At 40.2% G+C, this 216,243-nt stretch overlaps 5 protein-coding genes across 16 annotated transcripts; 1 reads left to right on the top strand and 4 right to left on the bottom strand.

The window, feature by feature from the left end:
* Positions 1–40,707: 40,707 nt before the first annotated feature.
* LOC113949439 (cytochrome P450 26A1) lies at positions 40,708–45,106 on the bottom strand. 3 transcript variants are annotated; one of them, XM_027648029.1, is made up of 7 exons: positions 44,962–45,106; positions 43,138–43,362; positions 42,759–43,046; positions 42,489–42,638; positions 42,046–42,180; positions 41,681–41,833; positions 40,708–41,507 (listed from the first exon to the last, which is right to left on the bottom strand). In XM_027648029.1, the coding sequence occupies exons 2-7, from the start codon at positions 43,342–43,344 to the stop codon at positions 41,166–41,168; spliced, it is 1,275 nt and encodes a 424-aa protein (XP_027503830.1). In that variant the 5' UTR covers positions 43,345–43,362; positions 44,962–45,106; the 3' UTR covers positions 40,708–41,165. The 3 variants fall into 3 exon arrangements, with proteins under 3 accessions (XP_027503830.1, XP_027503829.1, XP_027503828.1); XM_027648028.1 differs by lacking the exon at positions 44,962–45,106 and adding an exon at positions 43,551–43,975 and having other exon boundaries at positions 42,046–42,177; XM_027648027.1 differs by lacking the exon at positions 44,962–45,106 and adding an exon at positions 43,551–43,973.
* LOC113949569 (translation initiation factor IF-2-like) lies at positions 43,738–44,802 on the top strand. Its single transcript, XM_027648340.1, has 2 exons — positions 43,738–43,827; positions 43,942–44,802. The coding sequence occupies exons 1-2, from the start codon at positions 43,738–43,740 to the stop codon at positions 44,800–44,802; spliced, it is 951 nt and encodes a 316-aa protein (XP_027504141.1).
* Positions 45,107–45,836: 730 nt separating the features above from the next.
* Positions 45,837–54,299, bottom strand: LOC113949344 (cytochrome P450 26C1). The gene is made up of 6 exons (XM_027647766.1): positions 54,108–54,299; positions 53,807–54,031; positions 53,403–53,678; positions 51,616–51,771; positions 48,186–48,692; positions 45,837–47,930 (listed from the first exon to the last, which is right to left on the bottom strand). The coding sequence occupies exons 1-6, from the start codon at positions 54,297–54,299 to the stop codon at positions 47,592–47,594; spliced, it is 1,695 nt and encodes a 564-aa protein (XP_027503567.1). The 3' UTR covers positions 45,837–47,591.
* A 682-nt stretch (positions 54,300–54,981) lies between these two features.
* Positions 54,982–143,597, bottom strand: EXOC6 (exocyst complex component 6). 10 transcript variants are annotated; one of them, XM_027647755.1, is made up of 25 exons: positions 143,355–143,593; positions 122,964–123,135; positions 121,643–121,690; positions 121,440–121,530; positions 120,503–120,548; positions 113,696–113,900; positions 112,479–112,634; positions 111,742–111,810; positions 108,365–108,448; positions 108,224–108,270; positions 107,716–107,836; positions 106,913–106,984; positions 106,224–106,321; positions 105,014–105,119; positions 103,047–103,076; positions 101,487–101,596; positions 100,379–100,490; positions 100,151–100,285; positions 96,216–96,395; positions 93,086–93,115; positions 87,299–87,440; positions 79,474–79,547; positions 56,997–57,109; positions 56,569–56,580; positions 54,982–56,100 (listed from the first exon to the last, which is right to left on the bottom strand). In XM_027647755.1, the coding sequence occupies exons 1-25, from the start codon at positions 143,474–143,476 to the stop codon at positions 55,968–55,970; spliced, it is 2,508 nt and encodes an 835-aa protein (XP_027503556.1). In that variant the 5' UTR covers positions 143,477–143,593; the 3' UTR covers positions 54,982–55,967. The 10 variants fall into 10 exon arrangements, with proteins under 10 accessions (XP_027503556.1, XP_027503561.1, XP_027503560.1 ...); XM_027647760.1 differs by lacking the exon at positions 143,355–143,593 and adding an exon at positions 141,118–141,248; XM_027647759.1 differs by lacking the exon at positions 103,047–103,076 and having other exon boundaries at positions 101,487–101,593; positions 143,355–143,592.
* A 47,232-nt stretch (positions 143,598–190,829) lies between these two features.
* Positions 190,830–196,144, bottom strand: HHEX (hematopoietically expressed homeobox). Its single transcript, XM_027647767.1, has 4 exons — positions 195,766–196,144; positions 193,974–194,152; positions 193,669–193,719; positions 190,830–192,059 (listed from the first exon to the last, which is right to left on the bottom strand). The coding sequence occupies exons 1-4, from the start codon at positions 196,142–196,144 to the stop codon at positions 191,826–191,828; spliced, it is 843 nt and encodes a 280-aa protein (XP_027503568.1). The 3' UTR covers positions 190,830–191,825.
* Positions 196,145–216,243: the final 20,099 nt, after the last annotated feature.

A 216,243-nucleotide genomic window follows, 5' to 3' on the forward strand; every position in this document is an offset into this window, starting at 1 on the left:
ATATCCTTCTTTTGACCTCAAACCTTGAAAAAATAGCACAGACTGCTAAAATACTTACAGTAAAAGCATCCATCTAATCTTTCTACTCGAGCAAAACAGTATGCTCTATCAGGAATGAAAAACTGGTTTCACTGAGGCTCACTTGACATAGGAATGAACCCACTGAGTATGTAAGGTAAAGACAAAGGGTGTTAAAATAGGAGTGAAATGTTGCAAGGAGCGTTTCCCCTTAATGAATTACTGGGAGATTTGTAGCAGGCCAGCCAGGGTAAGTCTTTCAGCATGTGTATCCAGAAGTGTCATGGACTTGCTGCACTATATCGTTGCTGCCCTTTCCATGAACTGGGCAGTTTCCTTTCACCAGTTTATTTTCACTTCTATTCTGGCAGCTGTCTACAGCAGTAGGCATTTATCTTAAATAATTTGCTACTTGTTGAAGAATTCATGGAGGGTGGGGGGAGTGCGAAATAGCCATTCTTGTTGCACCATGTCATAACTGATTAAAAAAACCCCAAAACAACAAAGATAAAACAGAATTCCCACAGATTCTCCCCCTCACTTCAGAGGAAATCTTATACATACAGGTACCTTCCCCCCCAAAAAACATTACTAGAACTTGCTGAATTTAATTTTCCAATTATTCAAAGTAGCAAAATTTATGGAAGCTGTGTGCTTTCACTTAAATCATCCAAAGGATTTTCCTTAAAAAAAAAAAACCAAAACCAAAAGCTCAGTGATGACTACACCAAAATTAAACTTAGTAATAAAAAAGTAAGATTAGGAATTTTCCTTTCTTTTCCACACTACTAACCTTTTTCAATAACAAGGCAGAGCCTGTGATGCAAACTACCTGTTCCTATGGTTAGCAACTATCCTCAAGAGCAGAGTTTCTGGAACAAAAAGATAGAGTGGAAATTCAAAAGGTAAGAGCAGCATTTAATGGGGATTTTTGCTCAAATGTACTTCACATTACCTCAATTTCTGTGTCATGAGTAAAATTATTATTTGTCTAGTTAGTAGAGTACTGTGGAAGAAAGAAGAAATGTCATTGTTAAGTGCTGTTGGTTATATAAAGAGCTGTTCTGAGCAGGAAAAAAATATGATGATAAAGAGAAAAATAAACATTTCTGTTCTCCTTACTGGATACAATTATGGGAGTCTGGCAAAGGACATTGCCAAGGACACCTCTCAAAGGATTTGGTAATTTTGTTTTAAATGAGTTTAAAAAGTTATGTGTGCACATGATTCTGTGAAGTCTGTTAGAGAGGAGTTATAATCAGAACCTCAACAGTAATGCCCTGCTTCATCTTAACATTTCAGAAAAAAACTAGTTTCAGCTATGCAAGTCAATCTCTTTGAAGCTGTCCAATACTGAACCAACAGCTTTGACTCCAGTCAAATTATATTCTTGTCTTGCATATATGAAACCCAAGGGAGCAACTGGTATTCCAAGCGCTGGTTGCTACCAATGATTTGATGAAAGACTGGTAGCTGTAAAACTTTAATGCTTTTCTAAGCTTTATACAAATCCTGTGAAGTCAGAAGTTCACTGCAACAGGTGAAAAACCAGGCAAGCCTTCCTAGTCCTCATTTTCTCTCATTTGAATGCAACAGTTTACACTGCAAGTTTGCATACTGTAGCCCCACAATAAAGTAAGCAGAACTGTAATTTACTGTTTAGAGTAACTCATCTTTTCAGACTGACCTAGCACTATAACTATTTTGCAGTTGCAGAGACAAAAAAAGAAATTAATTTGCATAACACATTCATTATATTTATATTTCCATTTTACTATCCCAGAAAAGTTTCAAAAGCAGGAAAAAAAGCAGACAATACTGAAAAACAAAATATTTTCTTTTCACAATAAAGTCTGAGTAATAACTAATTGACATTCTTCAAATGGAGATTAACAGTGTTGAACCAGATGTTCTCCATTTCACAAGTGTCTGTGCCTCAAAAGTACCCAAGACAGATATCCTTTGGAAAATCCTACATCCAGAGCTCAAATTCAAGCTTAAACAAAACAAAATGAAGTGGAACCAACACCCTTTTCCCCTCCCCTCAACCTCCACAGCATGTGACACTTCCTCACTCTGCATATATCAGTAGAAACTGATAAAATGACTTTAAAAAGTTATGTGTGCACATGAATCTATGAAGTCTATCAAAGAGGAGTTATAATCAGAACCTCAACATTAATGCCCTGCTTCATCTTAACATTTAAAAAAAAATTAGCGTCAGCTGTGCGAGTCAGTCTCCTTGAAGTTGTCCAATACTGAACCAACAGTTCAAATCAAAACCAGACAGATTTTCTTCATTCTAGTCTGTTAGGAGTTGGTTGAAATTTTCAGGCAAATATGAATTTCCATAAGGATTGAATTTCAAAGCACAGACATCTTATAAGAATTGCTAACCTTGAAATATTTCCCTTGCAATCTTATGGCATGTGGATGCCCTTTCATCTGCGCCCATTTTTATAAAGTAACCTTGAATTACACTAGACGTAGACCTCTTTACTCAGTATTTTTAGGGAAGCATCAATGAGAGTGCCATTTGCATTTCCCTGTCTAGAGGCTTACAAAACTATTCAAATTTTTAATTCAAATTTAAATTAAAACCTAGCAATTTGGTTAATTTACATGTGTGGAGGAAGGATCTCAGACCTGCTAGAGTGAAGTTTACCTAGGAGAGATAATCTAAAGGCAAAAGAATATCAGTACTGTGTTATAAATTCTGAAGACCATCAAAAACATTCAACATAGGAACAAGTCATCTCCAGAATCAGCTTAGTTGACCAAAGACATAGAATCATTTTGCAATATAAAAGTCTTCTTTCAACTGCCTATAATTTTGCGACTCTCCAGCTCATCAATCTGAACATTCACATTCCTCTTACCTGTGGTGGAACAGTCTCCTGGAGAACTGCAGTGCAACTGTACCACTGTTCCTAAAACGAGAATAGCCTTGCCCTGTCAATACATTCAGATGATAATGCCTGGCACTATAATGCTTAAGAACAAGGGCTTAAGACTTGGCTAGGGAGACCTTTATTTCACACTTGTATTAAATCAGCTTGGAGTCTAGGATGAAGAGCAGTGGACCGGGAAAGAAAAAGAAAAAAAAGGTTTTATCAGACCTCAGCAAAAGATTTCATGTCTGCAAACTAATTTCTTGTTCACTGAGTTAGATAACAAGCTGTAGGTACTTGTCAGTCCAAAACCTGTGGGATCGACTCTATGAAACAGCATCTTGTGGAAAAACGTTGATGTTGTTCCCAAGCAAGTGATTTTTTGTATTCAGTTTTCTGAATAGCCTTGAAATCATAAGGAACATAATTTCCCTGATAAATAAGGCCTAAACACCTCAGACTGAAGTCACAAACATAGCAGAAACTCTTGCACCAACTTCCCTGTACTTTTGTCACACTTTGTATCATGGTGGAGTACCCCCTTCATCCTGTGGAGCTGCTCTGAAAATAAAGTGTCTTAACTAAGATCTCTGAAGCCTAACCATTCCAGAAGGTACCCTTGAGAAAACCCAGTATGTATCACAAATAAAGAGGAGAGTTTGAACCTCACATTATGAACAGCATATGCTCAAATTAAATGGAAGAGGCTACAAAAAGAATCAGTCTGTCCAGAATATCTGTCAAATCATGGCCATAGTTTGGCCAAACATTTCTAGATTTCTTCTACTTCATGTTTTGCTTCCTGTGTTAGTTGCTGATAAAAAACATTTTGCCACTACTTAGAGGGGCAGAGAAAGAGACAAAGCCAAAACCCAAAAGTTGTTACATGGTTTATTTACTTAAAAAAACATGTTTTCATTGTAATCTGAACAAGGCTCAATAACTACATTCTGGGAATTAAAGATTCAAACTCAGTGTTCTTAATTTGTATTTTTCCATAGAGCCAAGCCTTTCAGAGAGGCTGCATGGTCTGGTGATGGTCAGAGGAGAAGACTGGGAGCCTTTAGGATACTAGATCCTAATCCAAATTCACAGTACTGACTCACAGTCGCTTGACCTTCTATGCCTTAAACAGTCCAGCTGGAAAATACAGAAAGAAAAGCAGCAACTCTGAATGAGAAACAGTTCTTGTGACTAAGATCAGCTTCTGGATAAATCCAACATCAAATAAAATGTGTTTTCCATATGGAAGCTGCTTTCCTAAAGTGGAATAAAATGTAAATGCCTGTCAATTATAATGATCTGAGAGGCAAGAGGTGAGAAAAGCAGCTATGTGACAGACCAACAGGAAAGACTCAGCTAGGAATGAAGGACACTTTTTGAGGTGCAGAGACATGGAAGGCAGTCAGGCATCTGGCAGCAACAAAGGTGAAACCATGGTTTAGGAGGTCAGAGACAACAATGTGTCTGAGTCAGAAAAGGTCACTTATTCAATATTCCAGCTGTAAGATGAAAGCATGCAAGTGGAGATTTTTCAGAGCAGAGATCACAGATGCAAGAACATCTAAAAGATGCACTGTTTGAAAGTACCACTAGCAGATACAATGAATCCATCTTCTTAGGCCAAACAATTTCTCAGCTCTGGATTTTACCTCTTCCTTCTCTTCTCTTGTACTTCTGTAGCAGTCATCCCTGTTTCCCTGAGCTTCCACTCCGCCCAGGAATCCAGACTTCTCACTAAATTTCAAAAAGCCAATCTTAACTTTATAATACTGCACTGCTCTAAATATTGGACCTTCTGATCTATGATTCTGCTGAAACACTCGCATTACAGAAATACCAGTACAAGGAGACGAGATATTCCCTAGAAACAGTGCAGACAGGTCTTAGATTTCAATGTTTTCCAGCAGATCCAAATCCTGTCCATCCAAAAAAGATTATGGATCTCTTTCTGCTACTCTTGCCATAAAAACATTGTTATGGAAGCCTAAGGTAGAAAACTCTATGAATTCTTTCCATGTGGAACATCAGTCTCTAAGCTCAGGTACTTCGCCTATCCTGGACCACACATTAGCCCACCAGCGTTCAAGCAAGACTGCTCCAAGCGTGTCTGTGTGAGAAGCTAACCAGCTCCCAAACTAAAGGTAAAAAAAAAAAAAGACATTACTTCTGGTCTTCTTCTCCTGATCTGTGCTTTCTGTGCATTTTTGTGGCAGCCATTCCATTAAATTACCGTGTTTTTGAAAAAGCATATTTTCTACACTAACAGAACAGCTGAGGTAGCAGTGTCATTCCTTATTGGTATTTACCTGAGGCTCATGTGAAGATGAATGGAACAGACTGCTAGTAAAACGGATGAGTTTTAAGGAATGAATACCTTCTAGAAGCACACAGAATCCAAACTGCAAAAGAAGCAAGTACAGCATTGTTTGACCTTGGAATAAATACTGATCTCCAACATGTCCACAAACCTTCAGATTCACCAGCTGAGACCTCATGATCTGAGAGAAAATAAAAACTGTGAAAAGGTCAGATGTCCTTGAAGTAAAACGTACGCTTAACAATCAGTCAATGACGGTGGGGAATTGTGAACTGTGTGAAAGAGATAGTGTGAGAGGCAGTCACCTACAGATTGCACTTAAAGAAAGAAATTTATTTCTTTGGACTGACTTTACAAAGCCAAAACAAATTATGGAAGTGTTATATGAACAGGACTGCCTAGTTCAAGTAGGAAGCATGCCATCAGGAAGTCCACTACTTCCACAGCTCCTGTTGAAATTCATAAAACTTGTTCCAAGCATTACAAAGCAAACAAATGAAGAACTTGAGTTTAAAGAACTAGCCATATCAGAAACCTGCAGCAGTGAAAGCCCTGGCAATGCACCAGAATTGTCATTACAATGAATTAGTTAATCCTCTGGAGTTTTTACTGAAGTGGGATAACCTCCTTAGGCACAGGACAAGCCAGGAGCAGTTCTGGCATACCAAGGTGGAGACATACAAACCAGCAAGGAGTGCCACTGTACAGTGTGGCCTTGGGCAGGTCCACAGGGTACAAAAATCCACCCTGGAAGCTTTCTACAGTAGTACAACTTCCAAAATATTGTGGTGAAAACTACCAATAGCACAGTCTTTTATGGGCTGTGAAGCCGGTACTGACAGTTTCTCACTTTCATCTAGCCAGGAGAAAATTGAGGTTAAAAAAAGTGCTTTTAGCAGTTATAGTAAAAGCAATTTAGCAGTTATAGTAAAAGCAATTTGAAGAAGAATAAAGAAAGGGGAACAGCTAAGGGTAAGGAAACGATAGCAGCTGAGCAACTGTCCGAAGTCTAAAGGAGGCAGTCCTGAAGGCTTAGGCAACCTATAGTCTGTCAGTCAGCAAACAACACAAAGAATTAGACTTGCTAACCACAACTTGACCAGGTACCTGATTTGATGAGGACAAAGATATGAAACATGGAATGATGTTAATTTATGGCTAGCCTGCTGTCAGTGACTCTTCTGTGAGAGGAAAATGGGAAGTAAGTTCGAAGTAAAGCTCTCTCTTGACAGTATCCTTAGCAGGATATCAAAGAAAACACTTGAGAATCCCAATGCAGACAAAAACCAAGACAAAATTGTTTTTGGAATTCTTACAACTAACATTCTCATTTATTCTCCTTCTGTTGTTTTCATAATCTATTTCTTTGCCATTCAGAAGTATTTTATTTATCATTATTTATTTAAACTCTCCTGTTACGGTAGTTAAAGACACAAACACTTAGACAAGTCATAGAAGTAATATCTCGCTGCTCCTGTGGACCAATGACAAAACTGACACTATTGCAGCTACTGTTTCTTTGTTCAAACTAGCGCAACACTCAACCACACTGACTTAAGAATTGGCACTGCAGTTACCGTTTTCCTGTTCCCTTCTGGGAAGACGCTTTACTACTAAATTATTTTCAGACCTCTGAGCAGTCGCAGCATCGGGTTCTTGCACCTTTGATGTGATTTCTGTTAACACAGTAAACACACTACTGCAAAAGCTCTGTCTCTGTGCTCTCAGTGCCAGTCTCAGCTTTTTTGTTGTTTAAGTGACTTCACTTTCAACTCCATGTCAGTCCCCAGAAGACCAGTGAATCTAGCAATTAACCAAAGTAATGACACATTTATGAAGTAAAAATGTAACACCAATACTTACTCTTAAAGGATACTATTTGAAAAAGAAATTCAAAGACCCTATTGCACTGTATGGATAAGATCAGGAACCACTGAATTAGTAATGGTTCAACCACTTTGGGAAAAAATGTACAAATTTTCCACCGTGTTCATCCAAAAATATTTTAAATATTTTTATGTCAAGTCTAAACAGAATGTTTCTGAAATCACCCTAATGATTTTTCAATATTACTTAACTTGCAAGCAGAGCCAAAAGGCTAAAATACCACTGAAAATTCTCTTCCCCAAATACATGCAAAAGAACCAGTAAGCGGTTAGTATCAGAAATCAACCTTTTTTTTTCAGGTTTTCAAGTCAACATTTGAAGTCTTGAGTAGCTTGAGAAAAACTGTCACTCTTTCAAGTGCTTAAATGAACAAAACCCAGAATTTCAGCATTCTCGAAACAGGCAAAGTGCTTTCTTTCTGTCCTGACATATATACATCAACATAAGCAACCTAAATAAAGTTATTGATACAATTATAGTAAATAACAAATGCAGTAAATTTTTCATATCTGTTAAGATAGACAACAAATTATAACAAATTATTAGAAAAGCCTAGTAATTCAAGCTTTCACAAGGAATACAATACTTGTGCCCATCTTTTTCCCTTTTCTCCCATCCTAGAGTTACTTCCGTTCACTAAATAATCTGATCACTGCAATTAAGAGCAGTCTGAATGGGAAAACAGATTGCATTTATCAGCACTATTATTGTACTTCAGTCAAAACAATATGAGATGAATACAGTCTAATTTATGAATTACCACTGGATAAGTTTGACCTTTCCACATAACTTTAGTAATTAATCTCAGTGACTATTATTTTTTTGCTATTTGTACCTCCACAGAACTGAGATGATCTATAGGAAGAAACATTTAACAGAAGAGTGAGTTGCACTTTTCTTTCTTTATTAACATATTTATTTTCTCAGTGTAACTAAAATACATTAAATGCAATGTATAGCAATTACTATACAATTAGGAGAACTGATGATAAAAACAGAAGACCTAGTCAGTTTTCAGCTGTTAGAACCTGCCACAATGAATTAAATCCTAAACATCTATTTGTGCAAGAAGTATCAACAAGTAGGTAAATATTGCTCTCCTATTGTCTCACAAACATTGAATAAGAGAGACAATACAATGAAAAGTACAGTATTGCATTAACGTTATTAGTGTTGCAGCCTGGTTTCAGTAGAATGTTTTTCAGTAATACTCATGTTCCCAAATAGAAGATGAAAATTATGTTCTAAATCACTGGCCATGTTCAGAATAGGAGAAAAACCACTGTTACACCAACCAGAAGCAATGAAGGGCCACCTCATCATTAGTTACCTCTATCTTTAGTTAGAAGCTTACACAGGACTCTGCTCTAAACTGTACCTTGAAAAAACGAACCAACCAAATAACAACCACTGCCCCCCCTGAAATTCTCTTCAGCTCACAGGTTATACAGCACTTTTGGAAGGTTGTCCATATGTTGTACCTGTACACAGAGCTCTCAGAGAAGTGACAGAACGCTCATTTATTTTAAAGCCATCTCCGTGCCTTCTCTGAAGACACAATGTATCCCAGTGTCTAAGGTCACTTGCTGACAACTTTATGGAAGGCTGCCCAGATGCGATGAAGCCTCCAGAAACGCTGGAAAAGCTGGGAGGAGAGGTCTCAGAAGACAGCCTTCCTCACCTAGACCTAGAATTCTGAAAGCTTGTTGTACTGCTCCGTGATTTTTACCCAGCATAAATGGACTAAGGAAATACTTACATGCACATCTGTAGGTTAGGTCATAATCAAACCTTCAGAGTAGGTCAATAACTCGTGCTGCAAATCACTAATGCATTACACAAAACTTCCTGCCAGCACTAGTAGGAAGCTATTGCCACTGAAGTGCATGGCTTGTATACTGAAAATTCTACTTTTGCTTCTCTGGCTTTTTCCCACCACAGGCTGAAAGTAGGAAGAAAGCTAGTGCTTGCTTCAGCAGAGCTAGCCCATGGGTTAAGTACCAAGGAGCCCCAGAACAGGTGCACTTGGTTAAGATGCTGCAGCAGAACCACCCAAGACAATCAACATTTGCAACTGTCAGACACAACATGCAATGCACTCTTTCTTACAACCTGTATTTTTTCCATTTAGCAGATACAAGGCTACAGAAAGAGGAAGGAGATAGGATAGTGATCCTAGTAACAGTCACAACTTGCATCACAAGATCAGTCACAATCTCAACTACAAATATGAGCTTGGCAGCATAGGTTTTGAACTATTGCAGATGTCCACCAAATGTGACATTTCCTCATTCTCCTCTCTTTGCTCTTCACAAAGAACATTATTGCTAATTTCTTCTCTATGTTTATATCTGTTCTTTGCTGAGTAATGCAAGAATACCAATGAATTATTTCCAACAATAATTTACTCCTTCTGCCAAGAGCATATGCCTCATACAGAGACCAAATAAAGCAATTTTAACAAAAATCTGTAATTATTTCAAGTTTTCCTTAAATGAGAAGTTCATAGAGTGATAAGCCCCCAAAACAAGACCTGAGCTCTTACACAGCATCAAGAAAAGAGCAAAAATTCAAACTTTTTGTAATGTAAAAATCAGAAAATATATGTAGTATTAAAAAATATATTTTAGATAATTATGTTGGGTTTGGGGGGTTCTTTTGTGTATTTTAACAGATGTAGCAATTCTGGAGAACCTTGAACAGTCAGGGACAACAGCCTTAAATTAATTGTTCCTTCTGATTCCAAATGTAAGTCTGAAAAAGAATTGTTGCTTCTTCCTGGTAGATTGAGTCTCCAGAATTACTATAAGAAAAGGAGAGTGTGCTTAAGGAATTCCTTTTCATGGAAAAGAAGCTGAATTTATTACAGGCTCTTCAGTTTCTGGTAAGTTTCCATATTTAAAAAATGTTTTTGTACAAACTGGTTTTGCCCACATATTTTTATTTTCTAATAAGCAGATAAAAATTGCATTAACTGATTTTTCATTTCTATCAGCCTTATACTTCACATACGCTTGTAAAATCCGCTCAACTCAAGACTATATCATGAGATGACATAGATTAAAACTTTAAACAAATACATAAAGCCATGACCCATTTGTTTTGATATTCTGCAATGTTCCAGACGGGGAGAAAAGCCATCACTGAAACCATGAGACATACAAGACTTCACAATTTATTAAGAAGATTAGCTGGGTTTAGTTTGTGCAGTAATGATTAGTCACTGAATATGTGTTGGTTTGAAAGACTAAAAGGTCAGGGATCAAGGAATTATTTGGCTTAATTGTGTTTAGGGGTTTTTTGTCTTTTAAATAGTTAAAAGGTTTTTTTAAGTCAAGCAGAACTTTGCAAATGCAGAACCCCAAGTATATTCCACACAGAAAAACAAACACACCTTAAATATAGCATGTTTTTTCACTTTCGGGTTATATTTGTAGAACTGCCTGCTGTGAAATGACAAAGTTCATGGTTCATCTGAACTTTTGAACTCAAGTGAGTATTTGACACAGCAAAACAATCTAAATGAACCTAACACAAAGTTTTCATAGTTTAAACCTAGCTTTCAGGCCTTTGTCTGGGGCAATTGGGTAGGAAAGTTCTTTATTGATGTTGTAAAAACTACCAGTTTAATAACAGGCAGAGAGAGTGGAGCGATCAGTGGAAAGAGCACCTTAGCATTTCTGAAATAGTGCTGGTTTGGTAGTTCATTGAACTCTACCTGACCCCATTACGAAGGCTTCCCCAGGACAAGTTGTAGCTGCATTTGTGACAAGACTGAAGCTTCCTATCTTGTTTCAAATAGGCTCCAGGGCTGGGAGTTCACAGATAAAGTTAGTTTAAAAAAAAAAAAAATATTCTGCACACATGAATTCACTTGTCTCCCTGCACTGTTCTTTCATTTTAATGTTCCGGCTGGATTCTCTTTATTATGGAGAACTAGAAATTATTTTTTCCAAAAGGAAAAAGTTTGTCACCTGCATTCCTGATTTATACCAGAAAAAGTCCTTGAAAAAATGGGAAAACATAGAGATTCCTATGCTGATGCTCCTCACAGAGCCTAAATCTTGGCCTGCCTGCATGCAACTACTATGATCCCTTCTTAATGTTACTAAAAATTCTACAGCAGTCTCAATTCATGCTTTATCAATTACAGACCAACTTATCAATCAAACAACAAAACCTGAAAAATATTATGAGGCTTTTAAAGTTACTTTTAAGGCCATACAATATTTCCTGTACTTCAAGTTCACAAGCAGTTTCATAACTCACTAGCATATATGAACGAGGAAGATTTTCGCATTAGAAATGCTGACTCCATACTACAGTAGCAATCACTAACAATATTACACTCAAGGTCTCCTCTCTGATGCAGCTCACTAACAAAGTTGTATGTTTTTATTCAGCTGAACTATGACAGGAAGGCAGATTCGAGAATTAAAAAATTTCTAAAGCAACTTGATGACAGTCGTTATTATGAACGTTCTTTTCTAAGTCTTCCAACTCTACCATTTAACTCCAAAGCCTACTAATACAGCTCTATTTCTAACCCTTTCACTTCATTTGCTGTCAAGTTTTATGTCCGAGGTATCTGCTCTTTTTTTTCCCCTATTCACCAAAGAGGTGAGCTTTCTGTAGGAATGAGAAAAGAAAATACCTATCTCGCTGCCGGAAAAAAAAAAAAAAAAAAAAAAAGGAAAAAAAGAAAGAAAAAAAAAAAAAAAAAGAAAAAGGGTTGTGGGGTCTGGGCAGGCTCTCCCGGAGCGGGCAGGCGCGGTAGGTCCCGCCGGGATGGCAGGGAAGGCGCAGCCCCAGCCGGTCCCGGCTCCGGCGTGTACCACCCTCCGGGGGCTTCGCTCTCCAACCCTCCAGGTTACACAGATGCACATGACCGTAAGGAAGCGCTTTAGCTCCCACCCAAAGCCGACTGCGGACCCGCTGCGTTCCAAACAGCCAAACGAGGGGATGCCCTGCACCTGCAAGTCACAGTCCCGGTATCTTCTCAAGGCACTTGTAAAAGGCACTAAACACGCGTGGCTTCGTCAAGGGACGGCAACAGCCCCAGGCCCGCCAGGCACCAGCTGAGCAGCAGTGGGGGGAAGGCAGGGCGGAAACAAGCCCATCGGCGGGGACGGGATGAGACGGGATGAGACGGGACGAGACGGCCGCGGTGCCAAGCGGGGCCGCGACCCCGGGACCTGCTCCAGCCCCCCCTCAGCCCGAGACAGGGAGGGCTCAGCAACGTCGGCCGGAAAGGATTGTCCCACCTGCACCTTGTAACCAGGGTGATGGCTGAGGGTTTTGAGTTTTCTTTTGTTTTTTTCTTCCTTTTTTTTTTTAATGTACTTATTTTTTTTCCCAGGACCCACCTGTGCTCTACAGTGTCGTAAAATATGTGAAGTAGCTGGCAGTGACTCACTAGCTCACCATCTGAAGGGCAACACCGAGGTGAAATTCCATACAGTGACATGATCCAAAACAATAACATTTTGTACACTCCAATAATTGTATTGTTACCAGAAATCTGAAGAATAAATGCCTGAATCATTGCTTGATTAATTCTATGTATTCTTCATGAAGTATCTAAATTCACACTCCTGATGCTCTATGAATTAACCTTCTGAACACTTCAAGGGATAAAGTTTAGTTTCTCCATTGTCCTTCCTGTTGTTGAAGACCCCAAATACTCCCTGTCAAGAATCACAAACCCTATCAAACCTGGACCCAAGGTTCAGTACACACTCTGCAACTGTGCCACCACAAATTTACCCCACAGTTTCTGACCTGCTGCTAGTGGCTCTTCTAAGTGAGCCTTGCTGGGCATGGCTTTCCAGTCAGGTCTTTTGCCTCACAGCAAGGAGAATTTCTTTTCACCTCAAATATATAGGAGTGATTTTGCTGCTTCCTGCCGCTCTCTGCAAAGACCAGGCTGGGATTTGTCTGAACTTGAGGAGTGGCTGTTGGCATCCATTTTGTGATCCAGGGAGAAAGTTACTTCTGGCATCTGGAATGATAACAACTAGGAAAGATTTTGTTACCAGCCCTCCTGAGGCTGCAGTTACCTTCACAATGACAGGTGTGGATGACCAATATGTCTTTAATACTGCAGATCCCCACGTCTTTCTTCTGGGAAGTTCTGAACAGTATATCAAACCCATTCCCCAACCGAAACACCAAATCCTCTGGGAGACGTAGGAAGTTGACCCTTGCTCTGCAGACCCTGTGTGTGCCCCTGCTCTCCCATTTCTTTCTAATTTGTTGTAGGACTTGTACCGGCAACCTATTACAGAAGCATCAATCAAATCAGCTCCTAAAATGGTTTGTCAGACTGCTGTGTACATTTATGCATTTTTAAGAGAGTTGGAGGGAGAAAGTTAGAAACAACTAAAATTGTGCTGTTAAAATTGGCTGGGCCAGTTTTATTAATTCTGGCGTAAGCAGAAGCAAAGTAGCAAACGTGCAGAGTGTGGTGTTTGGAATTATGCAAAAAAATGCCACAAGCTTTTTAAAAGTCTGTGTTTAGATATGACATCTTTAATCGAACAATCAGTCTGCTTGATGCTGAAGAAAGGTTGGGTCTACAAGGCAATTCAAGGTAGCCAGTGGATCATGTAAAAATTAAATCTTCTATTTATGGGCTGTTGTATGTAGCTATTTCATAAGCTACAGGGTAGCATCAAGTAACTCTGGCCTCTGGAAACATAATTTTGTACAAGTGTTATTAGTTATTCTTCTCTTGGCATCTCCGCAGGTCCTAGCAATGCTACATAAATGCAGAGCAGAAAAAGTCCCTAAGTCCATGCCCCAAAGAGCTCTACTGTTAAACAAAAGAGGACAAATTACAACAGAGCTTTACAACAGAACACCAGAACAACGCTCATCAGCTTGAGGAACAGGCATTTCAGGAACCCAGCAGTCTGTTGGCAATTTTTTGTAGGCATTGTATCTAAGGGCAGTGAAGATAAATAGGTTGCATTTCTTTGTGAGTTCTGAATGGAGTTTCTGCCAAATATATGGATGAAAGCACTCTGGTGCTCTTTTGAAAATGTAACAAGTGGAAAATAGACACTGGCATCATTAACAGGTTAAAAATAGTAGTCAACCTTTAGATGCTGAATGAGATGATCACAAAGCTATGAAAATCTTTAAAAGACAGATCACCTACTGATTTAGACTGTGGAGAGAATGATTGTGAGACAGAGGTGAGTGAAATAACAGCCTAGGAAAATTAATTTTTAGCCATTTTTCTGAGCAGGAATTCAAGGGGAAGAACTGAATTTGCGAAAAGCAGACAAAAAGATGTGTTAGAAACTGAGATATGAGTGGGTGAGAGTTTCATAAAAAGGTTTTAGCTGTGTAGGCATCTGGAGGTCACAGATCAGGAAAAATGTGTAAGATAAATATAGCACCATGGTCAACACTGGTACCAACTCAAGCATGTGGTGTTGTGCAGACAAATGGGTGAGGGTTTATTACATGGGACTCAGCTGGTGCACATGGTCTGTAGACCAGTTCTTTGGACCAGACTCCAGCTGTGATCATCCTCCCTTTGGCAGCTAATTGCAATGATTTGTTCTTTTTGCATGTTGCCCTGGGAATTTGTTTTTTTCTCTACCAGTTTTGAACCGTTTCAGACAGCAGTAGAAGTTAAAATTATACAGACTTGACACTCAAATAATTCAAGACTATAAACTCCAGGGCAAAGACTATTATGTTTTATAACCATAATGATGTTTTTTTATGGCTAGGATTTGAAAGAATGTGTGTTAGGTCTGTACTCAGATTTGTATGAAAAATAAAACTCTGAAAAACATTGTATGGAAGCCAATTATTTGGTTCCTCCCATTGATCTCATTGCACTCCTCTAATCACCAATTATATCTTTTATTCAGTTAGTTTGATGTAACTGAATCAAGTTTAAGTCAATTATTCTAAAGCATGGGAGCCGTACATTAAGAGAAATGTAAAGAAATGCACTAAAGCCATCCACAGTTATCACTGTAACTACAAAGATGTATTTTTCATACATTTAAACCAAAGGACATTTTTATCTACTCTTTCTGGTATTTCCTGTGCTGCTTTTATGTAATCAGTACCAGCTGTATTGTTAATACAACTCACAGCAATGTAGATTTCCAGCTCAAATAATTGACAGCTTTCTCCACTGACCTCATCCTCTATTGAGGCATCATCTTTAAAACACTTTCCACAGACATACTCTTACTGTTTGCCTACTCTTAACTCCTTTGGTTACTGTACTGTCAGGTTACATTTGGATCTCTGTCCATCCGCTCTTCTGTTCTGAAGTTTCTGAAAATAAACTCATGGTCATGTTACTAAAGTATTATGAAATGTTTTCTTGGTCATTCTAATGTCTGTTGTAAGACTGTGATTTTTGCAGAGCATCCTTTTTATTTTGTTCATGCTTTTTTTGTCACTAACTGTCCTTCCTGTCAGTACTTAATACTGTTCCTTCATTACAACCTTAACAAAAACTAGGGATCCTTACAGGTCACTAGGTTTCTGGTGAGATGCCCATTGACTTTAGCCAATTTGTGGTCTCCTCTAATGATTTTGTTCTGTTTTCCACTCTCTTAATTCTCTCAGGACTGTGGTTTCTCACTTAAGGATATACTCTGCTGACTAAGGCCTGCTCTCCAAATGAGATTTCAATGGAAAAGGTACCACTGCAGTCCCTTCAAACCCTCTAGTTGTTGGTGGTGTCGGCATTGCCCTTGCTGTGACCATACTGCCCTGACATGCTCTCAGATAAAACTGTTCAGAATAGATAAGGTAGCACAAATAGTCCTTCTGCCTGATCATTCAGCAAAGATTTCCCACAAGATGATCTTGCATCTTTTATCTGTACTGGTGCAACTGCCTCCCCTAACTTATTTGCAGCAATAGCTTTTCCTTTAAGGCCTTTGGCTTATACATTTTATCTATTTCACATTTCTCCATCTGATCATGTTTGTTTTCAAATCTGTGTGCAGTCTTTAGAGGTTGTGTGTCATTAAAACCAGCTAGTACCAAACACTGTTAACTGCTGCCTCCTTTTGCAATGAGGCATGCTGTGCTGCCTCTGGATCTATTGCCCCAATAAACATCACATCTGTGACCTCAGCTCATTCTCTTCTATGGACCTCTATGTTTCTTTCTTGGGAAACACATTTTTTGCAGGGGGCTTTTCTTTTCCCTTTGAACACAGTTTATCATAGTCTACCACGTGCTGGCAGTTTTGCTTTTAAGTGGATGATTGGTGCTCCATTGCTTGCACCCCTTCCCATTTCTCTTCCCTCGAGTCAATGTGCAGTTTGTAGTCAACCAAACCTCGTGCTTCCTTCTCTAGCAAGATCTCCTCTGATCAAATTAATTTAGGGGCTGCTGTTTAGTGTAAGGATCCACCTGGTCTTTCTATCAGGTATCATTCAAACCCCACTTCAATTGATGAAAACACCATATCTGACCTAGGTGAACTCTAGATTGGTCCTCTTAGTATTTAGCATTTAACCCGATCAAGTTAGATAGTCCCTCGCAGAGTAGTTGATGACATAGAGTTTTCAATGTTTTTTTTTCTATTTAGTGGGAAAAAAAAGTTTCAAGAGGTCTATTTCATAACACAGTCACAAAATCAAACTTTATCCTACATCTCTCAAAAAGAAAAAAAAAAGAAAAAGAAAAAGAACAAAAAAAACCCCAAACAAACAAAAAACCAACCAAACAACCAAACCCCCCAAAAAACCAAAACCACAAACAAACACAAACAAACAAAAACAACGACAAAACAAAAAACCAAAACAAACAAAACAAAACAAAACAAAAAAACCAGAAAAACCTCCAAATCCTTCTGAACTGACCCGTGAAAATTATACCATGCATAGGTATCATTGCTTTTCATGTAACAGAATGGCACTTTGGCACTTTGATCCATGGGCTCTAAGCTGTCTTGGCACAACTGAAGCAGGACTTCGTTGTGAAATTTGTGCCTGCAATACAGATTATGCACTACAGTGAACATCTTGCCTTACAACCTATGCAGTGTTGCTTCAAGATAGCAGGACTGCATTATGGCATTAGCTAGGGACTACTACTTTCACTTTTACAAACTTCCACTGAAGTAAGTGGGTTTACTCACTCGAGTAACATAGGCAGAATTCATTACCAAATAAATATTTTCAGCAGATCTGTATGTAGACTTCACAAAAGACTGACTATCATAGCATTTTTACAATAAACATCCATCAAAAACTTTACATATTTTGCTGCTGGATTTTCTGCTTAACTCTTAAAATTTTCTGTTTAGTATTTTAACATTTTTAAACTAAAGTAAACAAAGGGAGAGGTGAAGGTGTTTCACAGACACAATCGCTTCAGGCAACTGTCAGATGTAAAACTCAGTGGAAAGCTTCAGCATGTCTCTAGTTTAACTCAGTTGAGGAATGCTGCAAAAACAGGTGTTGTCTGACACAAGCAATAATTATCTTTCACCTTGATGGATGTTAGTTTAATCTGTTTTTTACATGGTAGCTAGGTCTCAGCTGGGTTAATGCCAGAAAGCAGATGAGATGTTTTGCGTACTTTGTGTATGTCGATACCCCAGACAATTTTTACTCCCCTTTTTTATTTATTATATAGAACAGTTTTAATAGTCTCAGTGGTTTATCCATGAAATTTTAACTCTAGATTCATTTTATTTTACATTATAAATGTGTTTTAAATTACTTTACTATTAAACAGTTGGCTATTGAGTACTTTACTGGAAGAAAAGAGATTAATGAACAGAATATGCTTCTAAAATATGTATAGTTACCTATGTAATATTCACAAAGCAAAATGGCTTAAAGTACAAGATTAGAGGAACAAACTTCAGAAAAACTAAAAAACAAATCCAACTTATTGTCATTCCTTTGCATATATTTAAACTAGAAAATAAACCCCTGAAAGTTCTATCTTTAATCTAAAATGCTCTGTTACTTTCTAGTATCTGGAGGTTGCATTACATCCTTCATCATATTAAGCCATTCCAAACTAGATTACACCCTTCCTATGCCCTTGGGTATGGGAATAGTCTACAAACGATGTAACATTGAACTTGGCATAATGTCAGGGATTCTTTTTGTATAAAACAGTTTCTTCAAGGTGCTGGACAATACATACAGCATGTTAAACAAAAGGCATGCAGAGCCTCATGGTTTAGCAAAGTTTTCTACAAAGCTTAAATTTATAGATACGTGGTACACCACCTCTGATGTCAGATTCTTGCTGCTGTTTCTTGCTTGTGCACACACACGATGTTTTATGTTGGAATGATTTCAAACTAGCACTCATACTAGTCACAGTTGGCTGGTGACTTCTACCAAAATGTATACAAGTACATTTCCACCAGATTATGTTGTCCAATCAAGTGTCTTCTGTTTCTAAGGAGCTCCTGATACATAAAATTTCTGAACACCTTTGTGAATTACCTACCTCCAGGAACAAGAAGAGGTCAATATTCAGTGGCTGCACTGCTTCTCTGATTTACAGTCCACCTCTTAATAGCTCTTGTATGACACAAAATTTCAGCATGACAGTATTTTTATGCACTGAAAATGGTAGGTTAATATTAACAGCAGTGGTGGCCTCTGAACATAGACCCTACTTCTCCCACTGTACAGAACAGCCAATGGTTTAAGTGCACTCTTCAGTATACATATGCTTCTCTCCATACTCTCCATGCCCTAAGATTCTCATTTATTTCATCTTAAGACAACTACCATTACTCTTAAGTTATGATATTAGGCTTAAACAATAGGAAAAAAAGTTCCAAATGACAGCACATAGCAGGATTAGAAGACATGACTACCTGAAAATCTGTGTTGAAAGCAGACTGTGGTCTGCAGAGCTTACAGAGACACAGGGGAAAATTGTCTCAAAGTCATATATTTGAAAGAGTCTACCAAAAAGGATTTCTTACCCCCCATGAAAGCAAAGCACTGAAGGAACAGGGAAAACTCTCTATAAAGAGTTATCAGTAAATTCAAATGCTCTAGGGTAATGGTAAATTTTGTAATTGTACAGTTTGCCTCAGGGAAAACATAAGTCAGGTAATACAAATTAAAAGATGACAAAATGTAAAGAACATTACAAGAAAGACCTATGTAATAAGGCAGAAGTCTATCCATTCTTCACAGAACAGGAAATCAGAAAAATAACAAAACAACCTTCAAAGTTGAGGAATTTGATTTCATTTAAGTACTTTTATGCATAAAATGTGGAAGTATCATTGAGTTATTTAAAAATCCTATCCCATGTATGTTTTCATTCTTCACTATTAAAATGTGTGTAATACTTATTCTCTGAAATACTCATGCTTCTCCAGCAGGAAATTATTCTATTGCAATGTTTTCATTTCCAGAGAGCAGCATAAAACAAAATAAATGAGAATTGCCTGCATTTTATATATTGGATATACAAACATAGTTTCACAGTTATACATCCATTTTTTTCATCTTTCTGGTTACCCATTTCAGTATGACCCTCAAACCACAAACTTTGCACAGAGTGCAATGCTTGGCAGATGATTTTACACCTTATGGAAAAGAAACAAAAGATAAAAAGAGATGACCATGTGTGCTTAGGTATTTAATAAAAATACTTATGGATATCTTTTAATTAAAAGTGAAAAGTAAGTCTTATAACAGGTGCCCAGGAATTTCTGTGAAAGACATTCATGTGAAAGATTGGCCAGCTTTCAATATGGAATCTGGTTCTATTTTGTCAATGTTTTTAAGATGGCATTATGATTTATTTAGCAGCAGCTGGAGATATCATTACTAACATGTGTGCCCCTCCCAGGGTAAGTGTCGGAAATGCTCAGCAGGCACCTCAGACACAATATTAATGTTTTTGAATGTTGCTACAATAGACAGAGAAAGTCCATACATGTAAAGGAAGAGAAGAAAAAATCCTGTGCCTGTGTAGACAGAAAATATGACAAAGCAGAACTCAAGCTTGTAAACAAATTTGTGCAACAGTCTATAAACATTTTTCATCCAAAACCCCATGAATTTCAGACTATGTAGAACCCTATTTTGCTAAGGGGTTTTCCTTTAAAAGGTTGAGTTAGAAACCACATATAAAGCACAGTAACCATACTAAAATTCCAGTAGTTAGGACACAAAGAGTTGAAAATCTGTGTTGAAGTATGTAGACAATCATAAACTGAACCATTCTGAGCCATGTGTGAATCAGGGGTAACAACACTTTCCTCATTAAGAAAAATGTACAGAAAATGCTTTGGATCTGCAGTACTCAGGTATTACATTCTTAGTGGCTCTATGCAGGACAGATCAACCTCAATATACATCTCAGATGGTGCTGTTCAGGAAGCTTCTTAGTTTGAGAGCAAAAGTTGCAAAAGAATGGTTGAGTTCTGTATAGTCATGGCCCAGAAGCAGAGCCATGCCCACTGAATCAATACATCTCCAGGGAGAGATGGCAAAAGTGAAGGAGCTGCAAACCTCTCAAGAGCCTATAAAATATTTAGCTTTAAACAGTTATCAAAAAGTTATCCAAACACTGAATGAAAGAGTGAGCACAGTCAGTGAACTTTGGGTAAAATCTTTTAAAAATAAGAAATAATTCAAGGGGACAAATACAAGGAAATGCAGCACCATTTCTTAAATGTTTTTAAATAAAAGTTAAAGATCCAAGGAAGAAAGAAACCCAAATACTGCTCAGAGATTGGCACCACTCAGGGAGCTCACAGAATCTATGGCAGAAATACACAATAATTAAAATTAATGAGAGCAATAAAAAAAGACCAACATGAGACAGATAATCTTTTATATATATATATATATATATATATATAAAACCAAAAGAACTAGAGCATATCGTCAAGCTGATCCTTCTTTCACGTTGTTTAAAGGAATACACAATAAATCCTTTATTCAAAATCAGTAAAATTAAAATGGGGGAAAAAAGGGCAGAGTAAACATTATTTCTAACATTATTGTAAATAACAGGAGAACTGTAAACAATAAACAATAACTCATATTTGTGAAAAGAAGCCAAAAAGTGAATTGAAAAACGAAATTCTCTCTTTCCCTCCTCCTCAATAAGACCAAAAGAAATTAGAGACAAGGAGATTGTCAGGAAATAAGGATGAGATGCACCTTCCCAGTGCAGGAGTAGTAGAAGCAACGTAACCAATCCTGATTGCTACTGCACATGTCTTGGGAAAAGTTGACTACTATTCCTGATTATATCTTAACACAACTTGACTGTGGAATAGCAGCTGCTGAGTGAGTAGGCTCAAAACTTTGGAGGCATCTACTGCTAAATTTTGAGAAATTCCAGATGAGGAGTAGGCTTCCTCCAGGCACACCTAGACTGGCATGAATGCAATGCTTAAGAGTACTTCAGGTTTATATGGGATAATGAGGCTCTAAAGAAATTTTATGAGACTGATCAACTCAAACTTTTTGGGGGCAGAAGAAAATGATCATGAGATGTTTTATTCACTTTCTCTTGGACTTACTGATAAGCAGCAATCTTTCCCCTTTTCACCTGTGAATGAACTGTTTGTTGTCAGAAATGGACAAGAAGCAGACTTTGCTGTGCTGCTGAGATCGCATTCGACACAACACTGCCTTCTTGTAGTCTTTGATAAGCACCATGTCACTAACATGGCTAAAATGAAGAGAGAATAGAACAGTTAAAGCCAAACTGTAATCTACTTATATTTGACAAGCTTCAAAGTATATGGAATACTTTTTTTTTTCCTTATTTTCCCCTCCCAAAGCCATGTACTGAAATACATAAACAATTAATTGGGAGAAATTTCGACAGCGGGCAGATGTTATCTTCAGTTTTGTGAAGCAATTGGATCTACGAGCTTGGAATAATATCTGGTTTAGGAAGACAGTCTCTCCCTTCCTATGTAGTCAGTCTACAGTTCGCATTTGAGTTAGATTTTTGATGTGATATAGCTGATGAGGGCTGACACTTTCTTTTGTTTCTCGCAATTTAAAGAGATATTATTTTTTAATTTCTGATTTTGACTACAAAATATCAACACACAATTAATGTGATATACTATTTTACTAGAAATGCTACCAAAAAAAGCATACTTGTTTTTTCTCATGTTTTGCCCGTAACCTCGCTGTTGCTGGCAGCTCCACTAATTTTGAATCCCCTCTATTGAGCTCACCCCATTATGGAACAAGTTTATATAGGTTCACTTATTGTGTGATTGCCGAACATGGTATGCACATATAAGAGTTTAAATTATTTTAAGTTTATACCTGTGATTTAATTTCATATATCTATCACAGATCCAGTTGCTTTACATTTTTGAATGACTTACAGGAAAAAATAGCTTGTAAGATTTGAAGTTATAAGAGGACAGTAGCTGAGACTGAACTTCTAGAAATCATTGTAAAACTGTTTCCCTAACAAATTTTGATATTAAATGCTTGCATTCCAAAACAGGGTAATGACTGGTTTTGGATTATGATTTATGAATCACATTCAGCTACGTAAAACAGAAAAAGATCCATTTTCCTTTATCAAATGCCAAAGGAGAAAGCTGAGGTTTTGGTCACTCTGGAAATTGATTATGTAGTTAATCCATTGAAGAATTATGGAAAAAGAGAATTATTCCTGCACCACATTCAGGTATTAAAGGTTAGTAGTAAACAAGATGCTGTTATACAAATATTTATTTTCTTGAGTAAGTCAGGTGTTTAACAGTGCTATTACAGCACTGGCATATTATATGATTTCTTCTCCCTTCTCTTTATAGAAAACATCCAGATTAAACAAAACATCCCCAAAAGCCCTCAGCTGCATTTTTTAATTATTTGCATTCAGATTGATTATACTATTAAATGTACTGCCTTCTGGAGCAAGTGAAGCTGGGTAAGGCAGGCATAAAACCTAGTGATTGCTGTTTCATACGCTTGGTTTCAAATGTCTCTGAGGTTTAGGAGTAGGACATTTTAAAGAGAAACACTCATTCAACTCCATACTGAAGGCGTAAGACTAATATTTTGAAAACCTCTAATTCAAAGACCTGTTATCTTTGCTTGACCTTATTTCCTGTCATTGGCAAGAAGTGAGTTGCTTCTATTCACTCTAATAGCCATATAGTATAACCCTTGCTGTGAACAACTGCTATTTATGCATCCCTTTGTAGAGTGCTCCAGTCTTGGGAAGTCATACCCTGCCTCAGAAGGGTCATTTACAAACAGCCTCTTGTTTGACCTAAGGGATACATCACATTGCCTTGCCCTGTACTTTTTACCTTGTGTACTGTACTTCCTTCCTCTCATGTTTAACACTGCACAGGTGGTTCTGTGGTTCAAAACCAGGTGTCTGAGTCTAAAGTCATCTGCCGAAATGTTTACCTTCTTATCATTTTTAGCTGGATTTCAGAAGTTATAAATATGCAGTTATTTTTCTTTGAGGAGGAAAAACCAATTTATCATGGCTTCTTTCCATTTTGTAAAGAAGAGATTTGAGATATTTTTGTCATCTGACCAAATGTGAGTCCAAACCACCTATTTATTCCCTTTTCCAAAAAATTATTAGTGATAAGATATTACCTAAAAGTATATAGGAACAAACAAGAAATAGGAGGTTGTATCTGAAGAATTATAAACCTTTTCCACTATTAAAAGAATGGCTAATATAGAAATTACAGAATCTATTTTACAACAGAGTCCAAGCATGAAAACTTTTTGAAGCCTCTCTGCTTTCCATTTCTATTTTTTTCAATAGTATACAGACAGCTTTGTATAGGTAACTGTATCTGAGGTTGTCCATACCAGGAAAAGAGAAAACTCCTCTTTTTCCTTCTCAAATCCATTGTGCTTCACAAAGACCAAGATCTCAAAAAAATGTAAAGTCATAAAATGGTACAGAATCAAAGGCATTAGTGTAAACATGAAGGCATTAGTATATACATCATCTCCATGTAATTAGGAGAATATTAATATCTCTTGAAGTATGTTTTTTATTAGGACAGATCAACTACGCCAGGTCCCTATTACAAAGATGTAATCATTAGATAAATAAAGATGATATTTTGCAGAACTATAGTCACAAAATTTCTTTCATCAGCTCTGAAAGAATTTCATCATTTTGATTCTGAGTAAAGAAACCAACAGACAAAAAAAGCAAGCCAGACAAGCATTTAAAAAGCATTTTCCTGCTTCTGCATTCTATCCCCTCTGTTATGGGAAGAACTATTGCACTGATGTACCACAAAGTTGCATCTGTTAACAACACCATTATCCATATTTGAAATGCATACATTTTGCATTTTTCCTGACAAGTTAAGGATTGTTTCATAAAAAACTGTACAGAACTAACATATGAAACTCAGCTCTACCAGTCAGAATTCATAGTAAATATATCAGACTGAATGAGACAATTCATGATGGTTTGTTTTGAAAAAATAAAGAGAATTTCTTGCCACAGAAAAAGCCTGCAGTGAGCACTCAATGCTATGCTGCTTAAGTGGTTTAAGTTAAGGTAGAGGAGCTAGGAATTTGTGAGGTGTCTGATAATTTTGCTAGGGGTAGGTGCTGAAAGGAGTAATATGTGATCAGAGGTGGTTAGATGGGAAATTACTACTGTAATTTCTCAGTGATCAGTTTTTTGACCATCTCATTTCATAAGACAGCAAAGAGTCATGGGGTTGTAGTGTCCGAAAGAGAATGGCACTCAAGAGTGGGCCAGTAGCAAAAGTGGGATGAAAAGTATTATATTAAGTACATGTTTAACAACTAATAGCAAGAGTTTAAAATGGACTAAGATGAGACTAATAATTCTCCTCAGCTGGAAACAACTGAAGGAAAAGAAAAGATCAGGAGGTATTACCTGATCATGGAACGACTGAGTCGCCAACGTGATATGGCTGTGAAAAGCCAAAAGTGATCCTGGAATATATGAGGCAAGGCATTTCCAGTGGAAATAGGCAAATATTCGTAACACTGGAGAAGGTGTTGGTCCAGCCTCATCTGGAATACTGTTCACATTAGCCCATATTTTAAATTCATCTTTGTTCAAAATTGAATGACTGAAGAGAAACTTGCTGCACTGACAGGACCCTGGAGAAGAGAATGAAAAGGCTCATGTGGTGCAATAGAATGAAGTCTGCTAGAACAGTTCTCTATACTCAAATTGGGAAAAATCTTATTTAATTTTAAAATCAAATTAGTGCAAGAATAAATAGACATAACCTAGCTATAAGCAATTTTTTTCTGGATTTTGAAGAAGGTTTTAACTATTAGAAAAGGGACACTAAAGAAGAGTTTTCCGATAAGAATAGTGGAAGCAAGTAACATACCTGTTTTTAAGACCAAATTTGGTACAGTTTGAGAATGGGTTTTGTGACTAGATACTAATTACCTGCAACAGCAGTGTCAAAGGTGATCTTTTCTAGTCCAGTGCCATGATAACACATATTGCATATGATAAAAATTACCAACTCTGATATAAAATTTACCACATTGTTGCCAAAATAAAGTTATCTGTAAAATAACACCTGCAAGGTATTGACATATTAATATAGTTTCTCTCAAAATTTAAACTTAGAAACAAACTCTTTCTCCCACCTCTTCCTCCCACCACTTAACATCAGCAGATACTAAAGTTTGCAAGAACCACTTCACCAAGCAGTAGTAATGGTAGGAATATATTATACATTACTTCCAAAAGAAAACATGCCTTAGGATGTGGTTAAGTGTAGAAAGATCTTTTTACTGTCAGTGTGAATATTTTATTTTCTAGTTTTTGTGGCACATAATGATATTATGCTAAGAAGTTATTATTCTGTAGTGTATGACTTACTGCCCCATCCTGCTGTTTTAATTCAGATCTATCACGACTCCTTTTCAGACAAGGTGATTCTTTTACTTTAATTGTGCATTTGAGTAAGGAACGCAAAACTGAATCTCCATTTACTACATTGAAATAACGTGAACAAACCGAATAGGGTATGAGAACAAGGAATTTGTATTTTACATTTATTCCATCCATATGACAGATGTTTTCCAGATTTAACCCTCATTTTCAGAATTCTCCTACTACTTGATAAATCACTCAGAAAGGTTCAGGTCTATGACTATCTTTTATTCAATTCCTCTTTCCAGACAGATAATAAAGTGGACAATATTCACATTCAGGCACAGAAAAGGTGATAGCCCACTAGGAAATCGGAGTATTTCTGCAGTAGGTCAATGCTGGGGTTTCTTGCCTCAGTCTTGTCAGTTTTAACTACTGTTGCCAGGACCACAATGGGCAGATACATTCCCCAGTGCACTGGTCTCTACTGTCCTCATAGGAAATAATTGAACTAAATCACGGAGGTAAAAACTCAAGCCTTTGGAACTAGGGTCCCTGGGAGCTTAACTTTCATCCTTTGCAGTATTCTTCTCTCAAAAATCAAGTACACTTATCACTAGAGAGCTTGGATTGCAGTACTGAGATTGCAGGTTGCAATCTCAAAAGCAGTTAGAGTTGCCATCTCACCACCAGGGTAGCCAAATTGACATCAAATTCATCCTCAGCCTAATCAAGCTGTCTTCGAAAGATGTACAACTTTGTAAAAGGTATAGCAAAGCCCCTCACTTTCAGACAAGCACTCCAACTCCTGTGATAGCATCCTGCTTCCTGGCCAGACTAGTGAATACTTATAAGCTTAGTCTGGCACAATTCCAGGTAGAGCTGAGCACTCTGCCATGCTGCTGGAGGCTCTGTGGTTGGGAATGCTTCCCCAGCAAGGGGGAGAAGCATGTCACTCAGCCAGGGTATGACTTAAGTTTTCTAGGTTTTGGATGCCAACCTCCATTAGCAGGCAATTAGATGAAAGGAAGACATCATTGCTATTTTCTCTCTTTCAGGTGACACCCTAAGCATATCTACTAAAAAATTCATGCATCTAGGACTCTTGAGACTCATAGATTATTGAGTACAAAGACGTGGTAGAAAACGCTCTTTTAGACTCATAGTCTGTGCTTCAGATTCACAGATGCTATGAAAAAATTTTAAATAGTAACAAGATAAATAAGGATAGTCTCTTTATAGGGTTGCTAGGGAAGTCCTGCAAGACATTTGGGCAAGATACAGCCTGGCTTTTCAAATTCAAGGGGAGTTTTGCTATCAACTCAAATGAGGTTGTCTTTCAAATTATGCCTTGCTTTTGTAACATTGCATGGTCCCTGTGTTAGACAATGCCATCTTGACATCATATCATTATCAATGAACTTGATTTGAGTATTCTAGCAATTTCTTAAGATATCATCAATTTAGAATAAAATATGTAACAAAGGTAGTTTTGTTTTGTTGCTTTGAAAGAGTTAAGTAGCATTCAGCAAGGTAGGTAAAAATAACACAGCAGCCTACAAATACTGACAAGAGCCCAGTTAGGATTCACTTCTGAATGTCCACCAAAAATTGCAGCCTCTCAGAAATCAACATTTTCTTCTATAGTCTTCTATTTTCTCACGTATATCTTTTAGGTAATTCAGCCAGTACCTGAATATATCAAAGTCTACAGTTCTTAACATTTCTGTTTTCCCAACTTTTTCATATAGACAGTTGGGTCAGGTCCCATGACTTTCAGTTGTAGCACCATAGATACTGTGAACACAGTAGTTGTTACTGCCTTCACCTGAATGTTACCTATTCCTGAAGGATTCAGAAATGAAAAAACTGGTTTCTTGGCAGAACTAGGCAAGCTTTTGATCTCATTATTATCTTCAGATGCTGCTCTTGAGAGCCCTCTAGAAATTAATTTGTTTGCTTTTGAAGGGACATAGTTACCTCTTTAGCTTCAATTTGGTCTGCAAAGGCCTTCTGCATGATGTAGACACTGGGCAAGGACAGGCTAACACGAAGAAGTTGGTCAGGAGAAGGATGCAATACCATCTGTGTTCCTCAGCCTACAATGTGTTTAGATGAATGACCTTGGCTTCTTGTAGAAAATGTCAGCCCAGGGGATAGAAGATACACGCTTTGCAGTACTGGAAAATAACCACCCTCTCTGTGATCAAAAATGTTCCTAAGAGTTTAACATTGTTAAGTTATCAGGATGCTGAGTGGATACCACAGTCATACAGAACACACCTAATATACCTAAAGTGTTCTAAATTAACCAACCTTTCACATACCTGCAGGTGCAGGTAGAACACACCATTTGTGTAATAACAACATGAAATTCTTCTATGGGGTGCTCGGTCACCCATAATTCTGAACATATCAGTCTGCATCACAGTTGGTGTACACAACACAGAATTTCCATCTCGAAAAAATATATGCCACAAATTGCCCATAACATGCTGACTCTTTTCCTTACTGTGCACTTTGAATTGAAAGCAATTATTAATTATTAATAATCTTGCCCAAATACTGTGTATACCACTGGTTGCACAGAAGCTAAGAAACCATTCAGCCTTTTGTCTAGAAAATCTGAACTGCTGATCACTTACTGCTACCATAACACGCTTCTGATCTGGAACTGCCAGCCAAAGTCAGACCCTGTGCCTCCACAGTCAGCAGGCGGAGCAAAACCTCCCACGACAGGGAGTAAAGAAGGGATATATGTGATATATAATACCTTTTACACAGCTCCACTTACAACAGGCTTATAGTTTGTGTAAGCCTAGGTACGTTCCCTTCAATGAATCCCATATATTACTCTTCTCACAATTTAATCGACAGCTGATACTGCTACCATAATTCTATATTCAAAAGGATATTATGTGTAAACACTTTTTTTGTGCGTGTGTGAAGATGTACATAAAAGATGAACAGAAAGAAATGTTTCGTCATCCCCAAAACAATTCAATTACTCCATTTCTTTGCCTAGTGAGATGAAAAATTCCATGAATCCAAGATGGGTGCTAATGTCATTGCTCAATTCATTTTTGGAAGGTTCTCATAGTGATGAGCACAGCAAGGGAACCCTACCTAGAACAAAACATGGTAATGTAGCACAGAAAATAAACAGAGCTCTGGACTCAAGCAGGTAACGTTTACAGAGTTGTCTGGTGCAGGTTTGCCAACAACAGTATTTTGGACACTGGCTTGGTCTGTATACACCAGCACAATAGGCAATCTCTTCTTCCTAGTGCCAGGACATTCTGATTACAGCATTGAAAAGAGAAGGGTTAATGGTCAGGGACATTTGAACAATGTTTAAGACATGTTTTAGTCATATTACTGCAATTTACACCAGTGATAGTAATGCCCACCATCCTGTTACCTATCTTCATAGCTCTTAAGCTTTCAAAGGAGAAAAAATCTTTTGGCGAGGGCAGAGAGAGGTGAAGAGCCATGCTGAAGGTGACAAATAAGGAATCGGCAATCTCGGGAGGGGAACTCAAGCCCCAGCTGAGCAGTCTGGGACTTACTTAGAATATGTGGAAACCTCTTTTTTCTGCGGTAAAGAATGGTGAAAAGGGTGCACACATTTGTCAATAGATAGTGCTGCACTCCTGTCAAAGTGGTGCTATAATTGGCATCCAGCAGCCTCCGCAGAAGGCCACATGGTTAGAAGAAATTGCTAAATTATTTGACTTGTAAACTGGGTTTGAAATGCTAACTGCAGAGTATTTGTCTGAGTGATAAACTCTTTAAGGAGAAACCTTTGATCTCCAGTCAAGTAAAGACCTTTAAAAGTCCTGAAGTCTGGAGTAGTCAGCCCTAAAGACCTTTGTTTGCAGCCATCACTGGAAGAGGGGGAGGGGAAAAGCATTTTGCACAGTGATTGCCCAGAAGTTTGGCTTTGCTTGTAAAGCTGGAAGGTGAAAGGCCGTGCAACTCCCTTCCCTTCCCCCCAGAAAAAAAAAAAAAAAAGGTTGTCCAGCTTTATGGTATAAGGTAGTCCTTAACTTTAAACCAATGAATTTGGCTTAATGAAGAAAGTTGTATTAATCTGAAAAAAAGGTTATACACAGTGAATTTTCTTGTTCATGAAAATACTCTTTCAAGATCAAATTTGAAATGGTCTGTGGTACCCCTTAAATACAGCATGTTGCAAGACAGCACTGAAATGGGAAAGAGTTCAGCCTGAATGCAAGTTCTGGTAGAGACACTTACTCTGTTTATCGCCCAGTTCAGCTCAACAGGGCCAAAGCCTGCACGTGTTCTGCCCGCCATTCTTCAGCATCACTCAGACTAAAAGCAGCAGGGTGTTGGACTGCCACTGCAGTTCCAGGACAGTTGAACCAGATGTGAACTCTCTCCTGCCACTGCACAGGCAACCTCTAGGGGAGGCAGGCAGTGTTACTAACCTTTCCTTCCTCACGAGTTATTCATGGATAATATACTTAATTGCCATCACTCCTTCTGATGGAAGCAAGTAGAGTTAAAAGAAGTCTGGTAAGAAATTGGTAAGGCCCGAGTGTCACTCCTCCTACTTCCTCCTGTGTCCTTTCACCACCACCACCCCCTGGACAAAAGTTCACAACTCACTAGCAGTGTCTGTAAATGGGCAGATCTTTTACTGCTGGCTTTAGCTGCTGCTGAGCTCCCAAATGGGATGGTGTTGCTTGATGGAGTCATCTGTTTACTTAAAACAGGACTGGGATCAAAAGTTCATTTTCATAGACCATTAAAGGACAATGATATGTTAACCACATCAGCCACTGCTGAGTTGGGCTGGATGTGACTGGTAGGTGAATGACACCATATGCCAGCCACCCTGTTTCTTACAAGATTTATTCCAAATGCCTTCCCTACACCAATCAGGGAGTATGGAAACAGCCATCTGCCAGACCAGTCTAGAAGGTGTATCTGTAGGCAATCTCTGACACATTATCTTCCCCTTAGAGGTCACTAGTGATTCATTACAGCATATTTACAGACATACCACCAACCACTTGGATTTGTTTCAATGAATCAGTAACACTCAATTTCTGACCAGAAAAATCTTACTCATCTTCCACTTTTTTCGGTCACAAGGAAAACTCTGAGAGACTTACTGGTTGTGGAGCATTAAATATGAAGGTCAGCACTTGTGATCCAGAGAGATGGTGAGGGAGAAAGAGAAAAAAATAATGAGAAAGGGTGAAAATTTTGAGTAATTTCCAAGTCTTTAGACAGCAGAATTGAAAAAGTGAGCAACAATTCATGCTGCCTCCAACAGGTAGCCCCCTGAAAAGCGGAAAAAATATGGCAGTGAATGATTTTTGGTATAAAAACCTGAGTTATTTAGGCTCTCCAAAGCCCTCTCCATACACAAAGCTTCGGGTCTTTAATGACACCCATCATGAGGCCTTTTCTCAGCTCGAGGGTGTTTCTCCCTCTGTAGTACGGTGTTTCGACTACCTCATCAAATCCACTAGAAAACACCAAGGAATGGTGTAGACCGGTGCCAGACCCTTCTTCAACTGGAGGAAAATCTGAAAACTGAGAACGGAGAAGTGGAAAACCCTTGTGCTCTGGGCAGCACCAGGGACTTCTGCTACAGTGTTTAGAACACACAAGTGTCTGGTGGCACCCATTAACTGCTTTCAGCATAACAATGGCTCTTTCTCATGTCTGCCCATCCTCCCTGTCCCAGTTAAATGAGCTATTTCCCAGACAAATAAAGACTGGAAAGACTGCTTCACTAGGGGTAGGAGACTGGGAAAGGGAATTCAAATGGGAATGATGGAAGCCTCTGGCAGAGGTGGGGAGACAGGGTCATCTTGAGCACTGCTAAGGGATATGAGGAGAAAGGTAGGAAAGCCTGGTACAGGGGAGAGAGGTGCAGGGAGCATGAGGAGACATGAACCACATATACACTCTGTAAGAGGGATCTGCAGGAGAGAAGGGAAGCCACAGTGCAGCAGCAGGTATTAGGGATCAGAGACATGCAGGAGGTCAAAGGAGGATGGGAAATGAGGAAGCTGACAGGGAGATGGCCCTGGTGCAGGCACCAGCTCAGCCTACAGGAGCTGCAAAGTACACAAGTGTTCAGTAAAACCAGCAGCAAAGGGCTAGGCTTCTGCTCTCACCACTTAGTTTTCTTAGCATACCTCTGAAGAAGTTGAGCAGGCGGGAGTACAACTACACTGACCTTGTCTCAAACTGGTGGCCTGATATACTCCTGCCCCTTTTCAGCTGGGGCTGCAAGGACAGAGTGTCTGATCAAGAAGCTGCTTCTGAAATTCTTCTTCCTCCAGCCTTCAAGAAAAGCAAGCAAACAAGGAGCAGTAGCCAGGTGGGACACACATTGTGCTTTAAAGGTGATGAAAGGTCAAGGTTCAAATCCACAGATGCAGCTGTGTTTCTTTACCTAATGTCGGTAATGTGAAGATAAAAAACATTTTTCATATTTCCACCTGACTTTATATAGCTAGATGTATAACTATATACATTTGCCTGCATATAGCATGAGCAAATATTTCTATGTGTAACCCAACTACTTCATGTTGCCAGATAAAACAGTCAGTTTTAAGGAATTCAAGAATACAAGATTGGTTTATAACATCTCAATTGTAATTTTGCTGCTTCTGTTGAAAACAACTGTTCCAAAACCCCAGCCAGCCACAGTGATACAGCAGAGCCCAGAAGAAGGGGTTTGAGAGCATGAAGTTCAGTATATAAAGAAAAAAACAGCAAGATACAGACTTAATTTTTTAAAAGACATTGGGCCAAATCTTCCTCTACAGCAATGTTAATTATAAGAAGCAATTATCAAAATAATTCAAAGAAAACCACTTTGAGTCTGCAGCACTGTCCCAATTCAGAGAGAGCAGAGAGCCTTGTGCAAGGCTGTGAAAGCACATTTGGGAACATTTTATTGTAGACCTCCTCAAACATAATTCTCTGCTGAAAGGATGAAGCCAATCAGCCCTGAAATCAGAACGTTACTGACAAGCGCTGACTCAGCCTTGCCCAGATATCTCCTTCCCAATGTAGCCACTCCTTAACTCCCTATTACACACGTTCTGATGCCTCTGTATACAGGACAAGCTTGCTGGTACATGCAGCCCTTCTCACCCTTTCCACAGGCTGAAGAAGCAAGGAAGTCAGCTGAGGGCATACTCCGAGGAGGAATGCTCACAGGAGCTCTTGCAGCACAGTCTCCCCCTCTTCCAAGTGTACTTTCTTCAATATACCCCTTGTTAATGTTGCTGTGACTTTTTCCCCCCTCATGTAGTAATAGTGGTGCTGAATTTTGATGAGACAAAACCACATGTAGCCCATGGCATGTATTTATTTATTTAGAAGCAAATGCAATATTTTGGTAAATATTTTGGAGTTACAAAGAGGAATGCTAGGTCAGCTGCTTCTCTCAATCCATAGTGAGTTCTTATATTTTTACGTGGTCAATTAAAGGAAATACCTGCCTTGAATCCACAACTGTATTTTTCCTTTTAGATATTCCAGACACTTTTGATCTTACATTAAAGTTAGTGTTAGCTCTTTATATAATTCATACAGTAGCCAAAGGCACCAAAAAAAAGTTAATTTCTTAACTGTAGCTTTCCTCTTTTTATGTTTGCAATTTCAATTAACTGTTTTAAATAACTGACAACATGGAATATAAAACATTCCTGCAACAATGTAGGTCTAACAGCAATTACGTTGATTTACTCTGGACCATGTTAAGTTCAGGGAGTAGGATAAAGAGACAAGAGTTTAAAACTTCTTTCACACTGATGTAATAAATTCAGTACATTGCTTTAAAGTTAGGGCAAAATAGCTGGTAACTGAAAGTCAAAAAAACCCCTTGTTTTGTTTTCCACTGTGATAGAAAACAATAGATTATGGGAAAGTTCTTCAGAAGGTGATCAGAGGAAAAGTTCACCAGCATCTATCATGGACTGTGTCTCTGTGGCCTGCTGGGATAGGAGGGAGGGACATAAAGGTGTCAGCAGTTGAACTGATACGGTAAATCACAGTAGGGCTAGTAAAGCGCAATGGCAGCCTAGTGTAAATGCCTTCAGACTTCTATTTCTTCTCTGAGGTTGTACTCGGGACACGTCCCCTCTTTGTGACCTTATCTCTGGGGCAGTGGGTTGTTCACTGGTCTCCTCTCTTTAGTTTACGAGGACTAATCCATTTGCAGGTTAATGAAAGGTGAAAAGGACAATCACCAAGAAGCCACCAAAATAAACAAGTAGTACCATTGACTGCTTAAGGATTCTTGGTTTTCCGCAGTAGCATGCTCCTCTCTTCTCCTTTCTCTCCTCCCAAATACTTTGATAATAAGTAAATCTGCAAACTGTTGATTAAAAAAAAGTACTGACTATGCAAAAGATGAGAACAATAAGACAATTCCATAAAAAGTGAATGATTCCACTTTGCAGGCATGTAACTCATCTCTGGAAAATGTACTTTTTTGTGCACATCCCTGTGGTTGAAATTTTCAACTTTTTTCTAGAAATGCTGGCTGACAATTAGTGCATTTCAGTGACCAACATGCTCTTAGTCCCAGTTAGAGGAAAGGTCCCCTCAGAAATGTCACAAATCTGAGATATTTCATTTATTTCATATAATGAGCAAAAAGGTCACGACATGCCATTACTTCAAGCAAGATTAATGAACTTTTCTCTTTAACGACTAGATTTATAATGCACCTACTATCTTGCTGCAGTGCTGTAGGCAGCATCATTAACATCAATAATATATATGTAATATAATGATACCAAGAGCTAGAGAGCGTGGGACAAGAAGGATGACACCAGGGTGAAAATCACCTGTGTGTTAGGCAGCCAGGGCTGTAGTGTGGTGCTGGAGCGGTGGGGGTGTTTGTCCCTCTGCTGGTTCCCCTTTGTTCCCACCCTATCTCCTTCCATTCTTGTCAAAGTTAAGGACAATCCACAAAAGAGGAGGCTATTGCCAGGTCAGGGAGCAGTTTCCGATTACTTCGTGGTCCTGAGGCTTCCAAGGGAAGCTTTGAAGAGAAGCAGGGTGTTTGATGAGTAGGTGTATGACGAAGACTTTGAAGTAAGAGGGAAAAAACCCCACTGTATTCATGCAGGCTGGCACTACTATAGCTAGCAGGGTAATATCCAGTCCCTTCCTTGCTTTCCCATAGGATACAACTAGGCAGTTAATTCAAAAGGGCTCAGATATAAAATAAAGGCTGTTAGGTAAAGCACACCACAGGCCCTTGCTTCTTTTAGTCAATTAAGGCAGCAAGTCAAGAAAACCAAGACCTACCATCATTCCACTGAAAATTCAGATTCAATCCTGAAAAAATGTTTGTTCTGCTGACATTTCACACAGAAAAGCAGTGTATTTCTGACATACAGATACATTAAATTAATGCTGATCCAATACATCCACAGCAGAAAAATATCCCCAAACTAAGTTGTTGCTCTTCCCTCAAAACAGCGATTCCTTGAGGAACCTTGTTCATTTAAAGCAGCATTAACAAAGATTACTTAACACAGGTAGGTGTGTGCCTATGTGCAACTCCTCCTTAAACTATCTGAGCTGTACCTAGACCACTGCTCAGGACCCACATCTCCATATTGACACCGATCTTATCAGCTTCCAACCACCTCAGAAAGTTACTGACCTGCCTCCTACTCTGAAAGAGTGCTAATGGGACTGACTGCATTTTGGTTACTTTTATCTCTAGAGAGATCCTGTAAGGGGCCCTCATCTCTGGAATTTATTTCCCCCTTTGCTTGAAAACAGCCTTCAACAATCTTTGACCTTCTGTGTAAGCTTTGAGGCCCAAATCCAAGGATTTGCTGTGGGAGAGGCATGAGAAAGGTTGGCATTTGTTGGTGTGGTAGGAAAGCATGTTTTCTATAGCTGATTTAGTCCTGGGTTTATAATTTTCTCATGTTGTGGCATTTCTTTTGTAGAGTAGTGTAAACTTAACCTATGGAGTCTTAGGCTTTCCTAAATGTTCATAAATTGGGGAAAAGAAATGTATTGAAATCTACCAGCACATGAATGATTGTGTATTTGTGAACAAAATGACCTGGCAAACAAGTACATCATAAGTCACATTTACTAAAATGATCCTTCCAGCCTTGCAAATCACTCAAGTTCTGCGTGTGTCTCTGGGGCACTAACAGCATGCACAAGTGAAACTGCACTGTTGGAACCGCTGATAAAGAGACAAATATCACTTCAGTTGACTGAGAATACTTAATATGTTGCCCTGCCTGTATTGCAACTGAGAGGCAAGCAACACTATTATGTCCTACTGTCAAAGTTCTCCTGTCTGTTACCTTTTAAATATTTAAATCTCAGATTCTTTAAAAGCTGTTTCCGCTGCTTTTACTCTTTGGATGTAAACAGATTTGTTAAATATTTTATTTTTAACCCACCCATGAAGATACATTAATTTACATAACTTAATGAAGGCTGCATTATTCATTGAACTTCTCATATAACATTTTTCGTAAGACATTATTAAACAAGTGAAGCAAGCCAGTCTAGTAATGAGTCTTCTCTAAACTTGCTGCCAGTTACATTTCCTTTCTCCTAATCTATCACTCTAATGGTTACGACTAATAAACTTTTTGAATTTTTGCTGTTAATCTGTATATGTTTTGCATTGCATGCTGGATGTATAAGTTGACAGAGAATTTACAATACAAACCACCTGGCAAACAAAACTATCTGGATTAACAAATGCTGTTCAAACCCACCCCACTCTTTTTTGTTATAATAGAGAGGACAGCTACATGTAACATAATACCTTTAAGCCATAAATAAATTCACTAATTTGGGGCTGAAAATTATGAGCAGTATGTCCCAAACACAAGATTTGTATCTGCCTTCTACAGTTTCTAAAACTTTGCCAGAAGTCAATAGAATGAAGTTTGGTTCATGCAGATGTTCAGCATGGCCCTGTAAAAGATCCTATAGTCTTGCATAGGATCCTGTTAGACTGTTCTAGGAAGGACAGTATGTAATAATTTCAAGGTAAAGAAATTCAGCAATGGGTTGCTTACATTTGGGCTACTTAATCTTTGTTTGGGACTATGACAAAAGTAGTTGGATTTTCAGGGAGCCTAAGCAGTGCAGCTCCCTTTGAGACAGCAAATTTTCAGAATTTATACCTCATAAAAATCAATTCCAATACTTAAAAAACAGAGACATAGATCCAGGGTTCTAATTTTATGCATATTGGTTTTTAAAAGACTGGGGCATACTCTTTAATCAGCACCCACCCTGAAAACCTCTGTAGATGTGTAGAGTTAACAAAACACAGAAGTGTTCTGTTCTCAAAGATGACTAGATGCAGATTTATAAAAAATTTTTAAAAACTTCCTATAGGACTTAGGAAATACCACTTGAAAGTCAAGGATGAAGTATTTTACATATTATTAAGTGTTTTTCTTGGTACCTCTCCAAAGGTTATTCTAAATCACTGAACAGAATAAAATGAGAGAACATATGATAGATTGAAACGGGGTAGAAAAAAGGAAAACTTACCTCTCAGCCTCTCATCTTGCAAGGTCCAGGAAAAAACTCCTGTAATAAAGGCTAAAAAATAAAATAAAGTGTAAGAAAAATAAGTTTTAAAAACCCTAGGCATATAAGGTTTTAAATTATATTTTCCCTTGAATAAGTTCTTCTATGAACCAAAAATTAAAAAAAAAAATCTTTCCCAACTCAACTACTGAAAGCAGCACACAAGTAACATGTCCTCGTTTTATGTGGACAAAATAAATAAATATGACCAAATTATTTTTAATCATTTCCAATGAATCTTCAGCTTTTTTTTCCCTTACTCATATAACTCTTACCAAAATTCACAGTTATCTATTCGGATATTATCTGGAAATACTGTTGTCTCTTTCAATAAGGTATTGATTTATCAAGTAACATTCCTCAATGTCAACTTACACCCATGTCATTCTTTAATGTCCTTTTTGTTCAAAAATATATATAACTGTTTGTTGTTAAGAACCACACATTTAGCATAGAGTAGATATCAGAAACTCTAAGAGCTAGAGATGCTGCTGGCTGGCAGCAGCTGTTATTCAGGTGGGTTTAGAAGTGTGGATTCTAGTAATTCACCTTACCCTAGGGAAGAAGCAGCATGCTACATAGAAATGATGACCTTTTACTCCAAGACCAAAGCACAGTACTTTCTAAACTGTGTGTGATTTTTCAAAGAGACCTGGTCAAATACTTTTCTTTTAAAAGGCAGGTTAACCAAGAGAAGGAATATGATACAGTCCAAAAAGGCTAGGCTACAAGTGCTCCTCACCAAATCTGTCCCTTTTCTTTGTATCACCTTGTGAGCCCTGGAGCATCAGTCACTAACAGTAACACCTCGTAACACCTGTGAAACCAAAGCGAGAGCGTGGCTGTAGGAGTTACCTGTCAGCAGCAGGGCAGGCTGAAGTGGCTGCTTCTTCTTCCTGCCTCCTCTGTATTGGTGCGGCAGCCCAGCACAAACAATGCCCATGCGGGGAGCTGGAATGAGGAGTTGGTCTGCCTGAAAAACAGTTAGGTTTTTTGGTAGATAATTTTTCAACAAGATCACTTCCTGGACCCAGCATAACAAGAGGGGTAGGGGCTGGGAGTGCAGCAGCCCCTGAGCAGTAGCCACGGTCTCGGCATGTGCCCACCGCAGCCTCTGCTGAGCAGGCAAAGCTACGCTGTCATACCACAGCTCACCTGAAACTGGTCTGCAGCCAGCATCTAAGCTGTCAAAATACAGCTGCAAGAGGAGATTAGCAGGGATTGTAAAACCTGCTCAAGAAGTTGGGCAAACATTTTAGCAATTAACCCACACAGAGCTCCGTTTTACTGTAACTACACTGCTCCCATTTCTTGAGATAGCTGTTTAAAACTAGCTCCAGGATGCCTAAATTGCACAGCAGTGACAGACCGCTTAACTACAGAAATAAATTATTACAGGGGCAGTACCTAACATAGGCTATGTTGTCATGATTTACAACAGCTTAGGATGTGCTCCCAGATGTCCAGACAAAATCAAATGAAGTATATGATTTTTTTCTTCTTTGAACACAAAAGCCACACAAACTTGACTCAAAACCAAAAATGAAATTTGCACATATGACCTTGGACTTACACTGTGAAAGTGTTTGTATTCTCCAGACAGCACTTAGATTCCTATTCATTATAAAAATAAAATATAAACTAAAATAGTAGGAAGCCATGTAAAAAGTTCCTACTTATAAAAGACTTCCATTAAAACCAAACATAACATTTAAAGAATATCAGCATCTATCTGGATTTGCAGAACGTTGTAATGTTATGGAAGAAAATGTTAGGAAAGGATACCAAGACAAGAGTCTTGCTGTTCTCCAGACTTCAGATCACCTCTGAATCAGGACCAAGGTTTGTAATTTTCTGCTACTATATATGTTATAAAAGGGTCTTAAACTGAGGTCATTCATCAAGTCCCTGAGAACATAATGGTACAAGAGGTTTGCATGGGAAAAAAATATTTAAGATTTTAAACATTGCCAAGAAGACAAAGGTACAATCTAAATAGAATATATCTTGTATTTTAAAATTACAAAAAAGTGAATATGAAAATTTCTTGATAGTTAAACTCATATGTAGCTTGTATCTAAGGCCATAAGTTAGAAGCTTATGTATTTAAAATGGTAGCTGGAAACACATCAAATGTGTAATAGAAACACTCCTTAAAAAGAAATCCCAAATCTCATAGATGCTATTAAGCACCTGCAGCTATTTTGAGCAACTTAACTAAATACTTAATTTTGATCTTGGGAGAACGTAATGAAAAAGTGACTGTTTTCCAGAAGCAAACAGAAAATTAAATTAGTCTATGTGGTGCTATAAGTGTTCATGACACTGAATTACATTGGTTTACTTTGTAGATGTTTATAAAGCCAGCCTATGTTGTTTGACTTTTGAAGGAAGACTAATAGGTGTAGTAAGCGGGGGTGGGCACAAACCCCCTTATGGTTAAGCCAAAATAGGGGTCATGCCTAGGGCATTTTATCTGCCCTGCTTACACACCCCTGGGGAATTGCATCTCAACAGTCGATTCTCTGTTAATCAATTCACATTAGTGCCTGCCTTTTAGTTTTCACTTTGCTGAATTCCAGGAAAGAAGTTCTTAAATCAAATGCATGCTCTCTCTCTGACCTAGCCAGAGCTGTTGCATTTCAAGAAGAAATCAGCAGATTTTGTTTGCTCTACCAGCTGATAAGAGACACCTTCGTAAGTAAAGATTCATAGCCAGCAGACTCAACACAGAACAAGATCCAGTGGTCTGTTTGCACAGGTCAGCAATAATATGGGAAGAGAGGACATTTATGGAATTTTTTTTCCTCAACCTATTTTCTCTAGTTACAAAGACTCATGTAACACATTATTCTTCTGCTTTCCTTTACTCTCTTATTTACTGTGACTCAAAATGACGTGCTTGATAAGGAGACCTGTAGCACTTGTCATCACTTCTTTTCAATAAGCATGTGTTTTTGCATTGCTCTTGCACTTACAGGCTAAAACTTAGAATAATTCACAAGCAAGAACCACAGGTGAAGAGGGGAGGCAGGGAAGAGTTATGAGCACAGAAATAGCAAGTACGTCATTCACAAAAGCAGATCTGACTTTACATCCAAACTCTTGAGCCCCATTCATTAAGCTACTCTCTAGCAGACACACAGATCTTCATACAGAGGATCATCAAAAATAAACTTTATTATCAAACTTAAAATTCACACATTAAACATAAGATCTAGACACAAATAATACTGAAAACATTCTCAAACAATAATCATTTCAGGTAACTTGCATGAGTAGTTAGTTACCATTTTTTGAATGCTTTTAGAATATTTCTTATTACATATGCCATCCTGAAATGTCTTCAAATGCTTAGCTGGCCAGCTTTCAATGAGATTTTTAAATAGGGGAAAACTTATTTCTATAGAAATAACATTGTCTAATTATGAATCAGAGACCCATAATTGTAGTGCTTGGGGAAAAAAAAAATATCATAGCGTTTCAAAATATTTAGAAGACATAAATAACTATTGTACATTTACAAGTTTAAATATTTAAAGGTCTTTGTTACTATAAAAAGTTACTATGTACATATTAGATGCTATATAGAAATCCAGTCAGAGGCAAGTGTTGAGCTCTCAGATTTGGCCACTGAAACCTATGAATTTGGTAGGCAGATTGTCCACAGGGTACACTATGGGGCCCGTTTTCATTGTAGGAGGTCCATTCAGCAGCTGCCAGTCACAGCTCCGAGCCAACTCCACTGTAAATATTTTTAGAAGGACTTTTGCAAACTCTTTGCCCACGCAGCTCCTCAAGCCCCCACCAAAAGGAATGAAACTGAACCTAGAGGAATCCTCTGGAGATGGAGACATGAAGCGATCCGGGTTAAATTCTTCCTTGTTGGTAAAGAGATCTGCCACATCGTGGGTATCACAGATACTGTAAATAACATTCCAACCTTTAGGGATCTGGTAACCCTACGAAAAGAAGAGAAAGAAGTCGTGAAGCACCTTGTTGTGTTAGTAGGACACATAGGTTCGCCCCACCTCCCCCTCCTGGCTTCCTGCAGGCCACTCTAAGGCAGACAGGCTATGCGAAAGCACTAGTACTTTGCAGCTGCTCTGAGGAGTTGTACCCAAGCCTTGCTTACATTTAGCTCAAGGGTCTTGAGTGCAATTCGAAATCCTCCAGGAACAGGCGGGCTCAGCCTGAGGGTCTCTTTGATGACACAGCCCGTGTACTTCAGCTGCTCCAAGACCTCCATGTCCAGCTGCTTCTCTTGGTTGGAACAGCACAGTAACCCCTAGAAAGGAAGATGCTGCCATGACATTTCACGGAGCGGGCAGCCAGCACTCCTGGACTGCAAAGGAGCTGCCCCCCTCAGTGAGTTGTATTATCCTGCCACCCCTAAAAGTAGGGTACCACCTGGGTTAAAGGGAGCCCTGTCTGGGACACCTGTCCCGGAGGTACTTCCCACTGCCCCCTCCTTGAAATGGTTCTGGGGAAGATACACACCTTCACCTGCAGTTCTTTCCTCACTTTCTGCAGGACTTCGTGGTGGAGCCCTAGGAAGGCAATCAGTGATGTGGCAGCACTAGCAGTGGTTTCATGTCCCCCAAACAGCAGCTCTGTGGCAGACTCCTTCAGCTCCTTACACAAAGGAAAGAAGAGGGTTAAACCAGACACTAAACCAGTATCTCCACCAAGACCATTCTTCCACTGCAATGCTGTGCATTGCTGCCAGAACAGAGCAGACACCCAGGGGCCAGGATGGAGGTGCTTATGCTCCCCATCCAACAGCCTGGTTGCAACCTCTGTGCCCCAGTGCTCAACACAAGCTGGTTTATTTCATGGGGAAAGGGAATACCTCCTGCTCCTTCCTTTTTATCCAAAAGATAAGTGTGATGCTGACAAGGGGGCTGGAGGAAGGGGATGGATCTGGCCCTGGGGAACCTTACCTGCATGTTTAGCTGCTCCCCATTGCCCTGCGTGTATTCCATCAGCAGCTGCAGCGCATCCTTATAGCCGCCCTCGGGCTCCTTACGGGCCATCTTGGCACGGATGTTCTCCTCGATCTTGGCGTGGATGATGTTGCGTGCCCGCAAGCCCTGACCAAGCAGCAGGGAGAGCAGTGTGGAACTTGGGCTGTACTGCCATCCCTCCCACCCGTTCCCCGCTGCCCCGGCTGCAGAGGTACCTCTCTCCTCCTAGCCCACCGTGAGCCTTACCCGGTAGAGCCCACTGAACGGCACGTCGATGGGGAGGGAGAATAGATTGCGGATCATCTCCTCGAAGGCCTCCACAAGCTGCTGCTCGCCGTCGGGGCTGGCCTGGCGGGGCTGGAAGCCCAGCAGGATCCTCATGGCAATACGAAACATGAGGCGCTTCACCTCGGGGTACACCAGCAGGCAGGGCCCGGCGGCGCCCAGCCACCGCGCCAGGCAGGCGCTCACCTCCTCCTGGATGACGGGCACGTAGTGCTGCAGGGCGTCCCGGGAGAAGGCTCGCATGATCACCTGCCCGAGGGGACGAGGAGGAACGGGACAGAGGCTCAGCCGCCGCGTCCGGGGCGACCGCGCCCGCTCCCCGCCCGCTGTCGGGCCGTACCTTTTTGCGGTGCTTGTGCTGCCCGTTGTGGAGGTTGGAGAGGCAGCCCGAGCCCAGGATGGTGCGCACCGAGGCGGGCCACTGCACAGAGACGAGCCGGTGCTCGCCCAGCAGGATGTGCCGCACGTTCTCGGCGCCCATCACCCGCACCGTGGGCCGCCCGAAGAGGTGAGTCTTGTAGATGAACCCGTATTTCCTGCGCTTCATCTGTAGGAATTTCCGCCTCTGGACAGGGGAGGAGAGGGGAGAATGATAAAATAAATTTTAAAAGGGAGGAGAGGAAGAGACAGGGAGAGCAGCTCTTTCCCACCTGGGCGCGGGAGCCTGGCAAAGTTGTTGCTCATCTCCCTCCCCTGCAGCCAGAGCAGCAGCCGGGGAGCCCCTCCGCTCCCCGCGACATCGCCTCGCCTTACCTGCAGCACCAGCTGCAGCGTCTCCCCGAAGAAGGGGAGCCCCATGGTGCCCGGGGGCAGTGGGAGCGGGCAGCTGGGGTCGCGGCTGCTCACGCAGTACAAGTCCCAGAGCTTGACGGCGGCTAGAAACAGTAGCAGGGGCAGCAGGAAGGTGCACAGGGCGCTGGCGACCAGGACAGAGAAGCCCATGACTGGGGAGCGAGTCCCGCCTGGTCCCCTGGGAGCTCCGAGTGCGCGGGCCGGGCTCGCCGCGGGCCGCCTTTTATACCCTTCCCAGGTTGCTGCCCACCCTACCTTGGTCCGATAAATTAGTTCACCCAAAGTTCATCTTTAATTGCGGATTGCGGCCTGGCTCCTCCCCCCGAAATCTTTAACTATTTGCTTTGCGTAGTGCATCCTGCCCGCCGCAGATCGCTGCCAGGGAAGGAAAGGTGCCGCCGGGAGCGACGGCAGAGCCTTTGGGCTCGCTGCCCCTGCACCGCGCTCGGCGAGTAGGCTGCGGGACGCTGCTGACAACTGGTGGCGGCCACCTCCTCCTCCTGCTCCTCGGATTTATCGCCGATGCTCGTCACAGACCAGCAGCTGCGCCGAGAAATGTCCCGCGCCAGCACCCGGAGGCTCGGCTGCCCGCAGACACCTACCCCCGGCGCGCTGCCCGGCCGGTGCCGATGCGCTCTGCGAGCTGCGGAGCTCCTTCGCTCGCTCGCCGCTGTCGCCGGCCCGGAACGGCGAGGTAGCGGCCGGAGCCGGGAGGAGCCGGACCGAGGGGTCCCCGGTGCTGGGGCAGCCGGGCGGCACCCCGGGCAGAGCCGCAGCAGTGCCGCCGCATCGGCGGAGGAGCCTCCGCTGTCCCCTGGTTCACCTCGAAAGGCCCGGCTTGTATTTCTGCCGGCCGCGGAGGAAGGAGCCGCCGGCTACAGTCCGTCTCAGCCTCTCGATGCAGGTTCAAGCGCGGGTCACCGAGGGAAAGGGAGGTGAGGGCGGAAAGGAAACACCAAACCCGCCGTGCCCAGCTCCTCTCCCCGGGATCCACTGCTCACCCTCGCCTGAGGCTGCCTGGCATCCCGTCGGGGCTGCCGCGGTCGGAAAGAGGCGCTCAGCACCGGCGGGCCCTCCGCCTGCAGGCGCGCCGCAGAGGGGCTCGCTCCCGGTGCCCGCGGGCAGGCACCGGGAGCTGCGGCCCCGAGCGGGAGGAGCGCGGCGGTACCGGGGCGCCCGGCGGGGCTGGGCGGGCTGTGCCGGCTGGGGCTGAGGTGGCCGCCGTGTCCCGGCGCAGAAGCCGCTGGGGAAGGGGTGCTAGTCACGGAGCGCGGCTGCGGGGCCGCGGAGCTCTCCGCCGGGCACGGCTGCTGCCAATAAACTACCGCGCTCGCTTTTTTCTTTTTCTTTTTTTTTTTTTTACAGTTTTTACCTCTTCCCTCTCTGATACTTTTGCTTTATTGCTCCCAGACAAGCCCAATAAACGCTGGAAGTTTTGTGTGTGTGCCTGTGTATGGGAGAGGGAGATGTCACTTTTAATTATTATTTTTCTAGCAATGAACGCATCACACGGGACCCTCCCTCCTCTTACGATGCCTTGCGGGAGCGGGGCTGCCCGCCTCCGTACCCTGTTACCCAAGAGGGACACCCCCGGAGGATAGTTTCCCCGGCCCCGGGGGCAGCAGCCCCTCGGGGTACGCCGCGGTCCCGGGCGGCTCCGTGGAGCCCGTCCGAGAGCGGCGGCCGCGCCCTGACCCGGCGCTCTCTCCTTGCCGGGCGCTGACCTGCTTGTGACCTACAACACGGACCGTGACATCTGCGTGAACCCGGCCGGCAACCGCGCCAAGTTCACTGTCTATCAAAATAACGAGATACGGTGGCCTGAGCACCGATAATTGCCACAGGAAGGCTTTATTATCTCCCCAGCTGTGTATTCCCCAGCCACCGGCTTGAAAAGAATCAAATGGTAAAGAGTGAAAGGGATAATTAAAAACATCTTGGAAGGGGGTCAAGAAATTAACAGCCTAATATGAACAAACTTTGATTACAAGTAACAATTATTACACTTCATTTGTAAATGCTCGTGTTTATCTGCAAACAAAATCAGTTTCAAGTCTTTTTTTTTTTTAACTAGATTCATGTTACATTTTTCAGCGGGTGGCTACAGGGCTCGTTAGCGCTCGGGGTAATTTTTAAGTGCGCTGCTGGAGAAGCCCCGACCCTTCTGCACCGGGCTCAGCCCTGCCCGCAGCCCTGCCCGCAGCCCTGCCCGCAGCCCTGCCCGCAGCCCTGCCCGCAGCCCTGCCTGCGGTGAGACCCCGAATCGCCTGCGGTCTCAGTCGGCCAGCAGCTCCTGCTAATTAAAGTTAGTCATTGCCACTTGCACCCACCATCTACTAATTTCACCTCTGATAAGTAAAAGATTCACCTTTCAGGACAAGGTCACGAGGGGCACAGGCTCTGGTTTGCTACAGGGCCGGCCTGCCAACAGCACTTAATTCAGCCCTGCAGCTCAACCTCCAGATTTGACCTGTTACATTTGGGAGCTACATTTCTGCCCCAGGAGTGGTCACTGCACAGCCCTCAGACAGCCAACAGCGGCACACACCCTGCTGCAGTGCCCCAGCACAGTCAAGGGGGATTGGCCAGGGTGAGGTCATTTGTAGCCTGGCACCGAAGCAGGATGATGACAGAGTTTCAGTAGACTGAAAAGCTCTCAGGGCCTTTTCCAAAGGGACACTGTGCCACATTTTGGCCCTCACAGGTCAAGCTGGTGCTTCACACAGAGCACACCACACCACCAGACACAGGATGCTCTGGAGGAACAAGGCAGATTATTTTCCCCACTGCATCCACACAGGATGCATGACAGTGGGGAGCAAAGAGGAAGCTGAAAGAAGCTTATAAACGTATTGTTGTGGATCAAGGACCTGGCTCTAGTTCTGTTATCAGTACACAAGCAACAGGACTCACTTCATTTTACATAGGAGAGAAACACCCTGTGGAGGTACTCAAAAACCATCTAGAAAGGTGCTCTCAGAACCCAAGCTTAGCCCCAGCTTCCACCCTGTGGATGGACCCATGGAGCTGCTGTCCTGGCACTTTCACTGGCAGAGCTAGGCTGACAGAGCTGGCAAGGTCAGTCTGGCCAGCCAGCCACCACAGAGCCTGTGTCACCTTGCAAATGTCCCCTCTGCAATGTGAAGAGCATCACCAGGAACAAGGGACTTTCTACCACAAATCAGACATATTCAGAAATGTCCATTTTCTAAATGTTTGCTCCCCAAAGCCCCCTCCCATGCTTCAGTTTGATCCTGTGGTTAGGATTGGACTTGTAGCTGGGGAGCACATCCTGTGGGGACAGCAGAATGGGGCTTCATGGCAGACTCCAAGCAGCAGCACAGTGCTCAACACAACATACACAGCTACTACTACTGGGTGACTGAGAGATATCCTCTTTGTGCCAGCTCTAATGGGAAGTGCAGGAATGAGATTAAATATTTACAATAAAAACCACTTTACACCCTATTATTCTAGCTAGAGCTGATGCCATGAATTGAGCAGCTCTGGCTTGTATTTTCCTGCAGAGCCCCCCATCTTTCTTCTTTTTACATCTAAAAAGCTACAGTGTTCAGGATGTTCATCCTGCCCTCTCCTATAACACACCCGCAGGAGACAACCCAGGGATAGAAATGCTCTGGGAGCCTTAGCTGTAGGCCTGAGTTTTGCTCCACATCTCTGATAGCTGGAGACCTTTATGGAGTGGGGGCTGGCTGAGGCCCCATGGCATATGCTCCCCGCCAGCAACTTCGGTGGGTTTTGCCCCCAGGCTGGGGCTGAGGTTCACCCTAGCGCTCAGGAGTGTGACTCTGCAGGACTCTCCCTACCAGCCTGTACACTAGGAGGGGAAAAACAGACCTTTAGGTTTTGCTCTGCAGTGACCCAGTGCCATACCCAGCCTGAGGCAGTGGAGACCTGCCCCCAGTAGCTGTGGAGGGCCATCAACTCCAGGGCTGAGGGGAGCAGTGTACCCCTAGCTCAGGCCCCACAGCCACAGCCAGGCTACAGGGGGTGGAAGTAGAGCTGCAGCCCATCATCAACGGGGTGCACGATGGGCACGGTCTGCATGGCGGGGTAGCCAGGGGTGGCCAGCTCCCAGCGGGCTGTGCTGACCAGCTCAATGGCCAGCAGCTTGAGGATGGCCTGTGCCAGCTCCTTCCCGATGCAGCTCCGTGCCCCACCACCAAAGGGGATGTAGTGGAACCGGCCTGCAGCCTCCATCCGGGTGGCACCAAAGCGGTCTGGGTCGAAGCTGCTGGGGGGGCTCTGGTAGACAGCAGCTGTCTCATGTGTATCACGGATGCTGTACATGACACTCCAGCCTTTGGGGATCTGGTAGCCCTGGGAGGGGAGAGAAAAGGGGAGGAGAGGAGTGTTACGTACCCGTGCTAGTAGAGGGTGAGCAGAGGGTGCCTGAGGACAGCCCCAACATACTGCCCACCTGCTCTGTAGCTCTTTTTCTCCCCAGCCGAGCTGGGACCCACAGAGGTTGCTGGGTGCCACCTCCCCCTGAGCTACACTGCCAAGCACCACCACTGTGCTGTGCCTGCACACAGTGACAGGCAGCAGTTCCCTAACAGCCTGCAAGGCACTTACGTCGAGCTCAAAAGTCTGCAGTGCCGTTCTGTAGCCTCCGGAGACTGGGGGCAGCACCCGCAGCACCTCCTTAATCACACAGTCCAGGTAGCGCAGGCGGCTCAGCTTCTCCAGGCTGATGTCCGAGGAGCAGTGACAGCTCTGCCCTGATGGTGCCTGGAGCTGGGAGCCAGTGCAGAGGTCGCTCTGGGGGACGGTGGGCTCCAGCAGGGCACCGGACTGGAGGGAACCTTCCTCCACTGAGGCCGGGAGCTGGCTCTGATCCTTCTGAACATCTTTGGCCGTGGAGTGGAAACGTGGTTTCTCTCTGTCCCTGCTCTGCATGGTCAGGGTGTCCGGGCAGGGTCCTGCAGGGTGGCACTCACACTGCTGATACAGTTCATGGGACATCAGCTCCTGCCTTATTTTTTCAATCACTGAGGGGTGCTTCAGTAGCAGGAGGATCAGAGAAGTGCTGGCACTAGCCGTGGTGAAAAAAGCGGCAAATATGAGCTCAATTGCTGACTCCTGGGAGAGGAATGAAGGTGACAAGTTTGAATGCCATTTTAAACTGATTGTGATTTAGACTGTTCTTACATTTTTCAGATTTTGTCCCTGTGCAGAGGGCCCTGGTCCCCACTCTGTTTTCCACAAACCTGCACCCATCCTGGGTTGGCAGGAAGCAAACCATTTATGAACTGGACATCCACTTGCCCAGCGAGTGGTGCAGAAACACAGCTGAGTACACATTACCACCAGTACAGCTCTTCTGAGCTTCCCTGCTAAGATTTACCAATTTTAAAGCAGCATTTTAACATGCATTATAGCACACTGAGTGAAGTCCATTTCAAGCATTATGCCTTTTCTCTTCATCTGCCAATTCCCCTTTGCACCCACCTTTTACTCTTCTGCCCAGGCAGTGGATATGAGCGTGTTTATGCACAAATCCTAGATGTGCTGGCAGCTAAAATGGGTTGCATTTGATTCATCTCCGGTTATAATTGACCATTTGCTTATCTGGGAGGGGACTGAAGCCAAGAGTTGAGAGCAGAAAGACCTCTTTGCTACAGCAGGTCAGCCTGGGAAGTACTATAGCTTGCAGGGAGCACAACAGGCAAAGGACTTGCTCACCTTTCAAGCTTTACAGCCTGAAGCACAGCAGTGTTTCTGATAGCTCCACAGCAGATGTATCCATTACAAGTCAGGAAGTTAACCACCTCAGATAGATGGACCACAGAACAGTCAAATCTGTAATAGGTGCCTTGTCCCAGTTCACGGATCCCCACGCAGCCTCCCAGTCTTTGCGGGACTGTCTGCAGGGTCTATATTGGCACAGTACATACCAGGCTGGTGTGGGCTGTTTGCAGCACCCTCTGATGAACTTTTGCAAATGGTTTTCCAAAAGCTAAGCTGCCCAGAGCTGGGTCATGGCATATCATGTCTCTGACAGCAAATGTAATGCTCAAACCTACAACACCATCTGAAGGTGCCAGTGGGAGCACAGGACTGGGAGCACCAAGGCCAGAGGCCAGAGACAAAAGCAAAGGGAGGAATACCAGGAGCTACCACCCTGGGAAGACTGAGACTTGGCTGGCACTACAGAGCACTAATTGCTCCAGTCCAGGGGCAAAGCAGAGCAAAATCCTCCAAGGACACAGAGCAGTTTCCTTTCACATGACTGTATGTCTGGACTTTAAATTGTTCAGACACAACAATTGTTCTGGAGAGGTGAAGCCACAAACACAGAGAAGGACACCTGAAGCCTGAACGTACTTGGACCCAAGTCTGATAAGGTCAAGGATCATGTCACAAGGATGACTCTTTGCTACCATCCCCAGTGCCGTATATTGGCTGGACTAGATGCTTTTGTCAAAGTGCAGCTCTCAAGGGCATCTTTCAGCTGAAATAAAACCTCTGGAATAACAGATCCCTGTCGACCCCTATCACACCTCCTGCAGGCATGAGCAGGGATTTTTACATTCACAAGGTAGCAGATCCAGATGAAAAGAAATCTCTCAGTTCTGCCACTTGCAATTAAACCCCAAGACATTTCAATAGCATGCAAGGAATTTAGGGCAAGCTCTGCAATTTGAAATAACAGCCCTTATGACTCTCTGCATCAACCTCTGACAGTGCTGCTGCAGAAGCTGTGACACTGAGCCGCTGACTTTCCCTTCCTGCTTCTACAAGGCCAACATAACCAGTGCCTGGAAGGCAGCACCTTCCCAAGTTTCACCAATATTGTCCCTGTGCTACAGCCCAACTCCCTGTCCTGGAGGGCAGGATAGCCAGCATTACAGTTCCACCCATCCAGCCAGTGACAGCACTATTATGTAGGATGGGGTCTTTTTAATCTTTCCAGGGTTTTAAGTATTTCAAAACAGAATTTTGGCAAAGCAATATCTTTTTAATGACCCTTACATTTCAAGGGTCCTGGTGAATTCATGCCAGCAGCGTATTTAGGAAAACTTCTGGAAAGACTGTCCTTCCAAATAATTTGAACACAAAGCAAATTAGTAACTAGTGTGTGCCAGTGTTTGGAGGCTCTCTCAAAGACAGACAAATCCACGTTTCTGAGACAGCTTTGGACTTTTATCCAATTACACCATTTAATGGAATGAAAGCTCTACTACTGTTATATTAGAGTGAATATTGACATAATCGCAAGCATAGGCAGTTTGGTTTGCAAGTAATTTTGTTAAATACAGACAAGACAGAAATCTTCTAACCATAATGCTACAGGACAGTGTATCCTATAGTGTATATATATATATACACTTTTAATATAATATATACTATAGTATATATTATATACTACGATTTCAACCAGCTGGCCCCAGATCACCGCCATGTAACTCCATGTTACATTTAATATCCCCTTATTGCATTTGTGGTCAGAGCCAGGGACGTGATGAGAGATCGTGAAATTATTCTTGTGTAATATTCATGTGAAAACTAACAGAGAGTAATTAATCTTAATCAATCACATTTTGAATGTTTCAATTATTTTAAAAATTACATTATAATAAAAAGATCTATTAGAATAAATAATATAATAAATAATTATAATAAAATTAGTTTATGAACATATTCTGATTCTAGTTGCTCAAAGTTTTTCAAATATTTTAGATTTAGAGATTACCTTTTTACAAAATATTTATAAAATATTAATCTTTAGATAGTTTTCCTTAAATACTTAAGTAAGCAGTGAAACTACCTTTAAACTGTATTCAAATACTTTTGAACTGTATTCAGCTGCTGTACCCATGCAAAACTGCTTCAAAACTTGTTATATAAATGTAGTGTCATCTGTCATTCACTGATACCAAGTGACCTGGAACTATGAATGATGCAATACTAATGACAACTTTTTCCCGAGATCTTTGGGAAAATACTCTTCACATTCAGTTAGTGGTTTAGGCTCAGTAAGGACTACTGGGTTCATCCTTACCTTTAGCTCCTGCATGGTGAATTCCTTGCCGTGCTCCTTGGCACTGTTCATTATGAAATCCAGAGCATCACTGTGATCTTCTGGGTTGTTTCTCTGCAGTTTTTCCTGTATAGCCTTCTCCATAAACCCGTGTAGCATGTCCCGTGCTTTTATTCCCTGTGAGAGGCAGACACAGTTCAGGAGAACCTTAGGAATTGAACCCCTCTCCTGAGAGACTGAGGGATCCCATCGTAGCAATCCTTAAAACCAGGATCTATAACAGCAAGAACAGTTTAATCTGTTGCCCAGCCCCAGAGCCTTGCAAGAGGCAGCAGTCTGGGGGGAACTGCTGCATATTCTGTTGCTTTGCTGTTGTGAATCAAATACAGTAAGTCACAAGAAATTCTCTGAGAGGAAAAGACAGCAGTAAACACGTGGTACCAAGTTCAGAGGCATCTGCGCTGAGCAAACCCACAGTTGTGTCAGGTCCAAAAGAAGCTTGTCCAAAGGGACAAGAAGAGGTAACTTAATAAAACTGAGTCCAGACAGCAAGGCACATCTGAGACAGGATTAAATGAGTGGCTTAACCAGGGTATAGTGGAAAAAGACACATTAATTACAGCCAGCTCATCTTCAGTTGTGTAACATTCATGTAAGATCTCAACAAGTCAAGTGATCAGCAATCTCTTTGCAAAGTGGGATGGAGTCACAGAGTGTGGCTCTCTATCAAGATGCTTCCTGCAAAAGCAAGAAGGATGAGATCTGGAATGAAAAATGGCCACGACCAGATGTTGGGAAAAGCATACAAAGGCTTAGATTTGAGGTGGGAAAGACTGGACAAAGTAAACAGGGCAGGGAGCAAGGGGAAAGACAAGGGGACCTAAATGCAAGTGGAACATATTGGTCTGGGGCCAGATAGCCTGTGGCTGACCTGAGAGAGGGCAGAGAGGGGTAGGATGTGAGGGATGAAAGCCCACACTGTGCCAACCTGCAAGGGGAAACTGGACAGGGAAAAACAGAGCTTTGAACCGGTGAAGAGTAGCAGGGAGGCTGGGGGTGAACTGGGACTGGCTGGGTAAGAGGATCCAATGGGGCAGAGCTCACAGTGGAAATAAGAGATGAGGGAAGACCTGGCTGAAGTGGGCAGGAGACTTCAGCTGTGGTAAGTATGAAGAACCTAAAGTCAGAGGAGGGAGTAATGTGAGAGGAGGGGTGGTACACAGGACCAATACCTAGAACAGGAGTGTAGGGAGGCAGGCAAAGAGGAGCAGAGCAGCAGGGAGGAAACTGCAAGTTGAAAGAGGCAGAGGAGGCTGTCTGCCACGTTCCTCTCCCTGGGCTGTCTCTGTGCTGCTGGGCTACAAGGGGCCAAGGATCATAAGAGGTCCCAAGTCCTTGGCCTGCCTAAGTTGCACAGGGGGTGCTAAACTGAGCTGTGTGCTCATGTCCACAGACCCCTCTGCCGTGGGCTGACAGGAGTCCAGGTAGGATGAGATGGGACAGGCCCAGACATGATGAACTAACCGGAGGCAACATATGGGATGAGGAAGAAGAGAAGCCCTGCATGGTACAGTGAACTGGAGCCAGGACCCAAAGGTGCTGGAAGTCAACCAGGAGCAGGTGGGAAGTGCAGAGAAAGGGAAATGTCTGAATTAGGTAAGACACCAAGCCCTCAGACCTGGAATAGGTTGCTGCAGATGTCCTGGCCCATTGGAAGTGCCCCTGGGCAGGCCTGGGGACAGGAGGTCTCTGCTGCCAGGGCCCAGGCCCTTGCCCCCAGGCAGAGGGAACGGGACATGCGGCAGTACCTTGCGCAACCCACTGAAGGGTATGTTGAGGGGCAGGGAGAAGAGGTTCTCCACCAGCTGTTCAAAAGTTTTGGCCAGATCCTTGAACTGCTTTTCCTCCAGGCGGAGCCCCAGCAGAATCCGAGCTGCAATGCGGAAAGTTAAGGTTTTAGCGGAGGAATAAACTGCGATGGAGCCCGGCTCCATGCACCAGCCCCGCAGCTCCCAGCTCACAACCTTCTGGATCCGTGGAAGGTAGCTCTCCAGGGCAGTACGGCTGAAGACTCTGGCCAGGATCTAGGAGGAGAAGGGGGGAACACAAGCAGGTAGTTAAAGCAGGGGGAGCACACATGCCACCGAGGCCCAAGCCTGGGCGGAGGTGCCGCCTGGGCTGTGTGCCCTGTTGGGGTGGCCGAGAGACTCACCTTGCGGCGTTGACGGTGCAGGTCACCAGTGGAGCTGAGCAGGGTGTGGGCGCCCAGGATGATATGAGTGCTCTGGGGCCACTGTGTGCTGACCAGCGTGTGCTCGCCCAGAAGGATCTTGCGGATGTTCTCAGCGCCTGTCACCCGCACCACCGGCCGGCCCAGGAGGTGGGTCTTGAAGACGTTTCCGTATCTCTCCCGCCGTGAGCTATGGAAGCGGGAGCCCTGGGGACGAGCTGCGGGTCAGCCTGTGGCTTCCACCAGTCCCTTCCCACCCCGCCCTCGTCCATCGGCGCCTTACCTGGAGCAGCCAGTGCAGAGTCTCCCCAAAAAACGGCCAGCCCATGGAGCCCTTGGGCAGGGGCAGGGCGCTGGCCCGGTCCCGGCTGAGGCTCCAGCGCAGCGCCCACAGGTGCCGGCACAGGGTGACCAGCAGAGCCAGGGTCAGCAGCGCCAGCGCCGACGCCTCGGGCCAGGAGAGCCCGGCCAGCATCCTCCTCCGGCGGCGGGGACGGGCGGGCGGCTGCGGGGGCTGTCAGACCGGCTACCGGCGGCGGGCGCTGCACGGCGGGCCCTGCCGGCTGCTGCCCGCCCGGCCCCGCTCGCCTCCTGCTGCCGGTTCGCCCCTCGGCCACATTTATATAGATATTGGCCACTTACGCCCGATCCACCTTCGGAGATGACGTATCCGCTGCATATTTAAGCGGCGCGGCCAAGTGCGGTGATTGGCGCGGGAGAGCCGGGCACAGCGGCCGAGGGGCGCGGGGCCGCGGCGGGGCAGCCCCCCCGAGGATGGGGGCCCGGCGGCCCCCCTCCCACCCCTCTCCCAGCCCCTCGTGCCGCCCCAGCCGACGGCGGGACGGCTGCCTCGGGAGCGGGAGCCCCCGGCGCCCCCTCGGGCCAGCCCTCCCCGCCGCCCGGCGAAGGTAGCGAGTCCCGTCCCGGGCTCCCCCGACCGGGGAGCGCCCCAGTCCCGCCTCTCCCGGCTGCCCGGACTGCAGCGGCAGTCGGGGCGATCCTGCAGTGCCCCCGACCCGCACCTCGCCGTCGGGGCCTCCCCGATCCCCGACCGCCTTCCCCGGGGGTAAATCGCCACTGAGTCAGGACCCGTACAGGTCCCGCGAAACCGGCTCTGAGGTGCGTGCTGGTGTGTGAAATTAAACAGGAACACGGGCGAGGTTTATCTTACTGTATTTAGACCGTCAATAACTTAAAAATACAGCAAAAATGTACATTATTTTTACACATTCCATTTGGTTTGTATTTGTTAGACATTCTCTTAGTGTCTAAAACAGCCAGGAGGGGACAGTGCAAAGAGACCGGTGGTGGGACAAAATGCTAATCGCTGGGATGGGGCTGGCGGTAGAAAGCGCATACTGACAAACAGATGCGGCACAAACCAACAGCGGCAAACCTATTCCTTACTGCAACCTGGGAAAAAGAACCCGGGATCTTACAAAATAGAATTAGTAACCCTGAGGAACAAAACCAAAACGAAACAAAATGTCACATTATAAAGAACTCAAATGGTTATTTACATTCACGACCGCAAGATTAAACCCTTTTGGAGAACAAAGCCTATAAGTCCTAACGCTGAATAGGTATCAAGTCTAGTTCTCAGGTAGTTTTCAAAGGTACTAAAAATCAGAAGACTTTTTCATACCTCCAGACTACAAAATCTGATATACAAAATTATGTCCAGTCACTTTAAGGCTAATATACATTTAACGCAGGAAAACAATAGGCAGCATCTGAAACACAAGTATCTCAATGCTTAAAAACATTAAATTAGGATTCAACCAGAAAACAGCAACTAAGGGATCATTTCTCAAATAATTCCTATCCGGAGCAAAATTTTGGACACCATATCTGCAGATATTTAAATAATGTATTTACAGTTCTGCTGTTCCATGTACAATACGATTGCGCTGGTTTTTATTGTACAGACTCATTTTTTACCATTTGTTTACAATATACAAAATAGTATTCGAACCATTAAAAATACGTACAAAGAATTGTTTGTTGAAGACTCCATGTACAATCCATCTACTGCATTTCTCCTTTACTCAAACAAATGTCCTAACTGGTATCACTTTGCTTAGTAGAAATAGTGGCTAAGAAACACCTCTTGGCATGACGAGATATTGTTGATTTAAGAGGCCTATGTGTGCTGGGACATACCATTCACTAAACTCCTAAGTTGCTTTACTACAGTCTCTATTAGCTTCTGCTTGTCACGATCATTCTTTCTGAATTGAGCAAAAATGTTGTTCTTTTTGCTGGAGTCTTTCATTCTAGAGAAATAAAACAGGAAATTACACAAACACATTAGAAACATAATTTCAAAAGGAAAAATCCGACTATTGAAACAGTTTTACTATTGATCCTCTTTTTATCTTTCTGCTATTAATAACTGAAAGATCACAAAACTGTTATCTGTGTGTTCTTAAATTCAACTTCTGGAATCCAAAACTGGTTTTAACAAATATTACTTCACAAATAACACATAAGTATGAAGCAAACACCCATTCGGCAGGACCCTGGCCCTTCCCAATGCCATAAGAAAGAAGTAAACCATAAAACCCGTTAATATAATCTGCCTCCATGGTGAATTTAGATGCAGCGAACGGGCGAATTTTGCTCACCATCAATAACGGGCATCGTTATCGCTGATTTCCCGTAGTAATGGATTTAAAAACGAAATTCGGGAAATTAAATAAGTTAAAGCAACAATATTTTGTAACAATATAGGCGATACGTACCCTCTGTGAACTCTTCAGAAGACATATTCATCACAGGCAGGAGAGGAGAGAAAACACTGTTAGAAAACGTCTTTAAACCGCAGTGTGTTCTGATGCGGCTTTTACCAGCAGGTTGGTACCGGGCTGGCGGCAACGCGCCCTCCTCACCCTGCCCTCCCAGCCCACCCTCCAGGCCGGCCGAAAGGCTCACACCGCTTCACCACGGCAAACCCCACGCATTTACCTTCCCTAGAGCGGCAATTCGAGCAGCCGCGGGCTGAGACCGCGGTACCGGCACCGCCCGCCGCTCCGCGCCGCTCCCGGCACCGGGACACGGCCGTGCTGCCGCCGGGCTTCGGCCGCGCCGCTCCCGGCAGGGCGGGCGGCTCCAGCCCCGGCCCTGGAGCCGCCTCCATTCCCGTGCCGGCAGCTCCGACCCCTGCACTTACTTCTCCAGGAGCGTGAGGGCCGTGCTGGGGTTGACCCGCAGGTACTTGGAGGTGGCCTGCCCGTAGTCAGCCAGGTAGGTGGACCAGTCCCACACCATGAAGAGGTCCAGGAGCTGCGGGGGGAGAGGCGGGTGAGCGAGCGCGGGGCGGCTCTGCGGAGAGGAGGCCGTCCGCAGCCTCTCGCCGAGCCCAGCCGACACCCTCCCTTCACCTGCCCATTTCTTTCTTTTACATCCCTTGCCTCCCTCCCTGCGCAGGGAGGCGGCTGTGCAGGTTCGGCCCTAGGAAGGGATGCTAATGGCTTCACGCTTTGGTGTTTGGGAACTTGCTTTGGTGTTTGGGAGCTTGCTTTACCGTGGGGAGCAAGCTAGGGATGTTTGTGTCTGCTGCTCCTGACAGTACTTAAAAGCAGAGGTTCAGGTAGTCTCAACTAAGTGAATTAAACACCTCCTGCTGCACTCTCCATTGTGACTGATCCCCAAAACTCAGCGCCAAGCCCCGGGCACACTTCTGGCCCAAACAAACCCAGACATTTCAGTGGAGGAACAAAAAGCTTCCAAACGCAGCCCTACGCCTGGCTGCAACTTCAAATCAGGCCTTTGACTCATGATCTCAGAGCTGCTGTTCAGCAAAACAGCCTGCTTTTACAATCAGACACAACGCGGAACCTCCAGCAGCCAGCACCCTCGCAGCCCTCCAAGCCTAATTCCCCCTCTACCATCACGGGGCGCAGGCCAGGCACCGCTGGGCACCCTGCCCAGGCTGCCAGGGGCCAGGACACAGGCAGCCCCGCTCGGGGAAGCCTTTCCCACGGCTACCTGCGGGCCAGCGGGCCCCACTGCCATTGACGTCAATGGCGGGGCGCCCCCAGCTTCCCCCTGCGTCTGGTGCCTGGCCTTGTCCTGCTGCTGAGGGCTAACAAGGGCTTGTTCTCAGGCTGCCCTGTGTTAGCCAAACCTACTGTTAAAATAAGCGTGGGGAACCATTAGCAGCACTTCGCCCCAGCTCGTAGTGCCTGTGGCAGCGTAACCCAGGGCCACTGCTTGCCTGGAGGCCTGCTGAATCCGTAATGCTGGAAAGGTGGTGCCAAACAGGATTTTCTGTAACAAAACTACTTAAAAATATGTAACAGACTACTGCAAGTCACAGAAAGAAAGAACCCTGTTCATTTTAACATGTGCTTCTGCTAAGTCATGCCAGAGCTGTTACAGCTGGGGCACAACAGTAGCAGCTCCTGATCCTCAAGGCAGAGCTGCAACAGGTGCCCACTCCTCTGACTTCTCAGGCTATGCTAAGAGGGGGACTGCACCTCCAAGAACCTTGCCTTACTCAAACTTCTCAGCCTGATGAAGTGCCAGAGGTGTCCATTAATGCTCATCCCCAAAATCATAACACCAATTTCATTATAAAATAAAAGCATACAGTAGCAACATTTCCTGCCTTTATAATGAACCTCTGACACAATTACTGCTGTCATCCCAAAGACCTCCAGGGACCATTACAAACCTCAGCGACATCTAGATTTTACATTTAACTATTGCATACAGATGAAAACTATTTAAGAAGCAAGGAAGCTATTTCATTCTCTGCTGACTTACATACCCATGATAGCTGACAAGATCAAATGCAAATAGTTCTTTCCCACAAAGCCCTTTCTCAGAATGGACACCACCAATTCTCCTACCAAACCGAGAACATCGCTTTAGTCACTGAGCAAACAGACTTGGGAAAGCTTGTTAACTCAGGAATTAGTACAATTTGTGAAACCCACAGCCTCAGTTGCTGCTGCATATTACTCATCACTTCTTATTACCTGTGTTACACATACAGTCAGTAGTGCCCAGTCCTCAAAGGCTGTATGAAATTTAAAAGCACAACCCAAAGAGTAGAAAGGTAGGAAGAGCAGATGCACAACGCAAGCAGGGAGGATAAAGGTGATAACCACAGGAACCCAAACTGTATAATCTGGTGACTTCATGTTCCCTCTCTCTTACAGAGAAGTAAACAGAGAAGCAAACAATGTATTAATAAATTACTGCTAATTACAATGCTACTTGTCATGGGCTTCACATGGGAGACGGTTCTTAAGAAAGGACATGCAGTTCCCGCAGTAGGTGTGTTCAGTAAATCAAAGGTGAAAGATTTAATTTCTTAACCCTATTGTAAGATTGAAATTGAGGATTCTGGGTAAATCCTAAACAACCCTGAAGCTCTGTATCCTGTTAGCAATGTGCAGCCCAAACTCATCAATGACTGACACAATTACAGTACTGACAAGAAGTTCAAAGAAACTTCCCTGACAGTATCAAATGAGTGATTTCCATACTATGCTTTCAGTGCTTGACTCAACTGTCTGATTGTGCCATGGCTCTGGGACATCTCAGTGATAGTGACAGCTGTGCTGGAAGATTACACCTCATTTGTCACCTAGCCTAACACAGGTAGGCAAGTAGGGCTCTAAACAGACCATGGAGTTTTGCTTTTCAAGACATGAGGTAAAAAAATGTCCCAAGAGAACAAGAAGCACATTCTGTGCACTCCAAGATAGTCCTGGCTCTGAAGAGTGAACACCTCGAGAGACACTATCGGTGAGGGGGATGTACCCAAAGCTTGGTCAAAGAGCTGCACGCAACCAGCCTCATGCTAATAAATCTCCTAAGTTCAAGCAGCTGTCATGACGTGGCAGGTAACTCAAAGGACCAGGGACATGCAATCAAATTACACGTGCCACTCAGTCATAGCTCCCTTCCCTCCTTCTGCACAATGTCCAGGGGCTGCAGTGTGACAACCACGCTCTGCCTCTGGAGTAAATGTGGCAGGAGCTGCAGACACTGCTGGAGACTGGACTGCTGCTGCGCACAATTATGCATTGTGCATTTTGTCCCCCTCACAGCTGCAGTTCTGCACTGTGCCATATTGCTGTATGTAACGGGCTTTGACAGCACATACTGTACACTGTGGGTGGGCAAGAGTCTCCTGGTGTGCAGCTCTTTGGATCTGTGTCCCGGCCATTCATATCACCTGCATCTGACCTGGCACTTGGACTCAGCGGATGTACAGTCAATGTAGGTACTTTGTGAGGGGAGCAGGTTGGTGAGCAGCCAACTGCGGGAAGGACAGTCCAGCAGAAATGTCCCAGGACCACCACATGTGTAATGGGAAATAACTTCAATTCACTTATACAAAGCTTCACTTGAGCACAGCCCCAAATTCACCTTCACTCCTGCAGCCATGCTGCAGAGGTGTCAACCCTAAAATCTGCTTCAATTTCTGTTCCTCTGCTCCTTTCTGATTTACACTCTTTTGCTACACAAATGTGTGCCCTCCTCAAATGAAGCACTTTAATTCCTCTTCCTCATATAGAAGAATTGGGACCGTCTTGGCCAGAGGCATATGATGTATATGACCTACAGGAGAATTTACTGGTTCTGTGACAGTATTTTTACTGTGGCAACTAGAATCAACTTATTGAATGTCAAGTTAAAGCAACATTTCCCAACTACTATTCTATCTACTAAAACTGTCACTATTACCAAGACAATATCTGAAAATGAGATGTGTTGTCTAGCAAGGAATGGCATGCACTGTCATAAGATAAATATGGGCAAAGAGCAGGTCCTGGCAATAAATATTTTCCAGCCTCAAAAATCAATCAAAGGCCTCAGAGTGTAGCACATCAACTGGTGCTACTGGATGTGACTTCTTTGAGGTTAGAATACGTATTGCTTGCCTTGAAATTACAATAGGAAAAATGTTTATTTTGCACATGCATCTTTCCAAAGTTAACACATATGGGAAGAACTTCAAATGAGACAGAAAGACAATCTCTCCTACTACTCTGAGAATCTGGAGGCAGTGCAGCCCATTTTAGCTGTTAGTCAGCCATTCAGCCCCACCTAAGGAGCCACCCGAGGGTGCTCAGTCAGAACCAGCTTATCATGCAGCTGACACACTGTGAAGCACTAAATAAACTACACACATGTACTCATACCCAAGAACAATGGTACTGCTGTACTCTCTTTATCCCACAAAACCCATGAAAAATAAGAATACGCTAAGACAGGCAATACTGTACCTGAGTATTTTATAATGAAGCAGAATATGCTTCCCTAGGAGTCACGAGCAATTATTCACTTCTGACTAGGAGTAATTTGCAGAGAAGTGTGTGTGTCTGAGTCATTACAAAACAAAACAAAACAAAAAACCAACTACAACAACAACAAAAAGCTTTAACCTTTCAAGTATACCAGACAGAGCACCCAACAGACTGCTTACTTGCATTTATAAGATAGGGTAGTCACTTCCCCTTATTTAGAGGATTTTGCCTCTTCTAAAGGTGTGATAGAAGGGGAACTTTTAGCCAACATATTGGAACCATCAGGGCTGATGATCATAAAGCAGCATGTTTCTTTTACTGTACATGAAATTGTGTTGCCTTCTCAAACCAGCACATTATTAGTCACATACATACTTTTAACATTATAGGGAACTTACGCCTCTCATTGCTGTTCTGCACTTTTATTTCAAATGATGTCCTACAATGCTTTGGGTTTCTAACCTTTTATTCATGTCTAAGTACTTTCTAAATGCCTTTTATGAGTAATATTAGGTCTCTCTGACAGAAATAAACACCATTTGGGGAAAAAAAGGTGTTTATATGTACTTACATAAAAGTTTATAGTAATTTCTTACATTATACAGATAACACTGCTATTTCTAATTAGAATATTTTTATTTTAAACAGAACAATTTTATTGTAAAAGATACTAAACTATATTCTGGTTAAAAGAGGTCCTACTTAAAGACCTTGCTAGCTAACAGAATCGGTTAACACAAAACATTACAATATTGATGCTACAGGGGAAAATTTCTTAAGATTTTAGGGACAGAATTCTGGTTTCAAATAGGGCACTTGCACCTATTCTTCATAGTTAGTACTCTCGTGTTTTCCCAGTGTCTAGGTGATATGGTCATGTTTGGATAGAAATTACTGTTTCTCATTGCTCCCTAAAGCTTTGTCTTGTATTACCTAAAGTTCAGAGCAGCTCAGCCATAGTCCTGTATTTAGGCCATCTTGTAATTACATGAGAATTCTGTGCACTGGGAACTGCTGGAATCAACCATCCGGCCCTTTCAATGCCGTTTGAGCCTCTTGTCACATCCTCAAATATCATACAGATGCCCTTTCCTTTTTACTTTTGGGCAACTGTCAGGAATAATCTTGGAAGAGAACGCAACTTTGGGAACTAGCTATGAACAGACTCAACACAGCAAGAGACAGGAGGAGACATGAGCTTTGCAGATGGAAATGGGGGCAGTGTCCATTAGACAACAGCAACTGTGTTGGTTATACTACAAAAATCCTAATTGTAAATTATCAAGGTAGCTTAGTACAAGCTGGAATGGTGCCGTTATCTCTTCTGAAGTAGCATGAGTGTTAGCAAATAGCTTTGGTTGTACAACAGACACCAGTGATTCCGGAGCTGGAGATAAAAATGAGGAGTTGTACACTCAATATCCTACTTACCTTTCGGTAAAGTCAAATATTCCATCCAAAGAAAGTAATTTTTTTAACATACCACTGTCAGTTATGTCTTTCTGGCCCACTCTCCTTGCTCACAAGCAGAATATTTCTTATGCTGAAGTTTATTAACCCCTAATCACCCAGTTACTTCTGGACTTGATTGCATGTGTAATTACCTTTTGTCAGGTACAATTTGCCTGATAAACATGTCAGAACACTTGCTGCTTAGTCTGTTGAAACAGATAAATGCTGTCTTTCCACAGCCTTGGGACATAATTAACAGGGAAAAAAAAGGCAGTTATAAAAACACACAGAAGCTGATTCAGTGAGGCAGGAGTTCACAGCGTGCAGCCCGCCAAGGCCCATTGCCTGGCCTGCTACGCTTGCCTGAGCTCTTATTGAGTTCCAGCCTGCTGTGACAGGGCAACGGGGGCAGCCCTCAAAAACTGAGATTTAAAGTAGGTTTCCACGTGAACTTCAAAAAAGAGTGGGATGATGCCTGTTTGAAAAAAAAAAAAACAACCCAACACAGTGAAGCAGCAGATAATGAAATTGTTAGAGTCCCTGTCATCATTATGTGTTATACGCTCAAGGAGACTCTCTGGGATGGGACCAGGAAGAGAAAAACCAAAAGAAGACAGAGAAAAAAAAATCATGAGAATAAGCAAAATGGTCAAGATTAAACAGAAATGCTTTGTGGCATCCTTGGGCTCAGTTCCTTCTGATTTCTGCCCTGTAGTGTTTGCAGGTTATGTACCCGTGCGCTACGGGGAGTGCGAAGAAAGAAATCCTTACCTGACCTCTGGATAACCCAAACAGGAGATTAGCCCATTTCCAAGCAAAGCAGGTTGTCACACTGTTAGGCCAATTGCTTCTATTGACACTTTGCATAAACATCTTACACAGGGTGATCAGAAAGGACTGTTATGCCATTAACGCTCTTTTTATTTTTTTATACCTAAGCCTTACAGAATAAAGGCCCTTCTGAGTAAGGGATAACAAAAGGGTCAAAAGGTCACAAACATTCTTTTAAGTAGGCAAAAATCGGGGAAGTTTAGATTCACTGAAAAGTGCAAATTGGAATTTTTTTTTTTTGCATCTTGGGACATTCCAGCACACTCAGTTTTTTCTAATTTCACTTCTACCAAATTCATTCATCTACTTAATTGTGCATTTTTACTTCTACTTTTAAATAACAAAAATGTTACAGTCTTCATTTTAGAAAATAGCAAGCTGTCCTCCTCAGCTAATCAGTAATCTAAACAGATTTAGACACTACCATTGAGGACCAGTGTGAAAACACATAGAACTTTTTCTTGGAAGTGAGATGACTAAACAGTCTCTCATGTACAGTTTTCATGTATAATTTACACAGCGTGTGGTTTGCACTGTGTACAGCAAAATATTCTATATTTTCTTTTGTTTTGGTTTTGCTTTGATCAGAGATGGAAACAATCTCCCTTTAATAGTATAAAAGCCACCTGCTGGGCATCACAGACTACAGCTAATTGGTAAATTCTTTGAAATTTTGATATAATGGATTTTGACCTCTTTAATTAAAAAAACCCCAAAGCCTAGAATACGGTGAACTCTTCTGGGAAATGAACAGTGCCAAGCATATACAACTGCAAGCTACACCCAACCATTTCTTAGGAAAGAGTACAGAAATAACATTACAGTTTTTTCCTTGAGGATGCATGGCTTTTGACCTAGGAAAAAAACTCTGTGACTGTTGTTAGCTATGTATCATTTAAGTCACTAAAATAAAGAAATAGCAAATACATTATTATTTCAATTATTACAATTTTTATTGGGGTTTGGAGCTAAAAATACCAATCATGAAAGAGACTTTTTCATTTTAAACACCGTAAACTCACAAGAGCCACTCACAAATGTCCCATTCCTCAGTATTTCCTACTCCAAGGAGCTCACACTGTACCAATACACCACACCTTGTATTCAGAAGGACAAATGGGTTTGATGACCGAAGAGGAAGCCTGTCAACCAGAATCATTGTTATTTCATAATTTCTGACATAATGTTAACCTTTCATGGAGCTATAATCTCATCAGTTTGTGAACTCTGAGGCAGCGCTGTCTTTCTTTTGTTAAAACACTTATTTATATTCTGCCCAGCATAATGAGGCTATGGTCCATGACTGGGACGCATAGGCACTGCAGCAACACAGCTACACAACAACAATTCTTTCATCTTTGCTTAGGTTTTGTGCACAAGTACACATGAATATACCTTACACAGGTATACAGCTATTTCCAAGAAATTAACAAAGACTCCTGCACAACCATACAGATAACACCACAATTATTCACCAAATGTTATGTCCCTGTTTATTAAAGCATGCGCATCATGAAAGCACTTACTAAATTGGAACTAGAGCACCAAGGACCAGAATCAGAACTGGACAAAGACAAGTCTTGTTCACTCTAAACATTTCTTGGTTGCAAAGAACAACAGAAGTACTTCAAATACAGATATCTAGGTCCAGCTTGGAGGAAAAAAAAGAATTTGCTAACGGTAGAATAACACCATACCAACCAAACACAATTATCACTTAATCAGCAGGTGTTCGTTACTGCTGACAAATATCTTGTTAGCCTGGTTAGCAAGTCTGCCCGCCACTTGCCAAAATATTTTGTTTTATTTACACCTGGTGACTTTTTTTGTGAATGTGGTGAATTTAAAATCCCCTCTCTAAATCACATAACTGGAATAATGCACACTAGGCTTGTATTTCAAAGTGTAAATTGATCTCTTGATCTGTGAATGTCTCCCTATAGTTTATGCTACCCTTTTTCTGGATTGGTACAACAAATGGATTTTCAAAGTGATGTTATGGGGACTTAGCTATGCAATTCCTATTAGTGTCAATGGGGGTCGCAGGCTAAATTCCTAGACAATGCTTTGAAAACTGAGCCCTGGATTTTCAAAGGAAGGATAGTTTGTGTTAGAAAGGCAGTGTCTTTCAGTTTTTAAGCCACTGCATTAAAAAGTGCCTTTTTTTTTTTCAACCACCATGCATTTAGAAATTGTCTAAATGTAGGACATTGAAATGTTCACAAGAATGAAATGATTTCATATTGAAATGCTACCATCTGTTTCAAATTTATAAGTGAAATCATATCTGTCAGTATTTTGAATGTTGGGATACAATCTTTAACACATTCATAAATGTACAATGTATAAACTCAGAGGTTATGACAGCTGAACCATTGGGAATTGTTGTTATGCTAAGAAAGAAACAGAAGTTATTTGTATTCAAAGGGCAGAATTTTTTCATAAAATCTTGATGTTGTAGTACACTCATAGTTGCCTGGTCTTGTCATATTCATGAACAAGTCCAAATACATTTTTTATTCTTTGGCACTTCAAATGAATTTAGGCTTGCCTACAAAATAAAACACTTGCTGCTGAAGTCGTGTGAACAAGCTTGTTGCTGTTACCATACCCAGAAAAACACTCACAATGTATAATTTTTATAAATCCCATTAAAATTTCAAGCAGCCCAAGACGTAACATCTGAAGACACTGAAAAATAGTTACTGAGACAAATATAAATAGCCAGGTCCTATGAAATACACAATATAGCAACAAGTAATACCTCTTCAAAGAAGATTTGTTTAATTACAGTGAAAATGTTTATTATGAAGTGTGTTGTTCTTCATCATTACAGAATAAGCTGGACTAGTAGCAAAAGAACCGTCTTTTGAGTCTAGAAACAGGGAAGAGTTTGAAAAGCAGGAGCCTGGCAGACAGTCAGGCTCCGGAGGGCATGGGCTCGGGCCAAATTGCTCCTGTCAAGCGTGTTAGTCCGTACACAAAGTCCCTTTAGACAAAGCGTAAAACTATGTCAATGGCAAAATTTGTGTGGATTAAAAATTGTGTATTATGCAATGGTCAGGTCATTCACCATTTCTTTTGGTTTTGAGCTTCCGACACAGAGGTGTACACACTCACAGAGCACGCAGGGGTGACAACTGCAGCCCCCCAAAACAGGCCATCTGCTTCTGACCTGAACAAGACTTTGAAAAGAGAATTTCAGACGTTACAATTGAGGAACATTTAATATAGCACGGTTAAATTTAAGCTGTCATTTTCATTTGGCTGCTGGTGTTTTTTAAACATGTTTGCCAGTAGTACTTAAATATTGACATTTACTAAAACTAACTTTCACAGTTTAGTTTATTTAAATTTTAATATTCTATAATCACTTTTTTTCAGTTGCACAAAACTTACAACAGGTTTGCTTTAAATTATTTGCTCATCTGTGAAATACTGTCATAAATAGCACGTGATGAGGCACAGTATCTTAAAATAAGTTTGTTGGGGATTAAAACTGTATCATTTGTCTTAATCCTTCCTGTAAAAATCCATTTGAGTTGATTCACTGAAAAAATGTATCCAAAATTTTCAAAATCTAAAGTTAAAATTGAATTTTAACCACCTTCTCTGGCTTAGAGAAGGTGTGACTAACTTAAAATAATCAATGTGTTGTAACTAGAATAAAATTTAAACACAAAACACGTTCACTTCAACTTCCATACTGTGTTCTGGAATTGAACGCTCTTGTCCCATCTGTCACATTTAATATTTAGCAGTATCCACATGAGCAACTCTAGATGCCTGCAGTCTTACAAGTATATATACACTATACTACGAAAAATCATTATCTGATAAATGCTGTTTTTAACTAACTAATCCACACTGCCCTTGTATACACGCACATCTAATCTATACAGTCAGGCTGCCCTAGAACTAAACATCCGCAGTGCTCTGTCCAAGTATAATTACAACTCCACGTTTAAATTTCAGTCTGATTACTTCTAGGATTGAAGAAAGGAGTTTTCAATACACAGCCCTGGTGTGCAAATGCAAACTGATGCCTATGGGAAGACAAGTAAGCACGGCACAGCTCCATGGCATCAGCTTCGTGCTTCCAGAGGAGGCAAAGACCTCAGCTCTCAGTGTGAAGTTGCAGCTCAGAACAGATCCAGGGCACTGGGAACTAGTGATTCGGCGAACAGGATGTTTCCCTCTCCTAGCTTTCCAGTTATTTTTTGTCATATTCTGACATGGACAAAAACACCAGAGAAAATTACACCTACGAAATACACTGAAATTACGTTGCTACAGAGATTGATTCAACCTAACATGAGGATATACATCAGTTCTATAACGTTTATGAGCACCTCTTGAATCTGCAGCATTTGGTCTCCACAGAAGTCCATGATCTCTAGTGTACACTATGAAACACATCATCTCCCCTGAGGTGACCTGGGGTTCTACAGCAGGTAAGGGGAAATAGTTTCTTTCAACACAGCAGAGTAATTATTTTTCAGTTTAAAACTTTTTTTGGTCTGGTTTATTTTAAGATCTGTGCATTTCTCAAAAGCTGCACATCTAAAATAAAAAAGTTATAACCGCAGTGCTCCAGATTCTTCTCTTAAGTGGCCATTAAAACACTCAGAATTTTATATAAAAGTGTCTCTCTGAAAAGCCTCTGCAGGAAGCAGATACAAATACAGCAACTGTTCAATAAAGTACCTCTGCTGATCTTGGGTGCTGAATTAGAATATGTGGAAAGCCACCAAAATCCAAGACATAACAGGCCACAAACCAGCATAATTTTGTTTGTGTTCAGAAACAAAAATTCAATGCAATCTGTAAGGCACTGGCACTTACAGATCTGGTCATCATAAGTTTACTGTAAACAGATAGTTATTCCTTCCAAAGTAGAGCACTCAGGGTATGGCTGCATAACCACCCTTCATAGCAGATGAAGTTACATCCCTTAGGGAAAGCTATACTAGACCTGGGAACCACTGGACAAGGAATTCCACAATCAATAGCTTAGGAATGCAAATGAAGACAAGTTAAAAGTAAAGCCAAAATCACTAGAAAAGAAGTTTCTTATTCTTTCCTGGACAACCTTCACTTTCTTCTTCAGCTACAAGAAGACATTTACTTCCACATTTATAACAATCAAATGACTCTAAAAACATTTTAGCAAATACTACAGCCCACAAAACATCCTGGTCTTGTTTTTGTTAACGTGTTGTATAGACAACTTGGTTTAGCAGAGGCTTCTGAGCCCGGCAGGCAGCAGTAACAAGAAACCTGGATTTGCTTTTTTGTTGGCTTTTTGCAGAAGATCTTTCTCCTCCTGCTGCTGTTTGCAAACATATTAGGAAAAACCTTTTCTGCTTAATGGCAATAGTCCAGTACAAGCTCTTTTCTAGGAAACACATATTTAAGAAATTATTCTCGTTAGAAGATGATCTTTTTCCTTTAGATTTTGCCTTTTCCCCTCACTTCTACAGACAATATTTTCTTAAAATGTTTTGTCTGAAAAATTATTTGTAACGATTGTCTGAAAGACAGAGTAATTCCAAACTATGTTACCCGTCATTTGTAATAATTACTCTTCATATTTTAGCTCCAACACATCCCAATATACATGGAACTTTTGCTGGGTAATGATGCCAAAATTCAGCCTCTAATGCCTCCTGCAACTCGAAAAACTCTTCCCTGATTTTACTTCCCACTTTGAAATGTTATCCCTTTCTGATGAGTAATCCTGTGCTAGATTCTTTTGCTTCTTAAACGAACATTATTCTCACCCTTTATTGACTGACCACATCTATTATCACATGTAAGCAGTGTTAATCCTCTAGTAATTAACACCCTTATTAAAGTAATTTTAAAGCAAAGAAGTTCAAATCACATTATTGGTTTTATTTAATTAAGCTATGGGGACTTTTTTACACTGTCATTTGAGGTTTTAGCTTGTGCCTTTTCTACCAGTTATGCAGGTTTCCCCTGCACACATCACACCCCTACACACACACGGACCACCACCACCAACTCACTCGCCACCCAGTTACCTGTGTATTTCTGTCTAGGAGTTATTCAACATCACTCTCTTTCATTGTGAACTTTTTAAACTATTCTGCATGTTAATAGATGCAAGATGTAGACACTACACTGAATATTTTACCATTCCCAAAACTATAATTTGGATGTGGATTTGAATGATAGTATCAAATCCATCCTTGCAGAGGACTCAATATCTTGTTAGTGCCTAAAATGAAAGAGCCATTTTTAATGTCCTTCTCATGTAGCCTAAGCAAGGGCAAAGATCTTTATTTAAATTTCAGACTGGCAAAAAGAAAGAAGAATTTCAATGGACTGAGTTGTACCACTTACAAAGGCCACTTTTTCTTTTACTTCAAAAATTAGTCAGGCTTTAAAGTTGCATTTGTGTGTGTGTGTATCTACTGCATGTTCCTTTCTATGGGAAAATATCTGATGGCCTATGTTCTCTTCTCAGGTAAGCTACTCAACTGACATGTTTGACACAGGGTCAAAAGATGAAAACTGTCTTCTGGTTTAACTGCATCGTGTTACACTGTGCACTTTGGAAGAGCACGGGCTAATTGTGTGTCCTCCTGGAACGAATTCCTGGAGGCACACTACTGAAACCGGGAAAGCTTGCGTTCTCCTGGGAACAAGGCAATCCGATGGTTTCATGGACATTAACTGTGTACTGAAAGTCCTTTCTTTTCTTTGGGTAAAAACATCTCTTCAAATTTTTGTTGTTTAAAAGAGAAATCTTCTTAATGAGTCCAGCATAAATCATGGAAAATGATAAACACAGAAAGAAAAGGATAACAATAAAGTACATGTATAGACACGAATCTACTTTTTCCCTTTTTTCCCCCTTCATCCCATACCTTTACGGTCTTTTCTCCCCATCAGCTACTGCTTTCACCTACCCATATTTTGATTTTTTTCTTTTTTTTTTCATTGCTGTTATCATTCACTCTTTTTTCCCCACCATCACACTTTCTATAATTGCAGGGTCTTCTCAGTTGCACTGTTCCTTTGCTACAAATGCTCTAGGGAAAATCCTTTGGAAGAGTTTTTCTTTAAGTTCTGACACATATTTCACCTATATGTGAATCTTTCTTATAAACTTTATTTGTTATTTCAATATTCTTTAAAATAGCGCAACTTGTAATATAATACAGCTGACACACCCATAAGAGTCATAAATGTTAACATATATGATAAGTTGTGCCTAAAAATATGCTGGTTCGGTCATATTGCTTATATAGTTCACTTCATTCAGAAACCAGTTATTACAAAACAGCATGAAATTTAATGATTTCTTTTGCCAACTATTAATATTCTTGTGCTAACTTCATCTCCTAAATTTCACTGACTGACTGGAGGCAGTCAGCTACACAAAGAAATACTTTTTAATTTGTATTTCTGCAGTTATAAAAAACCCGGCTGAAGACCACTGTCACATTATGGTGCATCCTGTACAAGCACTTTTGAACATATGATCTTTTTTTCTAAGACACTATGATCCAAATGAATAAACATTCATTAACTACATTTCACTAATTCAAGTCATTGCCATGCTATGGCAATGCAGTTCCTTTGTTGTGTTGTTACTGTCCTGAAGCAGAGAACAAGTCTTGTTTTCTTGATGTAAAGGATTCCCTTGATTTTACTGGGCTTTACATTTGCTCTACAGTGACTTCCAAAGATGAGATGGACTAAGTTTTTTTTCACAGAAGAAATTAGCAAAAGGAAAAAAACCCAGGATATTTTGTCCACCACTTATGATTGACAGATAATTTAGAGAAAGAATGGAATGTATGTTGATTGATGCAACTGAAAAAAATACTGAAGGCAAATCTGTAGGGTTAAAGGGTTAGTACCCTTTACATTAGTACCCTGCCCAGTACATACTACATACCAGTGATACTACCAGTTTAGCTAAGGCTGGAGAACGTAAACAATTTTGGGGCAGAAATTACTGAATATGCTAATGCAGCTACCAGTCCCATGGCTCTTTGATGGGAGACTAGGACTTACAGATGTCAAGAGAATATAAAGAACACGTAACTTGAATGAAACCAATAATTTTCTTCTTTTGTTTGTTCAATTAGCAATGTTCATTCATTACTCATAGGAACCACATACCGCTCACAGGATTCAGAGGAACTGCTGTAGAGATGGGGGGCTTCAAAACTGAACTCCATCCACCAGCTCAGGGCTACAGAAGGGCCCAGACACAATGGTACAGATCCTGCAGCAACCAGCTGTCAGCAGCAAGACAACAGCTTGAAATAATGTATTCACAAACTTCAGGGAAGTCGTGCACCTAAGTCTTCCTTCCTTGCATGTACATAATTTCTTACATGACAAAGAAAAAGGCAAGGGTTGGATAGGAGCACAATTGATAGCAGAAGAAAACTAGAGAGAAACTTAATTTTTCTGAATAACTTCCACTGAATGGGGTGTATATCAGTGACTCAAAGGAGCAGTACATAGGAATTTACAAATATAATAGGCACACAGATCAACTTAGACTTGTTAATCAAGAAATTATCTAAAAGGGAAGCTTCTCGAACTTTTCTACCAACAAGTCCTTCTTCAAAAGAATAAAACCTCCTCTAGATAAAGTTTATTTAGTGCCTTCTCTCATAATGTCCTTGGCAATGACTGCTTCATAAAGTGTTCCAGACACATAGCATGCCAGTTATTGAAGAAATTTAGTATCTTGCCCAAGAAAACTGAAGCATTGGGGTGCTGGCATTATGTACAGGTTATACTTGGAATTTCAATTCAACTACCAAGGCGGGATACAATTTACTGCCATTTAGGTCACAGTTTTACAGGAATTTCCTCTGTAACTACAGGATGAGCTTTCTTGAACAGAAAAGCTTTCCAGAGATATGAAGTTTTCATCATAACAACAGCTCTGTAGGTTTTGAGTTAATTGATTAACTATTTCTAAACCGTGTCTTGCGAAAGTACTGATGACCAAGAGGAAGAGCTGAAAGCTGATTAAACGTGACAGTTGGTAGTATTCAGATAGGGACTCAGATATATCCACCTAAATAGTCTTGACAGCAGCTTTTGCCTACTTTCTTTTTCTTTTCTTTTTTTCTTTTTTCTTAATTTCTGCTTTGATCAACCTCTCAATGAAGCTTTTAGTGATTTCTATGATGAAGTATTTAGAAGATGAAACTTCCCTGCACAGCTCTAAGCCAAGTGTTTCACCTGTACATGACAAATGAGATCAACAATTGCCATTTCCTGTCCCAGTTTCAAAAGTTATAAATTCACCTAACAACAACAAAAAATCCCCTCTTGTTCAACTAAGGTTTATGTTCTTATTCAAAGGTTGTTATCTGCAGGTTTCTAAGTCAAGCTGAGCCAGTACTTCACAAGTTCTGTAATTTTCTAAATACACAGTACAGATTTCTTGTGAGCTCATTTAATTCTTGCATGTATATAGTTTGGTAAGTGGAGAACTAAGAGAATTGTATCTCTTAAATGAACTAGTTTAAAAAAACATAAGAAAATTATTTTCTTATCTAATTTCCATAGTTTATGTAACTACAGCATTCTTTACTGCCAATTAAGAGATAACATTCAGTTTAAGCATTATACACCTCATAGCCTTTTATGCACAATCTACTATAGTTTCCTTTGGAGAAACTGGTAAGGCTTTTGCCATAGATGGAAGAGTGAATCTTGTAGCTAAATTGCCATATGTACATCATTTTAGTTAAGTGAGATATTGATAGATCTACTGAAGTAACAGCATTTGTACACTGAGTTTTCCAAACCTGTTTTCAAGGTGTGCCCCTGTCAGTAAGCCAGGATCTAGAGCAAAAAGCTTGTCGATGATCAGCGTGCTATTTGAACTTCTCTGCTGAAAAAGGGGCATTCAGATGAACTGGATACAATCTCTTTTGCATTGAATTTGATGACTGATTTAATGTCCCAAGGAACACACGTACACCTAATATCTGGCATGTGTGCTTTTAGTTTCTGGCAGTAACAGGGTAGGAATACTTACTGCCAGGAAATGACTGGCTTGCCACCCTGCTTTGATTCTGCAAATCCTTATCAAGATAGTGTATCCAAAGCCATGCTTGTTTTCGACCACCCGCTGTTAATTTCTGTGCATTTGTTTCCAAAGCTTCCTAATTCTTACCAGCTGGCAGGTATAAATCCCATCTCAGTAATGAGCTGGTTTGCTTCTGTGTACAGAGCACTGATTGAGATCTTCCTCGCAAGTATCTACACACACAGCTTGTGATCTGATCCTACTGTGATTTAACTACAGGCTTCTGAGAATCTAGCTGAAAAGGAGAAATCAAAAGTAAGAGATTCCATTGGGGAATTTAAGTGCTTACAAACAAGTAGCCACATTTGTGTGAAGAATTCCCATTTACTTGTAAGAATATAGTACTCTGAAAAAACATTGTGTTGCCACTGCAAGCCAGATAACACACATTTTGCTTGCAGTCATACTCAAATAACTGTGTCATTTTGAACACAGGGATCCATATGCATGCTGTCATTGTATGATGCAAATACATGAGATACTGAACCTTGAAGTGTCCCTGTTCTGCTCACAGTGTGCCTCAAGCCCTCCTGCCTTAGTGCCAAGTCAATTTACAGAGAAGGGAAAGGCCAGCAAGAGACTTGCCTTCCTCCCTGGAAAAGTGAGGATCTGTGTTCTGAAATCCAGGGAGATGGAACTCCTGTTTTGTTGCTGTCTGAAATCTGAGCTCCTTTCTTTAGCTAAATAAGCAGCATTGCACTGAAAACTGGAGAAGCATAAATCCCATTACATAGCACCCTGAGGCTGGGCTTCATGTTACAGATGTAACCTGCTCCCCTGCTTGTTCAGAGAACCTGGGGAGTGCATAACGGGGGGAAAGGGATCAGTAAGCATTGTGAAAGAGCCTCTGTGAAGATGAAAGTCTCAGCAACCATTTCCCTCAGGAAGCAAAAGATGAAATGTTCTGTACTACTTGCTAATTAAAAATTCAAACTGTTGCCTTATGAAAGAAAGGCTTACTTTTATCTTCAAACTCTGAAGTTTTTAAGACTTACTCCTAAACATACTGTTGGGAATTTCTTTCTCTTGGAAAATCCTGATGTTTTTTTCAGTTCAAGCCTCCTTTTTGGAATAGAGGCCAGGGGTGGGTGTACCACATTAATTTCAAAGCCTTGGCACTCTGTGGGCTGGCAGCCTGTGAAGGGAGCCATAGCACACCTTTAGAGCCCTCAATCTCCAAGAGTCATGGTGGACAGGTTTGGCAACAGGCTGCAACTTATTCTCTAAGGTCTACTGAAGGGCTCAAGAGCATTCTCCACAGGGAACACAGATGGCAAGAGCCTCGGTAGGCTGCATGCTGGGGGAATCTGAGACAAGCCTGAGCTGAAACACAGTTACTACCACAGGAAATTAATTCAAATTAAACACTGCAAACAAAACAGTAGGGAAGACTGAGCTGTCAGCCGGCCTTTAGCGGCAGAAAATCCTGTGGCTGGGATTAAAGCTCAGTGATCTATTACACAGTTTCTACCTACAACGAGTTACTTCTGAGTTTATCAGAAGGACAATATTATCTCTCAGTAATGAATAAGAAGCAAAGAAGAAAGAGGAGGGCTATATTAAGTAGTAGCAGGAATTTTCCCTTTCAAATAAATTTACATTTGCATTTGTTACACATAACACTAGAGTTCAGAAGGTTGGCAATACTTCTCACCAGAAAACACATTACAAAATAAATGGAGAAGCACCCGAAGAAACTAAACAATGCTTTGGAATGAGAAGAAAATGTATTATACTTTTAAATATCAGGTATCAATTTTCAGGTGGAATACATATTGTGTACTGCTGATAACTTGAGCTCATAGAAGTGCTTATCCACATGCTTAATCAGAAGTCTGACAAAAACGTATCTTCTAATGTTTCCATGGGACATTATTCTGTATATTAATCACATTGATTGCATTATGACTTTGTGTCTATCCCTAACATTGAGAAAATGCAAACAGAAATTGCTGAAAATCACCAAGATTTTCCCCCATGAATATGCAGAACTTATGGACCTTGTCATTCACAGCCCTTGGCCTCCCAGTCTAAGGGACACCACTATCAGTCTGTAAACTCTGTGTTGCCATGTGGAGGGAGATACTGCTACTGTGGTTGCCTAACTCAGGGGTTACTAACAGCATATGATTATTTTCACTTGAAACTGCTGCCCCTGTTGCAGGACCAACACTGACAGCAACTGGAGGCTATTAACATGTACTTCAGTGCCAAAAGAGTACAGACGAGACACAGTTCTCCTCACCCCAGCAAAATAAGGAAATTCTACAATCATCAAGCTAGCATAGTACTTATTTCATATAAACAGTGGAGGAAGAAGTCTGTAAGCAATGCTCATAGGGGAGAGAAACACCAGGAAAAACTTGTGAAGTCAAAGTGAAAAAAAGTGAAGCTACATTTGCAGGTTAGGTTATATCTCTGCAGGAAATTATTTGATTTCAAGAACAGGTATTTGTTACCAGCCAGTTGGTTAAGAATCAGGACATTCAGCTTAGGACAGCAACTGTTGACCTCTTGGCCTACCACAAGGTTATTGTTCTTGTCCACTACACACTACACTGGCTCTTCAAAGAATAATACACAAATTGTAATATTCAGGCCTTTTCCTCACAGTATTTAAGTATACAGGACATCCAAGAAACTACCTCACATTCCAGAACTGTAACCCTAGTCTTTAGGCACTAAAGAACAGATCATAACCAGGAAAAAACAAATTCATGTCAGAGGCTGAGCTTCCTCAGAGACTAATTCAAGCAGAACAAACTAAAACCTGTTTATTTTTGAAGGTTAATTCCAATTAACCTAGGATCTGAATTGGTAGCGAAATCCCCAAAGTTCCTTCCACCTCACTTTGGGACGCTGCACTATTTACCCAGGCTCCCTGTAAAGGCAGTAGCAAGAAACGGTCTTCAGAGAGCAATGCAGGCTGCAGGAGAGCTTGGTCACCTTCACAGCAGCACATCACCCTGTTGAGATGACCTGTGCCTTAGTGGCTTTAAATGGGAGCAAAGTGTGCACATAGGTGTGATCTCAGGTCATACGCTGAGACAAGTGGCATAAGGCATGACACAGTTACTAGCAGCTGTACAGAACCGTGAATCTTTCCCAATTTTCTACCTGCTAAACTAGCTGGAACTGCAGGTTTTTATATGATCATGGCCATGTGATTCAATATGTGTGATTTAGCCAACCACACCAAGTCACCTCTGTAAGATGTTGAGATACTGTCGTTATGGAAATAGCACAGAAATCTTTATTGACTAACTTTTTTTCAGATTATAAAGATCTTTAAGGAGCATATTAAGTATGACAAGAGCATAAATGCAGAATAGAATAAGGAGAAAGAGGTGGCTCATTGTTAAGTGCTTGCCCTTTCTTGATTCCTGGTCTCTTAAGAGCTTCCTGCTACTACCTACTGTTCTCTTCTTAGACACAACTTTCTCAGGCCAGCTGTTTGTGTTTGCTTCTCTGTGTCTGTGGAGGGAAGAAGGAAGCAGGAAAGTGGTCTTGTTGGGGACAACATGCTGTCTATACATTGTCTTCAGGGAAAGACAGAGGATCAGGAACTGTTAGGTTGAAAATACCTACGTCAATTCTTTTCAAAGCTGCCCCTCCCTCTATGGTAATCATCCAAGTGTAGCTCTTCCCTCTGTCTTCCAAGCTGGCTCCTTGTAAGTGACTTCACTTCTTTAGTAAAACATGCTATAATATTCTACTGCCCAATCCTCATTAATCTTACACATTGCACTAGTACAACAGAGAGAGAGTAAGCTGTTGTTGAGATAACTGGCTTCCATTAGCAACCATGTGATTGGCAGGACGATAAAGTCTTTTCCCTTGCAGGTCAGCTGCTCTTTAAGAAGAGGGCAATCCTGCTGATCCATCTTTTAGCTACAGTCTCTCACTGAGTCCCAAATCTCCTGCCTTTTAGCTTTGATACGGTTCAAGCTTTCCCCCTTGTATCAGCCCCTACCTGTCATCAGCTCCTCTGTACCAAACAGCGAATATCAGGAGTTTGACCTCAGGGCACAGTCCGGGTGGGCAGGTAAAACCTGACCACTGGACCTACTTCCTTATCTTTCATATCCTGCAATTCATGAAGAAGTATCAAATTCAAACTAAAAAACAGAAGCATGACCTTTTATAAGAACTTTCTGAAAAAGGCTCTGTTGGCTTTCTAAGTATTCTTGAAAAGAACTGTCATCCACCCTATTAAGATAGAAATAGATCACAAAAAAGGAAAAGAGGAAAAGTATTGAAAATCCTTACTAAATGATAAAAGTTTTTAACGTGTGCCTACAATACCTTTTGGTGATGCACACAGAAATATAGTAAAAAACAAACCAAAACAAATATACTAGAAGTATTCTACATATACGAGCTCCAACTGCAACCCAATAAAGAGACTTTTCCTGTTTAAATGTATCTGAAATCAGACTCATGACATACTCTATAACGTGTTTGAGAGAACTGCAAGTTGCTAACGTAAACTGAGAGTTGTCACAAGCAACATAATACCTATTTATGTGTCACACTCAACAGTTAGTGTTTAAAACATAAAACCCCATTTATTTCCTGTAGCAAGTATGTACACACCCAGCCCTCCTTCACAGCTGGAAATCATGATTTCCCCTGAAACAAATGCAGACTCTGCAAGGATTTATACCACTTAGGTGGATGACAGAAATTGTGCCAAAATCTCTCAGCATTCTTTCCCTTCAACTAAAATGATCTAAGTACAAATTTGAAGATGTTTAATCATTTTTAACATTGACAGTAAAAAGACAATAAAAAAGAATCCAAAAGAGGAAGGTCGCTAGTCAAGGCAAAACTTGTGGTATTTGAAGTCTGGCATAGTGCATCTTTACGTGCTGAATTCTGGAACTCCTAAAGTACAAATATCACATGAACAAATCCCTCCTCATGATCTGTAGTCCACACTTATCCCATTGTAGATACTGTTCATTGACATATTACTGTGAGAATTTAACAGAAACCTCTACCTTTTAACTTTTTCATTAAAGAAGACAGTTTAATGAAGTCCTTTCTAACTATTAGGAGAAACTGGAATATTTTGCCTCAGGAATTTTCCCTTCTGAAATGTCTTTTAATAATCTTGCCGTGAAAAATCTACTAAACTATTAAAAACAAAAATATTCTTACTATATAGATAATTTGGTATGGAATTCTTTCTACTTTCTCTTCTTTTCTGGTGACTTTGACAGGCTCATAATGAAGCTGAAAAATATCACCAACATCCGCAGAAAGCAGTTAATGATTAATTTAATTATTTAGATAACACTTATACTTACAATTTTGTGAAATAATAAATCCTTTGTAAAAGCTAACTTCAAGCATGAAAAGGTTTTGAAAATCAATTGCTATGGGTGGATATAGTGTCCAAATTTACAAATTGGATTTTAGTAGATTTTTGAGTAGATTTCAGTCTGGAAAAACCCTCCTTTTGGCAAGATCTGTGGAAAAGCACTTCCAATATTACGGTATTTAGAATTAAATTTATAGAATAAAGATCAGCCAGCTAGAATAAAGCTGCTTTCGAACAGTTTGAAAGAATTCTGTGTAACAAATTCAGGAAAGGAAATGTTAAATAATATCATGCCTGATTCTGCTATCCAGGCAGTAGTTGTACAGACAGAAGCAAATGCTCAGAATGGAATCAGGCCAGCACACACCAGGATAACATGTACACTCTTGCAAAAAGACATCACGAGATCTTTACAAAATTTTCAGGACCAAAATTCAATCTAATATTCATGTAACAGTACCACCAGTAGCACAGTGCCCCCTAACCACACATTGGAGAAACAGTTTTATGTTAAATTACAGGGAATAGTGCCACTAATAACACTTCAAATAACTGCTTTTCACAACTAATTACATGGGAATGCAAAAACATGAAAGGTTCTTGAATTTAATAACTTCAGCATTGGTCAGAAGGGGAAATTAGTAGGATAAAAAACACCAAACTAGTGTCTTACTTGTCTGAGGTCGATGAAAGCTAACTGCAGGGTGTCTCCCTGGAATCCTGGCACAGGCTCAGAACTAGCAAACACTGGAAAAAAAAGGTTAAAATATTACGGATGTAAATTTATTTTTTTTTAAATGTAACAGAAAATCAAACTCTATTCAATATAAATGATAGCTATCATTAAAATGAAACTACTTTCACTGGATTAGTTTAAACTAATAATTCATAGTGATTAAAACTAAACAAACTAACAAACAACTTTTCCATAATTTTTACAGTAATTCAAAAGAATAATACCTTTAGGAGTATTACTAGAAATTTTACTTAAAATTCTAACCCAGTAGCAATGCTACAACCACAGAAACTAACATATTTTTTGGCCTGAGGTGCACGATTACTGAAGAATTTTGAAATAATACCAATTCCATGGTTGTCAACATATTTTCAAACATCTGCTTTTGTTACAGCATTCATGCTATAAAAACTTCACCTCTAGCCAAACAGCAATAAAGGAAAAACACTAAGGTGGGAGTTAGTTTAATGTGTAGACAACTGGTAGAAAGCTCTACGTGCCACAGTCAGAACAGAGCTGAAATGCCTGTTCACGCCTTTTAGCCCATTTATCAGTAATGAACTTTGCTCATTTTGAACCCAAAAAAAGGCTGTCAAAATCGAAAGGCAAAACTATATTCAAAATACATAAAATGGTAACACAGTAATGAAAGAAAGCTATTGTTTAAATCAGAAAATGATCAATAAATGTCAAACTTAAAAATAAATACAATTTTTGTTGTTATTATCCCAGTCACAAGTTAATAACAAACACCCACTGCCCCACATCACCACTCAGGTAAGATATCTTATTTCAAAAGAACTTAAAAGTATTTTTCTTATGCCCTTCAGTCAGAGTTCTTAACAAAACAAAGTAGGTACTACTGCAAGAGTTTTAGAGAAGTATCATCTGAGGCAGTGAAAGGTAACATTTTTTTCCAACTCTGAGAAACTGGTCATTCAGCAGTAGAGGAAACAGAACATATGCATCCAAAAAATTTTCAGATCCAGAGCTAAGCTCTACTATGCCACACGGACTCCTAGTAACATGTAGTACAATGAAATCCTTAACATATTTTTTTAAATGGCTAGTTAGAAAATTTAGATTAAGTAAAAGTAAAATCCAGAAAAACATTGGTGTCTGAGCTAACACAATGGTAAAATAATGGCCTCGACCATTTACTTCTGACTGTATGGGTTTAACTTAAAGTAGACTAATGAATTCAGACAGACTATTCACAAGTCCAAAAAAAGATTATATGGAATACAATTGTAAATACAGACTCTTACTTAAATGGTACAAGAAATTAATAAGACCATCTCAGGATAATTAAGAATAGCTTAGTAACAGATGAATATAGTATCAGAGTAACAGCTTTACCAGCAGAGGCAGAATTTATTACTTGTATTACAGTAGTGCAAAAATTTTTTAAGAGAGTCACGTAATAGGAGAATGAATTAAACTGTAATACTTCTTCATCAAGTAAAGAAATAAAAAATAGCAATCAAACACCCTAGAGAGATCTCTGTAATGTCTCAGACAAGTACTAATAGCAGTTGTCAAATGCTCACTGATTACTGTATTCAAGTCTGAATTCTAAATTGTCTAGTTTTCCTACTTTATAAGTAACATCAACTTTCTAGGGGAGTTTTCGGGGAATTTTAATCGACCGCAAAGACGCTTTTAAAATAAAAACTAAGAAAAATAAAAAACAGTAGAAAAAGCATATCCTACACTCAGCATTTTATAGATAGAGTTTTCTAATAATAAACTCTTTAAAAGCAGCAAGGAGAAAGCAGCCTGTACAACCACCAAACCAGAGAACAACAAAAGATGTCCATGCCTACGCAAGCACCCTTCTGAACAGCCTTGGCTAAAGGCTTGCAGGTCCACATGGCTGCCTTCTGCAGGTATTTCATGGCCACTGAGACCACCCTTTGTTCAGGGACAGCCAGGCTGGCCTCTGTGGGCAGCCAAACACAGTGTTTGAAATGGGAACACCACATATAGCAGGGAACTCCAAGCAAAGCTCCATAACAAAGAGCTAAAAAGAGATACATGAGTTGTGAGCTATGGCAGCACACTAATAAGGAGGATAAGTCTGATGGTCAGAAGGGGTCTTTTCTAGACCTCTTAAATCAGAAAGGAGAAGCCTTACTACTCTTGAAAGTAAGGTCCATCTGTATCTGACTCTGTATAACTTTCTGTTCACAGACAGTACACTGAGACCGGCTTCCTCCACTACAGTCTGAGCTCCTCCAGCCACTCCACAATGGTAGCACTGGGAAAAGGAAGGTCAATGGCAAAGAAAGGGACACAGATCCGAAAAGTAAACATGACTGAAAAGTGTGACCTACGGAAAATCGTTTCAGTTAGCTATTGGCACTACACAGTTCAGGAGGTACCTTCCTACAGTGGGATACTCTTACATGCCACAGGGTAAATATTTGCATCTTTTCTGCAGTTCATCTGGCTAAGGTAGTTTGGAATTTATCCTAATGCATTAAATAATGCAGAATGATTTAGTTTCTATACATAGCACCTACTATCATCACAGTTATAGAACAACAAGCAAACAATGTACCAAACTTAATTATTGTATAAGTTTTGTTCTCTTTACCTAGAATTTTATATAGTGAATGCATTTACAACATCAGGGACACTCATCATAGTACAAGCATTTATTCTCACATTTGGATCACTTTGACAGGTGACGACAGTAGAATTTGTTTCATTATTACAATTTCATGAGTTCAAAGGGCAAAAAGATAATCTACTTATGGTAACGGTCAGACAGTTTCCCCTCCGCCCTCAGCTCAGGGCTTTTAAGTTTGCTAACAATTTTACAAAGCTAATTAAATATTTTCTACTGCACAGCATTTTAGGAAGATATTATAAGAACAGGATTAACATTCTTAATGTCTTTGTCCTAAGGGTCCTTTTTCAGATAGTAATGAAACATTGTCATATATACATCCTTTAAAATCTTCACCCCCTACAATCATTCTAGGTTTAAAGAGGATTTGGAAGGGTAGGGGGCTGCTTGGTTGTTTGTTTTACTGTGCATAAAAGCGTTCAGGAATTTTATCATAAAGGAGAATGAAATACAAAGATCACCACTGAACGGTTATTTTTAGGGAGAAACAATTGGTTGCTTGGCAGTTTGAATCACAGACTTAAATGTCTGGGAAAGATCAGTTGAAAATACACATTACATCAATCTGGTATTCACAAGATTTTTGTTAATATCTTCTCTCCCTTCACTTTGCTGATACTGTGTAGACCTTTCCTGTATATACAGAACAAGATCTTTGGCACAATATGTGTCCTCAGTATGTAGGATCTCAACATACTTCATATAACAAGCAGTTTAGGAATATAAAGAAGGTAGGATCTAATGAAAAAAATATGTAGTAACACAAAAACAGGCTGTGAGGTAACACATACACTATTAATGTTAAATGTAAATATTGTTAAGATTACTTCAGTCCATTTTCTTTTGAAGATTTTGCTTTGATCTTTTAATTATATTTTGTGTACAGGATATATGTGATTTTTATATATATATGTGTGTGTGTGTGTTAATGGAGATCTTAAGAAAAAGGCTGTGTCTGCTAAATGGAATTTAAGACTTCTTTCCCTGTAAATTGTACTGAATTTCCACAAAAATCTAGATATATTACCAGGTCTCTTCATTTAGTCTCTCAAACCCCCAACTTTTAGACATCATCTGGTTGTGCCCTTCTGCTGGTCTGGGAATTCTGTACCTAATTCCTGACAAACAGCTTTGCCACTCAATGGCAGAAATTAAAAACTAGAGTCCAGACTTCGAATCAAAAGCTAAATTAGGACAGTTTTACTTCAGTCTCATAGCACTGATTCACAGGCAGGACAGTAAAGGTACAAATGTATTTTTAAAGGAAGAGTGGAGAATCAGGTGACAATCTCAGCAGCCACTTTGCAGCCCTGTTGGATGCTCCAGCTGTTCAAACACGCCTGGAGGGGAGCCTTGTTGAGGGAGCTGCCAGCTGGCCAGGCAGCAGCCCCCAGCCCTGGCCCCAGCACCAGCAAGATCGGCTGCTTCCCCTCACTCCGTGCTGCCATATGTGACCGGCAGATGAAGGATGGTCTCAAGTGAGTTAAGTTAACCTGGCTTCCCAGAGGGAAGAGGTGGCAGGTAAAGTGAGGGGCCTCCAGAGGAGAATATAGTGCCTTTTCATGAAAAAACAGGATTTGGGTTCCCCAGCTTCCGGCATGCCCACCTGGAGATTACCTTTGTGTACACTCCACAGAGAGCACTTTGGTCAAGATACCACTTTCTCTTGGAAACCACAGCTCTCCACACATTGGGTGAAAAAGGAGGGACTGTCAGGAAGCCCCTATGTAGGGCTGATTAGGAAGATACACAGCATCCTGCTTTGCACTAATTCTTCACTAACCCATGCTTATTTATAGGCAGGACCCAAACCTTTTCCTCCTTGCACAGAATCATATTTAGGTGAAGACAGACACCCACTCAAACATATTTCATTCTGCCAATTCATCCTGCCTCACAATTCAGCAATGTTAAAATGCATAAATTATAAAAATTACATTTAGCTCTTCCAAAAATTAGAATTTCTGACAAGTTCTAATTCCTTAATAAAAAGCTGATGTAAGGTATGTAGATCTGGATGATGTCTCTGAAAAGCTATTCTTTTATTATACACACCTTTCTTCTTGTAAAGTGAGATACAGCAGCCCACATTTGACTTTCATCTTCAAGAAATAGCAAATAGCCTCCCCTTCCCAACCCATTTTCCTCCTGAAAATGGGGAACTGAAATGTAATGTCCAAGCAAAAGACTATACTTTGGATATTATTCAGTGGAACCTGTATGTTCTGTTTTCTGAACACTGTTCCAAGAATCCTAATCACCCTACTGGAAGATAACCACTGATAAAGAGTGGTGTAAAATATGGAGGTAAAACACCACTCTAGGCTACAAAATATGTAGAGAGAGTGGAGAAATACTTCAATTAGAACAGGACAAACTAAAATCAAACTGAAAGCTTTTGGAATGTTTGCAAGGAAACCAAAAAACTTGTTAGAAGAAGAGCAAGAAGATGATCACATTTTTTTTTAAATGAATCATTAAAGAAGACCAGCTGATGCTACTACTATTGTTAAGTAAAAATACCAGATGCTTCCAGATTTTCTGCTCTGCTTTTTAAAGTTAGGTACTATAGGTACTACACTGCACAGAAATTTAGTGCAGGATAATGAAATCGCAGTTCACCACCAGATCACTTCCTTCCCTTCCACCTTCCTTTCTTGGAAGTCCACATCATTCTACCTATTCACTGTGAAGACTAAGAACTTCAGCACTTACTGACTTTAACAGATTGCTGCTCATTAGCAGATCGCTGGGTTGTTGCTTGGACTGTTGATTGTTTTTTAATGGAAAAGAAAAAAACCTGACAGGTAATCACATTTTCTGCTTTTATTTAGATCTCTCCAGTTCATACAAGAAAGAATAAAATTACAATGTTAAAGATCAGAAAAAATATCTAGAATATTGCCAAGAATTTTTAAAAACGTATCTTCAGATATTCATAACTTTCTACATCTCACCTAACTTCACAGTTCAAAATGCATGAGTATACTCTACTGTGTCTAGAAGTAAAGTGTCAAACCCATGTATACAATACAGTAGAAAACTACCCAACAGTTGTGAATTATATGCACACTCTAAGCACTAATTGAAATGTCACTGTCGTATCCATTAATCCCAAAGCATCAAAGAATAAAGCTGGGGGAGGGTGATGAACAAGAACATAAATCACAGGCATCACAGCGAGGCCGGGAATGTGCTTGTGATGGACCTTATGAATGAAACCACATCAGCAAAGCTGTCTGAGCAAAATCTTGTGTCAATCCTTTATTCCACAGATTGCAAAACATCGTCTGTTGCAACATACTATCCTGACAATAATTATATAATTACATTTAAACTATTCAAAGGGTTTCTGTGCAAAACCAATTTTTTTTTCTAACATGCTTGAAAAGCTTTGCACAAAGGAAGAAGTAAAGCTTATTCTATTTGCTTTTGTACAGCCCATGCTAATAGTTGCACAGTGATGGAAAGAAAGTGTTTCAGTCTTCAGGTTACTAGCTTTCTGAAAATGTCTTATTTTGGCCAAGCTTTGTCATGTCCTGTCCATGCCATATGCTCCCAGAGTGAAATAGTGAAATGGTTAATCTTTACAGAGTACTGAAGCACTGCATTGTTCACAGCTGATTTTTTAAATATTAGAAACTGAATAATTTGGTAATGGGTAAGTTTACTTCACTGTTACACTAGCAGATGACTGTTCAGTGGGTACCCTAATTCAGCTTGTCTAGATGAATTATTATGATGTCAGTATTACGAATACTATGTAATTTCTGTTTTTACAACTGGGATCTTTTTTACATCTAGAAAACTACACAAATGAACAAACACATACCCCTACCCACATACCTGACAAGAAGACTATTAAATTTGTAACATCAAGCATACTAAAAGCGAAAGAAGTCAAACCATGATACGTTTGGCCAACTTGTACAACCACGAGACAAATTTTAATGTCACAATCACAAATACTTTTTCAATCTGACCCAGATAATCCCATCAGTTCATTCCATGCACTGAAAGGCCTTAGGGCTGGATAGTGAAGGACTGTCAGAAAGATGCCTGCTCTACCTGTTACAGAGTTTAGCTGGAATGTAACAAAGGCAGGAGAAGGAAAGACAAGCGTATGGTTAAAATGTCAAAAATGCCCCTTAACTCTGTCCCTGGACTCCCACAAGAATCCTTTGTGATGCTAATCAAATTGCTTGAAATCAAATTTCCAGTCTCCCATAGGTGGCTTCTAATTGAGTAGTCATCAATTTTTTTCACATATCCAAACTAAAAACCTCAGGATACAACTTATAGAACTGCCCCATTATACAGCTGTCACCAAAATCACCGAGGCCCATGCTTCAAATACATAATAGAAAAGATACTTTGGAAAAAAACAGAGCAGAAGAATCTGAAAATATGCATTGAAAAAATCACTAGTCAGTCTTTCCACTGTATCTCAGTCATCAACTATAAAACAATTAAAACTATATTCACAGAATTAACTTCCTTCATACAGATTAAGAGCTCGCCCTCAACTATGAGCTCTATGCAAAACATGAGGTAATTAATCCTGCCTTCAGTGCTGGATTGAACTTGAACCAGTTTATAAAATAACTCTGATGCCATATTTTAAATGGTGAGAATAAAACAACATCTGATGTACACTAAATGAGTACTAGTATTCTGCATGGTGAGTAAGGCAGTAGCAGTTTTAGGAGTAAGGAGACCCTGTGTAACAGCACATTTAAAATTTGTACCATAATAGATGAACTCAAGAACAAAAATTAAAATTTCACAGACATTTGACCTTTTTTTTTCTTAACAATTTGAACATAATATTTATATTGAAGTTTTGGGCAATTTTGTACTAAATTATTGTCTTTACTGGATACAGTGATTATGATCCCATTAGGAATAAAAACAATGTATGTTTCAATCACACACTTGAGTTAAAAAAAACTTTATAAAAAATTCCCAGAAATTTTAACATACTTATAAATATTTTTACAAGAAGATATACTGTCATATTAATCATTTCATAAAAGACAAAGTTTTAGTACATTATGGAAAAAGATCACTTACATTATCTAACTTTTTTCAGTGTTAAGACAGATGTAGGTTGGAATATATACTTACATTCACACTGGATCACATCTAAATTAAACTGCTGAATTGCTCCCATGCTTATTTGTTTTAATTCACTGTCCAGTAGCATCTGCATTAGGGACATTGAAAGATGCTGGCAGGCTGACATGCAAGCTGTCTGGGCCACTTTTCCCTAGTAGAAAAAGCAATACGTTTTAAGATAGAAACAAATGATATGTCACTAAAGAACTACTTGTCTGATTTGATTTCAATATACACTCAAAGTCTTAATGATACAGAATTTAGATTAGGAGAGAGATCACACTTCCTGTTATTTCTCTGACATGTTAGCTTTGTTTCTATTAGATCAAATGGATAACTGGATTAAATATATGTCAAAGCAATTATTGATATTTCTTCCATAAATCCAACAGTTTTCATGAATACAAGGACTTTTCCAAAACATTATAAGTTGCTGAAGTATATGAAGATATGAATAGCTTTGTGGTTTTATTCAAATATTTTAAACCCAAACAGAATGAAAGCAAGAATGTTATGAAAATCAACATGCTGCATATTTTTAACAATAGTAAATAAAAACCTCCCATACTTTATATAAACAAAAACGATTGCTATGAGTTGGGGCATTTCTCATAACAGTTTGTGCTAATTATTGTTACTTTAATTGCTTGAATTCCATCTCAAAGCTTGTAGCTAAATTATTTAAAATATTCATGTTTATCCATCATTTTTTCAGCGCTTAATAAATCAGTGCTGTCAATAATCAACTACTTACAAAATGAAATGTAGCCCTCTGCTGTACAATATAGAAATAATTTCCCAATCACAGTCTCACTAGTAACATTGCTCTTTATCATCTATATGTAATTGAGACAAATTTTCCAACATGAGACCAAAAAACAAAACACAAAGACATTAACTCCATAATCAATTATTAAAAATTTAGTACAGAAAAATTGAAATATAATGAAATTCCACCTTAAAGCTAAGAAAACCACTTAAGACCAGATACTGAACCAGATGGCACCATTCTATTCATAGCACTGCCATCTTTTAAAGCAGAGTGATCTTGGCTTTCAAATGCAACTACATGAATCTCTGTAGTTTAATGTACTTAAACCTCGCTTTTCAATTGACGTCTATGTTACAATGTATATTGAAACAAAGGTAACAACACGCACAAAATAAATCACAATTATGTAATACAGCTACTGGAGCACACACCACTATTTTTTACTTCTATCCATCAGTGAAGTGATGACACCTGTTTCTCTAAACCAATGGTTCCCCAGCTGTTTTCTGCAAAGTCAGGTTAAGCAATTCACTGTTGAATCCCAGAAACACATACAAGCAATGAAAGATTATAATAGACAACAGTTCACTGTCCCAAAAAGTTTGGAAAGTTCTGCTCCAGCTTCTGAAGAGCCAGATCTTATCCTTAATAACTCAACTAGCTCACATAATTGACTTTTCATGTACAGAAAATTTTCATAACAGAAAGCAGATTTGGCCCCAAATATTTTGTACTTTAAAAATCCATTATTTGTTAAAAGGTGATTAACAAATTGTGTAGCGAACACAATGGAAAGCCTTCAACTCTCCTCATGTTCACACTGAAACATTAAATGGCTGTTGCTAATACCTCTTTAGCAGTAGGACACCTTGAACTGTTAGGAGCTTTATATCTAAAATGAGATGTCAGTTTCTTAATTGAAAATCTCAGAAAAGCACATAACATTTTTGAGCAAAACAGATGAACTGACAACAAGGAATGTAAGAAACAATGCAAGAACAGCATGCTTAAAAGTCTCCCAAACCCAACGGTAATTACACCAGGAGACACGTAGCTCTATTCCCCAAGCAGAACAATACCAATATGAATTGGGGAAGAGGGGGGGGGGGGGAGAAGAAAAAAAATAGGGGAAAAAGGAAGGAAAAAAGGAGGTGAGAACGGGAATCGATGGGCCACAGTTCATGTAATTACAGTGTAGTAGATTTGAAATACTTAATGGAAATGTCATTTTGATTTAATGGAACAACTAGTGCATCTCTGTTTAATGTACTGCTCCATCAAATCAGCTCCATGTCCTATTTATGCTGCCACTATAATGTAATAAAAGTTCAACCAGATTAATAGGTTGTCACGAAAAATTTTAACATTCAGTTTATTTCATATGCAAACAATCTGTACTCCTCTGTTATCTTCAATAAAAGACAGATTTTTATATTTCTAACAAGCATGTGTAGTTAATTGTTACAATCTGGCAAATATCAATAGTACTGGAGCACAAGGTAATGGTTACAATACAGAAATGACATGGTTAAAGCCACTTGGACTTTAAATAAGTATTAATACATGTACATTTAATGTTTATTTTAACATTTCATAAAATGGAAACATCCTAACATATAAACTATTTCCAACTATGTAACTTGAACTACAGGCTTATTGTTCAAATGACATATCAAAAAATAATAGAAGTTTACTATACACAGTTAATACTTACTCAATAAAATCACTCAATATTCTCAAATTTAGAGAAAAAATGAAGCTACACATACCTCTCAAAATGCTGAATTTTAACTGAAATAAATGTGAACTATACTGTTATCCTCTTCAAAATTCAGTGCTTCCCAGTTCAAAATACGTTGGATGTATGATACTCAGAAAAGATGAAATTAAAATTTGTGTTTGAAAAATGAGATCTAGTTAAAAATCCGTTTCCCAATTTCCACCATCTACCAATTAATCAATTCCTCGCCATTTTTTCATACAGCATTTTGAAGAGGAAACATAAGGATTCATGAACATAGCAATAACATTTATTTTCCAGAATTAAATCCCAGTTAGTTTTAAAACATTATTGATGTTTTTATTTACCAGTTTGTTGTTTGGGGTTTTTTTAATTACTATTATTAATTTTTAAGGGGGGTGGGGGTGGCCGTGGTTATCTAGCAATTAAATACCTATATTCAAGAGCATGCAGAGATTCAGCAGGCTTCTCACATTCTCCCCAGTTGCCTCCCATTTGGAGACACTACTATTGTCTCTGCTGTGCCTATGCTAATTGCTGCTGTCTACAAAACCTATTCTTCCACTCAACCAATGTAACAAGGACTCTATTCTATAAGCAAAAACACCTGCTAACAGTGTTAAAGGAAACTGTTTTTTTCACCCAGCCTTCACATTTTGCTGAAATACAAGTTTGTAAAAAGAGAAAACCCTTAGACAAACTTCTTATATTTCAAAGGAGCTTGTAAAGAGAATTTGCTGACATACTAAATCCTTTTTTATAGGACCCAAAAGCTTTTCTCCGAAGAACAATTGCAGTAAAGAGACATTTGGCTCCTAGGAATTCCCAAAGGGTCAGCCATATGCATCCTTCCACGGCACCTTCGCGGTGCTGCTTTCTAAAACCCATGCTAGCTGTCTCAAAAGCAGCTTTCATCATTCACTATGGTGTCAGTCAATATGATTTATGGACTGCATTTCAACAAAGTCAAAGCATATAGAATGAGAAATATGACTACAATCTGCTAATTTGTTTTGTATTGAGCCACTTAGGAGTCAAAGACCTGATGTCAGGCTGAGACCAGCAACACAATTAACCAGCCAGTGACAGATTCATCCATCCTCCCTGCCAGGCTGTGCCAATCAAAGACAGCATGAAGCAGCATTTGGAGAAATCAGTAAGAAAACTCATTCTCTAAGTAGCCTGTGAAAGCTGTTGATTGACAGTTTTTGAATATGGTTGCAGAAAACCACCACCCCTCCGCCCCCACTGCAAGCTGTGAAATTAGACTTTTGCTGCCAATCACAGAAACAATAAAATAACACAAACTGCCATCCTCAGCATAAAAAGAAAATAACAAAACTTATCTGTTAGAAATCTAAGATGTTAAGCTGAAGAATTAATTTAATAATATGAAATGAAAATGTCATTCTTTCTGAAAATGCAAAGAAATTAAACGTACAGATTTTATCAGTTGGAGCTAAATCCAATTTTTGAACTATTGATAAAATACAAGTATACTAAAAGCACTAGTGGAATTTTTAAGAATCAATTTTACCTACAGCCTCTGCCCCAAATGCTACTGAAACAATGAAAAATACCTAATTGAAAGTAATTTGTAACTGTTGTTTTTCAAAGGCCACTCTTTTCCAAAGAGTTGTCCAGTACTAACTTTGTATTTGCATTATATTTGTATTGACAAGGCACATACCTAGAATAAAATTTCAGCTAATTCTAAACTTAGATTAAAAGCACTTATATACAGACCCATTATAATTTCAAATTACCTCATCTGAAATTAGAAAGTAACATTTTTCCTTAACAGTTCAAAATTAAACTTAAAAGAAGGCAGGTCCTTAATAAAGATTTGATCATCCAATTTATTTCAGGAGATGAATGGCTGTATAATGAAATTTTAATTTGATTCAGAGCATCTAATGGTACTATAAACTGCAACATGAACTTAAAATAGGATGTAAATATAATCTCAAAAGACTCAATTCTTATGAATTTAGAAAATAGAACCATTAAAAACTGCATAACTCTCAAATTATAACCTTCCAAATTCCACGCAGCTTCTGTGTTCTGCTTTGCTGAAATTTTGCTAGTCCTTAGTCATGGCATAACCAGCAGACTGAGACCTATGCAACATTAACAGGAAGTATTTCTACACAAAATATTCAACATTCACAGTGCTCGTGACACCTATTACCTCGACAGTTCAACATGACGCTGAGTATTCAAATGATAGAAACGTTCATAGGAATGAACCACCACCATCATCTAGTCCAACCTTCTACTTGGAGCAGGACTATTGCCACTCGTTCAGGTCCATTGTCCTTTTTCCTCACTAAGGCTTCAAAATCACCAAGGATGGGAATTCAACAGTGTCTCTCTGTAAACTCCTTCAATACCACACCACTCTCTTCATGCAAACCTTTGCTCTAATATTGAAGCTTCACCTCCTGAGCTTCTATCTGTGACCATAGCCACGTGTGAATTTGTCAGTCCTACCAAGAAGAGTTTGGCTCCATCAGTTTTGTTTTTGTTCTTCAAGAGGTTGTAGGCTGCCACTAGATCTGTCTTCAGTCTTCTATTTAACAGGCTAAATACTTGACCTCCATAACTCCACTTGTAACTCCTGTGCTCTAGGATCCTAACAACTTGGGACCCCACTGCTAGATCCATTCTCCAGATTTTGATAATTTAGTAATATTAACTTCATCACTTTCATTATCATGGCAATGCTTATGCCAAATCAAAATTAACTCCTTATATAAAAAAAAAATGACATGAAAATAATCAGGGGATGGAAGAATTCTTAAATGCAATGCATCATCTTCTTTAAAAAATTTTAAAAAAGCAAATAAAGAACACCAGCACACACATTCCTTTGACCCCAGGCAGAGGTAGCAGAGAAAGGATGGAACTTTTGCTGATTCTTTATTCAGCTCTATCACTCTACCCTTATTCTGTATGCATGTCTCATGGTTGTATTTTGATACCTGACCCCTCTTTCAAAAGGTCTAATAGTCTCCTCTAAATTACCTCATTTGGGATGCAAGACACATCCCATCAACCTTCTGCAAGGTTTTTAGGACTCCTGCTGTCTGTCCCAGTGTATGAAAGCCCAATGTTAGCCATTAACTCGATCCCTGCATGCAACCACACAAGGTACACAGCAAGTCATCAGCAAAACAGAAAGGGTCTTTTTATTAAATGATTAAAAATTGAAGCAATAAGCCTGCAGGCAGTTCATAGTTTTTCTGTTCACATGCTTTTTCTTCATCTTGCATCTACTTACCGACATAGCTGCATGGTCATTGTTGTTATTCTGAGAAGGAAACCAGTAAGGCAATCAAAACAAAAAAATTAAGATGTACTGTCAACTTCAAAAAAAAAAAAAAAAGAATAAAAAATTGGTAGCAATAACAGGTAAGAAAAATCTTACAAAAAGAACAATTATAGCTACAGAATTCCTTAAATTATTTTTTTTAAACCTGTGAATTTACACAGTATTTTGTTGAGGCATAACAAAGAGATTATAATTTAAATACTACTAATCTGGCAATAATACCTTTTTCTGTAATAAGGAACTGTATGCCAAAATATCAAAGTAGCAAACTTCAAATGACAAAGTGTCTGTGGAAATGCCCTTCCAGAAAGTTTTCATTACAAGAAAGAACATATTCCAAAACTCTTACATTAAAAAATATATGCCACGTTTACCACCTTTGTTTACAGAGGTTATCTGTATGCCATTAACATATTTTGTTCAAGCAAGACTTAGAATGGCCGAGGATAGTAAGAATCTAAATGTAACATGACTCATTAAAAAATTTTAACATAAATCTAATGGCAATATAACTCTAGGGTGGAATAAAGCTATTTTCTTTTCCAATATTGCTTCCTAATTACAGTAAACAAACACAGAGGAGAAAACTAACATGAAAAACTTAAGAGAAGGGGGGGGGAAAAGCTTTGGAGACACAAGACATTTCCCATGATTCAACAGAGATGTCAGACTCCAACTAAGTTGTGTCATTTTGTGTGCAGGTTCAGCAGAGTTGAGATCATAGCCTACCTGATTTAAAACTCTAACATTCCAATAAAAATAATACAAATTGCATAAAACAGATACACAACGTAAGATGTATTATTGAAAAGTTGTGCCTACATTGGTACAGAAATACTTTAGTAGAGCCCCACATGGAAGCACAAAAGGAGACGCATCCTGTGCATTTACACAGCTTACACACACAGCTGAAATAAAACGACATTCTACCAACAGGAGCCAAATGAATCACAGCAAAAAAAATTGTTAAAGAACATATTTTAACAGTTCTACAAGAAGAGTAGCATTTGAAACAATACCAAAGAGAAAGACCCTTGAGTGTGACTGCAGAGAACTAGTGTGGCCAACCAGCCACACTGTCCCCAGCCCTGGCACAATGCCCTCTAACACCATCAGGTATGCTAAGGTAGAACAGAAGAGATTCTTCTACTTGTCCCACTCTTTTCCTCACTAGAATTATGGCCAGTGGCTAGGACTTTTGTTCTTCGATTTCTAATTAGATAAAAGTTCTGACAAACTATCTGGAGCAGAGGAATGTTTCTGCCAGCCATATAAAAATTATTATGGAAATGACACAGTGACATTATTGGAATAATCCATTGATGAAAATTAATTCTAAAATTATTCCAAATCTTAATTATGGCATAGGAGAATCTAGCTTAGTTTAGCACTCCAAAGCACTTACTATTTTAATGAGCTATGGAACCTAGTTCTGGGCTAATCTTTGAAAATGGTTTTACTATAAATTTTCTCTTAATGAAAGTAACTTACAAGTCTAACCAGAATTACCATAATGCAACTGTGTACTCATTTTAATATAAACTCCACAGCTCACACACAACATCCATAGGACTGTATGTTTCTACAACTGGCCAAGGTAGGATAGGAAACGAGATGCAAGATAAGTAAAAAATTACAAGAAACCTCTAGCCAGAGCAGATTAGTTGTCCATATAGTTCTACATCCTGCCTGGTACCTGACTGGAGTTTGAAATTAGAGAATAGCCTCTTCACAGGAACTACCTTTCTCCAAAGGCTGACTGGTGCCCCCAGGCACATATTTCTACTCTTTCCACAATCTTTAAGTCCTAATGCCACAGCTGCTTCTTTCCATCCCTCTTAACACATTACTTGTTTTTGTCTGTGGCTCATTTCTGAACAACTTTATGGCAGCGTGCATTCCTGGCAGGTGTCTGTACATCCTGCTCTACAAACTTCACATCCCTTAACTATGATATGCACATAACCACTGAGGAGCAGTGCTTTTCGTTCACACTGCTTTGTATACTAAGTTATTATGAAATTAACTATCTAACAAATTTATTCTGTATCAAAAACCGCTCCACTGATTTGGCACAGAAGCACATGCCTCACACAACACAGTCAATATCACATGATATGTTTTGGGTGGGTTATGTCTTTGAGTCAGTTAAAAGAACAGGAGATTGAAGAATCACAGCCTCTTCAAATATAATCTGGAAGACCAGATAAGCCCACTATGCCAGCAACCTCAAAACCTTGCTGTGCACATAAAGAAATTATTATTCAGACTATTTCCAGTCTGAAGCCTCAAAACATTCTATGCCTCGAGGACTTATTCTTTACAAGCATTGCATGTGGGCAAAGCACTCAGACATCAGTGTGACTGTAGCAACCAAGGACAAGCTGATGAAAAGCAGATGTAGCTTGAATGACTTACTGAAGTCACTCCCAACCTATAAAGCTATAAACTATTACGATGATAAACCAAACTGGAAGTAGTCTTTTTTGTCTTAAAGCAAGGGGAAATCAGACAACAGAATGTAACAATTCATGCATAAGACAAGTTAACAGTACCCTTTTTGTTGGGACAAAATAACACAGGATGTATTTGAATACGAACAAAGATTTATTTCAAGGAAGCTCAGTTCACTAGAATCAAATGACTTCTTATGATCAAAACTATTTAGCTAAAAACCTTGGAGAATACAAGACCTCCATAATCTGATGCACAAATGCAGGATTAGCACCAATTCTGCATTGTTTGAATCAGTGCACGTAAACACAAAACCAAGATGCTTAACTAAAAAGTCCATCTGATGCTCTACAAAACTGCATGAGTTCTCACATTATTCGTAAATTAGTTGTTGGTAACAATATTACTAAAGTATTTGTAAGTATTTTCTTTGTATTCCCATGGGTAACCATCACCAATATACTGAAACACATATGACAATATTCCTGTGCTGAAAAAAAAATTAAAAATACATCTTGCCAGTATATGCACAATTCAAAAACCATATCTATCCTCAAAACCTTCATGTATTAAAATAAAATTATGCTGAAATAGTTTGAAATTAAATTTAATTTTGAACACTTACAGGTAAATGAGTAAAAACTTGAAATGTGCTTCTTAAAAAGTTAATTAGGTCCATTAAGTATCCACTGGCTCTTCCATCTGATTCAGACATTGTCCAGTCATAATCAGCAATCTGAATAAATTCATCTATTTTTTGGTTAAGTTTTGTATATATTTCTCCTTCTGCAGCATGTCTTGCATCCTAAAAAAAAATCATGTGCAACTGTCAGAATTCTAAAATATTATTAAATGCAGATAAAACTATATCCATCAACAAAACTCAAGTCTTGTGTTTTTCTTAGATTAAAAATATTTTATTTAAATCAGCATTTTAACGTTGTCTTACAGTAAGTCTGGGGCTGTGGTTTTTAAAATACTCGCATAATGCATACTGTGAGTGTTTATAAAATAACATGCCTACAGAAGAATCTAAGTTCTCAGACAAATGAAGTTAATCTGAATTTGGAAACAAAGCAAATTCTTTACTCTCTTCACAACAACCACCTTTTATTCAGCCTTACAAACCCTGACACAAAGTTTATTTGTCTTCTTTTATAAAGAAAATAATAAAAGAACCTAGTAATTTTATCTTTTATGGACAGAGGCCCAGCAATCATGATTTTTATGTAATAATGCCTTAAAGCTGCACATCTGAAGAATACTCATAATTTTTTATACTCCTTTAAATATCCTGATCATCATACACCATGATTCAGAACTTCCCCCTACCCCTACTTTTTGTTCTGCCACACAATGGATTCTACTTTTTGGAACAGTGAAGTCCTGCATTTACTGCCAACTGAGTTCACACTGCTAACAATCTGCTTCACTTGTGTAGGGGATACCTTCAGAGATCCAATGGGATCTGTGCGCAGATGCTTGGTACATTTGTGTTGCTGGAAAAGTGTGCTTTTGCCAGTCTGGAGTTTAAAGTTTCTCAATGTCTTTCTAATTTGGGCACAGCATGAAACTTTCTTCACCAATACAGAGCAATAATTCAAGTAAGACATTTGATTTAAAGCAAACAGATCAGTTGCTTGAGATTTTTAGAGAGTTAAAATAGGCTGGATATACCGAAGCAACAAAAAAGCAGATGAAACTCCCATCACTACTTTCTTCTAGGAAAAAGCAGTCCAAAAAACATGGCAATTCAGAAAAGTGTAAATATGAAAGGCAAAAAGAAAAAATAAAAACATTTACATTTATCTGAGCTTACAGGTGCTTTTACATTGAATGTGCCAAATTTAGTCTTAAGTCAGGCCCCAGGCTATGAGGCACTTCAGGAGCAAGCAAGAAAGCGTGTGGCCCTGCCATGAATAAATACAAAAGTATGATTCCCTAAAAATTGCATTTTTACTGTCAAAACAACTTGTAAAAGCCTCCACTGAACGGCTCTCCCAATCCAACATACAAGAATCTGGCAACCTGTTAACATGTCAAAGGAATATGTTGACATCCACAATTTTGTAGATGGTCATGACTAAGAAAGCTTTAACTAATCTATATTTAAAGTTTCTAATTAACAATGAGACCTCAGTTTCAACAATCTGTAATGATGGGGCTTGCAAATACATCTGCTTCAGCTTAGCAAAATTCCTTCAATTTTTTGTTTGTTTGGGTTTGGGTTTTTTTGTTTAAAAACTAAGTCATTCGTGGAGTGATTGTATAACCCTTAACAGTTAAAATGATTTACTGGTGATGGGAAGACTAGTCCTTCTGTTTTTAAAAAAATGCAGTGTAGATGCACTTAAGAGTTCATCTCATGGAATGTAAATGTGATCAATGCCGCTAATAAAAGGAGATTTTTGACCACTCAGAAAGAATGGAGGTGACACAATTTGCCACCAGGATATGAATTTAATAACAGTAGAACATACCAAACTCTCTGAGAGCCCAGGTGAGAAACTGTGAGCAGTTTTTCATTACAATAGAGAGGAAAAAAAAAGGGGGGATTAACAAGAAAAGAATTCTCTACTTTAATTGGAGAACACTGCGCTAACAAGTTTTCCAGCAAAGTAGACAGGAGAGAAACCATATAAAATAAAAAATCTTGGTTGTCAGCATTCATCCCATATTCTTCTGAACTGCATAGATACTAAGCACAGATACAGAATTCAGTTAATCCCTCCAATACATACTGGATTTCTGTGGCCAGGTTTTGGCAGCGGGGGGGCCTACAGAGGTGGCTTCTGTGAGAAGCTGCCAGAAGCTTCCCCCATGTCCAACAGAGCCGATGCCGGTCGGCTCCAGGACGGACCCGCCACTGGCCAAAGCCGAGCCCATCAGGAATGACAGTAACATCTCTGTGACAACATGTTTAAGAAGGAAAAAGAAGTTATTGGGCAGATGAAAACTGCAGCCAGAGAAGAGCAGAGTCAGTGCAGAAGGAGGAGCAGGAGGTGCTCCAGGTGCCAGAGCAAAGGCCCTGCAGCCCGTGGTGCAGATCATGGTGGAGCAGCTGTGCCCCTGCAGCCCAAAGAGGACCGTCAGGGTGCAGAGACCCCCTGCAGCCTGTGGAGAAGACACACTGGAGCAGGTGGATGCACAAAGGAGGCTGTGAGCCCATGGGAGGCCCATGCTGGAGCAGGGTCCTGGCAAGGACCTGCAGCCTGTGGGGAGAGCAGCCCACACTGGAACAGGTGTTCCCTGGTAGGACTTGTGGTCCTGTGGGGGACCCAAGCTGGAGCAGGCTGTGTCTGAAGGACTGCACCCCATGGAAAAATGACCCACATCGCAGCAGTTTGTGAAGAACTGTTGCCTGTGGGATGGACTCATGCTGGAGAAGTTTGTGAAGGACTGTCTCCCATGGGAGGGACCCCACAGGAAACAGGGAAAGGACTCCTCTCCCTGAGCAGAGGTAGAAACAAGAACTGACCATAATCCCCATTCCCCATCTCCCTGTAATGCTGAAGGGGGAGGAGGTAGAACTTGGAAGGAGGGAGGGATGGAGGGAAGTGTTTTTAAGATTTATTTTACTTCTCATTCTCCTGCTCTGATTCTGTTAGTAATAAATGTAATCAATATCCCCACTTGGAGTCTGTGATCCCCACATCACGACAGTGATCAGGAAGTGATCTCTCCTGGTCCTTAACTCATGAAGCTTTTGTTATATATATATATGCAAGAACTACTTCATCTACTAATGAGATGAGGAGCCATATATAGAAAGAAAACTAAATAATTTTTTATTTTAGGATTATTTTGTTCTCAGATTACAAATGTTGACATGCTAAATGATGAAATGGCAATTGTCTATGCTAAATATACATCACTTAAGATTTAATTTTTTGAGATATAAGTTTAAGCACTTCCATCCTTTCTGAAAAGCATCACAGAAAACACAGCTCATGCAGATAAGCAGTTGCCGTATATTAGAAACAGGGAAATTTCCAGTGATTGTTTAACAACTATTATTGTGTCTATACAGGACATGTAAATAAAACATAAATTTTAAAATTATCATAGAATAACTTGTGCTTTGTAGCACATTCTTAATACTTCTTTTATATTAATAATTATATCATTTGAAAATACACCACAAAATATTTTTACTGTAGAATAAAATCAAAGAGATACAAATATTTTAGAGTAAGCTAGCTGTTTGCTTGATTCCATTCAGGAAAAGGGAGATATTACATAAATTGGAGCTTAATCTATTAAAAACTTCTTGTGAAGTTAAGCTTAGATTTTAATTTCATAACTTAATAAAAAATTCATTTGAAAGACAGTATTGAGGCTTCTCACATACTGACATATTCCAGGTCATACCAATAACATAAAAACAGTGTTTATCTGCTCAGTGTTAGAACTGAATGCTTAAGAGTTCAGAATTATTTTAAGACAAAAATGAGAATGCACACTTTGCTCTCACACCCTTTTGTTTTAAAATGCTTCATTTACAGTGATTTTGACATAACTTTTCAGATCCAGTCATGTAATGGATACCATGTACTATACCTTAAATGTAGAAAGTCCATAAAGTCTTGCAGTGTGAACAGTCAGTTGTGAAATATTTGTAATGTTAGATATAAAATCCTCAAGGTATTTACAGGCTTGTTCCAAGTGTGTTGTGTTTATGATGATTTGAACAAGCTACAAGAGACAAAAAATTTTTGTCAAAATCCTTTTTGTATCATTCGATTCTGTAAATGGTAAGAGTCTCAGAATACAGGTTTTAAAACTTACCTCTGTTAAACCTATATGAGGTTTTTTAATTAGATTCTGTAAACAACTACTTAGGGTTCTTGTAAGCAGCAAATTTGTAGATTTTCTGAGCATATCATCTATTTCTGTTGAGCTGAAAAAAAAGGATTATTTTTATAACTATGCTGTGCATGGCAAAATTTTGACAGCAATACTTAATAATTTTAATTTTTTCCCTGTAAAGGGAACTTTTCATGTTAAGAATTCCCTACGTGCATTTAAATTCTGGTTGCTCCAAGTTTTCTGTGATCTAACAGACAGAACACCTCTTTTACTTACCAAAAATCCATTAACTGAATTTCAACACTGAAGCAAAATCTGTTATTTTTAGATTTTGGACATGTTTATTGACACAGCAGTTCGTAAAGAGTAATTTGTGGGTTTTAATGAGTTACTAAGGAGGTCAACATGTGCTCATTAGTACGTGTAAATTATAAACAGTATCAATTAAGAATGTGTGAAAGGGAGCAATTTACATCTTTAACAGTGCAGAAGTGGGTGACGGCCACGAATACCTTCCAGATTTCAGATCTATTAATTCTATTTTATGTAATTAAAACTAAGCTTTTGAAAGCCAGAAGAGGAAAGGAAATGGGTCAGAAAAAGGTGGGATAGAAGAGGGAAAGAGATGCAGACACCACATTTTGTTTCAGGAAAAATCATTGCTAAGGAAACTCAAATCACTGAGAAGGGAAAGACTCGTAAATAATCAGGGACACTAAACAATTGTTTCTGAAATGGTCAGTATCAAAGTATACTTTTCAATCTTTACATGCTATGTTAAATAAATAAATTCCCTAGATTATTCAAACCAGTCAATACTGTTTAAAAAACCCCAGCAGTCCTTTAGACTGTTTACCATACCCAGCTACTTCCACCCATACACAAATTGTAAGGCATATATATACATGAAATATATACTATAACATTGGGAATCATAGAAAAATACAAACAATTATATATGCAAATTATGAAACAAGCACAGGAAGCAAGTACACAAGAACATGTATTTTCATTTTAGTATATATGTTTGGGTCACCTGAAAGTTACAGGTTACCTTACAGTCACATTCCTGATACTCCAAGCTCACCTGCGGTGAAGTGACTCCGAAAACTTAAGGCTTGCATAAATAAATTCCTTGACCTGCATATAAATCTGAGGCACTGACTGAGACATTGGAAGCTTCTTTGGAAAGGACTGCTGTGAAAATAAAAGATCATACTATCTTACACCTAAAACTGATTCCAAGAGAGCTTGGTACTAAACACAACAATAAGAAAGCCACTTAACACTATCAACATTTTAATCTACCTTAACATTTTGTGATTTTCATCAAATACAAACACTGGTATGCATTGAGCTAACTTCTAGATCTGTTTGAATGGCTTACAAGCAAAATAGAACTTTATCACTTCTTTAAATTACAATAAAGTTTGGAGACTATTTAATTTAAGATTCCCCTCTAGAAAGCAATTTACAAAAATACATTAAAAAATAGGTCTTAAACTTTTTAATCTGAATGAACAAGATAGAAGTAAATGGGATAAGAGGTTCATAAATGAAAAGATTCTTCTTCGAAATAAAGCAGTGCAAAAACAAGTTTGAGAAGTTCAATACTTCTGGGATTTTCCAAGTATCTTGGGAATGCTTAAACATTTTTTTTTTTTTTGATGGTTCACAAAACCAAAGCAGTTTGAATTATTTTCAGGAATCTGGATTAACATGCAGGAAATACCATATTCTGTAATAATAAAATTATGCTTCTTACTTCAATTTGAAAGCTGATATTGTATTTGAGAGAAAAAAAATAAACATATTCAATTAAATCTACACATACCAAATAGGTAATTCTGCATTGCATACAGAATTTTTGAAATCTGCAAAAAAAAATTACTTTTCTGTTTACTCTATTTACTCACTCTGACTAGTGCATGAGAAAAATAATCAACTGGTATCATCCCTGAAGAATTCAGTTTCTCTTAAAAAAAAGCATCAATCAACAACAGCTCAACTTCTTTATTAAAAAAACCCCAAGGTAAAACAGATTACCCTGACATTCTCCTAACCATACTCTTATCTAAGATTAGGTGGTGTGACAAATATGTGATGTAAGCCAGGCTTTTGCGCCAACAAATAACAATAGCAAACATTTTTTTAACAATAAAATTTACTCCAAATATGTGTTTATCTGATTTAAGAAATTAATATTTACAAATAAAACAAATGCTACTACATACAACTATTTCAGCTCATCACAATATTCTGTCAGCAGGACTTGAGTTTCGATATTCCTATATTCAAAGATTTGCAGTTCTTTATCCTCTACAGTATCTGGTCAATACAGGAGGACACACCACTTTCTATTTGATCACTAGAGCAGGAAGCAAGGGAAAAAACCCAACAGAGCTACAACCAATTGTTTCACTCCTGAATACAGAACAAGGAATAAAATTAAATTATATAATCAAACCATGATAGTTTGCCATAATCGATCTAAACAGTACAGACAAGACTATTTTGTTCAGTCAGATTGGATTTATGTTAAATAAATGTTAAATATCTATACTACCTATTTATGCTATGTTAAATATCTAATAGATTGTGGTCATAATTCTGCCTAATGTGCTGTAAGCACCTCTTATAAACTTACCTGTAAAATGTGAGGGTGCTTCTTCCTAACCTACAGTCAAAAATGAGACACAAGCTCACATTTGTCTCTTTATAATAAATTGAGAGAAACAGACATTTTCAAAGGTGAAATTTCCCATAATCTGTAAAAGGCATCAGAGATGCATCAAGTGGACAGCCCTCTGGGGTGTCTATTTCTATCAACTACATAGCTCTTTCAGTGACTAGCCTGAACTTATACATCTTTATTTTATTATTTTTAACATCAAAATGTAGATTGAATTAACCCTCACAACAGGATCTCCCAGTGTCTTACAGTCTGAAGTAACAACAGAGAGGTATCAAGTGGATGCAATTATAAACAGTAATCAAGAGAAGTGATGTTGGAGCACTTATAAAGTTTCCCCTCCATGTGGATCCCCTGCTACCTAATCACCCAAGGTAACACTGTAGTCTTTCAACAAGGATACTTAAGGAATCTTTCTCCTCTCTTCTTCTGTCTAGTCAACAAAACTTTTACCAACTCAAATTATCACAGAGACTTCTGCCCCTTCACTACATTTGACTGAAGTAAACTAAATCGATTCAAAAATTGCTAGGACACACAAAAAACCCCACCAGTCTTATTTCTAATTACATACAGGTTTCAAAGCTCTTTTCAGAGATACATTAAAAAAAGTTTTCCCTCCTTTAAAGATGAATTAACAGTGACAGAGAGATGTGAAGTGACTACTAGCACCAGGCAGCTGGTTAATGATAGAGTTGAGAACAGAATCCAACCTGATTCCCAGCTTTACTCTCAAGCTCATCAGCCCAAAAACTAAGAATCAGTGAGATTCTGCCTGTAAAATATCTCCAATGAAATAGAAATCTCTATGAAATAGAAATGACTCTCTGTATCATAAACCAGACTGAAAATTGTTGAGTACAGAGAATACATTTCCTTTTTGGTGGGAAAAAAAAAGACAAAGCTTTGTATTAATCATGTATATATGTAACTAGTAGATAAAATCATTTAGTACAAATTAAAAATGTCCTCAATTATTAGCAAAATATGTTATTCTGTTTATCTTATTTGAGTATTATAATGGATAAGTAAATGAATTTGATGGAGGAAAGCATCCAGGAAGCCCTCTGGAGTCTCATTCAAAAATCAGCATAAAAACCTACTTTAGTTTTTCATCTTTACAGTAACACTGTATTAATGACAGGCAGCTGTTACATTTGCCTGGCAAATCCCTGCTGAACCACAAACTTAGAATAGCTTTTTATTTTAGCAGGTATCTTTAGCAATGGATTGTGTATAAAACAGCTTTCCCCTACAACAGTTACTCCCACCATCAGGTTGTTCTTAGATTTAGTTCTTCTCCACAGACTCCATCATGAGCCTCTTATTTCTTTATTGGTATTACCAAAACCATACTTGAATAGCAAAACATATTAATCACCTTTCTGTGAAAAGAGTTTGTAGTGAAAGAATGGCTGAGGCTACAAAAGGACATTCTACTGGAATGCTACTACAGCAGAATTATTTACAGTCTCTTCACGTTTATTTTGCCCCACACAAAAAATAATTAAACTTAAAAGTGAAATACAGAAGTTGCTGTCTCTGATCCCTGTTCTACATGTATTTTTGCAACACTACAGCACATACTGAGTTACTAAACCCAATGAGTTGCAACAAAATTTAACTAATTAAAGACAAATTGTATTATCATTACATAAAGACTTTATCAATTAAACCGTATTATTAATTTGTTTACAAAACAATGGGTTTCATTATTCACTCAAACATCAGAGTAAATGACTAAAGCTTTCATTTTCATATTTATTTATGACTAGATAATTATGCACAAAGAAGGTGATTTAGCCTCTTAATCTACCTAGCTTTCCCAAGTTTAATTGCTTTTTAATTATAAAAATCATTACTGTCCCAAGTGTCCTTAACTGGATTTCCACAAACTTGAATAACATAAGACTTCTCCTTACCTTATCAAGTTCTGGATCTTGAAAAGGAAATTTGCTTATAACTATTTTGTACTCCTCTTCATTTGCTACAGGAATAGGGCTGTAGTTGTCTGCTTCAAAAATATCCCTGATGAATTAGCAAAGTGAAAAAAAATTTGACATGCAATTTACAGTATTTTCTGATGTTAAAACATGTAAATGAATATAAATTTTACTACCACACTTATGTGTGCATCTTCAAGAAGTTTTAAGAATTTAGCACATCCCAAATATTACTTCGAAAGTACCTTATATATGCTAACTCTTTAATCTGTGTCTAATCACAGATTAAAAAACACCTAGAAGTGTTTTAATATGTGCATAATACATCAGAGGAACCTTAGATCAACTAGTACACTCCAGAGTAAACCATAATATAGTTATTAATTATGGTAACCCACAGCTTCCTACACTAATGCCGATATTCCGAGTGTCTCACTTGGGCACCAGAGCTACATTGAGCCAGTGGAGATGATTCAGAACTTAACCAGGCCTATGGCACAGCACAGTTTGAGTGCCCTCTGGACTTCCCTACTAGTCAAATGACTATATTAGACGAGTGGGGAGCTCAAGAACCTTAAGTGGTCAATTTAATGTTAAGGTTTTCTGTAATACAATGTAACAAACTTTATGGTAAACAATTTATGCACGTTTAGACATCACACCCTATCTACAAATACGCTTTGGAGCACAGTCTCAGACCGATGTATTCCCGGGTTTAAAACTTAATCAAAGAATTCCAAGGAATAGGTGGAAATTAATGTGCATTAAAAAACCATGAAGATATACTGGCAATATCAGTAGTTTGTCAGGGAGATATGCATATCAGCTAACTGTAAACATTAAGACTAGATAAATAAGGAACCTAAAGCCCTATTGTAATAGATTAGAATTATTATGTTCCTAATGAAGAGAAACAGATGCCTCTCTCCTGCATATTTCTCCAGTAATGTCCCTTTGGAGACCTTCCTTCTCTCCATTAACTATAGAAGCAGTATTTGATGTCTCTTTCCCTAAACATTAGTCACATGTGATGAATATCTCCAAACTGAATATATATCCAAACTGAAATTCATACACAACACTTGAATTAATAAATTCTTCCAGAATTATATACTATATCATAAAAACTTGAAGCTAGACAAAAACAATAGATGCAATACAAAAGACACAATTATTTTGATATACTAACCTGAACAATCCAGACCACTTTTTAAGAAGTGTTTCATTGTACTGGTCTCTTATCTCGAATAAAAGATCAAATAGTCGGTTCACAGGAAAACCATAGCCCTAAGGTATAAAAATTAAGGGGGATAGTTCAAGAACTAATACATTCAACTCCCATCATAGCACTTCAGGACTCTGAGATGGGACTTATTACTCAATCTTGTCACTTCTATAAAACAAATTGTAGTACTTTAAGCACACCACTGTAAGTTTATATATCAAATTTTTACCAAATAATTTATCCTATGCATTTGGAAATTTGCCCCACTTCTCTTTGTTAAACATTGCAAGAATACTTGCCAATGATGTTCACCTGGTCTCTCACCTAAAGAGTTAACGATAACTGAAATGCGGTTCTTGTTTAAGATGAGATGTAAAGTATTTGTAAAAGACAAAAATATACATAAATTACAAAACACTAATTTTGCCCAGACATGAATAACTGATGCTAGCTGGATAACCCAGAATGCATACATTCAGTTTATAATACTGAAAAGGAGGAACTAAGGCAAGAAATACATATATTTTTAAACACTACTGTGTAATTTTGGGTTTGATTTGCATATATGATTCATGAAAACACAAACATTGCACTTACATAAAGTTAAAATTTGACTACAGGAATTTCAGTTAAAATAGTAATACAGTATGTACCTGCAAAGTATCAGCAAATACTACAATGAGATTCTTCAATTCCAGAACAAGATCAGGATCAGTGCAATATGACTGAAAGCGAGAAATTCTGTTTTTGTTAAGAGGATTTAAAATATGAGACATATTTTCAAAGAACAGTAGCACAGGTTAAACTCTCCAGCCTTAGTAAAAAAACCAGACTCACTTGTCCTTACTTAGTTCATATGAGTTAACAATAGTATAAAAGTTCAGAAAAAGTAAACTAAAATATGAGATTCGAATGTACTGAAATACCGAGCTAACATAGAATTTTTCTAATACCTTTTCTTCAACATAAACATAACACTACTATAGCATTGAAGAGAGAGCTCCAAGGGGTTTGCTGGTGGAGTTTATTTTGGAAACATTGCATTTGGAATGATAATTAGGAACTATTTCCTGGTGGTGCTTTCAGTGCTGAACTATTCAATCTGATCTAATGAAGAGGTCAGTTGAGACTAATGAGGAAGGATTGCAATAATAACAGCAGATTAACTCTGCATATTCTAAACTGCTGGACTAAGAGAAGGTTTGGAAGACCCAGTGAGTTGTAAATCAGTGGAGGATTATGCAAATAGCCCATGGCTGCGGATCACAGCCTGATACTGTGGGGAAAAACAAAAGCTTGGCAGGCTCCCTCCCAAATCTGAGAAATTTTTAATCACAAGAAAAATAAAACATGAGATAGGTGTAATTTTTCACTTTGTTGCTATCCCAGCTTTAAATACACAGAGCTTTGAAGTAAGAGGATTTAAACTGCAATACTGATAAGACTTCTCACTTACTGAATGTGTTCTAAGAACAGCAACAATCTTGGAAAGGGCCATGTTCCAGAGTTCATCAGTATATGTTCTAGTTACCAATCCTTGGGTTACATGTAAAATGTGGTCTTCTACTACAAAGAAACTAAAAAAAACCAATGCTTATATTATTCAGTTGTTTGCTAATATTAGAGCAAATTCTACTCTTCACACACAAGCACAGTCAAACCCTTCCCCACTGGAGCAGTGACACTTGGGTAGGTTTGGTGTTCAATTTTGCCCAGAATGAAGTCAAAATGTGAAACAGTTTGTTTCATCCCCTCTGGAATCCAGGATTCTGAAGTGTCCTTGTAGGGCACAGGGCTGGTAGGATACGGATGCTCTTCTCTACTCAGATCCAGCAACAATCACCCACACAATTTGTGCAGTAACTGAATCTTGCAGAAGAAAGTCTTCAGACAATGAAAGAACACAGAGTGAATAAAGCATCAACAGATTAAAACTGAAATAAATTTTTATTTATAAAACTTACCCTACAATTTGGCTGAAGTATCTTCTATAGCCTTCTACTGTTTCATGCTTTCAGTGGAAAAGGAAACAAGTTTAGAAACAAAAATACCACTAAGCATTAGCTACAACTTAAGTCAATGCGAAAAAAATAAAAATTGATTACCATGCTTGACTGTGGCTGCAGAACTAATCGTGCTTGTTTCCTTCTTTGCTTTCTGTAGTAATTTTCAAATATTTCTCCATCACCCTAGAAAAAGAGTAAAAAGTAGTTAAAACAAGAACATTGTTTCAGTATGAAAAAGGCACTTTTTAATTTCAGGGTAGAATTCTCTTAAACTCAGCACATATTTTGCATGTATTCCATATATAAACCTCCAGCTGTCAGCAGCAAAGTTTTGCATGAATGAAATACGCAGAAATTACCTTTTCCTATAAAGTAGCCAAAAGCCTGTACTGTAAGTAGAAATTTTGCTCGTGCCTATATTTTGTCAAGCAATATGGATTTTAAACAGTATGTCTGTTTTTCAGCTACAGCTTTCAGAGTATACTAATATTTATAGATAAGGTATATTAGCTATTACCCTATAACTGAAACTCATAGTCTCCTAAAATATTTCTCTAGGTTATTCAAGAAAGTAACTACATTGTTACAAAAATGTTTCTCTGAATATATGACACATCTGAACACTGCCTGCACTAGCTTTACCTAAGAAAAAACAAATATGAGTTTTATTGAATATTTCCTTATTCTCTTTGGATTTATGAGTGTGGACTTGGATTTTTCTCTTATCATGATCCTCAAAAATACAAAACCTTCTGTGCCTAAAGATTATACTGTGAGGAATTCAAGTGACATCCTACTTATCTCATTAAGATGACCACTCAGTAGAAACCATCTGTCCATTTGAAATCAGTGCTACATTGACTCATCATCTACCTACTGAACCCAAAGTAATTTGTCTGCAAGCAGAATAACGCAACTTAGCATTTTTAAGGTTTGTTTTTACTTTATGAGCCTATTATTAGACCAGTGCTATTTAGAATTCCCTTTCTTGGTCTTCCAAAAAATCTCCAAATCAAATTATTAGACATTTTATACTACTAAGCTAACACTACTTACCTAACTCCCTTATAAGATATAACAAAGAAAGTTTACATTGAGATCATAATGAACACTTCATGATATTTAGAAATAATGCTAACCTAAGAAAATCTCAAAGTAACAGAGAGAATTATCTTAAAAACAAAAAAAAAATCCACTTGAAACCAAGATGCAAATGTATTAGAACACTGTTTGTTGCAGCAGAACTTTACACAGTGTGCTCTAATTCATACAAACACGTACTGATCAGACACACTAACCATTCATCTCCAGCCCAAATATTCAATGCAGTTGTCAGATTGTTGACTTCTACTGTCAGTGTCAAATCTCTACCCAGTCCCGACACGAGCTTCTCAAGTGAAAAGGGTAGCTGCTCTTCTCAAATCCACACCACAAGTGGAGATGTAAAATATCTTACCATTATTTACAGACCATGCTATACTATGCAGTCAAGATCAACAATTCAGGGATAACAACTGTCTGAAACAGATGTGCTAAAGCAATCAGCAGAATATAGTAACAACCTTGATGATTCACTCACTGAATAAGCAAAGCCTAGGCAAGATAAAATATGCCAAAGCAAAGCATTTGTTTTGCCCAGTTTCCAAAAATTCATGACTTTATATCAACAGAGACAATAAATCAGTTTATATTTGGTTATAAATTCTAGGAATATTGCTAATATATCAAGTGCTGTTTCACTACATAGATACATTTATTTAACAATGATACTGCGTTTCACTAAAAGGTAACATTACATGCCTAAGGGATAAGGGTATTTTCACCAGAATTTAAATAGACAGCACAGATCTTTATGTATATTGCTCAGAAGTTTCTAGTTTAAAGAAAGGCTACTCATCAATAAATACAGTCTACGTTTGGTATGCATTTATCTTGTCATCACCAGGTTGGAATCCCAAGCTATGTAGTATCCTGAGGTATATAAAAATTGTGCTTTCTTCTTCAATATGAAGAAGCAGAGTAAAAAACTTCGGTCCTCCATAAAAATAGAATATTTTCTACAATTTTGTAGCAGAGACAGGATTCATTAAGACCATAACATTTGCTGCGAGGTAAGTCCTTGTTATAGAAATGTAACGAACAGCCACCTGGTATCAACTCCCCTCCTCTGCTGTCATCATTAAGTTCTCTAAACTCAAAAGGGATGGTTTGAAACACAAGATAAATGAGAACTCCAAGAAGTGGTTAATGCACAACTAATTAGATGATGTTAGCAGGAAATCCAGAAGTCCTGTCCTGAAGACAGTAACAACCCTTTCCAATGTCAGAGAGCACTCCAACTTGTTTTCTGTCTCCCATAAATTTGGAACTTGGTAAAGTTGCTGTGCAAACCCAAAAAGCATATCCTTGGGTCAAAGATCCAACACTGGGATCCTTGTCAAAGTGAAAAACATAATTATATATCACTTTTAAATGCCATCTATCGACTTTATTTTCTGTTCCTTTATTATACTAAAGAAAGGATAAGCAGATGTTGTCACTGGTATGTTTAACTTTACACATTCTTTTTTATATGTTATTTCACACTTTGTTTTCTGTAAGAAGAAATAGTCCACTCTTTCAATAGCTTTGGCAGCCTGTCTTTCTGTCCCTCCCGATCTTTCATTGAGTTGAATAATTACTGACAGTTTTGTTTGGAAATAACATTCTAAACAGTATTTCAATATATAAGCTTTCATGTAACACAGCTGCAAGGATTCCATAGAAAGAAGATAACCCAGCCTGAATGCTTGAAACCAGTCCAGCTGAGATTGTAGGATTAGCAATACTCACAGGTACATCATCTTGACTTAAGTCATTGATACTTATATTCTATGAGAAATCTGACTTCAAAAGTAATTGAGATATAGGAAAGATGAGAAAATAGCAAATAATTTGATAGCATGTTTCCCAAAAAAAGTTTTCATCCTTGTCAGTTTGTGCACTGAATCTCTTTTACAGAAATTAAAATAGGTTATTGTGTCTCTGTCATCGAATCCTATTTAATCTGCCTGAACACACTGTCAGAATCCCCAGATTTTGTTTCCTATTTTTCTCTACTGTTCTGATTTCCACAAGATTAAGAATGAATATTGCTATGTTTTGTAATATTGATCCAAACATTTGGGTAACACGGAACACTTGCAGGAACTGCAGAAGTGCCAATACCAGTATTGAGGTAAATATGCATATTTTACATATATACTTAAAAACACTTAGGTAATTAACATCTTACTGTGTCCTTTATTATGCATATAAAACATGGAGTCATGCCTGTGTATCCCTACTCTACCCATCTCAGCTGGTTCATCCAGAACTACTAATCCTAGAAGCAGTATGCTTGCATGTTTGGGAACTATTAAGAGTGCGAAAAATGTGAAAACGAATATTCAACTACAAATATTTAAATACCCTTTTGAGGTGACTTTAATACATACCAAAACTGAGTAGATGTGCAAACACCTATAGACTGGAGAAAAGTCTACAAGATCTTGGGCAGTCAAAACCTGAAGAAGGAAAGGAAAAAGAGGAGTAATAAAACATAAAAAACATATAATTTGCAAAATGTGATATATTGCCAACAGAACTTGCCTATGTAAGAAGAACTCAAAAATGTATGGTTTCTATCACAAAACAATAAATCAATTGCTTGAATCTCTCTTCCCTTCGTACTACAAGTACTATATTTTATTTATGTCACACCACCAGACTCCTTTCTCTGTTTCAAAGCATCAGATTTAAAGGTCTAAATGCTCACTGTTTCATTCAGTTTAGGAATAGCAAGTATTTGGCAGATGAGAAAGTTCTAACTCAAGCTCACGTCCTCAACACCAAAAGGCTGGCTTTAGCAATAGCAGAATATTCCAGTGGGCCACATACCATTTACAGTGGGCAGGTAATGCATAATATCAATTGCAACTGAATTCCAGAATAATTGCAAGCTCTGTCAATCTGAATGTCCTCAAACATGATGCTAAAGCTAGCATTAATACAAATAATATTTTGGCCCTATTTTTTCACCCTAAAATGCTGCTCTGGACTGGTGTCCCCTGAAGGTGTTCTGCGATTCTTCATAACTAACAACTACAATGTACAGACAGGGTACTGCAAGTTTCGTTAAATAAACCTAAAAAATTCACTTTAAACAAGATGTACTGATTTAGAACAAAGTTACCTCTTCTTCATGTTCATCATCATCTTCAAATGTTCGCTTCAATGTCATTTCATTCTTGGATTCTGAAATTCTGCTTCTACCTAAATGCATATTCCGACCGTAGTTTACATTATTCTGCTTCTGAAGAGTGGTACTAAAGGTCTTCTGTTGCTGTGCCTGTTTTAAGAGTAGAATCAATAAGGAAGGACATAATTCAAATTTCACCACTGATGAGCATACACTAGGACATGAAAAACAGGTGGTGCCATTGAATACACACCAGTATAACTGCAAGATGAGTGCCCTCAGCCTACACCAATGATTTTGCCTTTAATCAATCTGGGATGATAAATGAGTTCAATAGTGAATTCTGCAGTTTTTCCTTAATCTCCAGAATATAATTTTAAAGGCAGAAAAAATAAAATAAGCAATCTGTAATTTTCCTGATCATAAACTGCAAACAGAGAATCAACATTTAAATGAAGTACAGTTATCACAGAGTTTCCAACAATTTGTTTTCTGTCTTCAGTTAAGCCTAAGTGAGCAGTCGGATGCAGAAGACAAAGGCACTTTATTGTCCTCACTATTAAAAGAAATGCAACGAGGTAACACGGCACAATCTTGCAATTAAGTTTCATTTATAATAATCAATGCAGCATTCTACAAGAACCCTAGACGACAAAATGGCAACCCAACCTGAATTCTCTCCAACAAGAAGCGAAATGAAAACTTTATTTGCTCTGAATAATTTTAGAAGTATTAACTGGTTTAAAGCTTGCCCAGTACCAGTGCTTTAAAGAGGCAGATTATTTTGTGATGGAATACACAAGGCCTCCACTTGTCTCAGTCTCCCCCTGGCTTTACTTCAGTCTTCTGTATTAGTAGTATTTTAGAGAGAACTAGGTAGTATCTCAACACTTCTTTTAGTCTAATTCATCCTTGCCATCTGGTTGGTGCAGTAGCTGCCGAGCTACAGACAGTCCAGGAGTTGACTACTCAAAGTATCTCACAATTTTTTGAAACTTGAGATATACAGCATTTCTCCTTCCTTTCCCAGGGAGGAAACTACTTCTTGTCTAGGACACAGATAGAAACTACACAAGATGTTAGCAAGCTCTCCGTCTTTACTTAGAGGTCTATGTGATAACTATAACCCTTGGACAAATCTTTTGGGATAATTCAACACTGAAATTTTCACTAAACAACAGGACTGAAATCATCCTGTTACGTTGGCTTACCTGCTTCATGGCAGTCTCCCCAATTCTGTCAGAATGTTTTCGAATACTTTCTAAGAAATCTTTTAGATCTGACATGGATATTTCTTTTATTTCTTCACGCAGTTTTGGAAGATTTTCTATCATTATCTGGCAAAACCGATATTGGCTAACTCTAGGAAGATATAGATTTTCAAGCTGTTCCATTGTTTTTAAAGCAGAATAGTATCTATAAAGAAATTAAAATAAAATTATGTAGCTTATAAAAACTTCATAAATTAATTTATGAAATAAAGGATATCAATATCACACATGCAATCAATAAGCATCTAACGATATTACTCTGTTATTAGAAAAAGTAAGAATCAAAACACCATCCATATAATGCTTTAGTTTGGAAAAAAACAGTGAACTGCCAGAGTGACTCAGTCAAGTAAAAATTTTAAGTAGGCTCCTATGGTATTAGCTGTTCTGATCAACAGTCTCAACACCACACAGAGCATTCTGCAGAATGGAGACACTAAAGTCTCACCTTTATCTACCCTTCTAGATTGAATTGGTTAGGGTTTTTTATTAATTTGATTTTTTTTCTGAAACACAAATTGCCAATCACCCAACATGTGCACCACACAAGGAGAAAAATCTTGAAAAAGCATGCCTGTATGTATCTGCCATCTTTAGGTATATGTGAACACATACACACCTACACCCACCCTCTTTCCACCATCCTTAGTCAGAAAACACATGTATGAATGAGCAAACAGTTTCAAACTGAAATACAATTCAAGCTGCTGGCTTCCTTCAGTAGACAAGCAATAACAAATTACTAATACTAGAGTCACGACTTCTTGTTCAATTCTGAAATTAACACAATGTTTTGAATTTTCTCAATCAAGCCATTTCTAAGCTAACGACTCAGCATAGCTGGAGGACGGGAAAGATCTTTCTTTTATTCCAGAACAGAACAGCTTTCAGAAGACTGTAAATAAAGAGATTTCAAGTGTAAATTAGGAGCTTTAGTTTATTATATACTTGGTTTATATAAAATATACATAAGGTGACAGGAATGTTGCACATAAGAAAAGGTCTGGGGGGTTTATGTGTGTGGTTTTTGTTTTGTTTTAAATAGCAAATGACCGAGAGTGCCACATGGTGAGACTTCTGGGGAATAAAACCATAATAGCATCAAAATTGTATAAAAGGTTTTTATTTAAATTATACGGATCAGCTTATCAGAACACTGTTAGTTCATCTGGAAGGTTTTTGACTGCTGTCTCTAAGATCAGAATTAACATAATCCATTTTAAATCCATTCTAGAGTCCCTTACTAATTATACATATATGGAGCTCAGGACCTTGCTCTTTTAACATCTGTTCTGATAAAGCACCAAAGTCTTATTAATTTGAAGGTCATCTGCAGGTCAGGTTTTAAATTAAAAAGTTTTGCATATCATTTCATAGAATTATGCATTTGGATATTTTGATTTTAAAACATTCCACAGATTTAATACTGAAGATTTTGCAACAGTATTATTAGTTCCTACCCCATATTATCAATCATATAAGGTGAAGATTGACCATTTGACTACAAATGAGTCAAAGTATCTTCAAAGTTATTTTTTTCATATAAATAGGGTATTCTTCCGTCTATTCTTTTGAGCTAATCTTGTAAGAATATGCTCCCCAATGCAAAATATATAATGTAAGCTTTGAAACTGAAGACACAACTTTGAAACACCAATAGAAGTGATATGATAGGACTGAGCAGAACTTATCCATCTCATCATCAGAACCAGAAAAAATTGTAGGATGGACTTTACTAATAACTCCAAACTATAAAAATGGAGCCTTCTAAAATTAGCAAGAAGGAGATCTGGAAACTCAAACACACAAAAATAAATCAAATACCCACAACAAACAAACACCTTCCCCCAAGGATGAATATTAGTGTTTCACATCATGTTATTCTTTACAAAATGTCCCAGGCACAGAGTAGTCAGGTCTGTATAGAATTTGAAACATCAACACACAAAAAAAGCCAAAATTAAAATAAAATTACCATTACATTAATGTACACAAAGTTTTATGTTTTAAATAACAGAGAGAACTTTTAACATTTTTATCAGCAGAGTGTCTTTGGAGGCAGTTAAGAGAAATAGCATAACTTACTAAAAAAGCCCCATCAAGTTAAACTACAGTGGTCAAGAAGTTACATAGAACAAGAGCAAGATCAATTCAAAGACTGAATTTTACTGAGAATAATTTATTTGTACACAAGTCTATTGAGTAAAGAAAAGTGCAGTTATATCACAAAATTTCCTACTAAAAAAAACAAGAGAGACAAAATTCTCATTTTATTTTAATTAAGGAAACAAACTTAGTTTGAAAAAAAACCAGCAGTTTTCTCCAACTTTTGTGCTTCTCTTAGAGGTAAATACTGCATATTCCTGCTTACTACATTTCCACTGAGTAAATATGAAAAAAATTTCTACAAAACAAATTTGGTAGAAGAAAGTTCCTTGGAATTTTTCAATAATACTACAGAAAAGTCACATTCACAGAGATCCTGAAGATGATATATTGAAATTGCAATTGAAATCTTTTTATCACAGGAACAAGTATTTATTTGTTTGTACATCTAGCTGCCTTAACAACTCTAAACCTCATTTTTAAACTTCCCCAGCATACCAATTTTATCAGTTTCCCCAAAAGGACCATGAACTGAGATCAAGGCACTACTAACTCTGAAACTTCTGTAAAGTGAATCAAAATCTCAATATTTCTGCAAATCAGATATGAGTTGCTGTGTGGAAAAAAAAACCCAAACAAAACAATATCCGTAGAATACCTTTTTTGTCAATAATCATGTGGTAGGAAATTTTTTTAAAAGCAGAAATTATCAAACTAATAAGGGTTGAGACTGGTGACAAAGAAAGCAGCTGACAGTTCAGTAGCAAATATACATTTTGATGAGGTTTTTTGCCAGATCCATGGTACCTCTGGGAAGTATTGATTTGCAGCTGGTAAGAGACAGTGTTTCATTTTGACAGGGTTCCAACACAATGCAGAAAAAACCCAAACAAATTACCATGGTTTTATCTGTTCTGATATCTTTCCATACACACATGGGTAGAACCAAATCATATGAAATATTAACTTCTCATATTTGCATCCTTTATGTCTTAAGGTTTATTTGGACACTTGGAGGGTTTACAGAGAAAGGTTGTATAACTGTCTCAGTGAGATTCAGTAACCTAAATAACTAATCAACTTTGTCTTTCCCACAGTTTGGAAGAAAGCTTACAGTAAGGTCAAAAAAACAAATCCAAGTCTTTCAGGGCAAAGAGCTCATTCAGAAAATTATACTCATTCTTTAGTCCATCTCACAGTAGATTCAAGAAGATTAAGCAACTACCTTAGCAGAATGGCTTATTTAATTATTTTTGTTGTATGATGGGTTTGGGCTTTTTGTAATACTGTGGAAAAAGACTTGCAAAAACACCAGTTCTAACAATTCCCACACTTTGACCACAATCACTTGAAACAACTGGGAACTTTCTCCCAAGATACATACCAAAATCCAAACACTAAGGCCATGGTAACAGAGTTGTATGAAACGTGGGATGATCTTATCTGTGACTTAAAATTAAAGACCAAGGTAGTTCAGTCTCAGTGCATAGCCCCCACTAGGCGGTTTGGAGAGCAGTGAAGAAACCATACCTCTCCTTTGTGTTTCCTCAGTTAAGACTTTAAACCCTCCATGACTCTTTCCAGTCAACTGTGTCTGTTTAGAGCAGATTCTGCAGTTACTTCCTCTCACAACTACAGTTCTTGTCAACTTGTGTTATCCATGGCTCAGGAGACAGATAAATAGGATACAGAGCCTTTCACCTCTAGGTCATCAGTTCAAACGTAACCCATGTTGGTAAGGACCAAAAGTTGCCACCAACAGATGGCTTTTTGGACTCCTCTGTAAACCTCCATTCCTTCTGCACAAACCAGTATGTATTCCAGACCCAAAATCCTACATTGTCTTAAAAGAGGTCTGCCATGGAGAAAAGGAAATGAAATTCTAATCTTTATCCTATAACAACTATCCCCCAAACATATGTGATACTCATACTTTTGCCTTCTCTTACTTTAAACATTAGAATTGTGAGTTTTATTCATGGTGTAAGACTGTAAGAAAATGGAATAATGAAAACATACTCTAAAAGGCTGCAAGCAGAGAAAATCAAGATGTCTTCTTATAAAAAAGACCAACAAAAGCTTTGCTGCATTAACAAACCTCAGTGAAGGTTTATGACAAAAATTGTCTTTCCCTAAAACAAACATTCCTCGTTGCTTTGTTATGACAGGGATTGTGAATGCTCCTCTCTCTGACTCTTCTAGGAAAGCTTCACAGCAAAACTTAGGAAGATCAGTTTTGAAATTCCTTGTATGTTCACACATTGGCTATCAGGTCTTTGCACTGACACTACGGATGTCCTCGCTATTGCTCAGTCTCTTAGTAGTGATAAAGGCCAGGATACACGCACACTTCAGATTTGTTGCCTGCTGAGAAATTACCATTTGAATTACCTGCAAGCTCCATGGGATAGCCACCTGTAGGCTGTATTATAGGGAATTGTAAGTCACAGGCAAAGTAGTAAGTGTAGCACAGCTAATGAAAGAGTTATCTGAGTCGGAGCAGTAGCCTGCAGCAGAGCCTAAGCCTTCTGCACTCCATGTGATTTCAAGGTATGGTACATCAAAGCTATGGAATCTCCCCTCTCCCTTAGATCTTTTTATGGTATGACAATGACATGCCCAAACCCCTCAATTCGAGTCCTTTGACTTTTAAGACTTCCTGTCTGGCGACTCCTTCCACAGGAAAATTATCAGATCTGAGTATTTTAAAAAATAGAAATTTAGTTCTAGACTTAAGGAGTACCGATGGTTTCTCAGGAAGCACATCAACCATCAGTGGACTCTACAAAACCACTAGCAACTATGGAGTCAAAACGCCAAAAAAGCCATCTGCAATTTCATCTCACCTAAGTGACCTTTACATGATGACATCAGGAACTATTACTTCCCTTGGAATTCTAAAACCAGGATGCTGCTTGCCTTGCCTGACAGAGCACAGGAAGGGCAGAATGCAGGCCTTAATCCCAGTGCTTCCTATATTTTCAGCACACTAAATGTAGCATACTCCACAGAAGACCTTGCAAAGGGAAGCAGTGCAATTCAGACACTGTTCAGTCTGTTCTCTGACTGGAGTAGCAAGGGCACTGGACTGTTCATGTCTTTTTGCTGAGCTGCTCCAAGAACACTGCAACAACATGCTGCCAGCTACTCTAAGCAGATGCCAAACCAGTGTCCTATTCAGAGGAAACAGTGTATGGTAGTCAAGCTGATGAGACGTATCACACTGCTTCACATACAACAAGTTTTAATTGTTGTAAGAGACAGTATAGTGCCATAGCTATTAGGTTGTTCTTAAACTTCATATTTCTACAGAAGACCTCCCAGACAACAAACATGCACAGGTATCATGTAGCACATATATCACTGTCAAAGATGCATCAGATTTGCTGCAATGTTGATTGATCTGATGCGTACAGTTGATCTGAAGCATTTAGGACATGTCTGCACACAGGCTTTAGAGCTGATTTGCTCACACACTGGCTGCTGCTGAGCGTTTTCAGATGTCCAGTGGTATAGCAGGAGGTATAGGCTACTCAGAAACAGAAATCCAGACAAACAGTTCAAAAGCAAATCTAGATTACAAAGCAGCCCTGCAGACAACTGACTATGCATAGCTAGTTCCAAGTGGAAACAGACTGGTCCAGACTGACTTGTTAGCAGGAGCTCACTGCAGTGGTGCCAAGGGTACAGAGACACTGACAACAATCCTGAAGGTAGAAAGGGAAGGCACAGAGCAATCACTGTGACTGAGGCGCGACGAAAGGCAGGCAGGGATGGTATAGAATCGGACAACAATGCCAGAGAAATCATGAAGAAGAAAACAGCAGCAGTGGTATTCCTGGGGTGGGTGTGCGAGGTGCAGCAGCCCCAGTGGGATTGGATGACAGCTAAAGCAGGGGGCAGGGGCAGCCAAGCTGCCATGGAGAAAGAACAGGGGATACTGGGGCTACAGCAGCAGTGGGTGGTGAAAAGTGGAGACACAATAGGGAGGAACAGCTGGTCATATACCAGTTACAAACTATTATTCTAGAATTTAATTTTTAATTATGGTTTTAATTTTTTTTAATAATTCATCATGAAGGAAAAAACTCCAAACCAAAAAACTCCAAACCAAAACACACTTCCTTCACTTCATTCTCATTGTCCCCTTTACACAAAAGATGAGCACAGAGATACCAGATAGGTCTAAAGAAAGGTATAGGGAGTGAAATGTCCTTTCTTCTTGGATTATGAGTTTACTTAAATATATCATGATAAATTAATCAGATATTAATGTACTCTGAAAGCTCTTTAGTCCCAAAGGATCTTACTTTTCTTGATTCTTAAACTGCTTTGAGTAATAAAAACCAGTAAACTTTACTTCACATTTTATAATCATAATTTCATTACATGTCATACCTATTTAAGTAAACATTATTTTTCATGGCAATCACTAAGGTCCCAGAAGTTCTTTATATTTAATATAGTATTTGTTCCCTTGCAGTGACATTCTTGAAACACAGACAAGGTATTATGAAAAGAAGACTACACATATCAAGCTACAGGACTTAGAATACTTACTTGTCTACATTAGTGTTTGCTATTCTATCAGCTTACTGACAAATGCTATATTTTCTTTCTCATAGAAATAAGGTCACTCACCTTTTTACATTCATCTGTTCTTTTAATTTGCTGTACATTTCCAGCACTGCATAAAAACAAGTAGATTAACTTATGAATCTTACCATGGCTTTACTTAATAAAAGAGGAAAACGTACATTGTCAAAGGACAAAATTAGAAATAGAAAAGAATATGCTAAATTTAGCTTATTTAATTCCTACTGTAACATAAATGTGATAAAACTAGCAAACAATATGCTAGAATGCATCTAACAAAGAAAAAAACCCTGAACTATTAACAGCTTTCAAAGTAAAAAGAATTAAGATTGAACAAAAGAGTCAACACTATATATATCAAGCATAGTCATTCACTTACTACATACCATAACCTTATCTGCATTACCAGCCCGTGACCTGTCTCCATAAAGAGGCAACAGTACCACCTACTGTACTCATAACACGTCAACATCAAGACTTTACAAAGGAAAACTCTCAAATCTCCTTTACACCAATATCACACCTTTATAGAGCTGTGTGCAATCCCACAATATTACCTTCTGAAACATTTAGAGCCTTTATTTTTATTTAAAAAAACCCTGTAGTGACACAGAACTAAAAGTACAATGTTGAAGGTACACCATTAGTATTTTCCCCAGTATTCAAACAGTAAAAGCCACCCTCTTAAGGAACAAATTCATTGTTCATCATATTAAAAATATTAGTTCATTTAACACTGTATGTGGCTACATTGTTTGCAGTATTTAAATCTGTCTCACTGTCTTCTCACAGCATCATAACTGCTCTATGTCAAATATTGTAAAAGACACAGAACCTAGACACAGACATCTTTTAAGAACCTATTAATTTTTTCATTAAACTGGATGTTACAGGACTAGAACTTAAAAAAATAAAATTCTTTTCCATTTGGCTATGGTGACTTCATTTAATTTGCCATCATATTTAGCTATTGGTCACTCACCTGGAAGACACAACTGTAGTTTTTCCACAACTGTTGTAATATTCCGCTGTTGAACTCTACATCGGATGATTTCCTCTGTTTGGGATATCACCTTAAAGGGATTTTTTTTTAAAATAGAAAGAAAATCACACTTAAACTATGCAAACAAATTTATTTTGCTACAAATATTCATAATGGTCATATAGGAAGCACCATTTTCTCACCTCTTTCCCAGCATCCTGAAGCCTTCGGTTGGTATCAGTAACTTGGACCTTAAAAATAATTTCACCTTTGTTAGACAAATATGCATATATTGCCCTGATGTGACTGCTCACCCTTGTAATCAGATCATGCTTCCTGAGAAACTTAGAACAAAGAAATGCAAATTCAAATTAACTCTACAGCTTGAACTTGAACTTTTGATCGCAAAGGGCTTTTGTTAACTTCAATTACTTATGACAGTTCTTTCTAACAGATTCTGTGGCAAACTTCTCAAATTTACTTGGGATTTTTGAACTTTCCTTGTTTCTGTAGGTCTGTCAAACAATTCAAATCATTGACCCAATTGACCACTGGTCCCTTTTTGATAACCTCAATGAGCTCTATGGGCCATTCATTGTCTGTAAGAAATGGTGATTGCATTTTATGGTAATTAAACATTCATACTTTGCTGAATGCAAACACTGGGTGGTTGATTAACATCAAACGTGGAAATCTCCAAACCACAGCAACATTTTAATGCTGCAGGTGCAGGCAAAGCTCAACCTCAGATTTTCCCACATAGTAAGTGACTCATTAGGTCATCATAATAAGGAAGCACATTCTAGTTTATTAAAAATCTCATTAATTTCTGAACAAAGATGCTCAATGACCTCATTGATGCTGTATTTGGTCTCTTGTTATCTGAATATCCTTTATATAATGCTCTTCTAATCATAACCTCTGATGAACTATGCTCATTCTGTCTGGTGTGCATATTTTGCTCTCAAAAGTGTAAAGAGAGCTAAAAGGGACATAATTCACTATTCTGCATTCTGATCTGGGAGTAAATCTTGGTTCTCATATCTAATGAAAACTACCAACATCACCAACTCTCTTGCTCATTACAAAGTACATTTTTTTAATGCAAAATTGCAGTATTTTTATTTTTCTAATAAAGATTTTAAATTTTTCTGAGGTCAGATACAGAAATGTACGAATAGAAAAAGACCTATTTAAGAAATACTGCAGTTATTGTTTATAATTCTTTACCTTCTGAGAAAGCCTTTAAAGATGGCAAAATAATTTTGGTAGTGTTTTGTGAAAACATACACTAAAAAAATCAGAATTAGATCTAAATAAGTATTCAGTTTTGTAAACGTAAATTACTGTATCAGGCAACACAGCTTGAATCACAAATCCTATTCAATCTGCCTTTAAAAAAATTGCTGCAAACATCAGAGTGTAAGTGATAATCACTAATTTATTCTCCAGTAGAAGAGTCCAGTTCCTTCTTTGAAATTCAAAGACAATTATAAATGAAACTGTGAAAAACTAGTTCCTTACCTTTAATTTTTCTGCATCAGCCCTAACTTTAAGAAGTTCTGTAATAGCATCCACAAAGCCCTGATGGTGAAAATTGCACATCTTTTCTATCTCCCTGTCATGGTTACGTATGCAGGCATCAAGTTTTTCCATAAACTTCTGATGTGCATTTGGTTGGTCATCATATACAGACCTATTAAATACAAATAAGAAAATCAAATTTTACTTTTCCCCCAGTTGAAAACAGTATGGAAGGATCTTTATTGAAATCTCTCTCTCTCAAAAAGAAAATAAAAGCAAGCAAACTTTGATGTTAGAGTGGCATCATTTGGTGGATCCACTCCACGAAAATCAGCATTAAAAGAAAGAGATGGCACAAAACCGAGAACTGAACCCAGCTCTTATGGCATTAATCCAGGTGCTTAACCAGTTACATCATGGTTGACCTGAGCCTCACTGGTCTGTTATTTATGCCCTAATGCTCAAATATGGGTACAAAAGAATCAGTTTCTCCGACCACCTCAAATAGCATGGATCGCTTTTCCATCAAATTCCACTCTTTGCTAAATATAAAGAAGTGCAAACATACAAATTTGCTTTTCTGGTATTCCTAACACCAGAGTTATCCAACTAAATCAGGGTCGGATGCTTCCAGCCGGAATGACCGGAGCACGGTGCAGCAGGAGCTGGACTCCTGGCAGAAGGCAATCCCCAGGGCTCCCTGTCTCTGCCTGCCTACATCCAGCAGCTCCCAGAGCAAATCTGTAACACACACATGCCTAGGGCTGCTGCCTCAATGGGATCTTACAGTCAGAAAGGGCTAGAACCAGGTCTTTTGGCTTATTTTACTAATTGTTTGAATAGTACATTTAAAAACTTCAAGCACAAAACACAACTCCTGGAGAAATTACTGGTGTAGCTCATTGAGCAGCATCAGAAATAGAAATCTGTGTGGAAGAACACTCAAGCATGGGAGTGAGCAAAGGAGGCAGAGGGGACATCAAACCTTTAGACTTCGTACGAGGAAGCAAGAAAAGAGGTATTACATAGAGTTGTGCTGGAATCCAAAGGTATGAGGTCTCCTGACAAATGCACAGCACAGACAGTTCCAAAAATTGATGAATAATTTGATATAGCAATAACAGCAAAGACATATAATTTTTGAAGTAGCTTTTCAGAGAGAATGGGAGCAGCAACACAAGGATGATACAGTCATACATATACAAACATGTTTCTACCTACAAACAAAGACTATTAAAATATAAAGGTGATCAAAAGTCTATAAATTGCTCTTTTTTTCTTCCATATTTTCCTTTTAAAATTTTGAAGTTTTCTCCAGAAATTTATAAGAAGCTTTTTAAAAAAAAAAAAATTAAAAAAATCTTAGGATGGGTTGGAGTTCCAATGGTCTCAGTGTCATCTGTAGAAGTACAGTCTTAAGTTCAAGATCCAGGCAACAATGAATCAAAGCCTCTAAAACTCTTGAGCAGCAAGAAAGTACTTCCCTCCCAGTCTTCTTGGAGAAGTATGATTTCCTGTACTCTTCAAGATCCTCTTTTCTAACCAGACATCTGGGCTCTGCCAAGATATCTGGAGTCATCACCAACAAACACATTCAACAAACCTATAGCTGAGTGTCTGAAAAGAACTTGACCTTTCAATGAAGAAAAGGGTGTAGAAGAGATTGAAAAGACTTGTAACCAGATTCTTGCTACTTTTTGAGTTTCTTCTTACCTTGTACGAAATACTCAAGCTACTGAATTTAGAGACATGAGAAAGGCAATATGCTGTCATACATGTCAAAGGAAGAAAGCTGATTCCTTACAGTCTGCTTGTTATTGCTATTTTCCCTGGGAAAAATCTACGCAATAAAATATTCCTAGAATATTTTATTGCATAGATATGCATAGAATATTTTATTCCTAGAATATTTTATTCCTTTTGCTTATGATAGGAAAATAAGGCTATGGTACTGAAGGCAGGTTCTTTCCTCCAAAGGGCACCAGGAGAAAAATAGGATTGTTGACCCATGAAGTGGTTTACCCCTCACCATTTCCACCACCACAGTTTGAAATGACAGCTGGAAGAGGCAAATGTGTGCCCATCAGTCCCTCCTCCTGAGGTTCCTGTCAGGCTGCCTGAAAGGGACCCCTCTCAAGGCTGCCCAGGATGACTGAGGTTTAAAGGGTGGATGATCACGAGTGAGCCATATCTGCCAGTGGGAAATATCTGCACCCAGAACCTGGTGCTGGCTGGAGGAGAAGCAGCATCCTGGCGTGGGAGGAAAGAAAGGTGCAAGACACAGTCAGTATTGAGTGAGCTCTCATCAAGCAACCCAATGTTCTGCATCTGAAGGCACAGGGGCACTCATGGAGACCATATCACTGTTACCTGTAAAGAAATGGGGAAGGAATGAGAAAAAGGCTCAACGACTGATGTTGTAGTGCTCCAAACTACACAGTACACGCTAGTTACATGACTGCTGCTCTGTCTCCATAAGAAAAGGGTCAGAGATGTTGGAACCTACAGGGTGGACACAGGGGGACACCCACTTGCCTCCAGAGTTCCTGGAGAAGAAAAAAAGATTAGGAGGACCAGATAGTGCCTTCAGAGATATCAGGCATGCATCTCTGAATGGATTGGACTTACCAACTTACTGTACGCTAAAGCAAAGAAAAAAAATTCAATTCATTACTGCTTCCTTTAGCCTTTTTTTTTTTTAAGAGTGGAAAGAGTCTCCAAGTTCAGGTCTCCTTTCAGAGTTCTCAAAGGGAAGTGAGAAAGGAGTATCATTATCACAAAGATAGGAGACTTCCACCTATCACCATGTGCTCAAACTCGGAGTTGTGCAATACACACATAAATGAACAGCAGTAAAACACAGTAAAGCAAATATGCCTGAAACAGAATAAGAAAAAAGATGGTGCACGAGAAACTCCACACTTGATTTGGTATGACTAAACTTTCTTTGGTGGTTGCAGTGTACTGTCTTTTTGGACCTAGTTATTGCTTGATGATTTGGGGGTATCCAGTAGCTGCCTTGTCAACTTTTCAATCCACTTCAGATCTGCCAATACAGTCAGACATGTTGTTGAAATACTGACAGAAGGAAATCATTTGAGATCAGAAGATTTCTCCTAAAGTGTTATCAAACAACTTCAGACAGCATAGCCAGAAATTCTGGAAGCACATAAAACACAGCAGAGGCAATACAGTATTTACTGTTGTAAAAATTAGTGTTTATTATGTTTTCTTCACTATATTAAAGCTACTTATTATTAAGTTTAATTTTCATAAAGTACTTATTTTTAATCTCAGGGGTATTATCACAATATTTAATTCAAAATTATACAGGGAATAACTGTTCAAACTGGGGGGAAAAAAAAACAATACTGAGTACATCCCAACGCCTTAACCACAAGATTACCCTACCTTCTTAAAATAATAGTTACTATTTCATGTTCTACATTGTACTCTTTTCTGCAAAGATACTAATATAATTATGATCTGTGATCTAAACCACTATTTTGACAGAGCTCCCTAAGATGCACTAGTAGTATAACTTCCATATTCATTACATAAGTAGACAGCTCCATCTTGTGGGAACAACAACAAATTAATCCTCTTCAGCATGAGTGAAAAAACTTCTGAGACAAACTGCTCACTTTTACAGAAATAAATCATTAGTGTATTTAAAAGAAATTCACACTTTGTATCACAACTTCCTGTGAAAAAGTGAGAGAAGAGATAGTGAGAAGAAGATGAATCAAACAAGTTTACTAACTTCCTTAAGATGTTGTACTGTTAGGACACTACACACCTGCAATTTAGGGGCTTCAGAACCAAGTCTGGTCTAAAGCACTGGCTTTTTTAGAAATGCAAGTGTACTCTAGAGAGCCATGCCATCTCTAGCCATGGACAGAAACTGGGCTTTTTTCTCAAATCTGCAAACACAACTGAGACTACACACACTTAATTTACCCATTATGGAACATCACATGTTGTACGGTATAGTTTATTTCTCATACTGAAACTTACTTTCCATACATACATTTCAAAAATTACCTACACTTACCTAAACAAAGTAATTTGAATAATTATCTGAAAGTGTATATTTCACCACATAATGGCACTGCAAGCAATCCTGACAGCAATTCTGCACTTTTCAGAGTTAGACTATCACCATATTGCAGTATCTTGCAGAGAGACATGGAATCCTGAAAGTATCCTAGAGATTATTCTTTTAAATTACAAGACAAAATTAACAGAATGTACAACACACACACAGAGAATTCTCTCAGAAAGAGAGTGAGGACGTAGTAACCCTTCCAGCTCCATTTCTTCAGGAGATGACTATAATGCTAATCTGTCTACCCTAAAAATCTCTCACTGTAAATTGCTTCGTATACATCAGTGGGAAATGTCACAAAAAAGAGCAAACGTGCCTAGGATACCAAAAGAATTTTTACATGTGTAATATATAGTTCTTTCAACTTCTGCTTATACACTTCTGAATGAAGAATCCCAAGGATCCTCCCTTCAGCTTTATGGACCCCTGAAGTGGTTGCTAGCGGTCTGAAATACAGCACAAACCTAAACTGTGCCGAACTGAAAGACATGATCAGTTTGTATTACAATTACTTTCAACATCTGATCTACACAGTTCTAGGAACCTATAGACCACTAGTTGTTGATTCATACCATGAAACCCTGACAAGAAGGTTTTTTCTCAGTATGAGTCTTCAAACTGGGGAAAAAAAAGGGGAAAAAAAAAAAAAAAAGAAAAAAAAAAAAGAAAAAAATCACTGATGTCGGAGACAGAAGTTTGTATTTGATTTTGGCACCAAAAAACCCAAAACAACACATCACCTTAATTTTCAATGTGAAATGAGAGAACAGTAACTTGAGTGACTACTTAGACATCAGTACTGCAAATCAGTGACAGGACAGGTACTATTTTCTTTCCTAATCGACTGGGCAAGTAGGGAACTCATGAAGAGCACAAGCAGAGCTGAACAATTTTTCTGGTAACGTGTCGCAGGTCATCTGTCTGTATTTCCCTGAACTCCACATATAAACAGAGGAACTTTTTTCTCCGACTCATCCCAACAACTGGGCAATACAACTCATATTAATGCCAGGCTAGGTAAATAAAATGTGCAGGAAGTACTTGTAAGAGAAAAAAAATTAACTAGGAATAGTCAGAGACTAACCTAAGGAGAAAGATGTCTCAGTCACTGGATCAATTTTATTGCAATAGGGATATTTTTACCTTGATCATTTTTACCAGTAGGCTGAAGGGAGAAAAACAAGCATAAACAGATTTGAATTCAGGTCCCAAAAGAAAAAAAAAAGGAGAATTTTCAGATATGCAACCATTTTCCAACTGAAGAAAATAAGTTTACTTTATACCATAAAAACTTCCCTAAATTTTTACTTTCAAAACTGAAACACATTATGAAAAATATGTATTTAATAGGTCTTATTGACGCCTTCTTGTGTTTACATGCAAAACTGCATTGAGGCACCAGAGGGCACCATTCTATGCATAAAAACACCAGCTGCTAAGAAAGCAAAAAGGCTCATCTCCAGAGAACTAAAATTTAGCCAGGGATTGTAAAATTTAACATGCCAAAAATTCCACCTGATCCTTCAAAAAATAATATTCCTTTTAAAAAATCAATTATCCTGAAATCATCTGATCTATTCCATAATGACAACTCCACACATATGCATTATCACTCTAAGTCACTATCACAGATGTCTTCACAAATGATTACAGTCCCACTTCTAAAGGATATTCTGCTATAACATCATATAAATATTTCTGTGCATGCAATCAGGATATGTGTCCTTAAATGCCTGAGTGCAAATGGGATTGAAAGAGGATGAACATTTCACTAAGGAGAAGGGAAATAAAAAGTTACATGCAAAAAAAAAATCATATAAGCCCAGAAATTTATTTAATATATTGACTATGGACTACTAGAAAGGCATACATACAGACTAACAAGTGTAAAAGGAGAGAAGCCTAAAAATATTTTTTGAAACTTCAGCAAATACCCCAAATTTGCTTTTTTTCCTCTTCATCCCCAATTTGCACATCTTTGTTACCTTCTCACTAGAAAATAACAATAACCATAAACCTAAATACAACTTCTCCCGTAATCTATTTGGTTTAGCATGGAAAAACAGATTACAAGAATAATCAGAATCAGAACTAAGTAATTTTGTTTTGTATCTATGGCAATAGCTGTAACATTTCAATCAGAAGCAGAAAATATTATGAATTCCTGATTGGTGATAAGTAACTCTGTCAATTAAAAATCATTACTAAAACAGTCTGTTAGACAAAGAAAAAATAATATTTAACAAATTCCATTTTGGTTTATTTTTAAATCTATTATTTCTTGAAGGTTTTGGGGTTTGTTTAGTGTGTGTGGTTTGCTGTTTTAAATGAGTAATGGTTCAATTTTTAATTGCAAATCCATATTCAGAAAAAAACAACCCTGAGTTTATGGAGCAGTACTATAAATTTTTGAGTGAATAATTTTCTTTCTAGTAATCATTTATGGTAATAGGTTCAGCAGCAAAGACTTTTAAAACAGAACACCTATTTCAAAAATAGCGAAAAAACCCAGAAAATAGAGGAAAAAATACCAATCTTTTCACAGGATGAAGAAGTTCCTCATTAATGACTTGCCACCTTTCACCACTTTCACACCTCCCTAACCCATCCTGTTCTGTCCCATTTCTAGGATGAATTGCAGGTTCCCCACCCCTGCCCACACTGCCACAAAGTCTTTCATTTCCTGATTACACAAGGCATATGAAGCAATTAAAAACTGTATACACACATTCCTCTCAGGATACTGATAACCACTCAGTAAGTGCCAATCAGTTACAACTCCATGAATGCTGTAACAATGATAGGAATTACACACATCTGTACAACAGTTGTAAAAGTTTGACATGGAATGTAAGTTTGACTGTGCAGCTTTTGACCTGTTACAGATGCAAGACAAAAAGATTCATCTGTAGAGCTTCAGATTAAAAAAATCAACTGACCACTTTGATCAATTAAACAAAGGCACCAAAAAAAAAAGAAACTCAACCATACACTTTTTATTCAGTTTTTCAAAGTAATACTTAAAACACATGCAAATAAATCAACTCTCAAATGAAGAAACTGTGCTTATGGAAAATAATTGTTTTAGAATTCATATTGTGCTACCAATGCCAATTTTGTCCTGATGCTAGAGATGCTCTCAACTAGCTCCCATACACAGATTGCAAGAGGTGGCCCACTAGATGTTTGTCCTCTCTCCCTATTTCTCCCTTCACTAAGAAAAAACCCACGAAAAACAAAACCACCACCAACAGAGATATAATAAATAAAATTATAAAACAAAGTACTGATTATCAGTTCACATTTCACTGCAGAGGATGTTCATTAACAGTCATCAGTATTTGCATTTCCATGATGAGTTCAGTGAGATCAGTGCAAGCACAAAACACTGACAATGCAAATTAAGATTCTGTCCCTTAAACAGACCTGTCACTATGACTATAACCATGGCATCCCTAACCACGATACTGTGTCACACACTCCATTTAAGCTGCAATTTCACAGGAAACACTGCAAAGACTTCCTTTGTCCTACAATATACAAAGATATTTTCTGTTTACACAAACTGCAAACTTTGTAGGGATTTTCCATGGAGTAATTTCATATAGGCTGCTGCATGCACCCTTAAATGCTTTATAAAATAATGACCAGGTGTTTCCTGTAATTCAACTGCACTTATGGTAATAAGCACATTTCTTAAAACCTAAGCAGCCTTTCAATGCCAAGTGCTACCTAGGGTCCAGTTCTGCCATCCTTATTCATAATTACATCTCACCACTCTATTTAGAAGATCCTATTACATGCCAAAACAATGCAGAAGTCAAGCTAAAAGATTTTATTAATCTTAGTTTAGCTGTTATGCTTTGCTTGCCTGGTTTTCCTGGATGTGCAATTTCTGTGAATTGTTCTCACTAATAGTATCCTGTTTCTATGAGCAGGAAAGGGCCGAGTACAGTTTGTTAGTTAACATTACTTCCTATAAGCAGGGTTCTTGTTCTGTAGTAGCAGCACTACAGCAGTCATTGTTCATGCTGGATAAGCAATGGATCACGCTGATGGCTGTTAATGGACATCCTCTGCAGCGAAACATGAACTGATAATCAGTACACCCAGATTTGCAATAGACTTCCTCCTTCCTGTTTTTACACTGCTGACCAAGGAGATGCCTCTTCCTGCTAAGCCTTTGTGCGACTTACTGATGTATGAAGCAAGAAACTGAAAAACAAGTGCTGCACTAACTTTTTTTTCCTCATTTTGTGTTGTAATAGTAGATTAAAAGACAGCAAAGGAAACAGCCCCTTCACTCACTTTGGTACTGGCAATCGCCACATAATGAAATGCCAAGTTTGGCCATCTGTTCCATAGACCTAAATGGACCCAAGTGGATGTAGTTGGAATCTATTTTATTTCATAGAAAATCAAATAAGAAATTGAAGTCCATACAGTAATATTCTTATTTTTCCTTAATATTTCCATAGACTGTTTTGTTACATTTTAGTAGCAATGGATTCATCTGTAAATCAAATAGTGAGCTTCTAAGTTCTTTTTGAAAATTTGATCAGATTTCTATTACACACGTTTCAGAAATAATTAGCCATCTCTTACAACCTCTAGCTAATCTGTCATCTTTATCTAGAGCACTTGAGACATAAATACAAGATAAATACATACCAATTGACAAAATAAATTTCATGTCAACAATTTCATATGCCTCTTCATGAGACATGTGAAATAGAACAGAACACTTAATGTCAGCAATGTTAGTTAGTTATTTCAACAAACTTTGAATACCCACACTACACAGATGTAAATATATTATTTCAGAAATTCAAGAAGTTCCGGATTGAATACAATACACAGTAATTAAAAAGTTTCAAAATCAATTGGATTAAGAATGTATTCTATTTAATACTGATCAAACCAAATAATTCTTTGATAACACATATTCCTCTGCAAACATAACCAAAGCATATATTTTATAATAATTTTATATTATTAATTTTTGTTAACTCTATGAGCTCCCATAGCCTATACATAGAAAATCATCATATATTTTTTACTCATGCAAAACAGCAGCCTGTACAGTATATACTTTGCACATCTACCAGGATCACTGAAGAAAACAAAAATTGACTTCTAAAAAAAGTCTGCTTTCTATTCAAAAGCCGAACTGAAACTAACTCACAGAGTTTCTCTCTGTTAGGAAGCAATTAAGACTGTTGAAGCAACTGACTTAGTCCAGTCCTCTGCCTGCTCAATAAACAGACTAAGAAAACCTGTTCATTTCTTAGGGAAAGATGACACTCGAGCATGCCACAGAAACTCCACATTTCAAGAGGAGGTAGCACACATTGGTTAACTGCTTACAGCTTCCTAAGTTTATGAAACAAAATAGAACAAATATACAGTATAAAACAGTATTTACTATGTTACTTTTATGTTGAAATTAAAACCCAGAAGAAAACATTGCCTCAATGAATAAAAGGGGGTAAAGAGCCTTCAAAGTCACTCTATGCATCAGGTAGTGTGCAAACTGTGAAAATGCCAGTCAGAGCTGCTACCAAAACAAACGTCTAAATGACTGTAATAGAAAGGAGAGCACATTAAAATTGAAGTATGTGATACTTGAAAGTTGAAACATTTCTTTTTGAAGCTGAAATGTCTCAAAAGTATCCCCTAGGTACACATAAAACAGTACATGCATTATTCATTTTGTATTACTCTGATTCACAGGAGGATTGCAAGCTACACTCACTGAAATATTGCAAGCAAATTACTTTCCCTAAGACACAGTGAAAATCCCACCCACTGTATTAGAATCAAACACCTTTCTCATGTTATATCCAAAAAAAAAAAAAAAATCCCCAGCATCTTTTTTAGGTCTTCTCTGTCAAATCCCATGTCTTTCCTTCAAGGCTGATGCACTCTAAAATCTGCTTCCTTCCTTTTTAGTACCTCTGTCAGTGATTAAGTTCCCTACTAGTTTGCTATTACTGGCAAAGGTTGAGGTACTGGAAGGGCTTCAGCCAGGCTCCAGGAGATCATTAACTCCTTCATGCACAGCACACAGTTTGTCAGGTGTACAAATAATTCCATAGTAGACAAGAACCAGATGAGGAAGAGATGCATTGCTGAACATACTTTAAACTGAACATCAATTTGAGAATTCTGTCATGGTTATATCAAGGTCTGTGGTGACAGGGATTAGATGTGGGCATTTCAACCACCACCAGAAAATAGCCAGAATGGCTGGCAACAGTTAGATTTTATAACTAGCCATAGCAAGTCCTTCAGTAAGATAAAAACTCATGTGATTACTTGATGCTGATGCAGAGCTATGTTAACGTTTTTTAACAAGTTATTACTTAATAATTTATTACAACCTATAGAAATAGTTTCCTATTTGCAAATCCATTCTGGGCACTATCCTAGAAGCATTATTTAAGAAATATTAATCCTCACAGATTTGTATTAACTCATTTTAGTAGTATAATACATAAAACACAACATGACAAAACTTGTTTAACTGAGTCACTGTAATTTCAGCCTTGTATGTGCAAACACTCTTAACACTTAGTCAAAATCAGACTCATATTTAATTGAATTATGCTAAGGCTCCCTCAGGCAGCCATCAGTATTGAGGAAATTGCAAAGTCTCGGAGCAATGGTTCGGCAACACACAAAGAAAGCTGGAGTACAGGTTATGCTGCTGGCTTTCCAAAAAAACTCCAAGAAAATAAGTACCCATGTGAATGGCATTTGTGAAGGATGCAAAATTATGCACTTCCAATGCACATGGTAGGTTCAAAATCTGGGTCACCAGACACTAAATAAAATCAGCTTGAGGAAGAAATCAATGAAGAGATGACAGGAATAAGAACTGACTTTCCTGAATTTAACTGATGTAAGAGCTTATGCACAAGCATAAGCTGTTCCTATGATGAGAAGGCTAAATTTAGATGAAACACCTATTAAGTACACTATTCTGGATCTCTCAGCAGATAATACCTCTATTTTAAAAGCTTTAATGTATTTTGAAACTTGTTTCCTAAACACTGGGACAATTTCAACCCTTTAGTAATGCTTGTGAAATTGGAGGGAGCTATTTCTGAACCATTTACACAGGTTACTAGCTAGGTTAAAACTTCACTTGGCAGTTGCCCATTTGGAAATCACTGCAAGAACTGAGTCAGAAGGTGATGTATGAACACTTAAAAGATCAAGATAACTTGATTTGCAGACATATTTCATGATGAACTGAATCAGCACTGAACCTAAAGATTTTTTCACAACAGAAAAATGCAGTGCAGATATGATTACCCACAAACAGTTTCGGGCTTAATAAAAAGTTCATAAGTAATATGTTGAAACTTGTAGCAATGCAAGTGAATCCTCACCTTCTAAAATACTTTTGCTGCCAATGACAAATCCGACTGAAATATCAGGCTAGTCTGTGGAAAAATCAGAGCTGCAGTTCTGCTCTGAATGCCAGATTAATCAGTCTACAGTATACACTCTTCTTATGCCCTTTTGACTCTATATAATAGACTAGTGATAAAAAACAATGCTTCTTCATAGTAATATACATCAAATAGACAATTGATTTATCTGACTGTTGCCTTTGAACCTAAACATTTGGAATACCATCAAATCCTGCACCAAGTAACAAAATCTGCAACTGACACTACAAGCAAGACTGTTTTTTCAGGATACACTATTCACAGCAAGCAGGCCATTCTCCTCACTCCCTAACAACCCAGTTACAAAACAGGAGTTCACTATTACAATAAAGATAAACTGGTATATAAATATATGTGCTGGTTTGGGCTGGGATAAAGTTAATTTTCTTCACAGTAGCTAGTATGGGGTTGTGTTTTGGGTTTGTGCTATATTATCAATATAATAATATCACACAGAGATAATACAGAGATGTTTTTATTGCTGAGCAGGCCTTGCACAGAGTCAAGGTCTTTCTGTGCTGCCACGTTCATGAGGAGGCTGGAGGTGCGTGGGAGGTTGAGAGGAGACATGGCCAAGACAGGTGACCCCAACTGACCAAAGGGATATTCCAGACCATATGAGATCATGCTCAGTACATAAAGTGGGGGGAAGAAAGAGGAAGGGGAGGAGTTTGGAGTGATGGTGTTTGTGTTCCCAAGTCACCACTATGTGTGATGGGGCCGTGCTCTCCTGGAGATGGCTGAACCCCTGCCTGCCCATGGGAAGCCGTGAATCAATTCCACGTTTTGCTTGTGTGTGCAGCCTTTGAGTTCCTTGTCAAACTGTCTTTATCTCAGCCCAGTAGTTTTCCAGCTTTTACCGTTCTGATTCTCTCCCCCATCCTGCAGGTGGGAGAGTCAACAAGCGGCTCTGTGGTGCTTGGCTGCTGGCAGAGGTTAAACCACAACAATATACATAAAAGTACACTCTGTGACCTGATGCAAAAAAGACCACAGCTATCACACAAGGAATTTCCAGCTTTTTGGGCTACTTTGTAACTTCAGTTTGAAAGTGAACTAGGAATGAAGCACATTAACTTGAAAACTGAGCAGAACTCGAAGAGAGATCATTAATAAAGACATAGACTACTCATTTTCAAACCAATAGCTTACAACTCTGTAAGAGACTATTATAATGTTTGAAATTGAAATAGGTGATCAAACCATTTAAATTCTGATTTAAAGCACTGGTTGATGATCTCAGAGTCCTCTTATGATTGCTCTGTATTTAAAACAAAACTAAGGTATAGACAAAAACATGAATTGCTGCCTCATACTCCAAAACCAAAAAAATGAAAACACAGAAAAATGTCTTTAGACAATCCTACCTGACAAGTAAGACCACAGGGCAAAAATGAGGGCAACCACAATTTGTCACTGGATAACCACATCACAAATCCCAACAGCCCACAGGTACTCAGAAAATGTATTTCCCTGTCTGCAACTGTGTTAATGCTGTACTATCTTCCCACATTTTGAGAAGTCATTCATACTGCCTGTGTTACTGCTTACTAACTGCAGTGCTAAGGATTCAGAATCACATAGCTAAAGCATGTCTGCTAGTAACAGTAATGTACACTTTCAGTAAAACAAGTTACACTGAGGTTTCAGAGCATTTAGGTGCTTTGCGCACTTGTCTTTGGACAGGCCCCCTCAACGGATACAAAAATATCTCCAAAATCCAAATTATGGACCCCAGCCTGACAGCAGAGTAAAAGCAGCAGAATTAGACTCTCACTCCACATTTCTACCTCTGAATTTTCTTAGAGACTTTGATTAGGAAAGGACAAAATAATCTTGCTTATTCTTCTAATGATGTCTTACTGAAATGTGCCTTTCACCTTCAGCTTTTCTGCAACACAAGGATAGAAGTTCAGGATGAACAGTTATCAGTTAGTTGTAGCACTTCACCCATACTCATTTACGAGTGTCATAACAAATATATATCCAACATCCAAACTGTTTAACTTAAATGAGAAAAAAGTAGCACCATGCAAAAGCGATCACGCTTTGCAGCCGGGTGGCTCGCTGCTGCTTTTACCAGTGCAATGCAGTCCTAGATCAGTGGAAGGTCACTGCAGCAAACTGCAGCATCAGACAGAAATGCATCAACCAAACAGCTCCTGGGGGTATGATTCCCACAGCCAGAGACAATAAGCCAGTGAGATGTCCAGAGGAGGCCCTCTAGTAACTCTGCAAAGAAGTTTCATGGCCAGCACAACTTAGAGCAACCTACAAGATGCTCTAACATCTACCAGGCAACAGCTTGGTGATGACAGATATCAGGAACAGAGAAGCTGCTCAAAAGCATTTTTATGCTGACTTTTTAGGAGTGCTTTCCGAGCTGCAGTTGTGGGTTAAAGCCACAGAGCACATCCCACTTACAGACACATCAACAGACATAGCACCTCCTTATCTACTTCACCTTAGCTACAAAATTGCCATCATCGAGTCCCACATAATTTTTATATTTAATTTTACTTTTGTATTACTGTTCAGTCATCAGACTGTGGGCAGGGAGGTCGTCCTCTGACAGGAGGACAGAACAGTGCAGACTCAGCGATGCAAAGCTCATGAGATGAAGTGTTCAGAGAAAGTCTCCAATATGCTTACACAACACATTGCCAAGCTAGAGTTTAAGAGTTAATTCATTTATTCTTTAAAAAGGCTTTGAAACACATTACCACAAACTCAAAGAGACTCGTAACTATAGTATATCAGGACACCAGCAGAACAACTTCTTCTACTCTGTTGAGCTACACTTTGACCTATTTCAATCAACTGAAAACTAACCATCATATAAGGTCAATTATTTCTTCTGAAAAGAATCTATCTTTTTAGCTTCCCCAGCATATCCAACTGACTATTCAAGAAGTCCAAAGACAATCTTAAAAATTGACTCTTGAAATTCTATTAGTATATATTTATACGGAGTTCAGCGAGGGCCTGAAACTTTTTTTGTTATTAACTTCTTAATTTATCTTTTTTTGAGAGAGAGAATATAGGAATTGCCTTTCTTTCCTTTTGTCTTTTTCCATTTCCTTTAAAAAGATCAAAAATGTGCTGATAATTCTCCCTGGGTTTGCAAAGCCCGAAAGTATGTGACATGAATTACAAGATATTAACATGTTATATAAAAAGGTGAGAGTGATGAGCCTTTAACAGGTGTTGTCACTAATCTCATTTTGTTAGCCATTAAAGCTAAAAAGATGTTGATAAAAGTTTCACAGTCTGATGAAAAAAAATTAATCCTGGCTTGCTATATGCAGTCTGCCTGTTTAATGAATGGCATGCTATACAGTTGTTTAAGTTTCATTTATAATGATTCAGCATGTGTTACCGAATTTAGAGACGCAAGTAAAATACAAGCAATTTTAAATCAATAATTAATTCAGTCAAAATGTAAAAAGAAAATTAACGTCATTAAATCCAATCTCTTCCATTTCATATTTCTTGAGATGTGGAGCAATATTTAGGAGCTAACTTACTCTCCTAAACAGTAAATAATCCCAATTGTACCAACTGTACCTTGATTCCTCCTATAAAGGACTGCATTTCACATTCTTCTATATGGGTAGATCTCAACACTAGAAAATCACCTGCAAGATCAGTCTGTATGTTATTTCTTACCTGTACATTATACACAAAACCATTATATATCAATAAATGCTGCTATTTTTCATATCATGAGAACAAGTGCTGTCATTTTTGTAGCAGGGTAGGAAACAGCACCCTGGCAGGGGCAGCTATGCCAAACTAGCAAACAGAACCCTGCAGAAAAACAAGAGCAGAAATGTGTTTCCATGGAATCTACATACAGCCCACAAAAAATATTACACTTCTTCTATGAAGCATGGATGCACTAGGAAGACATTAAGATCTTGATATGAACAATTAAGGATAAGTCATACCTTGTATATCCCTACACCTCATGCTACTTATCCAAACCGCTCATCTTGAGCCCCTTCTTTTGTTCTGCTATTTAAGTAGGTATGTTGGTACTTTCTTTCATGTGACAATGCTATAAATATTCTCCCAGCATTACAGATCACAGATTACGAAAACATTCCATTTCACATAATGAAATGAATGTAATTTCAGTCATTACATGAGACAACTGGCTTCAATGGCTTCTCTGACGGGAAATCAATGGATCACTTTATGTTGTAGTCTTACACAACTGAATATAATTACTCAACTCATTTCTTTGATTCATATTGTCTAGCAAGTAAAACCTAGATCTCACACAGAAAATAACGCTCCATTTTATGTTCACGCTTCTGTTCACTGAAATAGATCTTGAAATTAGTTGCGGGATTTTAGACTTCTCAGTTTTGCCCAGCAATTCACAAATTGTAACAGACATAGCTGAGCAAATAGCTACAGTTTTGATTTTAAACACACTGCTATTCTTAAGAAGTAGCAGGATATTACTGTGATGTTGACTGGACTTCTTTCAAAACACTCTGCCAGGTGTAACCATTCTTTAGCCTCATTTTTTTAATCTGAAATTGAACACTAGAGTTTAAATTAGACCAACACGCAATCTTTTCCAGAAAAGACTGGGGTCCCTTAAAGTCAGCAATGCAAAATTCCCCTACTGGAAAGCTAGTGAGATAACAAGATATTCAAGACAGATGAGACACAAATAGAAGAAAGGACAGGAACATGCAAAGAAATTAAGAAATTAAATGTCCATATTTATAAAAACTTTGGCACATTTTAAATGCTTAATATGGATAAGAGATTTATATAGTCCCTTCCCCATCCACACTTGTGGGTCCCAAACATGCCGCCTTCTACTGTGTAGCCTGATTCTCTGTATGTCCTTTACACAACGTACTGTGATTAAGCTCCATCATGGAGATGGTAGCAAAACTGCAATTATATTTAATATTTTGTTGCTAAGTTTTTTGTTTTGGTGTGTTTTTTTCCAGACATCAGCCTCAGCCTGCCTGGGTATGTTAACTGAAACATGGCTAAACTGCCTCCAGGGACAACTCAATCTAGTTTCTCTCAGCCTGAGCTCTCAGAGTCTCACAAGTGAAGCTCCTTGTGATGCTCAGTTTCAGCATCTCCACTCTGTACTCCCAATACTTGCTGTGTTTAAGGAACACGAGGGGAGATTAGAGCGCAGTTTGCTCCAAGCTGACCTCCAAGACCAGACTGACCTGACAAGCAGTCCCTGTGTGATGTCTGGACCACCCTACTAGCTGGGCTCTTGGAGGATTGATTAGCCCCAGCCTCGCACAAATGCCCAGACTGCCACCTTCCACACTGCTCTGGAGGGCCCACTGTAGACACACGCAGCCAACCTCAACATCATTTGCTGTGAAGTGCAAAATGATCCATTTCAAATGCAGCATAAATTTCTCTTCCATCAGTTCTCAGCACAGGGTTCCTCATCTGTGTACCCTGCATTCACCCTCTTCCAGCCCTGTCCACACTCTCCGGCAGGCACCATTCCTGCTCCAGGAAAAGCAAGCAGCATCACGCTCACCACTGTGCAGCATGCTGCCACACAAACTGCCTTTTCCAGTTCTCTGCAAACAGGTACTCTGTATCTTCTCAGAGGGAAGAATTCACAGTTCTCTCTCCCCTGTTTGGTAGCATTCATGCTTTTTCACTTCTTTCTGACATCTCTAATCAGGGAATCATCAACACAGCTCCAGGATGAAGATCCCCTTTCCCAGTGTGTCTCCTCCATTACTCATTTCACTCTCTCCAGGCCCTGCGCTTCTCTCCCTATCTCTCTCTCACATTCCCCTCTTAACAGGAAAGGTTATGCAAAACCTTTTTTTCAACATGCAGGCTATGGTATTTGGCAGTATGTGGAACTGGAGGGAGAAGAAAAAAAACCAAACCACTGAAGCCATGGCACATCAGAAACGCTCTAAACACTGTCACATCTCCAGGAGGAAGCTGACCAGGGCAGGATGTTTCAGATCGCATCATTAAAAGCTGCACAGAGGAGCACTGCAATACCCACCCACGACACGGTTTCGGTCCCGTTCCCAGCACCGAGCCAGGGGTACCGGCACACCCCAGGGAGATGCCTCGTGTCCAAGCGCGGGGCAGGAAAGGCCGGCCCTTGGTTACAGCGGGCGCCCCGAGCCTGGCCGAGCCTGGCCACCGCGTCCCGAGGCCGCGCTCCTCGCCCCGTTGCTTCCCCAACACACAATGCCTGGCAGCGGCCAGCCCAGGGCCGGGGCACGGCCGCCGCATACGCTCGGCTCCCCTCCCCTGTCAGCGCCGCGGCCCGGGGTGACAGCCCCGCTCCCTGCCCGCGCCGCACCGGCCCCGTCCCTCCGCCCCGCCGGGCCCGGGGGCAGCGGTCGAGCTCCCGCGGGGCGGCCCCGGGGGCTGCCCGTCCCCTCCGCGCCCGGAACGGTCGCTCCCGCCGGCGGCGCTGCGGGCGGCCCCGCGCCGTCCCTGGGGAGCAGCTGTCAGAGAGCGCGGCCGGGCCGCGGCTCCCCGGGCCGGCGGGCGGGCAGGGCGGGGGAGCTTCGCCTGGCGGCGGCGGCGCCACGACCCTCGCTCCCCGCACCTCAGGGTGGGTCCCACGCAGGCCGTGTCGGTGCTCTCGATCTCCTGCAGGATCCGATCATGCTCGGGGAGACTCTCCGCCATCTTGGATGGGAGGGACCCGGCGGCCGCGCCGCGGCGGGAGGTGCCGGGGAGGGACCTGGGGAGGGAGGAGCGGCCGCGGAGCCGGGAGTTGGGAGTCGCCGGGGAAGGTTCCCCGGTGCGGAGGGGGCGCGGGCAGCGATGAGGACAGAGGGGAAGGGGCTGGTAAGGACGAGCGGGTCGCACCACGCCCGCGCGATTCGTCCCAGCTCACCGGTGCCCCGGCGCCCCTGTCAGGGGAAGGGCTGCGCCGGGAACATCCCGGGAGCCCGGCAAAGCCCCTCCGTCCCCCGGGCATCTCCAAGCGTTGGTGTCCGGCAGAGACCGCGGGCAGCTGTGTCTGCCCGGCGCCACCCGCTCCGACCCGCTCAGCGCCCTGTGACAGACGGGGAACACCCAAAATCCGGCCCCTGTCCCGGCTGTGCTCCGGACGGGCCGCCCGCCCACCCCGGGGCACCGCGCTGCAGGGACGCCTTGGAGGCTTATAGGGTCAAACCTGGCCCTTTCCTCTGGGATAGTTCTGTTTCGTGTCATGGTATGGTCTTGTTTTATTGTTATTATTATTTGTTTGGTTTGGTTTGATTTAAGCGCTCCTGCGCACGCGGGCCGTGCCCGTGCCTGTCCCTGTCCCTGCAGGAGGCGGCTGCCAGGGCCGGCGGCACTGACCCCTGAGCCAGAGGCTCTGCGGGGGTTTCTGCATTCGGGTTATGTCACGGACTTGATTCCTTCCATTCTTTAGGCGATAGAAATTTGGGGGTCGGGGTAAAAATAGAACAGAACAAAACAACCAAAAAAAAAGTGCACCTTTTGGCGCGTTGGCTTGCTACGTTTCGCTAGAAATTGACATATTGTTTCCTAGTGCTTCATTTTTTGAGGAGGATCAGCCTATCTTCTATTTAAATTATATGCTTTGTGGTCTGTGGCCAAAGATGAACTAGTCCTTGGGTTTTGCGTGCTCAGGAGACAGGATACACCTGCTTTCTGGGCAAAGTTATCTGCACACAAGTGGGAAGCCCATGCAAAAAAATAGGCCAGATGTGTAAAACTTCAGGGTGATGTGTAGCTACTTTTTCCAGTGAGGAACTAACAGCAATTCACAACTGTGAATGCATCAAGGTCTACAATAGCATTTGGCATCCTTCCAGTAACTGTAATAAAACTCATCATCTCTCCTGCCCTGGTGCAACTACACCTGTACACAAGTTAGTAAATGGCACTGAAGACTGCATGTCTTGTCTGTACTTGTGGCTTTATCATATTCACTGTTGATTCAGATGAATTTATTGAATAGTCCCTCAACAGGGACTATTCCAAATGTAGACAAGTGCCTACAAAGCGCATGATGCAAAAAGAAATAAGAAAAATCCTACACGCTACCACCACAGGAGTAATTCCTTCAAGAAATCATTCAAATGCAGTAATAATCATCCCACGTTCCTTTTTTTCCCATCACCAAAGTACTGAATGATAGATTGACACATTTTTTCAGGGTAAATTAAATTTTCTTTTTTTAGCCTGATAGTTACTGCAACCTGATGCCTACGGTGCCAGGCAGGCTATTTTTAAAACTCTTCTACAGATACTGACATTATACTTAGACATATAACATCATAATCTTTTCTGTATTACTCTTTTAGGGACAAATATGCAGAGGAAATTTTTTCAGTTACACTTTTACCATGAAACAGTTTTCATAAGCTGCAAATGAAAAAAAAAGTCTTCAGATATTTAGGAATATCAATGGTAAAACCTTAAGTAGTTGTGTCTTTAGTGATTAAAATAAGTTGCATTTCTTAAAAATGTAAGAATAAGAAGGAATTATTTAAAAATTTAGCTGTTAATGTCAAATTAAAACCACTGCTACACTAGATTTCCCCTTGTTTTTATTTTTAAGAGTAATTTCTTTCTGCACAGCAAATCTGCAACCAGTCATCAGTAACAGATTGCTTTGTCCTGGTGAAAGGAAAGAGCTGAGTAGCTGACCTAGGTTTGTATTTTTTCATTTAGGGCCAATCACATTGAAATTAAACTCAACGGTCCTGTAGGCGTCAGGGTCAGGAAAACCAAGTTTCTAATCTTTTGGACTGACTAAAAGAACAGCTATAGAATGAAACATATCCATCATGAAGAGTATAATATTATCAAAAAGAAGCATACCTTAGTGTGGTTCCAAGAGGCAGCTCAAAGGACTGGATCTCAGCAAGGGCATTTTCATATATCTGATCTTTGTTTTCTTCTAGACACAATTCTGACAGATTTGACTTGCTTTTCCTTGCCATAGATTAGCACAAACTAGTCTAACTTTAGGAGAGGACTTTTATTCTGATTATTATAGTTGACTAAGTGACTCTGTAGTCAGCAAAACCAGCATGAAAAAAGAGATCCTGCACTAACCTCGTGACTCCTGAGGACTTTGTGTCCAAGAATGGTGCACAGCTGCTGTTTTCCTGTCTGCTGCTAACATTTGCCTCATAGGCAGTACCCAGGCCTCACACTATCTTTGTTCTATGTGCATCCAATTTCTTTATCTTAACAGGAAATTTTCTGCCAAAATAATATTTTTACATCTCTGAAATAGCTCATCATTAATAAATAATAACCCTGGAATGTGGTAGTTTTGAAAACACAATTTTAAAGTGGCTTCAGACACTAGGCGTCAGTGCTTAATTTCTCTGTTAGGTTTTATGAGATTAAAAGCAGTTTTTAAAAAAATATTGTGTTTTTCCTTTTGCTTGTGTAAAAACCCTGCTTGCACAAGGAATTAGCTGGATTTATGAAACAAGGTTATGGACCTTGTAAAGCAGATAAGAAAAGCAGAGAAACTTCTATGTTTTCCTATTTTTCCTTTGTAGCATTAGTAAACAATATTTATAATAAAAAAATTGCAAAAAATGCTCCGTGATAACTGTGGTTTTTCCGAGTGTGCAATAAAAAAAGCTGTTACTATTGCCTGCATGGAAAAAAAATGGATAAGCAAATGCTGAGAGCAGTGCTGTCAAGTCGTTGTCATTATGATGATGGTAAAGAAAATACACAACCGCCATGAATTACTTTAAAATTTCAGGCAGTTACTTCAAACAGGAGAGTGAAGTTCTAGATCTTTCGATTTAAGCCTTATTAGAAGGCTTATTTAATACTATTTGGAAAACCAAACTTTATACATTTGGCTATTTTAAATATTTCAAGGGTTTTAATCAAAATTTGTTTCCTATTTCAGTACTCCTCCTGAAAAAAATGACAAGAGTCTTGGTCATGGTGCAGTCAACTATTAAATGCAGGAAAACAGAGATTACTCATTTCTGACCAGGGTGATATATTGTTTATTCACCTCTCTGTGTCCAGTGGGGACACTGGGGAGATGAGTTTACGTCAGTAGCAGCAGGAAAGAACTCTAAGGGCTATAATGAGTTAAGGCTACATGCACATCTCCAATGTGTTCCATTGAACAAGCTGTTTTAACGGCCTGTTTATTTTTAACCAAAAGTAAGCAATTGCTCTGCTAGCATTAATAACCAATATATTTCCTGCTTTCACATTCTAAACAGAGTCGTGAGTCATTTTTACATTTTTCACAAGAAATTGGAGCCTGTGATTGAGCCATCCAGCCACTGGATGTCACACAAATGCAGATGAAAGGATATTGTAACTGCTCATTCTTATCTTAACGGTTACCAGACTTGGTATTAATTTAACAATTATCAGGTGACACTGTGAAAGTAAACTGCAAAAATTATTACAGTAAGCTTAAGCTTGTTCACGTTGTAGAAGACAGTACATCTACTGCCACTGTGGCAGGCAGGCCAGGTAAATCAGAGATGCCTTGGACATCTGCACCCAGCCATCACACACCATGGCTTGCAATAAAAATAGAATGACCATTTGTACAAAGAGCTTTTATGACTTTAAAATAGTTCAATACTTACAGGGGCTTTGGGTACAACTACTTCATTCTTTCCCCAAAATTTAAACAGAAACTTGCTTTAGGAAATCAGCCAACCAAAATAAACAGGACTCTGAATCCCTTGTGCAAGTGTTCTTGTTGGTATTACAGCTGCCAGGAAATAAATATGTTTAGTAAGAAAGCAAAACAATGTAAAAAGAAGCAAACAAATATAAAGGTGAATGACCAAGACACAGGCAGGTGTTATACTCTCTTTGTTTGTGGCAGTGGGTGTTGAAGTACCTTGATTCTCTGCACAGGATTAGACCAAAGAGCACCAGGCCCAGCTGCTTGGCTCTCCAGAGTGGTTTACACCCACACTGAACCTGTCTGAGATCATGACATGTAAAAAAGAATCTACCACATAGTGGTGGATCTATGTCTGACCTCAGATCCCTGGGCAGGAGCACATTAACACCTGCCAAAAGCCCTTTCTGCTGCAGATGACCCTGCTTCCTCCCTGTGCTGTCTGTTCAACCTGTGCTCTCCTTCTCCACTTCTGTCTTCTGCTCTTTCCGTTGTCCAAGGAAATAAAGGTTTTTTGCAAAAGGACAAATTCAATACAGTCACATGACATCAGCTTCTGGCAGAACAGTATCTTTACTTCACAACTAAACATAGAGGCTGCAACTAAATAGATTGTCAGCAAAGACAATGCTAAATTTTTTATTTTTTTTTTTTTAAATTTATGGTACTCCCTATGCAGAAAAGGAGAGTAGTAGTTATAATTTTTGAGGTATCACACTTGTAGGAGTTGAGATTTAATCAGATCAAGAAGCCCGAGAAAGTATTAATATCCTAGGCGTCCCTGGTAGAAAAAGGAAAGGTATTTTCTGTGCTGGTTAAGTTCCCGCTATTTCTGTGAAAGAAATATTTAATTGTCTGGTCAGGCAGAAACTTCAGGCCCTGTAAGCTGTAAAGACAGCTGCTGCCATCTCTCCAACCATCCTGAGATTTCCCTTCAAAAAAATAAGCCAAAGCACCTATTTCTTGCTGAAGGTGTAAAAGTGGTTCACAGCTCTGTATAGAATAAGAGGGGAAATTGAGGCAAATAACAAGATTGTGAAGCAGGAAGCAGAGGCTTATCTAGAGCAAAACCACTTTCACCACGTCCTTTTTCCCTTTCATCCCATAATACTTACTCTTCCCCAACCCTAATGGGATACCAGAGGGCCAAGAACTGCTGGTTTAAATCTTGCCTGCCTGTGCTAATACTTTAAAAACACATTTTACCCACGTGATCATTACATAAAATGTAGCATGTGCTGTAGTATAGAATCCCTACTGGGTATGCAATTCCAGTGTAGATTACTTTTTTTTTTTTAATTGCCAATACAAGATTAGAAGCATCAAGTTTTTTTAATTTTCTTTCCCAGTTGGATTGGAATCCATTTTGAATGATTCATGGAAAAGAGGGAAGGGGGAAAATGTCCACCCTCAAGTGGAATTACTATAGATAATTTTCTCATGCAATGCCATCCATAACAAATTACTTCACTGGCCATTGCTCGGATATCTCCTCTTTACATCCCTCCACAAGGACAATAATGGCATTAGTCATTTCTCTGGCATCTCCTGCTCTCGTACTGCCTCCTTTCCTGGGTTCATCCCCTAACTGGACCCTTGAAAACCAGCTCATTCTCCTTAGAAACTGCACTGGCTGCTCCCATTTCCCTTGTACCTGCTTTTCTGGTGGCCAGACCTATTTCTGCCTGCCTCTCAGATGAAGCATGGTGGCAACAACCCTGTCAAATGGTTCCTGGGGAAAACAGGCAGATAAGGAGAAGATGGAATTACCACTGCCATATCTTTCCTTGGTGCAGATGTGCTTTAAGAAATTTTATTTAATCTGTAACCTGAATAGCTACCTGGGCTTCTTGATGAATACTGCCATTGGAGATTTACCTGGAGGAGGAAGGGAGCTCTAACTTGTTTCTCACTCATTTTTCTACCCACTGTCCCACCCCCTGAAGAACTCTAATCAACAACATGCACTTCCCTGTACCTCAGCATCAACAGTACAGCTGCACCTAGCTCAGCCTGGCCCATTTGATCAGGACAAAATTATTTTTTTTCAAATATACCATTGAAAGTTTACATTGAAAAGCTTAGGCCTATATAGCTCAAGGTTATGCCATCAGGAATTAGGCACCTTTGCCCAAGCAAGTAAAACAAGAGCAGCTACATGGGAACAGATGATTAAGTGCGACCTATGCAGTAATAACCTGTGTACAACATAGGTTGGGATGAATGGAGGACTTAGATAGTATCAGTTTCAGCTGGCAGAAACATATTCAAGACAGAAATCAAATTCTCTGTAAAAAAGAGAATTCCAGAACCTTGCTAGACCTCTTCGTTCATTTTACACAAAAAATTTATTCTCAAAATTTTTCATTTTTTGAGATAAAACCATGAAATTGTGTATGAAATAGGAGTGTAAGAATAATTTTAATAAAAGGTACACTGGTTACCTACCTTCTTGTGCTTTGATCTTTGTAATATACTGCTTTTTCAGAATAAATGCATCATGAACACATTAATAACTTTGATATTAACCTTTAGAAACTGTAATAAAACCCTTATCAGATTAGGTAGAAGGCCCCTGCATATGATTCACAGCCATTTGTTGCAAATTGATACATTTTTTAATTGTCCCAAGTGCACTTCAGTATGGTAAGGGTTTGCAGGAGAAACTGTGCTTTGTTATTGCATATAACATTTTTATTTCTATTTTAAAACATTTATTTTTAGGTATTACATACACACCATAAACCAAGGGAAAGATACTATGAGTTGTTTTAGTGCTCAAAGAACTACCATGACTAAAAATCTGAGTTTCCTTGAACCGAATTGCACCTGTCTCTCTCCAAAAGCTACTATGACATCTCCTTAGCATGCATCTGATAAAATGTATTCTTTTAAGGTTACTGACTTGCCTGGTCACTCCATACTGACAGTGCATTAGATAGCAGCAGTGAAATTACCTTGGTTTTCTTTCAGAGCATTTAAGTGAATTATGCTTCCTGAATTGTAATCAAAATCCATAAATACATTGGTTTTTGTTTTAATTATACTGGATTTAAGAATTGGACAGTGTATATAACAATCTCCACCAAAATATTGAGGAAACAAAGTTCTATTGCACATTTACACCTGGTTTTTTTAATAGTAAATTGCTGAATACAATACGCATCTCTCCCATTAGGAAGGCAGCATATCACTAACTACTTTTGAAATTTCACTGACATCTTACAAGTCTTTAAAAATATCTGAAGAGATTGACAGCTGGTGCTGATGTTATCCATGTATAAGTCAATAAAGGAATCGAGACTGCTGGCTGGACAGCAGCACTTCTCTCTGATAGCAGTGGAAACAAGAGGAGAGTCACTCTCATCATACACGTTTATATAATGCTTGATGCCATTGAGGAACAAGTACCACTGTAACATACAAACCATGAAATAATGCTCAGCCCCATCTCTGAGCACATGCAAAAAGTAATTAATAGATCAGACTAAATAAATACATCTATTTTTTAACACAGCATTCAAATTTCCTATTTGAAGGAGACACTTTAATAACACTGGATAATAGCCTACAAACTAACATCTTTATCATTCTCCAGAACAAAACAGTGATGCATAAAAAAAGTTTTCTCTCTGCTTACTGGTGCTTTTAAGGAACAGGCATCGATTAAAACCTTGAGTTAAGGATGTGCCTTGGGAGCCTGAGAGCTTTGCTTCCTTGTAGGCAGTGAGGAGCTATGTTACAGATGCTGTCCTGAAAGACATTGCCTTTCTGGAACAGGAGGGCTTTTTTTAGTCCCCCTTTAAGAGCACCCAGTCTTAGACAGCCACAGCGTTTAAATTCATTATGTAATCCAGGAGAACTTTCTAGAGAAAAACAGCCCCTATTCTAGTTTGGGGTACGAGCAAGTCAGAGAATAAAATTACTTTTGAGGCTAGGACAAGTGTATGGACCTCTGACTGGTGATGGCCAAGTGATCCCAGCTTGACGAGTTGCTGCAGTGAGTGACATACACTGTGCCCAGTCTGAGTCTGTCGTCATTGCAAACTGAAACCCTTTAATTGAAACCACCACAAACAACCCACTCAGAAGTCTGATCATTTTTGTCATGGCCTATATTCTTTAAAAGCTTTAGGGAAAAAAAAATCCCTTCTCTGAATATAAGCTTGAATCACTTCAGCTAACAATTAATTAAACTAAACATCTCCATAGGCATTTTCAGTCTCTCAGGTTCTTACTTCAGTTTAGTTAGAACTCCACCTACTTGACTTAAGTGAAATAACTCTGCCTTTAAAAAGGAATACTATCAGCTTTTTGCACCAGTTTTGTGCAGGTGAGGCTTATGCTTCTGCTACATTCTCCACTCGTGGTTCAATGAAGTTTGCAAGAGGAGACAGGTAACATTAGCTTACCACTCTGTGATGGCTGGTATTTTAATTGTCCTGCTAGTCAGACCTAGCCAGAGGAAATCTTCAGAATTAATTCTGCTGAAGAGCCCGTGCCTAACTATCTAGACTAACTAGAAAAATAAAAAAATCCCCATCATTGCCAAATAGTACTATACTTCAAAAGAAAATCTCGTTTCCAGTAAATGAAAGCCGGAATTATTATTTACAGGATCACACCACACTAGCTGCTTTTTTGTAATATTTCCTAGCTATATTCAATTAACACTGCACGTTAGACCTTGTAAATCAACACTAATAGCTCTGAAAGGAACTTCTTGTTTTTTGAGAACATTCCAGTCCACAAACACTTTTTCCAGTGAAAACCAAACAATTACAATAAGACTCTGTTTTGGTAAGAAAATAGGAAATGATGCTAAACAAAAGGGAATGTTTATTTAGAAATTCCAAGGCCATTAATTTATATTAAGAAACTGTTTGTGCTCAGAGACTATAATCAAAAGGTGATGTGAAACATTGATCACAAAAGGACTTCATAGATAAGGAGCAAGTGCAGTGCTGGGTGATTGTATTATATATTAACAACTTTCATGAGCAGCTTTTGCTGATTCATTTGGCAGGAAGTGAGCTGCCAAGAGAGATTTCTAGGGGAGGAACAATCAACAATATTTTCATATAAAATAACCTCCAGTCACTGTATTGTTCTCACAACATTTGATAATGAATGTTTTCCTGTTCAAGAAAAAAAAGCATAAATCACAAAAAACAAAGGCAGATCTGGATTAGTGTTACAATTCTAAAAATACACACACAGTCCAGCAAAGTAAGGGAAGGGTCTGATCAATTAAAAAATTCAAAAGCTGGTAAGTACTTCTTATGAAATTGCTGCACAGTTGGGAATTAAAGGTATGGTAAATGCTACTCTTTTTGGAGGAAAAAAGTTGTGCCTTTATCTGCCTTCTTGGTAGGAAGCTCACTGGCTGTGGCAGAGCCGGGATTTCCTCCAGCAAGCAGTACTTGATTTCCATTCAGGAGATCAAGGCCTTCACAGACACCGATACTGAGCCACACTGGGAAGCTGTGACAAGTGACAGGAGAGCTCAATGCTTTAAAAATTGAAACTGAATCACTATAGGCAGGCCCAACACAACAAACCCACACCACAGGACATGGATGTCACCAAGCCAGCCCCAAGCCTGCCAGAACACTCCCAAGGGCTCCTTTACAAGTCAGGTCCAGGAGCAGCACAGCCAGCGGGTCCCTGCTGCTCCACCAGGAGAAGGGGAGTTTGGAGGGGCTGTGTTGTATATATATTGCATCATAATTAGTCCACAGAGGGGGAACATGGTAAGTCTACGAGTCCTGGGCCATCTGGCCTGTGCCAAGGATCCTTTGCCCACAATGCCAGCAGGCATCATTCAGCTTTCTTAAACTCTTTCATGGCAACCACAGTTACAAATAGAGAAAAAAATTACTAATGTCTATAACTAATCCCAGTTGTAGTTTGGTCTGTGATGGGACTGCCCAAACACAATGCGTTTGGGAGCACGTGGTGCAGGACAGAGGATGGGAGAGAAAACATGTACCACGGAGCCTGTGAGAGTAAAAGATGCTGCAATTATTTTAGAGACACTTGTTGTAGGTTCTGCTCTAACGGGATACTGGTTAGATGTTATTCATGACCAGTTGTGTAGTTCTTCAACACGGACTTTCCTATTACAAAGTTTTCTACAGTACTTGTCCACAGTAAAGAGGCAGATTTAGGAAGCAACCTATTAGAATGACTAGCAAAGGCTTTAAAGAAATTAAGAAGGAAAAAACCAGAAGCCAAATAAGTCAGCAGTTGTGGATTTTCATTCATCATAGACCTGGCAGGCTATGGTTCTTCGTATTCTCTGATTCAGGAAATAGTAATTAGGCAACTATGGAAAGGAAAGGCAACTACTGCAAAGGAAAAGTGCTGTGTATATCAACTGTCATGAAAATCCTGTTAGTCAAACATATAGAAAATATTCTAAATTAAGCATTTTGAGGTTTTTTTAATTATAATACCTTGAAATGTTGGGATCAGTCAGCAAAATCAATTCGCATAACTGGAGCCTGAAATCAGGATAGAATTTATATACAGTTAATGTAAATTCAGACTTCAGAAAATGTTTTAAAATATCAGACACTGATGCCAAATAGATACTCACACTCTCACCTCTCATCCTGACAACACAGATATCACATCTCTCAATAACAATCCATTATAAGATTTAGGCTGTCCTGATAATGTAGCTCATTTGAGGGACAACTCAACAACAAGCAGCTATAGTCTACTCATCAAACACTACAGGAAAGACAAGCTTACATAATTAATCGTGGCAAAACACAGATAGTGGGAACCTCAGAAATTCCTGACTTAAGAATCATTGTTAATAACATAAAATATTTGAAATCATTTACACACTGTAACTTACCAAGACAATAAGGATACTATAAAAAAAAATACAAAATTGTAGAACAACAAATTGCATTCAACAATGTAAGCAGATTTTGGTAATTGAAACGTATTATTTAAAGTCCAAATTATTGTTTAAATTGTATCCCCCTTTGCATACAGCAATCTACTGGAGACACCGAGAGGCACCAAAAAGATCTCAGGAAATATCTATTTGGTGGAATTAATTAATAACAAATACAGAGATTAAACACAGCTTATCTCCCATTACTAATAATGACAGTAAAGATAAGATCATGTTAAGAATAAAACAAAAGCATTTTTCACATCAGGCTTTACACTAGCCAGCAAGAGGGATGCACTGAAAAGGTTAGAATGGATTAATTCCTCTGTTCATTAGACAGAGAGGTATGTTTATAAGACAAACAAATAAAAAGCACATGCAAGATGCAATCTGTGGAATACCATGTAATAGTGAACCTTCAGCAACACTGAAGGATGCAGGTTTGCACTGCACGTAGAAATTCTGAAGATGTTAAAAAGCAAACAATTAGAAAAATTGCTAATGATAATTTAAAGGACATTTTTCTCTTCTCTTACTTTATTACTAGTAGAAGAAACAGTCCTGAGGTCTGATAGTCCTCTTATTTATTTAAACAATTGACAAGAAATAAATGATTTAGTATATTTATATACTCACATATACAGAAGCTGTATGTTAGCTGTCACCTGCCACTCTTTACCCCTGTAAGCTTTACATTTACAGTTCCCTTTGCCTCTTAAAGGCAATGTATCATTTTCAAAGGTTATGATCCCACCAGTGTAAATTTTGTCACTTGAAATGTAGCATATAACATTGTCCCCTATGTCTGCTTCCAAAGGGGAAAATTTGCTTGACAGAGACAAAAAGTATTTAAGGTTTCAGTTTTGAGGGGGGGGGGTGGTTAATGCTTTGGCTACACACTTTCAAAAGGCACAAAGGTGTTTTCCTTGCCCAAGACAAGCAACTAACAGACTTGGAGCCCACCACAGACCACTGGCCAGATACAATGGGAAGGAAAACCAGCCTTAGCTCTGAATTTTCCTGTGTGTTTAAATCAGACACTTAGTGATTTTTTTTATGTAGGCTTTGAGTTTGAATAGTACTTTAAGCACTAAACTGTCTCCTTAATGTTTAGAGGGGATTAAGTTCAGAGTTCACTGTGCTGTCTGTCATTTTAAAAAGATTAGATAGTTCAGTTCGGCTCCTACTGGGTATGTAAAAGTCTCTGTATTTATTGACTGTCTGGAGTCATTATCAAAGCTTCTAAAACCAATCGACACCTTGTAAACAAAAGTCCCATTATTTTAGTGATCCTGATAAGATTTACATGATATCCACATTTTTTTTAATGCTTGATTGAACTGTTAGAGGTATTCATACTGTAATAGGTTATGTGTGTTAAATGATTACAAATTCAGTTAAGAAATTAAGCTTTACATTGTTTTGGAAAACATGAATTAATGTAACCCATCCTAATCTGTGTCAGATATAGTTTGTAGTTTTGGGTTTGGATCAGGAAAATTCTGAAAGGTTTCAAATATTCTTCCAGGAAAAAAAGATCCTTTCAAAGGGAGGAAATTTTAAACTTGGGGAACTTTCTGGTGACTATTAGTAAACTGAGAAGCAGTATCATATACAGGAGTCTGATGTATTACAATAGTAGTAGGAAAGCTGTACACCACTAGAACACTACTACATGATTGTTAAATTGTATGAATTATTTATTTTTCAAATAACCAAACAAAAATCAAGGTGAATTAGGGGCCCAAATTTCAAAGAATCATTTTCAAGAAATGACTGAAGGGTTTTGGTTGGTTTATAAAGGGGCAAATCACAGGGCTGTCAATTCAACAATCACATTATAAATATCACTGACATAAGCCACCCCATTTCTGATGCCCCAGGACTTGCATTTGTAAGTCAGATGCTATAAACACAAAAATGCATTGCAGTGTATTTATGAAATAGAATGATGTATTTCACTATAATTTTTTAGAAGATGGGTTATAAAATCATAAAATAAAACTGACAGACTAAGCAAGTTTGATTGGATTTGAAAACTTCAGCATAATTTTTACAACCCTGCTGTCATGGCAATGTTTTTTTCATCATGATCATGAAAGGAGGTAAGTTGAGGTACTGTAGGAGAGGGAAGAGCTTTTCTTAGGCCTGATGATATAGTCGGTCAAAAAAAAAAAAAACAGTTTCTGAATACCCAACTTATGCTGAGCATATCATGTAAGGCTCTGACATAAACTGGTTTTACAGAAAGCCTGTTCCTGATGAACTTCAGCTCACATTGTGCAACAAGTCATTTTTTTGTGGTGATCCTTCTGCTGAACTTTTGTTTGCTGACATTTGATAAATACTTGCTACTGCAGATGTTAATGAAATGGTGTTAATAAATCAAATCAGTTTGTTAAAACTTGGTATGTTGACAGTGCCAAGGTATCCTGTAATCTATGACAAAAGGATCAATAGAAGCTCATGAAAACATTACCACTGTGGAACAATATTGATTTTTGTCTTAAAAATACTTACTTAGCTCCTGGACCAAATCATTAAAATCAATGGAAAGTCCTCCATTGACTTAACTGGGCTTTGGGTCAGGTATTTAGACAGACAATTTTTGATTTAGGTACTGTTTTTAAATTTGCAGGTGTAGAGCAGAATGGGGTCCTGATCCTTAATGACAAGTTCCAAGCATGTGTGTGATGCAATAACAAGAAGTAGCTCCGGGAACAGTTTCGTTGCATGGTTTTTCAGGAAATACAAATTTAGAAGGTTTGCATGATAGGCAAAAATTTAATCTCCCTCCATTATTACTGCTTCAGTTAGCGTAACTTGATTTTTCAAACTTAAATCATCCCCTTTTTTGTCATGTTTAAACACAATGTTTAAGTAATGTCCCTTCCCATTAGAATAATTTCTCAAAGAATTTATAGCCTTCAAGGTAAAGGTCTGTGAAATGGGATTACAACCATAACAACCATACAATAGCATCATTAAGGGTACTTCAGTTGCATTTACTTTCCAATGCTTGAATTTATTGCTCTACTGTAAAGTCTTTCTTCAGAAAAAAAATATGTTTAGTTCCATTTATAGAGCTGACTTAGCCTAGAGAGAGCCTGAGAGAGATTAGAAGTAAAATTATTTGAGATAGAATCAAAGAATTCCATCTTTTTAATTAGTCTGTTAAAGGCAGGAGCACCTAAAACAAATATTTAACTCTGTTGTTGAACACTACTGCCAAAGTCATGAAGAGGAAATTTATAGGGAGCTCTAAAGTCACTCGACAATTATTTCCTTGGGTTATGACTTCTCAAATTGCTGTTTATTGCCAATAGCACTACATTTCAACATAAATAGGATTCATGGGATTAGTGCACTGTCCTGGTAAAGATGTTTAATCTTCACTTTAAATGAAATATGGTAATTGAACCCCTTTCTTGTTGTGTAAGAAGTGTCTTTAAACAAGGCTGGCTATTTTTGTACACACTAATGAATCTCTAGGTAAAATGCCTTTTTGGTCAGAAGCCAGGTTTGCCTAGTTACCTGATGTTCTCAGTAAATACAAAGCACGAGGTGAAGAGGTGGAAGAGGAAGGGAAATGTTCTATGAAGAAGGAAGAATTAACCAATACTGCTTAAAATACTTTATCGTCAATGAGAGAGAAAAAGAAAACCCTCAGCTACTAAATAGATAGTTCAAATTCCAGACACTTTAGTGTTTACAAAAATAGTCTTACAAGGTTTTTGTTTTTATTTTAGTTTGGTTTGGGTTTTTTTAAATAAGTTTGATAAACTCACCCCCTCTTTTGGTTGGTTGGGTTTTTATGGTGGCAGGACTGAAGCACAGCATACTTTAGCAGAGAGCTGGAGACAGGATTACATCTCAGTTTTAGGATAAGCACTTTCAAGTAGAGTTAAAGAATGCTCACGATTCACAATGGGATTTGCCTTGTCAGAGATGAAACTATTCCAAAAAGTCCAGAAAAATAAGGGACCCCATCTTGTTACTTCATTACTTCTACGGGTTGCAAGATAGCAAGCATTTAAGATCACTTTAAATAGTTGAATACATCACTGAGCTGCTTATTGTTTGAGTCTTTTAAAGTCCCATGCCAAAGGCAGTCAATACCTTTGAAAGAGTCTCAGAAGCACTTTTTACTGAGTCTTTCAATTCTCCTTCCTTAGCTACAGGGGTCATTGCAGCTCCGTTTGAAGGATGACCATACCATACCTAGGCACCCCCAGCACAAACTTTTCACCGAGGTAGGTATACATTTAGAGGGGGTGGGAGGGAGGGACACATGGTGCTATTTTAACATTTGCTGATTTCAGCTAGTGAATTATGGAACCCTATTTTTGCATCTTTGGCTTCCCTCACTGTCAGGGTACAGCTGACTTGTAAGGCTTCAGAGGCTGCACATATTAATCAGGGTTTAATCACCTTTTCTGTGGCTCTGTGGCAAATGGCATAACACAGCTCCAATCCACACATACAGACAATCTCCTGCTGTAATGTATGGCCTGGTCCTTTCTGACCACTGGGACCAAGCAGTGGCTTCTGCCATGCCCTGAGAAATGTGCAGGCATTGCAGTGAGGAAGGCTGGCTGTTACAGGTGACAACTGTCATTAAAACAAAACAGACATTACAGCCCTGTTCCCTGTCCCAGTGCTCATTCCACATGGATACAGCAGGCAGATGATTATGAGCTCAGACCCACCTGTACCTAGGACAATGCTCTCAGGCACATGGTGTGATTCTTGGGGCTGTGCAGAGCCAGAAGCTGGACTTCAATGATCCTTGTGGGTCCCTTGCAATTCCAGATATTCTATGATTCTGTGACAATTCTGGCTGGTATAATTGTATTTGCCTTTTCCTAATGGCACGGTACAGCAGACCTGGTGAGATATTCCTCATTGCACTTGCTGGTTAATTTAAGAGTCAGTCACTGATTGACTTGTGCCAAGAATTCAGAGTTGAGTATTGTGAATTGTCTCTCTGGCATTTATGCAGTTAAACAAGGCCTATACCCACACACACAGCCACCAGTTGTTAAAGTGCTAGACACTCCCAATTTCTAGAGGTCTAGACAGGCTGTAAAAAAAAGGGAGTGTTTAGCAGAGTCCTGGCTTTTATAGATTCAGGAGCATCCTACTCACAAACTGGAAGTAGAGAGATCTACTCAAACAGGACAACCCTCAAAAACCAAACCAACCTCCCATCCCAATTCCTCAAAACAGCTTTACAAGAAGATTTTTGAACAGTGATTTGTATGAAGAATATTTGTATGTTACCCACAAAAACTCTTGTCTAACACAAAACCCCACATTTTCATAAATTAGATTGTACATAACCATATAGACATAGGTCTTCTATACACAGTTCACCAAATGTGAATTTACTCAGATAAGGACTACTGTCAAGCTCTCTAAAACTGTGGAACTAACTTTGAACTCCTTGATTTTGGTTTATATTCAATATTGAATCCAATCTTAGGACCTCTTCCACTACTTCATTAATTCACCTCAACTGTTCAGAGACTGTGCCTATGTAACACATCCAATCATAACCCAAAGCAGTTTGCATACATTTTCAAAGATCTTATATCAGGTATATACAGTGTCACAACAGCACAGTAACCAATAACCATACCTACCTTTGGCAAACATTCATGATAAATATGCCAAGCACTGAAAGCTACATCATCTTACTCCAGCTACTGAGCTTCTGCTTTTCTTAGTGCTTCTGAAGCAGCTAGCAACAATTCTAGTTTCCAGGGTTTGCATCTATAACAAAACCACTTAATTATGGATGTCCAATTGGCTTCAAGGTCAAATCTTTCATTCATCCTTAGAGCATACTGCAATGAAAACGCCTTCAAGCTCAACTTCAGCCTTTTTATCTAAACTCACACTGCATAAAGATGTTCTTTCTGATTGTAGATAGTTTTTCAAAGACCACCTAATATACAAGCAGACAATACTATGAAAATATAAAAATAGAATAGTATAGCATTTCTATTATGGTAATATATTTACGCAGGTACATAGCTATGATTCAAAGAACACCTTACTCATTGTCTAATGGTGAAGACAAATGACAATCAGTGAGTACAGCAGTTACTTAATAAAGAGTTTAGTCATTTGCTTGAGAATAAATTTTAAAAGCCTAGGTTCCTGTTAAGCACAATGGAGAAGTCAATATGTAAACCATTACTTAGCAATGTTATAATAAACTTCAAAACTTGTCTTTTTTAAACTGGCATCTGACAGCTGCTGAAGCAGCTGTGATGAATTTTTTTTCTGGGAATCTAATTACTTGCAAAGCTTTCTTTTGCAATGTGGTTTGCTGAGTAGCTTGTTGCGAATAGTTTTGTTCGTATGCATTTGTAATTAAGGGCACATATGCCAAATTCAGGATTAAATGTTTCTATTTTTGTAGTTATTTAATCCCTTCAAAAATTTGACTCATGAATCCTTGCAGCATATTCAAAGTGCTAAGTCATGAAAAGAGATAATATGTTAATAATTTGTTATTCACACTTACTAGCTATAATGATATGATAAACTACATAATTGCCTCCCAATAGCTTTTGACTGAAAAAGGACCAAGGAACTTGATGTGGTTTTAATGTAATAGCTGAGGATTTTTGTAGTGCTGAAAGTCCTTGTCAACATCTGGCTCTGTGCTACACTTACTCTATTCATTTTTGTAAATAAAGGTTCCAGAGAGCAAAAGTACTTCATTAGAACTGGTAAGTGAATTGATTCATCACTCCCCAGACTAACAAGCATAATCTTCAGATCATTAGCTAGAGTCAAGGTTAATTAGACCTGTAGCTACCCTTCAGACAGTCATTTATGTCCCACCTTTCAAGTGCACCATTCTCTTGTGCATCTGGGAATACAGGTCTGTATGTGCAGAAGAGTCAGAATGGGTCATCAGAAACTGAGTATGAGATGATAAGGTGATCTACAGAGTCAGGACCTCTGAGCTTAGGGTCATATCCTTCCTTCCCTGCTTCAATTCGGAGCCAGACATGCAGCATATACATGTACTACCCAGTAACTCACACTGCTAGATAAACCAGTAATATGCTTATTGCTCGAGATTTGCTAACCTTTAGATCTAAAAAAAAAAAAAATTCTGACTGTCTTAGTGAAAATAGTACATCTTCAGTGAGTCCCCGTAAGAGCCCCACTGAAGATGGGCTGTCTAGCACATCCCATTCCAGGTTAGCTGGCCAGGAGTGACAGCACAAACACAGCACAAACACACACACAAAGCTGCTTAAGGCTGGGATAATATACATCTCCAGAAACAAACACAACAGCTTGTTCTCCAGCAGGTCAAAACAAGATAAAAATAATGATTTGGGAAACAAAACCAAATTCTATGTTTAATTAAATGTGGCAGCATTTTGTTGTTGTTCTTAAAGAGCCTCTCTGTGCTCACAAATGGCTCTGATCACCTCAGCATCAGAGCACTGCAGAACCAAGAATTAACTACTGGGAATCACAGAATATTCTGAGTTGGAAGGGACCCACAAGGATCATCGAGTCCAACTCTTTAGTAAATGGCCCATGTGGGGATCAAAACTGCAACCTTGGCATTATTAGTATCATGCTCTAACCAACCCACTGCTCCTTTGAGGTGAGGAGATACCAGCTGTTTCACAGATGGGAGCCTGCAGCATAGACTGATTTTACCAAGTAACTTACCCAATATTAAACTGCAAATGAGAGGCAAAGTAGAAAACTGAACCCAGATTTCCCAGGTCTCAGCCCAGGATCCTACCCACAAGAAGACTCATGCTTTTTAAAAGTGGGTACCTCTGGTTTATTTCTGGTACTTCCAGGTTCTGATGAGGCTGGAAATATTCCAGTAAAAGAAGGAAGTGGGCATGAGTGTGAAAAAAATGAAACAAATAAAAGTGTAACAAAATTTTTTTTTGCAACTTCAAACTTGGTTTAAGCTAAGGACAAATCTTAGAGGGTTTTTTTCCAAAGCAAATTAATCTCTAAATTGAAGTCCATGACTTCTGATCTGAATTTCCTTTTCAAAACAGGTTAATAGTTGTACCTAAAAACATGAAAGATAATGAAGCAATTTAGGAAGTCAGGCCTTCAAGGTTCATTCGCAAGTTACTTCTGAGCATAGTCTTATGGAGCCCAAAATGTTGGATCTGCTGCCCAAGACACAAATTTCTTGACCTCTCCACAAACTGGATCAAGGAATGAGAATGGCAGATAATAAATTGGTTTTCTTGATGGAAGTGTTTTTCTACTTGTTTGTCTCTCTCTTAACTGTCTGACTGCTGGGTCAGACAACCATTGCTCCTGGTGCAAGAAAACTGTGGCACAAAGACTGAAGGAAACTGTGCTTTGTAGCAACATGTAGCTGCCACCAAACCCCATTAAATGAGGAAAATTTGGTCACAGATTAAGGTAACAATTTCTTTTGGACTGAGATGAAGAAGGGCTTGTCTCCTTTGCTCTTGCCTACCACTCTGGAAAAATGACTGTGCAAATGTTGTGATCTTCTGACCAGCTACAACTTCTGTGGGATAGAGAAATCCGTCTTTGACAGAGTCATTGACTCAAAACAGACACAAATTGCGGGTGTGGATCCACCATTAGACTATCTTGTAGGATAAGTTCAGACCTGATCAGGCACAAAAGTCATGATCACATACCTCTTGGCTAATCAGTTATGTTTAAACTTTTTAAAACATCAAACCAAAAAAACTTGGACATTTACAGAAAGATTATGTGCTGTGCTTTATGTCATGGAGCCCTACATTTCTAGTAAGGTACAAGGTTCCCTGAACCCAAATTTATTATCTATTGGAACCACAGTCAAAAATTTGCACACACTGCCCATCTGCATACTCCACTGTAATTGCTTCAGTTTCCAGAAGGTAACAAATTGCTAAAACAGGTGTTTTTTTAGTTTAACACCAGGATCCCAACAAGATGAAAACAGCTTGTGGTAAATATAATAGCTAAGAGCCTGAACAATAGCCATTAGGACAACAGCCTAAATCCTGTGGTGTCTCTGGAAAATGTGTGAACGGTCTTGCTAGCGTAGTGATAAGAAGTTTAATTTAACATGCATTGGCATCTCTGGGAGTCCTACAGTAGCCCCAAGATAAGAAATCATTAAGCTAATGCTTCTTCCTCATGGTTGACCTTGGTTGGATTTAAGCAGAGATTTAAAGTTGACGTCACTTTACATGCTTCTCCAAGCAGAGATGTGTGGCTCTGAATTAGGACCAAAAAAACCCCCAAATCAGATCACACCACCTCTCCACTCAAAAAAAGAAAAAGACAACCCTTATGACTAAATAAATAAATAATAAAAAGTAATTCTATTTAAAGACATCACCTTAATTGGAAAGATTAATCTAGTAATTAGTAATTTCATGCCTACCCAAGTCAATAAGTCTGCAAGCCATAGACCATCCAGAGATGTGGACCCGCTGTACATCCTCAGTGACATGTAAGGTACCATCACCTACTTAAACATTTAAGACTTCATAAATAAATTTTAAAAAATATATAAAGGGCACTTCAATTGTAGAGGGCAGTTTTAGGGCGGTGTGAGGTTCCACAAAGCAGAAGTACACAAAACTTCCAGTTTTCACTGTGCAAATGTGTGCATGTGAAAAACGATATGGCTGATTAGTAGCTGCAAACTTTTTTCACAGCACTGAATTATCCATATTGACTAACAAAGGAGGCTTCACCCCCCCAAGTGAAAGTGGACATATTCTTTATGAGGCAACAGCATGCATTTGCTTCCTGCAAAGTACTCTTATTTTCGAAGTAAAACTTCTGGAGCAGTAGGACAGTTTTTGGGGCGGGCTCCTGACTTTCACTTTTGCTATATAATCAAACTGAAAGAAAAGAGGAGGAAAGTTCAACTTCTTTAAAAACAAATTCTGGGGTTTATGCACTTTCCTGTTTTCTGGCCAACAGTGAGAGTTCATTCCTCACAAAGGGCTGACAGTGCTCAAAGTTACAGCACACAGCACCACGTCCTACATTTTTTCAAAAATTTCCTTAACTCTAATGAGTGCCCCACACCACCCCTTCTGTGGAAAAAGCACTGGGAAGCAGCAACGGAAGGCAGGAAGACAAAATAAAGTGTCCCTCAGGGTTTCCTTGGTGTAGCAAGGCAGAGAGGAAAACAGTGGAATTAGAAAACTGTATTATTTCCGAGCTTGCACTCGAGGATTGACAAGAGTCTGCCAAGGTGCCAGAAGTTCGAGTCACCCCTACAAGTTTGGGCTTTGGGGCCCCTTCCTTCAGTGGCATGGTTCTGCTCAGGTCACATTGCTAACTGGCTCCCCCAGCAGTTGCTTGATGGGATTTGGAGTAATCTCTTGATCATGTTCCTCAACTCATACAGCAGTTAAAATAATGGAAAAAAGAAGGAAAAAATACTTTAACCAGTTTCTGTGTCCATCTTCTAATTATAATTTTTTTCTTCACAAGTAAGAAAAGAGACATGAAGAAAGGAGAGACTTTTACTTTGTCTTTTACTGCTGAGTAATTTAAATTTTTTTCCCCCATGTACAGTACTAGCAGATTTTACTAATCAGAGAGCATGTCACATCATGGATCTGAGAGTGGATATCATCTTAACTTCATAGTCTCAGTTTTTGCATCTATCACATGGTTAAAACACGTACCAGAAGTGTGTGGGAAGGAGCAGAAATGGACCTGAAGCTGCAGCTTCCCAGACTGGCAAGTGGGTATCGGGCTCTGCAACGCCCAGACACTTATCAGTTAACATGAAGCCAACTTGTGTTGAGCAAAAGGGCCAATACAGTTAAGAAAGATACTGCAAGGGGCGTGAGAGAGGGTGATATTAAAAACCAAAGTCAGGGCATAGGAGCTGTTGCTTAGAGTAGAAGTATTGCTACACAGTTTGAATAGACTTCCTGTGGCTGCCCTCAGAGACAACATCTGGCAATGCAGCCTGGTGTACAAGAGAGGGAACTCCTCTGGCAAGGCTAGAGAAAATAGAAACATAACCACAAAGGTGGGAGAGCAGGTTCATAACCTGTGCCCAGACTCCTCTAGTAACTGTTGGTATTTTTTGTAGTCTTGTTAAGTTTATTTTACACATAGTTGTCTAGACAATCATCTACCATTTCAGATTTGCAGGAACAATAGCCAGCTGAAAACATATGGATTCAAAATTTTAGGACGCCTTTTTGTAACAATAGCAGGCACTGTGACAGTGTACACCAAGGGAATCCCATCTGGGCCTGGGTTTTTTGAGTTTTTTTGATCGTAGAAGTAATATTTTTGGGTTTGTCGTAGTTTATATAGTAAAAACAGGCAAATTGTACCACTTTTTAAAAAGTGATAAATTTAAAAACAAGAAGTGAAACAGTGCAGATACCTGAAACTACACCAATTCTGCTAGCTTTGCTACACTACCAACAGAAATAGTCCTGTCCTGTTTAGATAGACTTTGTTTTGCTACATGACTACATATGCAGTGAAGTGATATCAAGTCCTGAGGGTCCACTCCTTTGATGAGTTAAGCACACAAAGGCCCACATTTTGATGCAATCTGATATCATATATTTAAGTCCTAGACAAACTGCAACTGTGAGGAAGTGATAAACAGAACTTCCTGCACAAAGCTGCCTGAGATAACACTTTCCATGGACTGGAAAAAAAGAGACATGATTGCTACAGAACTAAAAGGGAACTGTTCTGCTCTTAATAAATAACCCTTTCTTTTTCACGTGGCTATTGCAAAAGCCAAAGCACAAGTGACTAAGATTTGTTAAGCTGCAAAGTGGTTCTACTCACACATTTCTGAAATGATTCTTTTGAGGAACTACACTTAATTCTTAGTTCCAGATCCATGTTCTCCCAAAGGCTCCTGCACTGCAGCTGGAGCACTGCAACTCAGAAACCACTCAGCTAGTATTTTTACTTACATTTTAAAGAAAGTTTTAGAGAAAGCTAAATTAAAAAGTTTAGTCAAATGGAGAAATAAGGAGGGATTGTTTAAAGAATAAGGCTAGATTGTCTTCAGTGAGGGAAAAATCCTGTAGGAAACATGATTAATTCCTTCTCATGGAATTTTCTCTTGATTTTGCATTAATATCACCTCAAACTCCAAGAAATTTAATATATTTATAATTACTTTGAGTTCGCTTTGTGATTGTTTGAACTGCCAAGTTTTGCTCACACTGAAAGTCGTGGGAGAAATGAGCTTCCAGTGTAAGTACTTAATGTACCCAGAAGTTGTCTGGGCATTTTTTTACTAGAATTTAGAAAATGTTTGAAATATGGAGGTATTTCTTCGTAAACAAACTGACTAAAGCACAAAATAAAAATCCATGGAAGTTAAAGGTCCAAAGCACATGCAATTTCTAATACAAATTATCAAGAATTCATAATAAATTGTTCACCGCTTGTTAAGGGGTGGGAGTGAAACAACACTTGTAAAATATACTTACCCATCATGAAAAGCATAGATAAACCACTGAAGTTGCAGACATCTACTTTCACCTCATATAGTGATGTCCTAGAACCAGCCTTGATGTCGAGTCCTCCATCTGAGACACCAGAAGGCTTCAGACTCAGGACATTGCAACCTGTTCTGTATAGAAAAAGGATCTTTGTTAACATTCACCAGTTCTGTGCATTTCTTTTTGCACTTTATGTTTCTACTATTTTTTCGAGAAGCTCAGACTGTGTTAAAAATCACGAGAGAAGCCATTGCAGTATATTAAAAATCAATCAAATGCTACCCATTGTCGAAGAGTTTAAAAAAAGTTCCTGCTCCTATTGTAAGTTTGTGAAGGAATAAGGGAAGCAGAATGATTGATTAAATTAATGTGACAGCTCTGCAGTGATATTCTCAAATATTTGCCCTGTACGGTGTTTCTTGACACATAAAGAGCCGTAATATCATCATTTCTTCTGGTCCCTTTTGCATCCCACACATTGCTGACAGGACCAAAACCTTACCAGGGTCCACGCAGTGAGCTGCCATCAGAGCAGTGTTGAAGCTGCCAGCAGCACAGCTGTGCTGAGCCCAGGTAAACTAAGGCAGAGCCATGCAGGGTTTTCAGTCTGTGAAACACCAATTTATTAAAAACAAAACACCTTTTCAGCAGCCTTTTTATTTGGCCCATTTCAGGATGCTGGGTTAGAGCAGAGCCACACCAATGTAGCACCAGCCCCAGCAGTAATCCGTGCGCCAGGCAGGAAGGAGGAGAATCAGATTTGAGTCTGAAGAAATGGTAAATGGAAGCACAGTTCAGTGATTGCTGATAACTATGCTGTCACAGTAAGTGGCTGCAGAAAATACCAGGCCTAACCATTATTTTTCTGATAGTCTCTTAGCCACACACTTAGGCAAAGAAACAAACGCTGTGGATTACTACAGGCTTCTTATGATTTACAAGATAGTAACTGCCATGGTGGCAACAACAGGTAAAAAGTTTTAAAATAAACGGTAAAATACACAAGTGTTCGTCAATTTTGGCCTATTTCCATTGTTTTCACAATATATGAGAAATATGGAAATATTTGTAGTCTAATTCAAAACTGATTGAATCTTACACACTTGTTAATTTTATTCTGAGCTCTTGTACACTCTCTCCCCTGGAGGAATTCGTCTTGCAGATAAATTGATCTAAACAGTTAGACAGCGATTTGTATTTTTCAGGTGCAAGCTGGTTTTGAATAAAAAAAATAATTAAATCACTTTTCTTCATGAGCTCAAGGGCTGCTTGCTCACTTGGGAATTACAGTAAAAATTATTAAACAAACATTTTTATCATTGTCAAAACAAGTTTCATTTTCATTATACTAAGTTATCTTGAAACCAATATTTAGTATAACACTTAAGTGACTAGCTTATTGTTACTTAGATAGCCCAGTGATAGGCACCTCAGGAAAAACAAAAATAGGTAGTAGACCAAATTACAAGTAGCAAACATTCTCAGACTCCTCCTCCTTTACTATGAATACAACTGCAAATCTCCACATGGTGGTAATCTCATAATGGGCTTGAGTTCTTTATTTTGGCTATGAATTAATTATTGATTTTTCAACTGCAAAAACAAGCCTGCCAAGCAGACACTTGTGACTACAGAAAGAGTGCTCATCTGATGTGAATCAGTGGAGGAGAAATATTGTGCGTCAGCAACTGATCCTTAAAACAAATAAAATGTCACTTAAATATTGTAAAAACAGCAAACAAAAACCCATTTGATTTTTTAGTATTGCAAATGGGACACTGTGCCAGCTTTGCTCTGCATAAAAAGTCTCAAAAAGCTCTCCTGGGAATGTTTATATTGTGTTTCTATCCAGGCTTCATATTTGCTTTGAAATGTGACAACAGTTTGACTGTTTTCATGTTAAAAGCTTCCTGCCTTTGTCATGAAAGGAGCTTTTCATCAATATCTATAGATAACAGTCATAACAGGAATTCAGGAACACTGCTGCAAACTTTATGAGCACTTACCTGGAAGTGCTTGCAGCCCAGTGCCATCCCTGCATCCCCCCTCAGTCCATGTCTGCCGCAAGTGTCAATACCCTAAAGCCTAAGGAGAGGGCAGCTGGGCCCAAATCCAGCACCTGCTGCCTGTCTGAGAGGAGGCAAGAGCTGGGCAGGAGGTACCAGCTGAGTCTGAAAGTGGAAGGACAAAGAGAGATGTGGAGGAGAGGGAAGCTCTGATAAGATGCTCTTGGAAATGCCTGTTTCACACCCCAGCTGGTTTTGGTCAGCACTTGTAGTTATGAAGATTCTTCTTTCAAATATAATCTGACAGAGGATTTCAGAATGAACTATGCTGATAATATAAAGCTAGCTATGCTATCAGTTACAAAGTTATGTATGCACTTAAAGCTTTTTGGAAAAATATTATTTGTTTTCTGTTCTAGTATGATAGAATAAGAACTCTAACAAGTGTGCTTAGATTCTACTGTAGTGTGAAAAGCAACCAGTACAAAACATTTTAAAGAGGTTTTTATGTACTTAAATACAAAAACACTTGTATACATATACAAAAAAATATTGGACATGAAAAACTCATAGGCATATTCACATATCAGTTTGTGGTTTGATCTTTTTATATTGAACACTACAGAGCAGCTTACTGTTTCCACCACCCCCAACTCAAGTAAACTACTCACATCCCAGTATCTTAGAATATATTGACTTCCACTTACAGAAAATTCTACTCAAAAGATAAGCCTATGCACAAGACTGAAATAATAACAACTGATCGGGCAGAAGTCACAGTGTCTTTGCCTAGAAGAATTAGTTACCTCAAAACTTAACTGCAATGAAATTGGAAAGTATGATTTGTCTTTTAGGTTGTTTTAGTTGAGTAACAAATAGACTAAACTTCCTTTTTTTCAAAGTGTAGTCAAAGTGATTATGCAAAGTGTACAATACTAAACAGCTAATTAAACAGCGGACATGAATCTTTACAGCTGAATAAGCTGCTAAAAAAAAAAGGCCAGAAAACCTGTGCCTTGTGCACAAGTTTAAAAAAAAAAATCATCAGCTACTCTAGCAATTCATCTCCCCACAGATTTTTATCTGTGCAAAAAACTACCATCTACAGGATTCAGTGTATTTTTCTGTCAGAGTACTTTCTGTCTGAGGCACCCCGGGGGAGACATTCTATTTCCTAATCAAGAAGGTAAACCATCGAGAAAGTAAAAGAATAACGCAAAGTACTGTGATAAAACCCAGATCTCCAGTATCTTCCTTCAGGACTAAAACCTAATTATGTCACACTGAAGAAACAAGAGAATCTTGAACTTTTCTTAAGGTAGTTTTTAGATGACCTTTGAGTTGTCTGTACTTTCTTCCCATCAGAAATGTACAGAAAATGGAACAAAATATTATAGAAGTAAATTTTAAAAAGATTCACATACTTTGGGAAACATGGCAGGATCTCCTTATAACTGCAAAGTAAAAGACAATTTTTGAACTTTTTCCTTGAAGTAGACTAGATATCTGGGACCATATAATTCCGATGGGTTTAGGGAACTATTCAGCACAGTGGAAAAGCATACTCCAAAACTGATATATTTGTCTACGCTTCCTAAGCTTCCTGACTTTGATAATATCATCACTGACTTACTGTGGTAAAGCTAAGAGTAGTGGCAGGGTTTGTTTCTAATGCCTGCTTGAAAAGTTCTGGGATTCTCTGGACATTGATCAGTTAAGTGCAATTTCTTTAAACTTCAGTGAAAAGCTACCAACTGTCTTCCTCTAGTATTTTTTTCCTCTTTTTTTGAAACTTGAAGAGAACCTGAAGTAAATTAATTCTTGGTCAAGTACCACATTAGTCCGTCACAGAAGGTTAGGCCCTCAACAGCGGTAATTGAATGGCTTTAGCTGTTCATTATGCACACTAATGGACACTCTTAACTATGAGAAAACAACCATCACTACCCAGGACTTGTTTTAGCAGGAACTGCATCTGCAGCAGTTTTTTTAAATCAGACCTGGGACTGTTTCTTTCCAGCTCCCATTATTGTAGGCAGTGGTGTTCAGAGTTCTATGCTGAACAAAAGCTAGTGAACATCACACAAACAGGCACCTAAAGGATACACAATTCTTGGAACAAAAAATCCTTTACCACTCACTCTTACTTCACGAGGGAATGCTTATTAACTTTTGTCTGTATTAGGACACTTAGTTATTAAACCCATTTTATCAGTTTCATTTTCAGAAACCTCTTAGCATTTGTTTAAACCTCTTCTCTGTATTTACATATGTTTAATGATGCACTGCTTTATGATGCAGGTCACCCATTGCTTTTGGGATATATACACTTTTAAACAAACAAAAGTAATTCAGAAAAATACTTCAGTAATAAAAAAGACAATTTAATGCTTTTCCCATCTTTTATGATAGAAATACCACTTTGTACAATGGGCACTATTGCTAGACTTTTATTTTAACAGCCAGGAATGCTGACTCAAGTACTTAGCTTATTATCCTGTTATCTGGGAGTGGGGTCCTCAACAGTATAGAAAACTATGTGAGACATTCTTGATACCCTACTTAATTTACTTTACTATGTCTCCAAGGTGTTAAGTGAAGTCTGTCACTGTCCCAGAAGAGTTACTTAAGCCTGTGGCTTTCACAAACTTATATAGCTCATTTATCTTCCAATTCACCTGGGGATTACAGAAGACCTCAGCTGAGTCCTAGCTTTTAACGAGCTTACCCAGAGCACAGGACAGAGATACCAAACTTGCTTCTCCTCTGGAAGGCCATGGCTCAAGCAGGGCTACAAAGACAACTGTGTCAGAGCTAGACCTGCTTCTCTTCTACTTCTAGTCAGACAGCCAGGAAAAAGCTGACTGTATGATTTCTATAAATCATTATTTCCTAAACGTGGTGGATCGCTGAATTTCAGCTAACCCACAACATCAATTTTTTACATGTGCTGAAGATTAAGATGCACGGTTAACAAACATTATGAGGTTATGTACCTCAAAAGACTTGCTGAGGTTACCTACCATTGCCTGGAGAAGCTTTGCTGAAACTTAGGTTTTCCAGCAAATTTAAGCTAACCTAAATGCACACTATGACTGAAAGAGGCAGCCCTGTCCCTGCTCAGATGAGTTTTCTTAGTGTGGTTCTTCCGAGCATGAGCAGTCACAAAACTATTTAGCCAGTGAGATCAGGGAATTCTGCTGAAAATTAACCTGAAAAAATACAAATAAAGTGGTTAGTTTTCACTAGTGTGAATTTTCACAAAGTGTGTGGGAACAATGACTGAGGAGAGAAGGGCCAGAAAAACTATTTTGGCTGCAAGTTCTTAATGCAATGGTGGTACCATCAGGAGGGGATTGAGAGCTACAGCTGGACTAGCAGGAGGTCTTTGCAATGACTTAAGACTGAGTTGTTTTGAAATAGTATGTTTGCCATATGTTTCTATGCTGCCTCCTGCTGAGGATGCTAAAGAGCTCAGCAAAGCTCACAAACAGCTCCTTGGTAGGTATTATCACTCCTATTTTACAGGATTGAGGATGTGGACAAAGCTTGGATGATTTGCCTGAAGCAAAAAGCAAGTTAGTGGAAGAGAGAGAGAAAAACAAAGCCGCTGATTCTGGATTTGCACCCCTATGTTAATTAATAAATCAATTCTGACCAACATGCAGAACATTAAGAAATGCCCCCTGAGCATTTACTAGCAAGTTAGGCAAATGAGCAGCTGTGTAGCCACAGCAGTTCTTGGTCGGCTGCACAGGCAGAGAACAGCAGAGCACACAGAACTAGCACCCGTGAGGCTCTGCACCCTGCAAACCTGGTGAGAATCAACAAGGGCAGGCAACCCAGGAAAGGCACGAGATAGGATTTAGACATAGATGCAAACAGAGCAGATTTTAACATCTTGAGGGTAAAGGGTGTTGGCTGGTTTCTACACTGTCCTGTCCATGGTAGGGCTCTGCGTCCTGCACAGGATCTTGCTGGTCATGAGATGCGGGAGGTTTTGTCATCCCTGGCAAGTCAAGGAGAGTGGGCATAGCCCCATGTGCCTGTTGTTAAGTTATACCACTCCCAGCTGGGAAAAAACCCCTACAACTATAATGCTATTGAAGGAGGGGGAAGTATTTTATTTTATTCTGTTTTACAAACACATTACATAAGGGTACAAAAATCTCTGTCATGGCTTCAGAGCCTGTATGAAGCCATGCAAAAATATATATTGCAACCTCCAGTGTTCCTTTGAGCCTTATGGAGAAAGCAATGCTTTACTGCTCTGTATGGAGTGGTAAAAACCAGAATAACAAAATTTAGCATGGTTTCTGACCCTACACTTCTGGCTTTTCTTCCCACCACTTTGCATTGATGTGAAGGATGGCACACGCTGTGGAGTAATGGATATTCAGATCTCACCTGTTCAAAAGTCACTTGCTAGTTGGCTGTTAAGTATTTTTATCTTGTGGTTTCATAGCCTCCCCTACAAGTGCACAAGATACTTCTGCCCTTGAAACCATAAAGATTGCATAGTTAACATGGGCCTTTGAAGTGGCACCAGAGAGGTACCAAGAACTGATGAGCACAAAGCAACCGGGTCCATCAAGTAAGATTTGGTGTGTACTGACTCATTTTCACTTGTCTTAAGTGTCAATAGTGGTGCTTGTATTTTTTTTCTTTTTTGCAGAAGTCATCTGAATATCTTAATGTACTAAATTCTGTTTTCAACTCTCAAAAATTTCCAGCTGAGAAACCAGTTATTTATAATATAGACTTAATTAAAATAAAAGGTGCAAACTCTAGCAAGCTCCAAATAAGCCAGATTTCATTTATCCAGACTTTGGGCAATGTCTACTGCTCATTTTTGGAAAAAAAATATCCTGTACAAGAAAGACTTGGGCAGAACTGAAGCATTCAAACTTAAAAGTGTGTAATCCAGCTTCTTCCCCTAACACTGGGGGCAGATTTAATTTCCCCGGCATTGACCTTTTGCTGCACGTATGAGCAGGCAGATCTTCCCCAATGTGGCCACTCTTGCCTGCTTCAATTTATCTTAATTATCTGGTCTTACTAGTTGTTTAGCTAATGCTAAACAACTATTTTACTCTCCATAAACATTTCTAACCACTAATAGAAATGCTGTTTTATTGACGCAGAAAGTTGCCTCATAAGAATCAGGTGTTTCAGTGAGGATGATGTTGCAGAGGACAGGAACACTACAAATCTGTGGGCTCTGGTGGCACAGGGCTCGTTCACAGGGGCTCACAGCAGACACACATCTCTGCAGTCGTTCTTATTCTGCCTTGGTAGAAGCCCCGGAGTGGAAGCAGTGACAAGAATGGGACAGAAGTCCCTCGGAGGAGAAGGGTAACCTGTGGCCTGGCAGACAACAATTCAGTTCTTCATCACTTCCCAGATTCCAAGGGAACACCAGTCTGAAGATCTTAATCAAGGAAGCATCTGGATGTCCAATTTTAGTGCTAGACAGCCTTTCCCAACCAGCTGCCATGGCAAGTGCTTCCTCTCAGTTCCTATACCGGGACACGCATGACACTGACCCATGACATTTAGACAAAATAAGGTCATAAGAGGGAGCTGAGAAATGTTTGAAACCATTCACTGGGCATGGATTTCCACTGTGACATATGTTAGGAAGGCTTTTCCCAGGCAGGAACAGGAGCTAGAAATGAAGGCTCCAACCTCTCATCAGTGCCATAGGATTTACCAGCTTCTCTCTCTTTAAGCTTCCTGCTTCATATACCCCAGGGACAGGCATTAGCAAACATCATGAGAGGAGTCACAATAATAAATAATCTGTATTAATCATGGAACTTTATAAAGTAAAATATAAAATAAACACTATAAGAGCAATAATTTCCTATGTGATTTTATCCTCTGAACTTTGCAGAGTTGGTTGAACTGGCCTGTTTACAGATATGTGCTACAGCTTGATTTCAGATGAATTAGTGCAAATTCAGAATAAACAACCTAGAAACAGTGGAGGAGCTTTGCGCTTCCACTACCACAACCAAGAGCAGGACATAACTTACCGATGGACATCCTGAGGCCAGACTTGGGAAATTCTTAGAAGATACAACATAACCAAACTCTTTCAGGCAGGAGTGCCTCCTCCAACCATAAACAATATACTAAAGGCAACTTCCTAAAACATTTCCTGGAAAGAAATTTGTGTCATAGTTACAAGCATTTCCCCAACATTTTCATCTTTGTTCCTTCAATCTTTGATAGTGTGGGAAGGAAATCAGACAGCTTGTGAATATTGCTGCTACCCCTTCAATCCTACTGATAATAGTTGTGGAAACATACACATAAGAATAACTTCCTGTATGAAACAATATTTAGCACATATAGACACCTTTGTTCTTGTTGTCTGGAGAATATATAGTTATACACAATTATAGTGTAGACTTTTACATGACCATTAGGATGTGTGAATGCTCTCTTTGAAAAAAGAAAAGAGCCAAATCAGATGGGTTTTTTCCGGGCAGGACAAACAGATATGTGCTAGCTCCATTTTTCTTAAGCCAGTTGTATCATAACAGGAAGTATTACTCATTTTAAATTTGATGCTGAATTATTGTACAAAAAGCTATGAAGAACAGTAGACAGAACTTTCCCCTCTTATTTCATTACCTTGAACAGGAGAAGAAGACAACATGTCACCAGCTGAAACACATTCAGTCACAGGACTGAGGACATAGGGCTTTGATATTCCTGCCCCCAAAATTACAGAGAATCTATGATTTTGTTTGACTCAGGCATAAAATGAACAGAAACTCATGAGAAATATATCTGTCACAGCAAGATGATAAAAAATACAAAGCAGCTGAATTTTTCCAGGTGTTTAGACTTTATAATTTTGTAAGACAGTACTAACTTGGGAACATAAAAATGGCCATTTTGGGTCAGACCAAAAGTCCACATAAACAAGTATCCTCCAGCAATTACCAACCGTGCTGGATAATTAAGAAAGAGCAAGAACAAAATAATAGGGGGGAGGAAGGAACTAAAACTGAGCAAAGTGAAACAGTCTCTTACAATTGCATACACTTACCTACTTACTTCATCAGAGAAGTTAAAGGACAAGAAGGACCTAATCACTGCTCCTCATAGAAAGTCTCCAGAAGGAAGGCAAGGGATCAAACTGGGCCAGAGGAAGTAAATTAAGAACAAAGAGACAACAGGTGTTCCTTATTTTTATTTGTGGTAGGTGAGTATTAGGGTTGTCATTTCCTGAGGCAGAATTCAGATAATGATTTATAAGGAATAGCTTTTCCTCTGTGGTGGAACATGAAGAGATTATAATATGCTTGTATTTCACCTGTACTGAATAATTAGCAATTTTATTTTCTAGGCTACATGACTTTGACCTTGCACATGTTACTGCAAAGTGCTGTCATCATGCCTCTCTAATTTCAAATCAATACAAAATTAACAGTTCTGACGTTACATAATGGGTTAAACCCCATATAATTTTCCCCTTCCAAGCCAGTATTTGAGCCCATTGTCCAACACATCTGAACAGCATTATTTGAGTCTGACATTGGATGGAAATAAAGAATGCTTATCACTTTTCCCAAATTTTAGTTTAGATATATCAGTATTCAAAATAAGATGGGTTGGTTTTTTTACTTTAGTAGAACATTTCTTTGATTCATATATTGATTTTATTCACCTTATTTCTCCTCTGGCTGGCAAGGATAGGAGAAGACTTTGGTTTCTTACATCAGACACAACTAATTTCAAGTACAAAGATCCTAATTCCCATCACTCTGAACACATTGCATAGTTATTCACCTAATTCTATGTCTGAATTAGTAGCATCTGATATTTAAAAAAATTAAATACAGCAGAAATTAGACCTGCATATTTCAATCTACAGTGTTTTAAGGTGCGTTATGTCATATCAGAGAAACATATTAGAGTTTCCCATGTAACAAAACCAATGTGTTTTATTTAATTTATTTCAGCCTAAGATGCTGTAGTGGGTTACCCTGGCCAGACACCAGGTACCCACTAAAGCCTCTCTATCACTCCCCTCTGCAACCCGACAGTAGAGACAAAAAAAAACAAAAACAAAAAACCAAACAACCAACAAAGGATTCATGAATTGAGACAACGGCTGGGAGAGGTCACTTACTGATCACCATCACGGGCAAAACAGACTCAAAGTGGGGATATTAATTACATTTATTACTGATTTACAGGATCAGAGCAAAAGAGTGAGAAGTAAAATAATCTTAAAAACACCTTCCCCCCACCCCTCCTTCCTTCCAAGTTCTACCTCTTCTACTCCAGCAGTGGAGGGGGATGGGGAATGGTGGTTACGGTCAATTGTTGTTTCTGGTACTGCTCAGAGAGAGGAGTCCTTCCTCTGCTCCCATGGGGTCCCTCCCACAGGAGACAGTCCTTAATGGACCTCTCCAGTGTGAGTCCATCCCTCGGGCAACAGTTCTTCCCAAACTGCTGTCCCGTGGGTCACTCCTCCATGGGATACAGTCCTTCACAGATGAGCTGTACCAACATTGGTCCCCCACATGGGCCACAAGTCCTACCAGAGAACATCTGCTTCAGCATGGGCTGCAGTTTCCCAGCAGGACCCTGCTCAATCTTGGGCCTCCCACAGGGTCACAGCCTCCTTCATGCATCCACCTGTTCCAGCATGGGCTCCTCCATGGGCTGCAGGTGGGTCTCTGCACCCCGATGGTCCTCCATGGGCTGCAGGGGCACAGCTGCCCCACCATGGTCTGCACCACGGGCCACAGGGGCCACAGCTCCGGTGTCTGGAGCACTCCTCACCCTCCTTCTGCACTGACATTTCTGTCTATGTTGTTGTTCACATCTTCTCACTCCCCTCTTCCCTTGCTGGAATTTTCATCTGCACAACAACTTTCTGTTCTTAAATATTTTATCACGGAGGTGTTACTATCATTTCTAATTGGCCTAGCCTTGGCCAGCAGCAGGAAGCCCATCCTGGAGCTGGCTGGCACTGGCTCCACAGGACAGGGGAAGCTCCTAGCAGCTTTTAACAGAAGCCACTCCTGTAGCCTCCACCCCGCTACCAAAACCCAGCCACAGAAACCCACTACAGATGGCAAGGACATAATCATATCTGTTTCTTCATTCTTCCAGGTACCTGGATAAACAGTAAGTATTTATAAGATCAAAGCATGTGGACAACAGTTTCTCTTGGTGTTTAATTAAAGAAGCAAAGTAAAAAATAACTTTTCTGCATTAAACACATTGGCTTAAAGTTTGAACAAACCTGAGTGCTCTTTAAATTGAAATCTGTAAAACAGCCTGATAACTGATCCTTTACTCTTTCTAAATATGCCTGAGATTATAACCTTAATCTATGTTTATAATTTAATTCTAAACCTTACTCTAAGAATGTCTCTTCTTTTGGTTTCCTGACTGGAAGACTGAGCTGTGTTATAACAGGGATAAGACATCACTGACAGTCAAATCTTCAGGAGCAGGCCAGGATGGCTTTGTCCACCACATAGGCAGGGAAGGATTTTATTCTGAAATTCAGTGGATACAGAAAGGCCAACACCAAATACTTCTGAAAATCTCATCCTAGTCAGCGTATTTAATTTTCTGGTTTGCCCTCTTAGGTGAGTTCATAGAGGTTTAGGTTTTGGTACTGCACTTGTTCCATCTAAGCAGCAGTTACATAATAATACCAACCAGTCACCATGCTGGTCCATCAGCTAATAAATATGGCACCAGTAGTAGGAGTTGTGTGGGAAATGTAAGGGGACAAGAAGTCAAAAAAGAAGCTGTGTAAGTTTAGTGCAGTTTCTTTTACCCCTCCAGAGATATATACATATATATATAAGGATACCAAGATGTTTCAGAGAACAAAAGACTAAATTTGATGACTTAGTAGAACTCTTTCTGCCTTTGGTTTGTGCTTTTCTTGGGATGTCTCTACCTACGTCGTTGTCCCATTAAAGCTGTGGCCAGGGCAACCCTGAGAACTATTTATGTGAACAGGAGCATCTTCAGCATATTAGAAGACTTCAAAGCACAACATTCACCATTTCCATTAACAGTGTTAAAACTGTGAGTTCCCCTGTCCCAGAAAAGTCAGAAAATTGAGAAAAGCATGTTTGTTTTACACATCACATAGGTTCTTATTCTGATTCTTTTGGTCCTGTAGCTGCTCATTTTCTAATTTCTCTCTGACAATGTTACAGGGTCTTTGGACTTTTTGTTTGGTTGGTTGGTTTTTTAATGAAAGATCAGATCATCACACAATGGCAAAAGCTGAGGCTGAAAATAAACTCATAAAACTTGGTGCAATAGGCAATGCACTGCAAAGAGTTGGCGACACCTCTGTTGTGCGACCCTGGGCGAGTCTGTGCCTTTTTGCTCCCTTTCCACTGAGTAAATAGATGCCAGACGGGCAACTCTCTGTGTACCAATCTCACACATGAAAGCTGCTGAGACAGTGAGATCACAGAGACCTTTGCTTTGGTGTCATCATCCTGGAAAGACAGAAGTACTGAATCAAAGGCATCAGGTCTTTCATGTGAATAAAGTGCTGATCCCACAAGCTCTGAGGCCTCTGCTGACTGGCACTGCTGAGCACAGAAGAGCTGCCTTTGCACCAGGTCAGCAAACAAAAGGTGCTGTTCCAGTGGACCCAGAGGCTGATGCCACCTCTGCAGGTTCCCATGAGAATTTTAATCTCTACACTAGCACAAGTGCTGACTTCAACCCACCACCAAAAGGTAGTTTTGCCTTGATAATGACAGAAACATGAGCTGTTTTAGAGAATTTGTAGCTGCAATTGCTGGGCCTGAGCACAGGAGCAAGGCAGCTACCTAGGCTTGTCAGACACATACCACATGAGTTGGCGTTGGTAGGAGGGAAGCTCTTTTTATTGCTTTTAGCTAAACAGATAACTCCATTTCCTAGCTGCAGGAGGAGTGCAGGACTGCTCCCAGCCCCCAGAGCATCTCTGCCCCTCCTTCTAGGCCCCACAGGGAGGATAGACTGCGAAACTCCCCCCCAATGCTGCCACAGCATCCAGCCAAGGCAGAGCCTTTGTGCCCCTGGGGACAGCGTGGCGGGCGGAAGGGTGGGCCCAGGGAAGGAAGGAGTGGGTGGACTGCAAGTATGCACAAATATGCATGACTCTCCTTCCACCTTCTAGTGGATCTTACTGGCAAAATTGTTTTAATACCCCAGCTTCTGCTCTTCCCAAAGCAGAGACAGAAACTAAAGGCCTGTTTGCTGAAATCGCCAGTGGTCGCAGGGAAGGATTATCTTACCCTTGGGCTGGTGGTGGCTGAACATTATCAGCTAGGACAGAACTATCCAGGAACAGAGATAAGAGGCACCTGAATTTCTTGAAACAGGTTGTGTCTTCAGGTTTTGACATCTCCACAGAGCGTAAGATTTCAGTGCTGGAACTATTTTTTCTTATGTTTTGGTAGCAGAAAAATTAATTTATGCCTGTAAATTGAAAAGCATTGCTTTAAACATCCTGAGCAGCTGGCTTTCCACATACTTTCCCTACCAAAAGCCAATCACCAAAGGTAAATGCTCGCTTAATTCATGCATATGCTGACAGTGGCTTCAATGGTATCAACAGGAAAAAAAAAAAGGAAAGCAAATGGGCAGGATGAGTTGTGCTCTTTACAAGTCAGTGACTTAATTGTCCTTGCACTTCTGGAGACAGGGCAAAGTTCAGGTTTGACCTGAAATTCTGCAATTCATTTTGTTTAGATAATTGTAAAAATGTGCCAGTCTTCCTAAACAGACACACAATTCATATTTCTAATGATGTTACTACACTGAACACAGAAGCTGTTTTGCAACTAACTCACTAATTACCCAAGAGAGCTTCAGCCAGTCCTGCAGGAAGCCATTCCCTGCCAGTGCGGGTGAGGGACCAAGCACCGCACATTTGAGTACCCCTTCCTGCTGGTGTTGCATGTATCTTTCCATTACTGTTTTTCTGACTTTGATAAAACTAGTAAAGCTCTCATTCTGCAAGCAGACCCTGATGAAGTGGAAGGTTCTGTGGGAGAAACAGGACTCTCCGTCTCGTTTTTAATTCCTCAGGCTGTCACAGCTGTCCCAGTAGCGTTGTGGCCCAGCCAGCAGAACAGTGAAACAGTATCTATTTCTGAAACCAAGAAGAAAGAGGTGGATTAGAAATTAATGGTAAATAATTCTGTTACATTTATAACAAGACATGACATAATTTGGACTTTACAAGAAAAGTGTAGCATAGCATTTGCATAACTTGAGGACTTGTCCTGTTCTGGAGAAATGGTTGGAACCATTTCATACTGGGTCTTCCACCATCTCAGGCACTGTAGGTGGCTTTAACCACCTCAAGCACATCTCTAGTTGGGCCTGTGAGTATATCAGCTCTTCCCAGTGGAAATGGCAAATAATACAGTAGAAGTCAGTAGGAATAATGACATTCCCAATGCTGATCTTTTGAGCACGGGGTACTTGGTGCTGGCATATCCACGTTCTGTGTAAGAGCTGGGGTGCAGGGTAACACGTTGTCCACTCTGACAACCCCAAGTGGGTAAAAGCACATGCCTGGAGAGGGTTTTAGAGCTAGAGTACCCTCTAGAATCATCTTATCTGGTCAACAGAGGCAGTATAATTTGGTCCATTTCAGTTTTGACCTTTATTGTGGAAAATTTTTTTCTTTTCTACCTATGCACAAATGGAAATCTTTAAAAATGCCCAAGCAAAGAAAACAAAATGTCCCTATGAAGGAGAAACTCAGAATTAGGGAAGAAATAGAAGTCCAGTGGTAGTTTTAGCTCCAGTTTCAGCTACCTTGGCAGAAAGAATGTGGTATTTAGATAATTTTTGGCCACTCAGTCAATTTAAGCTGTTTTTGTCCTATCAAAACCCGATTTATAGTCTTAAATTTATTTACTGTAATACAGCCAAATTAACTTTAAAGATCAATCTGTTATAAAATGATCAAAACCAAAGGTTTTAAGGAAAAGCTGACCCCTCTCCATAGCAGCACAAATGCTACAAGAGGCAGCTGTAATGGCATAAATGGACAGTTTATCAGCTTTCTGCCAGGGGCTGACAAAATCATGCCAAATGAGGCATTAAAGCCCTAGTTTTGAAAACTGTGATAAATACCAGCTAATCTGCTGACATAATATATTGTGAGTCAAATATTTAGTTTTGCATTAAATCTAAATCCAACATTAGAGCATTTCCTCTTGATTAAAAAGGATAAAATGTAGATGTTATTTTATGCTCCAGTTCCCACATCTAATTAATGCTCAACATTCAGAGCTCTTTCTGACATTACAAATGTGTAAACATGTCAAGGAAAGGGGGGAGGCACAAGGGAAACAAGTGCAATATCTATATGCTTAATTCATATTTCTCCATTTGCAGTGGCTAATATGTTATTGCAGAGGCTATTTGCAGACACTTGCCCTGCCAGTGAGCAGCTAACTTCCCTGATTGCTTGTATAAACAATCTTCCAGATCAGGAGACAGAAGTCGTAAGAGAGTACAAAGCTAATTTAATTTTAGTATCATTAGGAATTAAAAGCAGGGCATTAATAGATTCACATTAAATGTTGGCTAGGCAATATAAGCCTTGGATGATATAACTATTAAAAGCCTTAATATTTGTGAATGGTCATACAAAAAGGTTTTTCAGAAAATTTATTATCTTGGGAATAAAATGTACCTAATTGAACAAGAAATTACTGCTGAGATAAAGTAAAACATTTCAGTGTTTTTGTATCTCATATTACTGATCTTAGTGGGCAAGAGGAAATTCTGCTTTTAAAGGTATACATATTTAAAAGCTAGATAATGAGCCACTCATATCTAGAAATAGAATGAATCAAATTCTCATGAATCACTGAAATATCTTCATGCATTATACATTATATTCCCAGCACTGTGCTCTAGCTGATTCTTGGAATTCAGAAGTTTGAGAAATGTGTTTTATTGTCAAATACTGTGTAGACTCTTGTAGTTTCAAAATGCACTGCACTGTAATTGCTTCTTTTCTAGAGAACATGTTTTAGAAAACTTAAATGCAATCCAGTGCTGTATAAGATGGTATGAGCTCAGCTCAATCAAAAAAAGGAGTGGAAAACACAAAACAACCTGCCACTTTCATTCCAGGAAATGTGTTAATTTATTTGTTAGGAAAAAGATCTCCCTAGGCTGACATACCTAGGGAGACTAGGTTTAGTCTGACACATAAATCAACATTAATTGCAACCTTCAGGATTTGGTACAGCTCACACTACCAGAAAAATAGTTCTTCATACTCTGAAGAACATGAAAAATCACTGAAAACCAACACAGAAGAAAAAAATCCAAATAAACACAAACAAAACTCCACAACAAACAACCAACAAAAATCCAAACTAAGGAGACCTTAACAAGATGGACTTCAGAATTAAATACTTATTATATTCAAGAAAATTACACCCTGATTCTTCTCCTATTCTGTTTTGAAAAGGATTCTATGAAATGGATGTATCAGCATGCAATCTTCAGGGTGCAGGTTACAAGATTTGGCATCTAAGAAGCCGCATGAACTTGAATGCCAGTCAGACACCTCAAAATTGTTTACCAACAGCAGCAAGGTCTGGCCCACAGAAGTGTTATGCTTATACAACTCACTCTTTGGGTGGATCGTTACTTTTATTCAGTTTCCTCATTTTCTTATCTCAAAACCACAAATATCGTAAGCAGAACGATAGTTCAGAACAGTTCTGCAAATATTTGGCCCTGGGCACTTTCCTGAGCCGGCTATTCCCAGAGCTTCTCTCTGCAAGACCTCCTGTCATACAGGGCTCTGCTCAGGGAAAAGCCTCCCAGGCTCTCATTTCCAGCAGGATGGCTCTCCTGGCCTACTGACCAAGTAGGAAGTCAACCCACTGTTGATAGCAGCTATCACCAAGAAATGCCTTTGAATCAGTGTTTAAAATGGTTTCATTGTTCTTGTAAACGAATCACAGCTGAATTTGCTATCATTCCAGAAACTGCAATGGTAAACCAAGTTACGTAGGCTTTACCCCTTCCAAAATCAGCTTTGTGCTATTTAAACCTGAGAAATGTTTAATGGCTGCAGCACCATTTTGAACAGACAGGTTGATCACAATAACACTGGCACAACAAACTTGTCTGCCTTGACAGTATGAGTGAGTCGTGGAGTAGCTCTAGTCAGCTCCTACTCGTTCTGCCCAATTCCACAGTCAATTGGGAATTAGTAGCTCTAGTCAGCTCCTACTCGTTCTGCCCAATTCCACAGTCAATTGGGAATTGGGCAGAACGAGTAGGAGCTGACTAGAGCAGTCCCCACACCCTTAAATTACAATAGCCAGTCAAAAAACCAGAAGACAAACCCAGACCCCAGACCCTGAGTAGTTTTGCAGTCTGAAAGACCTAAATCAACGTTATCTTATTGGGTTTTTTCATGCCACTGTTTGTGTTACAACATAAAACATCTTCTGACACTTACCATAACATTAAGAAAGAATCCCTGTGAATGCCCTCAAGTTTGGGTTGATCTATTTATATCAATGCCTTGTGCAGAATCCAGCTGCCAATTTACATAACATCAAAATGCAACACCAGCAGTTCCATTTGCTTTTCACTTTGCACTTCAATTCAGGTACCTAAAAACTTAAATAACAAGTTTCCAGGTAGTTTGGGAGCCACTGATGTATTGGGACTTCAAGTAATAATAGATAACTATTGGAAGATAGTAATTATATTTCCTGAGAAGTTTGAATGCATGTGCTGTAAGGTTGGGGAACTGGCACATTTCTTTATCAGTGCTATGTGCTTTTGTCCCTTCTTCATATTTTGACAGTGATTTTTGGCTCCAAAGAGATTGTAAGTGGTACATGGATTGGCACAAAATCAGAAACAGACATCAATGGGAATGACCCCAAAAACTGGGAAGACATGGTGTTACTGAATTTCTTCTAAATTATTTCTCAGCTACTAATATCTATAATTAACTCTTTGTGAAGGGAAAAAACCCCAGTTCTTCCTTCATCTCTCATTGTGGAACTTGTTCACAACCTCTTGTTGCATCTTTACACTGAGAGAAAAACATGACTAGCTCCTTTCTGAGTTCAGAGTTCATCAAGTTCTTGTGACTAAAGTCACACTGCTTGCACATTGCAAGAGTGAAGAAATTCACCCCAGACTCCTTCTTCTGCATAAAAACCAGCTGTCTTTCTATGAACTGGTCTAAAAACCAAACAAGGTACACAGGGAACCAGAGCCCTTACCACATAGGTTTTTGAAAGGGCTTCTTATATTACTGTATAAATGCTGATCGATCATCTACCTTTTCTGGGACAGTCATCCTGCAAAATGAAAATGTGTTAACCTGAAAGAATGTGTTACTGTGATGTTTGGAAATACACAAAATGCCACTGATTACTAATAGTGCTTACACCCTATGGCGTATAGAATCTGGGAGGCGCCATGCAAAGCCCTTTATCAGCAATTTCCAAAGTAACAAGGCAAGGCACAGGACAAGTTGTCCTTGCTGCTCTGGAGCCTTCAGAGCATCATTACCTTGTGCAGCTATGTTGGTGTCTTTAGCATCTTCACAGTGTGGAGCTTCTACCTCCACAGGGATGTCAAATGCTGTCTTAGTTTACATTTATCCTTAAAATAACCTCTGTTCTGTGCCAGGCACTGAATAACTTCTTGCGTTTATATTTGAAACGTCTCTAATGTCTAAAAGTTGTGATTTTCTGCTTCCATTTTCCACTCTGTTGATAAGGTTTGAATATAATACTCAGAAAGTTTAAGGTTCATTTAAGCAAACATAAAAACACATTTCATATCCATCTTTGCCTTTGCATACCTGGTGCATGATAGTCATTCAAAATCTCTCACATGGAGAAAGCTTATTCGGATGCTAAAAATATCATATGTTTACACTTGTAAATCACCATTAGCAAATGATTTTCCTAATGCTTTAGACAATATAGTAGCAAAGTGCAGCTGCTTCAGCCAGAATGGTATTTTAGCGATTTTTAAGAACTTAATGAGATCAGGTAATTGACTAGTGAAGCTAAAAATTTTACTCTCAATTAAACAATCAACAGCTCAGTACATCAACATATTCATCTTCGCCCCTCCACCTCTCTATTATTAAATCAATATGTGGGTAGCAGTTGTCTAAGAAACCACTTCCTCTGTGCTACTAAACCAGTGTTCAGAACCCATTTTAAAGCATTTATTCAATCTGTCTGGTGTAATTTGCAAATAATGGAAAGTATGTAGTAATGCAGATTCCGTAAGCAACTAAGGAAAATAAGGCCTTAATACATTTGTTATTTAATGGCATTATTTATCCTACATTTGTTCTGGTGCAACCAACAAATAACTTAATACTCTATATACATTTTAAAGTATCATTGTGTGTGCTGCAGTTGGCATTGCTAGATGCTAGATCCTTATATATATAGGAAATAAGATTGTACAGGTTGTGTTAACGAATCATGCGATTGATAGTTCAGGAGACAGTAATGAGGCAGAAGTATCATCTTTGAAAAAAAAGCACAAAATAACAGAAAATAATTTTGTCAAGAAAACTCTTCCAAGGGCTATACTACGACACAGAAATTTCGTTTTTGAATAGTTGATAATGAATCAACATAAACCGATCACCACAACCATGAGTGTAAGATATTTATTACCTGAAGCACAGGGAATTTCTGCTGTCTGAAAAAAAATTCTGAAGCCAGCTTGTTGCATCCCATTGTCCACTACATTCAGAGGTGTTTTGGTGTTGTGTCACCCACAGGCATCTATACTAAAATTCTCTTTTCTAGAAAAAAAACATTTGTTTCTATCTGCAGACAGCATATATTTTGTTACAGCAAAAATATCAGGCGATGGTTAAAAAGGGAGGAAAACGTGTACTATGTTAATAGGAAAATCAGTGACTTTACAGTGTTTTTTTTAATTAAGGCATAAATATATTCTAATGCATGTTGATATTCACCACCTGCACTTTCTATGCATGTACCCTGACTGCCCAGACACTCCCAAAGGTTGGGGGATAGGGGTAGCTGGTGGAGCAAACGAGCACCAAGCATGAACAATATTCATTATGAGAGTAGCATTGGCAGAAAATGGGTGTCTTTTATTCAGCTATTGCAGTATCAGCATTCTCTTCTTTTATCACAGTATGGGAAACCGTGAACAACATGAACACTACCTGCATGCAGTGCTGACTGAGATCTTCAAGAGCAACTAGTGATCTGATGGGGTTCAATCCTCCCCAAAGAGTTACGATAAAGAGGTATGATTTTGGGGAAGTGCTGTACATCACCTGCCTGCTCACTGAGGTGAGATCAGGTACCAAGGCCTGCCATCTCTGCTGCTGCCAATATCACTGCTATTCCACTGAATCAAATTAGGATGCTTCACTTGGGGTAAAATGCTCATAAAATTGCAGAGGGTATTGCACCAAGGGACAACATTGTACCAAACATGTTACTGGTGATTGAGCCAATGCTGTCTGTGTGAGTCTCCAGGGGCAAAGTCAGAAAAATGGGCTTAGCTCTGCAGGGCAGACCTCATCCATCTCCTATGGGTTGTGCTGGGCACTACATTATCCCGAAATCTTACTTGCGTGGAAAACTTCAATCTGGTCCCTGCCAAACAGCCAGAGCCATTTCTGCCCTTTACCCAAAACAATCATTTGCCAAATCTGTCTCTGTCATTTGACAAACTTCAGAAAAAATTCCTGGTTTGCTCCTGCATCAGGATGCCATGGAGCTGCAGAGCCACTGTCGCATCCTGCTCTTTTTGCCTCTGAGACCCTGAAGCCTTGTCTACTACAGCACAGCTCCCTTGGCTGTTCTCACCCCGAGTTATACAGTTCTGTTTTTGTTTTCAGCGAACAGAGCAACTCATTCGCAGTTCCTGCCCACATCTAACTGGCACTGACATGCTCAGGGTCAAATTTAATCTGGTGTCTTACCAGCCATAGAGCCCAGAACCAACCAAATAAACTCCCTCAATGAGCAAAACTTTCTCTGATGTGTTGGCAGTGCTTCAACACCCACCAGCCAAAATGAACCAAATTAGTGCAGACCTTTTCTTCAAAGGGTTACCATCTCTAAACTGCTTACAGTAACTTGGGCTATTTTCATTCAAGGTAGGTTTGGAAAGAGCTCCCCTGGAAGAACCAAAGGTGACAACTGGGAGGACAAGTCCCTGGAAAGTAATGTCAGCCACTAGTCCATCCTTTTTCAGAAGTGGGTTCTTCTATACCCTAGGACTACCACAGGTCTCTGATCGACTCTGTGTGCTAGATTAGGGTTTTGGCTGGCTAGGAGTGTTCCTTATTACTTAGAGAAGGAAGTGGAAGAACTGATGTGTATAAAACAAAGTTACTTCTTCCCCTTTTAACCTGTGATTTTTATCCTGATAGCTGCAGTAAGTCATTGAGATACAATTCAGGGTAGCAGACAGTCCTGACTCATTTTAAAAAGGCTGTACCCTCATATGGGTGTATCCCAGGACAAGGACTCTCTTTCAGTACATCTAGACTAGGAAAAAAGTTGGGCTTTTAAAGATACTAGCTAATGTGGTTTGACGAACATGTTTTGAAACCTTGCATAAATAGGACAAGTCAAATGCTAAAAGGTGTTTAAAAGTGTTAGCTAAGTCATTCTAAAAATATAACTTTTATACCTGTCTAGACAATGACAGAATACTTTTTAAAACAGCACGCCATGCTCACGGGAAGTCCCACTGCAACAGCCAAAGAGAATAGCATAGGAAAGGATCAGTAAGAAGTTTCTTCACAAACATCTTCAAAGCAATGGCACAGACTGACACGCAGGAAAACCATGAAGGCCTTGTCTAGACAACAAGAGAAAAAGATCCTTTTTTTTCAGTAGATTTAGTTCAGTCAGGCACTCTTTTTTCAAAAGCAAGAGTCTACCGAGATAATCTGCTAAATTTTAGCAGGTCATAGTCTGGGCTCCTGGCTGACTGCAACTCAGCCTGCTAAAATCATGCTAAAAGTGTTGAGGTCTATGTGTCTGTCAGATGGGATTTTTAAGTCCTTAAATAAGCTTGATTGAATTAGGTCTCCTGGAAATGGCCCCTTCCCTGAGGCTGATGAGATGGCAGCTCATTTTCCATGCCCATTCAATCGTTTATCCCAAATTATTTGCCTGAACTGTACCAACAAATGCAAAGTTCAATTTGTCTTTAGCGTTAGTCTTTCTAGCTGACTGTGAGCACCAATTCACTCCTACAGGCCACCACAGCAATTAGTTTTGACTTTGATTTCGTTTTCACTGAAATGTACCCAGACAAAACCCTCAATCTAATCTGTTCCTTTAAACAGCTACTTGAAAATGTCTAGCCCACATGCATGCAGACATACCCATTTCAACAATTGTCTTCTACAAAGTCAGCACATACCTTGTTAGTCATTAGTACATATCCTTACACTGGTTTGCCTCTACCAAGCTGACTGGAGAGTGAACAAACTGGAATATCTGTTTCCCAGAATTGTACTAGCATCTTTGACATCTTAAACAATACCTTCAGGAAAGGAAAAAGAATAATAAAAAAAAAAGGAAAAAGTCACTACCACAATTGTAGAACAAGCACAAGCCCAGCCACTCTGACTGTTAATTGTCAGGCCCTTTTTTTCTACATGAAAAAAATCACAACACAACAACAACAAACTAAACAGAAGCAAAAAAACTACAACCAAAAAACCCAAATTCAAACAAAACTTTTAGTTCTATTTATTATTAAGGCTTAATGACATAGAGGGGTTATCTAGTAGGAAAAAAATCGACATCTCAATTAGTCCTGTTAGAGATTATGTCTTTATGACATGGATGGGTATCTAACATTCAAGGGAAAATTCACAAGTCACCAACTCAATTGAAAGACTCCACCAAATAATAATTTGCTGGTATAACTCCAAGTGACCAAAGTAACACAGTCTGGATGTGCTTGAGACTCCCCGGGTTTAGTAATCACTTGTCAATAGCTCTCAAACAATGGAGTTGTGAAATGGAGACACTTAAGTTAACATGATGAGGCTTTTTCACAATTGTGTCAAGTTTTTTTTGGCCTTGGGATGCACCACCTGAAATATTTTAGAAATACACATTGATTTCCTGTTGTGAATAAATAGGAAGAAAGCAAACCTCCTATGCTCAGGAGGCCTGCAGCCAATAAAGTCCATGATTCAGAATAAGACAGAGACTCCACAGTCAGCAAAATTTTTTCGGTAAGCAGTTGCTGTCACCCACAGACCTGGACACAATCTTTCTGTCCTTTCTGAGCCCAAACCACCATCAAACATTAATAGGAAGTTGATCTGAATCAGATCAGCATGCTCTGACATGCTGTTCATGCTTTCAGCTCTTTCTGTCTTGAAACTTTCTCATGTGCTAAGTCTTTAAAAACTAACTTTTTATTTATATATGTAGCTAAAACACAGTAATACCCATGCAGAGATTTTTTGTGTGTCTGATTTTTTTTTTTTTGTCCTCTGAGAAAACATCTAATAGCAGATTTCCTCGAGGCCTAATACCATTTCACGTTGTCCACTAAACTGAGCGGCAAATCTTTCATTTATCCGACATGACCAGAGGAAGGTCCTTTTCAGCGAAAGCAAACAATTAGGAGCCCTGAGTTATTATTTCCTATTATTGTGCAATAAAAGAGGATGTTTCAATGGGAAGGATTAAAGTGACCCGCAACGCGAATATCGTGTATCCAATTTCCTCCTGCTCCCTCCCCCGCACCCCGCGGCAGCACTGGAGGGGAGCGCAGACATGCAGCCCCACGCGTGTCCCCACGCGTGACTCGCCCTGCCCCCGCGGGTGGGCATTCTGCGAGGACAGAGGTGGCTCCCGCCGCTTCCACGGGTAACCCTGACCGCCTCCTTGAGGACGGGCCCCACCCGGCCGGGCATCCCGCGGGGCCGCCGGCTGTGCCCGCTGCGGGCCGGGGTCCGCGCTGCGCAAGGAGTCAAAGTACACAGCGGCTGGGTCGATAGCCTATTAGGCTAGAAACAATTCTGCATATCAAAGGCCGACGAACTTAATGACTAAAAATATAAGTACCTGACCCGGAGGATTAATCACACACTGTCAAGCTGAAATTGGTGCAATTCTTCCAATCATTAACGTTTTGCTTACAAAAATGTGCTTTTGTGTTTGTTTTTCTGCTAAATGATAACCATTTTCAAGTTGAATCGGCTGATAAAAAACGTCGAAAACAAGACGGGAGTTGTGCTGGAAAGGTCATACGTGCCAGTTCGGCATGGAATAGCCAACGGGCAAACAAACAGGACAGAGCAGGGTGGCACGGAAGGGGCTCGAAGGTTTTCCGAACGGTGTAAAGTGCTCTGGCTGTTTTTCTCATGCCGAGGAGCAGAGACTGCCCGCGGAGAGCTGCTCGTCCGCCTCGCCGTGGGCATCTCCATATCGGTCTCTCCCGCTGTGGAAACGGGCTGGGGGAATTAGGGACAGCTGCTGGCTGGTTAGTTCTGATCGGCAGCTCAGCGGGCCCCGCCGATGTGTTTTGCCTCCCTGAGCCCCCCTCCCCGGGTGGGCGGGTGAGCAAGGACATATCGACAGCGCAGCCTGGGTTACAGTGCTGTTTGTCACCTGTCGCGACACTCTGGAAATCCACATCCCTGGTCAGGCAGCTGCAGACGGCGCATCTGCGCTCCTCACCTGCAGGGAGCTGCCAAACCCCCGCCACCGCGGGGAAAGCGCCTGGTTTGTCGGCCGCGGCTTCCCTGGACGCCGCGACACCGTCAGGGCCGCGACCCCGCGCAGTGCCTCGGGCAGAGCACCCGTCCCGGCCATCGCATCGGGCGAGCCCTGGACAGCAACTGGCCCCCGCCGGCATTGCCACGCGTGGAAATGGGGTGTGCGGAGTTCACCCCACGGCCCACTCTCTGTCCTACGCGTGTCCCCATCACCATACGAAAGCACAACCGTAACACGAAGCCGCCTTAAAGAGGCAACGCCAGCTTCGTTCTCCCGTTTCGGTCGGGACAGATAGCCAAGAGAAGGAAAAATGGACGGGGAGGGCCGGGACGCACCTTCCCGAGCGCTCCCTGCCCTGCTTCTGGCCCTCCCACCTCCGTCACCCTCTCTGCCGCAGCTCCCGGGACTCACGGCGGGCTGTTCCCGTCTGCCTCGGGACCCGGGTTTACAGCCGCGACGGAAACCCTGAGCGAGGGAAAAGCTGAAGAATGGAGAAGGGATCCCCTCCTCGGCGGAGCCCCGCTGTGAGCTGTCTGCTCCCGATGGCGATTTCCCCGCGTGGCGCGCACCACGCTGGCGCTCGATCCCAGCGGAGAAGTGCCCCAGAGGAGCCCTGGGGGCTCCCTTTGTCACGGGTGGTGTTAAACCAGGGGCCGGTGCCCAGGCCCCAGGGCCGCCAAGCGAACGGGCCCCCGGATCACTTCGTCTTTTAGGGCCCCGTTCATGATCGCAGATTTAGAATAAGCCAAAGCTAAAGCCACTCATTCAGAAAACTCAGCTGATGTTTCTAGAAGTACTAACCCGCTTAGATGCAACATCCTGGCTGCTCTAAGGGGTATCCCCGCTGCTCTCTAAAAACCTTCCTTGGCACTAAAAGCCTCTGTGGCACTTGGCAGGGTCTAGGTCACTGTTCCCCAGGTGCTCGTTGCGGCGCCTGGGGGAATGGAATACCTGTGCGGGAGCACACCCGGGATACCCACTCCTGGGAGCATTTCCCGTACCCCACGTTCCTGGGCTGGCATGATTTCGGAGAAAGGCCGATGAGTAACCACTGTTGACTCAGGTGGGTCAGCGGCTGCCCCGGCTGGGGTCGATGCCCAGCCCCAAGCAGGCACCGCCGGCCCTGCTCCTCCTCCAGCCCGCTCCCCCTTCCCGGCCCCCCCAGGATCGGGGTGACTCGTGGGTAAACACCTAAGCTTCCAGACTGGGCTTGCCGGCCAGGTTTTCCTCCTCCCGCCGCAGAGCCCGTTCCCGCGCGGGCACGGGTAGAGGCAAAACCGAAACGCGGGGTGGCAGGCTGAAAAACAGCAAAAAAAAAAAATAGCAGCGAGCCCACGTGAAATCCCCGCAACCGAGGGCACCCAGAAGGCTGCGGGGTGGCCGCAGGGAAAAGCCCAATTACAGCACAATTGCTGGCAGAGAGGTGGTTTGGGTTTTCTCCTACCCGTAACTGAATGGCCAGCGTGGCAGGTGGTGCAGAGTTTAGGTTTATTTCACAGACATGTCCATCAAAAATTAAATATCAGGTTTTGCCTTTTTTTTAACACTGAACAAATATGTACAAAATATGAACAACGTGAGGTACAAAACCGCAAGACTTTTAAAGAAAACTAGTATGTACAGAAGCAGATATGTATACGATAGGCATTATCTTCCCACTTAACCCCCACACCTGATGCCAGTTTCTCTCCTGCAGCAGGGCCCCATCACTCCCTGCACTTTCCTCTCAAATACGAAATCCATAAAAAACTAGTGCTAGAGATTTTAAAGGAGAAAAAGATGTTTGGGTGGGGCTTTTTTCTGCAATTGGAACCATTCAGTCTGTGAGGCAAAGTTCTCAAAAATCTGAGAAGGCACATTTCATCTCACACGAGAGGAAAAATGAATCTGTCCAAAGACTCTACCTGACAAATGGAGGCATGTCTCAGTAGAGAGCACCACGGCACATAAAAGGGTGTGAGCATAAGGCACTTCTTGGGATGGCCAAATCCCTCCCTATTTCACAGAACATGTTTCTCTGCTTGTGCAGGGTGTTTAAATTAATCTATTTAAATGACATTTGTTTACACATACAAAGGGCTTCATCCTGCAATCCATACTCACTTCCACACTAGTTAGAGAGTTTTGCCTGATCACCACCAGCAGCTGATTCAGACACAACCCGACCCTCGCCACCTTAAGGATAGGGTGCAGGATTATATTCCAGTTAGAACATTGATTATTGTACAAATATATCTTACAAATAATTAAATACAAACCATGTTCCTTTAACCAAACTAGAGATCTTCCAAAACTGGATTGTTGGCGGAAAATACATCTTTCTTTCTCTGCTTATTATAAAATGAGTCTATTTGGTGATGCTTTTCTTTCAGTTTAACGGTGAAAGTTTTCTCCTGTAGCATAATATTCTTTCAAATCAGCCCCTGGTAAAGTGCAAGCCAAGTTAGGGTCCACTCTCTGCTTGGGGCTGTTAATGGGTAGGATTGTAATAGCCTTTATCGCCTTCAATGTCCACTTCTTGATCAGAGTCATCGGAGACATCTGATTCCAGGTCCTCCTGGGAGGCCGGCGAGGGGGTGTACTGCGAGCCATCCAGAGAGACCTCCTTACCCTTCTGCTCAGGAGTCTGGCAGCTCTCCGGCCTTTGGTCACCGTGACTGTCAGCACCTTCCACTTCTTCTTTTTTGGTGGCCTGGGGATTCTCCTGCAATGAAAGAAGCCTGCTTGATACAGAAATACGAGGCCCAGAGACAGGAGGCCTGGGAATTCCAGCTGTGCTGTGTGGGAAAACCACCCTGGGTTTCTTGCAGGAAAAGGCAGGTGTCCCGCTACCTCCCTGGGCCTCCTGCCTATAAACCTGCCTGAGTGGGACAGGGCCGGGCAAGGACTCTGATCACAGTCCCTCACAGCCACAGGGCCTGCTGCCGTGAATAAGGCTCCTTGGCGATGGTTATCGCAGCCACTTCAAAAGAGTCAGGAGCTGCTGAAGCCCAGAAACCTCTGAACTTTTGTCTTTAGCAAAGCAAATGTTTATTATGAGTCTACAAACACCGACACACAGCTTCCTCCTGCCCTGATCTTTCTTTAATTATACCCAACAGCAACAGGAGGGAGGTTGAATCCATCAGTGGCCCAAAAGCAAACGGGAAAAAATTACTAATTAAGCTAAAACTCAACATTAAAACACCACTAAAACCAAACCTAACCAAAACCTAGTCTCTGAAGGTAAGAGTAGCCCTGTGTCGGCAGCTGTCTAGTGAGCCCAGTCCCCTAAGGGGGCATGAAATGATACTCTTAAGAGAAAGCAGGCAGAGACACGTACCCATGATATAACCATGCAGGCTTGGAGAAATGGATGTAACTGAATGAAAAGGAGGAAATGACTTAAAATGGCTGAGATCCCAAGCGAGCTCTCCGGACACTGCGGCATGAGTTGGGCCCCACCGGGGACCCAGCCTGCCTCTTGCCAGAGTAATGTGACTTTATTAAAAAATCAACTGAAGATCAGGTTAACTCAGATGAAGGTCACAGAACAAATTCATCTAGACTGTGGTACTATGATTATTTTTCTTTTCTTATTACTTTTATATTAAAGGCTGATTTGCCAGTAAAACTCGGCCATCCATGTCACACTTACTGAAGCCAGACTCAGGCCACAATGTTGGGATTTTTCAAAAATATTTGAGCCAAGGGACCTTGATTTTGCCAAGCCAGGCAGGATCGGGCCTTATGGGCCATAAGAAAAAAAATAATTATCTGCTTGAGTACAATATCTAAGGGAAGGGAAACTGCTTTAATCTCTCAGCCTCACACACTGTAACTATTTGTGAACGAAAAGTAAAAGCTACTCAATTTTCCATGCAGCTCCTCAAAACAAACAAGGTGTTTGTACCTCCCTCTCCTAACGTTTGCAAAATAAATCGACTTGTGTTTATTAAGAGAGGGCGATTTAAAACACCAGTAAATACTGTTCTCAAAAAAACCCTAAGTAATTTACTGACAATTACTTATCTTCCCCACGTTAATTGGCTAAACAACATATGGGTTTACAAAACAATTAGCGTGGAGTTTTAATAGGTGGTGTGTGAAAGACGGGCATAATTGATATAGGAACTACATTAGGAGCTTTTAACGTTAGTGCTGCCTGAACGAGTCCTCATGGATTCCAGCATGACTATTTGTCTTTTTAATCAAGGTGAAGAGGTTAAACAGCTTTTCAGATGACTTCTGCATACAACCTGGAATAGGCGAGCACGGCATAAGATAAGACAATTAAAATACTTATTTCTATAGAAACAGAAACATCCACGTACCTGCTTTAAGCGCCTCCATTTGGCTCTGCGATTTTGAAACCACGTTTTGACCTGAGCAACGACAACGAGAGGAGGCACGGGGTAGTCTTGGAGCGACTAAGTGCCGGGAGCCCTACCCGAGCCACGGGCAGAAAGCAAGAGCCTGCCACCTCCCTCCTCCCCGCCGCCCCCGAGCTGGCCGGGGCCCCGGGAGGGGAGCGCCGACAGCAACTGCACGGCGGGGACCGGAATGGGGTCGGTGCCGCCAGCCCCAGTGGCTGCCCGGGGATGGGGTGCGGTTCCCCGGGGCACGGGCATGGCCTCACCTGCCTCTCGCTGAGCTGCAGCATCTTGGCCAAGCGCTTCCTCTCCGGCGGGGACAGGTATTTCTGCGTCTCGAACTTCTTCTCCAGCTCGATGGTCTGGTCGTTGGAGAAGCGGACCTGCCCCCCTTTCCTCTTGTGCAGCGGCCGCTGGATGAAGGGGCTCCATAGCAGCGGCTTCCCTACAAAGAGAGGCACAACGCCGAGGGTCACTGGCTGGCCGCGGACACGCGTGACCACGGAGTCCCAGCTGCTGCCCGAGCCCAGACGTGGAGGCGCGCTGGGTCCAGGGCTCGCTAATTTCCCTCGCCTAATTTTACTTCCCCGAATTCCTACTCTGGTCTTTCCCCTCTCTGATTTTTCCCCTCCGCCGAGCAGTGAGACCAGTTAAAGTCTACGGGCTTTGGCAACATTTCCGTCAATGTGTTTCCTGTTGGTCTATCTCGCAAAGAAAAGAGAAAAAAAAAAAAAGAAAAAAAAAAGAAAAAAAAGACCTTTGCTTCCTTCTGCTCTTTTACTGCGATGCCCCAAAGAAACTGTCTGCCTTTCTCTAAGTCAGTGCCCAGATCCCCGCGGAGAGGGGACTTCGCGGGGATGGGCGGGGGGGATGCGCCAACATGACGGCAGTGGGCTTCTGGGAAGAAGTGCCCCCAATTTCCCCACCCCTGGCTGGGGGCTTGCCCGCCAGAGGCCGCAGGGTGCCAGTCAGGCTCAGCCTCGGGCCCAGGGTAGTGGTGAGGGGCGAGCCGGTGCAGGCGGCGACACGCCGGAGATCCAGCCCCGCTGCGGAGCGGCCGCCGCGTCCCGGGGCAGGAGGCTCTGGCTAGTGCCACTGAGTCACACTGTTTGTCTTTCTGTATTGCTGCCTGCACCCTTTGAAATTCGCTGCATTGTTTTTCGAGATTTTGCTTGCGTCAGGCTTTAGTAATTCTGGTGCAAAACAGACTCAAAAAATAGGAAGCAACTGGTTATTTTAGCTGTCATAAAGTCACATCCCACACAGAGGAAATGAACAATATCAGAAAAACGGATCCCGGCTATCAGAAGTCGAGTGTTTCCTGAATTTGTCTGTATTGAGGATGTCGATAAAGTAATCAGCAATGTGCACGACTCCCGAGGAAGAGCCTGCTTCAGGCGGCCAGGAAAACACTTAACAGCTTCTGAAACCAGATTTACTCCTATCGAGAGCTCAAGGTTTCCTGTATGAACGGAAAGGGTCAGTCTCTTTCACTGCACAAATGTGGTGAGTCAGGTCCAGTTTTGCAATCACTAAGAACAAGTGCTGCAGCCCTGGCGCGGGGCTCGGCTCCCGCAGCGGGGACGCTTCCCCCGGCCACGGGCGAGAACGGGCGGCCGGGGCCCCGACCCGGCTCGGCCCAGCCCGCGGAGGAACCGCGGGGGCCCCAGTGAGCGGAGCCGGCCTCCCGGCTGTTTTTCAAGTCATCCGCAGGAAAAGGGTGAGATCTGCCACGCGATCTCCCAGTACAATTAAAACTCCCCACTAAAACCACACGCGACATTACTAAGGATACTCTCAGAGTCACTTGGTTGAAGGAAAACAAATCTGAGTCACCGCGGCCGCGCACTGTGGTCTCGCTGCCAGGCTCGGAGCGCGGAACGTCTTTAATTTACTGTAAATCTGACGGGGGCCGGAGGGAGCCGGAGGAGCGCAGAGAAACAGTGGGGCGGGCGGGGAAGGGGGCAGCTTTCACGCACTTCTCATTCACCCCAAACCCCGACGGCGGGAGCGGGGCGGCGGCACGCAGGGAGGGCGGAGGGGAGGCACATGGCTTACCCAGAGGGTCCTGCCGGATCAGGGCGTGCGCGTAGTCGCCGACGGCGCGGGGGAAGGAGTAGAGGGGCCCGGCGTAGGCGCCGGTGCCGTAGGTGGCGGCGAGGTGGTGGGAGAAGGCCGGGTGGACGGGGGTCGGCTCGTAGACAGGGGTCCGGTACGGGGACACCAGGCTGGTGAAGGAGGAATTGGGCGACGGCAGAGTCGGCGGCGGCGGGGCGGGCAGGGAGTGGGGGGCCGGGGCGGCGGCGGGGCCGCGGCCCAGGATGTCCTCGATGTAGAAGGGCGTGGGGTGCGCGGGCTGGAGCAGCGGCGTGGGCGCGTACAGCGGGACGCCGACGCCCAGGGCCGCCGGCGCCGCGCCCGGCGGCTGGTACTGCATGGCGCGGTCACCGCCCGCGCACCCCCGCGCCCCCGGCCGCCCCTGCGGAAAGCCGGCCCCGACCGCGGCTCTGGGTGCTGGCACCGCCGCCGCGGGTTTCTCTGGGCTCGGGTTACCCTTCGATAGGTTTCTATTGGCGCGGGGCGGAGCCCGCGTGGTCTCTGTCCCCTTCCTGCCACGGCGCCGTCTGGCCAATGAGCCCGGCCAGGGAAGGGGGAAACCACCCCCCGCCGGCAAACACTCCCCCCGCCTCCCTTAGCGAACTCCCTGCGGCGCCAATCAACCACCGCCGCAGCCCGGGGGAGCCGGGGCGAGCCCCGACGGCACAGGGGGCGCGGCGCTGCCCGCGCCGCCTCCCGTTCCTCGGCCCGCGCAGGGCACAGCGTTACCCAGTTTTCGGGCTTCGCCATGGGAGATTGCTTGACCCCGGCAGCGTGGCCCGGACACAGACTGAGGGAGGAGGCGGAGAAGGGGATGGGCCCCCCCCTCACCCGGCCCGCACCTCTCCTTTGCAAAGGTCCTCGAGGGCGCTCCGCCTGACTGCGTGGACCGGGAAAGCGGGGGCGGCGGGAGCGTGTGGGCGGCGGGGCTGGACCGGCTCCTGCCCCGTCCCCCAGGACAGGGCCGAGACCGAGAATCAGGAAGTCGCGCCGCGCTGCTCCGCGCCCCGGCCGGCACCGGGCGGTAAACTGGGAGGCGGTGGGGGCGGCCGCCCCCGGACGGGGATGGAGACCCGCTCCCCGACAGCCCGGGGAGGGGAAGGCGGCGCGGTGGCCCGAGCAGCGCCACCTGGGCACCATCGATTTAATTTTTAAAATCCCACCGTGTGTGATTTCTCCTGCCCCCCCGGCGCCCCCAGGGAGGGACGTGCGCTCCGTCCGGGCGACGCGGGCTCCCGCTGCGCGGCCGCCCCTCGCCCAACAGCGCACTGTCGGCCGGACTTGGGCGGAGGGGCGGTGGCAGAGGTGCGGGACGGGCAGCGACTCCCGCTCTATCTGCGCCCCGTCAGCCACCCGAGGACTCGCCCCTACGGCAGTGGGCGGCACCGCCTTCTCCCCCTCCGTGGGAGCAGAGGCGGCAGGTGCACCCTGCGTGTCCGCGGACCCCGCCGGGCCGCCCGTCCCCTGTCTCCCTCACACGCCCCCGGGCTGACAGCGAGCACGGAAAGCTGTTAGGGAATAGCAGGTGCTGGTTTAACTTTCTTTCTTTCTTAAAAAGAAAAAAAGGTCTCCGGTTCAAACCCACGAAGATCTTAATAACTAGGAGGCTCAGAGCAAGACGAAAGGGTGTTGGTGAAATGGAAATATATATATATATTTAATAATATAGGGAGGTTGAGTTTTCTTTTTCTTTACATTGTTAGCAAATGCCAAAACTCACCTTTAAAGCGTGGTCTTGTGTCTTGTAAATATCAGGTACACGTAAAGCGAGCTGACAGTTTTGATTATTTTTTCTCTGTGTGCTCAGTCTCCCAGGCATTGCTCTTTCCAAGGGGTTTAGTTAATGTTTTCATCTGGAAGTGTTGGATTTGCAGCTTGATTTACTTAATAAATGTACAGTAAACCGCTGACCCGTTGCCCTCTGTAATAACGACGTGCATGATACGAGGCAGCAGAATGGAGGGCCTCCACAATATTTTACAAGCTGTCGATTCAAAATCTTGAGAACAAGTTTATGCAAAAAGAAAAAAAAAAGTTTTGCTGTATTATTGGAAAACAAATAAATAGAGGAAGAGATTATTCTTTTCTGACTTTTATACAAGCAATAGGCCTTGTTAAAAGGAAGTTTTAATGGCACAGTTATTACATTCCACTACCACTGCATAATCCCTAACAAGAAAAATGAAGCACTTAATTTTGCAGTTCTAGAGCACCGCCCCTTTCAAATTCAATTGTTAGACCTCAGCCTTCCTCCTTCCACGGGTTGGAGACTATTAAATCTGCATTCATGAAATGTCACATTTATTGAACTACATAATTTTTTAATATCACTAGTGCAGGTTTTATAGTTGATTTTATTGTTTTTACGGCCATTCGGGGCTCTAAAACCCGGATTTTTTCAATGTTGTCCTTATAATTTTTTTCACACAGTCAGAACTAATAAAATAGAACAGTTGTGACTTTTTAATGCAAGGGGTCTCGGAGTTTCAATATTTTCACTCTGCTGGATACTAAAACCAATAAAAATACATGAGATTTTAATTATTTTCTGGATTAAATAAAACCTTTTCCCTTTCACTTGGAACATGCATTTTGTTTGTAGTTTCTGTCGTGAGGGAGATAATGCAGCTTCGGCAAAATACATTCTTACCAATATTGTTGTGATGAATGAGGTTTTGACCGGATTTTACAGTCTAATGGTCATTTAAAGTAAGGTGCTGTAGATCAGGGCAACCAAGACAGTGCTTTAATATTTCTATTATTTCTTCTCCGAGTTCACTCTGGAAAGCTCTCCAATTTGTTTGAAAAACCTCGGGAGAGAGAGAAAATACACTCCTTTCCCGAATAAAAAAAAAAAATAAAAATTCTTTGACATTAATTTTCTTGGTATGCACTTGAAATACCCCAAGTTTTCCTGCTAATCTGGGGATTTCTGAAGGGCGGCGGGGCGGGATGTGTGCATCCCCTCACTGGCACAGACTCAGCCCGAAGGAATAGGCTGGAGAACTCATTATTTTGTGCAATAACTTCGGGGCCCTGTCTTCCCCTTCACTTTCCGTGAAATCCCCCGCCTTCGAGGAGTTCTGAGCTTAAGGAAAAAATAATAATAAAAATCAGGGCCCCCACTTGCTCCAGGCGGCCCGGCTGCCAGCCCCGACGGCAGTGCCGGGGGAAACGCCGGGCTCCCCGCGGGGCGGACAGGCAGAGAAGCTCGGGCAGGGGAAAGCCAGTGCGAATGTGCTGCTTCGAGCGACCCCCGAGCCGGGGCTGGCGGGGACGGGGTCGGACGGGCTCCCCGGGGGGAGGCAGCGGGGACCTGGCTGCCACCGGCCGCTGCTTGGCCGCCCCATGAGTGATGCTGCCACGGCGGCCTCGCAGGACGGTGCCCCCGGGCTGTGCCATAAGCTTGGCCCAGCCACGTTCGTCGGCTGCTTTGAGCCTAGTTCCTCCCGCTCCCAGCCCTTGTCCTGCGTGGAGTCCGGAGCAGTTTTCCACGAGGCGCTCCACAGGTGCCTCGAGGGGCAATGGGGAGCTTACGGGAGGCAGCGGGCACGGAGCTGACTCCGATGTGGCTCTGGAGCCTCCCGCCGGCCGGGGCTGCAGGACCGCGTCGGGGTCCGGTCCCGCTCCGCGGCCCGGCTGCGGGTGGTCGGGTCTCCATCTCCCCCAGCCCCGGGGCGGGGGCGCAGCGCACTTTAATTTAGCGTTTATGTGTCACCGTGTTCGTGACCGGGTTTTACGGGGCGGCGGTAACGCGAAACACCTGGACGGCGGCACCGCGGGCGCGGGGGGCACAGGCGGCTGGGGGCAGAGGGCGCTGGGCTGCGCTGGCTTGTCGTCAGGCCCGTGCGTTAAAGTAAAATAATAATAGTAAGAAAAAGAAATAAAAAACACAACCCCCCGGTGTCGGAAAATGAGCAAATGACTGCTTCCAGAACCAGTGACACATGCCAAGTGATATTTCCACCGCACCCCTCGTTACCTGCGACAGACACCCTGATAAACAGAAGATTCCTGATTCCTGGGATGGTTATTTCAGGCAATACATAGACCAATCCATGATTTATAAGTGAAGCACAGAACACTTTTCTTTGCCTCGTGGATTCTGTCATCACTACGTGTACCTGCCTCGTTTCTGCTCTTTAAACTGTGAGTGTCACCCATAAGGGCACCCTCTGTGACACTGCAGACTTCAGAAGAGTTACAACAGAGATGGATCATTCCTACCCGCAAAAATTGTGTTTGGCAGTACAGAATTAGTGAGCAATCCAGCAAAGTCCATCTTCTAACAGCTGGAGTGAGCTACCGGCAGCGTCATTCCCTAATGCTACAGGGCACTTTCCGAAAGGATCCAGCCTGCAGCCATTCCATCCCTTCCCATTATTGAAAATATTTCAAGACTCTTCCAAGAGAGGTGAGGCCACAGACTTGAACACTTTCCAAGGAGGAAATAGGAGGGAGTTTACCTCTCTGATTTTCCTAGTGCCGTGGAAGCCAGACTGCTGCAGACAGAGGCACTGCACGTTGCCGGGTGATGTCAGTTGGTGCTGCTTTCTTCCAGATAACTCATCTGTTAGATATTTGCTTCTTACATCTTCCTCCTCCTCACCATCGTGATTTGATTTAATAAATGAGTTACAACCGTAATAAATATTAAGGCAAGTCAGTCTTAAAGGCATTCATTAGATGTAGCAGAACAAGACAAATCTTGGTCTAAAAAGGAGTGGACAACATGTGAACTGTTATTCTCAACAGAGCTACATCTCTACAATTTTGCCAAATTTAAATCATACAGGTGAAAAAAAATTATATCCTAAGGGAATATGCATCATGCTGAGTATGTTTGAGGTTTCAGAAAAACTGGTTCAGCTGTTTCTGAGCATTGGGTTAGAGGAAAGCAGGGGTTTTTTGCTGGCCTTTAGACATCCTTGCTTTGCACTGAAAACCTGCAGTGCCCCACCACAAGGAAAACTTCAGGAGATGAAAGCAACCAGCAAAAAGTCAGCTAGGGTTGCCTCTTCAGTTCTTCCTTTGGTCTTTTACTCGGGGTTGTGGCTTACAGTCAGGCAAAATAAAGGTCCCAAACCTCTGCAGAGAGTCACAGACACCTCACAAATGTTTAAGCCACCCATAGGCTTGGTTTAGCTTTCTGATGATTTGAAGAGTTCTTCTTTCCTGACACTGAACGTGTGTGTGTAAGACATGCTGCCACCAGCAAGTGGTTTTCCTATATGCTGTCACCAGCTCTGAGGGGAAAAAAAAAAGCTACAGAAAAGTAATGGTGCTTTTGAGTCTTGTCAAAGAATTCCAAGCCACCACATGACAGACCCTCAGGGGGACGTATTGTTAAGGTGCTTCCATTTCCTGTAGCCCCCAATATCATTAATATCTCTTCTGGGATACCTTGACTTGCAAAGCGGGATGTGCAACATTTATGGCTCTGTGGTAAAAGGAAAGAACACATGGCCCTGTACTATAAACACAGTGTAATACCACTTTCTTTCTGGACTGGGCTGTCTCAGTGATTATAGTGATACCAGTATCTCTAAACCAGTTTAATTCAGCTGAAGTGTGACATAATTCACCAGAGTTTTCTCCTGAATTGTGAGGAGGCATCCTGTTAAACTGCATAGACTGTAATGTTTTATGGAATGCACTTTTCTAGTCCTTCCTTGGTCTAAAGACTTTCTTAGCTGATCATTATGAGAATGTGGTGAACAATGGTATGAAAAACAAACCAATATATTGTTCCTTACAGGCTCGTATTTCCTATATATCTGCCACCAAAGTGAGCTATTTTGAATCCTTCCTGTAAGTGTGACTGAAAGCTGCTTGGTTAATTATATTTATTTGGGATGATGGTAACTGTAACATGTTAAAACTTCTCTATATTCTTATGTGTTGGCTACACACATAAAGATTACACCCAAAACCATATATAATTCCCAGGGGCTGAGTTGTCTCTCACATCTTGCACAATCATTTACGTAAGTGCAAGCTGAATATAAAATGCTGCTAACACAGACTGCTGGCTACTGTACACCCACTCTGTGTTGATATAAATGACTATAACAAGATACCAGACAATGGAGAATCTGCCTAAACTGCAGTGATGACAAAACATCCTCTTTTTTTTTTTACAGAGTAATCAGAATACAAAATATTGTATATTTCAAAGAGGACTCATGCAGCAAGATTTTTCACGGAAACAGTTCCAATGGGTCCAAAGTACACACAGCTAAATTTGATGTCAGTAGGAATTAGGTATGAATAGGGAGTGTTACTTAGTTATTTTTGTTAATGTTTTCCAGAGCTTACACATTCACTCTACATTTTTTAGCAAACTTTATCATTTTGGTTTCATAAAATCAATGCCTAGATAGGTTTGTTTTATCCGGAGCAGATACACATGCAGTTGCTGTTAATAGCCAAATATAGAAGCTTACAATAACCATCTAGCTAACTATTAATGGTTGTTTAACAGTGGGGTTAGAAGGATGGATCTGAAATCTGTCCTCATCTGCAAAATAGATTGCTAGACTCTCAGGTGCAGAAACTCTTCAAAGGCTTAATTTTCATGGGCAGAAGCCAAAATACTTGGGTAGAATTGGTTCTAGAAGGCTAGAGGAGGAATTGCCTTAGAGTCAAATTCAGAACTCATGTAATGGGTTTGGAGTCCATTGAAGTTGATGATTTCCATAGGCAAATCATGTATTTTTCATAACAGAATAACAGAATATGCCTTGATGGTTGCACATGAAAATATCTCATAAAGTACTATTAAATGGCAGAAACTGAAGGAATATTAGCTTTTCCCTGCAGCAGATATCTCCCCTTCTCTCTCTTGCCCCTGAGCTGAGGTCTCCCAATAGTGGAAACTGCGTAGCCCAGAATCAACTGATAAAAGAGCAGCATTAGACACAGACAGTACCCAGCCTCGAGTCTCTGAGTCCAGGGGAGCTCATTGTTCCAATTATTCTCTGCTAGTTTATGCCAGAGGTGTTGGGAGAGTTACTGCTGGGTTTGATGACACTGTGGAGTTTCTTTACCGTGGTAAAATCTTAGTATCCCAGAGCACTAGTGGCACTTTCAGCTGCACAGAGATTATTTGTCACATGCTGCTGAGGACTTCTGCTTTGTGACAGGGACTCAGGACACTGTTGGTTCTCTAAAACGATATGAGCTCGAGCTGGCTAAGAGGAAGGTATAGGTGAGCATCCTGCGTTAATCTTTGCTGTATCTGGTTTCATTCACCCTCTCCAGCAATAATCACCTGTCAGGCAAGACACTGTTCAAGTCCTTTCAGAGTCTGGAAAAAAGGGGAATGCTTTTGCAAAGCTGCAGGCTTTCTCATGCTTCATGAGATTATTCCATAGGCTTTTGGAGTTTTTTATTTTTCTTCCCTGGAGTCTGGTCAGGAAATTCGTCTTGCTTGAGCTATTGTGTACACAGCAAAGCTATATGCTTTACTTCTCTGTATCAGCAGTGCTGGTTGTGGAAACCTGTGGAAATGCTTGTGCAGCTGAGAGTACAGTTCTCCTGATGGGTATAAAGTCAGGCCAACAGCAAACATAATTACTCCTGAATAGAAACTGGGACAATATATGCTGGGATAGCAATAACCACAACACAACTTGGACTCATTATACTACTTCTGGTAAAAGCAAAACAACAAAAAAAAATCCTCTCTTGACATGAAAATAAATATGCCAATACAAAATCTGTATATATCTAAAATCTGTATTCAAAACATTGCAGTTCTTTCCTAAGACTTTAAGGACTGGGTTTGACTAACCTTCAGAACAGCTGCTCTTTCTCAGTCCTTCCTTAGTTTGACCATCTCATAAACTTACCCCATCCTAGTAATGGAGCCTGAAATTGTAGGTGTAGATATAGAAGTTTTAGTGTTGCAGAATCTAAAGCATAGCCCAGATGTCTCCTTGAAGTCAAACCATGACATCAGAGCTCAACCTGATACAGATGCTAATCCAAATCTTGACCTCTGACCTTACTTTGTTTATTTTAAAATGCATGCTTTAAAACATTACCTCAAAATTAATATAAAAAGATTTAAATAGGTGCCTGAATAGTATCCTCAGCAGACGGACAGGTGATACACAGCTGCTGAGAAGAGGCAGCTGGACTTCAACCCAGAGCTTAGTGCTGCATCCTCATCGATGGACAGCTTGTAGCTGTGCAGCTCAGCTGCTGAGTTAGAACAGTAATTCAGAGGCAGATCTACAGTCCACACTTCTGCACCTACCTCTGCTGGAGCAGACACATGCAGGAAATGCCTGAAGAGGGATCCTGCCCCACACTGGGGCTCCTCTTCCCCAGCATTGTCAGTGATCCCCACCATTCCAAAGCATGTTGGCTTCCAGGGACTCCAAGGCAGGAACAGGCAATGCAGTTTGTGGTGGTCATTCATACAAAGTTAGGCATATGGGTCACATGCCAATCCACATGGTTCTTCACATGTCGAGGGTACAGCCAAAGATATAATCAGCATGGGAACAAAAATGGGCTTTTTAAAATCTGTTCAGACTCACTGGATGCATAGAATATTTGGAAAGAAGATGCAGAAAGCAGACTGCTAACCAGGACAGGCTTCAGAGATAGTGTAGATAGTGGGAGAGACCCATTAATTACAGAATCATAATGCACCAAAATTATTCCTTGTATAATATTACCAGCATGTACTAGAAATTCACTGGAGAAATACCTTCCTATTAGAAGAATGGATTCTATCCTGCCCTCTGTGTAGTTGTGTGTTTTAAATTTGTGTAATCTGTCTTTGTGAAATACATACATTTCCAGTAGTTTTCTTAAAAAGGTAATACAAATTAACATTTTAGGATTAATTAACATTATATGATCAATTAAAACTGAAGGTAGAGGTAACTCACATTTAACCTTTGAAGAATATCTGACAATCTGAGAGGAACTGTGTGAACCCTTCTTGATTTTTGCCATTACATGACCTTCTAGGAGGTTTGTTCTTGAAGAAAGGAGGTCTTTTACAGTCTCAGATGCACTGAAAATCTGACCATAAGTAAAGGCAGGTTTAATTGGACTGTGATTACAGAATGTAGTCAGAGCACTCTACTTTTGAAGATAAATAAACAATTTAATTTTAAGTTGTGCCTAAACTGAGCCATCACTGCATCACTTAATTTCTATGGCTTCCCAAACTGCTTTTCTATTGTTTTTGCCTCTTTCACATTTTGTTACATTTCCCTCAGGTCTGAATCTATTAGTAGACATGACATTGCTCTTTATGTAGCCTTCATAGCACCCATTTGACACCTGTAAAATATTAAACTGTAAGAATGTGTGTTAAAGTCAGTCAGCCAGGATAAGCGTGTTCTATAGATAAATGGGTTTGTTTGGGAGAGAGCACCACAGCCTGCCTAAGCCTCTGTCTGTATCACTTAAGTGTAAATTCCTAAAGAGTCAGGATGCTGTAGATAACCATAAAATCACAGAAAACAGTAGAAGGAAGTCCTGTTGGCCAGGTCTGCCACACAATGCACACTCCTCAAACTCTGCTGCAGTTGAAACTGTTGCAATCCAATGCACTTTCATTTTTTGCCTGTTGCATTTTCTGCATATTTAGTTCCCATACGGGCTTTGAACATGTCAGTTTCACTGTGGCTTTCATGACGTGAATAATAGTTCCTTAGAAATACACAGAGACTGTGAATAAAGCTCAAACAGGATCAGCCTTTGCATATCTGCCTACACCTCAACTTAGACTCCAGATAACACCTAAATCAAGGTCCTGCCAGCTTTGCCACAGCCAGTAGTGTGAATGGGACATGAACAGTTCTTCTGAATACAAGCAACAGAACTGTTGCTTATGTCTTCTGACACGTAAGCAACAACTTCAGTGGCACCAACTGTACCTGCTTCCTTTGCCATGAGTAGGTAGCTCAGGTGCCTCTTCATAGTGAGGGCAATGGGACTGATGACTTTGTGCCCACATTTCTCTCTACTGGGTGAGAACATCATAACCTGTGTGCTCCTGGCAAGCATTAAGTGCTGAGACATGGGGTAAAGCTGGGAGTGACTAAGTATTGTTGTTACATTTTCTTTCTGTTAAGCCTCTCATTACTTACGCTACTCTCTTGTCGCACATTAACCTAGTTCCTCTCATTCCTGAAGGTTTACACTTAAAACATTAGTTGACAGTTATTATGTCACTTTACTCCCTAAGCCTCGGTTAGCAAACTCTATGCTGTCAGCTCTTTGTACTTTTTCTCATCAGGCAGTTCTTCCAAGCATATACCTACAGTTGACTCTTCTTCTCTGAATTTCCTCCACTTGGCTTCCTGGTAATGAGGTGCAGAGAACTGCACTCACCTTTTCCAGATGCTACCACACATCAGTTCCAAGAAGAGACTCACTTGCTCTTTCCCTGTGGTGTGTCTCCATAAGAACCGCAAATCATATTGACATTTTTAACTGTCACATCACCTGGAAAATTCAAATGCAAATTCAGAGGCCCTCCTTGCTCAGCACAGCAGTCCACACACGTTTTCCGCCCTAAGTGAAAAGGAAGACCTTGGACCTGGTCTTTCTAACAAACACTGCCATTTCTGTAGGGAGCTCAGATTGTTTTCTAACTCCTCACACTAATCAGGTAAATTGGCTTATTTATGACAGGGAGAAGAGCGATAGGAAGTACTAACTAACCTTGTACTGGTGGTCAGAGTAAAGCAAAAACAAAGCTGATTTCCAGTTCTCTGTGCTGAGGCTGATTTTCCATTGTCGTTCCACATTATCTTCCCATTTAAGGCTGCCCATGCAATTCTGTCGTGCATCCTGTAATTCTGTTCTAGTAGGTTTAAAACAAACAAAAGGAAGTACTTTTTCACACAGTGCATAATTAAATTGTGGAACTTGTTGCCATGGGAAGCGCTGGATGCCAAAAGTACAAAGGGTTTCAGAAAAAGAGAAGATAAATTAATGGATGATAGGTACATTGATGAGTATTAAACACAGTAGCTTACTCCACAGCATTTGGCTCAGGAAGCCCTTACACTGCTGTTTGATGAAGGCAGGAAAGGATTTCTCCACTGGTGACTGTTTCTCACACAGTTCCCCTCAGTAGCCTCTTCTGGTCACTGACAGGAAGAAGACATTGGAGTTACTGGCCTGTCTTAGTAAAGCAGCTCTAATGCTCTTTTCCTAATGAGATGCACAGATGTCAACAGATGCCTATAAGTTTAAAAAATGTAATCTTTAAGCCAAAAATTGGCTCCAACACTTTTGAATTCCTCTTTGGACGCTTTTATCAGATCTAATCCAGCAATATTATAACATGATGTTTACAGCAAAGTGTAAGTGTTAAGACTGAAATGGGATATTTTAATGTTTCAGCATGGCTAGGTTTATTGGCCCAGCCAAAAGTTTGATTTTGCAGATATTACAGGTTGGATCAACTTTGTTGGGGACTAATGTCAAGAGGAAACCTGTTATCTGTGTTGTGAAAGTTGTATCTGCTCCTGGAGCTCTCTCCCCTCACTGAACAAATGCTCCCACCGGCCAGCATGGTGCCATCTCTTCTTGTTGACTTTGCTCTGTAATTGCTGGTTTATCAGTCTCTCCTCAGACTTCTCAATTTGTCCTGACTGACAAGCAAAATGAGCAGAGCTGTACACGCACACACAGAAAGGAGAGGATGGCAGCTGGTGAGGAAGGAAAGGAGGGCAGGCTGGTGACACAGGGAGCGAGCCCTGGCCCTGTGGCTGCCACTCTCGTCTGGGCAGAGAGCCTTTCCCCACAGGCTGCACCAGTTGCTCCAGTCCACGAGGGAGGGAAAACTGGCCCATAATTCTGATAGCATCATGAGTTGCTTTCATTTCTTGTTCTGTGTGTTTGGCTGCAAAATGTGTCATCTGATTTCATCTGTATTGCTTTGTCATTGAGGTTTCTTTCTTTCATCATTTAGATTGACAATATCTCACTTCGGTCATAGCTTTGCTTCCAAACTTCTCCTGCATTAGCTCAGACTGTGTGTAATTGCCTTAGTTACTGCAGAAAAATTCACTCAGGCATGGTAATGAACAGACTGAAGTGATTTATTTCTATTGTTGAGAAAGCTGTATAAGTTTATCTACATTATATTGTTAAAATGCATGCAGTTAAAAGCAAGAAAACAGTCAGATGGCTGAGGGCCTGCCTCATTTGAAAAGTAATGACAATGCAAGAGGATCAAATTCAGAGGCTTCATCTTCTCTTTGTCACCAGAAGCCCCAAAGCACAGAACATTTTCTTGGATTTTGAAGAATGTTTAAGATACTTTGTTTGCAGGAAGGAGAAGGTCACACTGCACAATCTAACCATCACGCGGTACTTTAACTTAAGCACCTCAATGTTATTAACTCAAATTTCCTAACCTTTGCTATAGTTCATCATCTTGTATGACAGTAGACACTATGAAAGGAAAGCTTACATTCAAGCAAAGTGTTAGGAGCAGCACTCATTTTCTTCTTTTGTCTGGTTGCTACTGGGGTGGAGAGCACGAACTCCCAGTGAGGGATGCAGCAGTGACTGCAGTAGCACTGTGCTGCCAGATGGGAAGGAGAAGGCTGTGGTTCAGCAGCTCTGGACTGGAGATTGGGGCCCTGGACACCTACCTTTGACAGTGTGATGCTACTGGAGTTCATGTCACCACATCCGTGCCTCTTTGTGTCTGTTCACCTGCTCCCTGACTGGTCTTCTAGACTAAGTTCTTCTACAGGTATGATCTGCTTAGTGCCCTGTTTAGTGTACACTGATGGGGGGACTCTTGGAATGTTCCATAATTTAAGCATTAATTATAATGCAAAAGCAGTGATCCAACTGTTCAAGCCAGGGTCTTGAGCTATTAAAGGCCACTTTATTAACCCTGTTTCACTAACAAGTTAAGATGCACCCAAGAAAATCTATGATCAAGCTTTTTTTCTGTCAATCAGTTATTAAAATACCAAACCTCAGTTTTTCCAGTGCCAATTATTCATGTATCTACAGACTGGGGTGCACTTCTCATGAAGCAGAATATTCCCTAGAAATAATACGTTAAAATACACAGCCAACCTAAGACCAAAAGCAAAGAGCTAGTTCTGGACAACAGATAAGATACTCAGGGAATAACTAATATAGATAATCAGCAAATCATTCAAATTAATTAATTTGGCTCTGGCTGGCATCCCCATTTCTGCCTGAAAGCTTCAGTGAAATCCAAATAAGTGGCAGTTATCTTACTATCTCTTCCTGTTATCTGATTTTAATGACAGCAGAGGAGAGAGGGGAAATCATGTCTTTGAACAGGATCGTGGCCTTTCATTTAAGGTAAATACTACATCAAAATGGAAACTGCCTGAAGAATGATTCTGCCTTGTTTTAGTCCTAAGAAGATTAAGTACTGTATTAAAACTAGACAATATCAGGTTCTTGCAATGGGTTCAGCAGCTTCACCACAAATGCACATACAGAGAATCAGAAAGTGCTATTTATGACAACCTGAAGGTGGTTAACAGGACAGTGTGAGGTGGCTGTGAAGAGTCAAAATTCAGCCAAGGCATCTGTATTTTATGTTTCAATAAATGTCTTTAACATTAAAAAAAAAAAATCACAATAGGAAAATTTAAAGGGAGTGATGCTTATCCCAGATTCAGCTATGTGCTTGTAGCATCCAAGTTAAAATCACTACGTCCTTAGGTTCCCGTGTGGTGGATGGAGAGAAACACACAGGGCACCTAGCAACAAATCATCCTGTGAGGTTTCTGTCTGTCTCCCTCACACTGGAGAGAGCAGGATATGACAAGGTTCTGATTTGGGGACCTCCATGTGGGTGCCTGAACAAACATAGGAAGGCTGAATTCGGCCCATGCATTGCTTTGGGAGGAAAACAGGACAGAGAGGTGGCTTGACCACGAGATGACAATGTCCACAAAGCTTCACCTGGACTTCTGAGCTCCATCAAAGTCAACCATGGCTGTTGAAGAGGTGGTGAGGATTAAACACCACCTTCTCTTGCACAGAACTACATATGGGTTTAAGATTGGGCCCCTCAGCGCACAACACAAGTGGAAATAATTGCAGCTCCATGAATACAAGATCCAAACTGTGGTGGCATAGGAAGAGAAACATAAGCTGTGCCTTGACAGCAGCTTTTGTTGACAGGCCAGGTAGGCAGCCCTCAAAGAATGGCAGCATGAATTGCCAGCACCCGTGTGTTTGCATCCTTCTCACTGTCACTTGGAGTGGGTACTCACTTTTGCCTGGATTTCTGTGGCTATTCACACAGCAGGAATGCCATAGAGATGAGGAATTTCTCTGTAATACTTAGGTCCTGGTAGTGCAAGATTTGTACTTTCCCTTAGAGCAAGAAGCAAAGAGCTCTGAGGTCAAATCATCAGGAGTGTCCGCCCAAGAACTACAAAGCATCCAAAATACAGCGGACACGAAATGTTTTCTAGCTCTTCTGTCAGAGAAAGCTGCACCAGTAACAGTGCCACAGGGATATTGGCCATCGATTCAAGTTGCAAAGAATTTCAGTGGTTTTTGCTCTAGGCACTAAACCCATTTGCCATGTTATGAACTGAATATAACAGACATGCTGGGTCAGTATCTATGTTGCAGCCCAGCAGCCAGCAGCCTGACATCTCTGCTAAACTGTACTTCTTGTGATATGCTGCTCACGTCCTCCGTATTCCGACATCTGGCTAACCCTTCTTTCCCCAAACCGCAAAACTGTCAAAGAACTAATCACAGTTAGGTTTAATAATACAAAGATCCTCCAGCCAGCTCTATTTCATTAAAAAATCTCAACTTCTCGAATATTCAGTCTCCATAGTTTAGAACATCATCCTGAAGTACTTCTTCTTTCCTTTCATTACAGGTCCAAAACACCAAAGGAGCAATAAATCACAAGCCTGTAATGTAGAAAACTAGAACTAGAAACCAAAGATTAATATTATATATATTGTAAGCATTCCGATAGAGTCACGTTTGTACTGTACAGTTCCCACATTGTCAAAGCTCAGGAATGTTCTGTCACTAGGTTTGAAGATATTACTTTAGGTGCTTTTCCAAGGTCTGTAACATTTGCTGTATTCCTCCACATTTTCAAAAGATTGTACCCTGATGGACAGATGGTATTCAGGGATGGAGAGACACATATCATAAAAACAATACAATTAAAAAAGATTAAATATGTTCCATGTATTCTCATTTTTGCAAAGTCCAAATTAACTTCCGTAATAATTACTCTTTTTAATTAGTAAAACTCCCTCGGTGTCAGATTTTATTGTAGATCCAACATACTTTTCAACATAGTCTGAATAATTTAATGACAAATATGAGAAATGACAGCACAAAACTCCATTGCATAATACATTTGTATTTAGTGCTTTATTTTATTTTGTTTTACTTCTATAGTTTTAAAAATGTTTTGATTCTGGTTTATTTTAAAGAAAATAAGCTGAGAGTGAGGCTTCAACCCAAACAATTTTTCACAGCAGTAGATGTAAACTAAGTGGAAAATAAAATGGAGGCTAAAAGTGTTCAAGGACTATTAAATGTAATGGAAAGAACGCACCTATCACTTAAATGAATTTTTGCTGCTAAGGCAGTTTTATGTTTGCTGTTCACAGGTACTAACATTTATGATAGCAACCTTTATAAAGTCAATTTAATTATCTTTATCTTTTTACAAATAATAAATTTAGTTGTCCTACAATGAAAATCAATTGTCAACATAAGCTATGGTTAACATCTAATAAAACAGCCCTCTGTAAATCCATGATTAATAAGATTGGCTTCTATATTAACTAACAGACATCATAAAATTTCCTTCCTTGCATTAATCTGTATATTCAAGGTTCATTCTGCTGGACTGAGTTTCCTAAAATAAACTGTTAGAGCAAATGAACAAAATTTTGGCGCCTATCATTATTATATTATAACCACTTAAATATGTATCTATAGCTGAATGGTTTTGAAATTAATGTCATATTTTAATTAAGTAATAGAAAATGGTGGCTATAACAAATGATAAGTGATTCACATCTTTGTTTCCTTTACCTTTTGAACATAATGACAATGCTGCTTAGGTTTTAGTTTGAGTGTTAGGGAAAACTAATTGAAATGTGAAAAAACAGTTTCCCCAAACAATCTATATATAGCAGGTGTTACTTAAGCTCTTCTGTGTCAAAAACCAAACAAAAACAAAACAAAAAATCAAAAAAACCCAAACAAAAAGAACTCCCACAACAAAAAAACCTAACCCCCCAACCCCCCAGATGGTAATTTATTCTCTTAGAAACACGTTTACAAGTTTTTACTTTCAAAATGGAAGCAGCGGTGCTCAGATTCAGCACAATGTACCAGAAGACAGGGGATATCTGTGCCGTCTGTGCCACTGGAGATTTAAAAAGTTCCTCCTCCTGTGATACACACTGTGCCTAAGGACGCTGGCAGGATACAGTGGCCACTGCAGTCAGTGCCAGCTTCAACTGACATTGGGTTTTTTAACAGCAGAATAACATCCTACCTATTTTGAAAGACCCCAAAGTCATTTTAACAAGGCAGGAGAAGCAGGTATGCTTGAAGTACCTGTGAAAGAACATACAGAGCAAGGGATGAAAACAACTTCCAGGCTTGCCTAGGCAAACCCTTCCAAATACCATGAAATCTTTTGGCCATAGAGACCAAACAGGGCCTTAAATTGTTCTTTGGTTTTTTTAAGAATCATTGTCAACTCAGTGTATACTTTGGAAAATGAGATTCTGGTCCTTCATCTTACTACTTTACTATAAATCAAGTGACTGTAGCAAAATTAGGAAGACTGGACTTGCACAGTGTGGAAATCAGTTCTCAGAGAAGCAGCATTCAATATTATTGCTTTAATGGATGAGGAGGAATGGAATTGTCTTACATGTAATTATTAATTAAATACATTAATTAAATGTATTTAATTTCTTTTAAAAATGGTACAAGAGCCTATAGTCTTTTCTGCTAATTGTTATTTTTCACTTTAAACAACTTGGTTAATTAGGGAAAAAAAAATTTAAATTAACTTCTGCCAATGAAAATACAACCTTATCACAAGAAAAAAATCTTCACATACTAGCTTTAGTGCTCTGGGTATCGTCAGAATAAAATTATAATAAAAACTATATATATGTCAACAAGAACTGGAAAGCTCTGAAGGAATCTAATGTACTTTTATGTGATATTTTTGCTTATTTCATCCCTTTACTTGATAATTGTTAATAAAGGAAATGCACTAGTCAAGTTCAAAGTTTTAGTCATTGTGCCTCATTCTTTGAATTACAATGTTTAAGTTAGGAATAGAGTAAGAGTCACAAAAGCATTTCAGTATAACTAAAGAAGTCAAGGGAACATTTATATAGGTTTATTATTTTGGAGAAAAAGAAAGCAATCCAGTTAATCTCCATTATTTTACAAAATTTAACTTTGTGCTACCTGAAAACTGAATTGTCTCAAAGTTTTAGAAAGCTGGATATATGGAACAACTTTCAGACCTCATATAAAAATGGCAGCCTATTTCTAATTTCTTCCATGACGAGGGACTGCTAGACCAAGCATTTGCTCCTTTTTAGCTGTCTGAAGAGCACTTGTGTAGCTGTAACATGTACCCTCCTTTTGGTAGGTAGATCCTTTTCTAGGGAGCCAAAGATGATTTGAGAAGTATTCTGAATGTAGGGATTTAAATATTCCTTTGCTGCACTCACTGTGCTCGTACTTTTAACATTTTCAAGACTGACCTATATAGCAATGCTGCTGTAGATGGAGTTTGTGTTCAGCCTACAAGAACAGCCTACTGTGCTACCAGGTCTACATCTCACCTATAGTACCATGTCACTTAAAGCTTACTAATGCAAAGCCTGGCATGATTTATTGCTATTTAACTTTATAAAGTAGTGGCATTGTTGGGTGTACAGTTTAAAGAACATTGCCCTCTATCATAAAAAGTAGTCAGCAACAGGGAAAAAAAAAAAGTAGTCAAATAGCTGTAAACACTTGTTTAAAATATATAAATTTTAAAATATGTAGTCATTAAATATATTTATTTTCCTGGTTTTAATGCTTTCAAACCTTAGAACTCTTCCTTTCTCCCCCTTCAATCTACTTTTCATGGAAAAGGAACATTAAACTTTATTTTTCCACCTCTTTCTAGCTTTATTTTTCTTCTATCGCTCCAAAGAGTTAAAGGCTTCCTCCTGTTTCCTCTGCCCATTTAACAGCTAATTGCAATGGTGACTAACACCTAACAGGAAAAAGAAAAGCAGTCTAGCAACTATGCACCTTCTCCTCACTCCTCTGTAGCCTCATGCAATTGTTTGATACCCAAAATAAAGGCAGCCATCAATAGCAGCCAGTCAGCTTAGTCTTCCTCTTTCTCTTCAAATAAACATTGCAACCCCCAACAACTCTGATGCAGCAAGTGCCCCAGCTCCCTAATTTCCAGGAGGAAGCAGGAAGTTTCCTTTCCTCCATTTCCTCCAGACTGCTCATTTTTTCACTTGAAAAGCAAGCTGGTGACTTTAATTATCTGTGCTTCTTGTGGCCCTCTTATTGCTCTCTCTGCATTTTCCCCTTTACATGCATTTAAACATATTTTTCCTTATTTCATTTCCCCACATTGCATTCATTCTATGTAAGTTTTTTGTTAAATCAAGAGCTGTCTCACTAAGCCATTAATCCCAAAAATACTCATCAGGTTAATTAGAACATAGCCATATGCTACAGCCCCAATCACTACAACTCTCCCTCAGCTGGACTAAGTCAGTCAGGGATTAGAATATTTAAATTACTCTGTGGAAATGGCTTCACACCATTCTTGTAAAGGATGCTTTATACCAGAATAAAATCAAACCCCCATGTAAACTAGCCTGGACCGTGCCACTTTTTCCCTCTGGATTAAATCTACAATTCCACTGACTGCATACAAGAAACAATTTTTGCTTTATTTTTCCTATGCTCCTTTTCTTTCTATCATACATTGTACAACATACCAAAAGGAGTAAGCGTTGCTTTCTGCTTTGAGCAGAAACCAGTAAGAATTTACTTACCAAGAGTGCCTACTGGCCCTGCAGCAAAGCTCGAGACGTACATTGGACCATCTTTTTCACAAGTATGGCACTTCATAGAACAACCCCTTTCTGAAGCTTGAATATGGAATTCTCCATGTGGAAGCATAAATTCGATATTAGCTTTTGAAACACGTTCTTCAACAGATGCTTGACAGAAAGCTTGGAAAAATCCTTATTTCCAAGTCCTGGTTAGCAGGCAGTACCTGAGCTCGGATCAACCTTTAGTTTTAGGGCCATCTAGTGGGAGAGGAGGCATGGACAGAAAGGCCGGGATATGTTCAGCATATGGATTTTTCATCCGACTCGGCTTTCTGGTGTGACCTCTGGATACCTGGGCCAACAAAACAATGATCGACAGATCATTGCCAGTATTGCAAACAAAAGACAACATGACTCTAAGGGCTGCTTTAGGAAAAGAGAAAGTAGGCAAGCAGGTCCCAAAATTGTCTGTACCAGAGTGAACCAAACAGCCAAGGTAGAGGAGACAGTTTCAAAGAGGATGAAGACAGGAAGCACAAAATCCTTCATGATTTTGGGGAATCAAGCCTCCTCGGGTACTGGCTATTCCAGTTTGTTCATACCAATCCTGTGAACTCCACAGGGAAAATGTAGTAGGGTGAAAGGCTTGCACGAGCCTCTCCCCCTGGTTTAGACCATTCCATACAGCCGTAGGATCAACCCTTCAGGCTGAATTTTAGTTAATAAATAATTTCTTGAACCATCGTGGAAGATTGCGCTAATATCTAGTCAGTGTTAACAGGCCCATGGTGTAAGAAAATGTATCCTAGGCCCCAGAGAATTAAGCCCATGAAATTTTTGGTGCTAGAATTTGACAATACACCAAGCATGCTCTGAAACAGAAAATCCCCCAGCCTCCAGTGTTTCAAGTCCCTTACAGCAAAAGAATTTGTGCTATGAGTACTAATATAACACTCCCACCCCAATTAAACCCAAAACAAAACTGTATTTGTGTTTCTTATGCATTTGAAAGGGAATTAATGTTTTTCCTCCTACTGGGCTCTCAGAAAGCAATTAGCTTTGCCCACAGCAGCAAAAGAGAGGATAAATAAGAGGCAAGATAGGTGTTTCAGGCAAACACAAGTGATTAATGGCCTCTCATGCTAGAGTTCAGAGAAGCAGTGGAAGGATATACTTGAAATCATCTCACTCTCTCTAGCACTAGGACTGCAGTGTGCTGTCCAAATGGTGTCCAAGGTATACCTGTTCACAGACAAATAAATACATGGACCACCTATTTGAAGAAACTTAAGCCTGCAAGTTGGATATAGAAAAGTGAACAATCTCTTAAATCATGTTTGGACCATTACCTCAG

Source organism: Corapipo altera, unplaced genomic scaffold (assembly GCF_003945725.1).
Source record: "Corapipo altera isolate COAL_440 unplaced genomic scaffold, ASM394572v1 56, whole genome shotgun sequence".
NCBI classification, from domain to species: domain Eukaryota; kingdom Metazoa; phylum Chordata; class Aves; order Passeriformes; family Pipridae; genus Corapipo; species Corapipo altera.

Bases quoted from the DNA above. Each gene is read 5' to 3' on its own strand.
- LOC113949439 (XM_027648027.1), bottom strand. From the start codon at position 43,739: ATGGGCTTCTCTGTCCTGGTCGCCAGCGCCCTGTGCACCTTCCTGCTG. The intron at 42,639-42,758 runs GTAAGGCTCACG...CTGCTTGGTCAG, and splicing joins CGTTCAGTGGGCTCTACCGG to GGCTTGCGGGCACGCAACAT. The intron at 41,834-42,045 runs GTGTGTATCTTC...CTTCCTTTCTAG, and splicing joins GGAAAGAACTGCAGGTGAAG to GGGTTACTGTGCTGTTCCAA.
- EXOC6 (XM_027647755.1), bottom strand. From the start codon at position 143,476: ATGGCAAGGAAAAGCAAGTCAAATCTGTCAGAATTGTGTCTAGAAGAA. The intron at 108,271-108,364 runs GTAATCAATTTT...TTCCACTGAAAG, and splicing joins TGCAGCCACAGTCAAGCATG to CATGAAACAGTAGAAGGCTA. The intron at 105,120-106,223 runs GTTAGTATATCA...CTAATTCATCAG, and splicing joins AAGTGGTCTGGATTGTTCAG to GGATATTTTTGAAGCAGACA.
- LOC113949344 (XM_027647766.1), bottom strand. From the start codon at position 54,299: ATGCTGGCCGGGCTCTCCTGGCCCGAGGCGTCGGCGCTGGCGCTGCTG. The intron at 54,032-54,107 runs GTAAGGCGCCGA...GCTCGTCCCCAG, and splicing joins CTCTGCACTGGCTGCTCCAG to GGCTCCCGCTTCCATAGCTC. The intron at 48,693-51,615 runs GTAAGGATGAAC...TTCCTCTCCCAG, and splicing joins TCACCATGCAGGAGCTAAAG to GAGTCAGCAATTGAGCTCAT.
- HHEX (XM_027647767.1), bottom strand. From the start codon at position 196,144: ATGCAGTACCAGCCGCCGGGCGCGGCGCCGGCGGCCCTGGGCGTCGGC. The intron at 193,720-193,973 runs GTGAGGCCATGC...GTCGTTGCTCAG, and splicing joins TGCAGCTCAGCGAGAGGCAG to GTCAAAACGTGGTTTCAAAA. The intron at 192,060-193,668 runs GTACGTGGATGT...CTTTCATTGCAG, and splicing joins AATGGAGGCGCTTAAAGCAG to GAGAATCCCCAGGCCACCAA.
- LOC113949569 (XM_027648340.1), top strand. From the start codon at position 43,738: ATGACTGGGGAGCGAGTCCCGCCTGGTCCCCTGGGAGCTCCGAGTGCG. The intron at 43,828-43,941 runs GTTGCTGCCCAC...TGCTTTGCGTAG, and splicing joins GCCTTTTATACCCTTCCCAG to TGCATCCTGCCCGCCGCAGA.